The sequence below is a fragment of the Carcharodon carcharias genome, chromosome 2, assembly GCF_017639515.1.
Source record: "Carcharodon carcharias isolate sCarCar2 chromosome 2, sCarCar2.pri, whole genome shotgun sequence".
Lineage (NCBI taxonomy): Eukaryota > Metazoa > Chordata > Chondrichthyes > Lamniformes > Lamnidae > Carcharodon > Carcharodon carcharias.
This window is the reverse complement of record NC_054468.1, coordinates 224972375-225253774: the sequence shown is the minus strand read 5'-3', so window position 1 is coordinate 225253774 and position 281400 is coordinate 224972375. Positions and strand designations below refer to the sequence as shown.

Below are 281400 nucleotides of genomic sequence, written 5' to 3'. Positions count from 1 at the left end.
AGGGTTGTGAATCTGTGGAATTCACTACCTCAGAGTGCAGTGGATGCTGGGACGTTGAATAAATTTAAGGAGATAGACAGAATTTTAATTAATAATGGGTTAAACGGTTATGGGTAGAGGGTGGGAAATTGGAGTTGAGGCCAATATGAAATCAGCCATGATCGTAATGAATGGTGGGGTAGGCTCAAGGGGTTGAATTGCCTACTCCTGCTCCTAGTTCTTATGTTCTTATGTTCCCAATGGAAGTCCCTGGAATGCTCCTTTGCTTTCAAGAGAGCAGGAATATAAAACGATGTTTGGAGAAAGAGGTGGTTGGGGAGTGTTCCTACAGCTGTACAAAGTCCTGTTTTGACCATATTGAGGTACTGTTCTGGGCAGCAAACCTTAGAAAGGATATATTGACATTGGAAGGAGTACAGTGCAAATTCACCAGAATATTACCAGGGCTCCAAGGGTTAAAGACCATAAGTCCATAAGACATAGGAGCAGAAATTAGGCCAATCGGCCCATCAAGTCTGCTTCGCCATTCAATCATGGCTGATAAGTTTCTCAACCCCATTCCCCTGCCTTCTCCCCATAACCTTTGATCCCCTTACCAATCAAGAACCTATCTATCTCAGTCTTAAATACACTCAATGACCTGGCCTCCACAGCCTTCTGTGGCAATGAATTCCATAGATTCACCACTCTCTGGCTAAAGAAGTTTCTCTTCATCTCTGTTCTAAAAGGTCTTCCCTTTACTCTGAGGCTGTGCCCTCGGGTCCTAGTCTCTCCTACTAATGGAAACATCTTCCCCACGTCCACTCTGTCCAGGCCTTTCAGTATTCTGTAGGTTTCAATCAGATCCCCCCTCATCCTTCTAAACTCCATCGAGTATAGACCCAGAGTCCTCAAATGTTCCTCATATGTTAAGCCTTTCATTCCTGGGATTGTTCTCGTGAACCTCCTCTGGACCCTCTCCAGGGCCAGAACATCCTTCCTGAGATATGGGGCCCAAAATTGCTCACAATATTCTAAATGTGGTCTGACCAGAGCCTTATAAAGCCTTAGCAGCACATCCCTGCTTTTATATTCTAGTCCTCTCAAAATAAATGCCAACATTGCATTTGCCTTCCTAACTACCGACTCAACCTGCAAGTTAACCTTAAGAGAATCCTGGACTAGGACTCCCACGTCCCTTTGCACTCCAGATTTCTGATTTCTCTCCCCATTTAGAAAATAGTCCATGCCTCGATTCTTCCTACCAAAGTGCATGATCTCACACTTCCCCACATTGTATTCCATCTGCCACTTCTTTGCCCATTCTCCCAACCTGTCCAAAACCTTCTTGAGCCTCCTCAATACTACCTGTCCCTCCACCAATCTTTGTATCATCTGCAAACTTAGCCAGGATGCCCTCAGTTCCTTCATCTAGATCATTAATGTATAAAGTGAAAAGTTGTGGTCCAAACACTGACCCCTGCGGAACTCCACTAGTCACCGGCCGCCATACTGAGAAGGACCCCCTTATCCCCACTCTCTGCCTCCTGCCAGACAGCCAATCTTCTATCCATGCTAGTACCTTGCCTCTAACACCATGGCCTCTTATCTTCTCTTATCTTAAACTATGAGGAGGAATTACATAAATAGCATTGTACTCCCTAGAATATCAAAACTTGAGGGGTGATATGAAGAAGGGTTTTAGGATTGTGAAAGAAATTGATGGGTGACATAACTTTAAAATCAAAGCCAGGCATTCAGGAGATGAGTTAGGAAACACTTCTTCACACGAAATGTGGTAAAAGTATGGAACTCTTTCCCACAAAAAGCAGTATGTGTGAGATCAGTTAATCATTTTAAACCTGGGAAGGCTGGATTGTTTTGTTGGCTAAGGCTAGTAAGGGATATGGAGACCAAGGCAGGTAAGTGAAGTTCGTATACAGATTAGCCATAATCTGTTTGAATGGTGGAACAGGCTTGAGGGAGTGAGTCGCCTACTCCTAAGTTTTCAAAACACTCCAGGTGGGGTGAGGCACTGCAGGTTTTTAACAAGATAACAGGATAACTTTGCCCTCGATGAGTTGGAGTCCGTTCTTGTAGATCCACATTTTGTCAGACAACAGAACGGCTGTTGTGGAGTCCAGGGAAGTGGCAGAGAGGTACAGTGTAGGCATCGAGTGACTCTGCTATGGTGATTTAACTGAGCATGCAGACAAAGTAAATGAGAAGATCAAGGATGGAACCTTGTGATGCTGGTTACAATTATTCTCACAATTGTGAACGGTAACCATGCAAGGTAGAGACTCTGAACCTGGTACACGTTTTACCTCACTCATTCAGAAACAATCGATAGTTACTTGTAATTCCTTACATAGGTTTTAAACAGCTTGAATCTAATGTTTTAATTATAGGAGCTGAAAGATTGCGCTGGGCGAGCATTCGTTGACTCCGTGCCAGAATTCTGCCTACCTGAGGTAAAACAAATTACATTGTGTCTGAGTAGGTGACTTGGCATGAGAAAGAGCGATAATCTGGTGTTAGTTATGGATCATTAAATTCCATTCATATTGTTATGTCCAGTAGTAAAGTCAGTGGACTCGCATTCATACGGGGACCTCTAGCAATAAAATAATGGACTCCCATTCACACTGGCTCCTTTAGCAGTAACAATTCCTTTATGCTGCCATTCTTACTCACATGTCAGTCCTTGGGTTAGGTGGCTGAGGATCAATACCCGACTAGTCTCACATTGGGACAATGGTGAAAATGATTGCAGCTGCTCTGAAAAGCACGAGCTTCATCCTTACCAATCATGCCCCCAGAGTGAGCAAGAGCGAAAGGAACTGGATGGTGGAGCTCTGTTGGAGTCTGTGTTTAGACATATAATATTTTTACGCACAGGTATTGGGAGAGTGCATTCCCTTAAACCAGTGCTTCCCAAACTGTTTTCCACTGGCACTTTGAAATGGTCGTGACCCCCTCGGTGGGAGCTACGAGAGTGTGGTGGGGAGCAGGGAGAGGCCTGTCAGAGTGGGGTGGGGGAGTGCTGTTGACCTGTGAGAGCGGAGTGGGGGAGGGGGCGAGGGGTTGGGCAGAGTTTTTCGCCCTCACGTATTTTTAAAACCGTACCTTTTCAGTTTGTTTTCTGGAGCAGGGATCAGGCCTCAAGCATTGGCCACCAATAAAAAGCCACAAGGATTTAAAGGGGCCTCGCAGCTGTGAACATTCAGTTGGAGCTGCTGCAGAGCTCGCGACCCCAGAATCTCACTTTGTGAGCCTCAGTTTAGGAAGCCCTGCCTTAAACATTCCTTCCCTTTTAGGCAGTGTGCGCAAATAAATGGTATTGTGTCTTTTGCACTAGAGTTTATTTCACTGTGTAGTTGCATTCTACTAAAATGCTTCGTGACCTACCTCCATTGCAGACAGAGTTGCTCGACCTCTCCACTGTCGATGTCATCCTAATATCAAATTACCACTGTATGATGGCATTGCCGTACATCACAGAGCACACTGGCTTCACTGGGACAGTATATTCCACCGAGCCCACAATGCAGATTGGAAGGTAAGCACTTCAGTAGTGTTTTGAAAATGCTTTTATTCTTTCTCCCCTCCTTTTCTCATTCCTTGCTTTCTACCCTCCCCTTCTCTCCTGACGATGTTAACTCTGGTTACAGTACTATTCTATTGCCTATTGGTAACTCTCTCAAAGCGGCCATTCGAGTGTCACCTGCAGGGCCAATTTAGCATTCCTCTGAAAGCCAATGTGCAGGGAAGCATCACCATTACCAAGTTGGTACAATTTTAAAAGGGGTGCAAGACAAATCATATCTGGGCATGTCCTGCACATATCTTTGCAGGTGGCAGGTCCAAGCAGTTTTAAAAAAGCACGTGGGATCCTGGGCTTTATAAATAGAGGCATAGAATACAAAAGACAAGGAGATATGATGACCCTTTATAAAACGCCAGGGAAAAGATGCTGGGAAAACTATTAGACCTAAAGGCTGACAAGTCCCCAGGACCAAATGGCCTGCATCCTACGGTCTTAAAGGAAGTGGCTATAGAGATAGTAGATGCATTGGTTATAATCTTTCAAAATTCCTTAGATTCTGAAAGGGACCCAGTGGACTAGAAAATAGCTAACTTAACACCTTTATTCAAGAAAGCAGGGAGACAAAGCAGGAAACTACCAGTTAGCCTAACATCTGTCATAGGGAAATTGCTAGAATCCATCATTAAGGAGGTTACAGCAGGATATTTAGAAAATCATAATTTGATCAGGCAGAGTCCACATGGTTTTGTGAAAGGGAAATCGTGTTTAACTAATTTATTAGCATTTTTTGAGGAAGTAATAAGCAAGGCGGATAAAAGGGAACCTGTAGATGTGATACACTTGAATTTCCAGAAGGCATTTGATAAGCTGCCACAAAATAGGATTACATGGTGTAGGGGGTAACATTAGCATGGATAAAGGATTGGCTAGCTGACAGGAAGCAGAGTCAGGGTAAATGAATCTTTTTTTGGGTTGGCAAGCTGTAACAAGTGGGGTGCCACGGATCAGTACTAGGGCCTCAACTATTTACAATCTACATCAATGATTTAGGGACCGAATATATGGTAGCTAAATTTGCCGATTACACCAAGATAGGAAAGTAAGTTGTCAAGAGAAGGTAGAGAGTCTGCAAAGGGATATAGACTGGTTATGTGAGTGGGCAAAAAATTGGGGGCTAGAGTATAATGTGGGAAAATGTGAACTTGTCCACTTTGGCACGAGGAAGAGAAAAGCAGTACATATTTAAATGGGGAGAGAATGCAGAACTCAGTGGTACAGAGGGATGTGTGTGTTCTGGTATATGGATCACAAAAAGTTAGTATGTAGGTACAGCAAGTGATTAGGAAGGCAAATGGAAAGTTGGCATTTATTGCAACGGGAATGGAATATAAAAGCAGGGAAGTTTTACTGCACCTGTACAGGGCCTTGGTGCGACTACATCTGGTGGAGTACTGTGTACAGTTTTGGTCTCCTTGTTTAAAAAAATATATAATTGCATTAAAAGCAGGACAGAGAAGGTTCACTCGATTCATTCCTGGAGTGAGGGACTTTTCTTATGAAGAAAGGCTCAGCCTGTTCAACCTAGAGTTCAGAAGAATGAGAAGTCAACTTATTGAAACATGTATGATCCTGAGGGGATTTGATAGGGTGGATACAAGGAGGATGTTTCCACTTGCGGGAAAGACTAAAACCAGTTTAAGAAAAAGAGGTCTATGGTTTAAGACGGAGATTAGGAGAATTTTTTTCTCTCAAAGGATCATCAGTCTGTGGAATCTCTTGCACAGATAGCAGTGGAAGCTAGGTTATTGAATTTATTCAAGGCAGAGTTAGACAATTTTTTGATAGACGAGGGTGTTAAGGATTATAGGAAGATAAACGGCAAAGTGGATTTAACCACAACCAGGTCAGTCATGATTTTATTGAAGGGGGGAGCAGGCTCAAAGGGTTGAATGGCCTATGCCTGCTCCTGCTCCTAAGTCCTACGTTCATTAAGTGTTTAGAAAGAGAAACTGTTTCCAAAGGCTGAAGGGTCGACTATGATTGGCAAAAGAACCAGAGGTGACATGAGGGAAAACCTTTTTAATGCGATGGGTGATCATGATTAGAAATGCACTGCCTGATAAGATGGTGTATATTGATTAAGTAGCAGCCTTCAAAGAGAATTGGATAGGTACTTGAAGGAGAAAAATTACAGGGATGAGGAGAAGGAGTGGAAAAGTGGGACTAACCGGATTGCTCTTTGAAAGAGCCAGTGCTAACTTGATGGGCTAAATGGTTTCATTCAGTGTTGTATTATTTTATGATTCCAAGTTTCCCCCACCCCTGCTTCTCCCAAGACAATCACCATCCTTATTTTGACATTTATATCACCGTACATTCATCACCACTGGCGCAAAATCCTGGATCTCCCTACCCAACACCACTATGGGAGTACTTTCACGACAAGTCCAACCCCCACCTTCTCGAGGGCAACCTTGGATGAGGAAATAAAGTGTTCCTTGGCTGTGATTCATCCCAAGAATGAAGTTTAAAATGATATAATGGTCCAAATAAAATAAAACAAATCATCAGAAAACCTCAAGACTGGAAAAGATTGTTGATCTTATTCTGCCCTCCTGCGATGGTAATGGTCGTAAATAATGTATTTCACTTCAAGTCTTTGAATGGAACAAAATTACTTACCCTTGGTAAGCTGTTCCAAAAATAAGCACCCACTGTCTTAGTGAAGTAATGCTTTCTGATAACTAGCTTGAATCTAACCCTTTTCAGCTTGTACTACTTTCCACATATTTGGTTATCCCGTACCAAATCAAATATCCCTGACTGACCTTTGGAAATAAAACCATAGAGAATCGTTACGGCACAGAAGTTGACCATTCGGCCCATTGAGTCCATGCTGACTCTTCTGTGCAGCAATCCAGTTATATATTGAGAAATCAGAATGAAATACAAGAGTGCTGAGAAGGCACACAGGGTCAGGTTGGCATCTAAAGGAGGGAATCCTTGTTTATGAGTCACTAAAAGCTAGCATGCAACTGCAGCAAGCAATTAGGAAGCCAGATGGTATGTTTGCCTTCACCACAAGAGGATTTGAGTACAGGAGTAAAGAGGTTTGGTGAGATCATACCTGGAATATCGTATACAGTTTTTGTCTCATATCTAAGGAAGGATATCAAATAACATTAATGCCACACAAGTGCCAAGCAATGACCACCTCCAACAAGAGAGAATCTAACCATCTCACCTTGACGTTCAATGGTATTACCATCACTGATTCCCCACTATCAACATCCTGGGGGTTACCATTGATCAGAAATCAAACTGGACCAGCCATATAAATACTGTTGGCTACAAGAGCAGGTCAGAGGCTGGGAATTCTGCAGAGTAACTCACATCCTGACTCCCCAAAGCCTGTCCACCTTCCACAAGGCACAAGTCAGGAGTGTGATGGATACTCTCCTCTTGCCTGGATGAGTGCAGTCGCATCAACACTGAAGAAGCTCTACACCACCCAGGACAAAGCAGCCCGCTTGATTGGCACCCCACCCACCATTCATCACTGAACATTCACTCCCTCCACCACTGACACACAGTGGCAGCAGTATATACCATTTGCAAGATGTCCTGCAGCAACTCACCAAGATTCCTTCGACAGCACTTTCCAAACCCGCAACCTCTACGATCTAGAAGGACAAGTGCAGCAGATGCGTGGCAACACCACCACCTGCAAGTTCCCCTCCAAGTCACACACCATCTTGACTTGGAATTATATTGCCATTCCTTCACTGTCACTGGGTCAAAATCCTGGGACTCCCCTCCTAACAGTACTGTGGATGTACCTACACCACATGGACTGCAGTCGTTCAAGAGGTGGCTCGCCATCATCTTCTCAAGGGCATTTAAGAATGGGCATAAATGCTAGCCTAGCCAGTGACTCGCACATTTCATGAATAAATAAAATATACTTGTCATAGAGGGAGCAACTGAGATTCACCAGGCTAATCCCTGGGATGCTGGGATTGTTTTATGAGGAGAGATTGAATAAACTGTGCCTGTATTCTCTAGAGTTTCAAAGGATGAGAGGTGATCTCATTGAAACTTATTAAATTCTTACAGTGCGTGTCAGGGTAGATGTGGATCGGGTATTTCCCCTGGCTGGTGAGCCTAGAACCAGGCTCAGAATAAAGGACAGGCCATTTAAGACTGAGATGAGGAGGAATTTCTTCACCCCGAGGGTGGTGAATCTTTGGAATTCTCTACCTTAGAGGGCTGTGGAAGCTCAATTGCTGAGCATGTTCAAGATAGTGGCGGGGGGGGGGGGGGGGGGGGGGGGGGAGAAAAGAAGATGGCATAAACGTAGCTGATCACCCAAGATCTCTTTGAGTGGCGGAGCAGGCTGAACGGGCCGAATGGCCTTCTCTTGCTCCTATGCTCCGAAAGCCTTTGAAAGTGCTCAGAGGAGGGTTTGCAAAGTCATTCTTGGCCTCAAGTACCATAATTACTCAGATGCCTTACGCGATTGCAGCCTGGAGTCACTCTCAAGAACAGACCTGATCAGCTCTGCCATTCGTTTGTGAGATCACCACCGAACTCCTCCAAACTTCACCACTTGTTACCTGCAGACTCGATCTCGCAGCGGCTACCAGCTCCAGAAATCAAATCCACCAACTGAATTAAGATGTAAAATGACAAGATTTAAAAGTAGCCCAATGCCATTCTTCATCCCCAACAATGAATGAACTCTAACGACTGTTATACTTTAAACACCGAAAATGTAAAGACCGTAATCTAATGATCAGTCCTTATTCTACCCTGTTCTTTTTATTATTTTTTGTATTTTTATATTTTACTTGGAGTGATTGATTTTAAAACTGGCCCTTGGCCGCGATGAAAGTTGATTTTCAAATAGATAACCCTTCGATAATAATAATACTAAAGACAGTTTAGTAAACTTCCATTATATTTAAATCGTTAACATTTCAAATTTTATATTTTTCTTCTCTTGTTCTCAACAGGCTTCTCATGGAAGAGCTGGTGAACTTTATGGAGCGTGTGCCCAAGCCACAGTCTGCCACCTACTGGAAGAATCGAGAAATGCTCAGGTACAATGATGAGCGGAACTATTTCTGGCTAAGACTGTACAGTTTTCTCTTATTTTTCCCTTTTGTTTCTTGATGAGATTTTCATGTGTGTTTTCTGGATCCATATGCCTGGTAGTATGGATGTTAACTGCTTTACTGATGATGTTTATTAACTTATTTTCCTTTATTTAATTTTCTACATTTAAGTTATTGCAAGTGAATTCTATGTTCTTTGTCCACTTAGTATCTAGGAGTACAGGTTACAGAAAACACAACTCTGATATTACTGTGCGGAAATGCCTGTAGTAAGTTATATAGAGTAACCCAAATAGATTCTGAGTAGTTGCCTATTATAACACATGGAGATACAGATTAACTGGACCAGCCATGTAAACACTGTGGTTGCAACGTGTACTATCTACAACGAGGGTGTCCAAGCTTTATGCCATATTTTGATTTTTATTTTCTCACTCATTGGGCCAGCAAATTCTGGAAAGATAAGGCTTTAGAAATTTATCTTGCTATTAGTCAAAACGTGCATTTTTATAAATAAGCTTCAAATGAGAAAACTCGTTTATTAGCTTGCTTTCTTGTCACTATATTGAACACTGATTTAGTGAGTTATCTGAGATTGTTTTTGCTTGCAGAAGTAGTCACACTTGAAGTTGCAATGCGGAGTGCTCTGGATGGATGTCCGTCTGTCAGGAGTGATCATGATTTTGTTTTGACATTTTCTATTTATGATAAAAGCTTCTCGCAGCAATATTTGCTGCCAAACAGTGCAATGAATCGATATATTGGACAAGACTCTGAGGGAATGTATTGACTATAAAATGTCAGAAGGTCATGCTCTGTGAAAGCTTTCTTTATGTCACTGTCATTTTGGACTTCTGTTTGTTCCACTTGGAACACAGCATGAGCATCAGTGGCAGCAGTTCTAAGTGTAATTGCAAACAGTTTCAGTTCATCACAGTGTTCCTAGAAATCCAAAAATCTTTGTTTGAGCTCATCGCTCAGACTGCCAGTCAGTGCAGAATACTTTATTGGTTTAATGTCTCAGCAAGCCTTGTTGAAAGCATTGTGAAATGGACAACTTTCTTCATAATCAACTGTTCCTGAATTATTTCTTTCTTCTGAATGAACATTTGGACATGCTCATAAAGTTTGTTGACAAATTGATCCTTTCCTTGTAGTTTCACATTCAAGTCTGCGAGAAACTTGGTGATGTCAGCTAGGAATACCAAGTCATTCAGCCACTCATCGTCATCCGTGAAGCTTACATCCTTTTCCTTGTTTGTCGTGAAGGTTTTTTTTATTTCTTCAACCAGTGACCAGAATCTGGCTAGTGTGTCTGCCCTGATGAGCCAGCGAACATGACTGAAGTAAAGGACGACGTCATGGTCTGACCCTACCTCTGTAAGAAAGGCTTGGAACTGTCTGTGGTTGAACCCTTTGGACCTTATAAAATTAACCCTTTCCATCACATGTTTCATCTCCAGGGTCTTTGCACACAACTGCTCAGTGAAAGATGCAGTGATGTGTGATGACTTCATGAGGCACCGATTTGAATATTAATCCATTGTGCTTTGTCTGCCATCGCAGATCCCCATCAGTTGTCAGACCACAAAGTTTGTTCTCTGGAAGACCGAATTTCACCAAGACACGTCAAAAATGTCTTATCCCGTTGTTATGCCTTTCACTGAATATAGGTCAAACAGTTCCTCAACGACTTTGAACGTTTTCTTGACTCCTCATGCAAAGATTGCCAGTTGAGCTGTATCGCTCACATCTGTACTGTCATTGAACCCTAGACTGTAAGACTAACAGGCATCGAGGCTTTTGATCAGAGAAGTTTGAATGTTAAATGTGAAGTCGTCTACTCTTCTATCAACGGTCTGATGTGAAAGGCTGGTCTTCTCTGGCATTTATCAGGACATGCCGCAGATGTAAATATGCCTAAGCAGTCTTCCACAAATTCCCCGTCAGACAGCGGTTTCCCTCACTTGGGCTGTTGCTTCAGCTATCAGAAGCTGCCTAAGCTTTTGAAGGAAGGTTGTTGCCCGATAATGTTTTGTTTCAGCGAGTTTACTCAGTCAATTCTCACCTGACCTGTGAGGCTGTCAAATTTACCAGCGTGTTTTGGAGAATAATGTCGCTTGATGTTGTATTGCTTGAAAACAGCTAATCTTCTCTTGATATGTCAGACACAGTATGCCCCCGTTGTGCTCAATAACAAAAAAAATCAACAGTCCAAGAGCCTTTGAAGACCCAACATTCAGTATCAGTTTTCCTTTTCCTGCCAGTAATCGAAGGAGCTTCCACCTATGTTTTGATAAATACAATGGGCAGGCACTGTTCGAGATAAATACCAGGTACATATCGATACTTGAAATTAAGAATTTTGAAGTTGATGGAGTGAAAACCTCAGCAGTTTGGTTCAAAGAAGAAGTAGTCTGAAACTCACTTGGCCTATGTATTTCACCACCAGTTGGCACAAATTATAAAAGGTTGGCAGGCTGGATAGAAACTTTTGGCAGGCCGGATTCTGGCCCATGGACTGTATGTTGGCCAAACCTGATCTACAAGATGCACTGCAGCAACTCACCAAGGAGGCAACTCACCAAGGAGGCAACTCACCAAGGAGGCAACTCACCAAGGAGGCAACTCACCAAGGAGGCAACTCTCAAACCCACGACTTCTACCACCTAGAAGGACTAGGGCACCATGGAAACAACCCCACCTGCAAACTCCCCTCCCAAGTCACACACCATCCTGACTTGGAAACCTGTTGACCGCTCCTTCTTCATCAGTCGGTCAAAACCCTGGAACACCTTCCCTAACAGCGATGTGGGTGTACCTAGACCATGTGGACTGCAGTTCACCATCACCTTCTCCAGGGCAATTAAGAATGGGCATTAAAAGCTGGTCTTGCCAGCGATGCCCACATCCCATGAGTGAATTTTTAAAAAAAATTCGATACAATATCACACTGGTGAAGATCAATGGGAGGAAGGATTATCTCCAGTTTCTATGTGTTAGCAACAGCATAAATTAAGCTGGAAAAATATTGCAGGTTGCTGTTGCATGCAGAATTGAATAGTTACCCAGTAGCCACGACCTAGACTTTGAAAAGAATAGTGATTTGGCTGAAACCAAACAGTAGTTGCAAAAGCTGCATCCAGCTTGAGAAGGCCATTTGTATGTGAGGACATTCAAAACTAATTCCAATTCCAGCTCTATGTATTTTCTTTTTCTCCCTTTTTGGTAGTAATCTTTGATTTTTATTTCTCCCTCTTTCACCATCTGTATCTCCCTGTCTGCCTACACCATCCACCGCAGAGCGGTTGAGCCAGAAACATGTTCTTGATTTACTGTCATTGCTTATCTGAAACATTTGGGTGCCTGTAGACTCGCCCACAGTAATCTGCTCCTTTTGTGTGGAAATAGCTTGTCTTTGCACAGCACCTTTTTTTATTCTTTGCAATGTGGGCATCGCTGGCAAGGCTTGCGTATGTTGCCCAATCCGAATTAACCTGGAACCGAGTGGCTTACAAGGTTTCAGAAATGTTAAAGATGTTGAATGTGAAGACAAAGTCTTTCCATGTCTACAGGGTGGAGTAGGTAAAGATTTTAAAATTTTAAGAGACACGGGGGCTAGTCAATCCTTAATGTTGAGGAATAGTGATATTTGTTGTTCAGAGGGAGTATTGCAGGAGCAGTTGATAATAAGTGGGGTTCAGGCTAAGCCTATTCCATTGTGGAAGGTGAATTTAAAGAGTAAGTGAAAAACAGGTGAGATGATTATTGGAATAGTGGAAAAATTGCCCATTGCAGGGGTTCAATTTGTTTTGGGTAATGATAAAGCTGGGTCCCAGATGCGTGTGATGCCTATGGTAGTTGAGCAGCCTGTAGAAGTGTTTTCAACAGAAGTGTTGCAGAGAGAGAGAGAGAGCACCCTGGATTGTTTCCAGATTTTGTGATAGCAAGATCACGAGCTCATGGGTTAAAACAAGAAGAACAGGAAGTTCAAAGGCAAAGAGAAGGTGTGGAAGCCTAACCAGCTGGCACTGTTTTGATAAGATTGCTCAGGAAGAAAGACTGGAAGACAGTGTTGCTGAAGTGTTTAACTTAAGGCATTTGGTGGAGTTACAGTAAAAGGTTTTACAAATAAGACAGTTAAATCAAACAGCTTACTCAGAAACAGAGGCGAAATGTATTCCAGAATATTATTACCTTAAGGGTAATGTTTTAATGAGAAAAAGGAGGCCTTATCATGCTTCGGCAAATGAAAGCAGGGAGATGCATCAGATTGTAATACCATTTGGGTATAGAAATGAGGTTCTGAGAAGTGCTCATGAAATTCCAATGAGGGACATTCAGGAATTAGAAAGACACAGGCGAAAATACAAAAATATTTTTAATGGCCTAGATTGCATAGGGATGTAGTCAAATTCTGTAGAACATGTCACACATGTCAGGTGACAGGGGAACCACAAACAGTGATTAAGCTGGCAGTTTTAATTCCAATTCATGAATTTGAAGAACCTTTTACTAGGGTCATGATTGATTGTGTAGGACCCCTCCCTAAGACTAAAAGTGGAAATCAGTACTCGCTGACAATAATGGATGTGTCTACCAGGTTTCCCAAAGTAATACCTTTGAGAAATATTGCAACAAAGAAAATTGTGGAAGAGTTGACTAAATTTTTTACAAGATATTCTTTACCTAAAGGAATACAATCCGATCAGGGTTCAAATTTCATGTCATAGCTGTTTAAGAAGTGATGAATAGTTTGGGGATAAAACAATTTAAGTCAACAGCTTACCATCCTGAGTCACAAGGGGCTTTGGAAAGATGGCATCAAACTCTTAAGAATGATGATGAGGGCGTATAGTCAGGACTATCCACAGGATTGGGATAAGGGAATTCCATTCTTGTTGTTTGCTATTAGAGATGCTGCTAATGCATTGACTGGCTTTAGTCCTTTTGAATGAGTTTATAGTCATGAGGTGAGAGGACCACTGAAATTGATTCATGAGAAATTGATGGGTCAAAATTCAGAAACTACTCTCCTGGATTATGTATCAAATTTCAGAGAGAGATTGGACAGAGCATGTAAGTTGTCTAGGGAACATTTATAGATATCCCAGCAAGTGATGAAAGTGAAGGCAGACAGGAAAGCTACAGCTCGTAGTTTTGTTGCTGGGGAAAAAGTGCTAGTCCTGTTACCAGTACTGGGTGACTTGTTAAAGGCAAGGTTTAGTGGGCCTTACAGGATTGAAAAGAAATAGATAGAAGAAAGAAGCAGAGTGTGTGTCATGTCAATATGCTTAAAAAGTACTTTGACAGGGAAGAGGACCAAAAGGAGGTATTAGTAGTGGAAGATAATGAGAAAGAAGTAGAAATGCAGGATTCTGAAATTGATTTTCCTCTAATCAAATTGGATAATGAGGGGGTACTTGAAAACGTAAATGGAAATTTGAGATATCTTTCAGACAAGTGGCAAAGTGATTTGGAGAAACTATTGCAGTCACACAAAACTATTTGTGGGAATAAGTTGGGGAGGACAAATTTAGCTATACATGATGTATCCGTGGAAGCTTCATCTTCGATTAGGCAACATCCTTATAGATTAAATCTGGGCATGCTTCAAAATGATATCATTGAGTCTAGTTGCAGTAACTGGAGTTTGCCTATTGTGCTGGTACCAAAGCCGAAAGGAATGCAAAGACTGTGTGTGGACTATCGAAAGATGAATGCAGTGACGAAAGCAGATTCATATCCTATACCATAGTTGGAAGATTGTATTGAGAAAGTAGGACAATCAAAATTTATCACAAAGGTTGGCTTGTTAAAAGGATTTTGGCAAATACCGTTTTTGGACAGAGCAAAGGAGATATCCACTTTTGTGGCACCAGATGGACAATATCAGTTTAAAGTCATGTCATTTGGTATGAAAAATGCACTTGCAACATTTCAAAGATTGACAAACAAAGTAATTGTGGGTCTGAGCAATTGTGCTATTTATCTTGTCGACATGATAGTTTTCAGTCAGACGTGAGAGGAGCATTTACAACATCTAGAATAATTATTTACTCAATTACAAGAAGCTAATTTGGTGCTGAACTTGGCTAAAAGTGAACCTGCAAAAACACAAGTTACGTATCTAGGCCATACCATTGGACATGGTAAGGTGGCTCTGAGAGATGTGAAAGTCAAGGCTATCATGGATTTCCCAGTGCCTACAACAGAACAAGAAGTTTTGAGATTTCTGGGCATGAGTGGATTTTATTGGAAACTTGTACCAAATTTTAGCCGAGTGGTTGCTCCATTGACTGAACTATTAAAAATGAACAAGCAGTTTCAATGGACACAGGAGAGTCAGAAGGCATTTGACGGATTGAAAACTGTTAACTACAACATCAGTTTTGGCAGTGCCCAATGACGCCAAGCAATTTAGTTGGCCATTGGCGCAAGCGATATAGGCATTGGGACTGCACTGTTACAATAAGATGACACTGGAATTGAAAAACCGATAGGGTATTTTTCACGGAATTTGAATGTACAATAGAGAAGATATTCAATGACCGAAGAAGAGACTTTGGGTTTGGTGTTAGCGTTGCAGCATTTTGAGATTTACGTGGCAAACAATTCGTCAGAAACAATTGTTTATACAGACTTTGATCCTTTAAAGTTTCTGGACAAATCTCAAGACGGAAGGCAAGACTATTTAGATGGGGTTTACTACTGCAACCATTTAATCTACAGATTATACATGTGGGGGATGAGAAAATATGATTGCGGATGCATTGTCAAGAGTTTGAAGCTTAAAGGGAAAGTTGGACATTTAAAACTTGGATGCTGGACTGGAATGATTTCTTTTGATACCGAGGATTTGTATATATATTATGTTAATGTATGCATCTGGTAATGTAAGAGTGTAATAAGTATGGGAAGTAATGTAAGATGGGTTCAGAAAATGAAACCATCTTTTTAAATTCTGGTTCTTTTTTTAATAAGGGGGATGTCAAGAAGATATAATAATTTTCATAATGCTATTGGAATTTATTGTAAAGTAGGGTAATAGTGGTGTGTGTGTGACTTAATTGAATTAAAGGCAGCTGGTCTGAAGGCTTTGATGTATCAGAAGATAAGCTAGGTTTAAGATGTTTAGCAAGTAAATATGGATGAAGTTTTAGAATATGAGGTGTAATGGGAACATTTGCCTTTTTAAATAAACCAGACTAGCTTGAATTCAAAAGAGGGGGGGTGAAATGTTTCACCCAGCCAGGAGAAGTTAAGAAACAGTGTGTTTATTTTTCTCAAAGATTACTTGTAAAATTGGTACTATGATAGATTTTTATTATTAGAGAGGTAAAGTCCGAAGACATTGTAAAAAATGGGAATTTGCATTCAAAGGGGAAATCTTTGTGAAGGAAATGAGGCTGTGTGTAGGAAAGAAAGAATTCTAAGATCTAGCAAGTGTGAAAAGCCTCCAGCATCTAAACCTCCAGCTGCTGTCTAAAGAAACGGAGGTTAAGAAAGCTCACTTTGAATTCGACTGTTCAGGCTATTGTGTTACTTTGGGTCTTTTAAAATATGTGTTTTTACTGTTGCTTTAACTGAGGTATAACTGGGAGTCAGATTAATCAGGGGAGCTAGAAGTTATTTTGGGAGTAATTTTTAAATCCATGTATGTGCTTAAAATCATTTTAAAAAAATTAATAAAGGTTTAATTTAGTTTTTTAAGAAACCTATAAGACTTGGTGACCTACTTTTACTGAATTCAAAGCCCGCAGCTCAAAATAAGTACAAATTGTGAATAGTTGTTGCAGCTGCTTCAAGTGTCTCTGTGGGATTTGGGCAGCTGGGCATTTACCATCGGCCTGCCATAACCATTCAACACCCCACCTCCCTGCTCAGCTCAGCATTGTTGCTCCATATTAAAGCCTCCCCCTCTTTATCTAACCCCATCAAAATATCCTTTAAATCCTTTCTCCCTGTTTATCTTGCTTCCCCTGAATTTGAGTTAAACTATTCAACTCTTCCCTGTGATTACAAGCTTCGGATTTTAACCGCACCCTAGGAAAATAGCTTTCTCTAGAATTCCCCCTTGTTATTATTCCTCAAGGTGTTACCCTGCTTCTGTTTCCAGGCACTTACCCGCACCTCTGAAGGATGCTGTGGAGGTTTTGACATGGAAACGGTGTTACACAATGCCGGAAGTCAACTTGGCCCTAAGTAAGGTTCAGCTTGTAGGATACTCTCAGAAAATAGTAAGTATCTATTTCTCATTATTGTAATGACTAAACTTCCTGGGTGAGGGAAACAAAATGGTGAGAATGCAAAGTTGTCAAAAGTTGAAACCAAAGCTGGGGTAACATCCTGTCTAAAACCCTTCATCTCAGTATTTTGTTTTGATTTTTGATCGCCAGCATTTGTAGTTTGTCTTTTTTAGTTTCGTGTTTGTTCTCTTTTAGCTTTACTCCCTGAGTATCAGACTTTGCTGATCAAAACATCCTACCCAATTAGTAGCAAGATTTAGCAGGAAGATGGATTTATCCTCTCTTGCGATAGTTGACAAATAGAAACTTTTTTGTATGCAAAATGGTGACAGAATTGGGAGAGCCTCACTCCACAGAGCCACGTAGTTTCCAGAGCCGACGCTACATCATGACAGTTGACATTGCAAATGGCAAATGTTGAAAGAGAAGCATGACTCAATCATGACAACAGGTTACATTTATACAATTCCTTTAACTTAGTAAAACATCCCATAATAAGCAGATGTACACGCCTCTGGAAGTTCTTTTGATCATATATTGATCGATCTCCTACGATATTGCAGGTTGGAAGTCAAAACCAAGTATAATTGTCAATTGAAAAGGGAACTGTTGGACTCAAGTGCACCTATGTAATCCAGTCACCATTGTAAAGTCAGTTAAATGCTGTCCTTATTTCTACATATTTCCATCATAAATTAGGCTGCATTTGCTGTCAACGTTCCAGTGTCTTTTAGTGCAGGTGTTAGATTTACAGGAATTAATGGGAATTTTCCCATTTCTGCCTTATCACTGATAGAACAAAGTTTTCAAACCTGGAGTGGGCAAAGGGGCAGGGGGTGTGGGTGGTAGTGGGCAGGGGGTGGGGGGTTGGGGGGGGGGGGGGTGGGGGGGCAGTGAGGACCTTCAGCATTTAAAACTTTGCCATTGATACATTGAGATGTATTCAGTTAGATGATGAACATTCTGTCCCAATTACTCAGTACTAAATGTCCTGTGTGTAATCAAGACATTAACTGCTTTCCAACTGAGCACAGTGACATCTGCGCGCCCCAGTACGTATGTGCAGATGGCCATTTTGTATTGGCAGGAGACATAGTGCATAAATTCCCATGTCAACATTTATAATGCATGCTGCAAGTGTAAGCTTGTCACACTGCAGTTACATCATCCAACTAGTGATCATGCTTAAGCAGTTCCACTTTCAGGAAGGTGTAATTAGAGCGTGACCACTTTACAGTACAAGTGTGGATATAGGAGTTTATAATAGAAAAAGTTGACAGGAATTGCATGCATATGTAAAATTGCTATCTATGTGTGACGATATGTTTATTTCTGTATGAGACTGCCCAAATCATCTTTGTCTTGATTTTTTGAGTATGGCAAAAAAACTATTTCTATTGCTATTCAGAATAAGAATGAAGCAATAAGGGTTCATAGCTGGTCTCTGCATTTGGAGGGCTACAATTGACTTTGGCAACCCTACACTGTGGAAGGAGATGATCAGCCTGATTCTAGTTGCCAAATGAACATTGCTGGAAAGTGTGTGGGGGTGGATTTCAGATGAGGACACCTGTGACGATGGTAGAATAGCCTATCAGCATTCACTGTCTTGGTTCACAGAGTTACTAATCACTAATTTCAGGAAGTGGGGAGCAATGTGGGGAGGGAAACTGAGGAGTGGGATTAGATTGTGTTTTAAGGATTACTTTTTAAAATACCTTTATTTGAGTTCTGTTCTTTTCTATGGAATATCAGGAGCTCTTTGGTGCAGTACAGATCACTCCACTCAGCTCAGGCTACTGTCTGGGCAGTTCTAATTGGATCATTCAGTCGCACTACGAGAAAGTGGCCTATGTGTCTGGGTCCTCACTACTTACCACTCATCCACAGGTAACTATTTCCTCTTTCCTCATTCTCACCATTAGTAGCAATGCCCTGAAAAACACCAACATTTATGTAGCACTTTTAACACTGCAAAATGTCCCAAGGCGCTTAACAAAACATTTTTTGACACCAAGGAAATGAAGGCAATACTAGAATAGATGATCAAAAGCTTGGTCAAAGAAATAGGTTTTAAGAAGCACTTAAAAAAAAGGAAACAATAAGACAGATTAGCAAGCGGGAGAGGGGAAACTAGCCATTTATATTGTTATAAGTTTCGACTGTCAAACTCATGCAAGTTCTCAGTGTAGCCAGTTAAAGAAAGAAAATTTGATTTAAAAAATATATATGTTTCTCTTTTCAGCCCATGGAGCAAACCTCTCTGAAAAATAGCGACGTCCTCATCCTGACTGGGCTGACGCAGATCCCTACCGCTAATCCTGATGGCATGCTGGGAGAATTCTGCAGTAACCTAGGTAACACTGGGAAGGAAGTGCAGTAAGATGGGGACCTTCATCTTCCTCCATGCTGGGCTCAGGATACGTTATTTTGTGCCTATTCTGAGTGTGTTTTTTTTTAAGGCCTCAATGTTTGATGAGTACCTTGCCACCTTAAGATCAATATTTAAGTTCTAATATTTCTGCCTGCATAGCAGTCACCACACCTCAGCAACATAATTACATTGAATCTTACAGCACAGAAACAGGTCAGTCAGCTGATCTATTCTGGTGTTTGTGGTCCACATGAGTCTCTCTCACCCTGCCTTATCTAACTCCATCAATATATTCTTCTGTTCCTTTCTCCCTTATCTAGCTTCTCCTTAAAGGCACCTATGCTACTCACCTCAACCATTCCATGCATTTTCACTGCTCTCTGGGTAAAGAAGTTTCTCCTGAATTCCCTATTGGATTTATTAATGGCCATTTTTATTTATTGTTCAGGGGTTATTATTGATCCCCTAGTACTTGTCTCTCCTACAGTGGGAACATCATCTCTCCTCCTACCTTATCAAATCGCTTCATAACCTTAAAAAAATCCCAAGTGGCTTACGACTCAACTTTCCCTTCCTGACAGCAGAGACCCCACTTATAGAGAAGAGAATTCCTGATGTTGTATGTGAACGCCTCTTGAGTTATTTTGATATAATCGATTATGAATGCAATTATGAAAGTATTTTTGGCCGACATGTCACTGAAGAAGTGACTGAGGAATGATTTCAAGGGAGAAAAATGACTTGCAACACGGTAGCTTCAAGAACATCAGATAGTCTGACTGCTGGGGGAAAACAAGAATGGCATCCGAGTGCCTTTTCTACACAGTCTGTCCCAGTGAACCTGCCAGTGTCCAGTACAAAATTAAAAATCAACTGCAAGAAAACTCCCCAACAGACTGAAGTAAACAAAGTGATATTATAACGTTTACAAATTTGGACTGGATTGGTACACTGGGACCATCTCATCTCCAGTCCAAAGTGATGTCTCTTGATACGAGAGCAACAAATGGCAAATACTGGAAATCTGAAATAAAGACAGAAAATACTGGAAATACTCAGCAGCTTAGGCACTATCTGCGGAGAAAGAAACAAGAGTTAACGTTTCCAGGGGGTTCATGACTTTTCATCAGAACTGGGAGAATTTAGAAATGCGAGGAGAGCGGGGAAAAAGAACAAAAGGGAAGGTCAGTGATAGGGTGGAAGACAGGAGAGATTAAATGACAAAAGAGATAACATAAAGGCCCTGCATCGACCCGAAACGTTAACTCTGTTTCTCTCTCCACAGATGCTGCCAAACCTACTGAGTATTTCCAGCATTTTTTGTCTTGCTCTTTTTGATAGCTGTGTTGACACTACATGGGCTGAAGTTCCAAAGTCTCTGATGAGCAACGATCAGTGCAACATTCTTCACAAATTGGCCGTCAGAGCAGGCGAGTGTGTGAAGGAGACTGGTGTGAGATGCAAAAGTGTTGCACTGAATGTAGGATGTAGTGCAATTCCAAAACTGTTGCGAAGGCACCTTGTTGAGGCAAAAGAGGAGAATTCTTATTGCGCGCCTGGCTCTTATATCTAACTTGAGAGTTCTTGATATTGACTGAGTTTCCAAACCTGATGGACACAGGAAAGAAAAGCACTTGCACATATGAATAAAGGCCGCGCAAATAAAAAGTACATCCAAATAGCTTTGTCTATAACCCTCTAAATTCACTTCTCTAGCTTTCAAGATTGCTGGATACATATGGAGCTGAATTATCCAAGTTTGCTGTGTGATGGAAAATATCATTCCTATTGTAATACATTTATATGGATTTTTTTTTCTGCCCTTAGCTGTGACTGTCCGAAGTGGTGGAAATGTCCTTGTTCCGTGCTATCCCTCCGGAGTAATTTATGACTTGCTGGAATGTCTATATCAGTACATCGACTCAGCAGGGCTCTCCACTATCCCATTCTACTTCATCTCTCCTGTAGCCAACAGCTCACTGGAATTTTCCCAGATCTTTGCAGAGTGGTAAGTGTGTGACAATCATGCATTTAATGAACTGGGCACTCAAAAAAAAAGTGTCCATTTCATTCTTGATGTCACTGAGAGATAATTGTTGTGCAACTGTGTGGTTGGTTTTTAAGTTCAGGGTTATTTTTTTACTTACATTTGCTCCCTAGCCAACATCCTGTGCATGTTAGGCTAAAGGAGTAACATCTCGTCACTTTAATTTCCAGTTTTGTTTTTAAATGAATTCAAATTCAGAGATTGCCAAGGCAGAATTTGAACTCAATGTTTGCTGAATTATTGCCAGTCCAGTAAAACAACCACAAACACCACATGTTTGTGTGTATGAGGCTTAGTGCTTCAACCTGCCATTTACTTTAGGGACGTAAGAGCAGGAGTAGGCCATTCGGCCCCTCAAGCCTGCTCCACCATGCAGCTAGATCATGGCTGATCTACCTCAATTCCTGCACTATCCCTATACCCCTAGATATTTTTAATATGTAGCAATGTATCAACCTTTGTCTTGAACATACTCAATGACTGAGCTTCCAGAGCCTCTGGAGTAGAGAATTCCAAAGATTCACCAAACCCTGTGTGGAGAAATTCCTCCTCATCTCAGCCCTAAATGCCCTATCTCTTATTTTGAGACACCCTACCCTGGTTCTAGACCTCCTACTCCCTGCCCAACCAAGGGAAACATCCTTGCTACACCTATCCTGTCAAGCCCTGTAAGAATTTTGTATGCTTCAATGACATCATCTGTCATTCTTCTAAACTCTAGAGAATATAGGCCCAAACTCCTCAGTCTCTCCTTGTAGGACAATCCCGCCATCCCAGGGATCAGTCTGTTGAATCGTCGTTGCACTGCCTCCAGGGCAAGTATATCCTTCCTTAGGTAAGGAGACTAAAACTGTACATAATACTCCAGGTGCGGTCTCACCAAGGCTCAATACAGCTGCAACAAGACCTGCTTACTGTTTGGTGAAATTTTCTAGTTATGACAAACTCTGAACTCTTAATTGTTTTCCTTTTTTTCTCCCCCGCCCACTCCCACTTAAGGCTTTGTCACAATAAACAGTCAAAGGTCTACCTTCCAGAGCCACCATTCCCACACGCAGAGGTAAGGAAACAACCGGAAGAACTTTGAGGAGTCTTATCATTTAGTACTAATTTTTAATAAGTATAGAATTGCAGGGCACAGTGACTAGCTTTAGGATCTATATTTCTGTAGTATTGTATTTCTGCATGTGATCAACATGATGGAAAAGCAGTCCACTTCTTGGCTATATTTACCTGTGAAAACTGCCTTTGATGCCACTTTGAATGTATTTATTTAGATAAGAAAGAAGCAGCTTGTTAATCAATCTGGGCTGGGGTGAATGTTCAAATATGTGCTCCTGGGGCAAAGTAACTATTAAAATCACCTAGTGACCATAGGAACATAGGACTTCGGAGCAGGAATAGGCCATGCAGCCCTTCGAGCCTGCTCCGTCATTCAATAAGATCATGGCTGATCTGGTTGTGACTCACCTCCACTTTGCCATCTCTCCCCCACCCCCATAATCCTTGACTCCCTTGTCCATCAAAAATCTGTCTAACTCTGCCTTGAATAAATAAAGATTCAGAATGCAATGGTCCAAGGATCGCAACGTGTTGCAGTAAGTTGGGCTGTAATGATTTTTCCCCAGAAAATACAAGGATATAACTGCCCCTCGCATGCTTCCCACCCTGATAACCACTTGTTTGTGGGCAAGTGCCCATCAGTAGACATACCAAGCACTTTCCAATCAGAGGGGGAGCAATGGAGAATTTCTAGGCTGTTGTCTTGCGTGGAACTTGGGAGTAAATCAACTGCACATTCTCGAGGTCAGGATGGGGAGTGGAGGAGACTGTGTTTATTGTGCTGAAACCACCGAGCATCTTGCAATTGGTTGTTAGTCGTGTTCCTCACTTTCTCCTGTCCTATTTCATTTTTGTTTCCAGCTAATTTTGACCAATAAATTGAAGCACTATCCCAGTATCCATGGGGAATTCAGCAATGACTTCAAGCAGCCGTGCGTAGTATTCACAGGCCACCCATCCCTGCGATATGGCGACGTTGTCCACTTTCTGGAGCTGTGGGGTAAATCCAGCCTCAACACCATCATTTTCACAGGTAACTGAACCATTCTTAGTTGAAAAAGGAAGGAAAGATAAATGGTGCAATGTTGGGAGACAGGTTGCAAGTGGGTGCATCATCCATCTTTCCAATGAGATGTTAAACTAAGGCCTTGTCTGACCTCTCAGGTAGATGTAAATAATCTTGTGCAAAAATGTAGAACAGCTCCATTTTCCATCACTGGAAAATCATTTACCTTTCTGAGTGTGAGCCGATCTGCCTTTTAAATTTAAAGCCATCTTAATCTAATACATCTGCTTTTCTTTCTAGAACCAGATTTCTCCTACCTAGATGCTTTGGCACCATACCAGCCACTGGCTATGAAATGCGTTTACTGTCCAATTGACACTCGATTAAACTTCATTCAAGTTTCAAAGTTATTGAAGGAGGTTCAGGTATGAGAGGTGATGGGGAGGGGTAATCCTGTTGTGGATGTCTGTTTGGTCAGGAGTCAGCAGAAAACTTTAGATAATGAGGGTGGTATTCCCAGCTAAATGTGTTGACTTTGTATTGTTGCCATTAAATTTAGATTTCAGATTGATGTTTTACAAATCCATATGTGATGCGGCATTCAAAGCCAAAGATATTGGGCGCTGTTCACTTTTGTAACTTAAAGAGTTTGGAATGTTGCCTGATGAATTGTCAATTGCAGGATTTCTATCACTTTACAAGACACATGCAGGCAAAGAAAGCCATTCAGCCCTTCCTTGCTTATCCAATTGCTTTTTTTTATGTCTGCAGCAACCCCACGTGATGTTAGTCCATCACGTTAACACGCTCTTTGCAAAAGCGACAATAGCATATTGAGTGAAGTGCAGATGCAGTTCTGTGGTTTTGAAACCATTGAAGTTGAGGCAAGAACAGAAACAGAAATACCTGGAAAAACTCAGCAGGTTTGGCAGCATCGGCGGAGGAGAGCATCTTCTCCGCCGATGCTGCCAGACCTGCTGAGTTTTTCCAGGTATTTCTGTTTCTGTTTTTGTTTTGGATTTCCAGCATCTGCAGTTTTTTGCTTTTATCTCTATGAAGATGAGGCAAGAGTTGTTTGATTTTGATTTGCCTACCTAGGGAAGTTGCAACTCTGTGGTGTTTTCTCTTGTTGAAGTTTGTGGAAGTGTGAAGATCAACCAGCTCCAGGAGAGACAAGATGGCTTGTTTTCCTGCCCTCTCACACCTAGATTATCAGTGGACGTCAGGATGTGAGAATGATCTGTGGAATGTTTTTTACTTTTTCATCACCCCCCCCCACCATCCCCACTCTCCACTCTCCCCACCCAACCAACTCTCCCCCGTTTTGTTTTTCCAGCCACTGCATGTTGTGTGTCCAGAGCAATATACCCAACCTCCACCTGCCCAGTCTCACCGCACAGATCTGATGATTGACTGCCAGCCCCCACCAATGGCCTATCGGAGGGCTGAAGTACTGACCCTGCCCTTCAAACGGCGTTATGAGAAGATTGAGCTCATGCCTGATGTAAGTGCGTGGTGGTTTTTTTTAATCTATTGGTGGTGTGATGCATTTTTTAAAGTATATTTGTTTTATTCTTTCCTTTCCTTCCCCCTCGTACTCAATCTCCTTAACTTGCACCATTCCACGTGCAAGGATGAGCCTGAACTCCTTCAAGTGTATGTTGAAGACTGATTCCAGCCATGACTTGAGACATTCACTAGGACAGAATGGCTGAGATCAGAATACTTAATATGCGGCGTTGGAGACAGGAACTGTGTGGGGAGAGAAAAGCCAACATATTGCCAATTCAAACTGGTGACAGCCTGCTGTTTCAAAGAGCATGCTGGCAAATGCAATGATACTTTGTGTAGAATGGATTGTGTAGAATGGTTCCACCAATGCTGGGTTATCATACGTTGGAATGTGTTTTAACCGTTCTTTAACTTTCAAGTTTTGCGCGCATGTAAAAAGAAAGTGCAGCACCTTTTCTGTCAGAGGTGTCGTCCTTCGGTGGGCCATTAAACTGAGCCCCGTCTGCCCCATAAAAGATCCCGTAGCATTATTTTGAAGAAGGAGAGTTTTCCCAGCTGTCCTGACCAATATTTATCCCCCAACCAACACCACTAAAATAGATGACCTGGTAATTATCAGATTACTTTTTGTGGGAGTTTGTTATGCACAAATTGGCTGCCATGTTACCATTGCAACAGTGACTACGCTTCTTAAAACAAACCATGTTGTTGGTTGTAAAGCACTTGGAGACTTATGGTGTTTATGAAGGGTGCTATGTGAATCCATGATTTTTCTTTCTTTCTTCCTCTCTTTTAATTCCCCTTATATGTTACTGTTTTACAGCTCGCGGAATCCCTCGTGCCTTCTGAAATCAAACCTGGCATCTCTATGGCAACTGTGTCTGCAGTACTACAGACCAAAGACAATAAGCACGTACTGCAGGTCAGTCATATAGAGGGAAGTTGCAGTCGTCAAGTGAAGAATTGCATTTATTTTCTCAATTCCACCAGATTTAGTTAAATAAATGGTGCCAGCAGGGAAACATAAGAGAGCACTATAGGATAGCATGCCATCTCTTTTACCTCTCTTACTCTTCCTCTGCCCAGCACCCCTACCAAGCCAGAAACACCAAGCATGGGTAACTGCTTTTTACTGCTGCCCATGTGCACTTTCTGAAGCTGGTACATGGGTGGATGTAAAAGATCCTAAGACATTACTTCAAAGAAGAGCAGGGAGTTCACCAAATGTCATAATTGATATTTTCAACCAGTGTTATTAAAACAGATAATTTGTCTGCTCAGCTCATTACTGTTTGTAGGAGCTTGCTGTGCACAAATTGGCCTCTGTGCTTCCCTACATTACAACTCCAATTCCAAAGAAATTCATTGACTGTAGTTGCTTTGGGATGTCCTAAAGTTGTAAAAATGCAAAGTTCGTTCATTTGTTGTTTGTTTCTTTCCCTCCCTGTCTCACTTATTTCCATTAATTAGCATGCTTCATTGCTGAATTATCAATTGGAATAATACAGATGCACCTACTGTAATTATTGAAATAGCCAATACTGCCAGGGATTGTCATCTGAAGTCAATTTGATTTGGAAATGAAGCTGCTTATCTTTTGTGGCTGATTTCTTACTTTAGGAGATTGAGTAATTTGAATAGAATTCATCATTTTACACCGTCCGTTAAGGTAGTCTTATTAAATACATTGTAATATTCCTATCTACTCTCTTACAGTCACTCCCAAAGTCAATGCAGCAGCAAACTGGCAAGAAGAGGAAGCGGGTAACTGACGATTCTCCTGAGTTCAAACCTCCTAAGCCACTGCTGTGTGGTTCGATCACCATCGAACAATTTGTACAGAGCCTGGAGAAGGTAAATATCTACAGTGACCTCTGAAACAATACTGGCCTCCTGTACTTTCCCGATTCCGTTGCTCAATCATTGGTGTCCGTGCCTTCAGCTGCCAAGGTCCTAAACTCTGGTATTCCTCTTTATGCCTTTCCAGCTCCACTCTCCTCCTTTAAATCATTGCTTAAAACTTACCTCAAGCTTTTAATTACTTGTTCTAATATCTGCTCATGCGGCTCAGAGAAAAACCCAGCAGGTCTGGCAGCATCCGTGGAGAGAGAAACAGAGTTAGCATTTCAAGTCCAATATGACTCTTCTTTGGAAGTTGTTGTTGATGAACTTCTTAGAGGCATGGAATATACCAAAGTTGTAACTGTAAAGCTGAGGCTTGATGATAATAGTACCTTCACCATGCTCCTCCGTGATCCTAACTGTAGTGAGGCCATTCTCCTTTCTCCATGTTTAAGGTAAAACCCCTTCCCTCCCCCAGTTCCACACATATGCTGCACATTAATGAAGAAGGTAATTCTTCAGGTTAAAACTTCCTCCAAATGTCACCGTAATATGTCTAAGTACTTCACAAATATCTCCAACCTTTCAACGATCTGATTTGTGTCTGTGTATGGTGGAGACCCTCAAATATATAGGATTCACCAGGGTCAGGGGCGGTGTGAGGTGGTGGAAGAAGTGAAGATTGGCTGCCCCCTATAATTTTCCAGAGCCTGAGCAGACTGACTGGCTGAAGGAGCCCCATTGCTATCTCGGTCACCATGTTCCAATGTTTGGTCATGGGTGTTTTCCAGGTTCTGTAGTGAATACAGTTTTTTGGAAGTAATTCTTTTTCTCATCATTTCTTTTGTCCTGCCTGTGACCAATCTTAATAATTTGTGAGTACCAACGAGTAGTTTGATCCTGAGGGAGGAAGCTCAGTGACGATCAGGGAACTTGATCCCTATTTCCCCACTCCTGTGACACAAAACATTGATATTCCCAAAAGAATAAGCCATACGACCACTTGTGTTTTTCTTTTTTAAATAGCATTCTAGTTGAAGAGCAGCTGGATACACGCTTCTCAGCTCTCTGTTAATTGTTCCCTCATTTCCCTGCAGCATGGCATCACAGATGTGAAGGTTGAGGACACGCCAGAGGGACACATTGTCCACCTTCAGTCTGAAGACACGCTGGTTCAAATCGAAGAAGATTCCACACACATTATCTGCGACAACAATGAGCCACTTCGCACCAAACTCCGAGACTTAGTCCTCAAGTTCCTGCAAAAGCTGTGAGAGGTTCTGACCTGTTGTGAATGACTTTAGTTGGTTTCTGGATTTGGGTCTCGCTGACCAGAGCACAATATTAGTGGTCATTAGAGGGTACTGTGCACTGTTACTGGAACAGGAGTAGGTCATTCGACCCATCAGACGTGTTTCACCATTCATTTAGATCATGGGTGTTCTGTTTCTTAACTTTATCTTGTTTACGTAACCTGTGAGACCCTCGCCCACAAAAAATCTGTCGATCTCAGTTTTGAAATTTTCAATTTACTCTCCAATTTCAACAACTGTTTGAGAGCATTCCAGATTTTCACTTCTCTTAGTGAAAAGATGCTTTCTGACATCACCCCTGAACGACCTAGCTCTAATTTTAATGTAATGCAACCTTTGTTCTGGACTCCCCCACCACAGAGAGTTTCTCTGTGTGTGTGTGTGTGTGTGTGTGTGTGTGTGTGTGTGTGTGTGTGTGTGTGTGTGTGTGTCTCTCTCTCTCTTTCTACCCTACTGAAACAATTACTCTCTTTAACTACCAGTTCAAAGGCAGGCATAAACAGGTGATATAACAACAAGTGTGAAGTTTGAGAGGTTTAAAACTTTCACCTTAACCTCAAGGGTGATTATTATCTACTCTCCGATGTACATACAGAGTTTTAAGTTTTGCAGATGGAAGGGGGGAGTTAATCAGTTGATGACACCATGCCGATGTCAGCCGTGACTGAGTTGATAGTGCTCTTGCCTCTGAGTCAGAAAGTTGTGGGGTTAAGTCCCACTCCAAAGACTTCAGCACAAAAGTGTAGGTTGACACTCCAGTGCTGTACTGAGGGAGTGCTGAACTAAAAAAAGTGCCATCTTTTTGATGAGCCATTTTAGGTGGACATAAAAGATCCAAGGGCACTATTTAGAAGAGGAACCGGGGAGTTCTCCCTGCTGATGTGATCCATATTTATCCCTCAAAACCAGTAAAATAGATTATTTGGCCATTATTACATTACTCTTTGTGGGAGTTTGCTGTGTTCAAATAGGCTGCCAAGTGTCCAACAGTAACTATACTTCAAAAGTACTTAATTGGCTAAAAACTGCTTTGGGATGTCATTTGGTTGTGAAGGTCCTATATAAATGCACATTTTTCTATGACACTGAACTTCAAGTTCTTGATGTGTGATAAATACACCGATCATGATGCCTTCACTGCAGGCTTGATGAAAATGGCTGCCAGTTGATCTTTCAGGCAACGTTCTTTGCGATTTATATTTTATAAAACGATGACTAGAAATCATTTGGTGAAAGATCGTGTCTTTCTGCTCCCCACGGTGTTATCCACATAACATCCAATAGAAAACATGGGCATTCTAGCAGCATATACAGTGCAAAAACCTGGTGTAGCAATGGTATTTTCATAGCTGCTGCTCATGGTCTTAAAGTGCCTCACACAATGGATCGGTCATTGACTGTTAGTGTGCATTGCAGCTATTAGCCTAGTAGGCTTTGACACAAGTGTAATTAGCAGGCTTTCTTTGATCATTTCTACATTTTTTTAATAGTTTATTGTTTTTTGGGATTGTTATTTTGTTTCAAGTGTACAAATGGTTTTTTTTTAATGAGAATGTATATTTGTAACACCAGTATCAGAAAAGAAAATTAGGGAGGAAATGCTAGAATAAAATTCACTTTGAGAGATGATGACTAAGAAAGAACCTTTACAGTGGTTTATAACATGCTCAAGATAGAAAATGTTAATCCAGAGCACTGCTTTAAGTTAAACAGCAATTGCTAGAACTGGTAAAGCCAGAAACCATTTCTTCAAACAGAAAGTGACAATGCCTTGAATGGGTAGGATAGTGATAGTGAAAGTGAAAACTCTGGGACCATCCTTTACTCTGTACTAAACCTTTACAAATCACCAGTTAGGTCCGCTCTGAAGTATCTTGTTCAGTTCTGGGCACCACATTGTTTAGAGATGGTGTCAAAGCCTTGGAGAGAGTGCAGAGGAGGTTTACTAGGATGGTGTAAGGGATGGAGGGACTCTAATTTTGACAAGAGGCTTGAAAAGCTGGGATTATTGAGCATTTTATAAGTGTGCTTTATTTATCATTCATCACCGAAAATCCAAAGGTCAGTAAACCTGCTCCCTTGCTGACTCATGTACAGCGTGTAAAGATTCCACACAACTGCTGCTTCATATCAGTGCTGCTGGTGGAGTAAAACAAAAACATTTCTATGAGTTCTTTATTCAAAATCACAAACCCACATGGCATTCCTTCCAACCAATGCAGATTTGTGATTTTGGACTTGTAGTTATTCATAGCAACTTGCTGTTACCTGATAACATTATGAGCAGGTCGCTCATTCTGTGTTGCTTTGCAAATAACATCATTTGTTTGAATTTGGTTCACCCTTTCCATTATTGAAACAGAGCAAAATGGGAAATCACCTAGTAGGTTAGACAACACGTGGAGAGAGAGAAAGAGAATGAACATTTCAGGTAGATGACCTTTCATCACTGCGCTTGGTTAAAAAAGGAGCAATTGTGTATGAACATGCAAGGTATCCAGTGTATGTGAATGAAAAATGAGAAACAAAAATTTAGCGATTTAAATCTGAACAGTAGATTCAGGACTATTCTATCTCTTGGAAAAGCTACATTTTAATAAGGAATTCATCAACTGCTTTAAATAATTGTGATATCAGATTTGAGATTTATTTTTCATTTACTTCAGTCCCCTTCCCTCACTTTGACCTCTGCCTCCCCTCTGGGTACCATTATTATCAAATGTAGTTATCTGGTTGATAGCAGGAAAGCTAGAAGGGATGAGTAGTCTCCGTTATCTACGTTGAATAGTGTAAGTATTTTGAATTCTTATTATTCACCAATGTGACATTCTTAAGGGATGTTGTACCAAAATACAGTATGCATAGAAAGTTTACTGCAACTAAACTTGAATCAAGTTTTCAATGTTTGGATACGAAAAGGCATTCTTTAAAGTGGCTGGCAAGGCTATGCATTAATCACCCAAGCACAGACGTACTGCACATGGGAATGCCAATACACCACACCATGAAATAGTGCCAGTTACCATGCTTCCCCCTATTAAATGACTTAACATTTTCAATCTGTAGCACTGGAAAGAAACTTCACTTCGAACTGTGAAGGACACAAGTGTTGTAGTGAACAATTTATTGAAGTGGGGAAAAGGAAATCAATGTTTTTTCCACATGACAATGGGACCAAATAATTGGAAAAAACCTACTTTTAGAAGGCTCGAAGCTACATATATTCACATATAGGCCCTTTCCTTTGGAGACAGAAGGAGTATGTCCATGCATTGCACCTTTTTCAACTGAACAAAAGCATGGGACACAGCTATTCTCTGGTTCATTCCCCATGGCAATGTCTTGACCAATCAGAGTCGATCTATCTGGCTTGAATTTAGACAAAAACTTGTCAGTTAACTGTTCCCTAGTGTTTTCTCCATGGTAACACCTCTACCAATCAGTGTCAACCAATCAGCACCCTGTTATACAGTATAAATCGCTGTTCTCTTTACAACTGGTATTCTTGCAAATGTCCTGAGTGCAAGATGAAAAGCTTTGACAGCATGTCTCTTTTATCAACAATACTCAAGTTTTGAACTATGAAACCACTATTTGAAAACCCTTTTTATTTTACACAACAGACTCTAATGTTGATTCTTTACCCTCTAGGGAAAGTTTTCTAGATTTGAGATATTGATGTTTCAGCAGCAGAGATTTTATAACATAGGGAATATCCTCTCACCCCTGTCCTCACCAAAAGACCTTGTGCAATTTGGTCTCCATGGACTCTTCACCTAATTAAGTGCTCTCCTGAGGGAAGGTTTCACGGTGTCTGTTATCTGAAGTTAATCAATCAAGTAATAACTTAATTACCCTTCAATGTGTCTCCACTATCTACATGGTTGATGGCAGGAGTGTGATGGATTCCACAATATTCACCTGGTTAAGCCCAGTATTCATCCTTTATCATTTGATGACTTGGGTATGAACTCTTGCTTAGGAGAACTCAGTGAATATCTGAAGCAACCTTTGCTTCAGCTGTCTAAAAGTTGTTGAAAGAAGTGTTGAGATGGTTGACGAGTTGAAAAGGCTGTGAGATGTCCCCCATTACTATTGTGATGCTGATTTGATTCGGTGTGACGGGGACAGGAAAGGCCCATGTATTTGCCATGAGTAACCTTTATCTACCAGAACCTGTTTAACGTAATAAGATATTCTAAGGTGTTTTACAGGGACATAATAAAACAAGATATGATATTGAGCCATAAAAGGAAATATTAGGGCAGATGACCAAATACATATTTTTAAGGCATGTCTTATCTGAGGTAAGTAAGGTAGAGAGGTGGAGAGGTTTAGAGAGGAATTTCAGATTAGGGGCTGGGCAGCTGAGAGCACGGCCACCAATGGTGAAGCAGTTAAAATTGAGGATGTTCAAGACTCTAGAATTAGAGGAGCACAGATATCTCAAAGGTGTTGTAGGACGGGAGGAAATTACAGAGATAGGAAAGGGCGAGGCCATAGAGGGATTTGAAAACGAGGATGAGAATTTTAAAATCAAGTTGTTGCATGTCGAGGAGCCAGTGTAGGTCAGCAATCACAGGGGAAGCGGGTGAGTGGGATTTGGCGCGAGTTCAGACACAGACAGCAGAGTTTTGGATAGCCTCGAGTTTGTGAAGATGGACAGGAGTGAGATATAATAGTCAGAAAGGTATGAATGCATCATTAACAATAGGTAATGGGGAGAGGGTGGGAAATTGGAGTTGAGGCCGAAATGAGATCAGCCATGATCATATTGAATGGCAGGGCAGGCTCGAGGGGCTGAATTGCCTACTCGTGCTCCTAGTTCTTGTGTTCTTATTGTGATTTGGGCCAAATTGATATTGCATTTCTGTTTGGCCAAATCAAATTATGATACCATTATGGTTTTGAATATTGAAATGACAATTGATAGGCTTATATAGAAGTGGACTCAATGGTTGCATTCCTCCATTTAGTAGATGGCATCTAGCATCCATTAGATGGCAGCAAATCATTGTGGCAATAGGACAAGGCAGAGGCAGTAAGTCTGGTAAGCTTTCAGCCAGGTTTAACAATACTGGTAGTTTGGTTAGTTTTAGGGCTGGAAATGATAATATCAAAGACCGCTGCTCTCTGTTGACTGACATTCCTTGTAATAAGTGCAAAGAAAATAAATATAAATTTATAGGAGAAAGAAAATCGACTACATTAGAACTGACGCTTGGCTGAAATAGCCAAGTGGTTATGGTACTGGGTTTGTAACCCCAAGATCAAGAGTTCAAATCTATCAATGGCAAACTATGAAACAATGTAACTTCATCTGAAACAGATGGAAACGTGTTTGACTCGAAAGAGTTACATTAGAACTGACACCAACCAGTCAATTTTAACCTCAGCCATAATCTGCTCATTGATTCTCAGCTTAGACTCGGCCAAGAGAACTTGCTTCCAGACCTCATTTCAGCCTTGGTCCAAACATGGAACATAAGAACTGAATTCCAGAGGTGAGCTGAGGTGATGCTGTTGCCATCAAGGTGACATTTGACTGAGTGTAGCATTAAGGAGTCTGGGTAAAATTGAAATCAATGGGACTGAGGGGGAAAACTCTCCATTGGGTGGAGTCATGCCTAATTCAAAGGACCATGGTTGTGGTTATCCTTGGACATCGCTGCAGGAGCTCCTCAGGGCAGTAACCTAGGCCCAAACATCTTCAGCTGCTTCATCAATGCTAGATAGTCGTTAATGATTGCACAATCTTCAGTTCCATTCACAACTGCTCAGATAATGAAGCAGCCTGTGCCTGCCTGCAGCAAGATCTGGACAACACTCAAACTTGGGCTGGTAAGTGGAAAGTAACATTTGTGCCACACAAGTGGCATGCAATGACCGTCTCCAACAAGAGAGTCCAACAACTTTCCCTCTATCTTCAACAGCATTAGGGGGGGGCGTTGGCATAGTGGTATTGTCACTGGAATGGTAATCCAGAGACCCAGGGTAATGCTCCGGGGACCTGGGTTTGGGTCCATGATGACCATGAAACCATTGTCCGTTGCTGGAAAAACCAATCTGGTTCACTAATGCTCTTTAGAGAAGGAAATCTGCCATCCTTATCTGGTCTGGCTTACATGTGACTCTTAAATGTCCCCTGAAATGGCCTAGCCACTTGCAAGCCACTCAGTTCAAGGCCAATTAGGGATGGGCAATAATTTCTGGCTTAGCCAACGACGCCCACATCCTATGAATGAGTAAAAGAAAATTACCATTCCTGGGGATTACCATTGACCAGAAACTTAACTGGACCACACACTGTGGCTACAAGAGCAGTTCTGAGGCTCCGTATTCTGCAGTGAGTGCCTCAACTCCTGACTCCCCAAAGATGGTCCACCATCTACAATACTCAATTCAGGAATGTGATGGAATACTCTCTACTTGCCTGGATGAGTGTGCCTCCAAGAACATTCATGAAGCTCGACACCATCCAGGACAAAGCCCACTTGATTGGCATCCCATCCACCATCTTAGAACATGACTCCCTCCACCACCAATGCACTGTGGCAGCAGTGTGTACCATCTCCAATATGCACTGCAGCAACACACCAAGCAAGGGTCCTTCAACAGCACCTTCCAAACCCGTGACCTCTACCATCGAGAGGGACAAGGGCAGCAGATGGGAACACCACAACTTGCAAGCTCCCCTCCAAGTCAAACACTATCCTGACTTGCAGCTTGGAGGGGAACTTCTAGGTGGTGGTGTTCCCATCTATCTGCTGTCCTTGTCCTTCTAGATGTAAGTGGTCGTGGGTTTGGAAGGTGCTATCGAAGGAGCCTTGGTGAATTCCTGCAGTGCATCATGTAAATGGTACACACTGCTGCTACTGTGCATTGGTGGTGGAGGGAATGAATGTTTGTGGATATACCAATCGAGTGGGCTACTTTGACCTGGACGGTGTCAAGCTTCTTGAGTGTTGTGGGAGCTGCACTCATCCAGGCAAGTGGGGAGTATTCCATCACAATCCTGATTTGCGCCTTGAAGATGGAGGACAGGCTTTGGGGAGTCAGGAGATGAGTTACTCGTCACAAGATTCCTAGCCTCTGACCTGCTCTTGTAGCCACAGTATTTATATGGCTAGTCCAGTTCAGTTTCTGGTCAATGGTAGCCCCAGGATGTTGATAGTGGGGGATTCAGTGATGGTAACACCATTGAACATCAAGGGGCGATGGTTAGATTCTCTCTTGTTAGAGATGGTCATTGCCTGACACTTGTGTGGCGTGAATGTTACTTGCCATTTCTCAGCACAAGCCTGGATATTGTCCAGATCTTGCTGCATTTGGGCATGGACTGCTTCAGTATCTGAGGAGTCACGAATGCTGCTGAAAATTGTGCAATCATCTGCGAACATCCCCACTTCTGACCTTATGATGGAAGGAAGGTCATTGATGAGGCAGCTGAAGATGGTTGGGTGGAGGACACTACCCTGAGGAACTCCTGCAGTGATGTCCTGGAGCTGAGATGACTGATCTCCAACAACCACAACCATCTTCCTTTGTGCTAGGTATGACTCCAACCAGCGGAGAGTTTCCGCCTTGACTCCCATTGACTCCAGTTTTGCTAGGGCTCATTGATGCCAGACTCTGTCAAATGCAGCCTTGATGTCAAGGGCAGTCACTCTCACCTCACCCCAGGAGTTTAGCTCTTTTGTCCCTGTTTGAACCGAGGCTGTAATGAGGTCAGGAGCTGAGTGGAACTAGTGGAGCCTAAACTGGGCGTCAGTGAGCAGGTTATTGCTAAGCAAGTGCCGCTTGATAGCACTGTTGATGGACTCGGAACGTTAACTGTGTCTTTCTCTTCACAAATACTGTCAGACCTGCTGAGTTTTTCCAGCAATTTTTGTTTTTGTTGCCGCTTGATAGCACTGTTGATGACCCCTTCCATTACTTCACTGATGGTCGAGAGTGGACTGATGGAGCGGTAATTGGCTGGGTAAGATTTGTCCTGCTTTTTGTGTACAGGACATACCTGGGCAATTTTCCATATAGCCGGGTAGATGCCAGTGTTGTAACTATACTGGAACAGCTTGGCTAGGGGCACGGCAAGTTCTGGAGCACAAGTCTTCAGTACTATTGCCGGAATATTGTCAGGGCCCATAGCCTATGCAGCATCCAGTGCCTTCAGCCGTTTCTTGATTTCACCTGGAGTGAATTGAATTGGCTGAAGACTGGCATCTGTGATGCTGGGGACCTCCGGAGGAGGCCGAGATGGATCAGTCACTCGGCACTTCTGGCTGAAGATTATAGCAAATGCTCCAGCCTTTTCTTTTGCACTGATGTGCTGGGCTCCTCCATCATTGAAGATGGGGATATTTGTGGAGCCTCCTCCTCCAGTGAGTTGTTTAATTGTCTACCGCTATTCATGACGGGATGTGGCAGGACTGCAGTGCTTTGATCTGATCCGTTGGTTGTGGGATCACTCAGCTCTGTCGTCTTTTCACGTGTCATCTATAGTTCTTTTGCCAATCACCTTTAATCCGTGTCCTCTGGTTACCAACCCGCCTGCCACTGAAAACGGTTTCTCTTTATTTATCCTATTGAAACCATTAATGATTTTGAATACCTCTACTGAACCTCCGTTTCAAATGCTGTGCTCTAAGGAGAGTAACACCAGCTTCTACAAGCTCTGAATTGGATCAAGGGTTTTATCTGAGCTGTTCTCGTTCCATTCATTTTTGAAAGTACTGAGACGTTCCTTTTCATTTTTTGATGCTGTGTGGCTGGCGGAGTCACTTGAGGAGCTGGTACATTCTATCTAACAGCTTGAATAGTAGGCTGACCATTGGGAGATGGTTTTGTGCCTCCAAATGCAATGGCTTTTCATGGCTCAAGATCTCAGAGTCATCGGTTCTCCTTGTTGACTCACGTCAATACTAGAAGGCCTGGTGACTGCAGTGAGATGCAGTGGAGGGAACTCTGTGTCTTCCAATGAAAACAAAATCCCAAGCCTGGGTCTATAAAACATGTTCAAACAATCATCTTTCATGCTTCAAAACTCCTGTGCATGCAACTGAAAGGCTTCCACTAGACTTCCACCGACCACTAAACTGTGGTTGATAGGTGACAAAAAAGGGAATCAGTTTTTTCCCCCCTTCTAAGTCACCACAACAGCTGTAGGAAGAGATCTGACTTACATTCACCTGTCAACAATTACGTTAGAGTGTATACACCCAGTAGTTTCACTCACTGGAGCCCAAAAATCTAAGCTGACACACTAGTACTGAGGGAATGCTGCACTGTCAGAGGTGCTGTGTTTCAGATGAGACATTAAACTGAGGCCCCACCTACCCTTCCTCGGTGGATGTAAATGATCCGGCAACACTATTTCAAAGAAGAGCATATTTATCAACATCAACATCACTAAAACGATTACCTGGTCATTATCACATTTCTATTTGTGGGAGCTTGCTGTGCGCAAATTAAATGCCATGTTTCCTACAATGGTGATGACACTTCAAAAGTATTTCATTGGTAGTACTCAGTACTTCTGAGACAACTTGTGATTCTGAAGGGTGCTCTACAAGCCTGTTCTCTGTGAAATGCAGTCACTGTTGTAATGCCTGGGGAAATGGTACTTCTGCATAAGGTAGATTTGGGGTGTGTGTGCCCAAACTCGACCCAAGGCAAGGATTCTTTGTGCATTAGACAAAGCTAACAACATTGCCAACTGGGAGACATGTCAGCCATGGTTCAGTAGTTTAAAAGTACTTCATTGGCTGTGAAGGGTTTTGGTTCAGTTGTTGTATAAGATGTATAAGTATATATAAATATGTATAAGTATATATAAATGCAAATCTTTCTGGAGGGAGTGATGATCTGACCAGTCAGTCACTACATTGGAGGGAGGCAGAGCCCAACTCCAAGCCCCTGCCCCAAGCATGCCACCTCTCCCCACACTCCCAGCCCCTATCCCATACACCACCTGCCCAAAACTTTCCCAACCCCTCCCACACTTTCAGCACCTGCAATATTCTCTAAGCCCCTGCCCCACATTCTGCCCCATGGCCCTGCTCCAAGCAGGCCAGCCCCTATCCCCCAGACAGCGCCCCCCCAGAACCCATCCCCCCCAGACACCACCCCTTTTCCCCCAGACACCACCCCCTTTTCCCCCCAGACACCCCCCCTATCCCCCAGACACCCCCACATCCCCCAGATAGCCCCTATCCCCCAGAGACCCCCCATACACCCATCCCCCCCCCCGGACATCCATCCCCCCCGACATCCATCCCCCTCCCAGACACCCATCCAGCCCCCAGACATTGCCCCCCATCCAGCCCCCAGACATTGCCCCCCATCCCCCAGACACTGCCCCCATCCCCCAGACACCCATCCAGCCCCCAGACATTGCCCCCCATCCCCCAGACACTGCCCCCATCCCCCAGACACCCATCCCCCCCCAGACACCCATCCCCCCCCAGACACCCATCCCCCCCCAGACACCCATCCCCCCCCAGACACCCATCCCCCCCCAGACACCCATCCCCCCCAGACACCCATCCCCCCCCAGACACCCATCCCCCCCAGACACCCATCTCGCCCCCCCCCAGCTCCCCCCCCGACACCCATCTCCCCCCCAGACACTGCCCCCATCCCCCCCCCAGACACTGCCCCCATCCCCCCCCCAGACACTGCCCCCATCCCCCCCCAGACACTGCCCCCATCCCCCCCCAGACACTGCCCCCATCCCCCCCCAGACACTGCCCCCATCCCCCCCCAGACACTGCCCCCATCCCCCCCCAGACACTGCCCCATCCCCCCCCAGACACTGCCCCATCCCCCCCCAGACACTGCCCCATCCCCCCCCAGACACTGCCCCATCCCCCCCCAGACACTGCCCCCATCCCCCGCCCCAGACACTGCCCCCATCCCCCGCCCCAGACACTGCCCCCATCTCACCCCCCAGACACTGCCCCCATCTCACCCCCCAGACACTGCCCCCATCTCACCCCCCCAGACACTGCCCCCATCTCACCCCCCAGACACTGCCCCCATCTCCCCCCCCCCAGACACTGCCCCCATCTCCCCCCCAGACACTGCCCCCATCTCCCCCCCCAGACACTGCCCCCATCCCCCCCCAGACACTGCCCCCATCCCCCCCCAGACACTGCCCCCATCCCCCCCCAGACACTGCCCCCATCCCCCCCCAGACACTGCCCCCATCCCCCCCCAGACACTGCCCCCATCCCCCCCCAGACACTGCCCCCATCCCCCCCCAGACACTGCCCCCATCCCCCCCCAGACACTGCCCCCATCCCCCCCCAGACACTGCCCCCATCCCGCCCAGACACTGCCCCCATCCCCCCCAGACACTGCCCCCATCCCGCCCAGACACTGCCCCCATCCCGCCCAGACACTGCCCCAACCCCCCCAGACACTGCCCCAACCCCCCCAGACACTGCCCCCATCCCCCCCCAGACACTGCCCCCATCCCCCCCCAGACACTGCCCCCATCCCCCCCCAGACACTGCCCCCATCCCCCCCCAGACACTGCCCCCATCCCCCCCCAGACACTGCCCCCATCCATCCCCCAGACACTGCCCCCATCCATCCCCCAGACACTGCCCCCATCCATCCCCCAGACACTGCCCCCATCCATCCCCCAGACACTGCCCCCATCCCCCAGACACTGCCCCCATCCCCCAGACACTGCCCCCATCCCCCCCCCCAGACACCCATCCCCCCCCCAACAAACACCCATTCCCCCCCCAGACACCCATCCATTCCCCAGACATCGCTCCCATCCCAGACATCACCTATTGCCCCAGGCACCCTCCCAGTCCCTATTCCACCAGCCACCGCCCAGCCCCTATTTCCCCAGATGCTCCTCTCCCTCTCACACTCCCCCTCTCCCTCTCCTCCTCTCACACTCCCCTCAGACACACCCCCAGCCCCTCCCCCTCACACACTCCCCAGCCCCTCCCCCTCACACACTCCCCCTCACACACTCCCCCTCACACACTCCCCCAGCCCCTCCCCCTCACACACTCCCCAGCCCCTCCCCCTCACACACTCCCCCCCTCACACACTCCCCCCCTCACACACTCCCCCCCTCACACACTCCCCCAGCCCCTCCCCCTCACACACTCCTCCAGCCCCTCCCCCTCCCCAGCCCCTCCCCCTCCCTATTCCCTCCCCCTCCCCATTCCCAGCCCCCCCACACACACTCGCACCCTCACTCACTCCCCAGCCCCTCCCCCTCTCACACTCCCCAGCCCCTCCCCCTCTCACACTCCTCCAGCCCCTCCCCCTCCCCAGCCCCTCCCCCTCCCTATTCCCTCCCCCTCCCCATTCCCAGCCCCTGCCCCCCCACACACACTCGCACCCTCACTCACTCCCCAGCCCATCCCCCTCTCACACTCCCCAGCCCCTCCCCCTCACACACTCCTCCAGCCCCTCCCCCCCCATTCCCAGCCCCTGCCCCCACACACTCGCACCCTCACTCACTCCCTAGCCCCTCCCCCTCTCACACTCCCTAGCCCCTCCCCCTCTCACACTCCCTAGCCCCTCCCCCTCTCACACTCCCCAGCCCCTCCCCTTCACACTCCCCAGCCCCTCCCCTTCACACTCCCCAGCCCCTCCCCTTCACACTCCCCAACCCCTCCCCTTCACACTCCCCAGCCCCTCCCCCTCACACACTCCCCAGCCCCTCCCCCCTCACACACTCCCCAGCGCCTCCCCCTCACACACTCCCCAGCGCCTCCCCCCCCACACACTCCCCAGCCCCTCCCCCCAAAACACTCCCCAGCCCCTCCCCCCACACACTCCCCAGCCCCTCCCCCCCACACACTCCCCAGCCCCTCCCCCCTCACACACTCCCCAGCCCCTCCCCCCCCTCACACACTCCCCAGCCCCTCCCCCCCCTCACACACTCCCCAGCCCCTCCCCCCTCACACACTCCCCAGCCCCTCCCCCTCACACACTCCCCAGCCCCTCCCCCCCCACACACTCCCCAGCCCCTCCCCCCCCACACACTCCCCAGCCCCTCCCCCCTCACACTCCCCAGCCCCTCCCCCCTCACACACTCCCCAGCCCCTCCCCCCCTCACACACTCCCCAGCCCCTCCCCCCTCACACACTCCCCAGCCCCTCCCCCCTCACACACTCCCCAGCCCCTCCCCCTCACACACTCCCAAGCCCCTCCCCCTCACACACTCCCAAGCCCCTCCCCCCCACACACTCCCCAGCCCCTCCCCCCCTCACACACTCCCCAGCCCCTCCCCCCCACACACTCCCCAGCCCCTCCCCCCCTCACACACTCCCCAGCCCCTCCCCCCTCACACACTCCCCAGCCCCTCCCCCCACACACTCCCCAGCCCCTCCCCCCACACACTCCCCAGCCCCTCCCCCCCTCACACACTCCCCAGCCCCTCCCCCCTTCACACACTCCCCAGCCCCTCCCCCCCTCACACACTCCCCAGCCCCTCCCCCCCTCACACACTCCCCAGCCCCTCCCCCCCTCACACACTCCCCAGCCCCTCCCCCCCTCACACACTCCCCAGCCCCTCCCCCCTCACACACTCCCCAGCCCCTCCCCCTCACACACTCCCCAGCCCCTCCCCCCCTCACACACTCTCGAGCCTCTCCCCCTCACACACTCTCGAGCCTCTCCCCCTCACACACTCTCGCACCCTCACTTTCCCAGCCCCTCCCCGTCACGCACTCTGTCCCTACCCCGCTCCCAGCCCACACCATATTTTCCTAGCCCCGCCCCCAAAACCCTCCATCCCCGCCCCCTGCACTTGAAGCCCCACCCACGTTCCCAGGCCCGCCCGAACCCTCCTATAGCCGCCGCCCCGCCCACTCTCAGCTCCATGGTGGCGGCGGCGGACCAATAGGAAGGCGCGGAGGGCGGGAGGCACTGGTGACCGGGAGTGACCCCGCGGAGTCTGAGGGACACCGAGAGCGAGAGACAGGGAGAAGCTCAATCACCCCGGGGAGAGGCGGTTGGCGGGGGGGTGGGTAGGGAGAGCCGTGTCCATGGAGCCGGAGCGGCTGCCGGATCGGGCGGCAGCGGGGCCGGCGGCGGAGGGGGGCGAGGAGGAGGAGGAGGAAGAAGCCGCCGCCGCTGCTGCTGCTGCTGAGCTGCGGAGACTCGGCCCATGAGCGCGACTGGAGGCGGCGGCGGCGGCGGCGGCGGCGGGGCGGTTGCTATGGATCCCCTGGAGGCCTTGTTCAGCCCCGATGTGGGAGTTGGGGCCGGGGGCCGGCGCCTGGGCCCCGGGGCCGGCTCCTTCTGGACGGCGGTGTTCGACTACGAGGCGAGCGCCGAGGACGAGCTGAGCCTGCGGCAGGGCGGCGTGCTGGAGGTGCTGTCGACGGACGCCAAGGTGTCGGGCGACGAGGGCTGGTGGACGGGCAAGATCGGCGAGCGGGTCGGCATCTTCCCGGCCAACTACGTGACCCGCCAGCCGGCCCGGACCCGGCCCCAGGCGGCCGAGCTGCCGGGACAGGCCGGGCCGGGGGCCCAGGCCGCCACCGAGATCGAGTTCAGCCAGCTGACCCTGCAGGAGATCATCGGGGTCGGCGGCTTCGGCAAGGTCTACCGGGGCACCTGGAAGGGGCAGCCGGTGGCCGTCAAGGCGGCCCGCCGGGACCCCGACGAGGAGGTGGGCGCCACGGCCGAGAGCGCCCGCCGGGAGGCCCGCCTCTTCGCCATGCTCCGGCACCGCAACATCATCGCCCTCCGCGGCGTCTGCCTGCAGGAGCCCAACCTCTGCCTGGTCATGGAGTACGCCCAGGGCGGGCCCCTCAACCGGGCCCTGGCCGGACGCCGCATCCCGCCCCGCACCCTCGTCAACTGGGCCGTGCAGATCGCCCGCGGGATGTGCTACCTTCACGCCGAGGCCATCGTGCCGATCATCCACCGGGACCTGAAATCCAGCAACAGTGAGTAGCCGAAACGGGATTTGGGGGTGGGATCGGATCCCATCCCACAGGCAGACACACCCTTGTGGTAAACTGTGGGGAAGAGGGTGTGGGGGTCCTGGGTTGTGTACACAGTGTGGTGTGGGGGGGAGGGGGTGGTGATGTGTTGTGTACACAGTGTGGTGGGGGGGTGATGTGTTATGTACACAGTGTGGTGTGGGGGGGAGGGGGTGGTGATGTGTTGTGTACACCGTGTGGTGGGGGGTGATGTGTTATGTACACAGTGTGGTGTGGGGGGGAGGGGGTGGTGATGTGTTGTGTACGCAGTGTGGTTTGGGGGGAGGGGTGGTGATGTGTTGTGTACACAGTGTGGTTGGAAGGGGTGGTGGTGATGTGTACACAGTGTGGTTGGAGGGGGTGGTGATGTGTTGTGTACACGGTGTGGTTGGAGTGGGTGGTGATGTGTTGTGTACACGGTGTGGTTGGGGGGATAGTGGTGATGTGTTGTGTGCACAGTGTGGTTGGGGGGTGTGCTGATGTGTGCACAGTGTGGTTGGGAGGGGTGCTGATGTATTGTGTACACAGTGTGGTTTGGGGGGGTGGTGGTGATGTGTTGTGTACGCAGTGTGGTTGGGGGGTTGGTGGTGATGTGTTGTGTACACAGTGCGGTTGGGGGGGGTTGGTGGTGATGTGTTGTGTACACAGTGCGGTTGGGGGGGTTGGTGGTGATGTGTTGTGTACACAGTGCGGTTGGGGGGGGTTGGTGGTGATGTGTTGTGTACACAGTGCGGTTGGGGGGGGTTGGTGGTGATGTGTTGTGTACACAGTGCGGTTGGGGGGGGTTGGTGGTGATGTGTTGTGTACACAGTGCGGTTGGGGGGGGTTGGTGGTGATGTGTTGTGTACACAGTGCGGTTGGGGGGGGGTTGGTGGTGATGTGTTGTGTACACAGTGCGGTTGGGGGGGGGTGGTGGTGATGTGTTGTGTACACAGTGCAGTGCGGGAGTCGTGGGTGGTCCTGGGTTGTGTACACAGTGTTGGGTGTTGTCCTAGGCATGTACGCAGTGTAGGAGGTCCCGGGCCGTGTACGCAGTGTAGGGGGGTCCTGGGCTGTGTACGCAGTGTAGGGAGTGAAGGGGGCGTCCTTGGCCATGTACGCAGCAAGAGGGGTCCCTTGGCTGTGCCTGCGGCACATTGAACATAAGAACCAGGAGCAGGAGTAGGCAACTCAAGCCTGCCCCGTCATTCAATACGATCATGGCTGATCTCATTTCGGCCTCAACTCCAATTTCCTGCCCTCTCCCCATAACCTTTCAACCCGTTACTGATTAAAAATCTATCTATCTCTTCCTTAAATTTATTCAGTGTCCCAGCATCCACTGCACTCTGAGGTAGTGAATTCCACAGATTTACGACCCTTTGAGAAAAGTAACTTCTCCTTATCTCTGATTTAATTCTACCACCCCTTAGCCTAAAAGTATGGCCTCTCGTTCTAGAATGCCCCACAAGGGGAAACATCTACTCCACATCAAAAACAAAAACAGAATTACCTGGAAAAACTCAGCAGGTCTGGCAGCATCGGCGGAGAAGAAAAGAGTTGACGTTTTGAGTCCTCATGACCCTTCGACAGAACTTGAGTTCGAGTCCAAGAAAGAGTTGAAATATAAGCTGGTTTAAGGTGTGTGTGGGGGGGGCGGAGAGAGAGAGAGAGAGAGAAGTGGAGGGGGTTGGTGTGGTTGTAAGGACAAACAAGCAGTGATAGAAGCAGATCATCAAAAGATGTCACCAACAATAGAACAAAAGAACACATAGGTGTTAAAGTTGGTGATATTATCTAAACGAATGTGCTAATTAAGAATGGATGGTAGGGCACTCAAGGTATAGCTCTAGTGGGGGTGGGGAGAGCATAAAAGATGTAAAAAAAAATAAATAATTTTTTTTTTTCTTTTTTTAATGGAAATAGGTTGGGAAAGGAAAATCTATATAATTTATTGGAAAAAAAAGAGAAAAGGAAGGGGGAAACAGAAAGGGGGTGGGGATGGGGGAGGGAGCTCATGACCTAAAGTTGTTGAATTCAGTGATAAAAACAAAAAAACTGCGGATGCTGGAAATCCAAAACAAAAACAGAATTACCTGGAAAACTCAGCAGGTCTGGCAGCATCGGCGGAGAAGAAAAGAGTTGACGTTTCGAGTCCTCATGACCCGTCGAAGGGTCATGAGGACTCGAAACGTCAACTCTTTTCTTCTCCGCCGATGCTGCCAGACCTGCTGAGTTTTCCAGGTAATTCTGTTTTTGTTGTTGAATTCAGTATTCAGTCCGGATGGCTGTAAAGTGCCTAGTCGGAAGATGAGGTGTTGTTCCTCCAGTTTGCGTTGGGCTTCACTGGAACAATGCAGCAAGCCAAGGACAGACATGTGGGCAAGAGAGCAGGGTGGAGTGTTAAAATGGCAAGCGACAGGGAGGTTTGGGTCATTTTTGAGGACAGACCGCAGGTGTTCTGCAAAGCTGTCGCCCAGTTTACGTTTGGTCTCCAATGTAGAGGAGACCACATTGGGAGCAACGAATGCAGTAGACTAAGTTGGGGGAAATGCAAGTGAAATGCTGCTTCACTTGAAAGGAGTGTTTGGGTCCTTGGACGGTGAGGAGAGAGAAAGTGAAGGGGCAGGTACTGCATCTTTTGCGTGGGCATGGGGTGGTGCCATAGGAGGGGGTTGAGGAGTAGTGGATGATGGAGGAGTGGACCAAGGTGTCCCGGAGGGAACGATCCCTACGGAATGCCGATAGGGGGGGGTGAAGGGAAGATGTGTTTGGTGGTGGCATCATGCTGGAGTTGGCGGAAATGGCGGAGGATGATCCTTTGAATGCGGAGGCTGGTGGGTGATAAGTGAGGACAAGGGGGACCCTATCATGTTTCTGGGAGGGAGGAGAAGGCGTGAGGGCGGATGGGCGGGAGATGGGCCAGACACGGTTGAGGGCCCTGTCAACGACCGTGGGTGGAAAACCTCGGTTAAGGAAGAAGGAGGACATGTCAGAGGAACTGTTTTTGAAGGTAGCATCATCGGAACAGATGCGACGGAGGCGAAGGAACTGAGAGAATGGGATGGAGTCCTTACAGGAAGCGGGGTGTGAGGAGCTGTAGTCGAGGTAGCTGTGGGAGTCGGTGGGTTTGTAATGGATATTGGTGGACAGTCTATCACCGGAGATTGAGACAGAGAGGTCAAGGAAGGGAAGGGAAGTGTCAGAGATGGACCACGTGAAAATGATGGAGGGGTGGAGATTGGAAGCAAAATTAATAAATTTTTCCAAGTCCCGACGAGAGCATGAAGCGGCACCGAAGTAATCATCGATGTACCGGAGAAAGAGTTGTGGAAGGGGGCCGGAGTAGGACTGGAACAAGGAATGTTCCACATACCCCATAAAGAGACAGGCATAGCTGGGGCCCATGCGGGTACCCATAGCCACACCTTTTATTTGGAGGAAGTGAGAGGAGTTGAAGGAGAAATTGTTCAGCGTGAGAACAAGTTCAGCCAGACGGAGGAGAGTAGTGGTGGATGGGGATTGTTCGGGCCTCTGTTCGAGGAAGAAGCTAAGGGCCCTCAGACCATCCTACCCTCAGACCACATCTACTTTGTCTATCCCCTTTAGCATCATATATACTTCAATTAGATGATCCTCTCATCCTTCTAAACTCTAGCGAGTATAGGCCTAAACTGCTCAATCCCTCCTCATAAGACAAGCCCCACATCCCTGGAATCAATCTAGTGAACCTCCTCTGAACGACCTCCAATGCAACTACATCCTTCCTCAAGTAAGGGGACCAAAACTGTGCACAGTACTTCAGGCGCGGTCTCACCAATGCCTTGTACAGTTGCAACAACGCTTCCCTATTTTTATACCCTATTCCTTTAGCAATAAATGCCAAAATTCCATTTGCTTTCCTTATTACCTGCTGTACCTGCATACTAGCTTTCAGTGATTCATGCACGGGGACACCCAGTTCCCTTTGCATTTGAAGCATTCTGAAGTTTCTCTCTATTTAAATAATAAGTCGCCTTTTTATTCTTCCAACCAAAAGGGATAACCTCACACTTATACACATTAAACTCCACCTGCCAAATTTTGGCCCATTCACCTAACCTGTCCATATCCATTTGTAAATTTCTTTTTTCTTCATTGCAACTTACTTTCCCACCTATTTTGGTGTCATCTGCAAATTTAGCTATAGTACCTTCTATCTCTGAATCCAAGTCATTAATATAGGTGGTAAATAGTTGGGGCCCAAGGACCGAACCTTGTGGCACCCCACTAGTTACAGCTTGCCATCCAGAAAAAGACCAAAGTGTTTGGAGTACCAAAAGACCAAAGTGCATTGGAGTACGCCCATACTTGTGCTGTGTGGTGGAGTCACATTGCTGTGCATATAGAGATTCAGCTAGGTATTTTGGGCGTATGTCAGAGCTCAAGCAGAGATTGAAAACTATAAAAGATTTTAGGAGGCTGTCAGAGCTATATTGATGGGGAGATGGAGATGTGTATGATGAGTTCGAGCTATACACATTCTTGTGGGTCAGTTCACATTGCTAATAAGAGTTTCATAACAGCAGTAACTGGATTGGAGCTTGAGGCCGTGTTATAAATGAGTTGTTCATTGAAAAAATATTGTATGCGAGGCAATATATTTTAAACAGCTGTGACACCACTTTGTGTTTTAAATGGATGGGGGTTATATATATTATGATATGGCTGTAACTGGTTTGGTGTTATGTAATGTTTAATTGGGCTAGAGCTATTTTCATCTGTAATTAAGGTAGAATGCAATAATAATAAAAACAAAAGAACTGTGGATGCTGGAAATGCAAAACAAAAACAGAATTACCTGGAAAAACTCAGCAGGGCTGGCAGCACCGGCGGAGAAGAGAAGAGTTGACGTTTCGAGTCCTCATGACCCTTCGACAGAAATTTCTGTCGAAGGGTGATGAGGACTCGAAACGTCAACTCTTTTCTAGAATGCAATAATGTTATTATTCGTTATATGCTGGTCTTTATGCTCCACATGAGCCTCCTTCCACCCCTGTTCACTTAACTTATCAAAATGCCTTTCTATTCTTTTCTTCCTCATTGATAAGTATATGTTTCCCTTAATTCACTAATGTTAATCGCCTCATCTGGCAGAGTTCTATGTTCTCATCACTTCTCTGAGCAAAGAAGTTTCTCCTGGATTCCTTTTGGAAGTATTAGTTTTAAAGCTTGTACTTATGCCTCTAGTTTTGGACTCCTCCACAAGTGGAAACATCTATATGTCTAGCCAAATGATGCCCTTTCTGAATTTTGAACAACCTTTTTTTTTCATTAGTGTTTCATTTTCGTACTGTAGTAAAAATGGCCAGAATTGGCATTGTTATAAATGGACCAGGTTTGCATAAAATGTTTGGATTGGGTCAGATTTATTTATTTATTCTTCTATGGGGCGGGGGTGTCGTTTTTACTGCCCATCTTCACTGCCCTTGCATACCACCCTCTTGAATTGTTGCAATCTATGTGGTGTAGGTACACCAACGATGATGTAGGGAGGGAGTTCCAGGATTTTGACCCAGTGACGGTGAAGGAACGACGACATAGCTCCAAGTCAGAATGGTGTGTGCCTTGGAGTGGAACTTGCAGGTGGTGGTGTTCCCATGCATCTGCTGCCCTTATCCTTCTAGGTGGTAGAGGCTGCAGGTTTGAAAGGTGCAGTCAATGGAGCCTTGTTGAGCTGCTGCAGTGCATCTTATAGATGGTGCACAATGCTGCCACTGTGTGCCGGTGATGGAGGGAGTGGATGTTGAAGGTGTTGGATGGGGTGCCAATCAAGCAGGCTGTTTTGTCCTGGGTGGTGTTGGTGGAGCTACACTCATCCAGGCAAGTGGAGAGTATTTCATCACATTCCTGACTGATGTCTTGTAGATGGTGAGCAGGATTTGGGGAATCAGGATAGAGTTACTCGCTGCAGAATTCCCAGCTTCTGACCTGCCCTTGCAGCCACAATATTGATATGGCTAGTCCAGTTCAGTTTCTGGCCAATAGTAACCCCTAGGATGTTGATAGTGGGGGATTCAGCAATGGTAGGGCCATTGAATGTCTCAGAATCACAGAATTGTTCCTGTGCAGAAGGAGGCCATTTAGCCCATTGTATCTGTATCAGCTCTCCGAATGAGCAATTCACCTAGTGCCATTCTCCTGCCTTCTCTCCGTAACCCTGCACATTCTTTCTTCTCAGATAACAGTCTAATTCCCTTTTTGAATGCCTCGATTGAACCTGCCTCCACCATATTCTCAGGCTGTTCATTGCAGAACTTAACTTTTTTTTCCCCAGAGTGAATGGTTTTTTTCTCACTTCGCTTTTGCTTCTTTTGCCAGTTAAGAACATAAGAACTAGGAGCAGGAGTAGGCAATTCAGCCCCTTGAGCCTGCCCCGCCATTCAATACGATTATGGCTGATCTCATTTCGGCTTCAACTCCAATTTCCTGCCCTCTCCCCATAACCTTTCAATCCTTTACTAATTAAAAATCTGCCTATCTCCTCCTTAAATTTCTTCAACATCCCGACATCCACTGCACTCTGAGGCAGTGAATTCCACAGATTTATGACCCTTTGAGAAAAGTAATTTCTTCTCATCTCTGATTTAAATCTGCCACCCCTGAGCCTAATACCAAGGCCTCTCGTTCTAGAATGCCCCACAAGGGGAAACATCCGCTCCACGTCCACTTTGTCTGTCCCCTTTAGCATCTTATATACCTCAATTAGATCTCCTCTCATCCTTCTAAATTCTTGCAAGCATAGGCCTAAACTGCTCAATCTCTCCTCATAAGACAAGCCCTGGATCCCTGGAATCAATCTAGTGAACCTCCCCTGAACCACCTCCAATGCAACTACATCCTTCCTCAAGTAAGGGGACCAAAACTGTGCACAGTACTTCAGGCGTAGTCTCACCAATGCCTTGTACAGTTGCAACAACACTTTCCTATTTTTATACTCTATTCCTTTAGCCTTCCTTATTACTTGCTGTACCTGCATACTAGCTTTCAGCGATTCAATGAGGACACCCAGATCCCTCTGCATTGAAGCATTCTGAAATTTCTCTCTATTTAAATAAAAAGTCGCCTTTTTATTCTTCCGACCAAAATGGATAACCTCACACTTATCGACGTTAAACTCCATCTGCCAAACTTTGGCCCATTCACCTAACCTGTCCATATCCATTTGTAAATTTCTTATTTCTTCATTGCAACTTACTTTCCCACCTATTTTGGTGTCATCTGCAAATTTAGCCAAAGTACCTTTTATCCCTGAATCCAAGTCATTAATATAAATTGTAAATAGTTGGGGCCCAAGGACCAAACCCTGTGGCACCCCACTAGTTACAGCTTGCCATCCAGAAAAAGACCAAAGTGTTTGGAGTACCAAAAGACCAAAGCGCATTGGAGTGCACTCATACTTGTGCTGTGTGGTGGAGTCACATTGCTGTGCATATAGAGATTCAGCTAGGTATTTTGGGTGTATGTCAGAGCTCAGGCAGAAATTGAGAACTATAAAAGAGTTAGGGGGCTAATATAATTACCCCTAACTCCATGTGATCTTGTCTTGTGTATTAATCTTTTGTGCGGCACCTTTTCAAAGGCCTTCTGGAAGTCCAGATTTACTGCATCTACAGGATCCCCATTATCCACTTTGTTTGTCACTTCTTTACTTTACTCCCCTCGTTCGCGATCCTTTCCCGAGTGGCAATAGTTTCTCCCTATCGACTCTCTCCAACCCCCTCATGATTTCGAACATGTCTATCAAATCTCCTCTCAGCCCTCTCTTAAAGGAGAACAATCCCAACTTCTCCAATCTATCTACGTTTCTCAAATTCTTTATCCCTGGAACCATTCTCATGAATCTTCACTCTCTCCAATGCCTTCACATCCTTCCCAAATTGCAACACCCAGAACTGGACACGCTATCACCCGACATGTCCCTCCTTGTGATGGTGAATTGGATAGTGAATATTCATTGTTTTCTGTTTGGATGATCTTGACTGCTAATCAAACAATCATTTTCTTCCCATCACCATAAATGTTCATGACTAAAACAAGATTTAAGCAATTTTTCAAATGCTCCTATGATATTTCTCCTGGGCTTTGGCCACTGCAGTGTCCAGGAGATTAATCTTTAATCCTGGAGGGTTGATGACCTCTCCCACACCTGAGAACAAATAACAATTTTTAAAAAAAAGAAACTGTCCACCATGAACAGAATCACAGAATTTTAATGGCACAGCAGGAGGCCATTTGGCCCATCGTGTCTGCACCAGCTCTCCAACTGAGCATTATGACCTAGTGCCATTGCCTGCCTTTTCCCCTTACCCTTGCGTATTGTTTCTATTCAAATAATTATCTAATGCCCTTTTGAGTGCCTCAGTTGAACCTGCCTCCATCACACTTCTAGGCAGCGCATTCCAGACCTGAACCACTCGTGTGAAAATGTTTTTTTCTCATGTCACATTTGCTTCTTTTGCAAGCCACTTTAAATCTGTGCCCTCTCGTTCTGGATCCTTTTATGAGCAGGTACAGCTTTTCCCTATCTACTCTGCCCAACCCCCTCATGATTTTGAACATCTCTATCAAATCTCCTCTTGGCCTCCTTCTCTCCAAGGAGAACATATCCTTCTCATAACACAGCTCCGAGAACTGTACACAAAACTCCAGCTGAGATCTGACAAGCGTCTTATAAAATTCAGCATAACCTCCCTGCTCTTGTACTCTATATCCCTATTAATAAAGCCCAGGATACTATATGCTTTATTAACTGCTCTCTCGACCTGTCCTGCCATCTTCAAAGACCTATGCACATTTACACCCAGATCTTTCTGCTCCCGCACCCCCTTCAAAATTTCACCCCTTATTTTATACTGTCAGTCCATGTTCTTCCTACCAAAATGCATCACTTCACTTTTTCGCATTGAACTTCATCTGCCACCTATCTGCCCACTTGACCAACTTGTCTATGTTCCCTCAAAGTTTCACACCATCCTCCTCGCAGTTCACAATACTCCCAAGCTTCATATCATCCGCAAACTTTGAAATTGTCTCATGCACATCAAGATCTAGATCATTAATATATATCAGGAAAAGCAAGGGCCCCAAGACCGACCCCTGGGCAATTCCACCACAAACCTTCCTCCAGCCCGAAAAATATCTATTGACCCATTATTCTCTGCTTCCTATTTTTCAGCTAATTTTGTATCCATGTTGCTACTGTCCCTTTTATTCCATGAGCAATAACTTTTCTCACAAGCTCATAAATTGAAGGAGAACAAGAGAGAGAGGCTTCGCCAAAAATACTCGTGTGTCTTTGGACCCCTTTTAAATAACGGTTACACTTTGTTAAGGGCAAGGGTTGATATTTGGATTCTCTCTTGTTGGAGATGGTCATTGCCTGGCACTTGTATGGTGCAAATGTTACTTGCCGTTTATCAGCCCAAGCCTGAATGTTGTCCAGGTCTTGCAGCACATGGGCACGGACTGCCTCAATATCTGAAGAGTCACGAATGGTGCTGAACATGCCCACTTCTGACCTTATGAGGGAAGGCTATTGATGAAGTGGCTGAAGATGGTTGGACCTGGGACACTATCCTGAGGAACTCCTGCAGTGATGTCCTGAGACTGAGATGCTTGACCACCAACAACCACAACCACTTCATTTACAGCTGATAAGATTCCAACCAGTGGAGAGTTTCCCCCCTGATTTCCATTGACTCCAGTTTTGTTTGGGCTCCTGGGTGCCACACTAAAATGTGGCCTTGATGTCAAGTTCAGATCTTTCGTCCATGTGTGAACTAAGGCTGTAATGAGGCCAAGAGCTGGGTGGCCCTGGTGGAACCCAAACTGAGCATCAGTGAGCAGGGTGTTTGAGTGAATGCTGCTTGATAGCAATGTCAACGAACCCTTCCATCACTTTTCCGATGATCGAGAGTAGACTGATGGGGCAGTAATTGGCCAGATTGGATTTGTCCTGCTTTTTGTGCATAGGACATAACTGGGCAATTTTCCGCATAGCTGGGTAGCTTTGGAGCACAAGTCTTAGTATTATTGCCAGAATATTATCAGGGCCCATAGCCTTTGCAATATCTGGTGTCTTCAGCCATTTGTTAATATCATGTGGAGTGAATTGAATTGGCTGAAGACTGTCATTTGTGTGGCTGGGGAGTGCAGAAGGTGGCTGAGATGGATCACCCACTCGGCAGTCCTGGCTGACGATTGCTGCATTGAAATTCAGTTTGAGAAATATTTGAGTTATTTTTATCATAAAAACTTGGCGCAGCTTTACATATAATTAGTGGATCTCATGGGTGTTCTCACTTCTTGTTCTTTGTATCTTAGTCATTCAGTCAGCCTGATCTGTTTATTGACTGAGCATATTTGTTTTCTCAATGATATATGTTTGTGTATTCTCTGTTGTTTAATATCTGCTTGAATTGTCTGTGTATCTATGTCTGATGTGTGTGTGCTGATCTTGTTTCCATCAAATCTTTCTGCCTGTCTCATTTCTTTATTCTTGTCCCACATCAACTCCTGGGTGAAACAACCTTTCTTCCTATTAAAATTGGACAGACTGAAGTCACTGACTCAGTCCTAGCACAAACTCCTGTCTGTAGCCACCAAATCCATCCTTGTTCTGTGGACACAGTCTTGGGCTGAACTAGGCAGCTTGCAACTTTGTCTTATTTGATCCTGAGCTGAGCTTCTGATCCTATATCCTCTCCGAGATTGTCTACCTCACCTCTGTGCCACTGCTGGCCTGCGCCCCTGCCCCAGCCATCTGTTGCTGAAACCCTCATCCATACTCATTACCTCTGAACTCAAATATTTCATTGCTCTCCTGACTAGTCTCCCATCTTTGACCACCCGACAACTTGAACTCATCTAATACCGTGCTATCTATATTTTGCTCACACCAAACCCTATTTATCCATCACCCCTGTGTGTTCTGACCTAGATTGGCTCCTTGTACCCAAACCCTTCAATTTAAAAATTCTTATTCATGTATTGACATCCCTTGGTGGCCTCGCCCCTTTCCACCTGCAGTAAGCTATGATGCTGAGAGATTTGTGTTTCTCTAACTCTAGCCCTTGTCCACCCCTCCCATTTCCTGCACCCCACCATTGGGAGCCTTGCCTTCAGCTGACTAGACACTCAGTTCCTAAATCCCTTCCTAAATCTCGGCGCATCTCCACTTCTTCCCTTTTTAAGACATTCCTTAAAACTTGCATCTTTGACCTAGTTTTTGGTCACCTCTTCCAATGTTTACTCTTCTAATGTTTTCTTCTTCAGCTCAGGATTACACTCCCATGACTTGGAACATTTTACTACATTAAAGGGATTATATAAATGCAACTTATTGTTGGTCTGATTTAAAGGTGTTGAGGCCTTTCCCCGATTTTCCTGTGAATCAATGAGTTCTGTAATCCATCTGCCTTTGTCCAGAATTGTTTATTTACTGATTTGTTTCTGCTGTAACCTGTGCGTTGATTCTCCTTTTAGTTGTCAATGTCTGTGTATCTCTGCGCCTTGGTGCATTGCTTCCCACTGCTGTGATTTTGTTGCTGGGATCTCTGCCTTCCCATTGCATTATTTTATCATGTGTCTGGCACAATTTTTGCCGAATTCTGATTCCTGCCAAATATTTATAAATGGGGCAAGTTGGTAGCAACATTGACTTTTCGTGAGGAAGGCAGGCAGTGGGGAAATATTTATAAATATTTGGCGTGCATGGTCCTATCATGAAACACGAGTAAACAGTAAACCAGCTAGACCTGATGAACTTTTCCATCATTTTCTGTTTTTGTTTCAGATTTCCAGAATCCGCAGTATTTTGCTTTTAACCAGTGATTATATGTTTGTCATGGGGGGATATTCAGTTTGAAGGTGCTACTTGGTGACTGCGTCAGAGTAAAGAGTCAGTACACATGGGGGAAATCTTCCAAAGAAGAGTCATATATATTGCTTTTTGGAGCTATCTATGGAAATATTTGTTGTTTGCTGGGTTTGAAAGGTCTTTGGAATAGTCCTGTGGCACGGTCCAGTGAACTCGTTGAATGTTGCTGTTGATTGTGACCAGAAATGTACTAAGAAATTATTTCAGCCTTGACATAGTTCAAGGAATATTTATCATTAAGTCTGGTAGTCATAGTACATTGTGTCCCATTTAATTGCATTCTAAATTGTGTATATATAATTATGAATGGTTGGGAATGAGTAATAGGTTGTAATTTAACTGGTGGGGGTGGTTCACATGACTTCACAAAGCTGTGTGGTTTATAGATTTATTTTTAAAATTATCTGTTATAGCTTCCAGTAAAATCTCCAACTAACAGCAGTTCAAAGCAGTGCCAAACTGACGTCATTGCAGAATAATGTGTCGTGATTCACAAGGTGGTCTCAGGGTGCTGTTTTTCCACAGTTTGAAAGTAGGTTTGGTTATTGAGACTGGTGTTAGCGTAGAATCCAAATCTTAGTTAGCAATCTTCATGTTTATATGGCAGAACTTTTCGTGTGCCCGGATGAAGCAGCTTAAATGTTCAACTCTGCTCAGTGCCAGAGTACCTAGATCTTGTTCTGCACCCACCTCTCATATTTAAGCTATTGGAGGTTTCACTGAAAAGCTTGCGTGGTTTATAATAGTCACCTGAAGGCTGACATGAGATACTGTACTGGTGGGCTTTGGTGGCCTCCCATGGTTCATTTGGTGGCTTACGTTTATTGACCAGGCCTACAAATAGAGAATCTTCACTATGAAGAGGTATCAGAGTCCTACTGTAATGGAAACATGAGCCACTGCTTTCATAGGAATAGGGAAGGTTAAGAGTAGAGTAGGGATGTAATTCCTTTATTTTAGTTTATACTTTATACTTCGTCTTTAAAATACACATAACAACGGGGGCAAACATAGGAAGCTATTTATTTTAGTTATCTCTTGTTTCTTCTCTCTTAATTTTCCTCCTGTTTGGATTTGGGATGCAAGGTTTGTTGCCTGTTGAAGAGGGGGCAATGGTGACCAGAGCGTAGGAGCAATTTTGTGTGTACTTCACAACTATATTGAAAGCATGGCATATGTGACTATACAGTGTCTTGGAATTTCCCCTTTCTTCTCCCTTCTTATCCCCCCCTCCACGCACTAACTTATTTCTAATCTTGCTAACAATTGTCAAATCTTATGTTTGGTATGTGATTCTGCAGTTGCCCCACTCAAGTGTAAGCCTGGGTGATGAGTGTCAGCATGAAGAATATCAGAGCCAAATCTGATTCCTTTCTTAGCAAATCCCATCTTTTCATTGGAACACTGACCTTTATCCATTTCCCCTCCCCCAACTCTTCTGATTCCTGAACAGTATACTGCATGAGATCAGCAATCTTAGTACAGGTGGGCAATGATTTATTTGTAGCTTGGGTGCTTTTGAAATAATCCTGTATTATTGAGGGAGGTATGTGGCATTTGAAAGGTTCAGTTCTAGGTAGTGCAAATTTGCACAATAGTTTTCCATATGCTAGGGTGCAGTTCTATGTTTTGCTACATCACCTAATGCATGCAAACACAAGCTCTGTTAATTATGTTTGAGGCTGCTATTTTGTTTTCGGATTGCTGCCGTACTGTGTGTGCTCAGGAGGTTTGTATTCAGCCTTTGACTGACTAAACCCAAATCACTAATGAATTCATATTATTTTGCAACTTTAGGACTTGTACAAACTGCTGTTGAAGTGATGGTGGTCATTTTCATTCACCGAAGGGACAGAATTATTGGGAACAGAAAAAAGTTATTAGACCCAGCAGTAAGATCCTTTTTCCAGAGATCAGCTCCAGCTACCCATCTTCTCACCATAAGGGTTATTGTGCTAAATACTGTAAACCCTCTATCTCCAGTAATACATCTAATTGTTTCTTTGCATCTAGGTTAGCTTATTCCAGAGCTCTGCTGCCCTTTCTTTGAGCATTGTGCCTTCTTGCTTTTCACTTCCTTATTTTATCTCCCATCCCTAGTACAGTAACTGAGCCTTTCACCATAGTGCACAGTTATCTTGGATCAATTTTGGTCACACGTTAGCAGACATCTGGCCGAGACACATGACCAAATGAGTTATTTAATATTGGGAAATTGACGTATTGAACAAATTTGCTGTTGAAAAATGTCAGTAACTATGACTATGAAATCCATTTATATTGCTTCTTATGCATTCCAGACCCTAGTACCTCTCCAAGTTGTTAAAAATTCACATTGTGAATTATAGACCAAATACTGAAGCCTAATCAGACCATTTTGTGGTCACTTAAAAAAACAAGTGCATACATTTAATCTTCTGTGTGACACCCATTGATTCAGTACAAATACATTCCATTGACATGCAGTATTTTACATAGAATTTACTGCACGGAAACAGGTCATTTGGCTGAACCGGTCTATGCTGGTGTTTATGCTCCTACCCTACTTCATCCAACCTTATCTGCGTAACCTCCTATTCCTTACTCCAGCATTTATTTATCTAGATTCCCTTTAAATGCATCTATGCCATTCCCCTCAACTGCTCCATGTGCCTAAAAATTCAACATTTTAGTCACACAGTGTAAGGAGGTTTCTCCTGAATTCCGTATTAGATTTATTAGCGACTATTTTATATTTATGTCTGCTAATTTTGATATCTACCACAAGTGAAAACAACATCTTTACCTTTTACTTTATTGAATCCCATCATAATTTAAAAATGAGCATATTGAAGAAAAACTGCACTTGGCTTTAGTTCCTTAATTACTCACCAGCAGTTGTTGCCAATGTTGTTCTTAAGCCGTTTTTCTACTTCTAATTTAGCGCTGTGCTTGGTCAGTCGGCTTATGTCGTATGGGTCTTGTGTAGCCAGCGGCAACACCAAAGTAAAGTCGCTGGGCTGAGTAAGGCTGGCAGCTGGCAAGACCCAATAAAGGTCTTCCCAGCTGCCAGCAAGTTTACTTTGGTGCAGTATGAGATCCATGCATCAGGAGCTAGCAGCACTAACCTGGCACTCAACCCAGTGTGAAGGTGATTTCAATTCATTGCCTCAGATCGCTGCAACCACTGCCCGTTAGTGAGAAACGTTCAACTCTGATACTTCACCTAGTGTTAAACAACTTCAAACACTTTGCTTGGCACGCCCCAGACTTGGAAGGACAGAATTTGCAATAACACTATTTGATGTTTAAACAAATTAGGAAACTAGATTTCACACTTTGAAGGCTGTGGATGCTCCATCATTGAGTAAGGCTGGAATAGACAGATTTTCAGTCTCTTGGGGAATCCAAGGATATGGGGAGTGGGCAGGAAAATGGAGTTGAGGCAAAAGATCAGCCAGGATCATATTAAATATCTTATGGTCTACTGCTTCTCTTCTTTCCGTTCTTATGTTTTCACAGAATATTTATCAAGCAGGAAGTAGGCTGATGTTGTATTTTGCAGGGCAGCTAGAAAGCTGACAATGCTCTCTCAAAAAGGCAGAGCCTCACCTGAGCTAAGTATAGATAGCCAACTTTTAAAAATTGTTTCTCTATTTATAAATTATTTCCCACGTTTGGTCAGCCTGACCTAATCGTCATTGCTGCCGAGCAAGCAGGTGGGGCAGCATTCTCCACGTTGTTGCCAATGTTCCCATTGTTAGCTGTCTGGTGTGACTTTCTCCAATTTCCTCCCTGCCCACCCCCCTAAAAAAAACATAATTTATTTAATGTTCATTCCCATTGTTCATTTGAATGCCTTTGATTTGGGGCTTTGTATTTTTCATCTCATGTAACAGTATTCTTCTTGTTACAATATTCTTCTTGATGCTGTGTCAAATTTAGCACAAATTAATTAGAATCATAGAATGTTTACAGCACAAGAGGAGGCTATTTGGCCTGTCAGGCCTGTGCTGGCCCTCAAGGAGCAATTCACCTAGTGCCCCTGCCTTTTCCCCATAGCTGTGCAATTTTTTTTCTTTTTTAGATTATTACCAATTCCTTTTTGAAAGCCTCAGTAAACCCTACCTCCACCACACTCTTAGGCAGTGTGTTCCATGTTCCTAACCATTTGCTGCATGAAAATGTTTTTCCTCATGCCAAACACCTTAAATTGGTGTCCTCTGGTTCTAGATCCTTCCGCCAATGGGAACAGTTTCTCCTTTTCTGCCCTGTCCAGATCCCTCATGATTTTGAGTAATTCTATTAAAACTCCTTTCAACCTTTTCTTCTCCTTGGAGGACAATCCCAAGTTCTCCAATTTGTCTATGTAACTGAATTTCTTCAGTCCTGGAACCATTCTCGTGAACCTTTTCAGCACCCTCTCTAATGCCTTCACATCCTTCCTAAAGTGTGGTGCTCAGAACTGGACACTCCCTCAGTGTTTTATACAGGTTTAATTTAACTTTCTTGTTTTTGTACTCTATGCCCCTATTTATAAAGCCCAGGATTCCATATACCTTATTAATCGTACTCTCAACCAGGACAATTGCACTGCAATTGGAACAATTTGAAACTTAGTTTAAATTGCAAACTTGGGATGGTTTTGACTGTCTTACAGCAATAATTACTTGGAAAAAGTTGGATAATTAAAACAACTTCTAACTATTGGATAACTATAGTACTGACTCAGCTAGTGCCATAAAAATAGAGGCGTGTCTTCCTAAACTTCGACTAAACTACCCTCAACACAAGGCCTGAGGAACCCACTGCACCTTTTTCACCTAGCCTGAGTTGGAAGGTCGGGTGAGAAAGGTGCAGCTGCATTTCAGGGTTACTCCATGCTAAGTTACGACCCATTGTCTCTCTGCGTTATTCCTACCAAAATGAATCAGTTCACATTTCTCTGCATTAAGTTTCACATGCCACTTGTCCGCCCATTCCATCAACTTGCCCAATTCCATTTGAAGTTCTAAACTATCCTCCTCACACTTCACAATACTTCCAAGTTTCGTATCATCTGCAAATTTGGAAACTGTGCCCTGTACACAATGTCTAAATTGTTAATATATATCAGGAAGAGCAAGGGCCCTAACACTGACCTCTGGGGAACTCCAATATAGCCCTTTCTCCAGTCCAAAAATCGATCGTTCACCAATACTCTGTTTCCTATCATTCAGCCAATTTCGTATCCATGTTGCTACTGTCACTTTTATTCCATGAGTTGTAACTTTGCCACAATTCTGTAGTGTGCACTTTACCACATGCTTTTTGGAAGTCCATGTATTCCATAACAACAACATTACCTCTGCAACCCTCTCTGTTACCACTTCAAAAAACTCAAGCAAGTTAGCTGAATATGATTTTCCCCAACAAATCATGCTGGTTTTCCTTAATTAACCCATGTTTGCCCAAGGACTATTAATTTTGTCCTTAATTATAATTTCTAAAAACTTCCCCACCACTGAGATTAAACTGATTGACTGTAGTTGCTGGGCTTATCTTTACACCCTTTTTTGAACAAGGGTGTAGCATTTGTAATTCTCCAGTCCTCCAGCAAACATCCTTGAGTGAAAGGAAGATTGGAAAATTATGGCCAATGCCGATACAATTTCCAGTCTTGCTTCCCTCTGCACCCTTGGGTGCATTTCATTTGATCAGCTTTAAGCACAGACAGCTATCCAATACCACCTCCTCATTTTTAAACCCTTCAAGTGTCTGAAGTACCTCCTTTTCACTATGACCTTGGCAGCAGCAGCATCTTTGGTAAAGACAGATGCAAAAGTATTCATACCTTAGACTATACTTGAATGATCCCTTCTTTAAAGGCAGCCCATTGTTCAGTTAATTTTGTCTGCTTCCTAAATTCTGACTACAGGACCACACACCTGTTTCTACCTAGGTGTCATTGATACCAGTGGACTGCAGATGCTGGCTGTGCACCCTCCCCTGTTAATGGGCTGTGCAGTGACATCCTTGACCCTGGCACCAGGGAGACAACACACCAGCCTGGAGTCATGCCTATGATTGCAGAAACACCTGCCTGTTCCCCCTATCGATTCCACTATCACTAATTGTAGAGAAAATAGATCATTTTGAAAGAAAAGTAGAGTTCAAGTGTAGAAAGGTCTGTTTTAAATCGTAAAAGTCCTTATCTGCTTTCTGCGTGCATGGCCTATGTCGCTGAACTGTGGGAGTGGAGCTATGAATACAAAAATACACTCAGCTCGGGCAGCAAGACGTTTTGTTGTCAAGCACATGTTTCCTTTGTTCTGAGCAGGAGAATACTTACCAGGTGTTATATTTGGCAAGACTGGATTCCAAGTTGGCCGCATCAGCCTTGGCATCCACACTACTCTACCTTCTGAATGCTACACTCGCAAGCATTCAAGATTGCTTAGTGCAACTGTCTAAATTTGAGCTATTTTCATTTGCAGGCAGGCATTCTATAAGAGAAAGTACTTGCACATTATGCATTCAGATGTCTTCCCTCTTTGATTTCTGTCTGCCTACCAAGCATGTCATTCCCCAGTTGATGTGGGTTGCCACATAACCTTTCTGACTTTTCCCTACATTACAACAGTGACTGCACTTCAAAACAACGATGCTGCCTGTAAAGCGCTTTGGGATGTCCTGAGATAGTGAAAGGTTCTGTATAAATGCAAGTCTTTCTTTATCAGTGCTGCTTCAAAACACCTCACTCCGATATCAAAGCGGAATACTGTGAATGCTGGAGATCTGAAACAAAAAAAAAAGTGCCAGAAATGCTCAGTGTGTCAGGCAGCATCTATGGAGAGAGGAACAGAGTTAACATTTCAAGTCAATGACCCTTCATCAGAATTGCTCCTGAAAATATTTTTCTGGCTCTCAAGTACTTTTTGATGAAAGATTATCAACCTGAAACATTAACTCTGTTTCTCTCTCCCCAGATGCTGCCAGACTTGCTGAGTATTTCCAGTATTACTGGGAAATTTGAGATTATGTTTTCATTTCCTCTACCCATGTGAACTCTTGTCCTAGCCTGTAATGCACTGTGCATTTTGCAGCCCAAGAGTTATTTGGTTTCCAGCCCTCCTCTTGAAGGTGTTGATGCTACTGGTTCTAACGGTACCAGCACTCCTGCCATAATTTGTGCAACGGCTAGTCTTTACATTAATGGTGAGCATTGGTATGTTCACTTGCCTTCAAAGTTGTCGCAACCATCATGGACAGGAACCTTGGCTATGCTTTTATTCCCCTCCCTAACTAGCTGTCTCTCTTGTGCCTTGAAATAAAGTTTAATTTGATTAATAGCTGAGTGAATAAATGCATTGCTGATGGAGGTTAGACTAGGTTTGCACAGACTAGGGTTGGTCTATGTTGATGTCAAGTTAGCCAATTGCAGCAGTTAGATATGGAGCAATTCACCAAAATGCTCCAAGCCAGATGAGAGGAATCAAATCAGCCAAGATTCTCCTTCCTGATTACTATTCAGTTCCTTCCAAATTCCCCAGCCAGCAAGTGCATGTTTGCTGAGGATGAGGCTTGACAGTGTTGGCCTCCATGAATAAATCTGTTGCTTTGGCTTGTGAAGAATGACAAATGGAGTGGGACATCAGAGGGCTGTTGGTGCCCATGACCTAGACCCCAGCAAGAGGAAAAACAAAATGAGCCAAATATGCTGCAGTAATTAAAAAATGAGATTTAGTCTTTCCTGCTAAATGCAAATTGGATTGACTGCTGTTTGGTATCCACAGTGCAATTTTGTTTACAATTATAGTCACTGCCAAAGGATTTGATTAAAGACAGTGCATTATACTGTAAACGTAACAGCAATCACAAGACTAGTATATATTTATGCCATGTTTTCTTATACAGTAAGGTGTCGCTGAGGACCAAGTGATTGCATGGTATGGCTAGTTGTGTAACTTAGCACGTTCACAGTTATTTGGAGAGTTGTGGTTAGACGAAAGTCTTGGGCAAATTGGACTAAATCCAGATACGCAGATGTCACTAGTCAAAGGAAGAAGTTACTCAAACTGGAATTCACTGCTTTGAGGCATTGAAACCAATGCTAAATGCGTCCTTTCAGTATTAATCACTTGTTGCACTATTGTATGAACAAATGGATCCTTAACAATGTTTGCCTCTGGTAATTTATTAAAGCCTCTTTGAAATAATTGGATGCAACATAAAAATATCAAGCAAATTATAAGAAACTTTCCTCCAACTAGCTTAGGTAAAACAAGAGAACTCGTGTGTAATAATGGTTGAAACCAAGTAATCTGTAAGCATCCGCAGTTTTTTGTTTTTAATCTGTAAGCTGCTGCCATTTGATGCACAATGCATTTTTCTTTGTGAATGGATCTACTAACATCTGTGCGACTGTGCAAACACTCCACCAAATTTCAGCATGTTGGCTAAATACCAAGTTAGTTTATTTGCAGAACAAATACCTGCATAGCTGGGTGCAACTGGAGAGAATGGCAGCTTTCGTAGTATTTTATGGTGATTTTGTTAGCAGTAGGTGTATGCCCCTCCACTTCTCTCTCTCTCTCTCTCTCTCTCTCCGCCCCCCCCCCCACATACCTTAAACCAGCTTGTATTTCAACTCTTTCTTGGACTCGAACTCAAGTTCTGTCGAAGGGTCATGAGGACTCGAAACGTCAACTCTTTTCTTCTCAGCCGATGCTGCCAGACCTGCTGAGTTTTTCCAGGTAATTCTGTTTTTGTTTTGGATTTCCAGCATCCACAGTTTTTTTGTTTTTATCTCTATGCTTCTCTGATGCCTTGCTATTAATACAAAGGATGTGAACTCTACCTCCCTAGTTGGAATGAGTAGAGTATCGGGCTTCAGTGGGAAAATTAAAAGCACAATTCAGAAATGAGTCTGTGGATGAGCACTGCATTATTGACCATGTAAAACCATTCACTAAGGTGAGCTTCAGTGACCCTGCCTCATAAAATAAGAATATTTCAGCACAGGTGGCAGCCATTTGGCCCATTGTGCCTGTTCTCTGAAAGGGTTATCCGCTTAGTCCCATTTTCCAAACTATTCTGCTTCATCTATTTTGAAGCAGGGCATTCCATATTCCAACATTTCCCTACATATAAAGAGAAACTCTCCTATTCTGTCCCTTGAAGTGATGTGAGTGTTTTGAGTTGATGTGAGGGACAGATTTCCAGGTGATGACTTAGGGGGAGTGTTCAGATAGCAGAAACAGTGTATGAAGCTTTGCTGCTGGATTTGTGTTCAGACTTCATAGATTGGCACAGAATGGTGAAGTGCAGCTGCAGCAGCTCTCGTGTTCCTGATGTCAGTGCAAGCACTGATTTACACATTGACTGCTTTTTGTGGTGCTGCCCCCAGATGTAATCTTGCTGCTGCTCCTCATCAGAACATCCTACTCGTGGGGTGTGATGATCAACGTAACAAGAGATAACTTGCACAATGCCATGGGTTCATTCTGTTTATGGGAGTAATTGACTAATCATGGATAGCATTTTCTCATGAGTCAGCATTGACAGTACCCTGTAAAAAAAAAAGTTTGAATAAACGCAGTGTTTCTTCTTTTATCCCCCCTTATCCTCTCACGCTGAAGCTAGTGATGCATGCTGAGGTATGATCTGATGGGCAGTAGAGACCATATGGTGCCTTAAATTTAAAACTCGATCCTTGTGTTCAAATCCCTCCATGGTCTTGCACCCACCTCCCCTTAGTTCTCCAGCCCTTCTTTCTTCTGAGAACGCTGCTCCTCCGATGCTGGCTTCTTGTTCATCCCTGATTTCTATCACCCTTTCCATTGGACGCCATGCTTTCAGTTGTCTGGACCCTAAAGCCTTGAATTCCTTCCCTAAACCTTTCCACCACTCAGTATGCCCTTGTAAGAAACTGCTTAAAATCTTCATCATTAACTGCCCCAGTATGTGCTTTGATGACAAACATTGTCTGATATCACTCCAGTTCAGCATCTTGGGATAGTTTGCTACATTTAAGGTGCAAAATAAATGTATAACTGCAGTCCATGTGTACCTACACTACATGGACTGCAGCGGTTCAAGAAGGCAACTCATTACCACCTTCTCAAGGGCAGTTTGACCACTCCTTGGGTGTTTAATTGGATAGTGAGTGCTAACAGACTAATCAAACATGTGGTCAAATGTTCTGCAGATTTTTATCAAGCTTCACAGATGAATAATGAGCATGTGATAATATGTTGGTAGAACTCCACCCCACTGACTCCTTGTCAGGATAGTGGAAGAAATAATTTGTGTTTTAGAGGCACCAAAGCTTTCCCTCAAATTCTGTACAAATGAGATTGTAGAAAGTCTCATTAACATTTCCTATGTCATTAATACAGGAATAATTGTGTTCACAAAAATCTTTTATTGCAGCTTCCCTGTCATGTCATTTATGCCTCTGTTACCTCTAGACTTGGTTATTCTAATAGATTTCTGGCTGGACTCCCACATCTGACCCTCTGTAAATTTGATGTCATCCATAACCCTGTTGCCAGTGTCCTAACTTTCACCAAGTCTTATTCATCCATCACCTCTGTGCTCTATCCTTGACCTACATTGACTGTTGGTTAAGTACTGTCTCTATTTTTAAATTCTTTCCCTTGTTTTCAAATCCTTCCATGGGCTCACCCCTGCCTATTTCTGTAATCTCTTCCAGCTCCACAATCCTTCTCTAATTCTGGCTTCTTGATTTTTGATCATGGCACCATTGGCAGCCGTGCCTTCAGCTGCCGGGCCTTAAATTCTGCAATTACCTCCCAAAACCCATTCACCCCTCTGTCTTGCTTTCCCCCTTTAAGATACTCCTTAAGACTACTGCTTTGACCAAGCTTTTGGTCATTTGCCTTATTATCTCCTTATGTGGCTTATTATCGTATCTTGTTTTATACTGCCTCTATGAAACACCTTGGGAAGCTTTATTACATGAAAGGTGCTACATAAGCACAAATCATAGTTCCATAATCAAAAATCTTGGCTTGTGGTATTTTGTCTGGATTCAAGCTCCACTGCTGACATTGGCACATTATCTAGGCTGGAATTTTGGTGTAATAACAAGGGAGTGCTGCACTGTCTTTTGAATGAGGCATTAAAGGGATTCCCCATGTGCCTGCTTGGGTGAATACAGATGATTCTATTGAAGAGCTGGGAATGTTCCCACTGTTCTGGCCATAGTTCCTAGGAGAAAGAGTGGCCTAGTCAGATGGTGTTTTAAATTACATTGCTGAATTCTGGGAACCACAATGGGCCAAGAATTAGAAGCCCAGGAACTTTCAACAATGGTATAAAGAACTCGAATGATTAAGGTATCCAGGTACATTTAAAGTCTTTTTCAACATGCCCCTAATTTAGTGAATATTGTTTTGACTTAATAGAAGCCTATTATATAAGGGATATTAAATTCAAGTATTAGACAGATCTTGAGCCTTTCTACCGTGGTGCTGTGTCGAAGAATTATCTGGAAGTTGATCCTTCACATTCTGAGGGTCTTTGGAAGCTTAATACTGTGGCTTACCTTATTACGTCATCTAGCCAAAGTATGTTAATAGTTAACTGAAAACAAACTAATCCCCTTGGGAACACTGTGCACTGTTGAGTAAACTGGTTAACCTCTTCTTTCTAAAGTAATCAAAGATGCAGCCTCACACTACAATACTCACTTTTTCATGATATTACAATGCAATCACCAGAACTACACACAAGATTTGGTGGATGCTATTAACTTGTATCTGGACACCTTGGACAGTGTGAAATTATGTTCTTTGGAATAGTGTTTCTTTTCTGGTACTATCACCATTAAAATGTGAGAGAAATGAGGACATGTAACCATCAAAACCCAATTAATTGTTGATGCAGCTACTGTCTTACATCTCAGGTTTTAAGCATGATCGTAGTTTTTCTTATCTGGTGCTGTTCCAGACAACTGTTCAGTCAATGGCCCTGAGCAGTCTGGACATCTTAGCTGAAGCAGTACAAATGTTCTTTGTTCTCTCCAGCTTGTTATCTAAACTCCCAGTATTACAGCCTTATACTTTTAGGCTTATCAGAATTAAGCAGGGTGGTTTAAAACACCCAATTTATTTGGTCATGTTTTTCCTATCGTCAAAATGATTATTTGGTCATTCATTTGCTGTTTGTGGGATCTTTCTATGCACCTTGGCTTCATTGTTTGTCCATTTAACATTGACCACACTTCAGAAAGTAATCTATTGATGGTAAAATACTTGAAATCTCCTGAGGATGTGATGAGGTGTAATATAACTAATTATTTTTCCTTTTCTCAGTTGACATGAATATATTATAAAGTACCAGCTAACAGTGTTTACAGTTGAATGTTGTAACAAAATCAGTACTTGTATAGCAATACTGCTGTATTTTTGTTCGCAACATGCACAGCAGAACAGCTAAAAGAGAAAAAAGATTGTTATGTCTTTGGTGGATCCACCTTGGCTATTTGTTGTTCTTTGTGACCATTCCTGGTAAGGATCCCACCCAAAATGCTCCTATTGCCTGTAATCCTATTCATAGAATCACAGAATGGTTACAGCCCAGTAGGAGGCCATTCAGCCCATCATGTCTGCAGTGGCTCCCCGTAGGACTAATTTGCAATGATGACACTCCTGTGCCTCCACCCTGTAGCCCTGCACATTCTTCCTTCTATTGCTCCGCTTTCAGATGCTGGCTGACCACTTTCCCAACACATGGATTTACACAGCACTCCTCCCTCAGAAATAAATGTTTGAGTGCTTAACAACATTTTGCATTTATACAGCACCTTTAATGTAGCAAAGCATCCCAAAGCTCTTCACAGGACCGGAATCAAAGATCTGTACAGTTAATGAAGCCGATATTAGTACAGATGGCCAAGAAAATGTCAAGGCAGGGAGGAGGAGAAAGATTTTAAGGTGGGAAAGAGAGAGCCAGAAAACTCAGAAAAAGAGACTCTGAGGGCAGTGGTGGAGGCAAACCTTTGGTGAGGTCTAGAAGACGAAGCAGTTGATGATTGAACTATTGGCTTCCAATGGTTCAGTGGAAGGAATAGGGAACATGGAGGAAACATAACTCGGAGGAAGCGTAACTTAAAAGGGCTGTGTAGGTATGGAAGTTATGGAGGAATTTGAAGGCAAGATATTAAAGGTTTTTTTTCTGGGCTCAGGCAGCCAGCGGAGTCTGGTAAGGCCAAGCGTGGCAGGTGATTTTTGCAATTTCCTTTTTAACTATTCATTACATCAAACTGAATATCCCAGGGCACTTATCACCGTTATATGTAGTACTTGTTTTAGTCTAAATGTATAGATTTGTATATACGGTTCCCTTATCATGCCCAATAAACAGCATTTCATAACAACTGAGAATTTAGAACTGTCCTGTATCTGGCAGCGTATGTTATTCAAATGCTTTTGTGTAACAAGGTAAGTTTCCAAAGCCTAAATGTTAAGACAAGCCCCCTGAAATTCAGCTTATTAATACTGATAGAATTTGCATTGTTGAAGTTTTCAATTTTTTTTAATTCATTCATGGGATGTGGGCTTCGCTGGTTAGGCCAGCATTTATTGCCCATCCCTAATTGCCCTTGAGAAGGTGGTGGTGAGCTGCCTTCTTGAATTGCTGCAGTCCGTATGGCATAGGTACACCCACAATGCTGATAGGAAGGGAGTTCCAGGATTTTGGCCCAGTGACAGTGAAGGAATGGCGATATATTTCCAAGTCAGGATGGTGAGTGACTTGGAGGGGAGCTCCCAGGTGGTGGTGTTCCTATCTACCTTCTAGTTGGTATTGCGTCGGTGGTGGAGAGAGTGAACGTTTGTGGATATGGTGCCAATCAAGCGGAGCTGCTTTGTCTGGACAGTGTCAAGCTTCTTGTTTTGTGGGAGCTGTGTTTATCCAAGCAAGTGGAGATATTCCATCACACTCCTGACTTGTGCCTTGCAGATGGCAGAAAGGCTTTGGGGAGTCAGGAGGTGGGTTGCTTGCTGCAGGATTCCTAGCCTCTGACCTGCTGTTGTAGCCAAGTATTTATATGGCTAGTCCAGTTCAGTTTCTACACTTAATGCTATAATGAATGTTGGTGAACTTGTACTTTATTTTAATTAAGTACACCTTTGGATACCTTTCATCATTTTCAAATTGAATGAAGTTTCAGGTATTCTTCCAGGCCCAGTTGCTCACTTCTAACTGATGGGGAGCATTGAATCATTTAAAAAAACATGTATTTAGGTGTATATTTGAGAAATTCAGTGATAAATTAAGACTTTTCCTTTCTTCCTCCAGTTTTCTCTTCTGTTGAAGTTGTTTACTCAAGTCATGGCATAATGCAGTTCAAATCTTCCAAACAGCCACTGAATCTAAACATCAAGCGCCAATAGTTGATCAGTTCATGACCGAAAAGAATAACTGTCCTGTCTTCCCAATCATTTGCTTTGGCACCTTTTCAGTAGAGGTGACTTTCTAGCATTCTGCAACAGGAACCCAAGTTTATTTTTCCTCCCTACATTGGCTGTAGCTAGTGCAACTAATTGTAGTGGCCTAATTGCTGCCTCAGTTGAGCTCAGCAACTCTGTTTAGACCAGTGAAGGAGCCTGTGACCTACGTGCTTCCTCTACCCTATGAATGGAAAAAGTGCTTTTCATTGAAACAGATTCTGAGCTTGGATTGTTCTCATTGGTTGACATCAAGTGGCTTGTTTTGTGTAACTTTGCTGTAGAAAGTTTCTTTTGTAATTGGTATTTGAAGACGTGTAGAGAGGAAGAGATGTGTCTCAGGGAAACTAATTTTCAATAAGGTGTGGCATGCCGTTACTGATCAAAGGGTGACTGTTCCCTTAGAAACTCGAATAGTATATGACATGATGAGACACTTGATCGAAGCTTTGAAAATTTATTTTCCATGTTTGGGGGCTTATTGGTTGTCGTATTGTGTTTGAAGCATGGGGAAATTTTAGAGGATTGAAAAGTGACCAATTTAACTGTTGGGAAATAAATTGAGACTTAACTGAAACTGGTGGATGAGTAAGTTCAACCTTGAAACAGTAATGGCAAATCTAATGGATGAAAGAGCGGAAAACCAGTAAGCAGTAGATACAGGAAATAAGGGACATTTTTAAAAAATATTCTTTCATACTTTATATGCGTCACTGACCAGGCCAGCATTTATTACCCATCCTTAGTTGCCTTAGTTCAGAGGGCATTTAAGAGTCAGCCACATTGCTGTGGGTCCGGAGTCACATGTAGGCCAGTCCAGGTAAGGACAGCAGATTTTTTCCCCAAGGGACACTAGCAATCCAGATGGGTAACATGTTTAACAAACACTACAGTTTTTAAAAAATATATTGCTGACCTGGATAATGGACTTGATATTATATACATGGGTTTTCAGAAAGCTTTTGAAAAGTTTTTGCACTCATTCCTAGCTAAGGTAAAGCTAGCAAATAGAATAGTAGGTAAAGGTTAAGGTTCATTAGAATGCATTAATGATCAAGGCGATCAAAAGCAAATGTCGCAGGTTCGTATATAACACAGAAATAGAAGAGAAGATAAATGTGGTGGTGTGTTAGTTCACTCAGGGAGTCAAAGTTGCAGTGGCAGCAAGCACTTATACATACATGTTGTAGTCTGGATCTATGGATAGTGATGCTAGGGGCTCCAATATTCTTTCCATCACATAGCTGACCAGGGATCTCTCCTGCTCTTACTTCCTGCCATTGGCATCTGTTGGAAAGACTTACAGATATTCAACCTGTTTGGCCACATCATGAATGCATTTTCTTTGGCCATCAAACCCTGGGCTGGGACTGGAACCCAGAGCATCTGACTCGGAGGCAGGAACGCTACCTACTGTACCACAAGACCTCAGAGACAAGTAATGAGCAATAATAAGACTTGATGCGCCAGCCTCTTGTGCTGTATTATTTTATGGGACTATTAGGCTTTCTGGATTAACATTTCACCAAATTTTCTAAATAACTGGGCATAGTCAGTTTTGACCAAATGCGCTCTTTCTCAAACTGAAAAAAATTAAGGTGAGTCCAAATTAGGGAATCTCCTATGTTTAATGCATAATGAACACATAACTGCCTTCACTAAAAGGAGTCGCTGTATCCTCAGCAGCAGCACCTGCTATCAAGATGTGATGAAGGTTACTGAAGATGCACTCTTTACGCTGCCTGCTGTACAGATGATGATGATCTGGTCTTCATGTCAACTGAGAAAAACTGCTGCTTGCACCACACCCACCAAAAATGTTGAGGCTTATTTATAGTGGATAAATATTCAAAGCTATAGTAAGGAAGTCCAGGCAAGCACTGGGGTGCTTGTATAGAAAGAGATTGTATAGTTGCGATATAAATTACTGAACAGATTTCATTTGTGTGTAGTTTTGCTCACATTATTTGAAAGGAAATGAATGCCTTTCAGTGGAATACAGGAGCAAAATAAAAATAATAGAACAAGAAATTCTGAATAAGAAAGGAAGTCAAGCATTATTTTCTGAATAGAATAAGTTACGTGGGAGAAGGTGGAATGAATTTGCATCACCTTTCATGAATTCAGGGTGCCTCAAAACACCTGACAGCCAAAGAATTACAGTATATCGGTTCATGAAACAATTCCAACATGTTTATGTAGGGAGGAAGGATTGAGATGAACGATAGGAAGGTGTGCATGTGTATTGGCATAGATTTACTGGATCAAGTGGCTTTTTATAAAATCAGATCTGAAGCCCTCCTCTCCTTCGGGTAAAAATTGTAGGTTGTGGATGGACAGATACCTGCCTGTTCAATGGTAGTGTTTGAGTGGATAAGGTAACTAGTTGATCTTCTTTGTATAAAATGCAAATTAATTTTGAGTTTTGCTGAGTTATAAGTTCTCTATTTGTGCTATAGGGCAGAATTCTTGCCTTGATGGGCGGGCGGGCCCCACTGGCTCGGCAGCGGGCGGGTAGCCGAAACGGGGCCCGCTGCCATTTTGAGTGGGCAGGCCAATTAAGGCCCGCCCAGCAGCCTGCCCGATAGCGCTTCCTGTGCGGGGGGTGGAGGGAATCCCCATCTGTCAAAGTGCACTCTTTTGCGCGTGCACACTGCTCCCTGAGGCAAAGTCCTGTCTCAGGGAGATTTGTGAGAGGTAAGTAAACTCGATAAATATTAAATTTATTAACATGTCCCCCTCGTGACAATGTCACACGAGATGGGACAAATTAATAATAAACACAAAATTTAAATTAAAAAAAAGGACATGAAACTTCATCCCGCCAGTGGATGAAGTTTCGTTAATAATCTGCAGCCCGCTGGGGCTCCTGGCCTGCCTGCCAGCCTTAAGGTTGGCCGGGCAGGGTGTTTAATAAGGTTAATTAGCCTGTCAATGGCCTTAATTGGCCATTGACAGGTCGGCGGGGGGACAGCTAATTTTGCTGTCCTCCCGCCTTTGTGAATATATAAAGGGACCGGGATGACGTCAGTGGAAACCCCCAACGTCATCCTGCATTTTACCCTCGGCGAGTTGGCCCTGCCCCCAAATCGCCAAGGGGAAAATCCTGGCCGTAGTCGTCTTTTTGGCTGCTTCTGGTGATACTTAAACCAACAGAAGGTATGTTTTCCACTATTCACTAATTTTGAAGATTGAGAAGGTGTCTGCTTTATATTTGCATCTACTCTTCTTAAATTGGCAATATGCAGAAAAAGATCTTGAGACAGTTATTCCCGGCCCAGGTTAGATGTACCTCCTGGGCTTAGTGTTAATTTTGGCTCTGTGGATAGCACTCTCGCCTCAGTCAGAAAGTTCAAGTCCCACTCCAGAGACTTGAGTGGAAAAATCTAGGCTGACACTCCAACACAGCAGTGCAGTCCCTAGGTGGATGTACCGTCTTTTGGATGAAATGATAAACTGAGGCCACCATCTCTGGTAAAGGACCCCACGTTGCCATTTCAAAAAACATTCTGTTTTTGTTTAAAATAATATTTTGATGGGTGTGTAGTTTTTTTTTGCACTTTATCTACCTGGACTGTAGAAAGCAGCCAGTAGTTTGTCTGATTACTATAAAAGTAAACTGCCTCAATTAGTTATTCTTCCTATGTGTACTGATACCAAGACTCTCAATAAATCTAGTGATAACAATGGTGCTTTAAAAACTAATTATGCGAACAATAATCTGATCTAAAGAAAATTCTTCAATGTACTACCTTCATCCAACTACAGTATGCATTAATGCAAATCACATTAAAATAGCTGGAGTTCTTCCCCCTGTCTTGGTCAATTTTATCCCTCGATCAACATCACTAAAAACAGGTTATCTGGACCATATGACATTGCTCTTTGTGTAAGTGTGTTGTGTTTAAATTGACTGTAACGTTTCCTATATTACAAAAGTGGTTCAAAAGTAATCCCTTGGCTGTAAAGCCCTTTTGGGGTTCCCTGAGCCAATGGAAGTCACTATATAAATGCAAGTCTTTCTGGTATCTAAGGTAGTGCTGGAAGGGAAAGAGATCAATGATAGAGAAATAGAAGAAGGGACTTTGAGGTAGTGATAAAACACCCTGGGGTTATTGTATTTTAAGTAGGTGAAGTGAAATGGGCGGATGCACTAGGAGCTGCTGGTGAGCTCCAGCTATTTTAATGTGATTTGCATTAATGCATACTGTAGTTGGATGAAGGTAGTACATTGAAGAATTTTCTTTAGATCAGATTATTGTTCGCATAATTAGTTTTTAAAGCACCATTGTTATCACTAGGTTTATTGAGAGTCTTGGTATCAGTACACATAGGAAGAATAACTAATTGAGGCAGTTTACTTTTATAGTAATCAGACAAACTACTGGCTGCTTTCTACAGTCCAGGTAGATAAAGTGCAAAAAAAACTACACACCCATCAAAATATTATTTTAAACAAAAACAGAATTACCTGGAAAAACTCAGCAGGTCTGGCAGCATCGGCAGAGGAGAAAAAAGTTGACGTTTCGAGTCCTCACGACCCTTCAACAGAACTGAGTGAAATTAGGAGATGGGTGAAATATAAGCTGGTTTAAGGTGGGGGGGGGGGAGAGAAGTTGGGCGAGAGAAGTGGGGCGTGCTTGTAGGGACAAGCCAGCAGTGATAGGAGCAGATAATCAAAAGATGTCACAGACAAAAGAACAAAGAGGTGTTGAAGGTGGTGATATTATCTAATATCACCACCTTCAACACCTCTTTGTTCTTTTGTCTGTGACATCTTTTGATTATCTGCTCCTATCACTGCTTGCTTGTCCCTACAAGCACAGACCCCCCCCCACTTCTCTTTCTCTCCCGGCCCCCCCACCCGTCCCCCCCACCCACCACCTTAAACCAGCTTATATTTCACCCCTCTCCTAATTTCACTCAGTTCTGTTGAAGAGTCATGAGGTCTTGAAATGTCAACTTTTTTCTTCTCCGCCGATGCTGCCACACCTGCTGAGTTTTTCCAGGTAATTCTGTTTTTGTTTTGGATTTCCAGCATCCGCAGTTTTTTGTTTTTAAAAATATTATTTTAGTTTGTTCGTCAGGTGTGGATGTTATTGCAAGGGTATCATTATTAGCATTCCCTTGTTCTCCTGAGGGCTTTAAGAACCACCTTTTGTAGTGTGGAACTGCAGTCACATTTAGGGCAGAGGGTGTGGCAGCTTCCCTGTTGAGTCTTTGTGGCAACCTAAGCATCTTTCCGGCTAATTGTTTTCTGCCAATTTTGCCTCTGTGGGATTTGAACTCTAGACCTCTGGATCACTACACTACCATGTACCTGGTGAAGAGTGTGGAGACATGAAATATTTTCTGTCAGTAAATGACAGGAAAGAGCTTGCTTATATAATCGCCTTTCACCTCTTGGTCACAGGTATTGAAGTACTTGTGAAATGTATTACTGCAATAACAGTGAGAACATGAGCACACATAAACATTTCCCTCAAGTTATCTGATCCATCAAATAAATGTGAACATGTGATCTTGCTTCTGTGTGGAGAGGGCCAAACAGAGAACAATTATGTGATAGCAATGCTGTAATATTTTAGTAATGGAGTGGGTCTTTAAATTGGAATGTGATCTTTTACAGAAGCTAACAATTAGATAATCTTGCAACCTAAAGCATTATCCTTGTGTCAACAAGGTTCTTTCATTATGCATTGTTCATAACCAAGTTTGATATGTACATTTAGTTGCAGCACTCGTTGCACTTCAGATTTGGCCTTGAAATTAGGTCAGGCTAATGAGATTTTGTTTACTTGTATTTGCAAAATGGTCTTGATACAGTTCTCATGGTCTGTTACTTACTGACTCTTTTGGATGATGTTAGTGATATCACTTAGACATGGAGGGTGGTTGTTATTGGCAGTGGATGTGTTTTCTTTGGTAGTTAGGTTTGCTGTTCCATAACTTACATTAAGGCACCTTGAGATAGACTAGCCGATGTTTTATTCCACAAAATACTGGGTGCAATTGCTGAGAGAGGGTTCTGATCCTCAGTACTGATCATTAAATTAATGTGTTCAAATTTATTCTATATTCCAAATGAAGTGGGAATAGTTTGCTTTCCATGTAATTGAGCTAAACTTGACATCCCCACCTCCCATTGTAAAAGTCGGGGTGAGCCCACCTGCACTAGGCCGACTTGCCCTACAGCCATTTAATGGCCATCAATGGGCTTGAGACGGGACTTCGTCCCCTTCCGCGAGGAAGTCCTACCTAAGAGCTGCTGTTCAATAAAACAAGCTCTCTTATCCCAGCAGCACCACTAGGACAGTGGCCACTGCTGGGACTACAGTGAAATTCCTCCTGAAAGGGAGGAGGAGCTAGGAGCTCAAAACAAAGGGAGTCTGGGGTCCAGCTGGGAAGAATGCAGCCATCAATTGGCCACTTAAGGGCCTCAGTTAGAAGCGGGTCATCTGAGACCTCCCTTGTTGCTGCCACAGTGCCCAAATTTACACTCCCTGCCCTTCATTTCTGCAGTCTTGTCCTTGGGGAGGTGAGGGTTTGGCTGGGGTGATGGGGGATGTTGGTAGGGCGGAATGTAAAATTCAGCCCAGTTGGTTCTGTTGTTCACACCAAATGTTCATTTTAGATTCTGGTACTTTGAAATTTGAAGGAAATCGAATATTTTCGTTGAGTGTCAGTCTAAATAAGCCATCATCCCTGGTCTTGAAAAATATTTTCACATTTAAGTTTGTTTTCTGGATTGTTGGTATTGTTGTCCGCAAATTTTGGTTCATTCCACTTCAGTCACTTGGTAGTACCCAAGTTGAGAAATGCTTTCTGGTGATAAGTGCCCACATCATGCAGCATTTGAAAATGTTCTAGCTGTTAAGCCTGTTCACAGTGAAATAGCAATGGAACTTGCAGTGAACATTAAATTTGTTGGAAAATCTAGCAGTATAGAGTGACTTTTTTTTTCCCCAATGTTCTACTCTTTTGACTCAGACTACATTTTTTCTAGAAACTTCATCAAAGAATTTAGTATGAGTAGGAATTGTCCAAATGCAAAGTATTGGTTAAGTTGTGTTGTGCGATCTTCCAAGTCCATGTCTAACCTCTCCCTGTAGTCCATTTACTTGGAGGTACTTCAGTATTATGAGGGCCCGGAGTAAAAGTCTTGACGGGATCTGAGGTGTCAGTATTGAAGTAACTTTTTGTTGAGAGAAATTGGCTTTTGCCGAGCCATTTGACTGCTACGCTGCTATCAATTCTCCTGCAGTCAATGTGTCATGGACCTAATATGTTGGTGCTTGCCAGCACTCAATGGCAGGTGGACTTTATTAATATTTCTCTCCTTGTTCCCCAAGTCTACAATTGACCTTGATTGACAATGTTATCAGTTAGCATTGAGACAAGTAATCTCATAGATTCTTCGATGTCTTCACAGAAGGAGGCTATTCAGCCCATCGTGTCCATGCTGGTCAACAAAGATCTGACTACACTCATCCCATTTTCCAGTGCTTGGTCCGTAGCCCTGGAGGCTATGGCAATGCAAGTGAATATCTAAATACTTCTTAAATGTTATGAGAGTTTCTGACTCAGCCACCCTTTCAAGCAGCGAATTCCAGACTCCCACAACCCTCTGGGTGAAAAATTCTCCCCACAATTCCACTCTTAGCCGCCTACCTCTTACACTAAATCTATGCCCCCTGGTTATTGACCCCTGTACAATGGAAAAAATGCCTTCCTATCCACCCTATCTGTGCCCTTCATAATCTTATGCACCTCTATCAGGTCCCCTCTGAACCTTTGCTACTCCAAGGAAAACAACCCCAGCCTATCCAATCTTTCCTCATAGCTCAGACCCTCCAGCCCAGGCAGCATCCTGGTAAATCTCTGCACCCATACCAGTGCAATCACATCCTTCCTATAATGTGGTGACCGGAACTGCACGCAGTACTCCAGTTGTGGCCTAACCAGCGTTTTATACAGTTCCAGCATAATCTCCCTGCTCTTGCCTTTATCAGCTGAGGCATAGAATACAAGTATCCCATATGCCTTCTTAACCACCTTATATACCTTATCCACCTTAATCTATTGAGGTACACTTCATATAATCCCTTGGAATCTACTGAATGAAGGCTTTGATTCCATCCCCACAGTCCTGCTGATCCTTGCTATCACTCACTGTAAGAAAGAGTGCAGTGCTTTTGGCGGAACTGACACCATTCTAATTAATTGCATCAGACACCACCTGGCAAGGTGTCAATCTGTCGATCCATGGTTAATGCAAGCAGCAATTATAAATCGCCCTACACTGCTTTCCTCTTCAGCTATTGGTGTTCTCAAAGTTGAGGCTTATTCCCATTTGTGCCATTTCATGTGCCTTTGTGATGCCTCAGATTCTACAACCAAGCATTACTTTTGAGCTGTAAAGCTTCCTACTGCTCTCTTTCAGTACTATTTTCTGACAATTTGCAAGAATGTGTAGGTTGAATGAACCTTGTGTATGACCCCTTGCAGCTTTATAAGTCTAAGTCCAAGTTGGACAGCCAAGTCACAGCACTGTGTGTTATTAGGTAGATTGCCTTGAATCCTGAGGCAAATTTTCATAAGCCACATTCTTTCACAATGTGACGAACAAATAATTTGATCCAGGTGACCACAGTCACATGCTGGGCTGATTTTGAAATTCCATTTGTGGAGGAGGCATGATGTTCCGGCTGGTATGGATCCTGTTGAGTGTAGATCACTGTTTTCAAGGGAGAAAAAGGATGAAGAAGAATGTGAGGTGATTTACTTTGTGTAGTCTTCATCCCTCTTAGAACATATTTTGACTTCTGTGACACTGATCTAAATGTTATCCTTTCAAAAGAACATATTTCTAGACTGAAGCTCAATGTTTAGTAATAAGGAGGTCCATGCAACAGGCATGGCTCCTGTATAATGTGAAAATTCTGAAAAGCAATGTGTCCAAGTGATGTCTTCTCTCTCTACCCCCATCTGCTTGACAGGTAGTTGATATGTATGTGGATGTTCCATGTTCAGTGATGGGCAATCAGTTTGATTCAGGTGAAAAATAGCATTGAATGGATGTCAGCTTAATGGTAGTGGTGGGGTAAGGGTGTGGGGGCAGGATGTGAAGAGGGGAAGGAAAGAAATTTATGATCTAATTATTTTTTATTCTTCCATGGGATCTGAGCATCGCTGGTAAGGCAACCATTTGCTCCTAATTACCCCTGAAAAGGTGATAGTGAGCCACCTTCTTGAACTGCTGCAGTCCATCTGCTGTGCTGTTAACAAGGTAGTTTGTTTTTTGGCCCAGGTTTTCACTTTTCAGCTCTCTTCCCTGCTCCACCCCCAACCAACTTCTAGATAGCGATACAAGTGGTTGTTGCAATCCATTTGTGTAATACTTTAACAAACTTAGTTGCTACTTTGTCCTGCCTTGTATTCCTTTAGGTACCGCTGAGCTCAACAATGGTGTAACTCTTTACATTATCCTGTCCTCACAATGCAGCATAGTGACCTGCTTCAGATCAAGGAATGTGAAGTGCTTTGCTCGACAACAGCAATAGCACAGATCATTGATCATGTAGATAGAATGTTAATTCTTAGTCTGGCAGTAAAGTAAATCAAGCTCCAGAATGCCACGTTGTTTGCTTACAATGTTAACGTATGCAATTTACAAGTAACTGCTAGATACCTATTTGGAATTCACTTTTTCACAGGCTGGAATTCTAACTATTTAGAGCTTGAGGTTTAAAGAAAGGACATACCTGTATAAAATGCGAAAATGGGCTGTGACATTAAAACTTCTGGTTTAAATATGCTAATAGATGGGGTCTATATTATGACCCCATTTGAAGATCTGTATTATGAACCTTCTTGAGAGGTAATGTGACATATATATTGTGTCCTATGCCTGTATTCAGTGTTTTGTCTGTAATTTGCGTTGAAGCAAAGCTCACAAACACTGGTCATATTGCTGTGGAATCGTAGAATGATACAGCGCAGAAAGAGGCCACTCAGCCCATCGTACTTGTGCTAACTCCTTGAAAGAGCTATCCAATTACTCTGTTTCGTAAGTCTTTCTTTCCCAGTAACTGATATTCTGCTGTCGGTCTGAAGTGAGTGAATGTCCTGCTTTCTTTCCTTCCCATTGTCTTTTAAAGATAAGATCAGTTGAAGTGTGTTTCCAGGTAAGAACTGGGTTCAAATGATTAACCTACGGGAAGAGCATAGACATTAACGTGAATTCTCCTTTGATATGTTGTTCTCTGCTAGCACATTCCCGTCAGTTTTTTGTTATTTGAAGACTGCCTAGACTCTCTTTGGTAAATCCTAGAACAGACTTTTTGCTTACTGTTTAATGAATTAACCACAAAGAAAGTTCTTTAATGAATTGGGAAAACCTGTCTTGGCAAGAATACTGGGTGGTAAGCACTGGAGACCAGACTATTGAGCAGAACACGTACTGTTAAAGTACAGCTTTCACATTGTACTAAATTATTGCTCTTTATGGGAGTGGGCTGGGTCAGGCTAACTTATCAGAACTTGCATGTAAACAACATATTGGAGTAGTTCCAGACCTGATATGTGAAGTCTGCAGAGGAGTACAGCCTCAGAAATCTGTGAATAATCAGATAATCAGATTGGAAAAGTCCAAAGTTCAATCATCCATGTGTGGTGTGGTAGCTAATTTCAGTTGGGGGCAACAGTAGGAGTATTATTTCAGGCCTCAGTGCTCTTTAAGAAGTGGTAGGAGTGCTGCAGTTGGGTTTAGGGAGGAAATAATCAGCTCATGGTCTTGCTATCCAGTGACCCCTGCTTAAAGTGCACAGCTGAGGGCAGGGCCGAGGTTTAAATTAGTCACTGACCATGATTGAATAGCAGGCTGACTGTCTTAACTCACAGGAAGAATGATCACTTGGGTGAAGGCTGCAAAACCTTGTTGAATTGGACCTTAGGAGTTTTGGGAAAGGGGAAATTGAGGATTTGGGGGCAAAAAGTTAATTGCGGTCCAAATTCTAATTTCTAGTGAATTTGCTTAAACCTTCCAAAATGTTCAATCCAAAGATGCTAATTTTATATGAAATTCTTTTTGGAACTTTGAAAATTATAACATTCAGTTATGTGGCTTTTGTGTTGCACTTTAGATCTCTTTAAAATCTTGGGCTCCCACTTTGTAAAGTTCATTCATTATCACTATGTACCAAGTACTACAATGCATTATAGTCAAGGAACATGATCAAAGTCAAACAGCCCCGCTCACTTGCATTTTCACATATACATAACTTTGCTTAGCTGTGCAGCTTGGGCTAAGATTCATAATGCTCCATGTAGAAACCCTATTTCAGCTGGAACTTCGGCAAGTCTACAAAGTAAATGAGGCACCTCTGGCAGTGGTTGCTACAACGTCAAGGGGTTATTTTCCTTGTTAGAAGGCATAAGTCCTTTAGTTTGGACTGGATATAGACCAGTGGGAGGGGTGGTGATGAAGTGACCATGTTAAGCCCATTGCACAACGTAATGACTTTTTACTTGGATAGTTTATGAGAAAGAATAGTGTGGAGTTTGAATGGCATGCATATTTAAGTCATAATGAATGCTGCATTTGCACATGGTTCTTCATTTACTGGATTGCAGATGTTGGCATATAGTCACATGATATTCTAGATTTGGGGCTATTTTTCCTGTAGAGTGTTCTCCATTTCCCACTCTTCACTAATGGATTGACTGCATCTGATCTGATGTTAGACCAGATTTGTAGTAAGGAGTTAGACACGCTGGACTATCTTGAAGTTTTTAAAAAATGGGAAAAGCCAGACACCATTCCTGAATAGAAGGGTAGAAGGTTGAGCTAATTTCTACATGAGCCTCAGTGTAAGTAGATTTGAGCAGGGCTAGTAAAACGTTGTCTGAACATGTATGGGGTGTTCTTTATTAAATTTACGGACCATACATTGTCTTAGAATGCGTATCATTCAAACAGGTGGGACTAGGCTGGGCCAGGCTATCTTACCTGGCTAACCTCATAAATACTGTGGCTCCAAACGCAGGTCAGCGGCCTAGGTATTCAGCAGTGAGTGACTCACTATCTGACTTCCTTAAATCCTTTCCATCATCTACAAAGCACAAGCCAGGAGTGTGATGGAATGCACTCCACTTGCCTAGATGAGTGTGGCTCCAACAGTGCTCAGTTCCATCTAGGATAAAGGGCCCTGCTTGATCAACATTCCATCCAGCACCTTAAGTATTCGTCACTGGCACAATGTGGCAACAGTGTGTACTATCAACTTAGAGACAGAAAATAGAAGCAGGAGTAGGTCATTCGGCCCTTCGAGCCTACTCCGCCATTCAACATGATCATGACAAATCCTCTATCTCAACACCATACTCCCACTCTCTCCCCATACCCCTTGATGCCTTTAGAGTCTAGAAATCTATTTCCTCCTTAAATATATTCAGTTACTTGGCCTCTACAGCCATCTGGGTGAAGAAGTTTCTCAGTCCTAAATGGCCTACCCCATATCCTGAGATTGTGGCCCCTTGTTCTAGACCCCTCCCAAGCCAGAGGAAACATTATCCCTGCATCTAGTCTGTCCAGCCCTGTCAGAATTTTATACGTTTCAATGAGATCCCCTCTCATTCATTCTTCTAAACTCCAGTGAATACAGGCCTAATCAGCCCAATCTCTCCTCCTATGACAATCCTGCCATTCCAAAAATGCATGACAGCAACTCTCCAAGGCTGCTTCGACAGCATCTCCCAAACCCATGACCGCTACCACTTAGAAGAACAAGGGCAGCAAGCATGTGGGAACACCACCATCTTGCAAGTTCCCCTCCAAGTTGCACAGTATGCTCACTTGGAACTATGTCAACATTTCTTCATTGTCGCTGGGTCAAAATCCTGGAACTCCTTCCTAACAGCATTGTGGGATCAACTTCACCACACGGACTGCAGCGGTTCAAGAAGGCAGCTCGCCACCACCTTCTCAAGGACAATTAGGGATGAATGATAAATGCTGACTTTGCCAGTAACGCCCATATTCCAAGAATGAATAAATAAAGAGATCTCTGATTCAGTTACAAGGAATTCTGATTTAAATGTTCAGTTGTGTTTATGCCTGGGCAGTCTAGGAGAGGCGATTCAATGCAGCAATACCTTAATTAGGCCTGGGAAAAGATTGTGCTTTCAGTTGTATACAATGTCAGATTATGCATGATCTTTTGTTAATTTTCATGCTTGGAAAAGTCAATTTGTAATAGATTCTGTGAATATGTGAATTTTGCTGGATTTTTGAGATTTTTGCATTGCTTCTGGATAGATGATGAATAGGCTTTCTCTTGCTGTTTGTAGTAATCTTGAAAATCTGTTTATAAATAATCTATTTTACGGCAGATAGAAAATTTTCTCCTGCCCCACACCAGCCCCGTCAAATATTGCAAACAAAGCTATTGAAGTTCTTCAGCTGCCATTACATGTGATCATGCCGATTAGAAATTTAGGTGTTTAAATCATAACAGCCATGCCATGCCAGAATGGGGCTCCTAAGATCATAAGAAATAGGATTAGGCCTTTTGGCCTGACAAGCCTGCTCCACCATTCAATAAGATCATGGCTAATCTGATTGTGGCCTTAAATCCACTTTCCTGCCTGTCCCCATAACCCCTGACACTCTCTTGTCAATCAAAACCCTAACTTGGCCTTGAATATACTCAATGACCAAGTCTCCACTACTGTCTGGGGAAGAAAATGCCAAAGACTAATGACCCTCTAAGAGAAGAAATTCCTCCTCATCTCCATCTTAAATAGGACACCCTTTATTTTTAAACTGTGCCCCCTAGTTCCAGATTCTCACATGAGAGGAAGCATCCTTTCAGTATCTACCCTTTCAAGCCCCCTCAATCTTGTATGTTTCAATAAGATCACCTCTCATTCTTCTAAATTCCAGTGAGTATAGGACCAACCTGTTCAACCTTTCCTCCTAAGACAACGCCTTCATCCCAGGAATCGGCCTAATGAACCATCTTTCTGAACTGCTTCCAATGCAAGTATATCCCTCTTTAAGCAAGGAGACCAGAACTGTACAGAGTACTCCAGGTGTGGTCTCGTCAATGCCTTGTACAGCTGTAGCAAGACTTACCCATGTTTATACTCTATTCACCTTGCAGAAAAGGCCAACATTCCATTTCCCTTTCTAATTACTTGTTGTACCTGCATGTTAACTTTTGTGATTCATGTACAAGGACACCCAGATCCCTCTGGCATTCTGCAGTCTCTCTCCATTTAAGTCAGAGTTTGCTTTTCTATTTTCCCAGCCAAAGTAGACAGCCTCATAGTTTTGCACATTATACTCCATCTGCTAATTTTTTGCCCAGTCTCACCTAACCTATCTATATACCTTTGCAGACTCTTCTGAGTATATTCCTCACAACTTGCTTTCCTCTCTAGGCGGGATTTTCTGGCAGAAGTCAACGGCTCTCCAAATTTTCTCATCCTGCCCATGACAATACCTGCTGGTGTCAGGGCTAGAAAATCCTGCCCTCTGACTTTGTATAATCAAATTTGCAACAATTCGGTTGGTCCCTTCATTCGTGTCATTGATATAGATCATAAACAATTGAGGTCCAGTACTGATCCCTGTGGTACTCCACTGGTTATAGTTTACCAACCTGAAAATGATCCATTTATCCCAACTCTGTTTCCTGTGAGTTAATCAATCTGCTATCTGTGCTAATATATCACCCTCAAAACTATAAGCTCTTAACTTGTGCAGTAACCTTTTATATAGCACCTTATCAAAAGCATTTTGGAAATCTAAATACACTGCATCTTCTAGTTCCCCTTTTATTCATCCTGCTTGTTACACCCTCAAAGAGCTCTAATAAATTTATCAAATGTGATTTCCCCTTTCATAAAACCATGTTGACTCTGCCTAATTGAATTATGACCTTCTAAATGTCCTGCTACTACTTACTTAACAATAGATTCCAGCATTCTCCCAATGACAGACATTAGACTAACTGGCTTTTAGTTTCCTTTCTTGATAGTGGTGTTACCTTTGTGGTTTTTCAATCCGCTGAGACCTTTCCAGAATCTGGAGAATTTTGGAAGATTACAACCAATGTATCCATTATCTCTTCGGCCACTTCCTTTAAGACTTAAGGATGCAGGCCATCAGGTCCAGGAGACTTGTCAGCCTTTAGACCCAATAGTTTTCCCAGTACTTTATTTCACTAGTGATTGTTATTGTTTTAAGTTCCTCCTTTTTGTGCCTGCTTTTTTTTTACTGTTCTTGGGTCTTTTGTGTCTTCTATGAAGACAGATATAATATAAATTATTAATTTTGCAGTCTCACCTCTAAGGGACCAATGCTGACTTTTTTTCTTGCTACTCTTTTCATTTTTATATGTTTGTACAAGTGTTTACTGCCTGTTTTTACATTTCTTGCTAGGTTTCTTTCATACTCCAATCTGTCCCCTTTCAGTCAGCCTTTGCTGATTTCTAAAGTTTTCCCAATCTTTGCAGCTTTGTACATCTTTTCTTTCAATTTGACACCATTCCTAACTTCCTTAGTTAGCCACAGATGATGCATCCTTCTCATGGAGTCTTTCATTCTCAAAGGAATATATCTTCATTGAACGTTATGTCTGAACTCTTTCAACATTTCCAAACATCCCTTCTTCACGTATGAGTTTAGGCGAAGAGTGTTAGCAGGCTATTTGTGTGGTCATCACAGCAGAGCTCAATTCTATCCTTCCCCAATGTTTTAGACATACACACAGATCACGATTGATGATCATAACTGGGAACACTGGTTGATTTTTGTCAATTCTCATCCTCACCCCCTGCCCTGGCACAGTGTACATAAAGTAATTCAGAATAAGGATTGACCAGAGAACAAGAATGGCCTGCCTTAAAGTGGTCTGCATTATTTTAGGTGGAATTTAGAGAACTTATTTCCCAGCACAAAAAAAATTAACCGCTCAACTGTCTGCCTGGGGTCTAAATATAATTTTCTTTCTCTCCTTTACTACCCCCCCCCCCCCCCCACCCCCCGCCACCCCAAACATGTACTTCCCCTTACAGGCTAGTGGTATTGGTAATTCTTGCATATTAATGAAAGTAAATAATAAATGATCTCCACTGGCATCCCAGCCTTGTATGAACTTATTCCACAGCAACCTTTCAGATGTAATGTGTGTCATTATGCTTGAATAACTTTTATTGAATTGGCACCATTGTGCATGTCCAGCGCCTCAGAAATCCTGGCAGGACACAGTGCTACAGCTGCCCAATTCAGCCGGCCAATCTGAAAACAATGTCTTGTTATGGTAGCACCAAACATTCCAGTCTGCTTCTGTGACTGATGATATTTGTTGTTTCACTTTTTTTAAAAAAAACAGCTCTTTTACCTGTCGTAGTTCTTTTCTCCTTTTTTTCAGAAGGAGGGGTTGAATTATGAAATAGCATATTCAGATTATTGCTGAAGAATCTAGGCTGATTCCAGTTGTAGGAATTGTGGGTTACCTGTAAATATTTTCTGTTTTTATGCAGATCTCTTTCCCTTTTTAAACCTCTCTCTCTACCATATTTTGTTTCGTATTGTTCAAAATGAAATATGAAATTACTCTTCTGCGAGGGAACTTGCTAGACAGCTTAATTGGTGGTTGAGCTGTAAGCCGTTCTGGCTCATTGAAATCACACAAATTGTACTGCACAGACCTGTTGCATTTAACACATTCCATTTCTTAAATGTTTTTGACCAGGCACTGCAGATCTATTGAGGAAATATTCAGTAAGCAGAATCCTGCCATGGTGTGTCCTGAACAAAACCCCAGCTGTAATATGTTTAATTAAAAGGGAAGTCATCTGAGCAGGCAGCTGGGGCCTCAATTTAATGTTTCATTTAAAAGACAGCACTTCTGACAATGCAGCACTCTTTCAGCTCTGCACTGCATTAAGAGCCTGGATTTGTGATTCTTGTGATTAACTTCAATGACTCTTCCTGGTAGCTCAAGCTTTTGATATAAGCTGGCTCCTACCCTAAACATGCCCTTCTCGGCTCTGACCAAGGGCATTGGACACTGGTGTTTCACCTTAGATTTGTGTTTGAATCATGTCCAAGCTAATGAAATGACAGTCTCCTCTTCTCTGGCTGTCTATAGGTCTGGAATGTGCTAGTCTAATTCCTAGTGGGCATGCTTCTGCAAAACCCTACCTAATTTGGCATTAATCTGCAATCTCAAGTAGAATCACCTGTTCTGAAGTTGGTGCCCCGTTTCCTAAATGTCACAGTTTCCTTGTAAATCAGTGTTGCTCAGTAACTTTTATCAAGGGCCACAATCCCAACCAATGTTGTGCATCAGAATCACTCTTGGGCATTCTATTACCCAAATCTGAACCCACAACTCCAACAACCAACTTTTAATTTTAGCCATTCCACTTTGACTGACTGATGTTTGAATGCCAAACAATTTCCTGACAGGAAGAGATAATTGAAAGCTATAGTTCTGGTTTGGTGTTCCTGCAACTGCTGTGTGGAGGTGGGGATACCCTTGCCTTTTGCTGCATTGCACAGTTTGCCAGAGTTTATTGAGGCCCATGGCTGAAGGGGGAGGTGGGCTCCTGGGCAATCATATGAATATGAGTAACACACGTAATTCCAGGTTCCTTGGTTCTCTACTGTTTCTAATTCATTTTCCAACCCTGCTTGTTTCTGAATAAATAGGCTCTTTAAAGCAAAAATTTGGAGGCTGACCAGCTATCAGGTTGTTTGCCTTTCGTGATTCTAACTTTAGGTAACTCATGTTCTATGTGTTGAAATAAATGGTATTAGTTATAGATTAACAAAACAGTTGTAAATCAACTTTTATCAGAATTAGGAATCTAGCTCATTCCATGGTTTCCCATGGCTATCAGAAGGTTGTACCATTTGAGTTATTGCCAGTTTTTGTTTTCCTTGGAGTTGGTTTCCATTTTGGCCGTCTTTAAAAATAAATTGAAGAGCAAATGATTGTGGACTAGCGAATCCTTATCAAGTAACTGGATATTGCAAACAATAAGGCCTGAATAACTTCTAGTACTATGGTTTGATTCTGTAATTGTCACATCACATGTTCCATCTTCAGTTGTTCACAAAGGAAATGGTTTGGCCTTAGCTTTCAGGTGGCTGTTTCACTTGGACTCTTGAAATCCTATGGCAGAGTTTTCTGTACAGTGCTGTTGCACTTCAGTGCACTCAGCCAGCTACAGCCTGCTATTAATTCTAAGGGGGAGATGGTGGTGTAATGGTAATGTGGCTGGACTAGTAATCCAGAGACCCAGCTAATGCTCTGGGGACATGGATTCAAATCCTACCATGGCAGCTGGTGGAATTTGATTTCATTTAATAAATCTGGGATATAAAGCTGGTTTCAGTCATGGTGACCATGAAACTATCATTGATTGTCGTTAAAACCCATCTGGTTCACAAATGTCCTTGAGGAAATTTCCTGGTCTGGCCTACATGTGATGCCAGATCCCAGAATTTTGGGATCTGAAATGGCCTAGCAAGCTCCTCAGTTCAAGGGCAATTTAGGATTTGCAACAAATGCTGGCCTTGCCAGCGATATCCACATCCCATGAAAGAAAAAAGAAAAAAAATCAACATAATTTAATTTGAATTGTTCAATAATTTTGATTTTTCTTAGCACTAAATCCACTGTTATTACATTGCAAATATCTTAACCAGAGATTTTGGTGTGTTGCACATCCATTGGAGGGCAGTTGGTCACTTCTTAATATTTTGAAACAAATTTGAAAGACCAAAGCCTAAACTGCAGAATAACAGCAAAATACAAAAGATCAAAAGGAAAGACTGGGCAAATCAGATCGCAGTGATTACATGCCACAAAGCTTGTGCTTTCTACCCTGTAGGTTGTATGGAGGAAGGAATTACTGAAGGGGCATTGTTACATTATAAAGATGTAGCTGATGGCACACACGCAGTCAGCTGCCCAAGCATGTACTAAAAAGGCATCAGCAAAGATGTACTGTTTCATCGGCATAGAGAACTACTGCATTTGCTCGCTCTGCTTCTGTTTAGCATCTGTAAGGAAACAGAAGCAGATGTGAATGTTAGGGAAGGGAGGGAAATCATTTGCTGCTTCCCCAATTCAGAAAGTGTAATATAAGTTAGCAATGACAGTTTTGAATTCCAGTGAAAGAATAAGCTAGAACACAACGATGTACAATGGGGCTTGATTTCAGCACATTGATGATTTGGGAGAAATTTTCAGCTCATTAGAACTGTAACATACTTGAAACTGAAGTCATGTCAGCATTATTGGAACTGTATGTGAAAAGGGTTTTAAAAGATCAATTTGATCCACTGGGACCTTTTTTTGTCTTTAAGCATACCTAAAATAAATCAACAGTGTGATAACTATACTTTAATTAGACTGAACCTGTTGCCTTCAGACATGTTTTGCAATTGTCCCTGAAATACTTACATTCTGAGTATTCATCACTACAAGTTTAGTCAGGCAGCTATCAGACTTGTAATGCGCTTGTTACTGTCAACAATGTCTTAACTTGCCAGTCAGAGTTGCTGAGTCTGGGATTCCGCATTCTTTTTCAGTGGTGTTGCCTCACTCCTAAATGCTTAGAAAAGCAAAATAATTGTGCTAAATTGACTCAGCCAGGCAATGGTCTTTACTGACCGGAAGACTCTTGGTCCAATACCTAGTCTAGGTGTGCAGAATTGACTGGTCTTGATCAGGGTGGCAGTTGGTGGCTTTGTTTGTCCTCAATACCCTGAGGGGAGAAAAAAATTAGCCAAGGTGTTCCTGTTCCCTCTCACTATTCAGTGATCATGTTTACTACTGATGCCTCCCAACGACCGCCACATGTGGGATAAGCCTTTTTCAGCTCTCACACGAAGAATCCAGTAAGCAGGCAAGCTGCCAGCATCCGTTGAAGTCTAACCCTGTAGGAGTCAGTACATGCATGAGAGGAAAGGGAGAAAATTAGGAGCATAGAACAGAATTAAATAAAGTTCCCCTTTGCCTCTGGGACTGTGAACAATAGGATTTATTTGTTCTTGAATTGTGGAAAATGCTGTCAGGTTGTATTTATTGTAAAGCTGATGTTTTTTTAACTGGTTTCCCAAGTTACTTCAAAAGGTGCTAAGGAGTCAGGCCAGGATACACGCTTGTTTCAAGTACCGGTAGTGGCATTCTTGTTTTAGTTGGTTTATATAAACTTCATTCTGAAATTAAATATTTTGTGGAGTGAATCAACATTTACTTCTAAGGTTTTTCATTGCAATGCTAGTTCAGTGGTCAATAGCTGCCATGCATTATTAAAGAAGACTTGCATTCATACAGTGCCTGTCACCATCTCAGGATATCTTTAAGTGCTTTGTTGATAAAGTACTTTTGAAGTGTAGTTGTTATTGTAATATAGGTAAGGTTGGAGTGTCAGCCTACACTTTGGTGCTTCAGTCTCTGGAGTGAAACTTGAATCCAGACCCTTCTTTCTTAGAGGTGAGAATGCTACTCACTGAGCCATAGCTGATTCATTCTAAATTCACGTTATGCATTGGGAACTTTCCCCCACTCCCATGACTACCTGTTTTTTGTCAGACAGATGCCACATGAGACATTATTCCGCTGAGTTCTTCTACAGTGCCAAATTGAATATAGTTCTGTCGAAGGGTCATGAGGACTCGAAACGTCAACTCTTTTCTTCTCCGCCGATGCTGCCAGACCTGCTGAGTTTTTCCAGGTAATTCTGTTTTTGTTTTGGATTTCCAGCATCCGCAGTTTTTTTGTTTTTATATGAATATAGCATGCTTAGTTTCCGATTCATTTCTCTCCCTTTCACGACCAAGCTAATTATACCCTGCCTGCTCCAGATGCAGCCTGGCTGACTAAGCACAAGGATCAAGTCTAGTAGCTTCCTAATTTTGTACTGTTCTGCTAGTTACTAGATACACCTGCCATTGGAGGAAACTATTTTTAATTAATCTTCAATTCTGCAGCTTGAAGATCTTTGATCTTTTAACACTACACTCTTGTTCTGTGTGAATAAGCTGGAGATTATTATATACTCTCACAATGATGTATTGATTCATTTTTGGTGTATCAGTCTTTATTTGAAGAAATTCACCCCATCTCTTGGGTATGTTCCAAAGTACATCAATTTTTTTTTTCAGTGAATAAGGTTTTTTTTTACTACTACTTCCATTTTTCCCCATTCAGGGCAATGCCGTAAGTTTTTTTTTCACAAACAGGAATGTAACGTACACTGGCTTTTGTGTTATTACATTTGTAAATACCTCTAGCGCCACACTTACAAAAAAAGGCATATGTTGGCATCACCCTGTTGGCATTGTTCTTATTTTTTTATTCATTCATGGGATGTGGGCTTCGCTGGCTAGGCCAGTATTTATTGCCCATCCTAGTTGCCCTTGAGAAGGTGGTGGTGAGCTGCCTTCTTGAACCATATTATTCTTGTTCGTATTATTGTTTCCTGTGCTCCATAGAGGCCCTTGGAAGGAGGTAGTCAGACAATCATGTACAGTGGTTGTCCCATCTTTCCTGAACATGTGCTTAAGATATTCTTGTGCTTGAAGTAGGTGGTTTTGTGTCAAATCTTCATCTAGAGCCATAGAAAAGCCTCTTGTGTCATGCATATGTTACAGGAGTGTGTAGATTTGTGAGGGGTGCCAAACATCAGCAGCAATTAGCTGAGGCTTTATAAATAAGCAGTCAAATCCAGAAGAAGAAGATGATCACGTATGATCCAGGATTAAGGCCTATTTTTGCATCAATAATGTGCTGTCATTAGTTACTGATAATACAAAGGGGAGGAACTTTGAACATAAGACCATAAGATGTAGGCCATTTGGCCCATCGAATTTGCTCCACCATTCAATGAGGTTATGACTGATCTGATAATCCTCAATTTACTATCCTGCTTTTTCCCCATAACCCTTGATTCCCTTACTGATTAAAAATCTGAATCCACAAAATCCACATCCTGGACCTGCCCTTTGTAAGCCCCGAGAGCTGCTGTCAGAGATGCAGCAAAACATGGGCCGCCCTTTATTTGGCTTTAACACGCAGTTCCCTTCCCTTTCAGTCTTGCCCATCTTCTGCTTGATATCCTCCCATTATCCGTAAAGCACCCTCTGACATTCTTCCACGTGAGGAATGATGCACAAGTACAAGCCACGAGTTTCAGTCAAGCGTCACTCTCCCATCGCGATAACATAAAACACCATTTAAATTCCAATATACCATTAACATTCGTATAGAAGTCCTGATCTAAGTGTACAGTTACTTGGCAGATCAGTTGTGTGTCTGTCACGGTTCAGCAGAATTCCACTTGACTGGAAAGTAAACAAAATGCTTGAGTGGAATGTGGGTTGCTAGGCATTCGGGCCACGAGAATGCTTCAGTCACCGGTCCACAAGCCTGGGCTTTTATTCTGTGGAGTGCATGTTGGTTGGCTGGCTGCCTGCTGAAACACTGCCTCACTGGCAGCAAGCGGAAGAGCAAAATGCTCTCAGAAACCTGGAACGGTGGCTCAAATGAAACCTGGCTTATTGCCAGGCTAATCCTTGGTGTCTTATTTTTGGTTTCGCCTAGGTCTGTCCACAGATAAGAAATTTCAGGAATCTCTCAGTTCACCTTTGAAGTGAAAACACTCCTGTTGATTCTGGTGCAACAGCTAATGGGACTGCTGCTGTCAACAGACTTTCTATGCCAGCAGCTCGTTGGCCATTTGCTGCAAATCATCTTGCACATCATATATTTCTTGGAAGCTGGCTGGGAGCAACTTCTAATTATATACAACCAGTAAACTATAGGGTTTTATGATCAACCATTTAACTTGTTCCTGGTTTTGATGGACTTTTATTTTTCTCCCCAGACAACTTTCTTCACTGCTTTGAAAATGATGCTGATTCCTAACTGAGTAGTCACTTTCTCTTTGAGCCTAGACAATGAATGATGGCAGACTGACTTCAGGGGAATGGGGGAGGTGGAGGGTGAGGTGACAGGTGGGATAAGTCAGATCTTGCTCTGCTGTGGTAGGTGTCTAATTGGTTTCTTGGGGTGGGTGGGGGTGTGTTAGCAGTTGGTCTTCTCCCAATTGCAAGATTACTGTCAGCACATTTGGATTTGAAACAAAGAGTGGGTGTCTTCAGGAGAAAACTGGTGTAAAAGAATTTTTTCTTAAAAATGCGGTGCAGTTTAGCAATGCCAACTTGGTTTGTTTCTTGTGTAACTCTTTTGAGTACAAACCCGTTTCCATCTGTTTCAGATGAAGTTACACTGTTTCATAGTTTGCCATTGTGGGATTTGAACTCTTGATCTTGGGGTTACAAACCAGTACCATAACCACTTGGCTATTTAGGCCAAGCCTAATAAAGTAACTCTTTTGAGTACAAACACGTTTCCATCTGTTTTTTCAGATGAAGTTACATTGTTTCATAGTTTGCTATTGTGAGATTTGAATTCTTGATACTCTCACCTCCAAAGGCTGTGGAAGTTACATTGTTTCATAGTTTGCCCTTGTGAGATTTGAACTCTTGATACTCTTTTGAGTAAACCTGTTTCCATCTGTTTCAGATGAAGTTACATTGTTTCATAGTTTGCCATTGTGAGATTTGAACTCTTGTTCTTGGGGTTACAAACCCAGTACCATAACCACTTGGCTATTTAGGCCTTGTTTCTTGTGTACTTGCAGTGATGTACAAATTAGGAGTTACAGATGAATTTCAGGTGCCCAAGTGAAGGCAGTAGATGATTATCTGCCCCTTTATATGGTGATTTGTGGGACTGAGGAGAAGAACTATTTTCAGTAAAATGGACTCACTTTCTGCCTTTCTTGCTCCTCTTTTCCTTTGTGCAACACCACCCACCCCTCCCAACACCCATATATACTTGAATGAGTGTTGTTCACAAGTGATGCTTAGAACTGAGTATAGGAATTTTCTCAGTTACACTTCAGAAGTCCCCCTGCTGCAGATTTCAAAGAAGTATCATGAGAAGTGTATAATGTTTTAATGTGATGCCCAAATGAATTATGAGAGTGCAATTTAGCCCAACCAAAATTGGGTTGTGTCTAGAGAGACCATTTTCATCTATGTTTAAAAAAAAGTACAGGTATTTACAGGCCTATCCTTGTCATTGATAATGGTGGGAGCAATTTGAGGTGATGAAATAGATTATCACATAAATTATCCCAGTAACATCAAGGTATATTGGCATAGACATGATCTTTTCCCTCATAGCCCAATAATTGTGCTTGCTTCACCATCACATATGTCAAAATTACTATCCATGTCAGTTTAGCTCAGTGATGGCACTGGCCTCAGAAGTTACAAGTTCATGGGTTTAAGTCCTATTGCGGGATTTGAGCATGTAACCTAGACTGAGACATAATGCAGTACTGAGGGAGTGCTGCATTGCCAAAAGTTGAATCTTTAGGATAAGATGCTAAATTGAGACTTCACCTGCCTGTACTATTGGATGTAAAAGATTTCATGTCATTATTCAAAGAAGAGTAGAGTTCCTTGAGTCTTGGCCAACATTATTCTGTCAAACAAAACCACCAGAAGCTCATGGCTTAGCCATTCACCTCATGCACTGTTTATAGGACTTGGGTGCAAATTGGCTGCTAAGTTTGCCTACAAACCAATAATGACTGCAGTTCAGAATTAATTGGTATACATATTATTGGCACTTCAAATAGACTTACTTTACATGCCATGTCTCACATTGTCAACATCTAACATGAAAAGGTGACTTTTTCCCACTGGCATTGGAGGTTATTGGGATCAACATCGTCTGTCATGAACTAGATACTTTGCAAGATTGTGTAGTAACTTGGGGCAGCACAATTTAAAATAAGCTGTTGTTTTCTAGGAGTCCCTGCTACAAATGTGCTTACTGTTTGCCTGCAACGAGTAGTGATACATAATGAACTGTTAAAATGCAATGTCTGAAACTTTATTTTCCCCTAAAGAAATTTTCTGGAGCATGCCCAACTGCTTCATGCATATACTTATTATTGTACATGCTCATTATTGCACTTGCTCGTTTGAGGTTACAAAGTATTTACAGCAGAAAATGGGCCATTCTGTCCATCCCGGAGATGAGGTGGACTTTCCAGGGTGCGATTGCATCGATGACTTTGACATTATCTGTCAATAATAAGAAGTGGGATTGGAGAAGTGATGCATTCTATTGAATTATTCAATCTCAGCATGATTTGTAGTCACTTGGTAGCATAGAACTTAAATATTGCTTGAAAAAAAGAAACATGCTTAAGTTTTTTGTCTTGAAGTCATCAAGACGCTTGAAGAATACCAATATAAGGGGGAAACAACAATTTATACTGTATGTGAAGAGAGTGCAGATTGGTTGGCAAGTGGTGTTGCCATGGAGAATGCACCAATGATGATAACTGAGAATTAACTGCCAAGCATACAGTGTCCTGATGAGTGCAAGACAAAAAGCTTTAGACATGTCTCTTTTTTCTCAGCAATACTCAAGTATGATTTATCTTGATTACCATCAGAATGATAGCACCATGGAATGATATAGCACAGGGTAGGTCATTTGGTCCATTGACCAAATTAGTCCCAGTTCCCTGCTCTTTCCCCCATAGCTCTGTAATTTTATCCCCCTTCAAGTGTTCATCAATTTTTTTTTGAAAGTTACTATTGAATCTGCTTCCATCACTCTGTCAGGCAATGTATTCCAAATCACAACAACTTGATCTGTTAAATGATTCCTCCAGTCATCTCTGGTTTTTTCCCCTTAAATTTGTGTCCTCTGAAACCAGCCCTTCTACTGGAAACAGTTTTTCCTTATTCGCTCTATCCAGACTCTTCAAGATTTCGAATAGCTCTAATAAATCTTCTCTTAACCTTCTCTGCTCTTAAGGAGAACAACCCCGGCTACTTTAGTCTACACACGTTACAGAAGCCTCTCATCCTTGGTGGCATTCTAGTGAATCCCTTGTTAATCAAGAATCTAATTCAGCCGTAAACATATTTAATGAACCTGCCTCCACCACTCACTTGGGAAGAGAGTTCCCCAGACTCGTGACCCTCTGAGAGAAAAAAAAATTCTCTTCATCTCTATCTTAAATGGCAGACTCCTTTATTTTTAAGCTGTGTCCTCTAGTTCTAGTCTCTCCCACAAGGGGAAACATTCTTTCAGCATCCACCTTGTCAAGTCCTCTCAGGAACTTATATGTTTCAGTAAGGTCATCTCTCATTCTCCTAAACTCCATTGGATACAGGCCCAACCTTTCCAACTTTTCTTCATAGAATTAGCCCCTCATTCCAGGAATCATTCGAGTGAACCTTCTCTGAACTGCTAATGCAATTTTTGTATTTTCTTAGATAAGGAGCCAAAACTGTACACAGTACTCTAGATGTGGCCTCACCAATACCTTATACGACTGTAGCAACGCATTGATACTTTTATATTCCATTCGCCTTGCAATAAGTGACAACATTCTATTTTCCTTCCTAATCACTTGCTTTTTCTGAAAACTAACTTTTTGTGCTTTATGTACCAGGATACCCAGATCCTTCTGTACTTCAGAGTTCTGCATCTTGCCCCATTTAAGTAATATGCTGCTTTCTTATTCTTCCTGCTAAAGTGGACTATTTCACGTTTTCCCAAGTTAAACTTTCTTTGCCTATTTTTTGCCCATTCACATAACCTATCAAATGCCCTTGTAGACTTCTTATGTCCTCTTCATAACTTACTTTCTTGCCTAACATTGTGTCATCAGCAAATTTAACAACCATACGTTCGGTCCTGTCATCCAAATCATGAATATAGATTGTAAATTGTTGAGGCCCCAGTACTGATCCCTGTAGCACTCCACTTGGTACACCTTGCCAACCAGAAAATGACCCATTTATACCTACTGTTAGCTAAACAATGCTCTATCCATGCTAATATGTTACCCCCTACACCATGAGCTCTTATTTTGTGTATTAACCTTTGACGTGGCACCTTGTCAAATGCCTTCTGGAAATCTAAGTACAGCACATCCACAGGTTCCCCTTTATCCATGTTGCTTGTTACTTCCTCAAAGAACTCTAATATATTAGTCAAACACAATTTCCCTTTCACAAAACCACGCTAACTGTCTGATTGCAATGAGATTTTCTAAGTACCCTGCTATAAGCGCCTTAATAGTGGGTTCCAGTATTTTCCCAATGACAATTGTTAAGCTAACTGGCCTGTAGTTTTGTGCTTTCTGCCTCCCTTCGACCTTGAATAAAGAAGTTACGTTTGCTATTTTCCAATCTATGGGACCTTTCCAGAATCTAGGGAATTTTGGAAAATTAAAACCAATACATTACTATCTCAACAGCCATTTCTTTTAAGACCCTAGGAAGAGGGTCATCAGAACCTGGGGGCTTGTCAGCTTTTAGTTCCAATAATTTTCTCAGTACTTTTTCCCTGGTGATTGTAATTGTTTTAAGCTCCTACCTCCCTTTCACCTCTTGATGCACACTTATTTCTGGGATGTTAGCTGTATCCTCTACAGTGAAGATAGATGCAAAATATCTGTTCAATTCATCAGCCATTTCCTTATTTTCCATTATTAATTCCCCAGACTCACTCTGTAGAGGACCAACGTTCACTTACTCTCTTCCTTTTAAATGTCTGTAGAAACTTTTACTATCTTTCTATATTTCTAGCTAGCTTTCTCTCCAACTCTAATTCCTCCCTCCATAGTATTAAATGAATTTTGATACTGAATGTATCAAATCAGGTGTCAAAACCAAAGTGTGTCATTCCCGCCAACCCCCCCTTCCCCCCCACCCCCCACCCCCCCCCCCCCCCCCCCACACACACACACACACACACACACACACACACCATGTCTTCAGCACTTGCATTCATCTTGTCATTTCAAAATTGTCAGTGGACCTTTTAGTTCTTCAGTAATGGTGATGGGGCATTAGGGTTGAACAGTAATTACAGCCTTGCCAGTGCCATGCACATCCTAAGAACCCATTTTAAAGAAAAATCTAGGTAATGCCTAGCTCATATTCCACTGCATTTTCAGTCTAATTTTATAGATTTTGGATAATCTGTCAGTCTTTTGGAAGATGTATCATCTTTTTGAAGTTGATCATCAGCCTGTTCTAGTTTTCCAGGTTGGTGTGTGGAAGCATTGGATATAAAATGCTTTGGGGACTGTGAGAATGGCTCAAGGTTATTATATAGCTTTTATTTTTGCTGAGTGAGATTACTGATATTAATGGTGTCTCCGGAAAGCAAAATTTGCAAGTATCAGAATCGAGTGAAAACAGTGATGATGACCCTGTAGGAGGAAGCAAAGCTTGTAAACCTGGAATGTCTGGTAACATGACTGGATTAGTTAAGCCCAGGAGTGACTACACTTCAGAAATAATTCCATTGGTTGAGATCACTTTGGGATGCCCTGGGGTTGTGAGAGGCACCCTTTCTCCCTTGTTTTCTTCATAATTTCCATTCTTAACTTGGTAATGGAAATTTTGGAACATGGTGATGAATTTCTGATTTGGTTAAGCAAAAAAAAAGCCTAGCTTTATTTTTAGTTTGGTCAATTATTCTGCCTCTCCCTTTGCAACTCCTGATGGCAATAACTCTCCTGGATTCCATGGGCACTGGGTATCCTCTAATAGCTTTTATTCTATAGCCAGCAAGCCATTTCATTGCGGAATGCAGAATTGAGCCTAAGCCTACTTGTTGCCTAGCAAGAATTTGCAGTAAGATTCCCTGACTAATTGTCCTTTCCCTAACCAGAGTCCAGTTTTAGCTTCCTACCTTTGTCAAGGCTGACATCGGCTGACACAGCACATATTGGAAATCTAACCTTCTGGCCTGTAACTGCAGCAGCAACAGATGTTTAAACCTGACCTCTTTGTCCATCCCAGGCACATGGGCTATTGCAGCTGCACCTCAATCTTCTGCATCCAAGAATCAGGATGCTACCAGCAATTCTTCATACACTTGAGCGTGGCCATTGTCTGAAGTGCTGTTTTTATATGGAGCAACTCTTAACACCGTTAACCATTACAGAGTGAGCCAAAGTTTATTCAAGCTGATTATCAAGTTACACAGACTCTGGCATTGCCTCTTTGCACTGCAATATAAGTCCTCTTGGCTTTTCTGTTTATTCCACTGGGTTAATTTCATGGAGGATTTGTCCTTGTTACAGTTCTTCCGAATTGTATTGTATTCTGTTCTGTGTTTATTTTCTTCTGTTCATTCAACAAAGCAAATACCACCAATGGATTACGAATACACAAGTATTTCCACTGAGTCAGTTGGTGTCTTGAGGGCATTGATTTTTGATTATGAAAGGAGAGATTAGAGTGGTAGAGGTCTATAGCACAGAAAAAGGCCCTTCGGCCTATTGAGACTGCGCTGGTGAAACAAGTACCTAACTATTCTAATCCCATTTTCCAGCACTAGGCCCATAGCCTTGTATGCTATGGCATCGCAAGTGCACATCCGAATACTTCTTGAATGTTCTGAGGCTTTCTGCCTCTACCACCCTTTCAGGCAGCAAGCTCCAGATTCCCACCACCATCTGGGTGAAAAAATTCTTCCTCACATCCCTCCTAAACCTCCTGCTCCTTACCTTAAATCTAGGCCCCCTGGTTATTGATCCCTCCACCAAGGGGAAAAGTTCCTCCCTGTCTACCCTATCTATGCCCTTCATAATTTTATATACCTCAATCATGTCCCCGCTCAATCTCCTCTGCTCCAAGGAAAATAACCCCAGTCTATCCATTCTCTCCTCATAACTAAAACTCTCCAGCCCAGGCAACATCCTGGTAAACCTCCACTGCACTCTCTAGTGCAACCACATCCTTTCTATAATGCGGATTCCAGAACTGCACGCAATACTCTAGCTTTGGCCTAACCAGCGTTTTATACAGTTTCAGCATAACCTCCCTGCTCTTATATTCTATGCTTCAGCTAATAAAGGCAAGTATCCCATATATCACCTTAACCACCTTATATTCCTGTCCTGCTACCTTAATGGACTGGTGGATGCACACCAAGGTCCCTCTGATCTTTGGTACTTCCCAGGGTCCTACCATTCATTGTGTATTCCCGTGCCTTGTTTGCCCTGCCCAAGTGCATCACCTCACACTTATCCAGATTAAATTCCAGTTGCAACTGATCAGCCCATCTATATCCTCCTGTAATCTAAGGCTATCCTCCTTGCTATTTACCACCCCACCAATTTTCGTGCCATTTGCGAACTTACTGATCAACTCTCTTACATTCAAGTCTAAATCGTTTATATATACCACAAACAGCAACGGACCCAACACCAATCCCTGTGGAACCCCACTGGACCTGGGCATCCAGTCACCAAAAACATCCCTCAACCATCACCCTCTGCTTCCTGCCACTCAGCCAATTCTGGATCCAATTTGCCAAATTGCCTTGGATCCCATGGGCTCTTATCTTCATTATCAGTCTCCCATGCGGGACCTTATCAAAAGCCTTGCTGAAGTCCAATTAGACTACGTCAAATGCATTGCCCTCATCTACACACCTGGCCACCTCTTTGAAAAATTCAATCAAATTGGACAGCCATGACCTCCCCTTAACAAAATCACACTGACTGTCCGTGATTAATCCCTGCCTTTCCAAGCGAAGATTAATTCTATCCTTCAGAATTGTTTCCAATAGTTTCTCCACCACTGAGGTTAGACTGACTGGCCTGTAGTTCCCTGGTTTATCTGTTCCTCCCTCCTTGAATAACGGTACCACATTGGCTGTCCTCCAGTCCTCTGGCACCTCTCCTGTGGCCAGAGACATATTGAAAAATTATTGCCAGTGCCCCTGCTATCTCCTCCCTTGCCTCACTCAACAGCCTGGGATACATTTCATCCAGGCCTGGAGATTTATCTACTTTTAAGCCTGCCACACCACTTAGAACCTCCTCCCTTTCTATGCTAATTTCTTTAATTATATCACAGACCTTCTGCCTGATTTCCATACCCATGTCATCCCTCTCACTTGTGAACACCGACACACAGTATTCATTTAGAACCCTACTTACGTCTTCCGGCTCCACACACAAATTACCACTATGGTCCTTAATGGCCCTACTCTTTCCCTTGTTATCCTCTTACTCTTAATGCTTGGATTTTCCTTTATTTTACCTGCCAATGATTTTTCATGCCCCCTTTTTGTTCCCCTAATTTCCTTTTTAAGTTTTCCCCTACACATTCTATACTCCATTAAGGCTTCCACTGTTTCGAGCCCTCGGTATCTGCCATAAACCTCCCTTTTTCTCTTTATCTAATCCTGTATATCCCTTGACATCCAGGGTTCCCTGGATTTGTTGGTCCCATCCTTTGATTTTACTGGAATATGTTGGCCCTGTACTCCCTCTATTTCCTTCTTCAATGATTCCCACTGCTCTGATGCAGATTTATTTACCTAAAAGTAGCTGCTCCCAGTCCACTCTGGCCAAATTATATCTGATCTTGTTAAAATCGGCCTTCTCCCAATTTAGAACTCTGATTTCTGGCCCATCCTTGTCCTTTTCCATGACAACCTGGAATCTAATAGATTTAGGATCACTACCTGCAAAATGCTCTGCCACTGATACCTCTACCACTTGCCCAGCTTCATTCCCTAAAATTAAGTCCAGGACCGCCCCCTTTCTTGTAGGACCTTCTACGTACTGGCTTAAAAAGCTCTCCTGGATGCATTTTAAGAATTCCGCTCCCTCTAAACCTATCAGACTGTTACTAATGCAGTTAATGTTGGGGAAGTTGAAATCCCCCACTATTACAACCCTATTATTTTTACATTTCTCTGAAATTTGCCTTCATATCTACTCTTCTATTTCTTTGAAAGTTTGGGGGCCTATAGTTCATTCCCAGCAATGAGATTGCTCCTTTTTTGTTTTTAAGTTCCACCCATATTGCTTCATTTGAGGAACCTTCTAAGATGTCATCCCTCCTTACTGCTGTAATTGATTGCTTGATCAATATTGCGATACCCCCTTCTCTTTTACCTCCTTCCCTGTCTCGCCTGAAGACCAAATATCCTGGAATATTGAGCTGCTAATCCTGCCCCTCTCTCAACCATGTCTCTGTGACAGCAATGGCATCACTCTTCCATGTGTTAATTTGTGCCCTCAACTCATCTGCCTTATTCGTCAGACTCCCTTGCATTAAAATAAATACCATCCAACCTTACCAAACTCCCTTGTGCCTTAACTGGCCTATAATTTCTATGCCTTCCAGACTCACTTGCTCTCTCTTCTCATTTGGCTGTGCATCTCCCCCTGCTGAATCTCCTCTCAGGACCCCATCCCCCTGCCAAGTTAGTTTAAACCCTCCCCAACAGCACTAGCAAACTTCCCTGAAAGGATATTAGTCCCATTCCGGTTCAGGTGCAACCCGTACAGATCCCACTGCCCCCAGAAACTGTCCCAGTGTCCCAGAAATCTAAAGCCCTCCCTCCTGCACCATCTCTCCAGCCACGCATTCATCTGCACTTGCCTCCTATTTCTATACTCACTAGCACGTGGCACTGGAAGTAATCCAGAGATTACTACCCTTGAGGTCATGTTTTAAAGTCTGTTTCCTAGCTCCCTAAATTCTGCTTGCAGGACCTCATCTCTCTTTCTACTTATGCCTTTGGTACCATTATGTACCACGATCTCTGTCTGTTTGCCCTCCCCCTTTAGAATGCCCTGCAGCTGTTCAGTGACATCCTTGACCCTGGCACCAGGGAGACAACATACCATCCTGGAGTCACCTCTACAACCGCAGAAACGCATGTCTGTTCCCCTTACTATTGAGTCTCCTACCACTAGTGCTCTTCCCCTCTTTTTCCTACCCTCCGCCCCCCCCCCCCCCCCCCCCCCCCCCCCCCCCCACCGTGTAGCTGAGCCACTCAGTGCTATGAGCGTGACCGCACTCCTCAAAGGAACTGTCACTCTCACCGTTTTCCAACACAGAAAAATGGTTCTTGAGCGTGATGCACCCTGGGAATTTTCTGACTAGCTGCCTGACACCTTTCTTCTGACTGATGGTCACCCATTCCCCCTCTGTCTGCATTTCCATAAGCTGTAGGGTGACCATGAAACTCTCAGCCTCGCGGTTGCACCTCAGTGCCTCCTGCCTCTGCTCAAGCTCCGAAACTCAGAGTTCAAGTAGCTGCAACTGGTGGCACTTCCTGCACACGTGGTCAATCAGAGTGCAAGGAGCATCTAGGACTTCCCACATGTTGCAGGTGGTACATAACACGGGACTGAGCTGCCTTGCCATGCCTCTTGTTGAAAAAAAAGCCCTTTGAGTTAAATACAGTAAAAAAAACCCATTAAATTATTTATATACTTTAAATAAAAACAAGAACCCTTACCTTTCCTTAGCTTAATCTATTTTAAACTGGAGAAAAACACCCACAACTCACCATTCAGCTCTTGCCTTTGTGCTGACATCACTTTTGGAAGCTTCCCTGCACTCGCGCTGGTTCTGATCTCTCTGCAGCTCTCTCGTGCTGCCTTGTGATGTTACCCTTGCCAATTTCAACAAGAACTGACTGCAGGACACTCTTCCCAGGGGAAAATTTTTTTTATCCCAGAGTGCTGTTAGGACATGGAATCCTCCACCAGGAACAGTGGCGGAAGCAGAATCCACGATGGATTTATAAAAAGGAAGTGGTTGAGTGTTTGGTTAAAAAAAGAGGAAGGGCTATGGAGAATGGAGTTAAATGGGTAACACCTTCAGAGAGCTAGCAACATGATGAGCTGGATGCCTTCCTTCTGTGCTGATCAATTCAACATTTAGCTAAAAAGGTTTTTGCTGGGCTTTATCCCCAATAGGGAACAACTTTTAACTGTATGAGATGAAAGGGTTCATGGAATGTGCAGCTGACTAAATATTTGACCGCTCGTTCACTCTGGACTAATTTTTTTTATGCCCAGGGAATCTAATGTAGCACTGATGTAAAGGAACTGATGGAATTTATTGTCCATTCTCAAGAGATATGACAAATTACTAATTGTTAGCAGCTTTTAGTAGCTTGGCTCAGGGTTTAATCTGAAATATTTGCAAACTGATTTTTAGTGAGGTGCTAGGGAAGGAGCAGAAATTAACAGAATATCCTGCTACTTTTAAAAAAAAAAGTCTTCCTCAATTTAAAAATTCCATCAGATCAAATTCCTTCTGAGGCTTCGAATGCTCCCGGGTCAGTTACGATGTGCAGTCCGTGCAATCGGAACTTTCTTTCCATTAATCTGGACTGAATTTAAACTGAGAGGGTGGAAAGGTCAGTATCTAAACAAACTGGACCACCCAGACTTCCCTGTCTTGATGACTCCTTAATCTAAATGCAGAGTCAGTTTGTGTTTGTATAGAAACTGAGCTAAGAACCTTATGGCATGAGGCACTAGTGTCATTGATCTGGGAGGTAGTTTGCACATCTGGAATGAGTGGGAGATGTATGCTTATGTTTTTTTCCCCTCTTTTGCAGGCTATAATCTCATAGTATTAGTGAGAAACCATTTAATTATTTAAGGATATTAAATAATTAGGAATAGTTTCACTGCAGCCACCTGTAATCCAAGTAAATGTAGCTGTATTGTGGGCCAAGTTACATTTTTGTTGGAAAGATATTCTCAGCATCTGAGGAAAAAAAAATACAGCAGAGTACAGAATGCAGACCATGAAAAACTGAGAACCTGAGGCAGAAATCTGGAAATATAGTAAGGCCTTCTGCATTTGTAATGTTGTTCTGACCAAGAATCCTCCTGAAATGGTATAACCCAAGTTCTCTGTTTTTTTTCAAATGTATATTTATAACAGTTTCTCGTTCTGCTTCTGAGCACAGATGTTCTTGCCAGTGCCTAATCCCTTTTTGTTCTTTGTCCTTGGGAAGGAACACTTTTATTGCATATGTTTTCAGTTGAACTGAAACCAAAAAGTGTGGCTACACTGCCCCCAGTCAGCAAAAGGCAGTATTGCAGATGCTTGTACAATTCTGCATTTTAACCACACTAATGTCAGAAATTTCGTTGATAATGATAAACACAGCTGTCAGTTTGTGCAAGGTAATATACAGTGAACAACAAATGGAAATGAAAACAAAAACAAAAATACCTGGAAAAACTCAGCAGGTCTGGCAGCATCGGTGGAGAAGAGCACAGATGATGTTTCAAGTCCACATGACTCTTCAACAGAAATAAATAAAATAGAGAAGGGGTGAAATATAAACTGGTTTAGGGCGGGGAGGGGTGTTGGGACAAGAAGAGCTAGGTAGAGGGCCAGTGGAGATATAAACTGGTTTAGGGCGGGGAGGAGTGGAGATAACCACTCAATATTCAGTCCGGAAGGCTGTAAAGTGCCCATTCGGAAGATGAGGTGCTGTTCCTCCAGTTTGCATTAGCTTCACTGGAACAATGCTCTCATGCCCACATGTCCGTCCTTGGCCTGCTGCATTGTTCCACAACTTTAGGTCATGAACTCTCTCCTCCATCCCCACCCCCTTTCCAATTTTTCCCCCCTCCTTTTTGTTTTTTCCAATAATTTATATAGATTTTTCTTTTCCCACCTATTTCCATTAATTTTAAATGTATTTCCATCCATTGTTTTATCTCTACCTTTTAGCCCTTTTTAATTCTTCCACCACCCACCCCCCCCAGTAGGATTATCTATACCTTGCATGTCCTGCTTTCTACCCTTAATTAGCACATTCCTTTAGATAATATCACCACCTTCAACACCTCTTTGTCCTTTTGTCTGTGACATCTTTTGGTTATCTCCACCTATCACTGGCCCTCTACCTAGCTCTTCTTGTCCCAACACTCCTCCCCGCCCTAAACCAGTTTATATTTCACCCCTTCTCTATTTTTAATTAGTTCTATTGAAGAGTCATGCGGACTCGAAACGTCAACTGTGTTCCTCTCCACCGATGCTGCCAGACCTGCTGAGTTTTTCCAGGTATTTTTGTTTTTGTTTTGGATTTCCAGCATCCTCAGTTCTTTGCTTTTATCTCAAATGAAATGAAAGATTAGCTAAACTGTTTTGATATTGATTATATAGAATAAAGGCCTCAAGTGCAAAGTACAATATAGATAAAGAAAACCTTGCATTTATAAAGCACCTTTCAAGTCCCTGGGGTATCCCAAACTATCCATGTCCAATGAATTGTTTTTGTTGTGCAAACTCATTGTAGTAGGCAGACTAGCAGCGAATTTGTATACATACAACTCCAATAAACGGTATTGAGATACATGACCAGATAATTGATCTATTTTTCTGCTGTTGCATAAGGGAGGAATGTTGGTCAGTGCACTGGGGAAAAACTCCTTTTTGAAAAATGCCATGGAGCCTTTAACCACAAGCAAACAAGATCTTGGTTTAATAATCCATCTGAAAGATGGCATCTGTGACAATGCAGCACTCCTTAAGTAGTGTACTTAAGTGTTGGTGTGAGTTAATCTGCTGACGTCTTGAACTCGAGAGCATAATCTTCTAACACTGAACCATGTTGACTTGAAAAGTGATCTTCCATTCATTTGAAGCCAGTTTGCTTTCCTTTACTCTCACTCTTGTTGAAACTGAAAGTGGAAGCAATTGAACCAGGATATGCATATGAAATCGAGCAAAGGAGTTTTATAGAGAGGTGCCAAGGTGAAGAAAATATTGAGCTGAGTCCCCAGGAACTGTTGCTGAAGCCCCAGTCAATTTGGAAAAGAGGGAGGGAAGAGATGATTATTAAAAGAAGAAAGTGTTTTTTTCTTGCTCACCTTCTGTTAATTAATTTTTTGGGAACTTTGACTCTAGTCATTCAAGAATGACTCAACTCCTTGAAAGCAGAAGAGAGGAAGAAAAGCAGCAGCCCATCGGTTACCTTGTCTAATCCGCATTCCTCATATATGAGCTTAGAAATCAAATTGTATGACAGCATGACCTGAGTGATGCACTGGGCTAGCCCAGTGTCTTGGGCCTTGCACCACTACTTTTTCCTCAAGGTAATCGGTTTTCTTTAAAATAGAGAAATTCCTGTATCCTGACTTGTGCCTCCAATGTCCGACAGGCCAGTTGGAGAAGTCTGATTTTGCCAAAAAAGAAACCTTTTTGCATAGAAGACTGGGTCCCTGTTTCCAAAATCAGCCTAATGAACCTTACAGAAGATTGAGTTTAGGAGCTGGATTAGCATCATTCTCCCAAAACCCAGAGCAAAATGAAGTATTTCCTTTTTTTTATCCCTAAGAAAAGTGGTGACACATGATTTTAGGAAATGCTCCAGAAACTTAGCATTGATCAGCTATCATTCTCTTGCGATCAACTGTCATTAGTTTCTAACTGTTAACTAAATATTTTGAGATTCAACAACCTGCTGGGTTGGAATTCGAAACTCACCTTAATGGTGTTGACTCCCAAGATAAGAGTTACAATACAGACATTGTTTGCAGTTTAAATGTCGATAAATGAGAGCTAAGCAGAGTTGATATGGGAAGATTGATTAAAAATGGGAGATTAAATTGGTTCTGATGTTGACATTGTACTGTTATCGGGGTGTGCTGAATGGTGCACTTTACCCTTGAACATATTTTTAAGCTGCCAATTCTGTTAATGTCTTTTGGCACCTCTGTACAAATTATTAATCCTCCTGTAAAACCATGGGGAATTTTATTTCAGTTGTTGTGATTGTGGCGAATCTGGTGAATTAAAAGGTACTTGGCTGTTGCTATCTTGTTCCAGTAGTTCAAGTTCAAGTGTTTAGCAAGCCCAAGTGCTGATAGAAATTCACTTTTAAGAGTGTTTTCCTTTACATCAAATTTTCAAATATTTATACGCAATTTTTAAATGAAATTTGTATATCTTTACACTGCTTGTGGGTTCAGGTAGATTTCTTTGGGGTAGTTATCCCTGCACTAGAGGCTGTAATGTCTTTAAGAATTCACACTGACTGTTCTGTCTTGGTCCCCTCTGTTCAACTCGAGGTTAAACTTAATTTCTATATGAACATCTTTTACAGCACAGACCAGATTTACAACTGGTTCTTGCTTACTGTAAAATATTACCTGATGTTCAAATGAGTATCCTGTTGTTAAACACATTGGTATTGTAACTCTGGTGAGTGCTGTGATGGGATTCTACATTGAGAATTAAACCATTTTCCTTAGGCTACATAAGCTTCTGAGATCTGCATTCAATGCAGTTATTTTCTTTGGCTGTCTCAGGATTCACCAAAGTTGTGAAATTCTTTTTTGGCACCTGTGTACAATTGGCCACTCTGGCCTAGGTCAGGGAGGGCAAGCATCAGAAAGGATTCCTGATCCAGGTTGCTTTCCATTGAGACCAGCTGGAAGTTATTGATAAAAAGCAAAATACTGCGGATGCTGGAAATCTGAAGGTATTGATGTGTGCCAACAGATGAGGGCAAGATTAGGTTCAGCTTTGATGTCGCCCATGATCACAGTGTTGACCTTCATTGTCCAGACCCAGATAAGCATTTGGGCGAGGTACCCAGAAGGTTGCACCTGACCCAGGTGTCTATCACCTTGGGGAAAACCATAGAACCTAGCCCTTCTCCTTTTCTGCTGTTCATCCTCAAAGAAAACATGGGCCATATTTAAAGGATTTGTCACCATCCTGAAAATCCATTAAGTTAATTACACTTAACAGCCTGGCCAGTTGTTTATGGACCTGGAAGTTGTGATAGGGATTATGGCTTTTGCAGGGATACTCATGTACTTAAAAACTGTTCCGGTTTACTGGTAATATTGACCATAAAATGTATTCTATGCTTAGTTTAAGACTACCCAAATCAGTGTGCTATCTTGAATAGTGTGCAGGCAGGCTTTGGAATTCAACTTCTGAGCAGGAAGCAGTGAGGTTAAATATTTACAAGGTGATGCTTACAATCTTCTTCATATTTTTGCCTTCCCAGTTTTGTTACTTGAGAAGATTGAAAATGATGATATAGCTAACAAGACACTGAAAATCACGGACTTTGGCTTGGCCAGGGAGTGGCACAAAACGACCAAGATGAGTGCTGCAGGAACCTATGCTTGGATGGCACCTGAGGTTATCAAATCATCTATGTTTTCCAAAGGCAGTGATGTCTGGAGGTAGATATGCCCTTGTACTGACTAACACTAAACTTTGAATTTTTAAAAACTTCATTCATGGGATGTGAGTGACACTGGCAAGGCCAGCATTTTATTGCCCATCCCTGGGTGGCAGAGGTCATAGGTTTGGAAGATGCTGCCATTGCAAAGTACTTTAATTCTGTGTTCACAAGAATAGCTTAATTTTAAGCCAGCACGCAGCTTTGATAGATCATAAGATCATAAAAAATAAAATTAATAAAAAATCAGAAGAAATAGCAACAGCAGTTTGGCCCATTTGGCCCATCAAGCCTGCACTGTCATTCAGTAAGACCATGGCTGATTTGATTGTGGCCTCAACTCCAATTTCCTGCCTTCTCCCATATCTTTGGCTCCCTTGTCGATCAAAGATCTGTCAAACTCAGCCTCGAATATATTCAAGCACGGCTGCTTCTTTTTTCCATTCATCCATTTTTTTCTTTCTCTCTTTCCTCTCTTGCTCTTTCTTTTCCTTTCTTGATCTTTCATTTTCGCTTTTTCTTTCCAGCTCTTGCACTTGCTCTGGCTTGCATACATGCCCTCTTGCTATTCAAAATCTATTCAAAGAATGGTTCCATGACATGGGTATGCCCAAAATAACTGATGTACTTCATATATTGTAAGTGCAATTGACTCCTGTGGAGTGTCGAATGGGTAGTACAATATGCTCAATATAGGTTTGATGAGTAGTGGGGAATGATTTGCCAGGCTATTGCTGGTCTTATCCTCTTGACATTTCCAGGTGGATTCACTCGGTAGCCATCATTTGACAAGTGATTTGGCACAATGTAATAGCCTGTGACAGATCCTGGAGTCTCTAAACCTATTTGCTACCTGTGGTGTGATTTGGTGCTGACTTGCAGTAAAAGCCTAGAAGGCAGAGAAAGTTTTGATTTCTGACAATGTGAGCAATAGGAATTAATTCCTCAGAATCAGTGATGGAAATAAATTTCTTCCCTACCTAGGAGAACCAAGTCAAATTGTTGTATAGAAACTGAAGCTGCAGATGAGATCAATTTAACTGGATAATTGAATTATATCCATTTGAGAGTAATTTATCCCATCAAAGGGATTAACTGTAGCCTACTGGTGGCACAGTAAGATGTGTAGATGGGAGCATGATGCTACAAGGGGACATAAACTAATCAAGTGGGAAAACTGTGGCAACTAGATTCAACGTGAAGAGGTGTGAGGCCTTCCACTTTGGATATGAGACACAAATTGGACTATTTTTCTTAATGGTGAGAGACCAGGAGCTGTGGTAGAACAGGGAGTTTTAGATGCCCAGTTGCATACACTGAAAGCTGGTGCACAGGTACCAAAGATCATCAAAAAGGTTAATGGAACATTGCCTTAAGCTCGTGCTGCTACATTTGGAAAGAACCTTGGTCAGAGCCCATCTGGAATACTGTGTTCAATTTTGCATTCCGCATGGACAAGATATATTGGCCTTGAAAGGGGTTCGGCACCGATTTGCCAGAGTGTTGAAAGGGTTGAATTATAAGGATGGGTTACGTAAATGTTCTTTATGTTCTGAAGTTTAAAAGGTTGAGGGGTGATCTAATTAGGGAATATAAAATTTTAAAAGTATTTGCCAAGGTAGATGAAGAAAGACATTCTTTGGGGAAATCCTGAGCAAGGGGACTTGTGTTTTAAAATTAGAGCTTGGCTGTTCTGGAAGCACTTTTCACACAAAAGGCTGTGGAAATCCAAAATGTTCTTCTCCCAAAAGGCCTTTTTATCATGACGAAGATTGGTAGATTTTTTTTTGTTAGGTAAGGGTGTTGAGAAATACAGAGCAAAGGTGGGTAAATAAAGTTGAGGTACAAGCTAGCCATGATCTAGTGGAATGCCAGAACAGGCTTATGGGGCTGAATGGCCTCCTCCTGCTCCCATGTTCCTACTGTCAATGTTTAATAAGTTTGGTGTCACCTCTTTTGGTTGCAGCTATGGCGTATTGCTGTGGGAATTACTGACTGGAGAAGTCCCTTATCGTGGGATTGATGGCCTTGCAGTAGCTTATGGAGTAGCTGTCAACAAATTAACCCTTCCTATTCCCTCTACATGTCCTGAACCATTCACCAAACTAATGGAAGGTAAGTAAGTGAGCCTTTTGAAGGGATACACTTCGTTTTTGGCTAATGTTTCATTCTGTGAATTATTTGAGGTCAGTAACTTTGCATGAGGGAAAGCCTGCTGTATAGTTTTTCTCCATACTGGATATTTTACCTGTTGAATTCACGTTCACATTATGTGAAATATTTGTAGCCGAAAAACTTGAAGCAGTATTGCATTCACGTACAAAGTTGATTGATCCAGTGTTGGCTTGGTGCAGAAGGTGAGAAGGAACAGAGCTCAATAGATTCAGCTTCCCCAAAGGGCTGGGCTAGTTGTGGTCTCCCTGGTATTGTATAACTCAGCATTGGTCCTAAATAAGCCAATCTACTCTGCTACCAGCTTAAGTCAACTTATTAAATGTCAGAAATTAGATTTTAAAGTAACAAGTCAGTAATGTCATTTTCATGCTCCAACTTCCTTAACAGTAGGAACCTTTTTGTATGCGAGGTGGCAGTAGTTTACCCCATTTCTTCTTGACAGGACTTGATAGGGTAGATACTGAGAGGATGTTTCCACTTTTGGGAGAGATGAGAATTAGGAGACACCATTTAAGAATAAGAGGCCTACCATTTAAGATGGAAATGAAGAGGATTTTTTTTCTCTGAGGGTCATTAGTATTTGGAATTCTCTTCCCTCAAAAACAGTGGAGGCTGGGTCACTGAATTCACTCAAAGCAGAGTTAGACAGATTTTTGATAGACAAGGGAGTCAAGAGTTATGGGGGCTGACAGCAAAGTGGAGTTGGGACAGAGCAGATCAGCCATGATCTTATTGAATGGCAGAGCAGACTCAAAGGCCTTGAATGGCCTATTCCTGCTCCTAAGTCCTATGTTCCTATGACATTTCTTTGTTGTTAACTTGTAAAGGGAAAAAATATTAATTGCATGGTAATGTTCTTTCCATTATGTAAGATCCATTATGTATGGGTCTTTCCATTTCAAATTCTCTCTGCTTTTATTCCATGTTTAATCAGCTTTATTGCACTTGGGCAGTAGCCATAGCTCTATGGCTGGTCCAAGAAATTCAAGACACAAGCGCAGCTGAAAGATGATAGGTTGAAACTGCAGCTTAACCTTGGCGGGTGTAGAAGTAATTTTGCCAAGAATTGGATCAGTACTTCATATAATGGGCGAATGGATATAGTAAAGTATGGTAACTTGTGTATAATGGGAGTGAGAGGTAAACATCATAGATCTCGGGGCAGTTACTTTATTGGCATTGCTAATTCCTAGAAGGATGTCACTTTTTTTGTCTTGTGCTCATGTATTAATACAAACTGATTTTCCTTGTTTTCTCTTTGTCTTGGTGATGCCTGCAACTGTGGGCCTTGGCACTTCAACTTAGTCTCTTAAATTTGTTTAAAAATTCATTGTTTAACTTGGTTACCCTGCTCAGTTAATCACTTTGCATCCAAATTAAAAGATGTGCAGGCATTTGTAATTCTGGTTCTGAAGTACTGTTGCACGACATATGGATCAAAATACGTGGGCTTTTTCAGCAACTCCTGTTCATTTTTCTTTAAATTCTGCCATCTTCCTTGCTTGATCAAGGCTTGATGGGGGTAATGCAGCTCCAGATTGGCACAGACTGTACACATTGACTTCTTGCTGGCATACAGTTTTACAGGTGGCAAAGCATCAGTTCTTTGTTCAAGGGGCCATTATTCTTGGCTATTAAAGTATGGAAGTGGTGGAATCCCAGACAAGCACATTTTGTTCTCTTCTGATATAGCACATTGACACTCGTGGAAGGTGTGGCTAAATAGGGAATGGAGATTTGATATTTTTGTCCCTGTACACACTAACCCACGATTACAGTGTTCAACTGTATTGCCCACCTGTGATCAGCTACTTAACATAGACCAGGGAGTGAATTTTGTCCTTCTCCGAGAAGGATCTGCATTACGGCAATATGGAAAAAAAATCCAGATTTCAGCTAGTTTTCAGTGCGTAAAAGCCATAGTTGTCAATCTTTTAATGTGCAAAAGATTGCAATAGAATTTCCATTTGAAGAGAACATTTTCTGCCTTTAGATTTGTTTATGAACATTTTTTTTTCTTTGCTCATTCTATGAAACTCAACAACTCAAAATTCTCTTGGACAACTGCTAAGTTAAAAAATTAGCACCAAGTTATGCTGGACAAAAGGAACCATGTTTGAGACATGGGTCTATGCTGCAGCAGTTCTTCATATTTAGACAGCAGCTAGAAAGCTACAGTAGACCTCAGCACTGGTCTTCTAGTGGAAGGAGCTGGCCCTGACTGTTGTAGGCTGGCCCATTCCAAAATCCAGGACTAAGTGCTGAATGACACATTAGTTTGGTGCAACTGCCACAAAGACTCAATGAGGAAAGGCCGTGCCATTGTACACCAAGGAGCTGCACCAGGGTAAAACCCCTTGGGTTGTATGTATCAGGCAATGTTTAATGTAATGTTCATTGATGGAATCTGCACCATAAGTGGAATGAGGCACCTGAGAGTGCCACATTCTACATTTAATTGATCCGCATTGTCCAAGAACTGCAATAGTTGGATTGTACTATAATGCACTTTAACAAGTTTTATGAATAAAGTATATTTTTGGACTAAAGAGAAAAGGAAAAGTTTGTTTTCCAGTGACTCATTGGGAGATAATCGGCCGTTTTGTGTTGCCTTCCAGGTTTAATAGCCTGATAGTGAGCAATGCCTAGCCTCAGAAATGAAGTGACCGCATAGGAAATGTTCTGGAGGGTTGCCATCGGCTGTGAGCCTAACTCTCGGAACAGTTGATGCTTTCAGTGGAAAAGGGGAGAAAATTAGAAGGAAGAAAACAGTAAATTAAAGTTTTTGTTTTAATAATCCTGTTGAAACTTTCAGAATGCTGGGACCAGGATCCTCACGTCCGTCCAAATTTCGCTAACATTTTGGAACAACTCACTGCTATCGAAGCAACAGTCATAACTGATTTACCCCAAGAATCCTTTCACTCAATGCAAGATGATTGGAAAATGGAAATACAGCAAATGTTTAATGAGCTGAGGACAAAGGAAAAAGTAAATCTTTTCTTTTACTGCTTTGAATGTACTTAGCACAGTTTTAAAATTGTGTTACCTTAGATGTTTTTAGCTTAAGTCATAAGGCAGAGCTGGAAGTTTTGATTGACTTTCCAGAGTAGCTGCTGAGAGGCAGTGACTGTAATGTCAGAGGTGCTCTTCAGATGAGAGTCTGAGGCACTTTCTGCCTGTTCCATTGAGGTCGATTTTATGGACATTAGGAGATGCATTAAGGAAGAGACTTTCCTGGTATTCTGTCCAATGTTTGTTCCAGGAGCTTAATTTTCCTTTGCTGTTTATGGTTGCGATGTGATGGAACAATTTGTCTAGATTCAGTAATTACTCTCTGATCATTTAAAGCAGGAACAAATCTATATTTTTAAAATTATTCCTTGTTCAGAGGGCATTTAAGAGTCAACCACATTGCTCTGTAGGCCATCAGTGAACAGATAGAATTTTACAACAATTGACAGTGGTTTCATGGTCATCATTAGACTTTTAATTCCAGATTTTTATTGAATTCAAATTCCACCATCTGCCTTGGTGGGATTCGAACCCAGGTCCCCAGAGCATTACCATGGGTCTCTGGGTTACTAGTCCAGTGACACTACCACTACACCATCACCTCCCTGGTTACATTTGGTTATAGTGAATCTGTTTAGTGTATAATCTGAAAACTGTTGCTAGGACATAACCTGTAATGTTAAAAGGGTGCCCTCTATAACATAACACTTTGAGGGCCTATATCCTACAAACACTGATGCTTAGGATCCTGTTCATCTTATTTTGAAGGTGATGGCTGACAACTCCCAATTTAAAAAGAAACACAGTATTTACAAAATTCCTGTTATCCCTTGTTTGTGGCCTGTCTTTGAAACCCAGGTTGTAATTTGGGGAAGGGGATCAAGAGAGGATTTAGCATGAAGTCCCGCCATGTCACAAAGACAAATGTGGCAGGATTCTGCAGCTCAAAATGTCCCACAGTCCCTTCACTGCAGAATAGTTCCTGGTGTAAAAAGATGTAAGATGGTATAATTTGACTTAGTGCCATATAAATATGACACTGTTTTTGCTGTCCATACTGTATCATTGTCACTCAAGTCATTGCTGATGTCTGAAATGACTGTCATCCACATGATATACTGTATGAAATTTATTCTAGATTCTCTTGGATAACTCTCCAAGTATGGACTTAATTTTAATGAGGTCAACACTTGGCGATTGACTGATTCTAAGTTCATAACGACAGAGATGTTGGAAAAATCTAAAGTCACTGTGATTTGATTAAAGTGTCATTGTAAAGGAGTAAAGTCTTCACTCAGTTCTCCTGAACATGTGTAACACTTGCTGCTAGGTTTAGGATATAGATCGCTTGATACTATTAAAGCCACCAATGGCAGATCTGTAACCATTTGCTTCACTCTCATCTTAGTTATTTTATATTTCAAAATTATATTGTCTGGAGGGAGCATTTCAAGCTGTATAATGCTAGGTTAGGTGACCACAGACCTTGTCATTAATGGGACAGATTTGGAGAAATGAATTGGGAGTATTGTAGAAGAAATATGTTGGTACAAATAAAATTGTAAATAAGTCCAGTGAGACAACTGTTATAGATGTTGCAAACACTTGGGCTATGGTCACATCTAAGAGTTTTGGGTTCTGTCCTCCCCGTGTCCTGGCAATGCCTCAAATTTAAAATTCACATCCTCATATCAATCTCTTTATGGTTTAACCTCTATATCTGAAACTTCTAGTGCTTTTAGCACCCCATGTTGGCGACAGTGCCGTCAGCCACCTAAGCCCCCCACACTCTGTAATGCCCTTCCAAATACCTCCCGCTTCTCTATCTTCTTTTTTAAGACCCTCCGTAAAAACCACCTGTAACCAAACTTATAATCGCTCTTCCTAATATCTCCTTTGGCTGGGTATCTCTTTTATGATGTGAAGCAACATGGGATGTTGATTTAAGTTAGAGGTTATCTAATTTGAATGGATTTATGAAATAGAAACAGAGCTGAAAATAATGACACTTGAGCTGTTTTACCTTGTGCAAATTAAAAATGCAAAAATTAAAAATTGAGAGTAAAATGAGAATTTTAACCATCATTCTTACTGACCATGCATTTTGTTGTGATCTGGTTGCAACCAATCCCAGACCTGGCAGTTGTCCCTTTAGCTTTGTCCTCTTGTGCTTTCTAGGAGTTGCGATCACGAGAGGAGGAGCTGACGAGAGCAGAGCTGCAGCAGAAGTCCCACGAGGAGCTGCTGAAAAGACGGGAGCAGCAGCTGGCAGAACGGGAGATTGATGTGCTGGAGCGTGAGCTGAACATTCTTATCTTCCAGCTGAATCAAGAGAAACCAAAAGTGAAGAAAAGAAAAGGCAAGTTCAGGAAAAACCGACTAAAGCTAAAAGATGGAAATCGAATCAGTTTACCTTCAGGTATGGAGTTAGAAACTAAGATATCTGGGTGTGCACACAGGGAATGCGCAAGCTATGCTAGATTGAAATTTCAGACTGATGCAAGTATATATTAAGAAACATACTAAAATAAAAAAGCCATGTAGCGATTTGAGATCTGATTTCTGGTCTGTGCAGAGTTGATTCGCTCTCTGGGTGGAATGAATCAGTGTTCAATCTTGATTGCTATCCAGAGATCCCTGCAGGAAAGTTTGATTGCTCGGATGCTGTGTGAAGTTCTGTGATACCTCAGCAATCAAATAGCCTGCTATCACACTCTCATCTTCTGTGGGAATAATGTCCAGACTTCAGTGGAGCATTACTTGCACCTTTCCAATCTTTTCAGCCTTTCCTATGTTTTTGATCTTCTAACCATCTGTTCTGGCAGCAATGTTCGTTTTCCTCATCTTAAGTCTCTTAAGTAAGGATCTTGCATAGGATATACAGCACATTGGCCTTTCGGCCCAACCAGTCCATGCTGATGTTTAAGCTCCACTTGAGCCTCCTCCCGTCTTTCCTCATCCAATTCTACCTTGTAGCACTCTATTCCCTTCTCTGTTATGTGCTTGTCTAATCCCCTTATACTGTTTGCCTCAACCACTCCTTGTGGTAGCGAATTCCACATTCTCACCACTCTTTGGGTAAAGAAATTTCTTCTGAACTCCCTATTGGATTTCTTGGTGGTCTCATTGATGGTCTCTAATTATGATCTTCCCCACAAGACGAAACATTCACTTTTTATCCATTCTATCAAAACCTTACATCATTTTAAAGACCTCTATTAGGGTCACTCCTCAGCTACTCCTCAGCTGCTGTTTTTCAAGGGAAAAGAGACCCAGCCTCTTACTCATTTGTTAATATACATAGCCACTTATTTCTGGTGTTGTCCTTGTAACTTTCTCTGCACCCTCTTCAGTGCCCCTCTATCCTTTTATAATATGGCAGCTAGAACGGCACACAGTACTCTAAGTGTGGTTTAACCAATGTTTGATACAGGTTTAGCATAACCTCCCTACTTTTCACTTCTATTCCTTTAGAAATTAAGCTTAATAGCGTCATTAACCACATCCACTGCATTTCCTTAGCTATCTGTTAATTCTCTGAAGGATTTTAGAAAATTGGTCAAGCATCACCTATGTTGATTGATCCTGTTATCAATTGTTGCTCCAAGTCCTTAGTCATTTTATCTTTGTAATATTGTGAATTGGACTTATAACAATGATGGACCATGTTTAATGTGCGTTGTGACGTTTCACTTATTTTAAATTTATAGATTTTCAGCACAAGATCACCGTTCAAGCCTCTCCGACTCTCGACAAGCGGAAAAGCTTGAATGGCAGCAGCTATAGTCCACCAAGCAGCCCCACCATCATCCCACGACTAAGAGCTATACAGCGTAAGTGCAGTGCTATTTCCATTATTCAATCCTGTACTTTGCAATGGCTTTGTAGTGCTTGCCAAATGGAAGAGCAGTGATTGAAATATGATTCTTTATTTGTTTATTTATCCTCCATGTGGAATTTTCCTACATTTATGGCGCAGGTTTCTTTTCGTTCATTGTCTGTGGGTGTCACTGGCAAGGCCAGTATTTATTGCCCATTCCTAATTTCCCTTGAGAAGGTGGAAATCCGTATGGCCTAGGTATATGCACAGTATCCAAATGACCTAAGGGAATGTTTGCCTTTAGTATATTTTGTGCAGGCACTCTTCCTCAGTTTCTTATGCAGCATTAAAATCTTGCTTTTTATTTCTTTTAGTAGTCTTGACTTCTTAAAAGACCTAGGAAAAAAAGCCCCACCCATTCCCCTAAAATATTTTAGTTAACTAATTTACAGTTTTAGTGATGGACTCTGTTTTTTTTTAGTGTCAGTATAATTCTATTGAATATTTTTGCCCGCTTCTTTGACCACAAGTCGTACTTTGACTGAATAGTTTCTGATTAGTCTCTGGTTAGTAACTCCTGTTGGCATCCTTTTGAGGCAACTTCTGGCTTTGGTATCTACATCACATTTGAACTTTTCTCACAACTAAGACTTTTCATAGGTGTTTATGCCATCATCTTGTTTTCAACTGTCTATGACCTTCGAAAATGATTCATATTGGAGGAATATTTGAAAGTAATACCAAATATGATTGCAATATAATATTTTTGTGGTGTCCTAGCAAGTCTTTGACAAATTTCTAAGTGTTTCTGAGTGGTAAACATGCAGAGAAATAAACACAGTCATTTTTGTTCTTCTGGGTCGAGATGTTGACCCTTTAAATTTTGATTGTCTCCACAAATTGTGGAGGAAAGCTGAAGATCTTTATAGGCCTCTAGTCATGCACTGTATGCTTGCTGAGTCATTATTTCTTGATAACAGTTATTGTGAACAAGATCCCCAGAAATGTGGTAGTTCCTACAAAATACCAGATTGCAGCTTGATTACCATCTCGCATGTAACTAATCATCTTGTCCGGTGTCCGGCCCATCTCCCATCCGCCCTCACACCTTCCTCTCCCTCCCAGAACCATGATAGGGTTCCCCTTGGCCTCACTTATCACCCCAGCAGCCTCCACATTCAAAGGATCATCCTCTGCCATTTCCGCCAACTCTAGCATGATGCCGCTACCAAACACATCTTCTTTTCACCCCCCCCCCCCCCCACCCGGCAGCTTTCCGCAGGGATCGTTCCCTCTGGGACACCTGGTCCATTCCTCCATCACCCCCTACACCTCAATCCCCTCCCACGGCACCTTCCCATGCAACCACAGAAGGTGCAACACCTGCCCCTTTACTTCCCCCCTCCTCACCGTCCAAGGGCCCAATCACTCTTTTCAAGTGAAGCAACCCTTCACTTGCACTTCCCTCAATTTAGTCTACTGCATTCGCTGCTCCCAATGCAGATTCCTGTACATTGGAGAGACCAAACGCCGACTGGGTGACTGCTTTGCGGAACACCTTCAGTCTGTCTGCAAGCATGACCCAGACCTCCCTGTCGCTTGCCATTTCAACACACCACCCTGCTCTCATGCCCACATGTCCATCCTTGGCCTGCTGCAGTGTTCCAGTGAAGCTCAACGCAAACTGGAGGAACAGCACCTCATCTTCACTTTACAGTCTTCTGGACTTAATATTGAGTTCAACAATTTCCGATCATGAGCTCTCTCCTCCATCCCCACCCCCTTTCCGATCCCTCTTTTTTCAATAATTTATAATTTTAAAAAAAAACTATTTTGTTCTTTTCCCACCTGTTTTTAAATTTATTTTGATCTATTGTTTCATCTCCACCTTTTAGCCCATTTCGACCCATTCCCCCCACCCCACCCCCACTAGGGCCATCTGCCACTAGCTTGCTTCCCTTAATGCCCCCATTAGCACATCTTTTAGATAATATTACCACCATCAACACCCCTTTGTCCTTTTGTCTATGACATCTTTGGCAGTCTCTTCTTGGCCTCCAACTATCACTGGCCCCCTATCGAGCTCTCCTGTCCCACCTCCTTCTACCAGCTTATATTCCATCTCATTTCTATATGTCTTAGTTCTGATGAAGGGTCATACGGACTCGAAACGTCAATTGTATCCCTCTCCGCAGATGCTGTCAGATCTGTTGAGTTTTTCCAGGTATTTTTGTTTTTGTTTTAGATTTCCAGCATCCGCAGTATTTTGCTTTTATCTTGTCCCAATTGCCCTGCTTCCTATCACTATCTTGGTCCCATTGGCAAAAATAAGTCAACACACAAGGACTACATGTCCTGCACCTGCAGCAAACAAATTGTATCCCGATACATTGAACCTTAAGCATTCTAGGAATGGGCATCTTTGATCATTCCATCATTTATAGCTACAATAAAAATCCACGAACCATTTACAAGTTTAAAAAAAACCTTAATTGTAGGAGATTAACTCGACGTACATATGTATACATGAATAGGATATCTTACAATATGCTAGTCATTGGAAGGGTATCCCACTGACCACGCCCCAATATAATTCTTCCCAATGCAATGAGGCCTGAAATTCAGCTCTGCCTCTTCCAGGGAGTAAATTTCGAGTTCGAGGCTAGATAGCGTATAGTAGGAAAAATGCAAGGAACATTCAATATTCTCTGTAATTCATTTGGCCAAGGAGATGGTGTTTTGATTTGAATCTTGCACATCCTCATCCAGCATTAGACACTCATTGATCAGACTTAGTTCTGGTATTGGACCAACACCAGGAACAGAAGGAATTGACACACATGAACTGAGATGTCAGAAGTCTTCAGAGCTGATGGTCAACTGGGTAAAGCCAGCATCTGATGTAGAGACTTCTGTTTACATCTGTGTTGGTTAAGATGATCTCAGCCTGATGGAAGGCCAAATTGTCCTCTGCACCCAACTAGGGCGGCAGGGAAATCACCCAGGGCTATAATGGCACTTGCCCCTTCTGGAAAATCTATGCGGCAGGATGAGAATTGGGCTAGACTTCCTAAACCAAAAGCTGCCACTGGAATGCATCATACAGGCACAATAAGAGGAATTAGCAGAGAACTGCTGATGCCTGTGGGATTGTATGTCAGAACCTGAGCCTTTAGAGAAAGGGACAAAATTGGCACAGATTAGCCAGTCACAAGTCTTTAACAAATGCAGCGTTTCTAAGCGATGGTAGAGACATTTGTTGATCCTTTCAATCTTGACTGTCTCTACAAATTGTGAAGGAAAGCTGAAACATTTATAGGCCTCTAGTCATGCACTCTATATTTGTTGAGTCATTATTTCCTGATAAGTTATTAGGCACAAAATCCCCCAAAATGTTGTAGTACTAACAAAATACCAGATGCTAACTCATATTTTCATGGGATTGCTGGCAAGGCCAGCATTTGTTGCCCATCCCTAATTTCTCTTGACTAGGCCATTTCAGAGGGCAGTTAAGAGTCAACCACATTGCTGTGGATCTGGAGTCACATGCAGACCAGACCAGGTGGCAGGTTTTTTTTATTCTTTCATGGGATATGGGTGTCACTAGCTAGGCCAACATTTTTAGCCCATCCTTAATTGCTCTTAACCACTGTAGTCCGCGTGGTGTAGGTTTGACTCAGCCACTGTGAATGAATAGTGATATGGTCCTAAGTCAGAAAGTTGTGTGGCTTGGAGGGGAACTTGCAGTTGGTGGTGTTCCTATACATCTGCTGCCCCTCTAGGTGGTAGAGGTTGCGGGTTTGGAAGGTGCTGTCAGAGGAGTCTTAGTGAGTTGCTGCAGTGCATCTTGAGGATGGTACACACTGCTGCCACTGTGCATCAGTGGTGGAGGGAGTGAATGTTGAAGGTGCTGGATGGGGTGCCAGTCAAGTGGGCAGGATGATGTCAAGCTTTTGGAGTGTTGTTGGAGCTGCATTCATCCAGGCAAGTGGAGAATATTCGTGAACCATATGGATCTTTATAGCTTTACCTTCCTGGTTTATTATTTGAATTTAAATTCACCAGTTGCTGTGGTGGGATTTGACCCCCATATCCCCAGAGCTTTAGCCTGGGCCTCTGGATTGCTAATCCAATGACATCACCACTATGCTGCCATCTCCCTCAGTGCTGTGTACAAGTGATTATTGTAAATTGCTTTCTGCACACAAATAACAGAGCTTCAAAACAATTGTACTTAAACTAAAATGGACAGCTTTTACCCCTCCACCACTCTCCCCCCATTTTGTTTATCTTCCTCAGTGAGCTCCAGAACAGATGCTGCCAACTCCAGTGGCCACCGCAACAGCATATATGTATACCAACAGGATGTGGATATCGCAAGTGAATATACAAGCAAATCCCTCAGTAGGGCTAAGGCAAAAGGCAAGGCTTTTGTGTTAAATCATCAGGAAGCAATACATCTTTGAACTCCATAATGCACTGTTCAGTGGTGTCCCTCCTGAAGCAATCAAACCAATTCCTCCAGTTATGTAACGTTCCAATGTATTTGTGCATTCACTTTAGAAAATGTGGGGATAATTTTGACTGCTCGCTAGTGTAAAATGGGTGACAGTGAATTGGCAGCCCATTTTTATATCTCTCTCCATTTCTATTTTCATTGGCACAAAATCAAAATTACATGCCCCCCCACCCTCACCCCACCCTACTCTTTCAAAGTGCGGTCTGAAGATGTCAGCTTGAATTGACCTAATTGACTTTCAGAGTGCAGGTTAGATCCCTGTTTAAACAAGTGGTTTAACTCAGCGCTGTCAAGATGTTAGCATTGTTTTCCCTTCCTCCCTCATGTCCAGTCCTTGGATATCAGACTGTCTGCCTTGTAGTAACTGACTATCTGATGTTAAGTTGGTATCAATGGTCATTGAACCTACTATGCACACCAACCCTGAATTCAATCATGGGTAGGAACTGTCTACGCAGAGAGGAAAATTCGAACTTAACAAAATGTCATCAATGTTGATGACTAAAGTTTGAATTGAAATTCCTCTCTCAGTTTGCTCTGTGATACTTTCACGCCGTCTGATTATTTTAATAGAATTAGATTATAGGCAGTCTCTTTTTCCAGCCCCTTTGAGGAGTGATGAAAGTTTGGAATGATCTACCAAGCAAGTTAATAGAGATGAAAAACATTGGGGTTAATCAAAGTCCAATTAGATACCACGCTGAAAGTTAATACAAGACGAATGGGTTGAATGACCTGACCTTTCTTCATCCTCGACTTCACTTCTTTTGAAGTGAATGATTTTATATTTTGACAGCCTGACTCTAGGTAGTCACCACTAAACAGTGTATTTAAGATTAAATCTGCCTATTGGCAGACATCTGTCAATTGACAAACTGATCCATCTTTTCGTCTCGGTCAGCAGATTCTGCTCCTGTCACCATTTGGTTTGCTGCTAAATTTGGCTGTTCCTGCTCTGCTCTTGGGTCTATTTTGCAAACATCAAAGCAATATGCTTTAACTTCTAGGATCCTTTCTGCTGGGATTTTGGCCTTATTGATCTGTTGCTTTCTGTATCACCTGGCTATGTCCGAGCCCCGCTTTTCTTTTTGGCTGATAATCCATTTGACAATTCCTGCGACTCTTTGGGGGTAAATCCAGGTTCTTTAAACTCTTGGATTGCTTCTAACACATTTAATGTTCTTACTCTGTTTCGTACAGTTACCCTTGATGAGAGCAATAGAACCTGGGGTAAAAGCACCATCTACCGACAGGAAGATTATGATGAAGAGGTGCAGAAAGCTTGCAAAAAAAAAGGGCGTACTTGGGGACCTAGTTCTATGCAAACCAAGGAGCGAGCCAGTTGTGAGGAAAGGTGAGTGCTGATTCTTTTTCCCAGTCACTTGTATTGTGGTTGGGTTCAATTCTGGGGTGGGTGGATGTGCTGCTAAACTGAGTGTGTTGACAGGATTTGTTTTTCTTGGATGTGGATGTTGCTGGCAAGGCCAGCATTTGTTACCCATCCCGAATTGCCTTTGAACTGAGTGGCTTTCTAGGCCATTTCAGAGGGCGTTTAAGAGTCAATCACATTGCTGTGGGTCTGGAGTCACATGTAGGCCAGACTGCGTAAGGATGGCAGATTTTCTTTCCTAAAGGACATTAGTGAACCAGAGTGTTGTAAAAAAAAAACTATCAATGATACATTGTCATGGTCACAATTACTGAGACTAGCTTTATTTACTAATTGACTGTGGAGGGCATCACATTTGTGCCTGAATCTACACTTGCCTGATGTTCACGGACTTGTCAGGAGGGATCTTCTGTGCATTCCCCCCCACCCCCAAAAAAAAATCACCCACCCAACCTCTTGTCAACTCCTCCTCAGCTGATGAAAGAGTGAGTAATTGAGCTGATGAGACCAGGAAAGCTCTAAGTTGGATCTCCAGTTTACTGAATTAGCTGGTGATCATTAGAGTAATGGTGATAACAGGACCACTTAACAGGGAAAGAGCTGGAATCTAGGATTAATTGGATAGTTCTACAAAAGAACTGGCATCAGCATAATGGGCCAAATGGCCACCTTCTGAGCTGTATCATTCTATGATTCTATTATTATATTTGGCCTCAGCCACCCTGGGTTTAAAAGAAAGAAGTTAGGCAAGCTTCCCATTCCAAATCAGGCTGGCATTCTGCATTTGGCATGAGGCGAGGATTAGATGGGGCTCAGCTGTAGTGCCCCCAAGATAAAAGCAAAATATTGCGAAAGCTGGAAATCTGAAGCAAAAACAAAAAATGCTAGAAAAACTCAGCAGGTCTGACAGCATCTGTGGAGAGAAAGACAGAGTTAACGTTTTGAGTCTGTATGCCTCCTCTTCAGAGCTAAAGGAAAGTAGAAATGTGGTGAAATTTATACTGTTTGGGGGGGGGGGTGGTGGGAAACAGGTGAAGCTGGCTGGAAGGCCAGCAATAGGTGGAGACAAAAGAGAGATTGCGAAAGATGTCATAAACAAAAGGTCAAAGGGGTGTTGATGGTGTTGGTACTGGCTAAAGGAGGTGCTAATGGTGACATTAAGAGTGGAAAGCAGGATGTGATAATGGCAGGACCAGGGTAAGCATTCAGTGACAGATGGCCCTAATGGGGGTGGGGTGGGGGGACAAAAGATCGAAAAGGCTAAAAGCTGGGGATAAAACAGTGAATAAAAATGGAAATAAACTAAAAAGTAATAATGAAAGCAAGTGGGGAAAAACAAATAAATAAATCCAATAAAAAGAATAAGAAAAAGTGGGGGGGGAATCAAAAAGGGGTAGGGATGGAGGAGAGAGCCCCCCCTTAAACATTTTTTATTTCAACACATTTCTACTTCCCTTTAGCGACAGGAAGGTCTGGATCATGCTTGCGGACAGGCCGAAGGTGTTCCAGTCTGCGTTTTATGTCTCCAATGTAGAGGAAACCGCATTGGGAGCAGTGAATGCAGCAGACCAAATTGAAGGAGGTGCAAGTGAAGTACTGCTTCACCTGAAAGGAGTGTTTTGGCCCTTGGATGGTGAGGAGGGGGGAAGTAAAGGGGCAGGTATTGCACCTTATGCAATTGCATGGGAAGGTACCGTGGGAGGGGTTGAGTTATTGGGGGTGATGGAGGAGTCCACTCCCGACATCCATCTGCTGAGTGTCACGTCTGGCTCATGAGAATGACCATTTGAGGTAGGTACCATAGGGTTTCTGTGGAGCACCTTCAGATGATAAGGGTGGACAAGGAAAAGTCTGGCATGTAAGAGGATTGTTTTAAACTTGTAATGGTATTCAAGATGGGTTATCTTGGCTCTGTTGTGTTATGGAACTGTATTAACCAAATGCGGGAGTGAAGCAATGTTCATGGCCTTTAAACCTGCATGTAATTCACTCTGAAATGAACCAATACCACTGAATTGTTGAAGAACACACAATTTTCCTTTATGATGGGATGTTTTCTCACAGGAGGCAATGTTAAATGATAGAATGGTTACAGCACAGGAGCAAAGAAGCCTTGCTGCAGTTGTACATAGCCTTGATGAGACTGCACCTAGAGTTTTGTGGTCTCCCTACTCAAGGAAGGATATATTTGCCATAGAGGTAGTGCAATGAAGGTTCACCAGACTGATCCCTAGGATGGTGGGATTGTCCTATGAGGAAACTGGCTTATATTTAAAAGTTTAAAAGAATGAACCATACAAAATTCGTACAGGGTTTAACAGGGTAGATGTAGGAAGGATGTTTCCCCTGTTGGGTTTCTAGAATGAGGGGATGCAGTCTCTGAATAAGGGGCAGGCCATCTAGCACTGATAGGAGGAATTTCTTCACTTGGAGGGTGGTGAATCTTTGGAATTCTGTACCCCAAGGGGCTGTGGAGGCTCAATCATTGAGTATGTTCAATACAGAGATTAATAGATTTCTAGATAATAGAGACATCAAGGGAAATGGGGATAGTGCAGGAAAATGGTGTTGAGGTAGAAGATCAGCCATGATCTAATTGAATGGCAGAGCAGGCTCAAGAGACTGAATGGAAACCATCCTAGAGTTCCCACATGGAACAAGATGTGCACTGCAGAGGTCAGAGGTGTCCTGCCATTCCTCTTTCTACTCGATAATAAAGTTTGCTACTTAGAAATGACTCATCAGCTACTCTCTTCTGTTGACATCAATTAAATATAGGGAAATTAACTGAAATGTTTTACTTAACCCTTTTTTTTTAAAAGAATGACACTTTTAATTTCCCAGCTCCCTGGACTAACTCCCTAACTTTGGAGATAGGGAAACAAAGCTACAAAACTCACCAGCTAATCAACCGTGTTGTATAATTTCTGTCACGTCACAGTTGATTTTTTTTTCCCCTTTTTTTTCAAACTCGTGTGGGCTGGTCCACTCCTGATCAAATTATCTCTGCCGTTAAATGATAGGCCCCAAGCCTGGACCTCAATTTATCCTCTCTCTGCTACTCCCATTTTCTTTCAAGTTTGCTCCTGCTTCAACACTCTCTGCAGGTAAGTGATAGGCCCCGATCCTGGGCTTCAGTTTATCCTTTCCCCACTGCTCCTGCGTGTGAATAGCTGTGAGAACAGGTCTGGGCCTGTATGTCCTTCTCTTTCATGGTGTATACAAGAGCATTAGTGGGGAGAAAAGTAGAACACAATGAGAAGCAAGATGATACAAAATGATTTTTGTTTTAAATTTTAGGACAAGGCCTTTGTCAGATGGAAACAATCCGTGGTCTACAAGTTTATTGAAGACTCCAACTTTACCTCTAACCTCAGTTTTTGCAAATGTTCCAGACCAGGGTATGAATTTTTACCTATAACTCTTTATTAAATGTTTTACATTCCACGCGCAGTTTAACCAGCTACTCAGAGGCAGTAAAGGAAATTTATGTGACAACGAAAAAATTTGCATTTATATAGCACTTTTCACCAGCAGATGTCTCAAAGTGCTTTACAGCCAACTTTTGAAGTGTAGTCACTGTTGTAATGTAGGAAACCTGGCAGCCAAATTGACAAGAAGCAGCTCCCATAGGTAGCCATGTGATAATGTCCAAATAATCTGTTTTTGTGCTGTTGATTGAGGGATAAATATTAGACACCAGGGATAACTCCCCTGTTCTTCAAAATAGTACCATGGGATCTTTTACACCCACCCCCCTCCCCCAAGCAGGGAGATGGGGCCCTGTTTTAACATCTTATCCAAAAGGCAACACCTCTGACAGTGCAGCACTCCCTTAGTACTGAACTGGTGTGTCAGTGTCTGACATACGTGGATGATACTTTGCGAATGAAAACCAATGTAGGAGGCTGGCAAAACCATAGTCTGTGATATTTCACTTGGAGGTGATACAGTTGGTGTTGGTGCTACTGAATTCAGGAGGGAAATCTCTCGGACTTCCTGCTGCTGTTTGTGATTATCTGGTTATCTGAATGTTGAAACCCTTTGGTGTGTCTCCCATTGTATCTGAGCCAGGTTGTTTGACCATGTGGCAGAGGCAAATCGAAACTAAGCTCAATCTTTTCCTTGGCTGACATCTGGATGTTCGCATTCGGAGCAGGCAGTCTGACCACCTTAGCCCAGGGATGTTGAAACCAATTGAAGTGCGCCTACAGTAGACTTGGCTAACTCAGCACAGACTTGGCAGTCTATTTCATGGGGTTTAGATGCAGTTAGGGGAAGCAAATAGAGGGTTCTTTCTTAATGTTCACACACTATCGTGGATGTTTTAAGTTGAGGAAATGAATGTTTATTTTTCGTGCTATTTTGTATTCCCTGGGAGGGTGCATAGATTTAGACCCATTATTGACCTCACATTTGGGCAGCTTTCTCAAGAGATATTCCAGATGATCACCCTGGTCATTATTCTGGAAGTCTTGTGCCCTGAGAACTGGGACCTACTCATTGATCCCTCTTGCCTATTAACTTCAGTGTGGCTATGTAAGAGATGCTGACTGTGGCAGTGAACTGTCCAATTATCTTATTCACAGGGAGCACTTCTGAACAGACACGAGCAGCTGAAGACTATGAAAATCGACCAAAGCAGTCCAAATTACCTAATCAGGTGTATATTGATCTACCTCTTCGTAAAGATCATCAGGGAGAGGGAGATGGCGGTAATGAAAGCCAAGAGGAGGTGACTCCCATCAGTTCAGCCAACAGCACGCCACAAGTCACTCCCACAAACAGCCTGAAGCGATTGACACAGAGGAAGAAAACTGATATGGTACTGTATGGGTGTGCTGTGCTGCTTGCATCTGTGGCCTTGGGGTTTGATGTCAGAGAAGTGAATAAATCGCAGGTTTCGGAGGAAATTGAGGTCAAAGAGGAGAAGAAGAAAAAGGAGGGCCTCTTTCAGAGAACCGGCAGGTTCCGCAGGAGCACAAGTCCTCCAAACAGGACAGTGTCCAGGAAGGAGGAAACAAACATTCCCTCACTGAACTCACACGCTGTTAATCTCTTGTCAATGTCTTCCATATCCAAATGTAATTCCACGAGGTCCTTGCTCCGGTCGGACAGCGAGGATACATCTGTTTGTAACACACCCCTCAGTTCAGACGCTGTCATACACAGACCAGAATTCTTGACTGACAATCCTTTGAATGGTTCTGTAAACGGGGTACACAAGGACCTGGATGAGTCGCCTTTGTCGGATGCAGGCATGCCCGTTTTTGTGCATCTGAAAGAATCCAGTGCGGTGCCAGCAGAGGGAGCTGCTAATCACAATGTAACCCACCATGGCCAGCTGCCATCAGATGGAAGCCCAGCCAGTAAGTTTTTTTATTTGTCAAAGGCCACAATCCCAACCAAATATCTTGCTCAGGAGCCACTCTCCTGGAAGGCTGCACCGTGAGTGAGGGGATGTCGATTTACACTTGGAATTCCCCACTCCCCACCTGATTTCGATCACACCAGTCATACCAACGTGTCTCACTGGAGAGGCACCAAAACCTCCCCATAGGACTGATATCCTTTTTAGAAACATTGTACTTCAGTAGAGCTCTGTTACATGAATGGAACCTGAGATTAAAGCTGTAAAGACACACACCCTTGCATTCATTTGCTGGAGAGCACAAAAAAGGGAAGCAAATAACATTGAGTCAACAGCCACTATTGCTATTTTTTAATATTCATTCATAAGATGTGGGTGTCGCTGGCTAGCCCAGCATTTATTGCCCATCCCTAAGTGCCCTTGTTCAGAGGGCATTTAAGAGTCAGCCACATTGCTGTGGGTCTGGAATCAGCAGTGGTTTCATGGTCATCATCAGACCTTTTTTATTTAATTCAAATTTCACCATTTGCTGTGGTGGGATTCGAACCCAGGTCCCCACAGCACTATCCTGGGAGTCTGGAATACTTGTCCAGTGACAATACCACTATGCCACCACCTCACCCCAAGGGAGGCAATGAATGTACGCCAGAGAAATATGGAACAGCGTGTCAGTTACAAAGGGGAACTGGGCACAAATATCCATGCATCATATTGAGTACCACTGCATTACATGGAAGGAGTTGAGATGCGCTTTGCTCTTAAAAATATTATCTTGATTATTGGGCTCTGAATTTTAAGATCTGTTGTCCTATTAATTGGACAATATTGTCATTTCTGGGGTATTATTCACCAGGTTATATGCCAGCCTGGTGTAGGGACAACAATCAAATCCAAAATTTATTTGGATGGATGCAGAATCATTTTTTCAGATGATTGTGAAACCATTATTTTTTTCTATATTTCTCATAGCTAATGGAGTTTCTGATTCCAGTCCACGTAGAGAGTCATCAGAGTTCCCACGTCTTCCAGATCCCAAAACCATATATCCAGCGTCTGCAAGACGAAGAGCTGCAAAAAGGGATGCTACACCCGAGAGACCAAAATCTGGGGACATGGTGCCTCGGCCTCGACCTTCTTTGTCCCGAATCAGAACAGACCCCTGGCGACTTGTGTCTCAGTCGATCAGCCAAAACGAGCCCTCGGAAGGTTCAGGAGATGCCACAGTGCCTAGTTTGGACATACTTCTCACAACTGAACGCCAACCCAGTTTGCCCTTTGCTGCCTGCTCTCTACTCGACATGGACATGGAAGGCCAAAGCCAGGATGGCACAGTGCCCCTCTGCAGAAGTGAATCCAAGCCTAGCAAACCAAGCGGCTTTGAACTGGCGAGAGAGTTTTTGTCTTAGCACTCACTGCCTTGGAGACGGGACCATATGAACATTCCATTTTTTAAAATTTGGAGCGAAAATATATGAATGCAATGGACCTTTTTTGGAAAAAGAAATGTGAACAGAATGTAATTTTTTTTTCAAGGCGTTGTGTGACACCTTTTCTACTGTAGGCCCGTGGGGTCATATCTGATCAGGACAGATGAAGAATATCATCTCACAACTTCGCCCTCTTTATTAACACCCAATCCTCACATCCTGGATCCAAGCTGGATTTGATCTTGGTCACTGGCACAGAAGAACTGTCTATCCTGCACCTAGCTCTGGCTCTCAGATTTGGGAAAGGAAGTGCATTTTGTTGCTGGCAAACTCAAGATCAATCGACTGCATGTGGAACTGGAGGATCAGTTTTGCATGTAGCCCTTGGTATTTTGCACTTTGAATGTATTAAACATGACAAAATTTTATCTGAGGTCATTACAGGTGTGCCCATTCCATATTTAAATTGCAAGTCTGATTGGGCTTTTTGGGTCACTTGCCTAAACAAAAAAAAACTTAATTAGTCTTTTATGCATTAAACCTTCTACTGTGATCTAAGAATTTTAACACTCTCTTATTGACTGGTATGAATTATGTTTTCTTCTAGCTCACAATTTTGATTTTTATTTCTCCCTGACAGAGAGCGATGGTATCCCTTTTAGTGTTGTTCCACATAGTTACCTTCTCAAATGCCAATTTTTGTGGTAGTCACTATGCAAACTCAATTTAAATGCTGCAGTTTATCACATATTTGATTGACAAAATTTCCACGCTCCATGAATGCTGAAGGCTGATGAAACAGCCATTTTGCACAGATTGCGAATGACTTTTTTAAAAATAAAAAATGAATTGGTGATGCTTTCCCCCTCCCCTCTGCCCACCAGCCACATCACCCAAAGGCTCATGATTCTGTCACTGTGCCACAGAGCCTAACAATATCCCAGGCTTCTTACCCGGTGTGTACTGAGTCAACTGATCCCAGTCAGAGTGACAATTAAGAGTGCTACAATTGACTGTAGCACCCTTAGCTTTGCACTGGTCACTATATAGCGGACCTTTGCTATTAAGTGCAACTGTTGTAAGGATGGAACTGGACCAGAATGTCATGTCCTTGCATTGAAATAATCTGCCAATGCTAACTGTTGACTCACGCATGAATTATGACACTTTGGGTGAGGTAATTCAGGAGGTGTCAGTTGCACATAGAACTGTACCCCATTGAGGGAGTTGACATCATCAAGAAAGGATGAGCGAAGATGGGTGAATAAAAGCTGTAACTTGCACTATGTAAACCAACAAAAGGGATACTGTGTAAAATGTAGTTGCAATAATACATACTTTTGTGTTACCTGGAACAAAATCTGCAGTTTACAAAAGGAACTAAAATACTGAGATATTGCTACTTAGATCTGAAGTCTTAATCTGGAATAATTTCTGAGAACTATAACTATTTCTGAATAAGTTTAGGAGGGTTATCTTTTAATTGACAGTGACCCTGGGATTAATGGCTCACTGTTTTTGGAAGTTAAATTTCAGAAAATTGTAGCTATGATTATGTCCATTAATTATAAGGTCATAAAAAAACTCCACATCCAAGGAATTTTTAAATTTCAAATTTTATCTTTGTAAAAGCCACTGAAAGACTGGAATTAGTTAATATTCAGCTTTTTTAAATAGTGCTTCCTCACTTTGTGGGGGGGAGGTGGGGTGGGAGGCTGTGAAAGCTTTTGTGATAAGTTTGTGGAGTGTGATCACTTCACCTTTGGTTTACATTTATCTGCCTTCTTATTACCTTAATCTATTCTGTTCAAGCTGCATTGATCCACTAAGCAGACATAACTTGGAAAGCAATGCACAATAGCATATGTAAAATATTCTGCTGCTAGTTCTCAACAAATGTGACAAGCCTCCTTGAAAAATTAGTTTGTGTAAAATGTAATCTTCATGCCGAAGATGTAATTTTTACAGGTCTGTTTGAACACTGATTTCTTTCATGCTGTCTAGCGCCAGCTATCGGATTTAGATTGACTGTATTTAACTTGTCCTGATTTGTAATCCATTGGTCTCCAGATGCATCTCAGTACTCAGTTTGCCTTATTGTCACTTTATCCTAACTAGATGCTTCAGGGTACAATCAACTGTCACTTCCAAGTCCTTTTTATAGCAGTAATCCCTCACAAAGTTGTATGGTTTACATAGTGATGTTAAATGGTTGTTGAAAGAAAATTGCTCCATTAACACATCTTGAAGATATTTCTACTTTTTTCCAGTAGATGGTTAACTTTGGATATTGCACAACCAGGAGCTGAGCTATAAGTATAAATTATTGTATTCCACTGTACCAAACAAAAGCCAATCCTTAGTTTTCAGTAACAACTGTAGCTGAGCTCTGGCTTTTGCTGCGTTTTTTTTTAGTCTGAAATGTGTAAAATTATAAAAATTTGTGGGACTTTTTTTCCATGTACTATGGGACTTACACTGAATTTGGTAAGCTAATAGACATTTTTCTTCATAGCAGTACAACCAGTAGATCCATACAAATTTGCTGATCCACCTTCATTTTCTTTAGCCTCCTTTTACAGCTCTACAGTAGATGTGCTAAGTAGGTTCAGTCGGCCACTTGCTTTAGGCTGTACTTGGTGCCAGAGTTCCAGACTGTATGTGTAGTTCTAAGCACCATCGAAAGAAACCCTTTTCTCCCAGATTGCCCTGAAGAATGATTTTTTTTTTCAGCTGACCTGCATTGGATCATTTCATTTATACAACAGTAAAAAGCATCTATGTTTAGGCTGTTGTGGAGGTATGGGGCTAGTCCTTTGAACATTTCTAAAATGAAATCATGTTACAGCAGTGGGGTTTGAGCTCCTCCTGTTTGAAATGAGTCATAAAGGGTATAGTTGCTCACAAGTTAAATGATAAAGGAATCCAATACGAGGACTGTGTACCTCTGTGGATTGTACCTGTTCTTGTAAGAATCTTTTGTTTTAAATTATATCTTTTTGTACGTGTACCAGTGACCAGTAATAATCAGGGAAAAGCAAGAGGATCCAGTGTGATTGAGTTTTCTAAGGGTGAATTTTTTTCAATCACACGATTGTCTTTTTTGTTTAAAGTTGTCCAGTAATTACAAAATTTTAATTTAGAAAATGGAACATTGACGTGTAATCCAACTGATTCATCTTGCCAGTGTTATTGTGCATTTTAAAACTAGCTAAGCTTTTTAAATAACTGGTTGTCGATGGAGCATTGTCATCTCTTACCTCTGTTCAAATACAATCTTAGTTTATTTTTAAAAGCATTAATTACTGTACATTGAGAGACTGATTCCGACTCTTGTTACTCGAATCATTTATTTGTTCTATGATTTTTCAGTAAAATAAGGAAGCTATTTGTACCACTATGTAAATCATCTGTCAAAGGTCTTTTCACTTGAAGATGCTGCTTTATATATTTGTTTAGTTGTATTTTTACTGCAGTTTGAGACTTTGAATAATATTTATGTAAAATCTTAGGTATTAAATAAGAACTTGTTTTATATTTTGCCAAGCGGGCTTGGTCCATGCTGAATCCCAACAAAGGCTAGCGGGAGTCCTTTTTGAGAAGCTCAGCATCAGAGTACGTGTATAGCCCATTTTGTTTCCCTCTTCTAAACATATTGTTCTGATATGAAAGCTCTTTTTACAGAAAAATACCATTGTTGATTTCACAGTTAATCATGTATAGATGGAGCAAAAATGGCAGAAAATAATTCTGTTGGACAGTTTAGCCTAAACAAGTCTTGATCACTGGTTAGTGCCACTGTTTACTTTGGTGAAGTGAAATCTCTTCATTTACTTGTAATGTAGCCTATCACTGATAGGAACATGGGAATTAGGAGTGGGCCATTCTGTCCCTCAAGCCTTTTCCACCATTTAATTAGAAAGTGGCTGATCTGTACCTCAACTCATCACCTTGAAATCAACTCATCACCTGGAAAATCCATACAAAATTCTCAAATTGGTCCATCTCAGTCTTGATTTGGTCCCCCAGTCTTTGGAGGAGACTGTTCCATATTTAAACTACCCCTTTGGATAAAAAGATGCTTTCTGGTGCTCCTATATCATATAGCTCTAATTTAAAGATTGAGGGGTGAACAGAGAGGTTAAAATCGTTTAATGTTAATTGTTTGAATCTGGCTTTGTGTAAATGACACAATAAACAGATTGGTGCCGTCCATTATAAATTTCCTTCCTGGATAAGGAAAAAATTTTACTAGTATTTTTGCTTCAGCAAACTGGTTTCAATCATTGAACACAGTTGCCTTTTTAAAAAACATATATCCATGGTGGAATCTTCCAGCAGTGTATGTGTACTCTGCTGCTGTCTATACACACGCTATCGGGCCTGGCTATCATACCCTCTGTATTTAATTAATCTGAAACCTATTTTGTAAGCTCTCACATGCATGAACTAGAGGGCAGCTAGTACCCATGGAGCTTATATGCCTGGAAGAATCAGTCCATACGTAAGAGGAAAGGAAGAAACAACTTTTTTTGCCATTACATTTCTTTCTCACTTTAAAACTAAATCTAATCAAGACATTAGTCCAATCTATCAAACGTTTTGCATTATCCAGCCATCCCCAATTAAAATCTATTGTCATAAAGCGTGTTCTTCAGCCAAGGCCCTGTTCAGTATTTAAGTATGGTTAGTATTTGATGTCCATGGAGTATTATGTTGGTGAGAAGTACAGGAAGATTTTGGTGTGTCCACTGGCCAAACACAGAAAAGATCTCCCAAAGTGTCTTGCTGCCAGGGGCAGTGAAAATGCTTCTAATCGTCCTTAGTTGTTCTTCGTTTGCAGGCACAGGATAGAGAAGATCTAACTCCGGCATAATCTATTGTGGAAATTAGACTCCCCCTCCCCCCCCAATTCCCATCCCATTTGAGACAATACCATGGTGGAATTTTCCATCTTAGAAGTTATCTTACTCTACACTAGAACTTTAATATAAAAGCAGTTGATATAAGAACTTGGCTAACTGTTTTAATGTAAGATAAGTCTTAAGTCGGCTTGTTTTATAAAGTGAATTATGTTTGAATGTATCTGTTTTCATCAGGATAAAAATTGAAGATTTGTTACTATTAAGATCAGTCAAAATCAAAGTACATTTTTTTCAACTAAGTTATTACATACATGGAAAGCAATACGCTTATGTATTTGGATTTTTTTTTAAATCTATCAAATGTTTACATTGGTGTCTAAGTTGGAAACAAGGCAGTCTGATGATGCTCCATGCAATACTACAGTTAAATACACCTCAGCTTATACCTTAAGTAACTGTAGCTTTCCTATTTTGAATTGAATATATTGGTGTGAAATATTTTCAGCCAACTTGAATTAGAACCGATTTAATAATGGGTTTTTCGGTCCCCGTTTTTATCAGCTTCCTTTTGGGTCAGGCCCTTCCCAGCCCACACAGGTAAAAGATTTTCCTGAGCTTCAGACAGGCAGTCTTGATTGATTGATTGTACATAACTAGAAGCTGGATGAGTGATGGCATATCGGGAATGAGTTACAGACTCAGTTGGTTCCCCTTCTAACCAGACACCATTTGCCATTTGGGTAGCATTAGGAACAATTCTGCATCCTCCCACTGCAATGGGGAAAGTCTTATCCTCAATAAATATGAAGTTGGAGGGAAGAAATGTCATCTGACTGATACCATACCAAACAGAATCCATGTAATGACCTATCTTGCTCATCACTGCAGCCTTTTAAGAATAAAATCATTTGACAGTTGTTACTTCAAAAGAACCTCCTACCTGCCTTGGTGGTTGGAGGGGAGTTAGCCATTTCTATTAGCATCTAAACTTCAATTTCCCTCTCCCCAGCACTCCCCTTAATTCAAGGAAAATAAATTAATTCTTAAAATACTAAAAGTAATACAGTATTAACCAAGTTTTTTATTCAAATTACAAAAATAATTTTGCAAACTGCTCTGGGTGTTACCCCTCCCTGATGCTGGGCTGGTGTTGTGAAAGATTGATGTATAACTACATTGTTTCTGTGCCTTAAAATGCTATTTTGAATTAAATGCAGTGGGTTGAAACCAAAAGGCCACTTTGATTGAAAAGGATACTGTATTGGGTGAAGCTTTGCTTACTGCATGTTACCACTCTAGGTAATAGACCAAATGGTAGAATGTACTATTGTATTGAAGGACTCTATTCTGCTGCCATACTGCTGTGTGCATACTCTGATTTAGACTGAGTTAATCTGCACATTCCAACAAAAAATATTTAAACTATAAAGTATTTGGGTTAAACAGCCTATTACATTTGTATTGCAAATCATAACTTTCACTTGTTGGGTTTCTGCAATACAGTACATAGCTGCGCACACCTCCGTGGTCAAAGTGCCCATGTGCACTTTGCCTTAAAGGAAAGGTGGTTGAACAATGACAGAATTATTCCTTTTTCACAGATTGTGTAAACTGAATAGTTGGCACAGATGGGATGGATGTAATTGGACAGTATGCTCTGCTTGTCAGTTTTACTTGTATCACGGGTGCTGTTTGGAATAGAGTGTTAACACTGTTACAGTACAAATCTACAATGGGATGTGTATACTACTGAATATTTTTCTTTAGCTATAAATTTTTTGTATTTTAAGTTGTAGTTGGCACCCGTGCTACTGTTAAGGAAAATCACTGCATCACTTTCTGCAAAAGGATATTTGTATGAGTTAATTGTGCTGTACAGTGAATTTTGGCACTTTTTGGCCAATACAAGAAGCACATCAGTTTTAATAAAAACACCATTTTTTCAGTAATGTGTTGAGTGTTCTGTTTTAATTGCTCGTGTACTTGCTGTCATTTTAAAGGGGAAGATCATGGGGCAGAAGAATTTTAGGGTTGCTCAGTAAAAAATGCCTGAATGGTCTCAAGGCCTGTAAACTTGTGTATGATAAATGAGGTACAGTTGTTGCTTTAAGAAATAGCCTCTGAAAATCTGGGGGAGGAAGAGACAATGTTTCTCTTTACAGTCTAAGTGACATTTTTGCTATTGGTTAACCCTTTGTGGAAATTAGACTACTCCCATTTTTACACTCCCCAGCTGAAAGCTTATTATTCATAAGTTTGAAGGTTGTGGATTCAAATCCTACTCCAGAGAATTGAGCTGATTTTGGCTGGCATGTGTTACAGCAAGTGAAGTACTGTCTTTTAGGTGAGATATTAAACTGAAGGTCTTATGACATGAAGACCACTGGAGTTTTCCCAATATCAGGAAAAGTATTTTATCCATCCTAAACACCTTGCAATAGCAATGTGAATGATGAAGTGTGGCCACTGGAGTATAGGAAAGGAAATTCAAGATACTTATTTGGCTACATAAATGCACAGGCCATTGTCATAACATTTGATTGATAAAACATGACTTAATTGGCTAATAGCAGTTTTGTATAAACCAGAGCTTACACTATGAGGTGGAATATCAAGTGTGGGGAGGTTGACAAATTCTTGTTCAATAATCGATCAGTTACAATAGAGTTAAAAGTCAAACAAGTTTGTCTAAAATATACCCATAGGAAATTTAGCAACTCACTACCCTATTCTGTTTCCCGATGAAAGTTTTGAGGAATCTTGGTTCAAGGAAGTTTGATTTTCTGATTGAAGTCTCAGCGTTTCCTATCAGTGCAAATTTATTTTATTCAATGAAAACACCTGTGCAACCTGTTTAAAACTAGTATTAAAAAGGAATATATTTAACATTACTATTGAATGACAATTATTTAAACTCAATACCTGTTTACACCATTTCAGTCCTAAATATTGTGCTAAGATAAAAGCAAAATACTGCAGATGCTGGAAATCAAACAAAGCAAAAACTCAGGTCTGACAACATCTGTGGAAAGGAAGGCAGAGTTAGTGTGAAAGATGTCATAGACAAAAGGACAAAGGGGTGTTGATATTAGCTAAAGGATGTGCTAATGGTGACATTAAGGGTGGAAAGTGACAGTTAGCCCTAGTGGGGGTGGAGTAGGGGGAAGGGATTGAAATAAGCTAAAAGGTGGAAATAAAATAATGGATGGAAATAAATGGGAAAAGAAAAATTAAAAAATATTAGAAAATTGTGGGGGGGGGGGGGGGGGGGGGGGGGGGGCGGAAGAGAGAGAAATGGAGGAGCGAGGTCATGGTTTTAAGTTGTTGAACTCAACGTTAAGTCCGGAAGGCTGCAAAGTGCCTAGTTGGAAGATGAGGTGCTGTTCCTCCAGTTTGTGTTGAGCTTCACTGGAACATTGCAGCAGGCCAAGGACGGACATGTGGGCATGAGAGCAGCATCGTGTTGAAATGGCAAGCGACAGGGAGGTCTGGGTCACACTTGCAGACAGACCGAAGGTGTTTTGCAAAGCGGTCACCCAGTCTGCGTTTGGTCGCTCCAATGTAGAGGAGAATGCATTAGGAGCAGCAAATGCAGTAGACTAAATTGAGGGAAGTGCAAGTGAAGTGTTGCTTCACTTGAAAGGAGTGTTTGGGCCCTTGGACAGCAAGGGGGTGTGGGGTGGGAAGGAGTAAAGGGGCAGGTGTTGCACCTTCTGTGGTTGCATGGGAAGGTGTCGTGGGAGGGGGTGATGGAGGAGTGGACCAGGGTGTCCCAGAGGGAATGATCCCTGTGGAATGCTGACAGGGGGGCAAAGGGAAGATGTGTTGTGGTGGTGGAGGCGGCATCATGCTGGAGTTGGCAGAAATGGTGAAGGATGATCCTTTGACTGTGGAGGCTGGTGGGGTGATAAGTGAGGACAAGGGGGACCCTATCATGGTTCTGGGAGGGCGAGGAAGGTGTGAGGGTGGATATGTGGGAGATGGGCCGGACACAGTTGAGGGCCCTGTCAGCAACCGTGGGTGGAAAACCTCACTTAAGGGAGAAGGAAGACATGTCAGAGGAACTGTTTTGGAAAGTGGCATCATCAGAACAGATGTGACGGAGGCGAAGGAACTGAGAATGGGATGGAGTCCTTACAGGAAGCAGAGTGAGGAGCTGTAGTCGAGGTAGCGGTGGGAGTTGGTAGGCTTGTAATGGATATTGGTGGACAGTATTACCAGAAATTGAGACAGAGGTCAGGAAAGAGAAGTGTCAGTGATGAAGATGTGAAAATGGGAGGGTGAAAATTGGAAGCAAAATTAATAAGTTTTTCCAGGTCCAGATGAGAGCATGAAGCAGCACTGAAACAGTCACTGACATAACGGAGAAAGAGTTGTGGGAGGGGGCTGGAACAAGGAATGTTTCACATACTCTATAAAGAGACAGGCATAACTGGGGCCCATGTGGATACTCATAGCCACGCTTTTTGTTTGGAGGAAGTGAGATGAATTTGAGAAATTGTTCAGTGAGAACAAGCTCAGACAGAGGAGTGTAGTGGTGGATGGGGATTGTTCAGGCCTCTGTTCAAGGAAGAAGTGGAGAACCGTCAGACCATCCCGGGGGAGGGGGGGGGGGGGGGGGGATGGTGGTGTAGAGGGATTGGATGTCCATGGTGAAGGGGTGGCAGTTGGGGCCAGGGAACTGGAAATTGTTGATGTGACATTAGGGCATCAAAGGAATCGCAGATGTAGGTGGGAAGAAATGACAAGGGGAGAGAGAATGGAGTCAATATAGGAAGAAATGAGTTCTGTCGGGGAGGGACAGGCTGATACGATCTGTCTGCTGGGACAGTCCTGTTTGGGGTTGGGAGACTGAGGTTGGAAGCTGTGGAGGGAAGATCTCCAGAGGAGATGAGGTCAATGATAGTCCTGGAAACAATGGCTTGATGTTCTGTGGTGGGGTCATGATCCAGGGGGAGGTAGGAGAAAGTGCCTGCAAGCTGGCACTCAACCTCTGAGGCACAGGTCAGTATGCCAGACAACAGCACCACTCTTGACAGCAGGTTTGATGACAAAGTTCAGGGTTGGACCTGAGAGAACAGAGTGTGGCAAGTTCAGATAGAGACAGGTTAGAGAGGGAGAGAGGAGCATATTGTGCTAATGGCTTAGTCTGTCTTGCCACAGAAGTCAAAGACTAAATTAAAAAAGGTACCATTTGTAAGCCATTATAAAATGATCAGAAATTGTTGGCCTTTGAGCCAAGTCAATTGGGCTGCATACAAATCTAAAAACACATTAAATATACTTGGCTCCAGCATATGTAGTTCAGGAAAACCCCCAAATTCTCCTGCTGCTGGTTGTTAGTTTTTACAAGTCACCAAGGCAGTTCTCCTGTAGCTATCCAGGTAGCTGATCCTCGAGCATGGACACGTAGACAGTAATGATAGTGGGCAAGACACCATGAGACAGTCAGAAGTTTTCTTTTTTATTTTACATATTCTCATCAGCCCAAATTTTTCTGCATTAGTGAATGTTTCATCATATCCGTTCCCATAGAATGGGAGGTTGCCTAATAGCACAACTAAATCCTTCACTCAGATTGGAAACTTTTCTGAATCATCATGGTGCAAGTCAAAGTTGGATTCCAACTAGATCACAACACTAGTGCGGTTAATATCTTTCTGTACAAATTTTGCTGTGTTTTGTTCTATTGCAAAAAAAAAATCACCATTTCTTCACTCTTGCTGAGTCAAAATTCTGGAACTCCCAAGACTATAGGTTTATCTACACAAGCACTGCAGTGGTTTAAGAATGGCTCAACCACCACATTCAAGAGCCATTAGGAATGAGCCACAAATGCTGCCTTGACAGCAACATTCAGCTCATGATACAATTTTGTTCCTTTCGAATTGCAAACTGAAGTAATCCTTTTATTACTGAAGGCATCCCAGTTCTCTTTTTGGGATTGCAACACTTGAAATACTATACAGTCATTTCATCTCTATTCACCAAACCCATTTTAATCATGAAATTACACAATTCCCCCCAAACACACTAGTAATGTTTGACATATCTGCCATAAATCAACTTCATGTCAGTACAGCAGGTGCACAAGTTTGAGGCAATCTTGTCCTAACTGGTCTATAGCAGCACTGGATTGAAATTCTGCAATAAATAGACAACTACAAAGAGTAGTAGATAAATTGCCTTCATGATCAAAAGTTGCCTCAAAAGATATCTATGACTTGATAAATGTTTTGCTCAAAATTATGTATATTTTCCTTGTGAAAGATTTAAAAACCACCATTACAATAGGATTGTCCTTCCAAATGGGTTAAGAACCATGTTTGAGGTATATTGAAGCAATTATTTTTTGGGGGGGGCAGGGGAGGGGCGCAACTTAAAAAGCAGCGAAATAAGAGTGCATGGATCAACTGTCAATTGTTAATCATTTAGTGTATGGTACCAGTACTATAAATAAACCCCAATAATCAACATGTTATCAGTCATAACTAGAACTCCCAAATCAGAACGGAGCAGAAAGGCTCCAGACTACTGCATTTTGCACTGAGAAGTGGACCAATCAGGACTTAAAGACAGAGCAACTGCTCTGTAGAATGCTCCAAGGCTACATTTCCATTTGACCTGCTCTCCATTCCTCAATGGGCACTTTGCTTGTGTTAAAGCAAGCTAGATTTGGCAGACCACCAAAATTGGGCATTGCTGGAACAGAATGCATGCAGTCAAGTGGTACACAGTAGTCAGTCGTGCAAGTCTGGCCAGAGGAAGTTCATTGCATCCACCCAACAGCCCATTCTTACATAAATAAATACATTCTTACACTCTGCTGGCTTCAAGATTAGGTCTGTTTTCTGCTAGCAAAGTTCAGACTTAAAGGGGTTTCTGACCATACACAAGTACTATTTTCTTCCCAAAACATACTCTGTGTAAACTTGTAACTCAAATCTGCTGTTAGTGCAAGTGCAAATTTAAGTGTCCACCACAAATTGAGAAAAAAGTTTTTGCTTTAAAAGCCAGATAGAAATAATTCCTGAAGTGATGCACAGTATATAGACAGATAGTCTACCAATCTAACAGGAAGTGTCTTTCTTCACATTCCCGCCTCTGAATTCAGAGTTCCAACCATCTTGTACCAAACATCTCCTGGGATGCATAGCAGATGTACAGGAAGCCATCAGAATCCTTGAATTCTTGGTCCAATTCTGCAATGGTGGTACACATATTTGAGAGACTTCTGTTCTTCACCACAAGGTAAAAAGCTTGATTAGGTGTTAGAAACAACCGGTTCCTAAGCAAAGGACAAATCCGTTAACAAACTTCATATGTAGACCCTAATAGTATAGAGTGGCCTACCTGGGTTGTTAATTCAGCCCAACAGGTCTATGCTCTAAGGCTCCTCCCACTCCTTTATCTTCTAACTTTACCAATGTATCCTTCTATTCCTTTCTGATATCTGTTATTCACCTCATGGTTACAAGTTTCACATTGAGCACTCAAGCATTGTCTCTGGGAATTCCCTATTGGCCATAAGCATGATGATTATTAAAGTCCACTTGTTTGCCTCCCTTACTAATGGGAGCATCTACTTTTAATCAAAACCCATTCATAATCTTAAGGCCTCCCATCAGGTTTACTTGCTCAAACTTTTCTAGAACAGTCCTAGTTTGTTCAATCATTCCTGATACTCTTTTGAGTAAACCTGTTTCCATCTGTTTCAGATGAAATTACATTGTTTCATAGTTTGCCATTGTGAGATTTGAACTCTTGATACTCTTTTTGAGTAAACCTGTTTCCATCTGTTTCAGATGAAGTTACATTGTTTCATAGTTACCATGGCAGGATTCAAACCTGGGTCTCCAGATTACTAGTCCAGCAACAATACCACTATGCCATTGCCTCCCCCAATCATTCCTGATGGAGTAGAACATTTCATTGGGGTATTATCCTTGTAATTTTCTTTTATACAGCTGTTAATACCAATCCTCTTAAATTAGAGAGAGCTCACCAAACGAATGCAATAGCCACGCTTGCCCCTACACGTTAACAATGTCAGTCCAGGAAGAGTTATCAGAAAAGTGCAAATCGAATGATAATATCCTGTAGGCTTGGTTAAGATATTATACGCAAAACAGACAAATGGTAATTTTGCAGATGCATCAATCCCCACTTCAAAAATTAGTACACAAAGCAAACTGGTTAATTCTTAATTTAAAAAGAACGTGTCACCTGCTTTGAGTCAAAAGGTGAATTTAATTTAAAGTGTTTAGAACCCAATAGACCTGATTCAGCGCGTTACTCGTGACCCAACGATACCTGATGACGGTAATGAAATGGCTCACAGTCACATCTTGAGGAACCAGGAATTTGGTTTTATCCAGCGTTTTCAAATGCCTCTCGCCGGGATACCGTTCCACAATAACCTGCAAGAAAGCAGCAAGTCTCTTTTACCACTAGAGAGGGGGAGAGATCGAGTTAACTAACCATCATCAAGTGGTGGGGTTGAGACCAGGCAACTCTTACCGGTATTTTCTGTGGGTATTTGGACCGAATTAACGTGGATTCCTCTTTCCTGGCGGCTAAAGAGAGAGGAATTGGAAAACAATAGTTCAAGCTCCCAGACTCAAACAAATAAAAAAAAAAGAAAGTTTTAAACAAGATCCGTGCTGGTAGATTTTTTTTTACCAAACGTTTTTCTGTGTTTGAAACGTTGAATTCCAGGAGACCCATGAGCCACCTCCATAATCCACACTCCAGCTTTTCCGACCGACTCCCAGGCCGGCGCTTGCTTCTTTCCAAATTGATTTTCCTGGGTCGGCGGTGGACTCTGGACCGAATTATCCCGTTTACCTGGAATAGAACCACTAGGCAGCTACCACATAACTAGTTTGTGACCCTGCCAAATCCCAGTGGCCCGAGGGAGAGATATATATATATATATATAAATATATAGTGGTTCGTATTCACTGCACTCGACCTCTATCCACTTATAACGATCGGGATTGTTTTAAAAAAAAAACCGTGAAAGAATGAATCACGATAACAATACAGACCTTTGCCTCTTTTTAATTGACAATTAGGTTGGCTGCATCAAAAGTAATTTAGCGAACGTACTTAAAAAAGGCACGAACTCAAACTTATGGATGAAACAAAGGAAAAGTTAACTCATGACAATATTATTCCCATGTCTACAATGTATCCCAATCACTTTAGCACCCAGAAATTTGCATTTAATTGGCCAGACCATAGTACAAGTTGCCACATAACTCAGACTCCCCGAGAGAAGCGTAACACATTGCTTTTAATTTATTTTTGGAAACTTCTTCAGCCAGAGAGTGGTGAATCTGTGGAATTCATTGCCACAGAAGGCTGTGGAGGCCAGGTCATTGAGTGTATTTAAGACCGAGATAGATAGGTTCCTGATTGGTAAGGGGATCAAAGGTTACGGGGAGAAGGCGGGAGGAATGGGGTTGAGAAATTTATCAGCCATGATTGAATTTTTAATTGGGGCTTCCCTGAAGGCTTGTTGGATAAAGGCACTGCTTGATGCAAGTTTATTATAAACACCATTCCTGTTTTGTGTTGGAGTAAAGCCAAGTGCCCTTTAGTTGGAAGGATGCGAGGGTCCTTGAGAGGGTGTGGAGGAGATTTACCAGAATGGTTCCATGGATGAGGGGCTGTTAAATCCAAGGTTAGGTTGGAGAAGCTGGGGTTGTTCTCCTTGGAGTAAAGGAGATTGAGGGGAGAGGTGTACAAGATTCTAACAGGTTTAGATAACGCAAACAAAGAAAAGCTGTTCTCATTAGCTGATGGTTTAAGTTTTTAGTCAAGAGTTATAGGGGGAATTGTGAGGAAGATTTTTTTTAACACACCGACTGGTCCTGACCTGGAACTTACTGCTTACGAGATTGGTAGAAGTGAAGATGATTGATGATTTCAAAAGAAAATTGGATGGGCATTTGAGGGACATAAACTTGCAGGGGCTGTGGAGGATCGAGTAAGGGAATGGGACTGCCTGGATTGCTCTACAGTGAGATGGCATGGACTCGATAGGCTGAATGGCCTCCAGCAATGACCCTCAAGTTTGACACTAAATTAAGACCATAAGACATAGGAGCAGAAATTAGGCCATTCGGCCCATCGAGTCTGCTCCGCCATTCAATCATGGCTGATAAGTTTCTCAACCCCATTCTCCCCGTAACCTGTGATCCCCTTACCAATCAAGAACCTTTCTATCTCGGTCTTAAATACACTCAATGACCTGGCCTCCACAGCCTTCTGTGGCAATAAATTCCACAGATTCACCACTCTCTGGCTAAAGAAGGTTCCAAAAAGAAATTAAAAGCAATGTGTTACACTTCTCTCAGGGAGTCTGAGTTATGTGGCAACTTGCACTTTTAAATGCATGTTGTAGTTTGGACCTATGGATAATGATGATAGAGGCTTCAACTTTCTTTCCATCACATGGCTGACCAGGGATCCCTCCCACTCTTATCACCTGCCATTGGCGTGTGTTGGAAGGATTTACAGGTTAACTAACACTCAACCTGTTCGGCTGTGCTGTGAATGCACCTTGCTTGGCCATCAAGTCCTGGAGTGGGTCTTAAACCCAGAGCTTCTGGCTCAGAGACAGGGATGATACCCACTGTGCCCCAAGACCTCCTATAGTGTAACAAGTAGGACACCAGTAATATGGTACATAAGCAGATAATTCTAATTAAACAATATATTTGATAAGCAACAGAAAAAAAGCCACCTATTAAATTATAATATTGCCAATAGTGCCTCATACATTCCATACGGCCGGCAAAGATGTCAGACATACTGGTGGACACTGTGTACTCTCTCCAGGGCCACCCATTGACATTGCTCCCAGAGGGAGTTAGACAGCCAGAAGGAACCCTGCCCCACTGCCCTCCTCACCATGGGCCCTGCCCATCCTGGTCCCATAAATTGCAGACTTAGCAAGACCCTGAAGTGGGTTCACAAGATGTTGCTCCGACTTACCCACACCCTTTCTGCACCAGGTGACCAATAATAAGGAATTGTTATGATATGGCAGGTGGTAATTGCCGGGCTGACCAAATCTCAAAGGGAAACTTGGCCAAGCTACCATAACAATTTGCAATTTGTATTTATTATGAGGAAGTATGTGTACTGAAGTCAGAAGTAAAATTTCCACTACCATTTTTGGAGATTTTAAATATTAAATTAAAACATTTATTAACAAAAGAAAAGAAAACTTAAACATACAAGAATACAGTTCAATTTAGACTTACAACATTTCCCAAAAGATTTCTACTTAGCTAGACTCACAAATAAATATCCTTTTCCAGGCAACAGTCCCTATCGATTCTTAATCTATAAAAATCCAGTAATATTACTGCAAGGCACCAACTGTTGCTAAAGGGGAGGTATTTCACAAGCTTCTCTCGCCCTCTCACATGACATTGGAAATCCAAGGCTTGTACAAAACCTTGCTTTCTGGATCAAGCAAAACACCTCTGGGGCGGCTAGACATTGCTCACTTCACTGGTCTGTTCTAGTGCTTCACACTTTTCAAGATCACATGACCACACTTCATACAGCTTTCAATCTTTCCTTTTAAGTTTTTTTCTCTTTCACCTTTAAATCCATTGTTCTTAACTTTCTTTGGAAGTTACCTTTCCCAGAATATAAAAATCTGTCACGTTGTCTTCATGGCCACTACTTTTGGGAAAAATAAACTTAATAACTTTGCTTTATTTATTTATGATCTTTGCCAGTTGTAAAACTTCCCTTTTCCCTTTAAATTCAACAGCTAAAAATTCAATTCTCATGTATCTCCTAATGCAAATTTCTGTTCATGCTGTATCTACTTGCATCCCATCTTAGCTTGTTCATCTCTACTTCAAAATGCCTGCTTTTACGCCTAACCCTTTGATGTTTTAAACCTTGCAGCCTGTCTTCAATTTAATTAAATTAGTCACACACACACAAACATACACAGAGTCCCCACAAGCCTGCTTCACAGTATCCCACAGTAATATTGGAAAAAATGATATTTTTCTTTACAGAATGTGGCGCTAAAGTTCATCGGGAAGTGGAGGAGAAGCCCCTTCAAATAACCAAAGAGCCGCTGCACCATGAAGAGCTGAGGTAGTTCTCCCTGGTGTCCTGGCCAATAGCGATCACTCAACCAACATCGTTAGAAAAATCAATTATCTGGTCATTTTCTCATTGCTGATTGAGGGAACTTGCTGTGCACAATTTCACTGTCCTGTTTTCTACATTACAATTCCAAAATACCTCATTGATTGAAAAACACTTTGAGACATCTGGATGTTTTGAAAGGCGCTACATAAATTTTTCTGTATTGGTTTTGTTAATTGCATAAGTACCAGTTGGGCTGAATAGAGCTATTTATGTGCTCTGTATTCTGTGTTCCTGGAGTGGAGAGAGCAAGAGATTGGAGTTGTACACTGACATATAAAATCTATAATACTAAGAGCAGACATCACCCAATTTTGGTCCTCACTTCCTGAGCTGTCATCCATTGCCAAGGCAGGTTTTTTGGAACTTCGTACCTCCACTGTTCCTTTTCTTTATTCCATCATGAGATGTGTGCGTGGCTGGCTAGGCTAGCTTTTATCGCCCACTCCTAACTGACCTTGAGAAGGTGGCAGTGAGCTGCCTTCTTGAACCATTGCAGTCCATCTGGTGTAGGTACACCCATAATGCTGTTAGGAAGGGAAACTTGGAAACTTATTCTCAGACACAGTTACATAACTGCATGAGAACTTAAGCAATAAGCACAGAAGTTTGCCAATTAGTAAGATCAGGGCTGACCTCAGGAATGAGCCATTATGAGAGTTTCCACAGTCATCCTTAACTACCTGTACAATTGTCCAGTGGAGCATAACTCTACGAGAAGCACCTTTTCATCTGATCGGCTGAAAGTTTGATCAAAGTATTTTATAAGGCTGCATCTCTGAAACACCTTGCATTTATATAGCATCTTTAACATGGTGAAACATCCCCAAGGCACTTCGCAGGACTGTTACCAACAAAATTTGACTCCGAGTCACATAGCGAGATTAGGGACAGGTGGCCAAAAGCTTGGTCAAAGAGATAGGTTCTAAGGAGAATCTTAATTCCAGAGATTAGGATCCAGGCAGCTGCTGGAGTGATTAAAATTGTGGCTATGCAAGAGGCCAGAGTACTCAACTATATAAATGTTGAGTTAACTGCTTTGACCCTTTTTTAACTCATTCTTGGGACGTGGGCATCGCAGGCTGGGCCAGCATTTATTGCCCATCCCTAATTTCCCTTGAGACCTAAGCGGCTTGCTAGGCCATTTCAGAGTCAACCACATTGCTGTGGGTCTGGAGTCACATGTAGGCCAGACCAGGTAAGGATTGCAGATCTTCTTCTCTACAATGGTCATCATTAGACTTTTAAGCCTAGATTTTCTATTGAATTCAAATTTTCCATGGTGCAATTTGAAACCAGGTCCCCAGAGCATTACCCTGGGTATCTGGAATACTAGCCCAGTGACAAAACCACTATGCCTCTACCTCCTATGGGATAATGATACAATTGAATGATATAATTGGCCTCAATAATCTTGGGTTAGAAGGGAAATTGACCACATTCCCCTGTCCTGCTCACTGCACAGCAATAAACTGGTGGGGAATGGAGACTGGCTGAGCAGTATTGTCTCTGGGCTAGTATCAAAAGTCCCAGGTTCATGCTCTGGAAACATGAATTCAAATCCCACCATGATAGCTGGTGAACAGGTGGCTGAGCTGAACTGTATAGGATGCTGGATTTTGGCTCCAGCCTCTATTGAGGCTTGAGTTTGAATCCCACCCCTGCCAGAGTTTCAGGCAATTTACCTCTGGGGGAGAAGGTGGTTCAGTGGTAATGTCACTGGACTAGTACTCTAGAGACCCAGGCTAATTCTCTGGGGACAAGTGTTCAAATCTCACCACAGCGGTTGATGGAATTTATACAGCCAGCAATGGTGGTGAGCATGGTCACTTCCTAAGCAGTTGACCTGGTTTCAATTCCCAGCTGTTGCAATCTTTAACCTCTAAGCCAGTCAATCGGATGATCCAAGTGCCCAACTGACGCTGTCGCCAGACATTTGGGTGTCAGCCGTGACTTGGTTAATAGCACCTCCAACACTAAGTCAGACGGTTACAGGTTCAAGCCCCCAGACGCAGGCACAAAAGCTAGGCAGATACTTCCAGTGTGCTAACGAGAGAACGTTGGAGGTGCCATCATTACAAGTGTCTCAGATTCTCATGTTTATCTTCTGTTCTGTACCATAACTCAGAGCCGTCAGTCTTATCTACATAGGACTTCAGCACAATGATGACATGGCTGTTCAGCAAATTCCAAGTTGTAAACGCTAGCCTTTTTTTCCAATTAAAGACCATTAACTTAAATAAAAACAAACTGGTGGAAATATACTGAGGTGAGCTTTCTGACTGGTACCCTATGGAGGAACTGGCAACCAGTTAAGCACTTGGGACATTTTACTATGAGAAAGAAGCTATATAAATGTGAGTTGTTTTTTTGGGGGGATGAGGGAGGGGAGAAATTAGATGAGAAGAAAGCAGAATAAGTTTAAAAAATTATGTGGTGCTTTGAGACTTAAAAGAAAGCATTTAAAAGATCCACCAGGTGGCAGTGTAACATTATTTTGCTTTAGGATCAGGACTTTATACTCAGCGTGGAGGGGTAATGTACTGAAACTCTGTTCCCCAGTATGGAGCAGAGTGCCCTGTAAATGCTATATGGCCAAATTAGAGACTTACATTTTCTGCCTAGCAAAGTACTTTTCTAGAGGGGATTTTGGCAAAATGACAAGAAGCGATAGACATTTTCATCTTATTTAAATTCTCTCTCTCTGTCTTCAGGTACCAGGTCCCAAGAGGGCATTAGCAGCCATCGACCTCCATGTTCATCTTGCTCTGTAGGTGTGGGTCATCTTCACTGGTGGTACATTCATCCAGTTTGCGGCACTCTTTAGGAAGACTTCATAAATCACAATTTCTTATAATGTGCCCCAGGAATTCCAACTGTCTCCTCCTGATCTCAGTCAGCAGAGTTCTTGTGGTCTCCGGTTTTACCAGCAACTCTTCATTGGTACTGTGACTTGTGTAAAATATTTTCATTATTTGCCTCAAAAACCACAACATTTAAGTTAAGGCAGCTAATTTAGGGAATGCAATGGTCCTCATTTCTCCTCTCCTCAAAAACGGAGTCCGCACCGGTTAATAAGGAACTTGGCAAACGAAGATGAGAAGATTTTCCTTTAACAGTGAGTTGTTGTGATCTGGAACACACTGCCTGGAAGCAGATTCAATAGTAAATGTCAGAAAGGAACCGGATAAATCCTCAAAGTGAAGGAAAGTGCTGGGAAGTGGGACTAACTGGTAGTTTCATCGAAGACCAGCATTGGCATGGTAGGCTGAATGGCCTCCTTCTGTGCTGGAAGATCCTAAAGAGTAGCATCTGGTCCTGCTGTGTTGTGTGACATTCCCATGAATTAGAACTGAACATGTCACCAATAAGATAGAGAACCAATTTCGAAACAGGGGCCTGGTCAGGTCAGTGACTCTATGTAGTGGGGTGTTGTCTGGGTAAGTTAGTCTCCTGTCACAAACAGACAGCAATCAGCCCTAAACCATAGACTGAGCCGAGCCTGGGCCAAGGGAATCCCAGTTGTGTGCAGAGGCATCGTGGAGTTTAACCTGTTATAAACATGGTGCTTGCCAGCTTCCTGGTGCCTTTCCTCTATCCCTCCACCTCTCTGCCTCTCTCTCCCCCTTTAAGACACCGTTTAAATCTTTCACCAGAGTAGATAGGGAGGTGGGGGGGGGGGGGAAACTGTTCCCACTGGTGGAAGGATTGAGAACGAGAGGGCCCAGATTTTAAGGTAATTGCCAAAAGAAGCAATGGGTGATGTGAGGAGGAACTTTATCATGCAGCGAGTGGTTAAGGTCTGGGATGCACTGCCTGAGAGTGTGGTGGAGTCAGGATCGAGGCATTCAGAAGGGAATTGGATTGTTATCTGAAAAGTAAGAATGTGCAGGGCTACAGGGAGAATGCCGGGGGGATCGTCCCAAGTAGATTGCTCATTCAGAGAGCCAGCACAGCCACAATGGGCAGAATGGCCTCCTCCTGAACTGTAAAAATTCTGTGAAACCTTTGGTCACCTGTCCTAATATCTCCTTATGTGCCTTGGTGTCAAACCTTTTATCTGATGATGCTTCTGTGTCACGCCTAGGGGATGTTTTACTATTTTAAAGAGGCTACATTAATGCAAGTTGCTGCTGTTGTTGTAGTCCCCTATCTGCACTGATCTCAGGCAGGGGAGCAGTAAGGACAGTTCAGGCAGCCTCTGTATCCTTGGGCCAAGGAAGACAAGTCACCCAGGGATATAATGCATGAGCCCTGTCCGGACACCGACCTGTGTGTGGGCATTGGGTGAGGCTTGCGTGAGCGAATAGCCATTTTGGGGTAAGCAGAAGTGGAGATAGGATTGGCCTGCGATAGGAAAAGGTTGGGAAATCAGGAAAGGTGTTTCACCCCACATCTGTATCCGATCTTGCTGGTCAGGTGAGGACAGGGCTGGACCCAACGCTGGTCAGGTCTGGCAGCCTGTGTGTGGAGGGAGAACCAGGATTAGTGTCAATACTCCACACAAAGCCAATGGCCACGGATTTACACAGGGGAACAACTGAAGAGCGAGTGTCATTGGGAAGAAAGACAAATCCTGGAAAAAGAAATAAAAACCAGATGTCTGAGACGTGAACAGATTGGATTGTGAGCAGATATCGGCAGCAACCCCTCCCTGTTTACATCTAGGAAACCATCAGAAAAACAGAAATACACAGAACCAAAGGGTCATCTTAATGGGTGACCGACCCCTTTGTCTCCATTTCTTTCCCGATGATATTGACTGTAAGAGAGAACTTTGGGCTTATATCTCCTTCTCCTTCTTAGGCAGTTCCTTAGGACCAAGGATGACTTTCTTCCACTCTAGGGTTGTGGGTCCTGAGCTGACTAACAAGTCCAATGCTGGATCCCACAAGCAGGTAATGTTTGATGAGGTGGGTGGGTGGGTGGGATGCTCGGATTTTGCTCCGCTCCTTTCACTGTTTGCGCTTGGCCTCCACTGGGGTCTGTCGGAGACGTTCACAATGGTTGACACCTTTGCGGATGCTTCTTCTCCAGTTTGGGTGGCCTCAAGCAAGAGATTCCCACATATTGGAGGGGATGTTGCCTTTTGTCAGGGAGGCTTTGAGGACGTCACTGAAACGTTCCCTCTGCCCTCCTGGTAACCACTTGCCGTGTCAAAGCTCGGAGTAGAGAGATCGTTTTGGGAGTCTTGTGTCAGGCATGCAGGCAATGTGGTGCCGTCCACTTGCATTTAAATAGCACCTTACACGACCAAGTGTATTAAAGCTGAAGTACTATTTAAAGTGTGATCAATGTTCCCTCTAAGCTCCTGCGGAGAGAGAAACAGAGTTAACAGTTCGACTCTAAGCTGACTCTTCATCGGAACTCCAGAAGCTCTGAAGAAGAGTCATACGGACTCGAAACGTTAACTCTGTTTCTCTCTCCACCGACGCTGCCGGACCTGCTGAGATTTTGTAGCACTTTTTGTTTTTATTTCCGATCTCCAGTACCCGCAGTGTTTTTGTTTTTATTCTCTCTAAACTGCATCTCTCCACACACAGCGATCCGGAATGTACCAGACAGGCCAGAAACAGGCCACGCACAACCAACCAGCCCTCGAAGATGCGATGCCTGTGACCCCACAGGAACCTTCGAGACCGAGCACAAGGAAAAAAAGGGCACACACGACAAATTAGAGGAAATATTGTCACTGTTGTAACGTACAAAACAGGCAGAGCAAACTCCCACAAACAGCAGTGTGGTAATGACCAGATTATTAATTGAGGTTGTTTGAGGGATAAATTTGGCCAGGACGCTGGGGAGAACCCCCCACTGTTGTCCTTTGAAAGAGTTTTGTGGGATCCTTCATCTCCACCTGATGGGGCAGATGGGACCTGGTTTCAAGGTCTCACCTGAAAGATGGCGCCTCCAACAGTGCAGCATTCCTTCATTCGTCAGGAGCTGGTAGCTTTCCTGGATCTAGAGGTGCTAGGATAAATCAGGATTGTGCTGGAATACTTCCCACCTGCCTGGATGAGTGCAGCTCCAACAACACTCAAGAAGCTCGACACCATTCAGGACAAAGCAACCTGATTAATTGGCAGCCCATCCACCAGCATCAACAACCACTTCCTCCACCACCAACACACAATAGCAGCAGTGTGTACAATCCACAAGATGCACTGCAGGAACTCACAACTTTCACAGCACCTTCCAAACCCACAAGCTCTACCATCTAGAAGGACAAGGACAGTAGACGCATGGGGAAACCACCACATGGAAGTTCCCCTCCGAGCCACTCACCATCCTGACTTGGAAATATATCACCGTTCTTTCACTGTCGCTGGGTCAAAATCCTGGAACTCCCTCCCTAACAGCACTGTGGGTGTACCTACACCACATGGTCTGCAGCGGTTCAAGAAAGCAGCTCATCACCACCTTCTCAAGGGTAATGAGGCATGGGCAATAAATACTGGCCTAACGAGCGACTCCTACATCCCATAAGCAAATTTTAAAAGTGTACTCTCAACTTCTCCCTGACTGAGACCAGCTAATCTAACAGTAAGTGACCTCCCAGCCTGTATCATGGAATCATACACACCACCACCTTCTGACTCAAAGGTGAGAGTGTTTCCACTGAGACCACGACTAACTCCCACTGTGCTATCCCACTCCTGCATGTGGTCTTGGAAGATAGGAGCTAACAATAATGAACAAGCAGGCATGCTATTTTGCAAACATAAAATTTGAACTCAGAACAATTAGAATTATATTTGTAAGTCATTTTTCCAAAGCTTTAAAAGGATTTTCTGGCCCTGTAGTGACAGGACCTCCAGGAGCCAGCCAAAAGCCCATTGGCTTTCAAGGGGACTGGAAAATTCTGACCAAAGAGTCTCTTACTCCTCCAATCCTCTTCAATTCCTTCCCTTGTTCACCTGAAGATGACAATCCATTGAGGAAAGCTTTTGATTCCTTTAACTGTTGATAAATGACAACTTGCATTTATATAGTGCCTTTAATGTAGTAAAATGTCGCAAGATACTTCGTAACTGTAATAAATGCCTGTGTGTGAATATATCATACAAAGAGGTTTTGATTATAATGCCAAGCAAGAGGGCTGATCCCTGCAGCAGATGCCTGGAACGTCCCTGGTCAGTTCTGGTCTCTGCTGAATTAGTGAGAAGCAGGAACGTTAGCACATTTCTGTCAGGTACCTCCTGCTGGCAAGTGGTATGCCTCTCATGGATGAATTGCATGCCAACACTGTACCGTCTGGTCTCAACAGGAGAACAGTTATCTAGGGCGAGGTACCTGAAGATGACGAGAGGCAGTTGAAACGAACACCAGTGAGGAGCCCAATGCCTTCTGGAGGAGGGAACCTCCAACTCTTATTCACTAGGTCTTGTTGTTACTGTCGATAGAATGAGTGTGTAAAGAAAGACTTTGATCATCATTGGTGATCAGAAACATACCTATGTCCTACATCACTGTACAAAATCTACGAAAATGTTGGAGGATCCCTCATAGCTTGGGTATCATCAAAATAAATTAGTCACGGCTCAGTTGGAAGTACTCATCCCTAAGTGTTGGAAAGTTGTGAGTTCAAGCCCCACATCAGAAATTCAAGCATGTGACAGCAGTGTGCACCATCTACAAGATGCACTGCAGCAATTAGTCAATCCTCCATTGATAGCGCCTTCCAAACCCATGTCCATCTAGAAGGACAAGGGCAGCAGATACATGGGAACACTACCACCTGGAAGTTCCCCTCCAAGTCACTCACCATCCTGGTTTGGAAATATATCGCCGTTCCTTCAATGTCACTGGGTGAAAGTCCTGGAACTCCCTTCCTAACAGCACTGTGGTTGTACCTACACCACATGGACTGTAGTGGTTCAAGAAGGCAGCTCACCACCACTTTCTCAAGGACAACTAGGGATGGGCAACTAAAGCTGGTCTTGCCAGTGATACTCACACCCCATGAAAGAACAAAGAAATGTAATCCAGATGACAGTGCAGTGCAGTACCGAGGGAGTGCTGCACTGGTGGCAGTGTCATTTTTCCTGTGAGACATTAAGCTGCCCTCCCAGGTGGAAGTATAAGATCCCAGGGCACTAACTTTGAAAAAGTGCAGTGGAGTTCCCCCCAGAATCCTGACCAATATTTATCTCCCAACCAACAGATGATCTGGTAATTTTCACTTGTGGGATCTTGCTGTGTGCAATTTGGCTACCACGTATCCCTACATTGCCAAAGTGACTGCTCTTCAAAAAAAGTACATAATTGGCTGCAAAGCACTGAGGTTGTGAAAGGCGCTATATAAATGCAAGTTTTTTTCTATAGAAAAGAACTGTTTCCAAGCTGTTACTAATTCTGATTCCAGCAATGTTCCTGGCAAAACAATGCTAATTCTCGCAAAGCTCTATGTTAAAAAAAACTCCTACAGGGAGTGTTAACTCTGGGGGGGTGGGGTTGGGGTGCAGGGGGGGAAGAGGTGAGAGGTTTGAAAGCAGGGATATAAGATTGGAAGCTAATGGGACTGTGACTCTGCAGTAAGAGATGCTGGAATAGCTGGTGGCTGTATTCCCTCATTAGAATTCTGATGAAAGGTCACAGACCTGAAACCTTAGCTCGAGTTTCTCTCTCCATAGGCGCTGCCAGACCTGCTGAGCATTTCCAGCATTTTCTGTTTCCATTTCAGATTTTCAGCATCTGCGGTGTTTTGCGTTCCCTTTAATTTCCTCGGGAATTGTTGGGCATTCAGCAAGTCTCCTGAGATCGTAAGTTATAGGAGCAGGAGTAGGCCATTCGGCCCTTTGAGCCTGCTGCGCCGTTCAATAAGCTCATGGCTGATCTGATTGTGGCCTCAGCTCCATATTCCTGCCTCCCACCCCCACCCCATAACCATTGACTCCCTTATGGATCAAAAATCTGTCTAACTCAGCCTTGGACATACTCAGCAGGTCTGGCAGCATCAGTGGAGAAGAAAAGAGTTGACGTTTTGAGTCGTCATGACCCTTTTATCTCAGCCTTGGACGTGTTCATTGACCCAGCCTCCACTGCTCTCTGGGGAAGAGAATTCCAAAGACTAACTGCCCTCTGAGAGAAGAAATTCCTCCTCATCTCTGTCTTCAGTGGGGTGACCCCTTACTCTGAAACTGAGCCCCTAAATCTAGAGATCAAAGCAAAAAAAAACTGCGGATGCTGGAAATCCAAAACAAAAACAGAAAGAGAAACACCTGGGAAAAGACCTGCTGAGTTTTTCCAGGTATTTCTGTTTCTGTCCCTTAAATTTAGGTTCCCCCACAAGAGAAAACAGCCTTTCAGCATCCACCCCGTCAAGTGTCTTAAGCACATCTGCCTCATGTCACATGTATTCAAATGGGGGCATCTTAAGCGGCAGGAAGGTTTCCGAAGTGTATGGGCAGGTCCCAGGAACTGATGACGATTAGGGTGTAAAACTAGTCTCACCAATTAAAGGCTGCCTTATGATTTTGGGAATAGTGGGGAGGGCAGGGATGATAGAGACTGCATTGAGCAGGTGGGCTGGCGTTTAGTTTGTCAGCAAGTAGTTTGTGGAGTTGAAGGTGATAAATAGTTGTTCTTCTTCCCTCAAGTGAATCAGCTTTTCTCTCTCTGGAAACTGACCCCCCCACCCCGCCACCACCCCCCTGATTATTGCACCTTCCAATAGTTTAAGGCCGGGAGGGGGAAGGTGGAAAAATAATATCTGCTAAGCCCAGGGACAGTGCGCGATGTTAAACAGGAGGCACCGACCCGTGCCTGCGTCTTCGGCCGCCTTCGACCGCTGCCGGGCGGGTGAGAGGCTGCAGGCAGCCCTGGCGGGGTTGCAGGAGCTGGAGCTACTGAAGGAGAAGCAGAGGGAGCTGGTAAGACGGGCCCTGGAGACGGAGCCCCCCAGCGCGAAGCTCGGCGGGGACGAGGGGAGCCGGCAGAGCTGCGCTGGGGAGCGGAGTTTGGAATCTACCCTGAGCGCCCTGAAGGAGCAACTGGTAAGAGGAACTTTCCAATCATCTCACACCCCCCCCACCCTTCAACCCACAGCGAGAAACAACTTCCAACCTGGCGGCTGTCATTTTATGGCTACACATTATGATTTTTTAAAACCGCAAATAATAACATTGCTTTGATTTCATTTGAAACTTTCCCCCTTTGATCTTATATTTTTTTTTAAAAAAGTTACTCCAAACCGGGAGGAAATCAATAACTTCATTACCAGTTATTTGGTCTAAAAGTGATGGAGTGAAACAATGAAACCATCCATTGTTCGCCTTAAATATTTGCGTTTTTCGTTGTAAAACCCAGGACTTGCTGTGTATACACAGTGTCTATATATATATTTCTAACGGTTATATATTCTACGCATTTAAAAATAAGATTTTTTTCCCCTAAGGGCTTCGTGTAAGGGTTCCAACAATATATATTCACATGCAAGGACAATTTATGTATTTAATATATACGCTTATGTATAAGGGTTCTCTATTGTTTAAGAATTCTCCAAATATATTAGTATTTTATATATAGTTATTATGTAAAGTACTAATTTGTAGAATTCTTAAACAAGAGAACCTTTAAATACATAAGCATACATAACTGCTGAACATATAATAGACATGTGTAAGTGTATTTAAGTTTTATATGTTCAGCAGTTATATATGCTTATATATTTCAATGTTTCATATAGGGGTCAAACTTATATTTAAAATTATAGGAATATATTTAGGGATTAAATAGAAGGGTCCGCGTGCATATAAGTAAGGGTTTTATATAAATTTAATTAATTTTTGATGAATATTTCTCCTCAAAGCGTGACTGAAGTCAACGGTCAGAAATGTTCCAAACTCCGGCCACTCCGTAAACTTTATGCCCTGTTTATCTCTATTTTGAAAGTTCACATGTGAACATAACTAAGGCATTCATAGTTTTACTTTTTTTAATTAATTTTTTAATTAAAAAAAGTCCTAGATTAAATGGTGAAAGATCCACAATGGATCATAGCATCCCTTGGTTGAATAGCTGCTGTCTGGGGTGGGGTGTGGGGGAGGTGTTTTTTTCGCGGCTAATTCGATGTCCATGATCGCCTCATCGAGCCTCAATCCACACTGAACGGGATACACATCGGGTTGCATTTACACAGATCGTCTGTCCACACTTAAAACATCAACAGCTCATCAACTGAGTGTAAAAACTGGGCAGGCCCTCTTCCCAAGCCCACACCCCGCTCGCTCTCTCTCTCTCTCTCTCTGGGCTGCAGCTTTTCCGGTGGCGAGCTGCTGACTATTCTCATTCAATGCAGATGTGCATTCCTCTCCAAGCCCCCCATCCCCCATTCCACCCCCCACCGCCAGCCCCCCTTCCCGGGGGGATATCCCAACCCATTCCACCAACAGGATTCCAGCTGCCCACAGTCAAAAGGCAAACTCTAAAAGTTTCTGCATATTTCAGGTTATCTTCCATTGAAAAGACAGACTTGCATTTGTATAGCGCCTTTCAATGGCCAATTTGTACAGCCAGTATAGTGTGATTTGAGGTGTGACTGCTGTTGTAAAGCAGAAAATGTGGCAGCCAATCTGTGCACTGCAAACTCCCATAAACAATAATGTGACAATGATCAAATAATCCAAACTAGTGATATTAGTTGGGGCATAAATATTAACCCAGATACTGAGGATAACGCCCCCAAGCTCTTGTTCGAAATAGTGCCATGTCCGCCTGAGAGAGCAGACAGGCCTCGGTTTGACGTCTCATCCAAAAGGCAGCACCTCCGACAGCGCGGCGCACAGTCAACATGGGGTAACATGACCAAGTGAACCGGGGAGAGGAGAAGCATCTGGGGGAATGAAGGCTTGTTTCACTTTGGACAAAAAAAAAGATAAGATAAAGATGCTTAGGAAATCAAACAAAGGGAGAAATCCTCCTTGAGAAGAATGGGGCATTGAAAAGGAGGGAGTGACCATGTAAATAGCAGCCGTACCTGTTAATTAAAGGCAGACAGGGAACAATTGACTTTGACAAACCTCCTGTTTGGGCGAATCTATCTGATTAAAAAGCTATAGGTTGATAATTGTGTGTTTCCAGGTTGTGAGATCACCTATTCATTCATAGATTGGCGTGACCTGCTTCTTAAATGTATCATTTCCTCTTTGTTTCTGTTTTGCAGCACTTGCTGGCAATATTTTTCCCCTTTTACCTTTTCTGCTGTTTTACAGTGGGCACTAAGATGGGCCACTCAGCCTCTGGTGCCTTCCCTGAATGAGTCAGGATAGTCAAACAGCGTTAGTTGTGGCTTGGTTGGTAGCGCCACAAGGTTCTGGGTTCAACTCCCCCTCCAGTGCCTGAGCACAAACATCAAGGCCGACACTCCAGTGCGGCGCTGAGGGAGTGCCGCAGTGTTGGAGGTGCAACCTTTTGGATGAGACATTAAATCGAGGCTCCTTCAGGCGGATACGAGAGATCCAATGGTGCTATATCAAAGAAGCGCAGGGGAGATCCCCCCTGGTGTCCTGGTCAATGTTTATCCCTCGCTCAACATCACAAAAGCGGATTATCTGGTCATTATCACACCATGTGTTTGTGGGAGCTTGCTGTGCACTATATTGGCTGCCAACCATATTACAACGCTTGAAAAGCTGTAAAATACTTTGAAATGTCCTGGGGTCATGAAGGGTGCTATATAATGTTGACATTCAGGGGTGTCTGCTGAGCAATCCTAACCTCACCTTTCTTTCTCACACTTAGACTTTCCGCTAGAGATCGCTCAGAAAAGAAAACAAAATATTGCATTTATATGGTGCCTATAAAATTGGCAAGACATCCTGAATCGCTTTACACGTTGGCTGCACATTGGCCAGGGTACTAAGGACAACTCCCCTGTCCTTCTTTGAATTAGTGCCATGGGATCTTTTGCATCCATGGAGAGCTGCTGTTGGCATCAAACAACTGGAAGGAAAATCACCTTTCACAGGGATGGTTTGAGTTATGACACAAACTTTCATAAATTGGATTGGCATTTTGACCTTTGTCATTATGCGCCAATTTTTCTCCTTCAATTTTACCTTCTGAGTATGTGAGTTAGGAGCAAGAGTAGGCCAATCAGCCCCTCGAGCTTGCCCGCACCATTCTATAAGATCATGGCTGATCTGATTTGTAACCTTAATTCTGCATTCCCGCCTATCCCCCAATAACCTTTCACCCCCTGATGACAATATGGGCCATTCCATGAGTGCCCATTCCAATTGGCCATTAGTACAATATCTGTGCACCAAGTCTGGAGTGACAGAGCTGCTTGACTGTGGAAGGCATCACAGCTGAGCCTGCTCTTGTTCTCACCTGATGCATGGGGACTGGCTAGCAAAGGGGTCACCAAGTAGCAGTCAGGAGCGATAGCCCCTCGTGGCTCCTCCCTAGCCTTGGGGACAGAGATTGCATCCCGCCCCCTAATTTGACACAGGGGCTGAGGTAAGCTGCCTTCAAAATGACTAGGACTGAGGCTGGAGTTTTTGGACTCATGTGGGCACAGCTACAATCCAACTGAGCAAGCAGGGGGAGCCATGTGCCAGAGTGAAATATATGATATACATATTATATGAGTTGTTATGATTTGGAATACAGTGCCAGAAAGGGTGCAGATTCAATAGTAATTTTTAAAAGGAATTACACATATACTTGCTAAAAGCAAATTTAAAGGGCTGCAGGGAAAGAGATGGAAAGTGGGACTAATTGGATAGCTCTTCCAAAGACCCAGTAGAGGAACACTGGGCTGAATGGTCTCCTGTGCAAAATGATGCTTTATTCCTTGCAATACCTGGAGCGTGACAAGGTCGAATGTCACACAGAAGAATTACAGTTTTTTTTTGCTTTCATCTTCCTCGTCAGTTTTTAACTGCTGTACATGGTTGCTTCTCTCTCTCGCTCGTGCTCTCTCTCTCTCTCTCTCTCTTTACAGGCACATTTTGAAAGCTATAATTATAGGAAACCGAATACATGCATCGCATATTCACGATTAATGTCTTTGTTTTTCTTGAAATGGCTGAAATGAGATCTTTACAATGCCCTGAATTATCAATGACCGCTGTATATCTTCAGGACGGCTTTTTGTGACCCACTGCCATTAATCAAGAAAGACTAGACTTCAGGATGCTCTGGCTGCACATTAGCCAGTTCTTGATGTGGATTCGGGTCATTGTGAAGCTGTAAACAGACACACCAAATATAAATCACTTCAGACTCTGTCATTCTTGGAAGTAACTTTATCTATTTTCCTTCTCATTTAAGCAAAGATATATATTGTATATATATATTTTATTTTTTTTTACTGATAAACTCTTATATACTTGGCTGGTGTTTCCCAGTATGGGGACTCAAATGTGTGGATCAGGAAGGATCTGTGTTCAGACACCACTCTGTGCTGCAATGTGCGTTTTTTTATTCTTCCATGGGATGTGGGTGTCACTGGCCATCCCTAATTGCCCTTGACTTGAGTGGCTTGCTAGGCCATTTCAAAGGGCAATTAAGAGTCAACCGCATTGTTGTGGGTCTGGAGTCACAGGTAAGCTTTTCAGATTTCCTTCCCTAAAGGACATAAGTGAACCAGATGGGTTTTTGCAACATTTCATGATAGTTTCCTGGTTACCATTGCTGAGACCAGCTTTGTATTCCTGTTTTATATTTAAACTCCACCAGCTGTCATGGTGAGATTTGAACCCATGTCCCCAGAGCATTAGCCTTGGCCTGCCTCTATAACATCTCTCATCAAAATTACATTGGCAGAGTACTAATTACATTAGCCCATTAGCCTGGGCCTCTGGATTATGAGTTTAGTGACTTCACCACTACGTCACTGTCTCCCTTAATGTGTAAGGTGTTAATCTTATGTGCAAGGTATCAGCTGTGGCTCAATTGGTAACACTCTGACTCCTGATCAGAGGATTGAGGGTTTGAGGCTTGCTTCATCTTCAGCACAAATTTCTTCAGCTGAGATGTTAAACTTGTCTAGTTAGGTGTTCAAAAGGTCTAGTGGCCCTATTTGAAGAAGATCAGCGGTTCTCCCATGTGTCCTGACCAGCATTTATCTTTCAATCACACCACTTAAGAATAGGTGAGCAGGTTGTTATCAAGTAGCTGTAAATAACTGTAAGTTGTGTAGCTGTCAGAGTTTGCTGTCCACAAATTAGCTGTTATTTCCTACATTACAATAGTGACTACACTACACTTCATAGGCTGTAAAGAACTTTGGAGGTTGTGTGAAAGTGCTATGTAAATGCAAATCTCTTTCTTCCTTTATGTAAAGACATGGCAGGGAGTCTATGGTGAAGTAGGGATCATGAATTTTATGAACAGCGCACTCTCTCTACCATTTACCTTTCTTGCTGCCTTGGATGTCCAGAGTCCCACTGTTTTCACAGGTAGAATGGAGGGATTGGCTCTGCCAATGTAGTTTTGATGGGAGATGTTATAGAGGCAGAATCACTGGAGTTGTTACAGGGACGGATACCATGGTTAGGTGGGCTGAATTGCCTGCCTCGTTGCTTTTTTTTCATAAAATAAACAAATTTTATGAATAAAGTATAAGTACATAAAAGTTCGAATCTGACATTTGATAAAACGCAAGTTCAATTTCTTTCAGTACAGCGTGTGGCACTCTGCGGTGCCTCACTACACTTAACTGTAGATCGCATTAGTAGCCTCAGTTTATTTTTCACAAACGAGTGTTTTACTTACTGGTAGCTTATAACTGGGTGCAAGAGACCAAGCAGGTTATAGGGGCTGTGTCATGAAGAGTGTAATGCAGACCCTTGCCTGGTGAACAACAAAGTTGGCTCCCACTCACGCCGGTGGTTTGCTTTTATACTCCATGTCTAAGTCAACCTCTTGTTTTTGGAGGGATTTTTCAAGGCTTCAGGAGCCGACTTATGCACCAACACCCACGGTAATGATTGCAGGTCATGTTTACGGGATACTTTTCATCTCGAGCATCTGGTGCTTACAGCCCAAGGGGTTTTACATGGGTCACAGCCCCTCTGTATACCACCGTGGGTGGGCCTTAGATGGTGGCTTTACCCCATTTTGGGGTGGGCGGCTACCCCAAACTTTAGTGCGTCCCTTGGTGGACTTTGGAATGTGCTAGTCTGCGACATTCGGTTGTGGACAGCTCTTTACGTTGGAAGACCAGTTAGTTTTGGGTGGACCAAAAGAGCGTCTTTCTCTGTGCATCCTTGAGAACTACCCTTAGAGCACAGAGACCCGTGTTATGGGGCTGCTCGGGATGAACTTTGCCCTCCTCATTGCTATTATTTTTGGGGGAAGAAAAGTACATAAAATTTGTAAAGGTACCTTATGTAACAGTTCAGATTTGAAATTACATTAAGTGCAATCCTCATCAGTTTATTTCAATACAATGTGTGGCACTCTGGTGTATACTTGTCATTATGCGTTTCATTACCGGTTATATATACAATGTACACCTTCGAGGCTGAGGGCCTCCTCCTGAGCTTAACCCATTTATATTAAACCAGGACCCTGCTGGCTTCCCATAATCGTAAAACAGCTGAAATCGGCTCTTATAACTTTCCCAGCTGAACGTTAAAAAGTCAATTGTTTCTTTTTAAAAACTGTCTTTCTGGTTTTGTTTTTTTTTGAGTAAAATTCTCTTGTTTGGTTTCCAGTCACATTTAAGAAAACAAGATGCAGGGCTGAAAATTCATCTGCAACATTTGGACCGACAAATTAGCGAGCTCAAGCTCGATGTTAACAAGGCTTCCACCGAGCAACTGGAGAGCGACAGCAGGCCGAGCTCAGGTAACGTCTGCTGGGTGGCAGCTTCGTGGCTGCAGAATCCCAATGTCCCCTGCACTTGGCAGGATTTTCGAGCCTTAGTCCTGTTTAGATGGCGAGGCAGACCACATAAGTGTGCATGTTTGCAGGAACGTAGGAACAGGAGGAGGAGGCCATTCAGCCCCATCGAACTCGTTTGGCCATTCAAATAGATGGCGGCTGATTTGTACCTTAAACTTCATCTGCCTGCCTTGGTTCCGTGAACCTGACAGGAGCCATTTACTTACTAGTTACCTTTGAGTGTGTGGTGCAAAATTATGAGAAGGTTTGATAGGGTAGATGTAGAGGTGATGTCTCCATTTATGGAGGGGTCTAAAACTAGGGGCCACAAATATAGGACAGTCACTAATAAATCTAATAAAGAATTCAGGAAAACACTTTCACCCAGGTCCTAATTTCTGGAATTCCCTCCCTCCACTTTCCTCCTTTAAGACTCCTTAAAATCAACCTCTTTGGGCAAGATTTCGGTCATCTGACCTAATACCCCCAATGTGGCTCAGTGTCACATTTTGTTTTATAACTTTCTCCTCCTGTGAAGTGCCTTGGGATGTTTTATTACATTAAAGGCGCTATATAAATGTAAGCTGTTGCAGAAAGTGGTGAGAAAGTGGAACTCGCTAACACATGGCATAACAGATGTGCCCTTCAGGGGGGACACAGTGGTGTAGTGATAATGTCACTGGACTAGTAATCCAGAGGCTAATGCTCTGGGGACATGGGTTCAAATCCCACCATGGCAGCTGGTAGAATTTCAATTCAGCTAACTAATCTGGAATTTAAAACTCGTCTCAGTAATGGTGACCATGACAACTATCAGCGATTGTTGTAAAAAAAACCATCTGGTTCACTAATGCCCCTTTTAGGGGGGGGGGGAAATCTACTGTCCTTGCCTGGTTCAGTCTCCAGATCCACTACAACGTAGTTGGCTCTTAACTGCCTTTTACAATGGCGTAGCAAGCCACTCAGTTCAAGGGCAATTAGGGATGGGCAACACATGCTGGCCTTGCCAGCGACAGCCACATCCCATGAAAGGATAAATTTAAAACAAAGGCGCATTTAAGGGGAGCTAGATACGTAGATGAGAGGGAGAAAAAGAAATGAGTGGCTATGGTGGTAGGGTGAGAGGAGCTTTGTATATAAATAGACACCAGCATAGACCAGTTGGGCTGAATGGCCTGTTCATGTGCTGGTAACTTAATGTAACCTCCTCGTTGTATTTCTTGAGTTGAACTGGATTTGAAAATAATGGAAGATTAACCAGTTCTTTTACCAGGTTCTAAACTCTGCGCTTTATCCCTGTCAGATCCTGCTTCAGCCACATGCTGAAACGAACAGAAAATGCTGGGAAATCTCAGCAGGTCTAACAGCGTCTGTGGAGGGAAAAACAGAGATAACGTTTCGAGTCCGCATACCTCCTCTTCTCAGCGACCGTGCTGTTGGTTATTTGTCCTCCTCCTACACTTCAGGCACCTTACCGTGTGAATAAGAGGGTTTGGTCTGTGACTAAGCTCCCCCTGTTGAATAAGTAACACAACAGCGTCGGTGTGCGTCCAACGACTACACATCGCAAACTAATCGCACAGGTGCTTAATGCATTTGTATCGGGTCCCTTATCCCGCTGTGCTTATACAATCACATCTCCCAGTCTATTCTATAGGGGCAGAATTTTATGGCGTGACCCCCAACCCGATCGGGCGTAAAATCGGGCGAGATGATATTGGGTGAGTGTCCCGATGTCATCGCACACTCGGGCGATATTTCCCTCAGTGGGCGCGCGCAAAAGTTGGAGGTGTGCCCGCCGACAATTACGAGGGCAAATAAGCCCAATAATGGCGCAATTGTCTCCCGATTTTTTGTGGCTGGTCCAACCTCACGGTTGGCGGAGGGGCAAATCGTCCAGGCGGCCTTTACCTTTCTCATCAAACCTCATCTACGGGCTGGATGAAATCTCTGTTATGAAGTAGAATACAAAATAAATATCTGTGGATAGCACTTTTGAGTTATATTTTCAGGTGCATGATTATTGTGATGCCTGGACATTTTATCGCAGCTTTTTAAACCTTTATTTAATCATTTGAAGGTCTGCAGCTCCCCTAAGGCAGTGGTCTGCCCTCAGGGAGCTCTCTCACAGCGCTCGCCCGCGGCTGCGGTGACATCATCGCCCGCGGTGACATCGCCCGCAGCTGCGGTGACATCATCGCCTACGGTGACATCATCGCCCGCGGCTGCGGTGACATCATTGCCCACCTCTCACCCCGGCAGCGCTGAGGTTTTCAGCGCTCGTTTCACACTGGGGGGTTGGCTGTTTAATTGGCCAACCATCATCGGGGGGGCCGATCGCAGTCGGCGGTCCTTTTCCCGATCAGTCCCAGGCCCGCTGATTCACGCGAGCCCGCCAAGGGTAAAATTCAGGCCGAGGTTCCGGTTTGAAACATTCAGCCCGGGTGCGTGCCTGTCTGCTGCCTGTGGGCTCCAGTCTCAGCTCCGCCACATCATTAACAATGTCGGTGCTGTAAACGCAGCCCAAGGGCTGCTTCTATTTTAAGATTTCCCCTGATGCTTAACACCGTTAAGGCCCTTCCACTTCAGCCACGGAGCCTCAGGCACGTGGATAATCCTAATGCTCTGGCCCTCCAGGCAGGCAGATTCTGACAGGCTCGCTGAAGCAGCAGAATGGCCAACCCTTACTCATTTTTGTTATCAATCCTGACACACAACATCAGCAAGAACATGAGTACAAGATCTTCAGGAGTAGTCAGAACCTTATACTGAATCGACTGTTGAACAAGCCAGTTTAAGCCTACATTCAATCTTGTGAGACAGCACCTTCCAAACTCATGACTGCTACCACCTAGAAGGACAAGGGCTGCAGTTCGATGGGAACACCACCACATGGAAGTTTCCCTCCAAGCCATTCACCATCTTGACTTGGAAATATATCGCTGTTCCTTCACTGTCGCTGGGTCAAAATCCTGGAGCTCCCTCCCTAACAGCACTGTGGGTGTACCTACACCACATGGACGGCAGCGGTTCACGAAGGCAGCTCACCACCACCTTCTCATGGGGGAATTAGGGATGGGCAACAAATGCTGGCCTAGCCAGCAATGCCCACATCCTGTGAAAGAACTTGAAAACAAAATTGCCTTTCCAATTCCCATTTTCAAATTATTTATGGAATTGATTTCCATCACCAATTAGGCTAGAACGTTCCAGGTCCCAACATCTCCAGAGTGAAAAATGTCACCGTGTCTCTCCTCTCGATCTTTTTCGATTTTGAACCTATGTTCTCTGGTAATTGGCCCAGTCACCAGAGAGAATAGATTTTGTCTGTCAAAGCCTTTCTTAACCTAGAAAACCTCTTAAAACTCTTAGCCTCCGCTGTTCCAAAGAGAGTGGCCCTAACTCTCCAATGTCCCTTCATAGCAAGTCTCTCAGCCCTGGTATCATCCTGTTGACCCTCCTCTGCTGCCTTTCTAAACCCTTTACATCTTTTCTGAAGTGTGGTACCCACATTTGTTCACAATACTGCAGCTGGGGCCTAACCAGTCATTTATGAAGCTCTGGGCATGCGGGATTGCCAACTGTGATAAAATGTATATAAAAACAAAAACTGCGGATGCTGGAAATCCAAAACAAAAACAGAATTACCTGGAAAAACTCAGCAGGTCTGGCAGCATCGGCGGAGAAGAAAAGAGTTGACGTTTCGAGTTCTCATGACCCTTCAGCAGAACTGAGTGAATATTAGGAGAGGGGTGAAATATAAGCTGGTTTAAGGTAGGGGGGATGGTGGTGTGGTTGTAGGGACAAGCAAGCAGTGATAGGAGCAGATAATCAAAAGATGTCACAAAGGAACAAAAGAACAAAGAGGTGTTGAAGGTGGTGATATTATCTAAACGAATGTGCTAATTAAGAATGGATGGTAGGGCACTCAAGGTACAGCTCTAGTGGGGGTGGGGTGGAAAGACTAGCAGGGCATAAAAGATTTAAAAATAATAGAAATAGGTGGGAAAAGAAAAATCTATATAAGTTATTGGAAAAAACAAAAGGAAAGGGGAAGAAACGGAAGGGGGGTGGGGATGGAGGAGGGAGTTCAAGATCTAAAGTTGTTGAATCAATATTCAGTCCAGAAGGCTGTAAAGTGCCTAGTCGTAAGATGAGGAGCTGTTCCTCCAGTTTGTGTTGGGCTTCACTGGAACAATGCAGCAAGCCAAGGACAGACATGTGGGCAAGAGAGCAGGGTGGAGTGTTAAAATGGCAAGCGACAGGGAGGTTTGGGTCATTCTTGCGGACAGACCGCAGGTGTTCTGCAAAGCGGTCGCCCAGTTTACATTTGGTCTCTCCAATGTAGAGGAGACCACATTGGGAGCAACGAATACAGTAGACTAAGTTGGGGGAAATGCAAGTGAAATGCTGCTTCACTTGAAAGGAGTGTTTGGGTCCTTGGACGGTGAGGAGAGAGGAAGTGAAGGGGCAGGTGTTGCATCTTTTGCGTGGGCATGGGGTGGTGCCATAGGTGGGGTTGAGGAGTAGGGGGTGATGGAGGAGTGGACCAGGGTGTCCCGGAGGGAACGATCCCTACAGAATGCCGACAGGGGGGGTGAAGGGAAGATGTGTTTGGTGGTGGCATCATGCTGGAGTTGGCGGAAATGGAGGAGGATGATCCTTTGAATGCGGAGGCTGGTGGGGTGATAAGTGAGGACAAGGGGGACCCTACCATGTTTCTGGGAGGGAGGAGAAGGCGTGAGGGCAGATGCGCGGGAGATGGGCCGGACACGGTTGAGGGCCCTGTCAACGACCATGGGTGGCAAACCTTGGTTAAGGAAGAAGGAGGACATGTCAGAGGAACTGTTTTTGAAGGTAGCATCATCAGAACAGATGCGACGGAGGCGAAAGAACTGAGAGAATGGGATGGAGTCCTTACAGGAAGCGGGGTGTGAGGAGCTGTAGTCGAGGTAGCTGTGGGAGTCATTAGGCTTGTAATGGATATTGGTGGACAGTCTATCGCCAGAGATTGAGACAGAGAGGTCAAGGAAGGGAAGGAAAGTGTCAGAGATGGACCATGTGAAAATGATGGAGGGGTGGAGATTGGAAGCAAAATTAATAAATTTTTCCAAGTCCCGACGAGAGCATGAAGCAGCACCGAAGCAGTCATCGATGTACCGGAGAAAGAGTTGTGGAAGGGGGCCGGAGTAGGACTGGAACAAGGAATGTTCCACATACCCCATAAAGAGACAGGCATAGCTGGGGCTCATGTGGGCCTTGATGAAATGTATCCCTGGAGATTTCATCACATGACTTGTCCCCACACTCCAGCTGTTAGTCGGCCAACACATCCATCCTTGTGACAGGCTGCCTTCCTACACCAATTGGAAGCAAAAAGACTCATTACCCAATCGGATGATGCTTGTCCATCTGCCGAACCCTTTTTTCTGCCCCCCACCCCCTCAATGTTTTTATATCTGGTAAAGAGAAATGTTCAAAGAAAATGACAAAAAAAAGTTAATGCCTGGATGATTTTTCTCCAGGGTTGCAGACAGCTGTGACCTGGAGATAGATCTTTGATCCCTGGAGACTCCAGGCCAATCTAGGGTCGGCAACTGTACTACCATGATTGCTATTACAACGTTCAGGATTTATTGATTGATTTGTCTTTCAAGGTCTGCAGATTTTAAGCTTCTCCAATCTCTGCTCAGTTCCTTTATCCTTGGGGTCAGTCTGGCTCTTGTCTGCAGTCTTCCTAAAACCAGTTTGCATGAGCTGAGCATAGTCTCCCTTGGCTTTCTCTTGATGCACTGTAAACCCTCAGCATATTTTGTCTGTTTGGGTTCTATGGTTTAGGCCGCTTCCCAGAAAAATCCTATTAACGTCATGTTGACTGGAAGATGGTCTTCGCCTATCTTGGCTCCCTTTCCAATTCGCTCAGTGATGATTTAAATTGTCCAATCATGGTGCAAATGCTGATGAGAGTAAGATGCGGTAAGGTAGGAATGGTCTCGTGTGGATCATGACCGCTGGCATGGAGCATTTGGACTGAATGGCCTGTTCCTGTCTTGCAAATTCCATGCGACACCTTTACTTTTCTCCAGTGTTTAAAATTTTCTCTCAGTAACAAAACCAAATCTCTTGGATCATCCTATGTGTCAACTGCATTTGGTACATTTCTAATTTTAATTTTTTTCCATATTTAAGGTAAGCTATACTTGCAATGGAGGCGGCGCAGTGAAGGTTCACTAAATTGTTCCCTGGGATGGGGGGTTGACCTATGATGAGAGGCCGAGTAAATTGGGCCGATATTCTCTGGAGTTTGTAAGAATGAGAGGCGATCTCATTGAAATATACAAGATTCTGAAGGGGCTTGATTGGGTTGCTGCTGAGAAGTTTCCACCAGTTGGGGAATCTAAAACACGGGGGCACAGCTTCAGGATAAGGGATTGATCATTTAGGACTGAGATAAGGAGAACGGGTTGTGAATCTTTGGAATTCTCTACCCTAAAGCGTTGTGGATGCTCCATCACTAAATACATTTAAGGCTGAGATAGATAGATTTTTGATCTTTGGTCTTTCAGTGAATCAAGGGATACAGGGAACGGGCGGGAATATGGAGCTGAAGCCCAAAGTCAGTTGAAGTGGTATTGTCACTGGACTAGTAACCCAGAGATCCAGGGTAATGCTCAAGGGACCCAGGTTCGAATCCCACCATGGCAGATGGTGGAATTTGAATTCAATAAAAGAGTCTGGAATTAAAAGTCTAATGATGACCATGAAGCCATTGTCGATTGTTGTAAAAACCCATCTAGTTCAGTAATGTCCTTTAGGGAAGGAAACCTTACCTGGTCTGGCCTACATGTGATTCCAGACCCACAGCAATGTGGTTGACTCTTAAATGCCCTCTGAAATGACCTAGCAAGCTACACAGTTTCTCAAGGGCAATTAGGGATGGGCAATAAGTGCTGGCCTTGCCAGTGACACCCACATCCCATGAATGAATCAAATGGTGGAACAGGCTCGATGGACTGTCTTACTCCTGTTCCTATTTCTTGTGTTTCTTCTGATTAACAGGTCATTGACCTGAACCAGTAACACACACTCTCTATTCTCTTGTTTTCCCCCTCCCCCACAGACGCTGCTTGACCTGCTGAGTGCCTGCAGCATCTTCCATGTCGTATTCCAGGTTTTCACTAATCTGCAGCTCTTTGCTTTTTGAGCCCCTGTGTGATGCTTGTTGCCTAAATGTGATTTGGTTTGTGATCTGCAGGGTTTTATGAGCTCAGTGACGGGGGCTCCTGCTCCCTCTCCAACTCCTGCACTTCCATGTACAGTGAGTGTAATTCGTCCTCTCAGGGCAGCCTGCTGCACTGCAGCCAGCCGGCTGACACCAAGGGCAGCAGATCAGAAGACCGTCCCCGGTCAGCCGATGAGATCACCGTGCAGTCTGCAGCTTTCAAGCAGCAAGGGCCCGGCAAGCGGCCGGGGAGAGGCATCAAGACCACCACCGAGCCAGTGCCCGCCTTTAACATCAACAGACTCGGAATCCCCAGATCCAGACCAGTTTCTACAGGTAGTCTGGATGTTCTCTCTCATTTTAGGCAAGGTGGGGGCAGGTAGGCCAACTCTCAAGGCGGGGAGTGGGGGAGACTGTGGTGGACCAAGAGGAGACTGGCTGGGCGGGGTGGGGGGGTTGGTGGGAGAGCGAGACTGGCTCTTGAGGTGGTGGGGTGACCAACTGTTGGAGGTGGGGACGGTGTGGAGACACCAATTGTTGAGGCCATGGGGAGACCTACTGAGGTGCACACAACTGGGAACCAACAGTAGGGGAGTGGGGGGGGACTGACTATCAAGGGGGTGAAGGGGGTAGGGAAGACCAACTGTGGTGGAGGAGGGGAGACGGTGGGGATGTTGGTGTTGTGAGAGAGGGAGGGAGACTGACTGTTGAGGGGTTGCAGAAGAGATGCCAACTGTGTGGATGGGGGTGGGTATGTAGGAGTCAGACTGTCAAGGGGGTGGGGGTTGAGACTGACTGTTGAGTTAGGGAGGTAGACTGACTGTAGTGGGGTTGGGAGACCAACTCTATGGGGTGAGACTGACTGTCAAGGGTGTGCAGAAGACTAACTCTGAAGGGGTGGGTGGGGGAGACTGACTGTTGGGGTGTGGGGGTGTGGGTGGGGGGGACGTTATACCTGCTGACTGTCGAAGGGATAGAGGCCAGTGACAGGACAGAGAAACAGAACAATGGACAATGACTCTCATTATTGTAACGTGAATTGTTCTCACTTGCCATACAGGTGACTTGGAGAGATTCGCACCATCACAGAGAGAGCCTCCAGGCGTGTCCAACAGGAAACCTCTCCCATCTGCCTTCCCTGGTGGGAGTGAGCAACAGCCCCCTGTGTTGAATCAAAGGTTTCGATGTGACCTGGTCTCCAAGAACAGCAGTGACGTGTACAGTTACCCCAGCCCCCTCCACGCTGTGGCTCTGCAGAGCCCTTTGTTCTGTCTGACTGAGCGGGCCATCAGTATGGACAACAGCCCCAGCCCGGGCAGCAGTGGCTTACCGTCTAAACCAGTGAGTGGGCCATTCCCGGTTGAAACCAGACTGGGCTGCATCAATAAACGAGCTCCACATCAGCCCATCAGGGTCAACAAGGCCGGTACAGACCGAGGACCTGAAATGAGTCTGAAAGCTGCGATGCAAGAGAAGGACCTTTCGCTCTCCGCTGAGGCCCTCATGGCGAGGGGCCAATTTGAGAGGGACTTACGACAGGGTGACAGCTGCAGGAATGTAGGACGTCCAGCAGAAACCACTGCCAGCGCTAGATTGAGGCGACAGGAGGCTAATGACTGCTCCACAATCCCACCCGCGGCTAATATGTTGGGGAGAGAATCTAACGCCACCAACAGCAGTCCGTTCAGGTTGGGGGTGAAGGATTTGCCCGTGGCCAATGTTTCGGGTGCCCGCTCAGGCCTCTCAGATTCCAAAGGCCTCGCCTGCGCCAGTTGCCAGTTACCCAGCGCTGACTCGCCTCAGAGGACCGGCCAGAGGTCGGGGGTCACAGCGGGGAGAGGCAGGGAGGCCTTGCCCAAGAGCGGGTTTGTGCATGCTCAGTATGTGCCCGCAGAGTCCCGGCTCCGGGTGCAGATCCTACCAGCCGGTGGCAAGACCAAAGTGGCCAAAATCAAGAGGAGGAATGGTGAGGCCATGCGGACTGGCAAGAGACCAATCGCCCGAGGTGCTGGGGCTTTCAGATCCACCGCTGAGGGGGATCGCGCCTGCAGGAGTGCAGCCATGGCAACCACCAGCGCGGGCCTCGAAGCTCCGGGCCGCTCATGCTCAGAGTCCAGTCTTCACCCCACGTGTTTCGGCCCGGAGTTCCAGAGCCAGGCCCTCTGTGGGCTCTCAGTACCCATGGCTGGTGAGGAAGGGACCAAGGCCAATCGGTGTCGGTGGCAATCGTCTGTCGAGATATTCCCCAGGGCGCCCACCAGCCATCTCTGCTTCAGTGCCCAGCGGCAGAAGGCAGGGCGGCACTGGGCAGCGCAAGCGGCAAGCTCCGGCCGGGCGCGGTCCCTCCGGCGACCGGGTGCCCGGAGCGAGTCAGACCAATCGGAGTACTCGGCTGAATGTGCCTCGCTCTTCCACTCCACCGTGGCAGAGAGCAGCGGGGACGAGCACAGCGACCACACGGCCAACCGATTCGGCGACAGCGAGTCAAGCGGGAGCGAGGACCAAGCAGACAGGCAGGCCCTCCTCTGGCCTCAGGGCTCGGGCAGACAGAGCCTCCGCTCCGAGGCCAGGATTTGCCGCATCAAGGCCTCGAAAGCTCTGAAAAAAAAGATCCGGAGATTCCAACCTGAGACCTTAAAGGTTATGACCATGGTTTAGGGGCGTGAACTCTAGGCCTATCCCATGGAGACTGCACACTGGGCACCGTTGTTTCGAGAAACAAAAGAAATTACCTTCTAAAAAGAGAGCATCATCCAGTTGTGAACTGCAAATGACTCTTATGTTAGGGCAGAGCTCCTGCTACAAGTTACTGCAAGTTACTTGACTTTTTACTGTGTATAATAATTAATGTTCTTGATCTGACTGTTGTAAGGGTATTGTGTGACTGCAAGAATAAAAATGTTCCTTTTGTGATATCGGAGTTGATCCAGTTGCTTTTGAGATTCTGTGTTCATACTGAGATGGGCAGGCAGGTCAGCAGATGCAAGTGTAAGTGATATCATCCCCCAAGTCACAATGCCCAAATATCAGGGATGCAAGGAGACTGTGAGGGTGGTCAGGAATAGGAAGATACGTCAGATTCAACGTCTTAACCCAAAGGGTAATATTGTCGTGGAATTAACTATCAAGAAGAACTAGAAAGCAAACACCATTGTGGGGGCAGGGGGTGGGGGATGGGTTCCAGACCTCAACCAGCAGATGTACTGGGAGCTTGCTGTGTTTCCTGCATTAAAGCAGTAGCCCACACTTTGAAAGTTCATTGGCTGTAAAGAGCTGTGGGGTGATCTGAGATTATTAAATGCATGCCTCTGCAGGTTTAATGGAAAATTGGGTGCCTTTTTTTCATGGGATGTGGACATTGCTGGCCTTGCCCTTAAATTGAGTGGCTTGCTAGGCTATTTAAGAGTCAACCACATTGCTGTGGGTCTGGAGTCACATGTAGGCCAGATCAGGTAAGGACAGCAGATTTCCTTCCCTAAGGGACATTAGTGAACCAGATGGGGTTTTTAACAATTCATAATAGTTGTCATGTTCATCATTACTGAGTCTAGCTTTATATTCCTGATTTTTTTAATTGAAGAATTTAAATTCCACCAACTGTTATTGGGGGATTTGAACCCATGTCCCAGGTCATAGCTTGGGCATCTGAATTGCTAGTCTAGTGACTTTACCACTATACCACCATCTCCAAAGCCCAAAGAAGGGCCCAGAAGACTGGGTCAAAATCCTGGAATTCCCACCCTAACAGCGCTGTGGTTGTACTTACACCATGTGGACTACAGCAGTTCAAGAAGATGGCTCACCACCACCTCGAGGGCAATTAGGGATGGGTAATAAATACTGGCCTAGCCAGTGATGTTCTTGTCCCATGGATGAATTGAAAAAAAACTCACAGCTTCAGGAGGTGAGGAGGGGGAGACTGCATAGAAAGGGGAACATCTAGGGAAAGAAATATTTGGCAAAATAACTTAATATAATCAGTTTCATGCACTTTGGTGGGAAGAATCAAAGGGCAGGCTATTATTTAAATGGATAGAGACTCCAAAAAATGCAGCACAGAGGGATCTGGGTGCTCTTGGGCACGAAACACAAAAGGTTAGCATGCAGGCGCAGCAGGTAGTTAAGAAGGCAAGTGGAATTTTGGCCTGTATTGCTTGGGGGTTGGAGTTTAAAAATAGGGAAGTCTTGTTACAATTGTACAGGGTGTTGGTGAGGCTGCACCTGGAGTGCTGTGTACAGTTGATCTATGACAAATGGGGTAATCTTGCTCGCAGCCAAAGGTCTATTTCTGGTTCCCCAAAATAATACTGCCCTGACAATAATTTAGTGAATTCTTACCCATGTCTAACAGACGAGAAATGGCCAAAATTAGCATGCACAATCAAACTTCCCTGTTTTGTCAATTAAATAAAGGGTGAAGGTGCGAGTTAATTTTTTTAAAGGTTAAAACAAGACGTGATGCCAAGGCATTTTAGACCAGAGCCCTCACGTTTGAAACCTTGGAGTTAGCTGATTCAAGTTGGGTTGGAGCGTTAAAATTGATTAGGACTCCAGGGTTAAGGGGAAGGTGGGGTGGGGAGAGTGCTATCTTGGCCTTGATTTCTCTAGGATTTGTTCACTCCTTCAATTCCAGCCTCTTGAGCATTCCTGATTTTAACCGCTGGCAAGCGTGCTATCAACTACCTGGACCCTAAGCCCTAGAATTCCCTCCCCAAACCTCTCTGCCTCTCCATCCTCCTTTAAGAAACTCCTGGAACTCAACTTTGACTACCTGCATTAATCTCCCCTTATGTGGCTCATTGTCAAATTTTGTTTATAATTGCTCCTGTGAAGCATCTTTGCTACATTAAATGTGCTATGTAAATACTGGCTTGTTGCTGTGTTCAGAATATGTATTTGTTTGGGCAGTAGGTAGGGATGGGAATAACCTGCTGCCATGGCCTCTTTGGTTATGCAGCTTAGTGTCATGTAGAATGGCATCAGGGTTGATTTGAAAAGCAGGTCAGAGGCTGGGAATGCTGTGGGGAGTAACTCACTTCCTGACATTGCAAATCTTGTCCACCATCTATAAGGCACAGTCAGGAATGTGATGGAATTCTCTCCACTTGGTTGGATGAGTGCAGCTCAAACAACACCTTAGGAAGCTTTGATTCCATCCAGGATAAAGCAGCCTGTTTACTCTGCACCCCATCCCACCATCTTAAACGTTCACTCACTCCACCACCAGCACACAGTGGCTGCCGCTGCGGTGTGCGCTATCAGCAAGATGCACTACAGCAACTCACCAAGGCTCTTTCAACAGCACCTTCCAAACCCACGACCTCTACTACCTAGAAGGACAAAGGCAGCAGATGCAAGGAACAGTACCACCTGCAAGTTCCCCTCCAAGTTATGCACCATCCTGACTTGAAACTATATCGCTATTCTTTCACTGGGTCAAAACCCTGGAACTCCCTCCCTAACAGCACTGTGGTTGTACCTACATCATGTGGACTGCAGCGGTTCAAGAAGGTGGCTCACCACCACCTTCTTAAGGGCAATTAGGGATGGGTAATAAATACTGGCCTAGCCAGTGATGTTCTTGTCCCATGGATGAATTGAAAAAAATCCCACAGCTTCAGGAGATGAGGAGGGGGAGACTGCATAGAAAGGGGAACATTTAGGGAAAAAAATATTTTGTAAAATAATTTAAAATAAAATAATCAGGTCATGCACTTTGGTAGGAAGAATCAAAGGGCAGGCTATCATTTAAATGGAGAGAGACTCCAAAAAAGTGCAGCACAGAGGGATCTGTGTGTTCTTGTGCATGAAACACAAAAAGTTAGCATGCAGGTGCAGCAAGTAATTAAGGCAGCAAATGGAATTTTGGCCTGTATTGCTAGGGGGCTGGAGTTTAAAAAGAGGGAAATCTTGTTACAACTGTACAGGGTGTTGGTGAGGCTGCACCTGGAGTACTGCGTACAGTTTTGGTCCACGTATTTAAGAAAGGAAATACTGGCATTGGAGGCAGTTCAAAAGATATTCACTTGGCTGATTCCTGGGATGAAGGGGTTGACTTATCAAGAACAGCTAAACAGGTTAGGCCTTTATTCATTAGAGTTTAGAAAAATGAGGGGTGGTCTTATTGAAACGTACAAGATTCTGAGGGGGCTTGACAGAGTAGATGTTGAGAAGATGTTTCCACTATTTGGGGATTCTCGAACTAGGGGACATAGTTACAGAATAAGGGGACACTCATTTAAAACTGAGATGCGAAAGAATTTCTTCTCTCAGAGGGTAGTGAATGTTTGGAATTCTCTAACCCAGAGAGTTGTGGAGGCTAGATCATTGTAAGTATTTCAAGAGCAGGTAGATAGATTTTTGAAATATCGGGGAGTTAAGGGCTATGAGGAGCTGGCATGAAAGAGGAGTTAAGCCTGGGCCAGATCAGCCATGACCCTATTGAATGGCAGGACAGGCTTGAGGGGCTGAATGGGCTGCTCCTATTTCTTACACTCTTACTGTAGCCTGAGAGTGACTTGCCTTAATAGCGAATGGACATCTTGGTTTGAGATTCCTGTTTTAGTGGAGATGGTGACACATTGGCAATAAACAAGTTGACTCCCACATTAAACGAGTACATGGGAGTGCCAGATGAACAGACATATGAAATAGGAGCAGGGATCGGTCCATTGAGCCTGTTCCATCATTTAATAAGATCATGGCTGATCTGATTGTGGCTTTAATTCCACTTTCCTACCATAACCGTTGTGAATCAAAAATCTGTCTTAATTCAGCCTTGAATTTCTTTATATTCAATGACCCAGCCTCCACTGCTCTCTGGGGAAGATAATTCCAAAGGCCAACAACCCTCTGAGAGAAGACATTCATCCTCATCTCTCTTAAATGGGAGACTCCTTGTCTTTAAACTGTGCTCCTGGTTTTAGATTCCCCCACGCAAGAGGAAACATCCTCTCAGCATCTACCCGATCAAGCCCCTTCCGAATCCTATCTGTTTTAATAAGGTCACCTCTCAATTCTTCTAAAACTACAATCAGTATGGGTCCAAACCGCTCAACCTTTCCTCAAAAGGCAAACCCTCTCATGCCAGGAATCAGTCTAGTGAGCCTTCTGCAAACTGTTTCCAGTGCAAGTATGCCCCTCTTAAGAATGAGTGGTTTTACTTTCTTAGTTACTATCAGCGGATGTTCCTAAGGTTCCTGGCACTGATTACTGCTGCTGCCACTTCAAGGCATTGTGTCCATCCTATCAACAACCCACTGTTTCAAAGTGCCTGCTATAACTGGACACAGTGCCATTAACACCAGGGTTTAGAAAGTTCCTTTCACGTGCAGGAAGTGATTAAACGGCCTCAAGAAAGAACTGAGCATAAAAAACCTGTGTTTGCAGTACATTTAATACAATAGACACGCACTGTTTCCTGTGCTATTTTATTCAAGCACATTCAAGTCAAGTATATTTTTCAATTCAATCTACGGATCATTAACACTTTATAACCATTGCTGCTCCCGTACTCAACTGGCAGTATTATCAGTGAAACTATTTATCTTCAAGTGTCAAGACTTGCATCTACGTGGTAATATAACTTTGGCAATATCTAGATGTCCCCAAAGCACTTTAAGCCGATGAGGCTACTTCTGAAGTGCAGTCACTGCTTTAATGTAGGGAATGCGACAGCCAACCCAAGCACAGCAAGATCCCACAAACAGCAATATGATAAGTAACCAGGGCCTGAATTTTACGTCCTACAGGTGATTGCGGGTGTAAAATCGTGCGAGCTGACAACAGATGAGCATCCCGATGTCATTGCGCACTTGCTCGATATTTTGCGCTTGGCAGCGTGTGCAAAAGTCGGAAGAGCGCCCGCCGACAATTAAGCGGGCAGTTAAACTCATTTTCGGCCCACTTAGTGAATGATTTTCCGTGGCCCGTCCAACCCTACGGTTGGCAGACAGGTCATTCAGCCATGGGGGCTGTACATTTTTGATGAAACCTTATCCAAGGGCGGGATGAAATCTCCGTTAGGATATAAACTAAAAAGAAATATCTGGGGACTTTTCTTCACGAGGTCCGTTTTCGGGTGCTTGACTGTGCTGCATGGACATTTTTGCAGCATTTTTGTTGTTCCGTTTGTTCTGTGGAGGTCTGCAGCTCCCCTGACGCGGCCATCTGCCTTCAGCGAGCTCAGTGGAAGCGCTCGCCAGTATCCATGGCGATGTCAGCGCCCGTCCACTTCCTGTCCCCACCGGCAGCGCTGAACCTTGCTCAGGGCCCGTTTCACGCTGTCTGGCCGTTAATTGGCCAGCCAGCATGAAATCGTGGTCAGGGGCCGATCGCAGTCTGGGGACCATTTCCTGTCCACTCCTGGGCCTGCCGATTGCACGCGCCCAATGAGTGCAAAATTCCGGCCCAGTTTGCCCTTCTTTTTATAAGTGAATTTGATGGAGTGGTAAATGTTGGCCAGCGCGCCAGGGATAATTCACCTGCTTCAAAATAGTCTCACGGGGACCTTTTACATCCATCTGAGAGGGCAGTTGAGGCCTCGGTTTAACTCCGTATCCAAAAGACATATGGCACCTCCGCCAATGCAGCACTCCCTCAGTACTGCACTGGAGGGTCAGCCTAGAGATTTTATGCTCAAGCCTCGGGAGTGGGACTTGAACTGACAACCTTCTGACTCAGTGCTGACCATCGAGGCACAAGATCCCATCAAAAATAGCCACAAGACGTCTTCGAAGTGCCTGAAGTGGAGGGGGGTCGGGGAGTCGGGGGTGGGGTCGGGGGGAGTGGAAATCAAGGATTAAAGACTCACATATTTAAAAATAAAAATGTTTCATTAAATACTTATACATTTAAAAATGAAAACTGTTAGAAGTAACCAAGAGAGGCCATGAGGAACAAAGTGGTCTCTCCCAGCCCCTGCTCCTTTCCACAGGGAAGAATGAATCCTGGCCCCCTGTAAGGCCTCCCTTTGTTGTTTGTCTAACCACATTCTCAGCACCAGGCAGCAGGAACTGAAATAACAGCCGATCTCTAAAACCAGCTTTGACAAATTAATCGTCCTGGGGCAAAAAAAATAAAGAAATCAAACTCGTCACAGGCTTGTGACTCGCGCACCAGACCCTCCCCATCAAACAGAAGTGAGCCCCTTCCCACCACCACCACAACCACCAACCCCCCCGCCCCCCCCACAGCTGCTCACAGCTTACAAGAAGAGGTTCATTTCTCAGCCTCAGGGATCTGGAGCTACTGGGTGTCATGGCGTTCTGGTGCAGCGCTTTCTGGGAATTTCCATTCCTCCGCTTTCTCTCCAGATGCAGTGGCCTTCACAAAGAAGTGGTGGGGGTTGGGGTGGGGAGGGGGAGTATTAACCGTGGGGCACACACAGTTTCCACCCACCGCCTTCACAATAACTGGCACCACAATGCGAATAGGAACCCACCTGAGGAGATGTGGATAGAAAAATAGGAGCCCTGGCCTTTCAGTAGGATTTTGCCAAATGCCCACTCTTTGCTTCGCCTCCAATTAGCAGGTCACTCATGGCACCGACCAAACCAAGGTGCGTTGGCATGCGGTTACCCATTGAAGCCGAACATTCTCCTGGTTATTGTATGTACCATCCAATCAGTGTGATGTCATTTCAAAAACGAAAGAAAGGCTTGCATTTATATAGCCCTTTTCATGATCACCAGACAACCCAAAGTACTTTACAACCAATGAAATACTTTTGCAGTGTAGTCACTGTTGTAATATAGGAAACACAGCAGCCAGCGTGTACACAGCAAGCTCCCACAAACAGCAATGTAATAATGACCAGATAATCTATTTTTTTGTGATGTTGATTGAGGGATAAATATTGACCAGGACACAGGGGATAGCTCCCCTGCTCTTCTTCGAAATAGTGCCATGGGAGCTTTTACACCCATCCACATGGGCTGATGGGACCTCCTTTTAATGTCTCTTCCAAAAGAGACATCACCATCAAGGCAGCACTCCCTCAGTATGGCACTGGAGTGTCAGCCATGATTTTTGTGTGCAAGTCATGAATTGGAACTTTAACCCGGAACCTTGTAACTCAAAAGCAAGAGTGCTACCAATTGAGCCTCGGCTGTGCCCGCTGGCGTCAGGCGTGTTCGGTGGCACGAGCGGACAATATGGTGCGATCGGTTTCACGGTGACATGAAAGCAGTTTGTGATCGCCCGCTCAGCTCACCGATGGTGGCCCATGTTTCCCACCATTGGACGTCGGGAACCTCAGCATATCTCATTAGCATCGGCATATCATTATGAGGTCATTCCCCCGTGACCCCCCCGTCCCACTGGACTGTCCATCCACGTCAGAGTGAAAACATGTTTCACAACAGCACATAAGCACCATGCACCTGACGAGCTGCACTTCACTCGGGACTTTGAGGTTTGTTTGCCTACCTTGCTTCAGTCAGCACTCACAGTCATCAGCGCCAGGCTTCACAGGCAGCACCACATCACTTTTAGGGGGGTTCACGGGCAGGTCTGTACCTACAAGACCAGCCATAAGATGAGGGGTGGCTTTTCAATGGCTGCAGGGCTAGGGCTTGCTTGGGGAAGGGGGAGAAGTGGCCTCAGGCAAGGGAAGAGGCTGCAGGATGAGGGCTGTACTGGGGAAGGAGGGTATCCCAGGGTGTGTATGGGGGCACATGTTGATCTGTGCAAGTGGCCTCAAGATGGTGAGGTCTGAGGAGGCAGTCTCCAGAGGAGATGAGGCCAGATGGAGATGTGAGGGTGTGTGTGAGAGAGTGAGTGGTGATGTCCCTTGAGCTGTCAGTGAGTGAGATGCCAGTGAATGTGCGATGGGCTTGAGTGTGTGAGTTTAGAGTGATGAGGTGGTTGTCATACCCTGGCTGCACAAATGAGATCATTCATCCTCTATCTGCATTGGATGGCCAACCTCTTCCGTGCAACATTGACACTGACCACCACTGCCATCGCTTACCAAGCCAGAGTGGTAATGTAGCTGCCCCTCCTGCGGGGGTAGAGGACATCACAGTGGCCTCCATGGCATCTAAAAGGCACTCAAGGGCTGCAGCTTTCTTGTCTCTTGGGGTCCACGTCTTGTTTGCTGCAGTCCTGGGCTGGAAGCACTGAGCACGGCTGTACTTTAAATATAGCGCCTGGTGTGATGAAGCAGCGAGGTGATGGAGTTGCAGGCGAATGAGAGCCCGCCTGCCATGGAAATGGCATGTTTCCCGGGAATGCATAAGTAATGTGATGGGTTTAGGATGATGCGGGGTGAAAACCCACCATTGCGGCCAGCTGGTAAAATGTAGTTTTAACTGCCCGCTACCGCACTTAGCGCAAATCTAGGACGGTTCCGCCTATTGTGCTTGTGCTAGCTCTTTGAAAGAGCTATTCATTAGTCTCACTCCTTTGCTTTTTCCACACAGCCCTGAAAAAAATCCTTTTCAAGTATTTATACAATTCTCTTTTGAATGTCACTTTGAACCTGCTTCCACCACCCTTTCATAGAGTGCGTTTTAGATCACAGCTAGTCAATATATCCAAAAATCTTTCCTTATCTCACAGTTGGTTCCTTTGCCAATTATCTTAAGTTAGTGTTCTCTGGTCACTGACCATCCTGCCAGTGGAAACAGTGAGTCCGCATTATCATGAAGCTCATTGGAAACTATTGCTGAAAAAAAGAGACAAGCTGTCAAAGCTTTTCGTCTTGCACTCATCAGGACAGATGAAAGAATGCCAAATTTCAAGGAGAAGAACAACTTATCCTGTAATGGAAAAGGGTGGTGATTGGTTGGTAACTCAACTCTGATTGGCTGAAGCGTTGCCATGGAGAATGCACCATGGAACTATTGTCCCCTATGTTTTTGTTTAATTCAAAAAAAGCGCAATATCTGGCCATGTTCCTTTTGCCTGCAGAGGACATGTCCCCTGGGTATGAATATACGTATGCGTTGGAAGTTGTGTCCTCTCTGCCCACCAGAGTATTACCCTGAATTTTGTGTGTTGGGTTATTAGGATAGTTCGTTTGGATCCCTGGACACAGGATCATCCCCTGGCAAGCCCTTGCACTGGGAATCAGAGACAGAAAACCAGGGGCAAGACCTGCAGCTGAGGATGGGGGGAGCATTGGCCATAGGACCGCCTTTATTTTCATTACTGCTGCACCGTATGACGTTAAACTGAGGCCCCACCTACCTGCTCAGATGAATGTAAATGATCCCACGGAACTATTTCCAAATTATCTCTGGTGTCCCCGCCAATATTTATCCCCCAAATTAACATCACAAAAACAGATTAGCTGGTCATTATAATTTTGTACTTCGTGGGAGCTTGCTGTGCGCAAAATGGCTGTTGTGTTTCCTACATTACAACAGTGATTACAATTCAAAAAGTACTTCATCAGTTGTAAAATGTGTTGAGACATCTGGTGGTTGTGAAAAGCACTATATAAATGCAAGTTTTTAATTTTATTTTCCTGAGTGTTAATGCTGCTGCTGGAGAACACCATGGGCTTAAGTGTCTCTGGTCAACTGTGAAGTCCAAATTTGCCTGTTTAGTCCTCATTTTCTTGCTGCAGGGTAGTAGGTCTGAAGGGGGAGGGGGTTCTCTAAGATGAGGGTCAGAGACAATTCTCTGGGCCGCATGACATGGCCTTGTTCCTAGAGAATGAGGTGAGGAATGGGTGAGAAGAGCCAGCATGTTCCCTGGCTCTGGATAATTAGGAAAACTGCGAAAATTGCGACTTAACAACCCTTCTCCTTGCAGCACAAAAACAGAATTACCTGGAAAATCTCAGCAGGTCTGGCAGCATCGGCGGAGAAGATAAGAGTTGACGTTTCGAGTCCTCATGACCCTCCAGACTCGAAACGTCAACTCTTTTCTTCTCCGCCGATGCTGCTAGACCTGCTGAGTTTTTCCAGGTAATTCTGTTTTTGTTTTGGATTTCCAGCAACCGCAGTTTTTTGTTTTTTGTCTTCTTCTCCTTGCAGCACCTGGGAAAGGAGTTGTTCTTGAATCCTCGATGGCCTCACCCCTCCCTATCTCTGTACCATCCACAAACCTTCACCATCTCTGCGCTCCTCCAGTTCTGGCCTCTTGGATCCCTGATTTCCATCAGTCCACCATTGGCAGCCTTGCCTTCAGCTGCCTAAGTTCTGGATACTCTCTTTAAATGACTCATCCTCTCTACCTCCCCTTTTGAGAGACTCCTTCAAAGCTCTTTGACCAAGCTTTTGGTTGCCTGTCCTACTATCTCCTTCTGTGGCTCAGTGTCAGGTCTTGACTGACAATGCTCCTGAGGACCGCCCTGAGGCATGTGTGTTCTGTTAAAGGCAGTATATAAATGCAAGTTGTTGTTGAGGAATATCAGAGCCAGAATATCTCGCCTATAAATCGGTAAGACAGTAACTTAAAGATGGGGAAAGGAAAGAAAACAATACGTGCCTTACAGAGTCGCTCCTGATGGCTTAAAGGTTTAAGTCGAAGCTTGATAGAACAGTATAGCACAGGAGCGGGCCATTCAGCCCATCAAGTCTGCGCTGGTTCTTTCGAAGAGCAGTTTTTTTTCTCCTTCTTCTCAATTCCCTTCCGCGTATCACACAGCGCTGTGTCACATGATGTGCTAAAAAAGGTTTTCCTCCTGTCGCCTCTGCTTTTCTTGCCAATCAACTTAAACCTGTTCCCCCTGGTTATTGAGCTGTCAGCCATTGGAAGCAGGGGTGGAAGGGCGATAGAGACACTGTAACAAGAGGAGGGGAGAGCACTTGAAGACTGCAAAAAGTTTGAGAGACAAAAGAAACGCCATCTCTAAATTTAAACCTTTTCCTGGTAGGCTGCAGCTTTCTAAAAGAGTAACTCTAGACTGTACATATGAATAGGACTGTCAGGACCCTTGGGCTTTGCTGAGAATTCTTCTTGCATGACAATAATTTGACCTGGAGAGCAAGTGCCATCCCAGGTCATTTTGCAGTGGGATGCATAGGGTTCAGACACTTTAACCCCTGGTTCCCTTTAGGAAGAAAAGACCCCCTGTGGGGAGGTCCACCACCTGTGTCATGAGAGCTTAAGGTCCAATTGCCTTATTTGGATGTACTTCTACACAGCTGGCTCCTGTATTCGTGAGCTATAAGGAAGAACATTCAGCTGCGTATCGCATTCCATGACCCCAGGATACACCAAAGCACTTTGCCGCCGGTGAAGAAATTTTCAAGTGCAGTTACTGTTGTGGGAAACATGGTAGCCAATTTGTGCACAGCAAGCTCCCACACAGAGCAATGCGATAATGACCGGATTATGTGTTCTTTTTAGTGATGTTAATTCAGGGATTAAAATTGACCAGGACATCAGGGACACCTTCCCTCGCTTCTTCAAAAGAGTACTATGGCATCTTTTATGTCCGCCCAAGAGGACAGACAGGGCTTTAGCTTAATGACCTGCTGAGTTTTTACAGGTATTTTTGTGTTTTTTTTGGATTTCCAGCATCCTTAATTTAATGTCTCATTTGGAAAATGGCTCCCCTGGCCGTGTAGTACTGGTGTAAGGAGGCAAAGTATTTTACACAATGTTTTTCAGCTCTTTGCTTGTAACGCTTTTACCGAATTTCAGTTTTTGGATTAACTGCTTTCTCAAATTGCAAAGCGTGCTTGTCACAGACGTGAACTGGGACTTGGTGATTTCATGTGCAGGGTTTGACAAAGGGTGCTGGTAGAAGTCGACAGACTGAAGAGGCTGCTAATCATGATGGGGAAATGGACACTGTTGAAAAGGTGAAGAGTGAACTGGCTCTGCAAAAGGTCATTGGGTGACCTTTGACTGCACTACCTCTTGGCACAAGGACTGTAGAAGCAATAAACTGATTATCGAACAGGCCCTGTGGCTGGAGAAGGGGAAGGCGTTAATTGATTCAAGCAGCCGAAGTCAAGGAGAACAATCAAAGGAGTTTGACCTGTGGTTCGAAACATGGGGCAGAATTTTATGCCCTGCGGACAGGTGCGCACCTGACCTGATCAGGCGTAAAATCATTTGAGAAGATGTGGGGTGAGCGTCCTGAAGTCATCGCGTGCTTGCGCGATATTCAACTCAGCGGGCGCACGCAGTAGTTGGAAGCGCACCCGCCGACAATCAAAAGGGCGATTAAGCCCATTAACGGCGCAATTATCTCCGATTTTTCGTGGCCCGTCCAACCTTACGGTTGGCGGAGGGGCAAATCGGCCAGGCGGCCTTTACCTTTTTCATCAAACCTCATCCAAGGGCCGAATGAAATTTCTATTATGAAATAAAATAAAAATAAATACTGATGGACAGCATTTTTACGAGGTAAATTTTCAGGTGCTTGATTGTAATGCATGGACCTTTTTTTTTTACAGCTTTATAAACCTTTATTTGATCATTTGTAGGTCTGTAGTTCCCTGAGGCAGCTGTCTACCCTCAGGGAGCTCTCTTGCAGCGTTCACCCATGCCCGCAGTGAGGTTAATGCGCACCACCCCCCCTTCTTCATGCCCCCACCCCGACAGCGCTGAGATTTTCAGTGCGCGTTGCACACCGGCTGCCTGTTAATTGGCCAGCCAGCATGAAATTGGCAGCCAATCGCGGCCGGGGACCCATTTCCCAAACAGTCCCGGGCCTGCTGATCACCCGCCTTCCATGGGTAAAAATCAGGCCATGATTTTGTCCTCTATTGTGTCAAGATACAATGTGCGGAGGAAGCACAGCAGAGACACAAGACAGCGGTAACTATGTCATCAGTGTTAACTATGTCGCTAAATAATGACATCTTGAAGAAGACACGTGTTAGCCGATGAGTCTACAGCCAAACTCTATAAAAGTGTGCACTTGAAGACAACAGACACTGCAGTCAGGAAGAGAATGGCCTGGTCAGTCACTGAAGTGAAGGGAACTCGTAAGGTGGACCGACCACCCGGGGATGAGCTCTTGCATACGGGGTTCCTTAACTACCAGTATAGTGAGTATATCTGTAGCTTGGCTATAGGGTAAATAAGCCAGTCTGTGAGAACAAATACTTGTTATGTGCCATTGAGTTTGGCAATATGCTCATCAGCTATAATGTGTCTTCTTCAAGATGTCATTATTTAGCGACATAGTTAACACTGATGACATAGTTACCACTGTCTTGTGTCTCTGCTGGGGTTCCTCCACACCTTTATCTTGACACAATAGTGGACAAAATCATGGCCTGAATTTTACCCATGGAAGGCGGGTGATCAGCAGGCCCAGGACTGGTCGGGAAATGGGTCCCCGGCAGCGAATGGTCGCCGACCTCAATTTCATGCTGGCTGGCCAAGAGTAAGGCAAGATCCAGCAGTATTTGGGAAGTTACCTGGGGTGAAGGGGTGACGGAGCTGCACTGGAGTGAGTGTCACCCTAAATATTTTCTCGTCAAGTCTCTAGGGTGGGGTTCGAACCCACAACGGTCAATGTCAGAAGTGCGAGAGATACCCACTGAACCACAGCTGGCATCCTAAGCGGGCATATTTATCTTGAAGGAGTGCAGCTGATGCCATTGGCAGCTCGGGACACAACAACATAGGTTTTCACCAATCTCTCTCCAGCAGGTTGATGTTTCAGGCTGCAGTAAAGCAAACTCATTGGAACAAGCCAGTCCTTCATGCTTGCACTCTCCAGCAAGCTGAAACCCAACAAGTTGGCAGGGACAAGCAGCAAGTACTGAGTATAACATGGGGGGAAAGAGGGGAGAATTCAAAAGTACCTTCAGCTGAGTTTCGGGTTAAAGTCCCATTCCAGAGAGGGAGACAATTGGTTGACACGCCAGTGCAGGACTGAGGGAGTGCTGCACAGTCGGAGGTGCCATCTTTCAGATGGGATATTAAACCAGGTGGGCATAAAAGATCCTGTGACACTATTTTGAAGAAGAGCAGGGCAATTATCCCGGTGCCCTGGCTAATATTTATCCCTCAACCAACATCACTAAAGCAGATTATCTGGCCATTGTCACACTGCTGTTTGTGGGAGCTTGCTGTGCACAAATTGGTAGCTGTATTTACAACAATGACTAATTTAAAAAGTACCTGTTGGTTGTAAAGTGCTTTGGAATATCCCAAAGTCATGAAAAGTGCTATATAAGCCTTTCTTTTGTCCTTTAACTTCCCAAATCTCGTTATCTGAAAAGCATAATGTTACTGCCAGTCAGGCCAGGGTACGCACAATTAATTATATTTTGAATAAAACATAGAAGTTATAATAAAATAACATAAATCACATCCAGACAAATGAAATAAACACAATAATCCAAGCCGTGTGATTGGTGTAATGCTTTCTGAAAGAGGAGCTTGAAAAACAATCTCGCATCAGATCGCAGTTTCCCTGGCTTCTCATTGTGAGTCAGGTCCCCTGACCAGACAAGTTATATATTAATACTTTGTTTGCCCTGAGAATTAGAGGTCAGGTCGGTCCGAAGAGGTGCCAGCTGGGCAGCCCTAGTAGTGGAGATGATGGGATTGTTGCTCTTTCAATCAACCCTGCCCTTTCCTTTCAACCTGAAGCTTGTTAGAGAGCTCTTGGTGACGGCTGTTAATAGCTGGGCCTGCTCTTTCAGTCACCCATCTCAACCTCCTGCTCAGTTTGCACTGCTCCTTCCTGTCAGGTGCTCTGTTGGGATGCCTTGCCATGTAAAAATTGCACTTGTGAATTAATAGAATCATAGAACGGTTACAGCACAGTGGGAGACAGGCCATTCAGCCCCTGCCAGAATACTCACCTAGTCACACTCCTGTAGCCCATCACTCTTGTTTTCTTCAGATTAATATCCAATTCTTTTTGGAAATTCCTGATTGAATCTGCCTCCACCACACTCTCAGGCAGTGAATTCCACATCCGAACCATTTCCTGCGCAAAATAGATTTTTCTCATGTTGCTTTTGGTTCTGATTTCCCGGAGTGGGCTTGATGGGCCAAATGGCCATCTTCTGTGCCATGATGAGTCCATGGGCAGAATTTTATGTTCCCCTGCTGTTGATTTTGTAGACGAGGGAGTGGGAGTAAAAATTCTCCGGATGGCCTTCCCACCAAGCTCCAGCTCGCCCACCTTTACCCCAGATGAGGCCCTTAAATGGTCAATTAATGACCACTTGAGGGCTGTTTCCCATCCGGGCCTTAATTTTCAGGCTGGTGGGAAGTATTTAGGGGCAGGAGGGAAGCCCAGAAAGTGAATCTACTCAGGCCTCTGGCAGGAACTGGGTGGGAAGAGACACAGCCTCCTTTCAACATCGGGCACAACCCCCATGCCCCTACATGCCCCCTGGCCCTTGTGGATGCTCCATCCTCTCCACCAACACACAACTCCTACACTGCCCAACCCCCTGAGGGCCTCACTTCCCCTCCCCCTCTGAGACCCCCACATTTAAGTTGGACCTGAACACCTCTGGCTTAGGCTCTGGGGACTGCTTGCAGCCCAAACCCTGTCCACTAAAGCTCCTGGTGCTGCTGGGACTAGATAGCTCTCCAAGGTGGAACTTCCTCTCTACTGAGGGGTGGAAGTCCTATCTCCAGCCAATTAATGCTTGTTGGAGCAGTAAATGGCTGCAGGGCAGCCAGTATTGGTGGTGATGTGCTTCAAATGGAAGGAAGACCTGCTACTCTAAAAATCCTGGCCTCTGACTCCATGTTCTGCTCAGGTTCTGGGTACAATGCTCTGTGCCTTCCCTGAATCATGTCCCATTCGAAGGTTGGGCCTTTGTTGAAATACTGGGGGCACCGTAACTGTACAATAATGCAGCAGACTGGAGATTGGCTTCAGGCTCACGGGACCCAGAAAACAAAGCGGTAGTAAGTCATTGAAATCTGTGCTGAGTAAATACCCACATAAATATAGCTGTAAATCAGCTAATTGAGATCCCTTTGATCTGTGTCACAAGGGGACAGGATCATATCAAAGACTAAACATTAGAATTGAGTGTCAACATGACCCTGCATTTGAGCTGAGGAAATGCTTTCAGTTGGGTGACACTAAGTAAGGAGTTGGGGGAAGTGACTGGAAGGGGACGTTGTTAGTCCTTTATGTTATTGCGATAGTCTCCACTCACCTCACTTTGGATCATCGCTCTACCTTTGGGAGATGGTCATTTGTTTAACATCCTGCAGCCCACAAGAACACTTCCTCAAAACCACTTCACCACCCTCCAGCTCTCCCTCTTCTATAAGCCCTTTATTTTGGCCATGACTGTCTATCTCCCACACCCCATCCTACCCAATAAATGTCCCTCCTAACACTGCAGGCTTTTTGCCTCATTAATCGCTCAGGCATGACTCGGTTAGTAACCCTCTTTCCTCTGAATCAAAAGGCTCCAGGTTCAAATCCAGCTCCAGAACAATCAAGGCTGACACACCAGTGCCCTACTGGGGGAGTGCTGCACTGCCAGAGGTGCCGACTTTTGGATGAGATGTTAAAACTGAGGACCCCACTGCTTGCTTGGGTGTGTGTAAAAGATCCCATGGCACCATTCCAAAGAAGAACAGGGGCGTTATCCCTGGCGTTCTGGCCAATATTTATCTTTCAATCAATACCACAGGGGCATGAGGTGGAATTCTCCCATCCGGGGCTAATTTCCTGTGGCGGGGGGAGGGGCAGGGGCAGGGACGGGGATGTGGATGGAGAGTGTTTCTCGCTGCAGGGGCCGCCAGGAAGCCGCGCCCTATCGCGTGACCCCGGCCTCATTAATTATGCATTCGGGGGTCTCCCGACGTTTTGCGGTGGTGGGTCTGGCTGGGTGGCTCGTGTCCCACCATCATATCCGGGCGCTATTTTTAAAAGATGTCCGGACATCACTGACCCACTGTTGAAGAAAGAAGATGGACCTCCAGGAACACCCTGAAGCTGGAAGATGGACCCCCTTCAAGACACTGTAGCCGGAAGACCCACCTGATAGATGCCCCCACTCTCCCCACCCACTGCTGCATGTTCCAGGGTCCATGGTCGCTAGAGGCCTCCATCCCGAATTTTGGAGGCAGCCACAGGCCTTCTCCTGGTAAGTGCCGACTTGTGCCACACCGCGTTGGTCCAGATGTGTCCTGGACTGGGGTGATTTTCTGCTTGGTGGCACAGATGATCGGTTGGATGAGGAGGCATTTCCGGTTGGGCCTTCATCTGCATCCCATTAGCAGGATGCCAATTGGTTTTACACTGGCCTCTGGCAGGAATTGTGACCCGCCATGGCGGGCAGTAGTGGAAGACCCCGTCGGCATGGACCTCCTGGAACATCCACCACCCCGCCTGCCATTAAACCCGCCGCAGGGGGCATGGTAGAATTCCACTCACGGTACCTGGCCAGCATCACATTGCTGCTTGTGGGAGCTTGCTGTGCGCAAATTGGCTGCCACGTTTCCTACATTACAACAGTGACTACACTTCAAGAAGGCCTTGATTGGCTTTGAGACGTCTGGTAGTTGTGAAAGTGTGAGGTGAATGCAAGTCTCACTTTTCCTTTATTTCTGCTTCATGGGGGCTGTTCATGAAATACAAGTCAAGGAAAGAAAGAACTTACATTTATGTGGCACCTTTCTCGACCTTTGGACATCCCAAAGTGCTTTACAGCCAAACAAGTACTTTCTTTGATGTGTTGCAATGGAGAAAACAGAGCAGCGTCTTGCCATGCACCAGGGGAGAGGGGCAAGGCAAGGATGTAGTGGTGATATCACTGGAGGCCCAGTTCAGATCCCACCATGATGGCTGGTGGAATTTAAATTCAGTTAGTAAAATCTAGAATTGGAAGCTAGTCGCAGTAATCATCGATTATCGTAAAAACGCATCTGGTTCACTAATGTCCTTTAGGGAAGGAAATCTGCTGTCCTTACCTGGTCTGGCCTACATGTGACTCCAGACCCACAGTGATGTGGTTGACTCTTAAAGGCCCTCTGAAATGGCTGCGCAAGCCACTCAGTTGTATCAAGCCATTGCAAAGTCCAAAAGTAATGAAATCGCACCTAGGAACGGGAAACGACGGCAGCGACCCCAGCCTGCAAAGTCCTCCTTACTAACGTCTGGAGGGCTTGTGCCAAAATTGGGAGAGCTGTCTCACAGACTAGTCAAGCAACAGCCTGACACAGTCATATGCACCAAATTGTTTCAGGAAATGTCCCATCATCACGATCACCATCCCTGGGTATGTCCTGTCTCACCAGCCGGACAGACCCAGCACAGTGGTATACAGTCGGGAGGGAGTTGCCTTGGACGTCCTCAACATTGACTCTGGACCCCATGCAGTTACCTGGTCAAACATGGGCAAGGAAATCTCCTGCTGGTTACCACCTACTGCACCTCCCCACTCAGCTGATGAATCAGCACTCCTTCATGTTGAACACTACTTGGAGGAAGCACTGAGAATGGCAAGAATACAGAATGTACCCCGGGTGGGGGACTTCAATGTCCGTCACCAAGATTGGCTCAGTGGCACAACCACTGATTGAGCTGACGAGTCCTAAGTGACAAAGCTGTCAGACTGGGTCTGCAGCATGTGGTGAGGGAACCAACAAGAAGGAAAAACATACTTGATCTTGGCCTCACCAATCTACCTGTTATAGATGCATTTTTCCATGACAGAATTGGTAGAATTGACCACCACACAGTCCTTGTGCAGATGAAGTACCATCTTCACATTGAGGATTCTCTCCATCGTGTCGTGTGGCACTACCAGCGTGCTAAATGGGATAGATTTTGAACAGATCTGGCAACTCAAGACTGGGCATTCATGAGATGCTGTGGGCCATCAGCAGCAGCAGAATTGTACTCGTACATAATCTGTAACCTCATGGCCCGGCACATGCCCCACTTTACCATTACCATCAAGCTAGGGGATCAACCCTGGTTCAATGAAGAGTGCAGGAGGGCATGACAGGAGCAGCACCAGGCATACCTAAAAATGAGGTGTCAACCGGGTGAAGCTACAACCCAGGACTACTGGTGTGCCAAATATTGGAAGCAGTATATGATAGACAGAGCTAAGTGATCCCACAACCAATGGATCAGATCCAAGCTCTGCAGTCTTGCTCATCCAGTCGTGAATTGTGGGAGACAATTAAACACCTAACCGGAGGAGGAGACTCCACAAATATCCCCATCCTCAATGATGATGGAGTCCAGCACATCAGTGTGAAAGACAAGGCTGAAGCATTTGTAACCATTTTCAGCCAGAGCTGAGTGGATGATTCACCCTGGTCTCCTCTGGAGGTCCCCAGCATCATAGATGCCAGTCTTCAGCCAATTCAAATCACTCCATGCGATACCAAGAAATAACTGATGGCACTGGATAGTGCAAAGGCTATGGGCCCTGACAATATTCCGACAATAGTACTGAAGACTTCTGCTCCAGAACTTGCTGCACCCCTAACCAAGCTGTTCCAGTACAGCTGGCATGTATTTAGCAATGTTGAAAATTGCCCAGGTATGTCCTGTCCACAAAAAGCAGGACAAATCCAACCCAGCCAATTACTGGCCCATCAGCCTACGCTAGATCATCAGTAAAATGATGGAAGATGTCGTGACAGTGCTCTCAAATGGCACTCACTCAGCAATAACCTGCTCACTGACGCTCAGTTTGAACTGACCTCATTATACCCTTGGCTCAAACATGGACAATAGAGCTGAACTCAAGAGGTGAGTTGAGAGTGACTGCTCTTGACATTAAGCGAGCGTCTGACCACTTGTGGCATCAAGGAGCCCTAGAAAAACTGAAATCAATGGTAATAAGGGGGAAAACTCTCTACTGGTTGGGTCATACCTGGCACAAAGGAAGATGATTATGATTATTGGAGGTCAATCACCTCAGTCCTGTGACATCGCTGCAGGAGTTCCTCAGGGTAGTGTCCTAGGCCCAACCATCGTCAGCTGCTTCATCAATGACCTTCTCTCCATCATAAGGTCAGAAGTGGAGATGTTTGCTGATGATTGCACAATGTCCAGCACCATTCATGACTCCTCAGATACTGAAGCAGTCCATGTCCAACTGCAGCAAGACCTGGACAATATCCAGGCTTGGGCTGACAAGTGCCAAGTAACATTTGCACCACACAAGTGGCAGGCAGTGACCATCTCCAACAAGGGAGAATCTAACCATCGCCCTTTGACATTCAATGGCATTATCATCACTAAATCCCCCACTTTCAATATCCTGGGGGTTACCATTGGTCAGAAACCGAATTGGACTAGCCATATAAATACTGTGGCCACAAGAGCAGGTCAGACGCTAGGAATCCTGTGGTGAATAACTCACCTCCTGATTTCCCAAAGTCTGTCCATCATCTACAAGACATAAGTCAGGAGTGTGATGGAATACTCTCCACTTGCCTGGATGAGTGCAGCTCCCATAACACTCAAGAAGCTCGACACCATCCAGGACAAAGCAGCCTGCTTGATTGGCAACCCATCCATCACCATAAACATTCATTCCTTCCTTCCATTCACCACCGACGCACAGTGGCAGCAGTGTGTACCATTTACAAGATGAGTGGCAACAACTCACCAAGGATCCTTGGACAGCACCTTCCAAACCGCAACTTCCACCATCTAGAAGGATAAGGCCAGCAGGTGCATGAGAACACCACCACCTGTAAGTTCGCCTCCAATCCTGCACCATCCTGACTTGGAACTATATCACCATTCATTCACTGTGGCTGGGTCAAAATCCTGGAACTCGCTTCCTAACAGCACTGTGGGTGTACCCACACCACATGGACTAGAGTAGTTCAAGAAGGCAGCTCACCACCACCTTCTCAAGGGCAATTAGGGATGGGCAATAAATTCTAGCCTAGCCAGCGATGCCTACATTCCGTGAATGAATCTAAGAAAAAGATCCTGTGAACAGCAATGAGATAAATGACTGGATAATCTGTTTTAGCTATGATGGTTGAGGGATAAGTGCTTCTCAGGGTGCTGGGATAGATATAGGCCGGGAATTTCTGGCTGTGTTGTGGTGGACCTGCTGCAGGAGATTTGGTGGCCCAGCCAAAACTCCATTGACTTTCGGCAGGACCGGATGATCTTGGCGGCAGTCAGGGCTGGAGTATCCTGCCCATAAGCTGGGAGTTTTACCTCAGTACCATAAATTGCAACCAGGTTACTTGGAGAAATGCTTCTGATGTAAAGCAACTCTGCCACCTCTTGGGCGGGGAAGAATACCTTCCTGCAGCTGGGTCGAAAGGCAAGGGTGGTGAACCTTTGGAATTCTCTACCCCAGGGGGCTGTGGAGGCTGTCATTGAGTATGTTCAAAGCAGAGGTCAATAGGTTTCTTGATACCAATGACATCAAGGGATATGGGTTAGTGCGGGAGGTAGAAGATCAGACATGATCTAGTTGAATGGCGGAGCAAGCTCAAGGGACCGAATGGCCTACTCCTGCTCATATGAGATCCCTGCCACTAGCAATATCCTCCAAAGCTGCATCTGAAAAGCAAGGATAGAGGGTGATGGGGTGGCAGGGGGGATGGGTGGCGGAGAGGGTGGTGGGCTGGCATCCAATCTCCCCTCTCCCTGCCATTGAAGTGATGCTCAGTATGGAGCTGATAGCTGCCACAGTGCACCCCTCCTTTCAGAGGTGCTGGCTATCTTTAAGTGACGCCAGTGAAGCACAACTTCCCCCATCCTCCCCTGTAAGGTGAGCTGCCAATGGAGTGTTTTGAGGAGCACTGGAATCTTGCTTACTCCACAGGAAAAGAACCTGGTTATAAATTCTCCAGGTTCCCCGAGGCGGCGATGGGAAGGTGATGGCCATTTCGCCCCCACTCTCGGACAATAACAAATGTTTTGTCATGCTGCACTACCTCAGTGCTCAACACCGGTTTAAAATTTGACATTTGTAATGGTGCTGCTTACAGTAATTCTGAAAGATATCTGGGTGGGTTTCACTTCTTTACAAGTTCCTTCCCTTTTTGCTTTCCACAGAAGGAATCATAGAATCATCGAATGGGGACATTAGGCCCATTGAGCCTGGGCTGAGAAACTCAGCAAATCCCACTCCCCTGCCCTCCCCCTGTAGCCCTGCAAATGTTTTTCTCTTCAGATGCTTGTCCAATTCCCTTTTGAAAACCCTGATTGAATCTTCCCCCATGACACTCTCAGGCAGTGCAGTCTGATTCCTAACCACTCACTGGGCAAAGTCATTCTTCCTCATGTCATCTCTGGTTCTTTCACCAATTACTTTACACCAGTGTCCTCTGGTTCTCAATCCTTCCACCGATGGGATCAGTTCCCTAACTACTTTGTCCAGATCCCCCATGATTTTGAACACTTCTATCAAATCTCCTCTCAACTTTCTCTTCTCCATGGAGAACAACCCCGGCTTCTCCAATCTACCCGTGTAACTGAAGTCTTTCACCAAAGCACTGAGTCCAGCTGGGGTACATCTGGAATGAGGAAGGACTGCCAACAGGCGTCATATTCGTGGAGTGGCAGCATGTGTGGGAGGCAAATAAAGGGTCTGCCTTAGGGCTCACCTCGAACTCAGGAGACTGTGGGTTCGTGCCACACTCCACAGAAGTCAATGCATTATTCAGGCTGGTACTGAAGGGGCACTGTACTGTCAGCGGTGCTGTCTCTTAGATGATATGTTTAACTGAAGTCCTGTCTGCCCTTTCATGCAGCATGAAAGATTTGCAAAGGAGAGTTTGGGAGTTCTCTCAGTCTCTTGGCCAAGCCGAATTTCTCGATGAACACCATTAAAAAAACTTTATATGGGCGTTGGGCTGATTGTGGCTGGTGGGATCTTGCTGTGCAAAATGGTCGCCATGTTTCCCTACATTGCAAAGGTTACTTGAAAAGCACTTAATTGGCTTTAAGGCACTTTGGGACCTCCTGAGGATGTGAAAATGTAGCAATTTCCGGTATAGGTATTTGATAAGGCTCCTGGGCAGAGCTGATGAGTGGGGACTAACTTTTAAAAAAAATCATTCTCAGGATGTGGGCATCATTGATAAGGCAAGGACTTAGTGCCCACTCATAGATGCCCACAGAGAGTTTGACACAACTGAATAGGCACTTCAGAGAGAAGTTAAGAGGCATCCATGGTGGTGTGGGACTGGAGTCACATATAGGCCAGGCTAGGTAAGGACAACAGGTTTAATTCCTGAAAAATCATTAATGAACCAGTTGGCTTTTCTTTAAATGACAACCCTACAGCTTCATGGTCACGTTTGCTGATAACCGACCTTTTAATTCCAGGTTTATTTTTAAAAATTGTATTTATGTTAGCAAGGCTCTGATTGTAATAAGACCATAAGACATAGGAGCAGAAATTAGGCCATTCGGCTCATCGAGTCTGTCCCACCATTCAATCATGGCTGATAAGTTTCTCAACCTCATTCTCCCGCCTTCTCCCCGTAACCTTTGGTCCCCTTACCAATCAAGAACCTATCTATCTTGGTCTTAAATACACTCAATGACCTGGCCTCCACAGCCTTCTGTGGCAATGAATTCCATAGATTCACCACTCTCTGGCTAAAGAAGTTTCTCCTCATCTCTGTTCTAAAAGATCTTCCCTTTACTCTGAGGCTGTGCCCTCGGGCCTTAGTCTCTCCTACTAATGGAAAGATCTTCCCCACGTCCACTCTATCCAGGCCTTTCAGTATTCTGTAAATTTCAATCAGATGCCCCCTCATCCTTTTAAACTTCATCAAGTATAGACACAGAGCCCTCAAACGTTCCTCATATGTTAAGCCTTTCATTCCTGGGATCATTCTTGTGAACCTCCTCTGGACCATCTCCAGGGCCAGCACATCCTTCCTGAGATATGGGGCCCACAATTGCTCACAATATTCTAAATGTGGTCTGACCAGAGCCTTATAAAGCCTCAGCAGCACATCCCTGCTTTTATATTCTAGTCCTCTCGAAATAAATGCCAACATTGCATTTGCCTTCCTAACTACCTACTCAACCTGCAAGTTAACCTTAAGAGAATCCTGGACTCAGACTCCCTAGTCCCTTTGCACTCCAGATTTCTGAATTCTCTCCCCATTTAGAAAATAGTCTATGCCTCTATTCTTCCTACCAAAGTGCACACTTCCCCAAGCTGTATTCCATCTGCTACTTCTCTGCCTATTCTCCCAACCTGTCCAAATCCTTCTGCAGCCTCCTCAATACTACCTGTCCCTTCACCTATCTTTGTATCATCTGCAAACTTAGCCAGGATGGCCTCAGTTCCTTCATCTAGATCATTAATGTATAAAGTTAAAAGTTGTGGTCCCAATGCTGACCCCTGCGGAACTCCACTAGTCACTGGCCGCCATCCTGAGAAGGAACCCCTTATCCCCATTCTCTGCCTCCTGCCAGACAGCCAATCTTCTATCCATGCTAGCACCTTGCCTTTAACACCATGGGCTCTTATCTTACTGAGCAGCCTCCTGTGCGGCACCTTGTCAAAGGCCTTCTGGAAGTCCAAGTAGATAACATCCATTGGCTCTCCTTTGTCTAACCTACTCATTACCTCCTCAAAGAATTCTAACAGATTTGTCAGGCATGACCTCCCCTTGATGAAACCATGCTGACTTTGCCTGATTTTATCACGCACTTCCAAGTATTCTGAAATCTCATCCTTAATAATGGACTCTAAAATCTTACCAATGACCGAGGTCAGGCTAATTGGCCTGTAGTTTCCCGTCTTTTGCCTCACTCCCTTCTTAAACGGGAGCTTACATTAGTGATTTTCCAGTCCTCTGGGACCCTCCCTGACTCCAGTGATTCCTGAAAGATCACCACTAACGCCTCCCACTATCTCTTCAGCTATCTCCTTCAGAACTCTGGGGTGTAATCCATCTGGTCCAGGTGATTTATCCACCTTCAGACCTTTCAGTTTTCCTAGCACCTTCTCCTTGGTAATGGCCACCATACTCACCTCTGCCTCCCGACTCTCTTGAACTTTGGGGATGTTACTCGTGTCTTCCACCGTGAAGACTGATGCAAAGTACCTATTCAGTTCCTCCGCCATTTCTTTGTTCCTCACTACTACTTCTCCAGCATCATTTTCCAGCAGCCCAATGTCCACTTTTGCTTCTCTCTTACCCTTTATATATCTAAAAAAACTTTTGCAATCTTCTTTTATATTACTGGCTAGTTTACCCTCATATTAAATCTTCTCCCTCCTTATTTCTTTTTTAGTTGTCCTCTGTTGGTCTTTGTAGGCTTCCCAGTCCCCTGGTTTCCCACTGCTCTTCGCCGCATTGTATGCTTTCTCTTTAGCTTTTATGCTGTCCCTGACTTCTCTTGTCAGCCATGGTTGCCTCGTCCTCCCTTTAGTATGCTTCTTCTTCCTAGGGATGAATTTTTGCTGTGTCTTCCAAATTACTCCCAGAAATTCCTGCCATTGCTTTTCCACTGTCTTTCCTGCTAGGCTCATCTCCCAGTCAATCCTGGCCAGCTCCTCCCTCATGCCTCTGTAGTTGCCTTTATTCAACTATAATACCGTTACATCTGATTCCAGCTTTTTCCTCTCAAGTTGCAGGGTAAATTCTATCATATTATGGTCACTTCCTCCTAAGGGTTCCTTCACCTTAAACTCCCTTATCAAATCTGCCTCATTACACATCACTAAATCTAGAATTGCCTGTTCCCTAGTGGGCTCCACCTCAAGCTGCTCCAAAAAGCCATCTCATAGACATTCCACAAATTCTTCTTCTTGGGATCCACTACCAACCTGATTTTCCCAGCCTATCTGAATATTGAAATCCCCCATGATCACTGTAACCTTGCCTTTCTTACATGCATTTTCTATCTCCTGGTGTATTTTGTGTCCCACATCCTGACTACTGTTCGGAGGCCTGTACATAACTCCCATTATGTTTTTTTACCTTTGCAGTTGCTCAACTCCACCCACACAGATTCTACATTATCTGACCCTACGTCATTTCTTGCTATCGATTTAATTTCATTTCTTACTAACAAAGCAACCCCACCTCCTCTGCCAACCTGCCTATCTTTTCGATAGGATGTATATTTAGCTCCCAGTCCTGATCCCCTTGCAGCCATGTCTCCGTGATGCCCTCCACATCATACCTGCCAATTTCAATCTGCGCCACAAGCTCATTTACCTTATTTCGTATGCTGCGTGCATTCAGATACAACACCTTCAGTCCTGTATTTCCCGTCCCCTTTCTCATTGTTGTTCCTTTACCTGATGTGCTTGAAGTTAGATTCCTAGCCCTTTCCAAACACGCTGTCCTATTTTGTGTTCTGGGGACTTTAATAACCTCTCCTGGGCTCTCCTTTCTTTTCAGTTTTTTCATAATTTTCCATGAAGTTGAATCCACCCCACCACATGCTAACCTGCTGCTTTGTTTCCCATTAGTCATACTTCTTGGAGTTTTACCCCTCCCTCCCTTGTCCTGAGTTTGTTGTTCTGTAACATGAAAATGAAAAGCAACACATTTGTTATTTGTAAAAGTTGGTTCTTCAGACAAGCTTTGACGTGCCAAATTCAGGTCACATTTCTCTAAATTAGCAAACAATGATTGGAGGGGGTAACAATCTGGAAATGATCTTGAATAAAATGTCCCCTCCACCAAGGAAGAGCACATTAGCTGGTGGGTTTAGGATGGGAATTTCCAGAGCTTCGGTCCTGAACAGATGAAGGCATGGCCGCCAATAGTGGAGTGAAGAAGATTGAGGAGCACAGAGACCTTGCAGGGGTTGGAGGAGGTTACAGAGATGGGATTAGCAGGAGCATGGAGGGACTTGAAAATGAGGGAAAAAGAGAAATAATTACATTTATATAGTGTCTTTCATGACCATTGGACATCACAAAGACTTGATAGCCAATGAAGCAGTTTTTTTGAAGTGCAGTTACTATTGCAATGTAGGAAACATGGTAGCCAATTTGTGCACAGCAAGCTCCCACACGCAACAATGTGATAATGACCAGATAATCTGCTTTTGTGATGTTGATCGAGGGATAAATATTGGCCAGGACACCAGGGAGATCGCCCCTGCTCTTCTTCAAAATAGCACTATGGGATCTTTTGTTTCCACCTTAGAGAGCAGACAGGGCCTCTGTTTATCGCCTCAAAAGACAGCACCTCAGACAGTGCAGCACTTCATCTTTGTGCTCAGGTCCTGGTTGGGGGCTTGAACCTGGGATCTTATAACTCAGAGACAAAATTGCTATCAAATGAGCCAGGGGGTTGAGAATTTTAAACCGGAGGGTTGCTGGATTGGGAGTTAATGCAGGCCAATGAACATAGGGACTGATAGCAGAGGGTATTAAAGACATAGCGATTCTTTCATCCAGTTGGAAATCTCATTACGTTGGTGAGGTTTTTATGGTTTGTTAAAAGATATTACGAAGAGTTTGCTGACTCAGAGAATTCACCCGACACCTGGAATTTCACTGCTGCTGTCATTTGCGAATTGTATAAGTGGCCCCCAGTGAGTTGTCTGTCTTTTGTTCTAACTTCTCCAGATGTGGTTGCTAAACAACCAACGCACAGGCCCCACTTCAGATCCTTGGTGAGTATTATTTTTCCATGGGATGCACATTTTACAAAAACATATAAAAAATGGAAGAATAAACAAAGGCATCAAAATTACAGAAAAATACAGACCTGTCAGCGCCCGAAAGGAGTTTGAAATCTCTGAGTTTAAAATGTTGGAACCTAGGCTGCTGCATTGGTATGCTTCTGGGGGTGGGGTGGGGGGTGGGGGGGGGGTGTTGAGGTGCACCTATGTTTGCCCATTGCACCATTTTAAGTGGAAGGTGTCTGAGAGATTTTACTGACTGACTCATTAATCACTTCAGAGCCAGGGACTTGAATTGTATACAGAGGTTTATATATGCTTACATTTATATAGCATTCCCATGACCTCTGCACTTTATGGCCAATGAGATACTCCCTCAGTACACTAGTTTCAGCTGTAGATTATGAGTCCAAAGCTCTGGAGTGGGGTTTGAACCCAAAACCTTCTGACTCACAATACTACTCATTGAGCTACATAGACCAGCACATGATTCCTCCCCTAAAGGGTATTTGACCCATTGGTTAAGCAAGCAGCTCTCTCATGCCACTTCAAAATCACTTCATTGGCTGTATAGTGCTTTGGGATGTCCCGAGGTTGCTTTCGAGACGCAAGCCTGTCCAGATCCCAGGTACTCTGAAGAGGATCAGCCAGTTCTCCCAATGTCCTGACCAACTTCATTTTTATTTTTTCACGGGATGTGGGCATAGCTGGCTGGGCCAGTATTTATTGCCCATCTCTAATTACCCTCCAGAAGGTGGTTGTGAGCTGTCTTCTTGAACTGCTGCAGTCCATATGGACTGAGATGAGGAGGAATTTCTTCTCTCAGAGGGTAGTGAATCTGTGGAATCCTTTACCGCAGAGGGATGTAGAGGCTGTGTAATTAAGTATATTCAAGACTGAGATAGGCAGATTTTTAATTAGTAAGGGAATCAGTTATGGGGAAAAGGCAGGAAAGTGGAGTTGAGGATTATCAGATCAGCCATGATCTCATTGAATGGCCAAGCAGACTTGATGGGCTGAATGGCCTACTTCTGCTGCTACATCTTGTGGTCTTATGGTACAGACTGCTGCCTCACTGTGTGCTGGTTGTGGAGGGAGTGAACGTTTAAGGTGGTGGATGGGATGCCAGTCAAGTGGACTGCTTTGTCCTGGATGTTGTCAAGGTTCTTGAGTGTTGTGGGAGCTGCACTCATCCAGGCAAGTGGAGAGTATTCCATCACACTCCTGACTTGTGACTTGTAGGCGGTGGATAGGCTTTAGGGAGTCAGGAGGTGAGTTACTTGCCACAGAGTTTCCAGCCTCTGACCTGCTCTTGCAGTCACAGTATTTATATGGCTGGTCCAGTTCAGTTCCTGGTCAATGGTAACCCCCAGGATGTTGATAGTGGGGGATTCAGCAATGGTAATGCCATTGAATGTCAAGGGGTGATGGTTAGATTCTCTTTTGCTGGAGATGGTGATTGCCTGACACTTGTGTGGCACGAGTGTAATTGCCACTTAAGAACCCAAGGATTAACGCACCATTTGGTTTGTTGTGTGGTCTTGATGTGCGCTATACAGCCGTCACATTAACCTGCAATTCAATCATGTATGACTCAAGGCACTTGGAGACATTTGCTGAGACTTCTCAACCCCTTCAAATCCTCCTGTTTCTCCTCTCAGATGTTTGTGGATCTTGCTGTGTATTTTCAGCATTTCCTGGGTTTAATTTCAGGTGCCCTGCAACTACAATACCTTTCTCATTTCCCTTGGACACAAACTAATAATGTTTAAGCCAAAGCAAGGGGAGAGGTTGATAAGTGGGTGGTGTTGGGTGCAGACGACAGGTTGCTTGGGGAATGTGTAAATCAGATGCTGCCCAACATGTATTGTAACAAATCGTGTTGATGTGCTTCCTTTGATTTTCATAAGAACATTAAGACGTAAGAAATAGGAGCTGGGGTAGGCCAATCGGCCCCTCAACATTGCTCTGCCATTCACTAAGATCATGGCTGATCATTGACCTCAACTCCTCTTTCCCTCACAAACCCCATAATCCCTAAATTCCCTATAACTGAAAATCCATCGACCTCTGTCCTGACTATACTCACTGACTGAGCATCCACAGCTCTCTGGGGTAGAGAATTCCGAAGATCCACAACCCTTTGAGCGAAGAACTTTTTCCTCTTCTTGGCCTGAAATGGTCGGCCCTTATTCTAAGACTGTGACCCCATGATCTAGGTTCCCCAGTCAGGGGGAAACATTCTCTCAGTGCCTAACCTGCAAAGCTCCTGAAGAATCTCATCTGATTCAATGAGATCACCTCTCATTCTTATCAACTCGACGGAATATGGGCCTAGTGTACTCAATTTCTCTTTTTGGTGACAGGTAAATGATTAGCCCTGTTCTCAATCCCTTGTGAAGAAAGTAACACTTTTGAAACCTGGTAAAAGTAGCCACTTTACTTCCATGAATAACAATAGCGACTGGCTCCTCTACACTGCTGAATGGCACAACATTCTTCCTGAAATGACCCGAAAGAATGTTAATCTTTCTGTAATACAGACGGTCAGCATCGACAGATTCAGGAGCTTAAACGAGGTTAAAATAAAAAGCCTGCAAATACACAGGTGCCCCCCCCACCCACCCCCCCACACCCCACCCCCACCCCGTTCAGCATCTGAAAGGACGGGTTAGGCGAGGTCTGTGTTAATAAGAGAGGTTTGTCACCTCTGAGGTTCCCTCCCCCTCCCACCCCACGGCCCCCTCTTCCCCCACCTCCGTGAGGCCTTCTCGAGTGACAAGCTGCTACAAGCCTGACTACCTGAGATGCATATGAGTGAGCGCGGCCTCTTGTCTGAGTTAATCATAAAGTGTTTGGTTGTTGATTAACTGGTGTTGAACAAAGAGGATACAAGAGCTCAGGTGGCTGGCTGTTCCAACGCCAGGCCAGGCTGTGACCAGCTCATCAGGGGTCAAGCTACAGAAAGAGAACTTCAATCAGCGTTTTATGTGAAAAAAAAACTCGAGTGCATGGCACAAAAAGCGTCCCATGACATTAAGTATCCAGTCCTCCCCAAGGCAAAACTCTGTCGTAGGGTCACAAAGGGTCAAAGAAAATAGATACTGGGGTTTGCTATAGTTTAAATTATTGGGAGATCAAAGCAGCATTCAAAGTGTGCCATATGTTGCACACACTAACCCCACTCTCAATGTCTGAGCCATTATTTTCCTCTCGGAAATATCCTGAAACTCTTCATCCGCAACTCATCTGAACCACAGGCCAAGGTTACTCCCACAAAGCCAGGCCTGTTAAACAGGCCCGGGGAAGATCGTGGGCACGTGAGATGCGCTGAAGTGGAAGACTGCAGACACTGCAACTGTTGTGTCAGCATACCTGACGGCCATTTTTCACACAGCAAGATCCCAAAGCCAGCAAAGAGATGATGACATATGGCTCAGTTGGTGGCGCTCTTGCCTCACTATCAGAAGCAAATTATGGGGCCTAGTCACACTCCAGAGGCCTGAGCATGAAATCAAGGCTGACAATACAGTGCAGTATTGAGGGAGTGCTGCACGGTTGGAGGTGTTGCCTCCCAGACGTTAAATCAAGGCACTGTCTGACCTCACAGGTGAACACAAAAGATCTCATGGTGCTATTCCGAAGCAGAGGAGTTCTCCTCCGGTGTCCTGGCCAACAATTATTCCTTATCTAATATGAAAAGCAGCAGATTATCTGTTCATTATTACATTGCTGTGTATGGGATCTGACTGTGGGCAAATTAACTGCTATCATTTCCCTACATTACAATAGTGACTATACTTCAAAAAATATTTCATTGGCTGTAAGGCATTGTGGGGTGTCCTGAAGTTTGTGATAAGTGAGATACAAATGCAAGTCTGTCTATCTTTAAACAGAATAATCTGTGTTTATTTGGTTGAGGGTTGAATGTTGGCCAGGACACTTTCTTATTCCTCTCTGAATAGTGCATGCAGTGAGATTTTTAATGCTTCTTTGAAAGGCAGAACTCCCTCTGGAGTAACACCCTGGATTTGGGGAGCGGTTGGTCCCAAAACCTTTTAACAGAGAAGACACCAATTGAATCAAACTGACAATCTGGGAGGTAGATTTAATGCCATAGGTTTTATGAGCAGACAATGAGTGATGTTGGTTTAAAGTAGCATTGGACTTTTCATCGGTTGTGCCACTGCTCTGGGGTGGAGGCAATCTGTTTAGGCATGTTTGGCGGTCTGTTTAAGTGTGTGTGTGAGTGGGTGTGTGTGCATGTTTGTGCATCAGTGGGTATAGGTGGGAGTGTGTGCATGTGTGTGTGTGTGTGTGTGTGTGTGTGTATCTGTGTCTGTGTGTCAATGTGTGTGTCAGTGCGCATGTGTGTGTACATGTGTCTGTATGTGTGTGTGTGTATTGTATATGTGTGTGTGAGTGCATGCGTGTGTGTGCGTGTGTGACTGCGTATGTGTGAGTGCATGTGTGTGTGTGACTGCGTATGTGTGAGTGCGTGTGTGTGTGTGTGTGTGTGTGTGTGACTGCGTATGTGTGAGTGCGTGTGTGTGTGTGTGTGTGTGACTGCGTATGTGTGAGTCCGTGTGTGTGAGTGCGAGTGCATGACTGTGTGTGCATGAGTGTGTATCTGTGCCTGAGTGCACTTGTGTTTGTGTGCTTGCATGTGTGCCTGGGTATGTGCATTTGCTGCCATTTGGTGTTCATGTGCGTAATTGCTTGTGTATGTGTGTGCATATATGTGTATGTATCTGTACTTGTGCACGCTGTGTGCTTGCAGAAGTATGTGCGTGTACTCCTGTGTGCAATTGGTGTGTGCCTGTGTACCTGTATGTACATGTGCATGCATGTATGTGTGTGAGTGTGTGTGTGCATGCATTCCACATGTGAAAGAGGGCTATATAAACTATAAAAGGATCTCATCTCAGTTTGAGAACTGGTGTTAGTTTTACAAAAGAAGGGCAAGACTTCAAAGAGGCAGCACACCAATGCTTACATCTATTCTCACATTTAAAGTGACAGATGCATGAGATAAGCCCCACTCTAATTTCCAGCTATGAAACCTAACCAGTGTCTTTGACCCATTTCTAAGACATCTCCATCAGTCACCACAACTTAAGCAGCCGGTCATTTGATCTTAATGCTTGACGAGTGTTCCACACTGACATTGCCTGACTCCGCAGAGCAAGAGATCAGGAGCCTGAGAGAGGGGAACAGCAGATCAAATGCCCTCTGTGTCCCCCTCGCACAGATGTAAAAGATCCCACGCCACTATTCAGAAGAAGAGCAGAAGTGCTTTTCCCCGATGTCCTTGCCAATAATTATCCCTTGACCACCATCACTAAAAACAGATTTACCAGGTTGATACCACATTGCTGTTTGTGGGAGCTTGCTGTGCGCACATTTTTTGGCTGCATTTCCTCCATTCAAGCAGTGACTGCACTTCAAGAAAGGACTTCATTGACTGTAAAATCCTGAGGTCATGAAAGGTGCCATAAAAATGCAAGTTCTTCCTTTCAAGACCAAACACTCAGCTGTTCCCCAGAGAAAGGCAGAGAATGCTGGAAATTGGAAAGAAAAAGGTGAAAGGCTGGAAACAGATGACAGTCCTGTCAGCGGCCGGAGGAGAAATTTAGACAAACATTCCACTGGGCTACGATGGGGGGGAGTATTTAGAAAAAAATTGCCAGTTAATTACTCTTGTCCACTCAAGATCAGTACGATCTTGAGTGGACAAGAATAATTAACTGGCAATTTTTTGTATGATGCACTGGCTTCTCAGTTTTATTAAAACTTTACCCAGAAGGCAGATTCGTAGCCCTATATTTATACAGTGGATTAGTTTAAGGGAGCTGCCATTGACACTGTAAACACAGGGACCTGGTGTATGGGCATTGGAATCCTATGAACTGAGCTGAAACAAATGGTCCAGAGGACAGTGATTCACTACAGAGGTGCTATCACCCTGAGTCTAAGGACACAGCATCACTGATCCATGAAATTTTAGGATGTACAAACCTGCCACAAGGCTAAGACCCTCTGACCTTGTAACGGAGTGACAGGGGTGTCCACCCTTTTCGAGTGAGGGGCCACATTGCAATATTTTCTTACTCAGGGGGCTGACGAGCAAATTTCAGGAAGATCTTATGCATTCGCTTGCGCTCTTCTCTATAGAAATTCTATAATGGAGACCAGGAGGCCCTGTGCCACAGTGGATAGAGTCCCTGCCTCTGATTGCAGAAGCTCTGGGTTTAAGTCCTTCTCCAGGACTTGATGGTGTGCTCATAATGTGGCCAAACAGGTTGATTATCAACCTGCAAATCCTTCTAATACGACAATGGCAGGCGGTAAGAGCAGGAGAGGTTCCTGATCAACCATGTGATGGAAAGATAATTGGAGCCTCTACTGTGACTATCTATAGCTCCAGAATACAACATGTATGTAAAAATTCTATGTTGCCACAGCATCTCTGCTCCCTGAGTGAACTGTAACGCACCACTGGAGACCAGAGATGTTAAAAATGACAGTAATGTCAAACCTTCTTCCAGAACAAGCATGGCTTTGTTGACCCTGGAGTTGAAACCTGGAGGTTATCCATATGTATGAGTTGTCCTTTGTACATAGGGTCATATCAAGGGCTTCAGTCTCATGGGAGATGGGGGAAGGGAGAGAATCGTTTGCTCCAGTTGAACTCCCATCAACCCCAACCCCAACTGAGCACAGTGCAAGAGCCCATTTCTTTGAATTACTTAATTTTCTGTCCCAAAAGGTCTTTGCATTTACTGTGTATTCCTTCCCACACCCTGTGCGCTCACTCTTTTCCTGGGCTCCAGTGCTCAAAAAGCTCTTGGATTTTATTATTATTATTTATTATTATTAAATTATCAGACTGCTTATCTGACAGCTGATTCAGAAAAGCAGAAATTTCCTCCAATTAAATATTGGGAAGACTCAAGCCTTTTTTTTCAGTCCCCAATCCAAATTCTGTTCTCAGAACTACCAACTCCAGCCCTCTACCTGGCAACAGTTTAAAATTAGGCCAGTCTGTTTGCAACCTTGATGGCATATTTGACCCTGAGATGAGCTTCCAGCCTCATATTCATGCCAAGGACGAGGCTGCCTACTTCCACCTCCATAACATTGCTCGACTTTCCCCTATCTCAGCTCATCCGCTGCTGAAATCCTCACTCACGCCTTCATTGGCTCAAGGCTCAACTATTCCTAGCTGCTCTCCCACATTCTACCTTCTGTAAACTTGAGGTTATCCAAAAGTCTGCTCCCTGTGTCTTAACTCACACCAAGACATGTTCCCCTATCACCCCTGTGCTCGCTGACCTACACTGGGTCCCGGTCAAGCAATGCCTTGATTTTAAAATTCTCATTCTTGTTTTCAAGTCCCTCCATGGCCTCACCTCTTCCTATCTCTGTAATCTCCTCCAGCCCTGCAACCCTCTGAGATATCTGCACTCCTCTAATCTGGCCTTAGTTGTGCATTCCCAGTTATAGCTGCTTCACCATTGCTGGCCAAGTTTTCAGTTGCCTAGGCCCTAAACTCTGGAATACCTTCCATATACCTCTCCTACTCCCGATCTCACTTTCCTCCTTCACAATCTTTAAAACTTAGATCTTTGACCAAGCGTTTGATCACCTGACCTAATATCTCCTTATGTGGCTCAGTGTCATACTCTGTTTTATAATGCTCCTGTGAAGTGCCTTGTGACATTTCATTACATTAAAGGTGCTATATAAATAAAAGTCGTTGTTGGTATTGCATGGAGTGGGAGAAAGAGAAGGAGGGATGTGGACTGTTACCCAAAGGATCAATTATCCCTAAATGGTAAATCATTCAAAAGTTGGAAACTGTATGTGACAACAGCTCCAAGCTCCGCACTCTCAGTTCATTCCAGGAATACACTTCAGGAAACCATCCACCCATTCCTCACCCCCCCAAGTCTTTCACTTTCCATCCGATCTTTTCTACGTGTGGAAATTTACACTTGAATACTTTAAGGCAGCAAACAATTCACTGAGAGATTGGTCGGAGATACATGAGGGTGCAGAGAAGGCCCTGGATGGAGTACTTGGCTGACATGAGCACAATATTGGAAGTTGGAGGCCTGATGATTTGAAAGGAGGTTGATGCTGGTCTGGCTTTCACTCTCCCGACCTCCAGGCTTCTCCAGAAACCCGTTAGTTCCTGCTCCAAGATCATAGCAACTCCCAATACCTGGCAAACGCCCCCTGCCCCATCCCATCCTCTACAACTCCTTCCCAGGCCTGTTGAACATTGATTCTCACAGCCACTTAGTTCCTATTCCTACTTTGATCCTGAAATCTTCCTTTGTAATTCCCATAGATTTCCCTCCCAACGATCCCAGATCCCAGTGCCTGCTCCACTATTCCTAGATCGCCCCATCCAGCATTCCTGGGATGGGAAGCCACTCCCCTGGATCTCGGGATCTTTCCTCAAAAGGCTCTTTGACCATGAGAATCTTCACTCCAGCACTGGGAAAACCTTTGGGTTCTCCTTCCTGCAGCTCCCAGGACCCTGGGCTGCCTCATAACTGATGTCAGCTTTTTTTTATTTGTTATTGGGACGTGGTTGTCTCTGGCTAGGCCAGTATTTATTGCCCATCCCTAATTGTCCTTGGTACACCGCAGTGTGTTAGGGAGGGAGTTCCTGGATTTTGACTCAGCGACAGTGAAGGAGCGGTGATATAGTTCCAAATCAGGGCGGTGTGTGACTTGGAGGGGAACTTGCAGGCAGTGGAGTTCCCATGTAAGTGCTGCTCTCGTCCTCCTAGATGGTAGAGGTCACGGATCAACACGAATGTTGTCCAGGCCTTGTTCAGAACGTGCTGCCGAAGGAGGCTTGTTGAATTGCTGCAGAGCATCTTGTATAAGATCATGAGAAATAGGAGCAGGAGTAGGCCATTCAGCCCATCGAGCCCTCAATCGATAGGGTCATGGCTGATCTGACTGTGGCCTCAACTCCACTTTCCTGCCTGTCTCCCACAACCCTTGTCTCCCACAACCAATCAAAAATCTGTCTGACTCAGCCTTGAATATATTCAATGGCCCAGCCTCCACTGCTCTCTGGAGAAGAGAATTCCAAAGACTAACAATCCTCTAAGAGAAGAAATTCCTCCTCGCCTCCATCTAAAATGGGAGACTGCTTATTTATAAACTGTGCCTGTTTATGGTACACACTTCTGCCACAGTGTGTCGATGGTGGAGGGAGTGAATGTTTAAGGTGATGGATGGGGTGCAAATCAACCAGGCTGCACCATCCTGGATGGTGTCGAGCTTCTTGAGTATTGTTGGAGCTGCACTCACCAAGGCAAGTGGGGAATATCCCATTACACCCCTGACTTGCATCTTGTAGGATGGTGGGCAGGCTTTGGGGAGTCTGGAGGTGAGTTACTCGTCACAGAATTCCCAGCCTCTTGTAGCTGCAGTATTTATGTGGCTGGTCCAGTTGAGTTTCTGGTCACTGGTATCCCCATGGATATTGATAGTGGGGGAATCAGCCATGGTAATGCTGTTCAACATCAAAGGGAGATGGTTAGACTCTCCTTCGTTGGGCGGTGTCATTACTCGACAATTGCGTGGCATGAATGGTACGTGCCACCTATCATCCTGAATGTTGCCCATGACTTGCTGCATGTGGGCAGGAACAGCTTCACTATTATTTAGATAATTATTAAACTATTAGATATTTCTTAACATATGATTGCTGTTTTCATACTGTCTCCAAGTTACTGTGAACAACAACATTGAAAAAGAGGGAATATTATTTCCTGATGTTTTTTCTATCCTGGAGGAGGAACCAAGGATGTATATAGTTCTGAAGCAAGCATCTAATTGACCTTAGGAAACATCTATGGGGCATTGCCCTCTAACTAACCTCTGGATGCCCCTATTTGTATCCATTTGACTTCAGGGATTGGGAGTTAGCCATGGCTTAGTTTGTCACACTCCGCTGAGACAGGAGGTTGAATTCAAGACCCAATCCTAAAACTTGAGAACAAAATTCCAGGCTAGACACTCTCAGTGCAGTACTGAGGGAGTGCTGCGCTGTTGGGGGTGCCGTCTTTTGGACGAGACATTAAAACTAAGCCCTTTCTACCATCTCAGGCCGGCATGAAAGATCCCACAGCACCACTTCGAAGGAATGCAAGAGAGCTTTCCTGACCCAACACTTATCCCTGAACCAACATTACTTAAAAAGAAAGGTTGGCCAGGATTCTACATTTGCAGCGTTGGGTTGCAAATCTGACATCAACCCATCAGTTTCCCAGAATATGGTCGATGCGCTGGGGCTGAAATCGGCAGCCGGCCTCCCATTTAATAAAAACATCATTAATGGGCAACTGTTGACAAGCCAAGTGACCCGAGTATTACCTTGCCCCCACCATAATGCTGCTAACTTGGGCAGGAGGGCGAGAGTGGGGAGTTCGCATTTTCACCATCTCAGGTGAAAAAAGAACTAGGAATGGCGGGTACATCCTTTGGGGAAGTGCCCTGTGCGCAACAGGGGCATCACCCCCAAGATGACACCCCTGCCTCCCCCACCTATTTTGTGCCTCCACACCTGGCCTCCAAAACCCACAAGACCTTGCCACTAGCCACGCCCCCCCCCCCCCCCCCCCCCCCCCCCCCCCCCCCCCCCCCCACCCAACCCCCCACCCCCCACCCCTCCCCCCTCCCTGGGGTGCCCGATCCTGCCTTGCCAAAAAATCCCAGATGCACCCTGAAGCTCTGGGATCCAACGCTCCCTCTTCCTTGTGGGCCCCTTGCAGTCCCGGCATCGTCCATGACTGAGTTCTGGGGCAGGGTCTTCAGACTGGTGTGTGGGCGCCCGCCCGACACGCACGAGCATGAAATAGCGTTCGGTTTCGTCGGGCGGGCGCTCCGACGGCAGCGCGTACTGGTGCGACATTCCGGTTGGCGGGCACGCGCTGGGGAGTCAGCAGCGTGCCCGCCGACAATTAAGAGGGCGGCTCGGCCTGTTAATAAATGAATTAAGGGGAGCTTTTCCCTGCCCGTCCAACCTTACGGGTGGGCGAAGGGGCCAGGCGGACTTTGGATTTTTTGAGGATTTCCGACGTTAATTAAAAATAAAATAAAAAGCTTTAAGCCTTGTTTTTGTTGACACGTCCGTGCTCACGTGACAGAGTTACACGAGGGGACATGTTCACCTTAATTTTAAAATCGTTATTTTCGATGTTAGAAATCTTTGGCTCCCCGAGGCAGCTCCGTGCCTTCAGGGAGCTCTCACTGGGCGCACCTACCCCTCCCCCCGCACCCCCCCCACCCCACGCATGCGCTGACTTCCACGCTCGCTCTCCCCTCTTCCCCCCCCCCCACCCCCCCACCACCACCACCACCCAGGCAATGTTGAGCGTTTCAGTGCACGATTCACGTTAATTGGCCAGCAAGTGTGAAATCGCGGTCAGGGCCCGATTGTGGGCTGTGGTCACGGCTGCCCTTGGGCCTGTCCACTGTGCCCGCTCGGCGAGGTGAAAATCCAGCCCCCCTGGCGTTGCTGTGACTGCTGGAGCTGCTGGCCAATCAGACGGGCCAGCAGCTCTCAAGGGCGGGACTTCCTCCCGCTAGGGAGCAGAGGTCCCACTCTCCGCTTGCTTAGGCCACCCCCAATTCGACCCTCACCCCCGTTAAATCCAACCCGTTACGTGATCATTACTTTATTGCTGTTTATGGGAACTTGCTGAGCTCAAAGTGGCTGCTGCATTTATGTTACAGCAGTGATTGCGCTTAAGAAGCACTTCATCGGCAGGGACCTCGTGAGGGTCAGGAAAGGCACCATATAAGTGCAAAGTCTTTCTTTCCCCTGCACCTTCTTCAAGTGGTATCTCACTTGAGCTGGGGGGGGGGTGTGGTGGGGTTTGATTTAATGCCACACTGAAAGAAAGGCATCACATATGATAACAGCTCTCCTTCAATACTGTAAAGTGTGAACCTACGTTGTATATAAACATGAAAAGTTGTTGTTGTTGCTGAAGTTATTGTTGTTGTTAACCAACATGAAGTGCTCCTGGCGCAGGGCTCTGACTGGCAACCTCCTGCCTCCTCCAAGAGCCAGAAACAAGTCGAGACCAGCTGATCGATGTCCTACTGCTGATTGAACCGAAGCAGCATTCATTTTCGAGTTTCGCTCGGGCCAGTTAATTAGTGACCAGGCCTCATATTTTCAGCTAACAGTCGCACAGAGGGAGGCTCGCTCTGCAATTACTGCCCATCAAGAAGCTCAGGGACTGACTGCTGACAGGTCAGTTGGTCACGCAGGGCAAGGATGTCAATAATTGGATTGTTTGTCGAATTGATTTTCATGCTACCTGAAGGTGTGAAAACATAATTTCTTCAACAGCTACCAACCTCACACCAACCTTCCCCACACACACCCCCTCCCCTCTCCCTCATGCTCTTTGTGTTTGGAAGTAGCAAGGGATAATTCATAGAATGAAACCAGCCCCTTGGTCAGCACAGTCCCATCGTCTGGGATGTCTGCAGAGTTTAGAAACCGGTCATGTTTATATGACTGGTAATTCTGCACGTTGTTGTGGTTTGAAGTCACAGAACTCAATATATGCAGATGTCATCAACAATAACAAAAACTTACTTTTACATGTCAGCTGTGGCCCAGTTGGTAGCACTGTTGCCTCTGAATCAAAAGGTTTTGGGGTTCAGCTCAAACACAAAAATCAGGGCTGCCCCCCCGCCCCCAACCCCAAGTACAGTGCTGAGAGGTTGCTGCGCTGTCAGTGGTGCTGTCTTTCAGATGAGACACTACACCGAGGCCCCATCTGCCTGCTTGAGTGGAAGTAAAAGATCCCATGGCACTGCTTCAAAGAAGAACGGGGGAGTAATCCATGGCCAATACTTAGCCCTCAGTCAACATCACAAAAACAGATTATCTGGTCATTATCAAATTGCTGTTTATGGGAGCTTGCTGTGCACAGAAGGGGAGATGGTGGTAATGTCACCGGGCTTGTAATCCAGGGGCCCAGGCTAATTCTCTGGAGACAAGAGTTCAAATCCCACCACCGCAGCTGGTGGAATTTAAATTCAAGTAATAATCTGGAATTGAAAAGCTAGTCACAGCGATGGTAACCTTGAAACCATTGTCGATAAAAACAAAAAAACTGCGGATGCTGGAAATCCAAAACAAAAACAGAATTACCTGGAAAAACTCAGCAGGTCTGGCAGCATCGGCGGAGAAGAAAAGAGTTGACGTTTCGAGTCCTCATGACCCTTCGACAGAACTTGAGTTCGAGTCCAGGAAAGAGCTGAAATATAAGCTGGTTTAAGGTGTGTGTGTGGGGGGCGGAGAGATAGAGAGACAGAGAGGTGGAGGGGGTTGGTGTGGTTGTAGCGACAAACAAGCAGTGATAGAAGCAGATCATCAAAAGATGTCAACAACAATAGTACAATAGAACACATAGGTGTTAAAGTTAAAGTTGGTGATATTATCTAAACGAATGTGCTAATTAAGAATGGATGGTAGGGCACTCAAGGTATAGCTCTAGTGGGTTTTTTTTTATTTTATATAATGGAAATAGGTGGGAAAAGGAAAATCTTTATAATTTATTGGGAAAAAAAAAAGAAGGGGGAAACAGAAAGGGGGTGGGGATGGGGGAGGGGACTCACGACCTAAAGTTGTTGAATTCAATATTCAGTCCGGAAGGCTGTAAAGTCCCTAGTCGGAAGATGAGGTGTTGTTCCTCCAGTTTGCGTTGGGCTTCACTGGAACAATGCAGCAAGCCAAGGACAGACATGTGGGCAAGAGAGCAGGGTGGAGTGTTAAAATGGCAAGCGACAGGGAGGTTTGGGTCATTCTTGCGGACAGACCGCAGGTGTTCTGCAAAGCGGTCGCCCAGTTTACGTTTGGTCTCTCCAATGTAGAGGAGACCACATTGGGAGCAACGAATGCAGTAGACTAAGTTGGGGGAAATGCAAGTGAAATGCTGCTTCACTTGAAAGGACTCACTTCTTTGGGCAGGAGTCCTCTCCCAGTTCAACGGATCCTTTTACCCATCTTCAATATTCTCCCTCCACCTGGACCCCTCCCTCTGGATTCTTACCTTCTCTCGATCTTTTCATTGAGAACTGTCGGCGCGACATTAGTCGTCTCAATTTCTCTGCTCCTCTCACCCATTCTAACCTGTCTCTCTCTGAACTTACTGCACTCCATTCTCTCAGGTCCAACCCTGACATTGTCATCAAACCCGCTGACAAGGGTGGTGCTGTTGTTGTCTGGCGCACTGACCTCTACCACGCGGAGGCTGAGCGTCAACTCGCAGACACTTCCTCCTACCTCTCCCTGGACCATGACCCCACCACTGAACATCAAGCCATTGTTTCCAGGACTGTCACTGACCTCATCTCCTCTGGGGATCTCCCTCCCACAGCTTCCAACCTGATAGTTGCCCAACCTCGGACGGCCCGCTTCTATCTCCTACCCAAAATCCACAAACAGAACTGCCCCGGTAGACCGATCGTCTCAGCTTGCTCCTGCCCCACAGAACTCATTTCTCGTTATCTTGACTCCCTTCTCTCTCCCCTTGTCCAGTCCCTTCCCACCTACATCCGTGATTCCTCTGACACCTTACGTCACATCAACAATTTCCAGTTCCCTGGCCCCTACCGCTTCCTCTTCACCATGGACGTCCAATCCCTCTACACCTCCATCCCCCACCAGGATGGTCTGAGGGCCCTTAGCTTCTTCCTCGAACAGAGGCCTGAACAATCCCCATCCACCACTACTCTCCTCCGTCTGGCTGAACTTGTTCTCACGCTGAACAATTTCTCCTTCAACTCCTCTCACTTCCTCCAAATAAAAGGTGTGGCTATGGGTACCCGCATGGGCCCCAGCTATGCCTGTCTCTTTATGGGGTATGTGGAACATTCCTTGTTGCAGTCCTACTCCGGCCCCCTTCCACAACTCTTTCTCCGGTACATCGATGATTATTTCGGTGCTGCTTCATGCTCTCGTCAGGACTTGGAAAAATTTATTAATTTTGCTTCCAATCTCCACCCCTCCATCATTTTCACGTGGTCCATCTCTGACACTTCCCTTCCCTTCCTTGACCTCTCTGTCTCAATCTCTGGTGATAGACTGTCCACCAATATCCATTACAAACCCACCGACACCCACAGCTATCTCGACTACAGCTCCTCACACCCCACTTCCTGTAAGGACTCCATCCCATTCTCTCAGTTCCTTCGCCTCCGTCGCATCTGTTCCGATGATGCTACATTCAAAAACAGTTCCTCTGACATGTCCTCCTTCTTCCTTAACCGAGGTTTTCCACCCACGGTCGTTGACAGGGCCCTCAACCGTGTCCGGCCCATCTCCCGCGCATCCGCCCTCACTCCTTCTCCTCCCTCCCAGAAACATGATAGGGTCCCCCTTGTCCTCACTTATCACCCCACCAGCCTCCGCATTCAAAGGATCATCCTCCGCCATTTCCGCCAACTCCAGCATGATGCCACTACCAAACACATCTTCCCTTCACCCCCCTTATCGGCATTCCGTAGGGATCGCTCCCTCCGGGACACCCTGGTCCACTCCTCCATCACCCCCTACTCCTCAACCCCCTCCTATGGCACAACCCCTTGCCCACGCAAAAGATGCAACACCTGCCCCTTCACTTCCTCTCTCCTCACCGTCCAAGGACCCAAACACTCCTTTCAAGTGAAGCAGCATTTCACTTGCATTTCCCCCAACTTAGTCTACTGCATTCGTTGCTCCCAATGTGGTCTCCTCTACATTGGAGAGACCAAACGTAAACTGGGCGACCGCTTTGCAGAACACCTGCGGTCTGTCCGCAAGAATGACCCAAACCTCCCTGTCGCTTGCCATTTTAACACTCCACCCTGCTCTCTTGCCCACATGTCTGTCCTTGGCTTGCTGCATTGTTCCAGTGAAGCCCAACGCAAACTGGAGGAACAACACCTCATCTTCCGACTAGGGACTTTACAGCCTTCCGGACTGAATATTGAATTCAACAACTTTAGGTCGTGAGTCCCCTCCCCCATCCCCACCCCCTTTCTGTTTCCCCCTTCTTTTTTTTTTCCCAATAAATTATAAAGATTTTCCTTTTCCCACCTATTTCCATTATATAAAATAAAAAAAAACCCACTAGAGCTATACCTTGAGTGCCCTACCATCCATTCTTAATTAGCACATTCGTTTAGATAATATCACCAACTTTAACTTTAACACCTATGTGTTCTATTGTACTATTGTTGTTGACATCTTTTGATGATCTGCTTCTATCACTGCTTGTTTGTCGCTACAACCACACCAACCCCCTCCACCTCTCTGTCTCTCTATCTCTCCGCCCCCCACACACACACCTTAAACCAGCTTATATTTCAGCTCTTTCCTGGACTCGAACTCAAGTTCTGTCGAAGGGTCATGAGGACTCGAAACGTCAACTCTTTTCTTCTCCGCCGATGCTGCCAGACCTGCTGAGTTTTTCCAGGTAATTCTGTTTTTGTTTTGAAACCATTGTCGATTGTTGTAAAAACCCATCTGGTTCACTCATGTCCTTTAGGGAAGGAAATCTGCTGTCCTTACCTGGGTCTGACCTACATGTGACTCCAGACCCACAGCCATGTGGTTGACTCTTAGCTGCCCTCTGAAATGGAGCGACAAGCCGTTTGGTTCAAGGGGCAATTAGCGATGGGCAACAAATGCGATGTCCATGTCCTGTGAAAGAATAAATAAAACACACAGAGGCTGCTGTGTTTCCTCTATTACAACAGTGACTACACTTCAAAAAGCACTTAATTGGCTGTAAAGTGCTTTGAGAGGTTTGGATGTGAAAATTTCTATATAAATGCACGTTTTTTTTTCACATAGCGCTTTAAAATTAGTAAGACCTAAGGAGCATTATCAAGTACAATTTGACTCTGAGCCATGTCGTGAGGTATTAGGATAGGTGATCAAAAGTTTGGACAAGGTGGTAAGTTTTAACAAGTGTCTTAAAGGAGGAGAGAGAGGCGGAGAGGTTTAGGGAGGGAATTCCAGAGCTTCAGGCCCAGGTAACTGAAGGAACGGCCGGCAATTGTGAGGCAATTAAAAAAATAGTGGATGTCCCAAGGGGCCAAAACTGGAGGAGGGTCATAGGGCTGGGCAAGGGTATAGAGGTGGGGAGGGGCAAGGTCATTGTGGAATTTGAAAATGAGAACGAGCATTTTAAAATCAAGGTGTGGCAGGACCGGGAGCCGCTGCAGGTCAGTGAGGACAGGGATGAAAAGGAAACCTGACTACAGGCAGCAGGGTATTTGAAGTTATTTTACTACATTAACCCCTGACTCCAATTTCTCCCACGTGCTTCTGCCAGTGATCAACCAACAGGCCCAGATTTGTGACACAAAAACAGAATTACCTGGAAAAACTCAGCAGGTCTGGCAGCATCGGCGGAGAAGAAAAGAGTTGACGTTTCGAGTCCTCATGACCCTTCGACAGAACTTCAAGTTCTGTCGAAGGGTCGTGAGGACTCGAAACGTCAACTCTTTTCTTCTCCGCCGATGCTGCCAGACCTGCTGAGTTTTTCCAGGTAATTCTGTTTTTGTTTTGGATTTCCAGCATCCGCAGTTTTTTTGTTTTTATCACCAGATTTGTGACACCCTGGTTAGTAAACAAACAGAGCCTTCACTACCTGATTGGATGATTCTCAGCTGTCAGTCAAACTGCCTTTCCACTTCACATTGTCTTCATGTGATTCACTACCAAAGATTTTTAAAATGTAGTCACTGTTGTGGTTTTTTTTAATTCTTCCATGGGATGTGAGTGTCGTTGGCTACACCAGCATTTTTATTGCCCATCCCTAGTTGCCCTTGAGAAGGTGGTGGTGAGCTACCTTCTTAAACCGCTGCAGTCCATGTGGTGTAGGTACACCCACAGTGCTGTCAGGAAGGGAGTTCCAGGATTTTGACTGAGCAACAGTGAAGGAATGGTGATATATTTCCAAGTCAAGATGGTGAGTGGCTTAGAGGGGAACTTGCAGGTGGTGGTGTTCCCGTGTATCTGCTGCCCTTGTCCTTCTAGGTGATAGAGGTTCTGGGTTTGGAAGGTGCTGTCAAAGGAGCCTTGGTGAGTTGCTGCAGTGCATCTTGTAGATGGTAAACAATGCTGCCGCTGTGTGTCAGTGGTGCAAGGAATGGATGATGAAAATGGTGGATTGGGTGCCAATCAAGCGAGGCTACTTTGTCCTGGACGGTGTCGATCTTTTTGAGTGTTGTTGGAGCTGCACTCATCCAGGCAAGTGGGGAGTCTTCCATCACACTCCTGACCTGCAACTTGTAGATGACAGACAGGCTTTGGGCGGTCAGGAGGTGGGTTACTCTCCGCAGAATTCCCAGCTTCTGACCTGTTCTTGTAGTCACAGTATTTATATGGCTGGTCTGGTTCAGTTTCTGGTCAATGGTAACCCCAGGATGTTGATAGTGCATGCAATTTGAACACAGCAAGCTCTCACAAACAGCACTGACCAGAGAATCTATTTTATTGCTGTTGGTTGAGGGATAAATATTGGCCTGGGCTATTTCTGATTCACCTGGGATAGCTATGTACATTGTACTGTATTAAGCCACAAGGGTACTATTGCACATAACACTGTAGTACCACTTGCTAAATTGCATTCTAACAAGTTATGCCATGCTCCCGCGCATGCTGAGGGAGTGCTGCACTGTAAGAGGTGCCGACTTTCAGATAGGATGTTAAACTGTGGCCCCCTCTGGCCCTCAGGCAGATGTAAAAGATCCCATGGCACTATTTTGAAGAAGAGCAGGGGAGTTATCACTGGTGTCCTGGCCAATGCTTATCCCTGAATCAACATCACAGAAACAGACAATCTGGCTATTATCACATGGCTGTTTTGTGGGAGCTTGCTGTTGTTGGCTTATAGGCTTCTGTGTTCTCTACAGCACAACAGTGACTACACTTCACTAAAAGGTATTTCATTGGCCGTGAAGTACTTTGTGGGGCCCTGAGGTTATGAAAGGTGCTAGATAAATGCAAGTCTTTCTTTTTTCAGTGCACCACACTTTATTGCACTACACTCTTATTCATGTTGCACCAGGTGAAATTGAAAAGTCTCAAAGGGCATCAAAGAATGAATTACATTTGAAATGCAGTCACTTTATTATTGGATTAGTGCTTGGGAGCAGTGCTTCTAGCTGTTAGGTCATTTAGGGAACTAATCACCTTTACTCGCTGGCGCTGGCGATGCATTTTTAACCTTTGGGTAATAAGCTTTTTATCCTTTGGTCAATAAATGCAGGCCTAGTCAGAGACGCCCACATCCCATGAACGAATATATTAAAACATTTTTTGAAGCTTGAATCTCTAGAAGTCAGTGTGGTTCACGCCAGTGTGGAAAATTGAATTAACGTTTTGTCAGTTCTCTTTCGATCACACAAATCCTGCAAGGCATCTTTTGGCTCCATGAGTACTGACTACAAGGAGTTTGCTTGAGTTTAGCCTCTACCTCATTGCCCACTCCCCTCGCTTCACTGTGCTTTCAGCTGCGCGCTCCCTAAACTCTGGAATTCCCTCCCTAAATCTCTCCGCCTCTCTGTCTCTCTCTCCTGCTTTAAGGCACTCCTTAAAACCTGCCTCTTTGACCCAAGCTTTTGGTCACCAGCCCTGATATTTACTTATACAGCTCGGTGTCGAATGTTGTTTGGTAACATGTGAGTGCCTTGGGATGCTTTCCTATGTTAAAGGTGCTATATAAAGACGAGTTGTTGGGGCGATGAGTTGTGTTCTAATCTGTATGTTCACAAATAAGTCAGGAGCTTGTTGAAACAGGTGGTCTTATAGAATTCAGTGGGCACAGTCTCTGCTAGCTGGGTGGATCAGGGGCCTAAGCACCTGGTGGTAAAGTAACAGAGCCCCTGCTCGCTCCCTCCTCCACACTCGGTCACACCAAAGCGAGTGAATGGCTTCAGGAGAGGAAGAGAGAAAATCCAAAATAACAAAGTGAGGTAAACCATAAAGGGATTGAAACAGTATAAAGGACGATTATGATAACACCAGAATACCATCAAAGCCTCAGCACTATACAAATGCTAAACACTGAAAGCACGGCACACTATTGTGTGTTTCCGGGGAGACGTGTGGTAGCACAGCAGACACAATGTCATAGGAAGTGTTAGAAATTGCAGTAATACTCACTACAGGGTAGCCATTCTTACAAGAGCCTGACCTTCAAAGGGACAGCCTGCGTAAACTGTCAATGCTTAACCCCCTTAGATTCCATTGACATGTGGCTCTTGGACTTTGTTGCTATGGTGACAGTACTTTAGGACCATTAGAGATTGAAAAATAAAAAAAACTTTTACCTCCTGGTATGGATATTCTAGAGGAAGAACGGGCTGGGACTCTTATCTCTAGAAACGCAAGGGCCAAGGGGCGACCTGATAGAAGTCTTTAAAATTATGAAGCAGTCCAAATATGGTAGATGCAGAAAAGATTTTTCCAGTCCCGGCATAGTCCAGAATAAGCTAAGATGCTTCAATAGACCCTAATATATAGTCACTAATAGATCCAGTAGAGAATTCAGGAGAAACTTCCTTACTCAAAGGCTGGGATTTTCTGTGCCCGCTGGCATCAGGCACGTTCAGTGGTGCGAGTGGACAATATGGCGAGAAGGCAAAAAATCCTCTTCACAAAGGCGTGAAACCAGCTTGTGATCGTCCGCTCTGCCTGCTGATGGTGGGCCACATTTCCTGCCATCGGATGTCGGGAACCTCATTGTAATACATCAGCATATTAGGCCAGCCCGCTGGACTCATTCCCCCACCCCCCACACCCCACCACTCGCTGGATTGTCCACCAATGTCGGCGGGAAGAAGTGCCAACATGTTTCACAACAGCACGTTCGCAACGTGCACCTCTTGAGCTGCACCTCACTCGGGACTTCGAGGGTTGTTTGCCTACCTTGCTTCGGTCAGCACTCACAGTCATCAGCTCCAGGCTTCACAAACAGCACCACATCACTCTTAGGGGGGCTCACGGTAGATCTCTATCTACCAGATCAGCCATATGTGGGTAGCTTTTCAATGGCTGCAGGGCTAGGGCTTGCTTGGGGAAGGGAGAGAAGTGGCCTCAGGCAAGGGAAGAGGCTGCAGGGCGAGGGCTGTACTGGAGAAGGGGGGTATCCCAGGGTGTGTGTGGGAGCACGTGTTGATCTGTGCAAGTGGCCTCAAGATGGTGAGGGCTGAGGAGGCAGTCTCTAGAGGAGATGAGGCCAGACGGAGATGTGAGGGTGTGTGTGAGAGAGTGAGTGGTGATGTCCCTTGAGCTGGCAGTGAGTGAGATGCCAGTGAATGTGTGATTGTCTTGTGAGTGTGAGTTTAGAGTGATGAGATGGTTGCCATACCCTGGCTGCACGGATGAGTTCATCCATCCTCTATCTTCATTGGATGGCCAACCTCTTCTATGCAGCATTGGCAGTGACCACCGGCTGCCACTGGACTGATGATGCCACCGCCCGCCCTGCGGCCAGAACAGGAGTAGAGGACATCAGGGCGAGCCTCCATGGCATCCAAATGGCATTCCAGTGATGCGTCATTAAACCTGGGGGGGGGGCGGGCGCAGTCTTTTTGCCTCTCGTGGACATTTTCCTTGCAGTAGTGGTGGGCCGGAAGCGCTGAGGCGTGTGCACGCGACTGGGCTTTCAATATGGCGCCTGGCGTGATGAAGCGGCCAGGTGATGGCGTGGCGGGCGAATGAGAGCCTGTCCTCCCGCCGTGGAAACGGCCTGTTTCCCGGGAACGTGTAAATAACGTGGCAGGTTTGGAACGTATATGGCCTGAAAACCCGCTGTCGCGGGATGGCATGACATGACAGCGGCCGTGGGGGGGGGGGGGGGGGTAAAACGTCATTTTACCCAATCGCTACCTCACTTAGTGCAAACCTGGGACGATTGCGCCCAGAGGGTGGGTAAAATGTGGAAGATTGCAGCTGTTGATACAGAGAGAAGCATAGACAGCTTAATAGAATGGTCAGGGTGAATTTTACGCTTTTGGGTGTGGTGCGGCAGGCTGATGCGGAAGGACAGACACTGCCGTCTCTGCCCTGTATACATGCTGAATAAAGCGTCTAGTGGCCAATATGCAGCTGTCGGGTGGGATGCCAGACAATTATAACTGCTTATAACTCCTGACCACACTTCTTCACTTTGTGCCCTTCCAAGTTAGTATCAGGGTCAGTTTCTCATGCTTGTTTTTTTAAATGCCACACCATAGGAAGCTCTTGTGAATTGAGTTAATGTAATAAATAGCATAGTGCTGAATTTTTTGTTGCGGCTCCATTCGCATTGTAATATGAATAACACCGGAGGTGCTGGGAGGGTTCTGAGAATCGGCACTGTAGGCTGTTACGCCATGAAGCGGGGGTGAAATGCCACAGGCACGGCCAGAATTGTAAGTCCCCCCCCCGCCGGCTCTCAGAATCAGTCTTTATTAGTCATTTTGAAGGCACCCAAATTGTTTTTTTGAAAATGTCATTAAAGATCATTCTAAGCACTGCCACCTTCCCCAGCAGAACCTGCTGGTGCCTTCAACCGTGGTCCCATTGGCAGGCCTTCACTGCCTCCCTTGTGCCACCTTGTCTTAGCTGGCATAAAAGATTCCCAAACTTTTCTTAGATCCGACGCCTGAAAAATCCAGTGATCAATGTGAAATTGCAGACGACTGGGTTGTTAATAGCTTGTTAATTAGTTTTCAAAATAGGCGGGCAGGCTGCTGATTTCAGCTTCTGTGTTATCACAGATCGGCGTGACGATGTTGGGTCAGTGACTCGACGCCACATTGGGTGTGGGGGTGGGGTGGGGTAACGGGAGGGGATGGTGGGGGGCAGCACACTCAATTTCCGAATGTAAAATTCACTCCATAGAATAGCATATCGCAGCCGAGGCCACTCAACCCATTAAGTCCGTGCTGTCTCTTTCAAAGATCAAATCAGTTAGTCCCGCTCTTTGCCCATATCTCTACAATATTTTTCTCCTTCAAATATTTATCCAATTCTCTTTTGAAGGCTAATACTAAATCTTTTTCCACCACCCTATCAGGCAGTGCATTCCAATCTGAACCACTTGCTTGTGTGTAAAAGCTTTTCCTCATGTCAGAGTTATTTCTTTTTCCAATCACCTTAAATCTGTGCCCCATCGATAATGACCTTACAGCTGTTGAAAACAGTTTCTCTTTATTTATTCCATCTAAACCCTTTTATGATTTTAAACACCTCTATTAAATCCCCACTCTTAGCCTTCGTTGCTCCAGAGAGAACAACCCTAGCTCCTCCAGTCTATCCATGTTACTGTAATCCCTCCATCCATAGAATCACTGTGTACTCTCTTCAAAGCCTTCACAGTCTCCCTAAAATGTGGAGCCAAACCAATGTTTTTAAGGGGAAGCTAGATAAGTTTATGAGGGAAAAAGGAACAGAAGGATATGAATAGGATTCGATATAATTGGGTTGGAGGAGGCTTGGGTGGACCAGAAACAGTATAGACTATAATAAGTATGGTTCTGAAGAAGAGTCATATTGGATTCAAAACGTTAGCTCTGTTTCTCTCTTCACAGATGCTGCCAGACCTGCTGAGTATTAACAGCATTTTCTGTTTTTACTTCAGATTTCCAGCATCTGCCGCATTTTACTTTTATTAAAACAGCATAGACTAGATGGGCCAAATGGCCTGTTTTTGCACTGTATATTCTAGTCATTCGATGTACCCTGTTCTCACCCGATGCCCATTCAAACATTTTCTGGCAGGAGTCATAGGCGACAGTCAGCAGTAGAAACCCTGCCGGCTTTCTTCCCTAAGGCTACGTTATTGAGTCCGAGCCGAGTGTCTCTTGCCCTGTCCTGGATGAGAGCAGATAACATGATATGGACCGGCAATCCATTGGGGTGGAATGGACTGTTTCAGGGTTGTACATTCAATGTATTTCTATGTAAAGATAAATCTTTAAACCAAATGGGGATACCCCCAATTCCTAGGCACTGTCAGAACATTCATTTGATCGCTTTACCTGTAGTGGCCTTGAGAGAATGGGCTTCTAACCCTTTTAAGATTTCCCATTGACTGTTAGTTTCTGAAGTGTTGCTATTAACCACAACATAATATTAAGCAAGGCAGCTAACAGAGTGATTACATTGGGCAGGGTGAATCGACTCACTCCTTATCTTTATCATCATAGAGTCAATGTCATGGAGTCATTATGGCATAGAAGGAGGCCATTCAGCCACTCGAGTCCATGCTGGCTCTCTGTACAATGTCCAGTCAGTCCCATATTCCCCCATTCTATCTCTGTAGACCTGCAAGTTTATTTCCCCCTTGTGTCCATCTAATTTCCTTTGAACTCACTGATCGTCTCCACTTCCAATCCACCTTCACAGGAAGTGAGCTCCAGGTTATTACCATTCACTGAGTAAAACTGTTCTCCCTCACATACTCCCGTGCCTCTTGCCCAAGACCTTAAGTCTGTGTCTCCTAGTCCTCGTAACATCAGCTAGGGGAACAGCTTTTCTTTGTCTACCTGATCTTAACCTGTCAAAATTTTGTACATCTCTATCAAACCTCTCCTCAACCTGTTTTGCTTCAAGGAGAACAACCCCAGTTTCTCCATCGTAATCTTGTAGCTAAATTCTCTCATCCCTCCTAAGTTCCGATACAATCCAGTGCATTTCCTTTCTTATCAGTTGTGTGCTTTGTTTCCATTTTCGCCTTAAAGTCACTGACTCATGCTGGGTGCTAATTTCATGAACACTGGCAGTCTTGCTCATCTTCATGCAAGCAGTTAGTGCCCATATGCAGCAAGACCTGGACACAGGCTGCTAAGTGGCAAGTGGTATTTGAGCCACAGGAGTTCCAGGCAATGCCCATCTCCAACAAGAGAGAATCTAACTATCTCCCCTTGAAATTCAATGGCATTACCATCGCTGAATCCCCCGCTATCAATATCCCTGGGGTTACCATTGATGACAAACTGAACTGGACCAGCCATTTAAATATTGTGGCTACAAGAGCTGGTCAGAAACTGGGAATTCTGCAGAGAATAACTCACCTCCTGACTCCCCTAAGTCTGTCCACCATCTACAAGGTACAAGACAGTGTGATGGAATACTCTCCACTTGCCTGGATGGGTGCAGCTCCAACAACACTCAAAAAGCTCAACGCCATTCAGGAAAAAGCAGCCCGCTTGATTGGCATCTCATCAATCAACTTAAGCACTCATCCCTCCACAAGCGACGCACAGTTGCAGCAGTGTGTACCATCTAGGAGATGCACTGCAGCAACCTGTCAAGCCCCCTTCAACAGCACCTCCCAAACCCATGACCTCTACCACCTAGAAGGACACGAGCAGCAGATGCACGGGTAGGCAATGGTGTAGTGGTATTGTCGCTGGACTGGTATTCCAGAGATCCAGGGTAATGCTCTGGGGACCTGGGTTTGAATCCCACTACGGCAGATAGTAGAATTTGAATTCAATAAAAATCTGGAATTAAAAGTCTAATGATGAAACCATTGTTGATTGTGGTTAAAAACCCATCTGGTTCACTAATGCCCTTTAGGGAAGGAAATCTGCCATCCTTACCTGGTCTGGCCTACATGTGACTCCAGGCACACAGCAATGTGGTTGACTTTTAAATGCTCTTTGAAATGGCCTAGCAAGCCACTTAGTTGTATCAAACCACTACAAAGTCTTAAGAAAGGAATGAAACTAGAGGGACCACTTGACATTGACCTAGGCAAACTCAGCCCTGTCAACCCTGCAAAGTCCTCCTTACTAACATCTGGGGGCTAGTGCCAAAATTGGAAGACACCCCCATCACCATCCCTGAGCATGCCCTGTCCCACCGGCAGGACAGACCCAGCAGAGATGGTGGCACAGTGGTATGCAGTTGGGAGGGAGTTGCCCCAGGAGTACTCAACGTCGACTCCAGACCCCATGAAGTCTCATGGCATCAGGTCAAACATGGGCAAGGAAACCTCCTGCTGATTACCACGTACCACCCTCCCTTAGCTGATGAATGTTGAACATCACTTGCAGGAAGCACTGAGGATGGCAAGGGTGCAGAATGCACTCTGGGTGGGGGACTTCAATGTCCATCACCGAGAGTGGCTTGGCAGCACCACTACTGACTGAGTTGGCCGCGTCCTAAAGGACATGGCTGCTAGACTGGGTCTGTAGGATGTGGTGAGGGAAAAACATACATGACCTTATCCTCAGCAAGCTGCCTGCTGCAGATGTACCTGTCCATGGCAGTATTGGTAGGAGTGACCACTGCACAATTGTTGTGGAGATGAAGTCCCGTCTTCACATTGAGGATACCCTCCATCGTGTTGTGTGGCACTGCCACCGTGCTAAATGGGATAGATTTCAAACAGATCTAGCAACTCAAAACTGGGCATTTATGAGGCGCTGTGGGCCATCAGCAGCAGCATTGTACTTGTACACAATCTGTAACCTCATGGTCAGGCATATCCCACACTCTACCATTACTATCAAGCCAGGGGATCGACCCTGGTTCGATGAAGAGTGCTGGAGAGCATGCCAGGAGCAGCAACAGGCAAACCTAAAAATGAGGTGTCAACCTCAGGACTGCTTGCGTGCCAAACAGCATAAGTAGCATGTGATAGACAGAGCTAGGCGATCCCACAACCAATGGATCAGATCTAAACTCTGCAATCCTGCCACATTCTGTCGTAAACAGTGGTGGACAATTAAACAACTCACTGGAGGAGGAGGCTCCACAAATATCCCCATTCTCAATGGTGGAGGAGCCCAGCACATCAGTGCAAAAGATAAGGCTGAAGCATTTGTTACAATCTTCAGCCAGAAGTGCCGAATGGATGATCCATCTTGGCCTCCTCCGGAGGTCCCCAGCATCACAGATGCCAGCCTTCAGCCAATTCAATTCACTCCTGGCGATATCAAGAAATGGCTGAAGGCACTGGATGCTGCAAAGGCTATGGGTTCCGGCAATAGTACTGAAGACTTGTGCTCCAGAACTTGCTGCGCCCCTAACCAAGCTGTTCCAGTACAGCTACAACACTGGCATCTACCCAGTTATGTGGAAAATTTGCCCAGCTATGTGCTGTCTACAAAAAGCAGGACAAATCCAACCTGGCCAATTACTGCCCCATCAGACTACTCTCGATCATCAGCAAAGTAATGGAAGGGGTCATCAACAGTGCTATCAAGCTGCACTTGCTTAGCAATAAGCTGCTCACTGACCAGTTTGGGTTTTGCCAGGGCCACTCAGCCCCTGACCTCATTACAGTCTTGGTTCAAACATGGACAAAAGAGCTGAACTCCTGAGGTGAGGTGCGAGTGACTGCCCTTGACATCAAGGCAGCATTTGACCGAGTGTGGCATCAAGGAGCCCTAGCAAAACTGGAGTCAATGGGAATCAGGGGGAAAAGTCTCCGCTGGTTGGAGGCATACCAAGCACAAAGGAAGAAGGTTGTGGTTATTGGAGGTCAGTCATCCCAACTCCAGGACATCACTGCAGGAGTTCCTCAGGGTAGTGTCCTTGGTCCAACCATCTTCAGCTGCTTCATCAATGACCTTCCTTCCATCATAAGGTCAGAAATGGGGATGTTCGCTGATGATTGCACAATGTTCAGCACCATTTGCAACTCCTCAGATCCTAAAGCAGTCCATATCCAAATGCATCAAGACCTGGGCAATATCCAGGCTTGGACTGACAAGTGACAAGTCACATTTGTGCCACATAAGTGCCAGGCAATGGCCATCTCCAACAAGAGAGAATCTAACAATCGAGCCTTGACATCTAATGGCATTACCATCGCTGAATCCTCCACTTTCAACATCCTGGGGGTGACCTTTGATCAGAAACTGAACTCGACTAGCCATATAAATACTGTGGCTACAAGAGCAGGCCAGAGGCTAGGGATCCTGCATTGAGTAACTAACCTCCTGAATCCCTAAATCCTGTCCATCATCTGCAAGGCACAGGTTAGAAGTGTGATGAACTACTCCCCAGTTGCTGGGATGAGTGTGGCTCCAACAACACTCAAGAAGCTTGACGCCATCCAGGACAAAGCAGCCCAAATGATTGGCACCCCATCCACAAACATTCACTCCCTCCACCACTGACACGCAGTAGCAGCAGTGTGCACCATCTACAAGATGCACTGCAGGAATTCACCAAGGTGCCTTAGACAGCACCTCCCAAGCCCACGACCACTACCATTTAGAAGGACAAGGGCAGAATATAGATGGGAACCCCACCTCCTGGATGTTCCCCTCCAAGTCATTCACCATCCTGACTTAGAAATATATCGTCGTTCCTTCACTGTCGCTGCGTCAGAATCCGGGAACTCCCTCCCTAACAGCACTGTGGGTGTACCTACACCACATGGACTGCAGCGGTTCAAGAAGGCAGCTCACCACCACTTTCTCAAGGGTAATTAGGGATGGGCAATAAATGCTGGCCCAGCTGGTGACGTCCACATCTCGTGAAAGAATGAAAAAAAAATGACACAATCAGGGCAGGTGATTTTTCATAACACAACATCTGGTGAATTGCTATACTTGCTGAATTGCTAGCAGGTAACACTCCTGCCTTGGAGTCAGAAGATTGTAGTTTCAAGTCCCCCTCCACAGGCTTGAGCATATTCATCTAAGATAACACTCCTGCGCAGCACTGATCAAGAGCTGTACTGTTGGAGGTGGTGCCTTTCAGGTAAGACATCGAATTGCAGCCCCATCTGCCCTCTCAGGTGGATGTGAAAGATCCCATGGACACTTTAAGAGCAGGAGAGTTCAGCCCAGTGCCCTCGTCAATATTTATCCCTCAACCCTGATCCCTGAAAAAACAGATTAGCCGGTCATGATCACATTATGTTTGTGGGATCTTGCTATGCTTAAATTGATTGTGGTGTTTCCTAGATTACAACAGTGACTACACTTCAAAAGTCCTTCATTGGCTGTAAAGGGCTTTGGGATTTGAAAAGAAAGAAAGCAAGAGTGTAATGTAACTGAGTGGAGAGAGAGCAAGAAAAGCATAGAGGTGGAGAGAGAGAGAGAGGGAGGGAGAGAGAGAGGACAAGTACTATATAGTGATGGAGACAGAGGGGAATAAAAGTATAACTGGATGTTTATGTCCCAGTTTGCAACACAGTGATCTGTCTCCCAATTTAATGTAGTGTTTAGGGAATTTGCCCATGGATTAATCATGGAATTAAATCACATGGGTGCTTTAGGATGAGCAATTTGATGTGTATTCTTTCTCCAGGAATCCAGCAGAAGTCCAGGGGCCACTGTTTACAGTGTATGGGAACAGACATAGAGTCAGGGTTGTGTTGACACTTGGGGTGAGATTTTAACTCATTTCAAACTCACCCACTTGCATGGAGTTAAAATCAGGCCCTTGGTGAGGAACCAATGCATGACTGGTCATCAAGCAACTGCGATTGCCTTGGAATGGATAAAAACAAAAACAAAAAACTGCGGATGCTGGAAATCCAAAACAAAAACAGAATTACCTGGAAAAACTCAGCAGGTCTGGCAGCATCGGCGGAGAAGCAAAGAGTTGACGTTTCGAGTCCTCATGACCCTTCCACAGAACTGCCTTGGAATGGAGCTTGGCGATGCCTTTGGGAGACGAGGGAAGTGGGGGGGGGAAGATTAATGGAGGAAATCAGACAGAGGGCAAAAGGAGGAGGAAATTAATTGGAAACCATAGCAACTTGAGTAACTGATACCTTCATTTCACAAGGCAGAGAAGTGTGAAAAACAGGTTGCTGTTTCAAAATTCGCAAGTGTGATGTTAAGGGGAGGAGACAGTGAAATCAGACTTTACAGGTGCAGGGTGCATGGGCCTTCGGGGTATATGATAGGAATTCATAGAAACATAAAAGGGGAAGGAAATATGAGAGGATTAAATGTTGAAGATATTACTGGTACGGGATTGAAGTAGCTTTAGGCTCAACCTTTGTGCACACATTATAGTGTCTTGCACGTTACAAACTTTATTTCCATGTAAGACAATCATTTCCATAAAGCGAATGAAATAAAAATGTGAGCGATATAAAACGGTGATTTACTATTGCCTGTTTCACATCAGGAAACATACCTGGTGAAGACCTGATCTGGGAGTGGGCTGGGAAGATTTGAAAAAAATGACGACTAGCCTTTGCATAGCATCATTCACAACCTCAGTCCAAAAGTGTTTTACTGTATGTTTTTGAAGCGTAGTCACCATTTTACTGCCAATTTGTGCACAGCAAGCTCCCACAAACAGCACCGTGATGATGACCAGATAATCTGTTTTAGCGCTGAGTGTTGAGGGATAGCTGAGGACACCATGAAGAAACTTCTTCGAAACAGTGAAATATTTTATGGTTATTTGAGAGGAAAGACAGGACCTCAGTTTAACATCTTAGCCAAGCAACAACGCCTTTAACAGGTGCAGCAGTCCCTCAGCACTGCCCCAGATTTTTGGGGCTCAGGAGTGGGACTTGACTGAGACCCACTGAGCCATGGCTCAAAGGAACTTAGCTTGAAAATGACGATGAGAGCCCTGAATTGGATGTATCGGTGGAATGCAAAGCCATTGGCCAGGATTTCCTAGCTCCGCCCGCTGGCGGGATCTTCCACTCCCACTGAAGTCAATGGATTTTTGGCTAGCTCACCGCGTCCATGTGGCAGGGCCAAAAATCCTGGCCATTGGAGTTTGGCAAGAGACAGGGGCTGTGGGTGCTGTGCCATACTTTGTCAACCCTGGATTGACAGGAGTGGTAGAGGAAACCAAAGAGCAGAGAAGTTATTGAGAGTGATGTCGTCATGCATTAAAATTTTGCTGGCTCAAGTTGGAGAGAAAAGAGCTCAAGCGAGCAATGTTCTGGAGCAGTACTGGAGCACTCTTGGCATTTAAGGCCTAAAGTGCACTAAGTGTGCCATAATGAAGCCAACAGTTGTTAAGAAGGCCAGAAATCAGCACAGACGTTGCGTGCTAGACTCTATGGGTTGTATTTAAATGAGGCGTTCACTTGAGCAATGCTCCAGTCACACAAGCTCATTTGGAATGGAAGGGTTAGCAACTGTTTAATTTAAAAATAAATTCAGTCACCTTTACCCTTTGCCCCCTGTAACCTCTGATCTTCCCCCCCACCATCTGACCCCTACAACTCAATGCTATTTATCACCAAAGTATAATTTTGCCCCTTGGTCTCCTGTTTGATGCCTGATGCTGCTCCTTTCCTCACTCTCTCTAGGAAAGTACCTGAATGCTACAGAGAGAGAGAGAGAGAGAGAGAGAGACAAAGCTGGCTACTGGCGCTCATTAAGCCATTCCTGGCACATCTTGAGAGATGACCAATAAAGGAGGCAAGAGAACCGAAACTCTTTAATCCAGCCGGGTCATCCCGTTACTATGCTCATAGTAACCGCACACCATCACCCAGGACGCGTGGAAAAAAATGGCTCATGGCCTTGGAATCCTTCCAGAACCTGATGGATTGCTCTCCATTTCAGTATATATACTCCGGGGAGAGATGGAAGGGAGGAAAGGTGACACCTAAATGGCCGTGGCCTGAATTCACAACCCTGCCCGCCCTCCCTCCCAACCTCCTTCTCCAACTAATTTAAAAAACATTTTGAACAGAGTTCTTCTTTTGAAACAGTATTTCATAATGCCCTGTCTTTGCCAGCCAGCTGTGGCTGGGATGCTCAAGCTGAGCCGATGCCAAGATAGTTATCTGGTGCTGTGCCTGACCAGCTCAATGCACTTGGTATTAACTCCTCGCTCTTTTCAGGACTGTGCATGCGTATGTGGCTGTCACTGCTTCATCTCTCCTGAAGTTGTTAACTCCTAGTGTGTACAACAACTTTTTACTAACATTGTAAAACTTCCCCATAGGCACTTCACAGAAACGTAATCAACAACAATTTGACACTAAACCAAAAGTGGAGACATTAGGAGGAGTGACCAAAAATCTTGGTCAAAAAAGGTGCATTTTTAAGGAGAATCCTAAAAGAGGAGGAGGGAGGAAGGTAGAGAGGCGGGGAGGTTTAGGGATTGAATTCTGGAGTTTAGGGCCTAGAAGGCTTAAGAGAAGATTTTCTGCACAAAATGCCACAGGGTTTTTAAGTCGACTTTCAGTGCAGTACTGAGGAAGTGCTACACTGTTGAAAGTGCCATTTTTCAGAAGAGATGCTGAAGTGAGGCTCTGCCTGCCCTCTCAGGTCGGCCTAAAAGATTTAGTGAGAAAAACCTCTACCAATGCTAAGTTTGGCGTGAAACAAAAATGGAAATTATTACCGGAGTAATTTTAAAATGACCTTTAAAAAATTATTTTGTTTAATTTAGAGATATATTCAAAACTCTGCTGCCCATATCATAACTCACGACAAGTCTAATTCATCCAACACCCCTGTGGTTCCTGGGCTGGCAATTTAAAATTATTTTTCTTCTTCTCTGCCTCTTCAACTTCCATAGTTTAGGATCTAGACAGCTGAAGGAAGGGCCTTTCAGGAGTGACCCTGGAAATCAGGAATGCGCAAAGAGGACCGATATGGAGAAATGCAGAGATCTCGGAGAGTTGTTGGGCTGGAGGAAGTTAAAGGGATAGGGAGGGCTGAGACCTTGCATTGCAGAATGACAATGGTCGTAATAAAGTAGAACAGGCTTCAGAGAGAGTTAAGAACAGGTGATGCTTATTGAAGCCTATATTTAAGAGCTGGGATTTTTCCGACTAGGATGTTGGCTTGTGGACAGGGGGGAATCCAGAAGCAAGGGGTGGAAACTGGATCTGTATTAAATTATGATTGGACAATAAAAATGGTTGTGATTCTCAGAATGTCTTCTGCAGTCTAATGCAGCATATGGCAGAGCACCTGTTGAACATAGAATCTCGCTTGCAGTGATTGATGTTACAGTTCTCTAATACTTTTAAAGGGAATGGTATAAAACTCAGTTTGACCAATGCGGTAGTGTCTGTTATTCCTATAAGAGGAAACAAGTAACAAAAACATTATAGCAGCAGCCATAAAACTGAAAGTATCGTTGGGGTACCATTTGGGCTACAAAATATCAACAAAAGAGCTAAACCAATTGGCTAAAACAATCTGTGCAATAGTATTGAAACATAGATGTCATAAAGTCGGTATGGTACAGAAGGAAGCTATTCAGCCCATCTGGCTCTCTGCAGAGCAATCCAGTCAGTCCCATTCCCTGCTCTATCCCTGTAGCCCTGCAAGTTTATTCTCCCCTCAAGAGCCCATATAGATTAGATTGATTGGCATTCCCAAATACAACAATCTGACTGATGACAGAAAGTGAGGCCTGTGGAACTGTACTGCCAGCGAGGGGTTGTGCCTTTTGGGTGGTAATGGGGGGTGGGAACTAGGAATAGCCACAAGTGGGGCTTTTGGAACCTAGTCATTCACGTTTAAAAGGGGATTAAACATTCAGTGGAAAAAAGTGTTAGCAAGTGAAAAATGTGCAGGGATACAGGAGTAGATGGGGAATGGGACTGGCTGGTTGCTCTGCAGAGGGATGGCAAGGATGCAATGGGCTGAATGGTCTCCTTCTGTACCATGATGACTCTATGACATCTCTATTTCAATAAAATGAGATTACAGTGGCCGCTGATTAATGCTGATACCAACCCAGGTGTGATAGGTGGAAGCGGCTACAGAAATTGATGGAAAAGGGAGAAACAGCAAGGTCATGGTTCAAAGCTCAGAATGCAGACTCTAACTGCGAGGAATCAGGCAGGGACGCACTGAGTCCCTGAGGATGTAAAGAAATCCTTTCATGACATTCCTTGGTGTGGTCATCTTCACCATCTCCCCAAGTACAGGCATGCGCTTGTGAACAAACTCTCAACGTTTGACAATTGCTTTGCCAACACCACCTCCCCCTGCTGATCACAATGTAACCTTGGTGACCTGGAGGCTGTGTTTGTTCTGTTCTACAGTAAAGGGGTAGTTTTTCAGCAGAGTCTGATATATTACAATGTTCTCATTCTCCATCAGGAACAAAGGCTCTGTAATCTAATATTTAGAGATGATCCCAAGGGGAGTGCGAACTCAACTGTGGACATATCAAGGGCAGTACAATGGTGCCCCCAACCTTACAAGCAGAGGGTCAATATTTATTTCATCTCTGACACCATCCTTGCATTACGAACATTGTTTGCAAAGCAGTCTTTGTGCTGCCCCTTACTCAGTAAATATAAAGAGGATACCACTGGGCTGTCCCTGTAAGACTCTGGGTTGCTGCAGATGAATGACAAGATAATAGGGGAAGATAAGGAAATAGGTGGACAGTACATTCCTAATAAATGCTGGCCATCCTTTCCAACTCTCGTGTGGCTCCTGGCTCACCCACCCCTGTGTCCATTCAGGGAATCTAATGGGGAACAAAATGGCTGGCAGTCATCACAGTTTCCCCCAAAGCTGGTTGAGCTGTTGTTTGTTATGGACTTGGGTGTGTGGAGCTTATGCCCATTGTAACTGAAGAATTGGTAGGAAATTCGTCCAGTCTAACATTCAATTTTGGGAAAGTGCGTCTTATTAAATTTGTGGTGTATGGGGGTGCCAATCAAGCAGGTTGCTTTGGCCTGGGTAGTGTCAAACTTCTTGAGTGTTGTTGGAGCTGCACTCATCTAGGCAAATGGAGAGTATTCCATCACACTCCTGACTTATACCTTGTAGGTGATGGACAGTCACTGGGGAGTCAGGAGGTGAGTTGCTTGCTGCCAAATTTCCGGCTTCTGTCCTGCTCTTGTAGTCACAGTACTTATATGGTTAGTCCAGTTCAGGTTCTGCTCAATGGTAGCCCGCAGGATGTTGATAGTGGGGGATTCAGTTTTGGTAATAGTGTTGAACGTCAAGGAGAGATGGTTAAATTCTCTCTCATTGGAGATGGTCATTGCCTGACACTTGTGTGGCATGAATGTTACTTGCCACTTGTCAGCCCAAGCCTGGATATTGTCCAGGTCTTGCTGCATTTCATCATGGACTGCTTCAGTATCTGAGGAGTCACAAATGGTTCTGAACATTGTGCAATCATCAGCGAACATCCCCATTCCTGACCTTATGATGGAGGGAAGGTTGTGGATAAAGCAGCTGAAGGTGGTTGGGCCTAGGACACTACCTTGTGGAACTCCTGCAGACGATGTCATGATCCTTGCCCTGTCCTCTAATCATTCTGAGGATGGCCACATGGGCTGGAAGGTCATGCGGTCAAGGCCCAGTCCAGAGATTTGAGCACAATATCTAGGACACACCACCAGTGCAGTACTGAGGGAGTGCTGTGTTGTCAGAGGTGCCTTTCAGAGGAGTCATTAAACTGAGGCCCTGTCAGCCCTCTCAGATGGACATGACACTATTTCGAAGAGGAGCAGGGAAATTCTCCCCGATGTCCTGGCCAATAGTTATCCCTCAATGAACATCACAAAAACAGATTATCTAGTCTTTATCACAACACTGTGTGTGGGAGTTTGCTGAGTGTAAATTGGCTGCTGCATTTCTGACATAGCAACAGTGACCACAATACAAAAGTACTTCTTTAGCTGTGAAGCCCTTTGGGCTATTCTGTGGTTATGAAAAGCACTATATAAATGCAAGCCTTAATTTCTTTCTCAAGGGTTAGGACTTATTTCATCGAGAATCCTAACAACCAGTAAGAGACAGGTTTCCTATGGTTTCCTATCAGTGGAAGACATGGTTCCCTGAAGTTAAAGCAGTCAGTGAACCTACTTTGCCACTCTGGTCCCCATAGTCCCATTTACACAGATTACAACAAAAAAGTTGCACTTAGCTGTCTTTTGAGCAGTGGCCCTTGAGGTTGCCTCCCACACCTTAGCAAAGTGTATTACTGCATGAGCAACACATGCTCAACACAAAGGTTTGAAAAAAAAAAGACTTGCTTTTATATAGCACCTTTCAGTCTCAATCTCAGTCCCAAAGTGCTTTACAGCCAATGAAGTCCTTTTGAAGGGTAGTCAGCGTAGCTTCTCTGCTCCAGTGACCCCAGCATCCTCATACCCTGGATAATGTTCAAGAGTAGAGACATTGGCCAATACCCTCCTTGCTGCTGGTGTCACTAGTGTTAAGAACAGTTGCCTCAATCCAGACCTTCCACTTCTTTTCGCCCATCCTCCAGAAGTGTGCTAACAAGGACTGCTTAAAAGCAAAGAGCAGCACTTGAAGGTAGAGGAATCCATTTGAGGGCAAGCCTCCCTGCACCAAAGCCTTTAGATAACTTTGCCATGTTACACATGACTGAAAGGCTACACTGAGTCAGAGGCCCTGGTTCAAGTCCCACTCCAAAGACTTGAGTGCAAAAATCCAGGTACATGACTGAGGGAGTGCTACACTGTCTGAGGTGCCATCTTTCGAATGTGATGTTTATCTGAGGCCTTCTCAGGTGGATCAAGGTCACATTATTTCCAGTATCCTGGGATGTTTTACTGTGTTATAGATGCTATATAAGTGCAAGCTGTTTTTCTTTTGTTCATGAGGTGGAGGGGGGTGGGGGTTGGGGGGTGATAAAGAAACATTTCTGCAATCAATATAGATGCTCTCCGGAGAGACAAGGCTGGGGCTCCCCATGGAACACCGTCACCAGCCACCACTGAGTGTTGTAGCATCATTAGTTACACTCACTGGGAGCTGCCATGTTATTTATAAACCAGTTTACGCAGATAGCTGCTGAGTTTACCAGTATTGCCCATTAAATCAGCACTTTAGGGACAGCTTTAAAAACAAAAGTAACAGGCCTCTGTGGGTGTTTATATATGGGGGATTAGTGTTGAGGAACATGTACAGGAATAAGCATGTTTTCCATCTTAATGGAAAAGTTTCCTTGAACCTTCATCATTAATAGAAGTAGAATATGTTGAAGCGTAAGATTATTTACCCAGCAGCTGAGATAGAATCCATCAGTTTTTCCAATTTTCTCCCCTCTGTCCCTGAATGCACTGATCTTTTTATTGAGAAGTCCTGGAGAGGTTAGATAATACCTGGGGCCTTGCTCAAGAAGCCATTTTGGTTACACCATCCTAGACATTGGGGATGCCTTTTTAAATAGTGATGATTGTTCTGGAGTGGACAATATCAAATTAACCACCCATTATGCACCTCGACCAGTGCTGGTCACCATCCTTTTGGAGGAGAATGGTTCCAGGGATGAGGGATTTTAGTTACAAGGTTAAAATCAGATCAGCCACGATCTTATTGAATGGCGTAGCAGGCTCGAATGGACAAGTGGCCTACTCTTGCTCCTAATTCGTATGTAGGTTAGGTTGGAGAAGCTGGGACTATTCTCCTTGGAGCAAAGGAGGCTGAGGAGGGATTTGATAGGGGTACGCAAGATTATGACAGGATTGGATAATGTAAACAAAGAAAAGCTGCTCCCAATTAGCTGAAGGTACAAGGGCCAGGGGACACAGATTTAAGTTTTTGGGCAAGAGATGCAGGGGGGATGTGTGGAAGAGCTTTTTTACACAGTGAGTGATGACCTGCAAGTTTCTGTCTATGAGGGTGGTGGAATCAATAATTTCTAAAGGAAATTGGATGGGCAATTGAGGCAAATAACCTTTCAGGGCTATGGGGATAGAGTAGGGGCAATGGGACTGATTGGATTGCTCTACAGAGAGTTGGCATGGGCTGGATGGGTGGAGTGGACGCCTTCTGTGCGTCATGACTCTGACTTCTATGATTCATTGCATTTTCCCTCCTATTGACTTTAATGGGAAGTATCAATTTAGATGGCAGTGGATGCACTCACAGAAGTTAGAAGGTTGTTAGTTCAAGACTCAAATAAACGATTAAATGATTCCATGCCACTATTTTGAAGAGAAGCAGTTATATTTTCCCCGCTGGCCTGGTCAATATTTACCCCTCTACCAACAGCACAACAAAAAAAGATTATCACTGCTGCTTGTGGGATCTTGTTGTGCACAAAATGGCTGCCACATTTTCTACATTACAACAGTGATTATATCGCTATACTTCATTGGCTGCAAGGCATTTTGGATGTCTTGAGGTCATGAAAGGACTTTTTGGTTCAGGAGGTGACCAGAACCTGTAGCATGGACCCGAATGGCCTCCTTCTGTGTCTCAATGACTCTATAACAAGCAAAGGGTCAGTGGTGTCAGGACTGGTATGGAGCAAAAAATGAGATAGAGTCACGAAAGGCATATAAATAAATGCATGCCTTTCTTTAATTGCAATATCTCCTGTTTCACAGCGTCCCCTGAAGTTAAAATGAGCGACTCATTGCCAGAAGACTGTGGGGCATGAACACAGTCCAGCTTCGTCTAAAACCCACACATTGCAGTTTACAGCAGAGGACCTGGCTAATAATTAGGTCTGAGTCCCTGCCCCATTTTATCCCTTATGAATGCAAGGGCCAAGTGCATTGCACAATTCTTGTCTTAATTGTCTGAGGTCAGATTTGAATTTAGACCAGAATGATTAATGTGATAATCTTTTAAATGAAAATCAAATCATGATTAATGTGATGGTGGAATGATATAAGGGTTTCAATTATGAGGACAGGTTGCATAGACCTGGCTTGTATTCTCTTGAGTGTAGAGGATTAAGGGATGATCTAATTGAGGTGTTTATGCTGATTAAAGAATTTGATAGGGTAGATAGAGAGAAACTATTTCCTCTGGTTGTGGGAACCCAGAACAAGGAGGCATAAAATTAGAGCTAGTCTGTTTAAAGAGTGAGGTCAGGAAGCACTTCTTCAAACAAAGGGTAGCAGATATCTGGAACTCTCTCCCCAAAAGGTGCTGGGGGTTCAAGTGAAATCTTTATAAAGTTGAAGTTGAGGAATTTTGGTTAGGTAAAGGTTGTCGAACCAAGGCTAGTAAATGGAGTAAAAATATGCACCGTGATCTAATTGAATGGTGGAATCGCACGTTCAAGGGGCTGAATGGTCTCCTCCTGTTCTTATGTAGCCATGTTCCTACCTGGTCTTTGTGCTTAGTTACTTGGGTCGTGATTTCCCAGTGCCGTTGTGGTGGGACCCGCCGTGGGAGATTCAGCGGCCCAGCCAAAATCCCACTGACTTTCAGCAGGATGGGACAATCCCAGCAGCGGGCAGGAGCAGAGAATCCCGCCCTTGGTAACTGTTGGTGCCTGAGTGTCTTGAGAGATTTCAGCTTTTTTAATTCCAATTTTCAGCGGCCTCTGAAATGTTGCTTTTGTCGTGTTGACGGAGGAGCCATTTTGAAACTTTGTCTCGGTTCTTTGTGTTAATTGGTGGGGGCGGGGGATTGTGGGAGTGGGGGAAGGGCTGCTGGGGGGTGGGGTGGGGGGGTGGATAGTGGGGGCAGATGGTACATATAATAAAGTGCGAAAGGCCTGCAGCCTGTCCGAGCCTGTAACACAGCTGTGGCTTCACAGCGATGATCTCTCCCAATTCGGGAGCTCCCCACAGTCTCCCTGGGTGTTCTTGACACATTTTAATGATATGATTTTCCTCAGGTCACTGCCTGCAGAGTACAAGGGTGGAGGGGATGAGATGAGCAGACCACAGGCTGAATTGAGATACACAGGAATTTGAAAAGGTGTCATAAGACATTTTCTCTGCTTTCCTTTTTGAGCCAATTAACATTTTTATTTAACATCTGCCGGGGCGATTTCAATGACACATTACACAGGGGAGAGACTCACATTTAGACAGTGCAACCCATGGCCTCAGCCAAATGAAGCACTTTTGAACTGTGTGGCCACTCTGGTGGTGCAGTGGGTAGTCTAGACCAGAAGCTCTGGGTTCATACCTGATGGCTATCTTGTCCTTCTTATCTGTGGACTCTAGGTGTGGCATTTAGTTATTGGACAAACGATAGTCTATATTCTAGCACTTGTTTATTAGTACTACATCTATACGGGTTACAGAATAGGCATGTCGCTCCTGATCTCTCTCTCTCTCTCTCTCGAGAGTCTAACGCTGACTGAAGTCAGTGGTACATCACCATTTATGTCACATGTTAGCATATCCATTCTGTTAACCCTTTATACTACAATGGCCACGGAGGGCGTGTTCACAACATGGTCAAACAGGTTGCTTATCAGCCTGTAAATCCTTCCAATACACCAGATGGCAGGCAGTAAGAGGGGGAGAGTTTCCTTGTAAGCCATACTGCAGAAGGCAACGGCAAACATCTGCAGTACTTTCCAAGCATAATCAACCTCCAAGCATAATCAACCAATCCAACAGAAGTCTATGCCCACCAAAGCCCTCTTAGGGCATGGTATCTGAAGGAGGAGGAGGCCCCTGGTGTAGGGAAACATTAAATTAAAACCACGGGGTTAATCTGATTTGGTAGCTAAGCTACTTTACCCTTACTGCAGCCTCAGAAGTATTTAGGCTCTTGTTCTACTTTATAAACGATGGACTTGCTGTATCTGCTGGTAGCACAGATTAAGTTGGACATGTCTTCCCTCACAGTCCCACAATTTCACACCGAGCCTCCCTCCTGCCTTTGCTCCATATCTCCTGCAGTACTGAGGGAATGCTGTACTATTGGAGGTACTGTTTAATTGGGGTGAATGCCACGATCCATGATATTACTAAAGGAAAGTGCAAGAAGGTAGGCTATCTCAGCTGGAACAGGGTTCACACCCTGCACTTCCACCCTTATTCTGAGCAACTATCTAGCTAACTGGCGCCCACAGTTAAGGATTTAGCCGGGAGAAAGGAAGGAGTGGTTAGCTAAACTGAGAGATGTTAGGCTGGGGAGTGGTATGGAGGTAGAATAACCCAGGGATCAATACTGGGACTGACACTGTTTCACATCTACCTGAATGACCCAGAATCAGAAAGACAAGTTGGTCAGATGTGAAAATAATACTAAATTGTACCGAGCTAGTGAAGTCTGTTGAGGCAGCTCAGGAATTTCAGAAGGACCTGAACAAGATTTGCAAGCGATAGTCAAACTACAGCAGCAGAAATTTGATACAGATACGTGCAAGACAAAATGGGGGAATATAATGAACGGTGTCGAATGAACTGAAGGGAGGATGAAAAAGATCTGAGAGTGATAGCAGACCGACCATAGCCATTCATTGTAGAGTAATAATTAGCAGTATAATCAGATTGCTCAGCTTCATTGCTTCGGAAGGTGGAGTTTATTTTTAAATGAAGGTTCCATCGTTTTGTGTAGTCTGTGCCAGGGAAGCTAACAAATGGCCTTTCACCTCACATGCCTCTATTTTTCTCGTCCGAATCTCTGCTGCCTGCATCCCCAATTGCACCAAGTCCCCTTCACTCCATTTCTGGCCTCTTGAACGGCCCTGATATTCATCATTGTTAAAATGGGACTTCTGGAAGACTTGGGGATGCCCAGAACGATGTTCATCTCTCAATTTGCATCACCATAAACAGATTACCTGGTCATTATTACATTGCTATTTGTAGGGAGCTTGCTGTGCGCAAACTGGCTGCGGCTTTACCCCGCATTACAACAGCGACTGCACTTCAAAGGTACTTTCGTTGGCTGTAAAGTGCTTTGGGATGCCCTGAGGTCATGAAAGGTGCTATATGAATGCAAGTCCTATTTTTAAAGGAGGTGATCAGAGGCTACAAGCAAATCACTGGAGCATTTTCACTTTCTGATGAGACCCACAGGCCAGGAAGATGGCCCCATTTCTCAAGATCCACCACTTTGCTGAAGCTGTTATACTGGACACCCCCCCGAACATTGGGGATGGACTAGGAGAGCGAGGAACCTTCATTCCCCCGTACCTTTCCTGTAGAAATTGAGAAGCAGTGAGTCCGTTATGGTGCCTTAGGTAGAATGATCGCAACAAGTACCTCAGAGAATGTCAAATGCAACAGGAATGGTTTTACTAAACTGCTGGAAACTCATGTGATGCCAATTGAGGATAGAATGGTTCTAGAGCCCCTACTTTCCTTCTGTGGTAGGAGGTGCACAAGATGCATATCCCAGTAATCATCATAGAATTCGTCATGTGACTTTTCAGCTGGCGAGTCAGCTGATTCCTTTTTTTTAAACTCTATGTGTGATCCGGCAAGCAGCAAGACACTTCCAGCTCCTGAAAATACAATCATAGAATCATTACAGCGCAGGAGACCATTCAGCCCATTGAGTCCATGCCAGCTCATTCCATCGCATTCCCCAACACTATCCCTGCAAGTTTATTTCCCTCAAGTGTCCATCAAGTGCCAATGATTTCCTTTAGAAATCATTGATCATCTCTGCTTCATCACTCTTGTGGGCAGCGAGTTCCAGATCATTACCACTTGCTGCATCAAAAAGTTCTTCATCGTATCCCCCCTACATCTCTTACCTTTAACCTCTGTCATCTAGTCCTTGTACAATCAACTAATGGGAACAGCTTTTCTTCGTCTACCTTATCTAAACCTGTTATAACTTTGTACCTCTCTAAAGAAATCTCCCCTCAATCTCCTTTGCTCCAAGGAGAACAACCCCAGTTTCTCCAACCTAACCTTGTGACTAAAATCCCCTCATCCCTGGAACCGTTCTGGTAAATCTCCTCTGCACCCTCTCAAGGACCCTCACATCCTTCCTAAAGTGGGGTGACCAGAACTGGACACAAAGTTGTGGCCTAACCAGAGCTTTATGCAGGTTCAGCATAACTTCCCTGCTTTGATACTCAATGCCTCTATTTATGAAACCCAGGGTCCCATCTATTTGCTTTGGTACTTACTCTCTCAAATATGTTCCAATCTCAAATGCTGTAAGTTGTCTTGTTATTTCATACAGATTAATAATACATTGATATCCTTTATAGCACTACACAGCTGTACCTACTATTTAAAGATGTATCAACACACCTTCTTGATTCCACCCCCAACCTCCCACAACTGCCTGCACACGGTTGAATATCTTGTCAATGTTCATTGTCAAGACTCACACACTGAGCTAGGTAGCAGAGAGCCAGAGTGTGCCTGATGCCAATGGTACTGTAGGTAGTTAGGAGATTGGATTTCATTGGATGGAAGATGGGCTGAATGGCCTTCCTGCTCTGTAATTATTTTATGAGGGATAATTACCTTCAGGAGGGACAGGGGTGGGGGTGGAGGCGGAGTGTGCGAGGGGGTCAAGGAAACTTGAGCAAGAGATTAGAACTAAATTCTTTTACAATTTATGCTCAGATGCTTGTGGAGTTATTTAAATCTTACTGGGGTGCAGCAGTGTTGATTCCTGTTCCCTCATAACGACAAGACAAAAAGCAAAGCAGTGAAGATGCTGGAAATCTGGAGTATGAATTGAAAATGGTGGAAATGTTCAGCAGGTCCAGCGGCATCTGTGGAGAGAGGGTCAGAGTTAGCGGGAGGTATTTTAACTGTGGTGAGCCCTCCCTGACAGCAGAAGTGAGCGGTTCATGTCGGGGGTCCGCTCCTACACCATTCTAATTCAAATTTAAAGTTCCGGTGGTGGGCACGGGACACACTTGTGTTCACGTGGTGGTGGGGGGGGGGCCTATTCATTGGTGAAACCCACCGTCAGCTGACAATGCATCAGGTCCGGGCAGACCATAGAAGAGTCTCCTGGTCAAACAGGGAGGTGGTCTACATCATGGTCAGAACTTTCCTGCCAGTTCCATTGCCTCAGAAATCTTGTTATTCTTCAGTTGGACAGATCCCTCACATCCCCCCCCCCCCAACCCCCCTTCCCCCACTCCGGAAAGCCTCTCAACTCCCCTCTCTCTATCTTATCCATTCACCAACCTCCATCATTTCGATATGTCTGAGGCTGGAAAGAAACCGGCCCCATCCTTTTTCCACCCTTGGATCCCTCGTCCACACTTCCATGACCCTGACCCCACTCCAGACTCACCCATACCAGTCCCAAGCCTCCATGCGCGTTGCCATTCTGCTGCTCCCCCCTCCTTCATGCTACAGGGTTCAACAAGGAAATTATCGATCATCTCCGCTTATCACCTCCGTAGCCAGCGAGTTCCAGGCCATTAACACTCGCTGATTAAAAAAGTTCTTCCTCGCATCCCCCATCAGACATAACTGCATAAAGCCAACCAGTGCGCGCCACCTTTAAACAAACGTAAACCGGGTGCCACGCGGTTCCCATGAGCCACTGACTTAGTCTTAGAGGTAGGGTATAATAAAAAAAGTTTTAATATGAGTATTCATGGCATGCAAATATATTACCTTTGGGATAAAAGCAAAACACTGCAAATGCTGGAAACCTGAAATCAAAACAGAAAATGCTGGAAAAACCCAGCAGGTCTGGCAGCGTCTGTGGAGAGAGAAGCAGAGTTAATGTTTGGAGTCCGTATGACTCTGAGCTCTGAAGAAGAGTCATACGGACTTGAAACGTTGACTCTGTTTCTCTCTCCACAGATGCTGCCAGAGCTGATGAGCTTTTCCAGCATTTTTTGTTTTTATTACGAGTAGTTACCCACCACGAGGTGGCGTGAGGCCCAACCCACCACTAATACGGCGCTGACTTAATCTCTGCATCTCGACCCAACGTTGAGAATCCATGATGTTGGCTCCCACCTACCACATTTCCTGCTTTTACAGACCCCAAAAAATCCTCTCCCATGTTTCAGGTAGTAACACGTCCAAGACGCTTCACAGGGGGGGTAATGAGTCAAAATTCGGCACCGAGACACGTAAGGAGATATTAGTTCTGAAGTTCCAAAGAAGAGTCTTATTGGACTTGAAACGTTGACTCTGTTTCTCTCTCCACAGATGCTGCCAGACCTGCAGAGTATTTCCAGCATTTTCTGTTTTTACTTATTTAAGGATAAGTTAGGACAAGCGGACCAAAGCTTGGTCAAAGAGGTGGGCTTTGAGGAGTGCTTTAGAGGAAAGGGCAGTGGAGAGATTTAGGGAGGGAATTGCAGAGTTTAGGGCCTAGGTGGCTGAATGCACTGCCATCAATGGGGATGCGATGGAAACCGATGATACACAAGAGGCCACAATGAAACAATTGCAGATAGGAAGCAGAATGGATCTTTCTGTGGGTTTGTGTTTTTGTAGAAAGCCGAAGTGAACAAAGGCTTTTGGTTAATCTCCCCTCTCTGATGTGCTTTGTCAATACACTAGGAAATGTGTGGATTCAATGGGATAAGGAAAATCTCAGAACCTTGCATTCAAATGCAAACATTCTCCTTATGTGGAGCTAATGCTTCAATTTGAGAATCTGAATGAAAATCTTTCAGCAACCTTCTGAGATCACCATGAATCAGCACTCGATTTCCACTTGGGAATATCTTTATCTCTGATTGGATCAATTTTATCTGGTTAAAAACCCCTCATGTGTAACCAATTGTAAAGATAAAAACTAATTAGGCTTTTAAGATATATTACCATTTAAACGCCCCCCCAAACCCCACTTTCCCAACAACAACAACAACCTGTGTTTATACAGCGCCTTTCACGTGATGAAACACCCCAATTGCTTCACGGGAGCACTACGAAGCAAAATATGACACCGAGACTCATAAGGAGATATTAGGACAGATGGCCAAAAGCTTGGTCAGAACGATAGGCTTTGGAGCATCTTAAAGGAGGAGAGGGGTGGAGATGTTTAGGGAGGGAGTTCCAGAGCTCAGGGACTAGGCAGCTGAAGGCATGGCTGCCAATAGGAGGCCAGAATTAGGTGAGTGCAAATACCTTAGAACACTGACTCTGACTGGAGATGGCCCATAACTGACAGCAACACCACAGCTTTAGTGAAAGATCAGCAGAAACCTGGTTTTCCTGCTTCTGTTTCAGTTGTGTCAGCATCACAGACTAACATCTGTACTCATCACTGTGTCATCACAGACTAACATCTGTACTCATTACTGTGTCATCACAGACTAACATCTGTACTCTGCCAACATCTTTTTCTTACAATGAATGTGATAATGACCAGATAATCCATATTTATCATGTTGGTTGAATGATAAATATTGGCCAGGATGCCAGGGATAACTCCCCTGCTCTCCTTCAAAATGGTGCCACGGGATCTTTTACATCCACCCAAGCAGGCAGATGGGCTCTCAGTTTAACGTCTCATCCAAGAGGTGGCACCTTTGACAGTGTGGATCTTCCTCAATAGGGCACTGGAGTCAGCCTTGGTGTTTTTGTGCTAAAGGCCTGGAGTGGGATTTGAAATCAGGACCTTGTGGTTTAGAAGGTGAGAGTGCTAGCAACGGAGCCACAGCTGATTCCCCACTACCACTGCCCCCTCACCCTCACCTCATGCCCTTGTTTGTGAATATTTTGTGTGATGGCAAGCTATTCAACTGTGGTGGGCATTGTAGCTAAGCTGGGGCTCTTTTCTTCAGGAAGGGGAAGGCTGAAGGATGGCCTGATGGAGGTCTTTAAAATTACGAAGAGGTTTGGTAGGATTGATGCATCGAGAAGATGTTTCCAATTGCAGGGGAGACTATAGTGCAGGATCATAAATATAAGATAGTCACCAAGAAATTCAATGGAGATATCAGGAGAAACTTTCATGTAGAGAATGGTTAGGATATGGAGCTCACTACCACAAAGGAATCTTGAGGGAGAAAGGAATAAGAGGTTATACTTGATAGGGTTAGACAAAAAGGGGTGGGAGGAAGCTCATGTGGAGCATTAAAGCTGGCATGGTCCACTTGGGCAGAATGGCCTGTTTTGTGCTGTTGGCTTTATATGGCCTTTGAAAAATTTCAGGTGTCGGGGCCATTTCTAGGTCAGAGATGAACCAGCAAGGATGGGGGTGGGGGGAGCTTCTGGGAGGCAACCAACTAGAGGCCCCCTTTGTGTTAGCTGCTTAACTAAGGATGGCGGGCACATTCTTGAGACAGGCAGGCCTGAGCCCAGTCAGAGGGCCTGCGGTTCTGACCACTGGGAGAGTGGTCATTGCTGAGGCTGGTGGAGGAACACAGGGGAGCCTCAAAATGGAGGCACCCTTGGAAGCCTGTGGACAATTTCAACATAAAGGAAGGCCCGCATCTCTTAGAGCCATCAGTTTGGAGGAGAAACCCCTTCACAGGAATGGCCAAGGCTGTGGCCTTTGGATTCATACAATTCAATAGTGGGGGCAGTGGGATGTAGGGTTGCCAACTGTGTTTAAATGTTTTCCTGGAGGTTTCATCACATGGCTTTCTCCAGCCATTAGTCAGCCAACACATCCCTCCTTGTGACGCACTGCCTTCCTACGCCAATTGGAAAGCAAAAGACTCTTTGCCCAATTGGATGGTGTTTGACTGTCAGACAAAAAGCCTTTCTTTTTCTCCATTTTCAATAGTTTTATATTTTAAGAAGAGAAATGTTCAAAGAAAATGACAAAATAAAACCTAAATTTTAATGCCCGGATGATGTTTCTCAGGGTTGCACACAGCAGCATCCCGGAGACTGATCTTCAATTCCCAGCGACTCCAGGCCAATCCTGGAGGGTTGGCAACCCTGGACTGAGATGAGTGATCCTCCGGCATGCTGCCAGCAACTCAGTGGGGAACCGGTCTAAAGCCAGGAAAATCCCAGCAACATCTGAAACTTGCCCTAAGAGGGTCCTTACATGAGCCTAATTAGCCACCCGCCGCTGTGCCTGCCTCAGGCAAGATTGCCCATTGCACGGCTTTCAAAATTTGCTCCAGGTATCATCTCCCTTGAGTGGGAAGATTCTAGTCAATGTATTTCTACATACACAGAGGTGTTCCTGCAGCTGTACAGAGCCTTGGTGAGACCACACCTGGAGTATTGAGTAGTTTTGGTCTCCTTACCTAAGGAAGGATATACTTGCCATAGAGGGAGTACAAAAAAAGTTCAGAAAACCATTTCCTGGGATGTTGGGATTGTCTTATGAGGAGACATTGAGGAGCCTGGATCTGTATTCTCTGAAGTTCAGAAGAATGAGAGGTGACCTCATTGAACATACATAATTCTTACAAGGCTCAACAGGGTAGATATTGAAAGGATGTTTCCCCAGGCTGGGGGATCTAGAATCAGGGGACACAGTCTCAGGATAAGAGAAAGGCCATTTATGACTGAGATGAGGAGGAATGTCTTCACTCAGAGGGTAGTGAATATTTTGATTTCTCTACCCCAGAGGGTTGCAGAGGCTCAGGCATGTTCAAGACAGAGATTGATAGATTCCTAGTTGTTAAAGACATCAAGGGATATGGGGATAGTATGGGAAAATGGTGTTGAGGTAGAAAATCAGCCAAGATCTAGATGAATGGTGGAGCTGGCTCAAGGGACTGAATGCCCTAGTCCTGCTCCTATTTCCTATGTTCCTACACAATTCTCATCCAATGTTCACCCATATGGACATCTTCTGACAGGGGTCACTGGACAGCAGGTCGGAAGTAGAAATCCTGATGTTATTGTCTTCGCTCCTCGGGCTGTGTTGTTGACTCTGACTGTACAGTCCCTGCTCCTATCTTGGCTGAGATCAGATATTGTGACACAGACCCCGAATCACAGCTGGGCTTACTGAGGAGCTAAGGTGGCACCCATTACTGGCCAAGAAAATTAGCCTGATACAAGCTACAAGCAAGTCAGCTACAAGCGATATGTTCTGGAAATGATCAGCGAGTCAGGCAGAATCTGTGATGAAAGGAAAATAGTATAGCCTTGCATCAGGAATGATTACATGTGAAAAGTCAGTAGTTCCTCTCTCCCATAGGTGCTTCTTGAACTGCTGAGATGTTTGAGTCTTTCTGTTTTTGATTCAGATTTCCAGCGTCTGCAATATTTCATGGTGATTGAGTTTCTCCTCAAGTTGTCCTACCTGTACTCTAGCTGGTGCCTCATCCTCTTAACACTTCTGTCTGTCAACACAGAGGTTTCTGCATGCTCTGTTCTCCGTCTGACTCGCTTTCTTCTCTATGTTAATGGCCTTACCCTGTGTTCAAAACTCATTCTTTTGCCGAGGATCTTCCAAGCCCTGCACTCCCATCACCAGCTATCTGTTCGCTGACCTACATTGGCTCCCGGTCAGGCAACAAATCCTCATTCTTGGGCAGACATTTCAGCCCCCACGGAGATCGGGAGGTGAACCAGGCCCGAAAATGCCAGTGTTGGTTGGAGTGCAGTTGTTCCGACCCTGCTCCCGGCACCGGCCATTATAGGGGAGGCAGGTTCTGGGCTCAGCAGGGCTGTCCACCCTCACTAGGCAGGCAGCCAATTAGCCAATTAAGAGTAATAAAAACAGGAAGTGCTCATGAGTGTTGATCACGTCTGGTATCACAAGCTGCTGGACCGTTGGGATATGGTGCAATAGGACCTGTGTGCATCCTATAATGCCATTGGATTTAAGAGCACCCAACTGGAAGCAGGTTTTTTCAGAGTCTGAGGAACATAAGCTAAACTGGATGCACTTTCCTAGGAACTAGCAAGGAGTTGGTATACCTTCTGTCTTGCATCTGGTAATCAGGATGTCGATATGTGACTGTTTCCATGGCACATCCTATTGCCATGTTGCGGTAAAGATCTGTGTTCAATAAATAAACTGCTAACATATTCATTTTTAAAAAAAACTCAGCTGGTCTGGCAGCATCCGTGGAGAGAGAAACAGAGTTAACGTTTCCAGTCCAATCTGCAGTTTACCTTCCTGGAGGTGGGAAAATTGGGGTCAGGAAACGGAGGGTGGGGGGGGGGCGGGGTGGGTTGCAAACTGTCATTGTTTGGGATTTTCATGGAGGCCACCCCTTAATTGGCATGGAGACCGGGTCCCCATCCAGGTGGTGGGGGCTCTCGAAGCTAGAGGGCCAATCAGAGGCTGCAGGAGAGGGTAAGTAACTGAGAGGTTGCTTCAACATGGAGGTGCCCCCTCCCTAACTATTTTAAAGCTTTAAATTAAAAAAAAAAGTTCACCAGCGAGGCCACCACTGTGGGTGGAGTGGGGTGGGGGAGGAATCCCTCTACAGAGCAGCCTTTGGTTGCCCCAGCAACCAGGCATGCTGGGAGGGCCTGTCGGTCTCCTGCCTGGAGTGCTGGCTTCCCTGGTCTGCTGCTGGGTCCGGTGCTGGAAAACCCCAGCCAGCCTCCTCTAACTATTGCTACCAAGGCTCTTAAAGAACCTAATCAGCTGCCCGCCTCATGGGTATGGAGAGCCTTGCTGGTCCAGAACCCACCTTGGCAAAAAATGGCTGGCGGTGAGAAAGTGGTTGGGAAACCGGCACGCCGGCTGGCACTAATATTTTCAGGACCCGTCTCCTTCCATTCCCACCCCAGTTGGGCCCAAAAATTCAGCCCATTGTGTTAACTGGCTGTTTACCTTTGGGGTAGGAGTGATTTTTTTTATATTAGCCAAATGCATTCTGTTCTCAGCCAAGCCTTACCTTGTCCTTGTCTTTACCAAGCCTGATCCTGTCCTTATCCATGGCAGACTTTCCAATGGTGCCGCAGAGAGGGGCTGTAACCCTGGGCTGATATTCCTCTCGCGAGAGCTCTGATGAAAGGTCAAAGGTCAGAGCTCTCCCACGGATGCTGCCTGATTTGCTGAGTGTTTCCAGCATTTTCTGTTTTTGTTCCCTCTCTCTGGTGGTGAGTGGTAGGACATTTACATCTACCCAAGCTAGAAGCAGCCAAGGCACACAAGCGTAACAAATGCTGGCCCTTGTTTGGGGGGGTGTCTGTCTTGGCTCAGCTGGACCCCAGATAAACCTACCAGGCCGCAGTTTGAGCAATGTAAACCCCACGGAGTCAGTGCTGGGAACATGGGGCGGAATTTTACATTTACGTGCCCAACACGCCGGAATGTAATATGACGTTGGGCCTACTTCCCGACGCCATGGCGCTGTCTCGCGATATTTTGTTTGGCGGGCACAATAATCCAATAATTGGAAGGCCTATTAAGGCCATTAATGAACTAACTAACTTCAAATTTACGCTGCCCGTCCTAACTAACGGTAACGGGATGAGGTTTCCTAAAGCTAATACAAATTAAATAAAAACTTTCTTTTGACATTAAAAACATGTCCCACCTCATGTGACACAGTCACATGTTTCATTCAATTTTTAATGCCTTTAATAATTTTTTTAAAAACCGTTTCAATCTCCCTGAGGCAGCTCCGCACGCGACTGCCTGTCAGGCCCGCTCTCCCTCCTCGCCCCGCCTGTACAGGCAGCGCTCAGCGCTCAGCGCTACCGCTCGCGACCCACGCAGGGCAGGCCTTAATTGGCCGGACCGTGTGAAATCGCAGCGCGGAGCCGATCGCCGGCGGTAGTCGCCTCCCCGAACGGCCCCGCCCGCTCCCGCCGAGCCTGCCCGACGAATGTTAAATCCTAGCCATGGATTTCCCAGGGCCTGAGCCTCTGGAGCATCAAAAGCCTCATGAACCTCAAGAGAGTTTCAGAATACTCCGAACCGGCTCACGGTACTAAGTGCTGTTCAGCTTCCCTAATGTTCCGCTAGTATAAGCAGCTTTTAACTCAGACAGATATAGGATTATGGGGCTTGCTGGCTGAAAGGGTACCCAAGATCCAGCTAGTTCACCCTCCACCATCATGGTAGTCACCCGAGACAACAATGGATCTGTTGACAAATCACAGTGATCAATCTCTATCCATTTGATTACAACAAGCCCAGAAAAAATATTGTAGGGTAAGTTCGGTGGGCCTGAAGAAGCCTCCATAGTCATACAAAGGTTAACTGTAAGTCTTTATTAACTTTTACAACTATTTACCAATATACAGTAAAGGGTATAAGCTAGGAGCTCTCTCCATGCTTTCTGGTGCACACAACTCTGTCTAACACTTAACTGACCCTGGGTGCAGGTCATGTGCTCTCTTCCATCACTATATGGGCGGTACTCAATAAAAGCTCATGTTATAGGGGGTAATATGTTGACATGGATAGAAGATTGGCTAGCTAACAGGAAGCAGAGAATTAGCATAAATTGGAGATTTTTCTGGTTGACAGGATGGGACCAGCGGGATCACAGGGATCAGTGCTGGGGCCTCAATTTTACAATTTATATAAATGACTTGGATGAAGGGGCTGAAGGAATGGTTGCTAAATTTGCTGATGACACAAGGATAGGTAGGAAAGTAAATTGTGACGAGGACCTAAGGAGGCTACAAAGGGACATGGATAGGTTAAGTGAGTGAGCAAAGGTCTGGCAAATGGAGTATAATGTGGGCAAATGTGTAATTGTTCATTTTGGCAGGAAGAATAAAAAAGAAGCTTATTAATAAAATGGTGAAAGATTGAAGAGCCCTGAGATTCAGAGGGATCTGGGTGTCCTAGTGCATGAATCACAAAAGGCTAGTACGCAGGTACAAAAAATAATTAGGAAAGCGAATAGAATGTTATTGTTTATTGTGAGGGCAATTGATTACAAATGGAGGGAGGTTATGCTTCAGTGGTACACGGCACTGGTGAGACCACATGTGGAGTATTGTGCACAGTACTGGTCTCCTTATTCAAGGTAAGATGTAAATGCGTTATAAGCAGTTCAGAGAAGGTTTACTGGAAGGGCTGTCTCATGAGGAAAGGTTGGACAGGTTAGGCTGTATCCACTGGAATTTAGAAGAGTAAGAGGTGACTTGATTGAAACCTTCAAGATCCTGAGGGTGGGTGGATGTGGAGAGGCTGTTCCCTTTTGTGGGAGAATCTAGAACTAGGGGTCACTGCTTAAATATAAGGTGTCACTCATTTAAGACACAGATGAGGAGAAATTTTTTCTGTCAAAGTTTTGTGAGCCTTTGGAACTCTCTTCCTCAAAAGGCGGTGGAAGCAGAGTCTTTGAATATTTTTAAGACAGAGCCAGATAGGTTCTTGATTAACAAGGGGATGAAAGGTTATCGGAGGTAGGCAGGAATGTGGGGTTGAGATTACAATCGGATCAGCCATAATCTTATTGAATGGCAGAGCAGGCTCAAGGGGCAGAATGGCCTACTCCTAATTCATATGTTCGTATGTATCTTCGTACTGTACTCAGTCCCACATCAACCCTATATGCGTCAGACCCTAATACTACACAAGAGACGAGGCAAAACCCAATATCGGAGAGCTTTGGGTATTGTAGCTTCAAAATCATCTGTTCCTCCGAAACTCACTACACTTAAAACGTGTCATCTCTCAAAATAAGGATGAAAGAAATAAGAACTGTATTAGACCACTTGGCCCTTCAGGCCTCTTCTGCCATTCAACAAGATCATGGCTGATCTTCTATCTCACTACCACCTTCCTCCACGATCCCCATACCCCTAAGTGCCCAAAAATCTATCGACCTCTGCCTTGAATATACTCAACGACTGAGCCACCATAGCCCTCTGGGGTAGAGAAATTTCTCCTCGTCTCAGTCCTAAATGGCCGACCCCTTATCCTGACACTGTGACCCCATATTCTAAACATCCCAGCCATGGGAAACATCCTCTCAGCATCTACCCTATCAAGCCCCTTAAGAATTTTATATGTTTCAATGAGATCACCTCTCAATCTTCTAAACTCCAGGGAGTATAGGCCTGGCCTATTCAAAACCCTCCACATAGCACAATCCGCTCATCCCAGGAGCCAGTCAGTGAATCTTTGTTGCACTCCCATGAAGGCAAGTACGTCTTTCCTTAGGTAAGGAGACCAAATCTGTACATAGTACTGCAGGCTGGGATAAATATTGTAAGACGTTTCTATTCTTATTCTTCAATCCTTTTGTAACAAAACCTAGCAAACCATTTGTCTTCCTAATTGCTTACAATTCCCGCATGTTAGGAAGTCTCTGAGCCAGAAGCTCCGGGTCCAAGCCCCACTCCAGGACCTGAGGGCCAAGGAAGGTGTATTCATAATGCGAACAAACAGACTGATTATCAACCTGCAAATCCTTCCAACACACATCAATGGCAGATAGTAAGAGTGGGAGAGATTCCTGGTCAGCCATGTGACGGAAAGCATGTTGGAAGCTCTGCCAACACTATCTGTCGCTCCAGGCAACAACATACACGTAAAAAGTGCATGTTGTCATAGCAACTCAGATTCCTTTAGTGAACTGTAACATACCACCACCTGCATGCTAACATCTGTGAATCATGTACAAGGGCACTTGGCTTCCTCTGAGTGCAAAACATTCACGTACCATATCCCAAAAGGTTATTTTATGAAAGAAATCTGTCTAATTTGTATTTGATTGAATGAATATTATCTGCTTCCACCATCTCCCTAGGGAACTTGCTCCATAGATTGACCATTGCTCGATGATATATTGAATTTACTTCTCTTTGAGCGGTTCTACTCTCCAGGACGAGATTCTATTACTGTTCAGCGCTGTGTTCGACGATTCCGACCAACCGAGCATTTGGGTTGCTGTGATCGGTGGTCATTCTTAGTGGAGTGATTTCTCTGGCTAATTCCTCTAACGAACAACACTCTTCTATGCTAAATAGCTATGTGGCTTCCCCCATATGGATCACTTCCAACTTTAATAGAGAGAGAAATGGCATATAGCCATGTGGGATTGAGCAATAAGAGATCTGCGATGCCTCTAGATCAGGGGTGGGGAACATATGGCCTGTGGGCTGGATCCAGCCCCTTGTTCAATTTCATCTGGCTTGCAGCAAGATTTCTAAAAATATAGACATATGACAGTAGCACCTTCACAATAACATTTATCGTCATTGTTACGAATTTGCTTTGGATATAAGCACCAGCTAAATTACTGTAATAACACTTAACAGTATAATATTCAAATTCAGCCATCACATTAAAACAGAGGGTGAGCTAAACGTTTCTGTATTCTCTCTAATAAAACCAAATTAAGTTGATTTTTATGTGTGTGTGGCCCCCAACTGATTTTGCCTATGTATGAATGGCCCGTGATAAGAGAAAGATTCCCCACCCTTGCTTTAGATGTTCAGGGCTACATGCGTGCTACATTGAGTGGGTCAGTGTGTGTCGACCCTATGCCATCAGATGTGAGTAACCTGTTGAAGCCAAGTCGTAATAGGGATTGGGAAGTCCATCAATTGAATTCCGCTCACCAGAACTGAGCTGAAGACTGGTCAGCTGTGCTGCCTCCTCGGCTGAATAGTCTTTCAGGGCTCACTGTTTCGGGTTGACAGATGGGAAACAGCTGACAGGATTCTCCCTCAGGCAGTGTATTTCAGATCCTAACCACTCACTACATGAATGGAGATGGTGGTGCAGTGGTAATGTTATTGAACTAGTTAATGGAGAGGCCCAGTCTAATGCCCTGGGGATATGGGTACAAATGGCAGCCGGAATTTTCATTCAATTAATAAATCTTGGAATATAAAACAAGTCTCAGTGACGGTGACCGTGTTACTATCATTGATTGTTGTAAAAACCCATCTGGTTCACTAATGTCCTTTAGGGAAGGAGACCTACCCTCCTTGCATGTGACTCCAGACACACAACAATGTGGTTGATTGAAATAGCTGAGCGAGCCACTCAGTTCAAAGGGCAATTAGGGATGGGCAACAAATGCTGGCCTTGCTGGTGACGAAAGAACCAATTTAATAAAGGTTTTCCTGATGTTGTGTTTGGTTTTTTTTTTGCCATTCACTCGGTGTCCTCTGGTTCTTGAGTGTAAGTTTGGTGGATGGAGAACAATGCAAACTGTAGCATTGAGTAGGAATCAGATTGGGATTAGATGTCATGGCTCCAGTGGCCAAATAGCTTGTTCACACTCTTGTCAACATTCACTTCCTGGCCTGCGCTACATTAGATTAACTTTGCTGCTAGTAGGGCTTCAGCATTCCTCAATCAAAAGTGTGTAAAAAAATGAGCCATATTTCTCATCAATCCTGTACCGTGTATTTGGTAGGGGACACACTCACATTAGCCTATCCAACTGAATAACTTGCTGACAGTCACTCTGGGCGGGATTTTAGGTTTAAAGTCAGGGCAATGTCCTTGGGATCAAATGGAGTGGCGTGTAGAAACAATCACCTGGCAGTGATTTTCCCCAAATTGGTCAATTAGTGGCCAGAGGATGGGCTTGTGCCATCCAGTTAAGGAATGTAGGCAGATTCTCAAAGTTGAAAGGCCAACAGGAGGTTCTCCAGCTCAGAATAAGCCTGCAGTTCAGGTAAGAGTGGGAGACAGGGGGGTCTCAATGGAGACATCCTCTCTCTCACTTTTTAAACTTTCAAATAAAGAATGGACTCAGCAGCTGGAGCCACTATTGTTGGTCCGAATCCCTCCAAGGGGTGGCCTATGGCTATATTTGCGGTCAGGCAGGTAGGGACGGCATCTAAGTCTTCCTGGTGCACTGCAACAAACCCCTGCCCCCCTCCCCCCAACCAGTTCTGTCACTGGGAGGCTGCCTCCAGGCAGCTGGTCTAACTCCGGTCCAGAGGCTTGGAGGCCAACTGGAAAATCCCACATGGTCTTTGACAATGGGCCTTAATAATTAATCCCCATTAGCTGGCTACTTGCTGCGTGCAGGAAAATGGCCCCGGGGTGGCATGATATCAGCAAGCCCGCACGCCGAATTTTCACGCTCACCCCATCAGGGAGTCAAAATCCTTTCCTATGGGTGAAGCAACTCAGTTATGTGGAGAAACTAGAGAAGCTGGGATTGTTCTCCTTACAGCAGAGATGGTAAAGGGGAGACTTATTGGAGATGTTCAAAATCATGAAGCATTTTGATAGAGTGGATACAGCTGGTGGGAAGGCCGGTAACCGGAGGAGACAGGCTTGAGGTAATTGGCAGAAGAACTAGGGGCGAGACATGGAGAATATACTTTTTTATGCGGTGAGTTACTGTGACCTGGAATCTGTCTGAAAGGATGATGGAAACAGATAGTAACTTTCAAAGGAGAATTGAATAAATACTCGAAAGGGAAAAATTTGCCTGGGAGGGGGGATAATTGGATAGCTCTTTCAAAGAATTGGCACAGGCATGATGGGCTCAATGGCCTCCATCTGTGCTACATAATTCTATAAAGAATGGTTGCTCATGGCTTCTGGAGGCTTCTCAGTGCCTATAGAACAGATGTACAGCGAGAGTCAGCACCTTTAAGAGAACAGTGATAAACATTGGAGGTGGGTGGTGGGGTAGGGGAAGAACAATCCCAGGCCCAACTCCAGTAAAATCAAAACAAACAAATTCTTGCTGTGTAAATGGGGCTAAAGTACCTTCTGTTGGAGCTGTTTCCTAACCTCACAGATCCACAGGCAAACACTTCTACTGAGGAAAAGGGTGTTGGTCTCCTCACAGAAGCCCTGAGATTAAAGTTTTATTGAGGGTCTTAAAGGAACTGCAGTTTGGACAGCTGAAGCCTTCCCCACTTGTTTAAGCAGCTGTCTACATTCTGTATGGACAGAGCTCGGAGGGTGGGCTGCCCATCAAGCGGGGGCCAAAACAAGTTAATTAATTCAGCCTTCCCAACCCACCACACCACACCTAGGTGACAGAATCTACATGAAGATTTTGACCAAACCCTGCTTGAGGAATGAAAGCGCCGGCTGTGTGAACTGGCCAGCAGCAAGGACAAGGGAAAAGCAGCTCGAACTGCTGGATGCCTGATGCACTACAGTAAACTGAATTATTTCCACCTTTATAGAGGTCGACGGTTGTGTTTTTTCAGAGTTTTCATTTTGTAGAGAGTATATTGTTGTTCATAGAGAGTGAGAGAGACAGATAGGAGAGAAACTATTTCATTTGGTGGGCAAAAACAGAACCGGGTGTGAGGTGGGGAGGTGGGTGGGGGGGGTGTGCTTTGCCTTAAAGTTAGAGCCAGAGGCTGTTTCGAGGGGCCGTCAGGAAACACTTCTTCACTGAAAGGAACATGATAGAAAATCTAGAACTCTCTCATGCAAGAGGCTGTTGGGGGAGCCAAATGAAATTGTCAGAACTGAGATTGAGAGGTTTTTGTAGAGTAAGGGTATCCAGGGCCACAGGATCAAGACAGATGGGAATGGAGTAAAGGTACAGAACAGTCATGATCTAATTGAATGGTGGCAGAATGGACTCAAAGGGCCGAATGGCCTCCTCCTGTGTTCCTCTGGGGGCCGGGGTGTTGCTGCATCTCACACCATTATTGTTAACAGTGAGTTCCAATAACAACATTATCAGCACCGCCAAAAAAACACATTGGCCTTACATGAGGGCAGTGCAATGGTTATGGAAGATAAGAGGCACCATTTTATCAATGAATACTAGGGAACCACCTACTGAAAAGGTAAGCCGAAAGGGCAGAAGGTCTTTAGTCAGCCATGAGTCAGCTAACACCATCTCAAACAGCAGCAATTGAGCTCTGCAGCAAAGAGGGGGAAATATTGTCAGCGTTCCCTTTCTGATTGCTGTGCAGTGACCCACAGTGGATGTGAGTTATTTTTATTTGTTGACAGGATGTGGGCATCATCAGGTAGACCAGCATTTATTGCCCATCCCTAATTGCCCTTGAGAAGGTGGTGGTGAGCTGCCTTCTTGAACCACCTGCAGTCCCTACGGAGTAGGCACACCGACAGCGTTGTTAGGGAGGAAGTCGCAGGATTTTGATCCAGCGACAGTGAAGGAATGGCGATATATTTCCAAGTCAGGATGGTGTGTGGCTTAGAAGGGAGTTTGCAGGTGGTGGTGTTTCCATGCATCTGCTGCCTTTGTCCTAGGTGGTGGAGGTCACAGGTTTGGAAGGTGCTGTCGAAGGAGCCTTGATGAGTTGCTGCAGTGCATCTTGTAGATGGTACACACTGCTGCCACAGTGCGTTGGTGGTGGAGGGACTGATATCTTGTGGGAGGAGTGCCATTCAAGTGGTCTTTTTCCTGGATGGTGTCAAGTTTCTTGAGTGTTGTTGGAGCCCCACTCATCCAGGCAAGTGGAGAGTATTCCATTTATGACTTGAGCCTTGTAGATGGTAGGCAGGCTATGGGGAGTCAGGAGGTGAGTTACTTGCTGCAGAATTCCTAGCTCTGACCTGCTCTTGTAGTCACAGTATTTATATGGCTGGTCTGGTTCAGCCTCTGGCCAATGGTAACCCCCAAGATGTTAAATGGGGATATTCAGAGCAGCATGGGCCTCAACTGTGCTGGGCCTCCATAGTCACTCGCTCGAATAACAACCACCTGGGTGATATATCAGAAAAAGAAAGAACTTCACAACCCCAGGAATGCTTTATATTTAATTAAGCACTTTTGAAGTGTAGATACTGCTGCAATGTAGGAAGTGTGGTAACCAATTTGTGCACAGCAAGCTCCCACAAACAGCAATGTGATAATGACCAGATAACCTGATGTTTGTGATGTTGGTTGTGGGATAAATATTTGCCAGGACACCAAGGAGATCTCCTACGCTTTTCAAAGCAGTTCCATGGGATCTTTTATGCCGACTTGAGAAAACAGATTGGACCTTGGTTTATCATCTCCTCTGAAAAATGGCACCTTTGACAATGTCGCATTCCGTCAGTACTGCATTGAAATGTCAGCCTGGTTTACGTGTTCAAATCTCTGAAACTCCTTTTCCCTTCTTTGAAAGTGTGTCGTGGGACCTTTTATGTTCACCTGAGCTGGGTCTTGGTTTAATATCTCATCCAAAAGATGGCCCCTCTGGAGGTGAAGCCCATACAATTGTACGCCAACTAAGGGAGAGGAAGGAAAGATGGGAGGAGAGGAATGAGAGATGGGAGGAGGAGAAGGGGGTGTAAAAAAATTTGATTAAAAAGAAAGGGTCAAAAAAGTAATAGTAAGATGAGTGATAAAACAAAATACCACAAATGAACGGAAAAGTAGTGAAAGGTATGCACAACAAAGCAACGCTTCTTTTTCCACCAAGTTCAATCAACTGGCCTTGAGGGGAAAGAGCAAGAATGTGTGGAAAAGTCCCAGAGCTTCGTCCACTTGGGACCAGATGTTTTTCTCGTTACTTCTCTAACATCTAATAGCCCTACAGCCCTCTGAGATATCTGTGTTCCTTCAGTTCTGGCCTCCTGCACAACCCTGATTTTAATCCCTCCATCCAAGCCTTGCAATTCCCTCCATAAATCTTGCAGCCTCTCCGCCTCTGTCTCCTTTTCTAAGACACTCCTTAAAATGTAACCGAGCCTTCGGCTTGGTGTCAAATTTTGTTTGATAATGCTCTGGTAAAATGCCTTGGTACTATATAAATGCAAGTTGTAGTAACTGCAGACATTATTACCGTCATCTTGGATCAGTTAAATTCTAACCAGAAGATTGTCTGACCTGAGCATTTAATCGAGGCGATGGTGAAGTACTCACAGAGTGCTGCATTGTTCACATGTCACTCAATCGGTGAGACTTTATACTAATAGGATGCTAGGAGACCTTGTGGCTTAGTCAGTAGTGCTCCTGCCTCTGAGTCAGTTGCTCCGGGTTTGAGAGCCACTCCAGGACTTGTTCGCTATGGAAGAACCCAGTCATTGGTACAGGCTAGGCAGCATGTATTGGTGTTGGTCCCAGCTTGGACAAATGGGGAGAGTTAGTGCAGGAAGGGTATCTGGCTGGAAAACCACCTGTCAAATCCAAAAAAGTGATGGTTGATAATGAAGGGTCATCAAGCAGCATTGTGGTGACCTTGTGTAGCATTAAAAAAATCTGAAAGAGGAAGGAAGTTTAAGACTCACCTGCCATTCCAGGTGGAGTTCATAATCTCACAGTATTCTTTGAAGAACTGGCCAAAATTCCTCCCTCGACCAACAGATTAACTGATTGCTGATTGAGTTGTTTGTGGGATCTTGCTATGTGCAAAGTAGTTGCTGCGTTTGCCTGCAAAATACCAGTGAGTATACTTGATGTGTCCTGGAGAGGCTACATATGGGATTGTAATGGCCAATCCTTTTAGAAGAACAGGAATTAAAAGAGAGCAATTTGTAGAATTAGGCACAGACCAGCAGTAAAGTTTTGCTGTGAATTGTTAAATGTCCAGTTTCCAATCTCCTGCACTGTTTTTCATCCAGTCCAGATGCCGGTTGCCCGAGTTGTTTTGAGATTGCCTAGTCATCAGCTCTTCATTCCCCTCCTCACTTCACCAAATATCATTGACTCTTGAGTTCCGATGAAGAGTCATCTTCGATTCAAAATCTTACCTCTTCTCTTCACGGATGCTGACCTGCTGAGTTTTTCCAGCACTTACTGTTTTTATGTCTGGACAATAATTGTTCACCGAATTTGGGATCACAACTTAAACTGATTCTGTCCTTACCTACTTCACAAACAAATAACTAGGTACAAACACAGACACACACAAATACCTACATACATACAAACACACGCAAATATCTACACTCACACATGCATGCAAATATCTACACACAAACAAATGTGAATATCTACACGCACACACATAAACACACAAACAACTACACACATATGGACACAAATACACAAATAACTACACACACAAATATCTATACACACAAACGCACACACACAAATATCTACAAACACACACACTCATGCACATGCACATACAAATATCTACACACGCACACAAACATCTTCGTTCACACACAGACACCATGTCAAGACAGTGGATCACAGCCCAGATTACTTATGGGCATATTGAAATTTTTTGAGGAAGACACGTGTTTTTAAAAAGAGGCATACAAGCAAGCTCGCTGAGACTGTACAGTAACCACTTTCTGCAAAATTCTCATGTGGATTATACTTGACCGACTAGTCCAAAGAGGCCCTGGGGTGTTAGGCCTAAAAAGGTGTCAAGGCCTACTTCAGACAGAGGCACTTGAAAGGGAGTGATGCAATACAAAAGACTGAACTTTAATCTCCTGTGGTTGTGGAGACAATGGAGACTGATTACCATCTCAGGAGAAACTATCTCCTGTTGAGTTATCTCTCAGAATGTGAAAGTAGTGTGAGTTGAAAGGAAGCAGATTCTGGACGAAAGACATGTTCTTTTTTCCCTTCCAGGAATACACAATAAAAGGGGTTAGAAAGCCAGCTGCAAACCTGAACTGTGTGCTCTAGTACTCTAGTTCTGTGTGTGACTATGTGCTACAAAGATCACAGCAGAAGAACAGCATCTAGGCATCCTTGTGACTTGCAGGTAAAAATCTCTACCTCTCCTCTCTTTCTGTGGTTGGAGGCAAGTCAGCAAAGCCACAGTCAAAAAGGAAATGGGACAACTCCCTCCTTCAGCTAACCTGCAAAATCAAGTGTCTCCAAACCAACTGCTCAACTGCCAAAGCCAACTTTACCGGAATCACCCAACTTAACGGCCACAACAATTCACTATTTACTCCTCACTAAGACTGATTTGTATATTTTTTTTAACTTTTATTTTGGACTCAACTTCTCGTTTCTAATCTGTGTGTATGTGTGTTGCGTTTTTATTATTTTTTTAGTAACTAATAAACTTACTCTTTCTTTTATTGGCTCTTCCTAAAACATAAATACATTTAGAATGCGAAAAGGTATCCACAAGGGAAGGGATCCTTTTTAAATTAACCTTGTTGCGACCAACAAAGAGAGTTGAATAAAGAAGGGAAGCCAGTTCACCCCCCCACCCTTACCTGGGCGCATAACAATTTGGGGTATCTCATCTGGAATCATAACAAAATTGGGGGACCTCGTCCGGGGACTGGTTATAACAACAAATACAGAAATATCAACAATCACATATTCACAATACCTACCCTCACTCAAACACCTGCACGCACACGCTTACACACATGAACGTCCACACACACACACAAATTACTCACATACACATATACACAAATGCCCACACTTACACACATATATGTACACTCACATAGAAATGTCCACACACACACACAAATCACTCACACATACACATGTACACAAATACCTACACTCACACACACAAATATGTAGACTCACACACACACACAAATATACAAACATTTACTCACACACGTACAAATATCTACTCACACACAAACATACACAAACACATATCTACACACACACACAAATATGTACACTGACACACATCTACTCACACACATGCACTCAAACACATACACACATATAATTATATACACTCACACAAATATCTACTCTCACACACAAATATCTACATACACACACGCACACACAAACAAACATCTACACACACACAAAAATCTACACACACACACAATGTCTACACACACACAAATATCTACTCTCACCCTCATGCACAAACACAAATATCTGCACTCACGCCATACACATACAAATAGCTACACACCCACACACACACACACATGTGCACACACAAACAAATATCTACCCTCACACAAACATTTACACACATTCCACATGCATGCACACACAAATATCTACACACACCACAGTTTGCAGTAGTTATATCAGTCGCGAGTGTAAAGCCTGGTGGATATTCTCCATGTCTCACTTGTGGGGAATTGTTTTCATGGGTAATATATTACATTTTGTAGCTGTCACTCACTGCCCAATGGAAACGGGAGAATGAGGAAGTCTTTTAACTGCAGGGGATGTTTCAGCCTGTTACATGAGACTAATTGCCGTCCCCACCTGTCCCTATAGCTGAGATCAACTTGCTCAGAAAACACCAGGAACTGAATCTGAGGCCATCTGCTCTGTGACCATTTATCAACTGACGCAGTAAAGCAACAAGAATGATTACTTTTGTTAAATTATTGAATTTAACTATGTGGATTTGAGAATATAATGTAGGCTGATTCCTGCTTCCATCACTGTTCCCCCACCCTCCCTCTCTCATTGTGCCTCTCCCTCCGTCACTCCTTCACTCTGCCCCCTCCCTTCCTCCCCCTCTCCCTCTGTGCCCTGTTCCCTGCTCTGTCGAGGATGCAGTAAGTGTTCTGGCAGATGCAGGCAACGAAGGGGGTCACGATGCTATCACTCCATCTTGTGTGAATTCGCCCAGTGGATAAATTCCAGGGTTCAAACCTCGCTCCGTGCAAAGTCAGCTGATATCAGCTGGAGCAGTGCGATGGAATCTCCCGGGAGAATCCGCTAAGATTCCTGCTCCCAGTCACCATCCGGTGACCATTGCCGATTTGCTGATTGTGTCAGGTCAATAAGGTGCCTCCATGAGTTTGACATGCCTGTCAGCACGCGAGCCTCTAGGCTCATGGTTGAAGATGCATACCGGCATGTGGGTATCACCTATGGAACTTAAATTAAACTATAGAAAAATGATAATGCAAAACCTGAAGGCAGATGGCATTGAATAAGAGGTATGATAGGATTACAGGATTGTGCAAGAAATAAATTGTGCTAATTATCATTCATGGATGCTTAGGAATGTGCTACTGACAGTAACATGGCTAAGGATCAGGTGACACACAAACTATGATACCACAGTGGAATATCACCTTAACCCCAAGTGGTCACACAAGGGGAATTAAAAACAGGAAAAATATAGCAGACAACAATAACAATTATGGCCTCTTGTGATTCCCTGATTTTCAACACTCAGCATTGACGCTGTAACTATTGTTGCCCAGGCTCTGGAGTTCCCTCCCCAAGCCTCTATATCTCTTTCCTCCTTTAAGATGCTTCTTAAAACCTACCTTTTTGTCCTCGCTGTTGGTCACCTCTCCAGTTTTGCACCTATATATGGTCCTGTGTCAAATTTTGTCTTGGGATATTTTACTGCAGGAAAGGTGCTATATAAATGTCAGTTATTGTTGGTTATGTAATTTAAGTGGGCTGCCCATTGTGATACTACTATACCAGACATCAGAAAGGTCTCAGCTTTAATCTCTGTGGTGAATTAGCTTGAGCTTGGGTTAGGGGTAAATCTTCCAAGGTTTCTTGCCGCTGACCGTAGACTACTGAAGCTTGCTGGATTTAGTGTGTTACGAAGTGAGGTCCGAATTGTCCTTGACTATGACGTCACCCCACCTTACTTAGCATCACTGCCTATATTTACGCATAAACAAGGAACTCATGGAACTGTACTGCAGCAAAGAGTCAGCACTGTCAGGAGAGGATTTCCAAAGAAATAAAGAAAGACTTGCATTTATATAGCGCCTTTCATTACCACCAGCCATCTCAAAGTGCCTTACAGCCAATGAAGTACTTTTGAAGTGTAGTCACTGTTGCAATGTCGGAATTAAATAAAAATAATGTAGTAATAAAGATAAAAATATCTCCCCTTCTCCCCTCCCCCACTTCCCGAGACAGTAGCATAGTGGTATTATCACTGACTTGCATTCCAGAGACCTAAAATGCTCTGGAAACCATTGCTGATTGTCGTAAAAACCCATCTGGTTCACTAACGTCCTTTAGGGAAGGAAACCTGCTGTCCTTCCCTGGCCTGGCCCAATGTGACTCCGGAAACACATCAAGGTGGTTGACCCTTAAATGCCCCTCTGAGCAAGGACAACTCGAGATGGGCAATCGATGCTGGCCTAGCCAGCGACGCCCACATCCCACGAAAGAATATTAAAATATAACACTTGTTGAATGAGTTACTGAACCGGTGATAAACCAAGCATTATTGGAAGAAGAGTACGGGACTCCTCTCAGTGTCATTCCTCCTTCAACCAACACTATCAGAAACAGACTATCTGCCCATTTATCTCATTGCCACTTGTGGGATCTTGCTCTGTATCATTTGGTTGTCACATTCGCCTGAATCCCAGTAGCTACATGAAAGACCTTATGTAAACACAACCCCTTTTTGTTTTAACTATGGGAGAGTGGGGGTGGCAATTTTGTGAGGTTGTCCTATTGTTGGGGAGTCTCAAATGATGGGTGAGTGCAAGCTCCCTGCCTACAAATTAAAAGACGGAACGCTACAAGCGATGGGATGCATGGCAGAGGGCGATCCTCCCTGGCGGTAACACAAGCTCAGAAAAGCAGAGCCTCCATTTGGGTGTCAGCTGCTGGTCAGTGGGCAGCACTCCCAGCTGTAAAACCTGAAGATTCTGGGTTCAAGTCCTACCCCAGGCACTTGGACCTGATAATCTGAGCTGACGCTCCACTGCAGCACTGAGGGAGTGCTGCACTGCTGGAGGTGCTGCCTTTCAGAGGCGATGTTAAGCTGAGATCCCACCTCCTCTCGGAGGTAGATGTGCCAATATCTCACAGGATTATTCAAAGAAAAGCGTTGGAGTTCTGAGATATTCCGGCCAATATTTATCCCCATTCCCCATTGTTAAAGCAAATAACCCAGGTCATATATCACATTGCTGTTTATGGGATCTTGCTGTGCTTTTTCTACATTACTGCACTTCAAAAGTATTTCATTGGCTGTGAAGCACATCCTGAGGTTGTAATAGGAGCTAAATAAATGTAAGTACATTCCTTCTTCAACACTACCTATTTTAACATATCGATCCGTGCTGGATGAAACAGCGAACATCATCCCCTTGAAGGAGGACCTTCCCCTGTACACCAAAGCTGCCTTATTGAGTGGAAAATCTCTTATTTTAGTTTTGTGCTCAGGTTTTCTTTTTCCACCGAGATCTCTGCCTTCTCTTTCTTAAAATATACTTTCTGTTTTGGGAAGCTGGGGGGAGGGGTTAATGCCTGCAGTAAACTTCCAGCTGGTTAGCCTTTCCACTCTTCCTGAGGAGGAGGAGACACAGAGAATCCAGGTTTAACCCTTACCTGCTCAGAGAAGCCGCTGCTCCCCAGCTCATTTCCAGGTCCGTCACAATCAGTTGGACTAGAGAACAGCTCAGGCTCCTGCTGCTGACTGCTGACCTAGGCTTTGGGTTGCCAACCCTCCTGGATTGGCCTGGAGATCTCCAAGATTTGAAGATTAATCTCCCCATGCTACTGCGAGCATCTGAGGTTGAATAATCATTGAGGCATCAAATAAAACTTGCTTTCAACAATTCTATCTGTTAATGATAAATATATTGACGATGGGCAGGTTGTTTGACAGAAAGTCATGAATCATCCAATCTGGGAGGGTCTGTTCGCTGTCCAATTACTGTGGAAAGGTGGGGGCCCATGAGGATGGTTTTGCTTTCTGATTGGTTGCTGTAACTCTGGTGGGCACCATTTGCTTATCTGTCTGGGGCCCATGTGTCAGCCAGGACTCTGTTAGCAACATTCTCCCTTCCATATGTCAAAAGGCTGAAGGTTCAAGTCCCACTCCAGAGACATAAGCGCATAATCTAGGTTGGCACTACTGAGGGAGTGCTGAACTGTCAGACGTGCTGTTTTTTTTGGGTGAAACATTAAACCAAGAGCACCATCTGCCTTCCCAAGTGGACAGAAAAGGTCCCGTGGAACTTTCCAAGCCCCTGTCACAGTTGAAAGAAGAGCCAGGGGAATTCTCCACGGCATTCTAGCCAATATTTACCTCTCAACCAACACAAGTAAAACAGCTGACCCGGTAATTATCACATTGCTGTTTGTGGGATCTTGCTGTGCGCAAACATTTTATTTATTCATTCGCAGGCCAGGCTAGGGCAGCATTTATTTCCCATCCTTAATTTCCTTGAGAAGGTGGTGGTGAACTACTAACTGAGCAGCTTGCTCAGCCACATGGAGGTCAGACCAGGTAAGGATGGCAGATTCCCTTCCCTTAAGGATATTAGTGAACCAGATGTGTTTATACAAAAAAAAAATCATTTTTCATATCCTTACCCACAATGAATTTCGGGCTCGGCACAATGCTGAACTCTTCTTCCGCTGCCTTCATCTCCGTGCTCAATTCTTTGAGCAGGAGTCCTCCCCCTGTTCAACGGATCCTTTCACCCACCTCCAATATTCTCCCTCCACCTGGACCCCTCCCTCTAGATTCTTACCTGCTCTTGATCTTTTCATTGAGAACTGTCGATGTGACATCAGTCGTCTCAATTTCTCTGCTCCTCTCACCCACTCTAACCTGTCTCTTTCTGAACTTGCTGCACTCCATTCTTAGGTCCAACTCTGACTTTGTTATCAAACCTGATGACAAGGGTGCAGCTGCTGTTGTCTGGCACACTGACCTCTACCTCGCAGAGGCTGAGTGCCAACTCTCAGGCACTTCCTCCTACCTCCTCCTGGACCATGACTCCACCACTGAACATCGAGCCATTGTTTCCAGGACTGTCACTGACCTCATCTCCTCTGGAGATCTTCCCACCACAGCTTCCAACCTCAGAGTCTCCCAAACTCAGGCCGCCCGCTTCTATCTCCTTCCCAAAATTCTCAAACAGGACTGTCCTGGAAGACCGGTTGTGTCAGCCTTTTCCTGTCCCACGGAACTCATTTCTTCATATCTTGATTCCACTCTCTGTCCCCTTGTTCAGTCTCTTCCCACCTCCACCTGCAATTCCTCTGATGCCCTACGCCATATCAACAATTTCCAGTTCCCAGGCCCTAACCTCCTCCTCTTCACCATGGACGTCCAATCCCTCTACACCTCCATCCTCCACCAGGATGGTCTGAGGGCTCTCTGCTTCTTCCTTGAACAGAGGCCCGAACAATCCCCATCCACCACTACCCTCCTCCGTCTGGCTGAACAATTTCTCCTTAAACTCGTCTCACTTCCTCCAAATAAAAGGTGTGGCTATGGGTACCTGCATGGGCCCCTGTTATGCCTGTCTCTTTATGGGGTATGTGGAACATTCCTTGTTTCAGTCCTACCCAGGTCCCCTCCCGCAACTCTTTCTCCGGTACATCGATGACTGTTTCGGTGCCGCTTCATGCTCTTATCTGGATCGGGAAAAATTTATCAATTTTGCTTTCAATTTCCACCCCTCCATCATTTTCACATGGTCCATCACTGACACTTCCCTTCCCTTCCTTGACCTCTCTGTCTCAATTTCTGGTGATGGACTGTCCACTAATATCCATTACAAGCCCACTGACTCCCACAGCTTTCTCGACTACAGCTTCTCACACCCCGCTTCCTGTAAGGACTCCATCCCATTCTCTCAGTTCCTTCGCCTCCATCGCATCTGTTCCGATGATGCCACTTTCCAAAACAGTGCTTCTGATTTGTCTTCCTCCTTCTTTAACCGAGGTTTCCCACCTAATGTGGTTGACAGGGCCCTCAACCGTGTCCAACCCATCTCCCGCGCCTCAGCCCTCGTACCTTCCCCTTCCTCCCAGAACCATGATAGGGTTCCCCTTGTCCTCACTTTTCATCCCACCAGCCTCCGCATTCAAAGGATCATCCTCCGTCATTTCCACCAACTTCAGCACGATGCCACCACCAAAAACATATTCCCCTCATCCCCCTGTCAGCATTCCATAGGAACCGTTCCCTCTGGGACACATCGTCCACTCCTCAATCACCCCCAACACCTCATCCCTTTCCCAAGGCACCTTCCCATGCAATCACAGATGGTGCAATACCTGCCCCTTTACCTCCTCTCTCCTCACCGTCCAAGGGCCCAAACACTCCTTTTAGGTGAAGCAGCATTTAACTTGCACCTCCTTCAATTTAGTCTACTGCATTTGTTGCTCCCAATGCGGTCTCCTCTACATTGGAGAGACCAAATTTGGACTGGGTTACTGCTTTGTGGAACATCTTTGGTCTCTCCGAAAGAATGACCCAGGCCTTCCTATTGCTTACCATTTCAACACTCCACCCTGCTCTCTTGCCCACATGTCTGACCTTGGCCTGCTGCAATGTTCCAGTGAAGCTCAACTCAAACTGGAGGAACAGCACCTCATCTTCCCACTAGGCACTTTACAGCCTTCCAGACTGAATATTGAGTTCAGCAACTTCAGGCCATGAACTCTCTCCTCCATCTTCACCTCTTTCCTAATCCCTTTTTCTAAATTCATTTTTATTTTTTAACCACTTATTTTTATTGATTTTATTTTTATTCACTTATTCATTGTTTTATCCCCTTTTTAAATCCCCCATTCTATCCCATTTTTTCCCCACCACTGCCCTCACTCCCAAAAGGGCCATCTGTAACTTGTTCCATGTTGTTCTTTCAGTGCTGATCCTTGTTCTATTATCACATTCTGCTTTCTTAGCTTTATGCCACTGTCAGCACCTTTGTTAGGCCTTACCACCACCATTAACACTCTCTTTGTCTTTTTGCTCGTGGCATCTTTGTCAATCTCTCCTTTGCTCCCTCTTGTCGCTGGCCTTCTATCCAGCTTCATCTGCTTCATCTCCCTTAAACAGTATAAATTTTGTCACATTTCTGCTTCTGAAGAAGTGTCATAGGGACTTGAAACGTTAACTCTGTTTCTCTCTGCACTGATGCTGTTGGACCTGCTGAGTTTTTCCAGCACTTTCTGTTTTTGTTTCGGTATTTTGTTTTTATCCCCAGAGTATTACCCTGGCTCTCTGGATCGCTCGTCTAGTGACAAAGCCACGACAGGCCAACCCCTCCCCAGCTTGACTGCAGCAATGACTACACTTTGAAAAAAGTACTTTATTGGCTGTAAAATGTTTTGGGACATACTGAGGTTGTGAAAGGTCTAAATCTTTATTTTTCTTTCTTGCTGCTAACCTTCCATTGAAGTTCCAGGAAATTTACCTCAACAGTATTCAGGCTAGAGGATTCATACCCCTTCAGAGTTGACAGTATGCTGCAAGAGAGGGTCAGGGCAACTCAGGCCTCTGCAATGATATTTGTTTTTGGAAAAATGTACTTTATTCATAAAATATCTGAAAGAACATTGCAAAACACTTCTAAATGGCCATCACAAAAAGTGCAATCAGATTCAACTTTTACACATGGATCACGAGGTGCTTCAATACAATCAATGAATATTACAGTCATTTCAGTATGGTCATTACAGACAGTCAGACAGTACAATGGGATTGGAGTTATTGACCTACACCATGTTGCACTCTGCGGTGCTTTAATGCAATTATGATACATTTAGTATTCACTACATACATTCACTGTGAGTCGTATAACCCGAGGGGTCTATACAATTTCCAGCCCCTAGGTGCCCTATGGCAGAAAGGTCTTAGACAGCAGCCTTTCCCCATCATACCCCTGCAATGATAGTCCTCCTCTTTGCTGCCAGGTTAACTTGCCAGTACAGTCAGGCCACAAGGCGAGGATACCTACACCTCAAGCCGGCAACAAAAGCAGTCACTTTCTGGGACCAGGGGAGGGTTAAGTAATGGAACATGTGAAGCAGCCACATCCCAGGAGGAACAGAAGCTAAGAGTGCTGTGAGACGGCGAATTAAAGCCACAGGAAATCTGACCTCTCCTGAGGAACAAAAGGCAACTGAAGAGGGTGAGACAGGCTGACAAATAGGGAGCCACGTGATGACCAGCTTCAAAGTGTTTCCAGGCTCATAAAAGACAGTCAAACGTGAAGGTCAAAGTCTGGAAGTTTAAGGCCCTTATTTTAACTTTTGTAGTGAGGTTGTGTGTTGCCTTGTAAGATTGGCTGCTCAGTATCCACTGGCACCTGCACTAAATGACTGAATGCAGCCAGGAGATGGGGATCAACTGAACCAATTTAGCCCAGGGGTCCCCAGCCAATGTCGTATCCCCCATTATTGTTCTTTCAAATGTCTTCAATGAGGTCAGGTTATTGCCATTTTAAAGACTAAATTCAATCTATTCTCAGGATGTGGGGTCTGGCGATTTTACCGGATGCCCCGAGAGAGAGACTAAGGGTGGAATTTAGCATTTTTGAAACTAGGTGGTGGGTGGGTCTCGCGACACATTTCCTGCTGGTCGGAATGGAGGCAAATCAGGCCCGATTTTGCGCTGGGGAGTTAATCTATTATGCATAGGCGAGTATCTCTCCGACTCACATGGCAGGTCAGGAACTGATTCGTCTGCCCCGCCGTTACCTGATGGGGTCAAAGGTCTGAGTGCCATACTTAAACACCACCCGAACGCTACACATTTACTCTCTCCAGCCCAGCTGTGTAGAGGAAACCTCTCGAGAAGGCGGCACCCAAGAGGAAGGCTGCGCCAAGATTTAGTCATTTCTCCCTCGAGTCCCTCATCCGTGGAGTCCGCCAGCACCGGGATGTCCTCCACCCCAAGGATGGCTCCAGGAATCCCACGAGCCTCACCTCACTGGCCTGGGAGTTCAGCTCGTTGGGCACCCACCCTAGAAACGCCACCCAGTGCAGGAAGAGGATGAATAATCTCTTCGGCTCCGCCAGGGTTAGGCAACTTTCAGCTCACTTCAGTCTCACACTCGCGTAACGGCATCATGCACTCAAAGGGTTCCGCTGCACAAGGATCTCACACAATATTAATGGGGGACACATCAGCACTGATTGTCTCATGGACACTTTAACATCACCGGCACCTCACCAAACATGCTGCCCATGCTCCATCCTCAGCTCTTACTGGGGAGGAGTCAGCACACACAGGAGGGATGCAGACTTCCCAACCTCTGCTCCAACCGTTCTCATCACATTCCATCCATTTGTCTTCACACGGGCCAAGCTTGCCCACAATAGGAGGGAGAGATCCCAGGCGGGAGGAGGGAAGGTGGACATAGCTGAGCTCTCCAGATTTGAGGAGGATGCCGTTGAGTTGGCAGAGGAGGACAGAGATTGCTCCCGCTGGGAAGGCAAGATTTGCATCTCCCAGCAACCCTGTATGGATGAGGCCTCCATGAGTTAATCACACCCTGACATTCACAGTGAGTGACCCGCATTGTAGCTTTCAGACTGTTCATGAGCTGAATCTATCCTCTGTCTCTTACAGACGCCAGTAGGTCCAGACAGACCAGCAGAGCCAACATCAGCCCCAGACCCCAGGCCGCCCCAGAGGAGGATGCTAAGGGGCTATCTGAAGAACACCTGTCACAGTGTTCACCTGTACCCTCCACTAGCGCAGAGACACACAATCCAGTGAATCATAATTCTAGATTAGGCTCGGCGTCACTTTCTGGAGAACACCTCAGAGACACATTTCAACAGCAGTCGGAGTCAGTGACAGTCCGGGTTTCTGGCACTGGAGACCAGCCAACAACTCAGTCCAAGCCAGATGATGAACCTCTGGAGGTGCCTGTTGCAAACATGCTGGAGATGCAAAGACATGCGGTGCAGGAAGGATGTTCCCGATGGTGGGGGAGTCCAGAACCAGGGGTCACAGTCTGAGGATATGGGGTAGACCATTTAGGACTGAGATGAGGAGAAATTTCTTCACCCAGAGAGTGGTGAGCCTGTAGAATTCATTACCACAGAAAGTAGTTGAGGCCAAACCATTGTATGTTTTCAAGAAGGAGTTAGAGAGAGCTCTTGGAGTGAAAGGGATCAAAGGATATGGGAAGAAAGCGGGAGCAGGCTGTTGAGTTGGATGATCAGCCATGATCATAATAAATGGCAGAGCAGGCTTGAAGGGCAGAATGGCTTACTCCTGCTCCTAGTTTCTATGTTTCTATGTAACACCAGGTAGAGATGCGAGAGTTACTCAGCAGACTAGAGTGAAGAATGGAGGAGTCCAACCATATTCTTTCTGATGCCATGGTTCTGACATGTCAGCGTGAGGTCACCATGGGAAGGTTGGCATCCACCTTGGAGACCTTGGTCCAGTAGATCCTGCTGGATTTGTGCGTGGACCTGCACCCTATCACTATAAGCGTTGGTGGGATCCATCAACCGCTAGTTGAGAGGGGCGCACAGCACCTCGACGGCCCTCCAGATGCCCCCCTCCTCAAGGAGTCAGGAAGGTGCCCTTGGGCATCCATAGGGAGGATGGACACCCCAGTAGCCTCCACACAGGATACTCCACGGGGGTTCAGTCGCCCTGAATAAGCACTGCCTGTGACCCCATCAACTCTAGCTGGTCAGGCCGAAGAAGGTGCATCTGCCCCTGAGCAGGAGACACAGATCAGGCTGGGGGCCTCCAGACCTCAGGCCTCCAGAGGATGCAACTTTGTGCCCTCTTATTTCAAGGGTGAGCCATGCTCCCACTCAGTGATTGAATCCATTTGTGAGCCTCACATACATGTGATGTCGACCTGACTCATGACAGTCACTTGACCCTTGTGTTATGTCAGGGAGATGTGTCAAACACTTTATTGGAAGTATTTGCAAAATGCATTAGTAACCTCTACTCTGTACAAGACAACATGGAGTTAGGCGCCCTCAATGGGCTTGGAGGGCTAGCTGTATTTGTTTCTCATAATGAGGTGGCTGTCTTGATTGGTAGTGCCAAAGCAAAAGACCTGCAGCCACGATGAGCTCTCCAACCATGCACGCATCTCAGTGTCTGCTAAAAGTTTCTCATTAAGGTGGCGACGACTGCATCAAGCTTTTTAACGCAGCATTTGTGCTGTTGTGCTGACTATCACTTCCCAGAACACACGGATACAGGGTGTGCCGTTGACCTTTCCAAAGATTAGGGTTGAAGGTGCAAGTCCGAATGCTGAACTCGCTCTCAATGTTACTGGTTGGAAAGACCTTTCAGTGTACCAGCATGGTACTAAGAGACAGCAGGAATGTGGCCGTCTCCCATTGCCTGCACCTCATTCCTCTTGGAATCTTGTGGCTATTAGTGTGCCACAGGCACATCTCCCACATCATGCTCCTTCAATAGTATCTTCATGTGGAAGATGACCCTCATCTCCCTCTTGAGTTTCCTGCCATTCCTGGCTCTTCATTTTCCGAGGGGCTCTCAGCCTCCTCCATGTCTCCCTCTGGCAAGGAATCCCTATTTGAAGCACCAGGTTGTGAAGGGTGCAGCAGACCAAGATGATGCGGGACACTCTCTGTGGAGAGTACTGCAGAGCTCCACTTGAGCGGTCCAAACATCGGAAGCACATCTTCAGGATGCCAATGGTCTGCTCTATGATGGTTCATGTGGAGTTATGTACCCCGTTGTATCCCTCCTCCGAGGCACTTTGAGGACGAGGTGTCATGAGCCATCGTTTGAGTGGGTACCCCTTATCCCCAAGCAGCCATCCCTGTAATTGCTGAGGCCCTTCGAATATGTGAGGCACCTGGGAATTACTCAGGATGTATGAGTCATGGGAGCTCCCAGGGTACCTGGCATAAATGAGCATGACGTGCTTCTGATGATCACACACCAGTTGAGAGAGTGGAACCCTTTCCTTTTAATGAACAGGGGCTGTTGCCATGGAGCTCACAATGCCACACACGTGCAATCGATTGCATCCTGTCCTCTAGGGAACCCTGAGATAGCTGCAAACCCCAGAAATCTAGCAGCCTGGCTAGCTTCATCAAGTGGGAACTTCACATAATGCTGAGCCTTACTGTAGACGGCATCTGTCACCTCTTTGATACATTTTATGTGTTTAAGGACTGTGAGATGCCCCCATAGGTCTCCTGTGGATCCCTGGAACGATCCACAGGCAAAAAAATTGATCCATTGGCTGGGGATGTCCTCTCAGTCCATGGGGCATTAGATCTTCCAGCAGAATGTGGCAGATATGATCCACCACAGCTCTGGTCAAGCAGAGACGTGCATGCCATTGTCTTTCGCTCATCTGCAGATAGGAAAGCCTTCTTCGGTAGACCCTTGGTCATGTGAGTCACCTCCATGAGATGGTCTAACCTCCTCATCCTCTGGTTCTTGCTGGGGCTCCCCTGGACCATGGACCTCAGGCTGGGTCTCCTCTCGAAGCCCTTCTTCTCCTCCTCAGTTGGATCAGTACCATCAAGAAGGCAGCATTGAGCCCAGGCTCCATTATTCAATCATCCTTCTCCCTGTGGACTGATAGATGCAACAGAACAATGAACACTGGGCAAATATAGTAGACCTCTGACTCGCAAACAGAAAGCCACAGTCATGCCCCAGAGCTGGTGTCTGTGCTACAAGCTTGTCACTGATACATCCTTGTAGCTGAGGCGCAAACTCACGGATCTAGGTGACCAAGATGCCAACCCTGATTCTTGACATCTCAACCCACAGATGCATTTGTGATCAAAGGCAAAAAGGCCCTCCTGCAATCTCTGATCTGGTATATACTGATTAAGGTTAACTTGCACACCAGCAATGACTGGATGCCCATTTGGCCTGTTATCCCTTGCCAATTGGAGAAACCACTTTAGAGGCTTTCAGTGATGTCCTGGCAAATATGCAGCAGTTGTGCTTCCTTAATGGTTGTCTGCATTTTCCATTATCACATTCCTCTCTGTTAATGCTCAAATGGAACAATTATATTGGGAAGCAAGTGACTTCTGCAGCCACTAGTTAATGCACACCAAAAGGCAGTGGCTCCGCTGGCACCTTCTCAAGGAAGTCTTCCACTTTACTCTCAGCTATGACTCTATCTCAGTGTTGTGACTCTAAGAAGTTTGAGGGTGCCTGTGAAAAGGCCCCTTAGCCCAGTCATGGGCTCCTCCCACACTGCCTCAGACCCCTCCCATGCAGATTTGTTTCCAGTTTCGATTTCAAGCTGTGCCATTACTTTGTTGATCCAAGATGGTGGTGCTTCATGTCTCTTTTGGGACCAGCTTTGACCCGCCCCCCCTGTCGGTGTTTGGGCCCCTCCAATTTTCCTGGAGCTTCACGATGTGCAGGTGGACCTCCCTCTGGTTATTCTCCAGCCTCCCCCAGTAACACTGGATCCCACTGTCATTGTGTTGGACATTCTAACCCTCCCTGCTGAACCCATCACTGTTGACGTCCCCATGCCCCATGTGGACTTCACCTCTCCCGATCTCGAGGCTGCGTGCATGGTCACATACAGGAGGAGTGCTCCCCCTCCCCCCACCCCTAGAGAGCTTCAAGTACCCCCCTTTATTACGTTTTCCCAATTTACAGGTTGCAAATGCCTCCCCTAAACATGACCATCCCATCTGCAGCCCAGTACCGAGCCAGACGAGCCCATCGCCACCAACTGTGATCATGCCCTGCACACCTAGCTGTGCCTTATCCCAATTGAGCACACAGACCTTGCCCCTCCCTGGAGCCGGACTGCTGTGTGCATGCCGTGCATAGCTATGGTAATCTGATGTGTAAAATACCTTTAAGACGAATGCTGTAATGGAAAATCACATGATCTTGGTACCCAATAGTAGAGTAGCATGGACTATCTCTGTAGTCAGTAGTCTTGAGTTAGAGATTGAAGTGTAAAGACAGGGTTTCCAGTTGTAAACACACAAGTGTAGCTGCTGAGTTCCTTTTGTAAATAAACAGAATGTGTTTCTTCTCTTCTTCTGATCTCCTCTGTCTATGGTATCAACTTGGCCACCTCGAAACAAGCGTGCAGCCTCGATCCTTAGATCCAAACAAAACCAGGGTACAGGATCCAACAAACTGGTGACAAGAGTAAAAAGCAAAGAAAAAGGCACAAAAGTACGAGAAAAAGCAAGCAAGAATGAAGGAAATCAAGAGAACTGAAATCGGGCCGCACCTCGCTCGGTCAGTGTAAGTAAGGAAGAATTCCTGTCCTGATCACTGAAGCAATCCCCTCAGAGCATGCCACAACTTGGAAGAGTTGAACCTTTCAATCCTGCCTCAGCCTCATTATGTTGAACCCCTCACATTCTTCTTCCAGGTGAATGACATTGCGGGGGAGGAGGAGAAGCACTAGATCCTCTTATCCACATGTGGAAGTAAAGCATATGGATTCATTCAAAATTTGTTGGCACCCAGTGCCCCAGATTTGAAAAGTTTTGATGACTTAGTGAACCTCGTAAAGAATCACTGCCAGTCAAAGCCCTCGCTGACGATGCAACGATTCAAATTTAACTCAAGGGATAGCGCCGTGGGGGAGACAGTTGCTTGCTATGTGGCAAGTCTGAAACAATTAACAGAATACTGCGAGTTTGGTTCATCTATCAATGATATGCTTAGAGATCATTTGGTGTGCGTCATAAATGAAGATGCCATTCAGAAGAGATTAATGTCTGAAACAAATGTGGATTTTCAGAAGGCATTGGAAATTGTTCTGGCAATGGAAAGCTCAGTGAGGGACTCGAAAGCCACACAAGGAGCACAAATTGGTGCCACCCTCCACCTTGAGCAGGGAGCCTCAGCCAAAAAGGACGCGAAAGTACAAGGCTTTACTCTGAAGCGGGAAGCAGCCACCGCTCACAGACAAATAAAAAGACATAACTTAGCAGCGAAAACATGGCAGAATGGTAGCAGAGGAGGAAGCAGACAACCTGGTAGTGAATCTCAGTTTGAAAAAAATCAAATGTTTTTCCTGGTGTTGAAATGCACACCTCATGAGGCATTGTAAAGATAGAATCGGGCAGACTTTCAAATAAAAGCAAAAACCCAATGAGATCTACAGCATCGAAAAGCCTGAAGTAATAGAATCAGATATTTATTTGTTGTATAAGTTGAAGGTAGGAAGAGCAGAACCCATCTATAGAACCATGAGAATGCATGAAAGGCCAGTCAGAATTGAGGTGGGTACAGGAGTGTCCACTACGGTGATAAGTGAAAGTACTTATAAATACCTGAATCACGGGGAACGTATTCTAAGTTTGGAAGAAACAGGTGCCGAATCGAAAACTTACACAGGAGAAGACATGCAAGTCAAGGGCATAAGTAAAGTCACAGTACACTACAGAGGTCAAACAGTGAAATTACCCTTGGCAGGTGAGGGACCTCATCTCCTTGGACAAAACTGGCTGAAAGAAATTAAATTGGAATGGGCTGAAATCTTCCAACTGGGAACTAATGGGCTATCAGAGCTACTACAAAAATATGCCTCAGTCTTCAAGGACAAACTTGGAAATATTGAAGGGCTACAAGCAAAAATTCATGTGGATCCAGAGGCAACACCCAGCTTCATGAAGTAGGAATTTGGGAAAAGGTAGATGTCAAACTGGACAGATTAGGAAAATGGGGAGTAATACAACCAGTACAGTTTTCAGAATGGGCAGCACCAATTGTACCTATTCTCAAACCTGACCAAAGTGTTTGAATTTGTGGAGACTACAGATTAATAGTCAATAAAGTGGCTAAGTGGCTATATTGGACAGACACCCCATACCAAAAATTGAAGACTTGTACACTGAACTGGCAGGTGGAACTGCCTACACAAAGCTTGATATGAGTCATCAACAATTGGAATTAGAGAATTAGAAGGATTGGAAGTTTGTCACCAATAATATACACAAAGGGTCGTATCAATATATCCGTTTACCTTTTGGCGTATCTTCAGCTTGCGCCATATTCCAAAGAACCACAGAAAATTTACTGCACGGGCTGCCCCATGTTGTAGTTTATTTAGATGACGTTCTGGTGACAGGACTCACTCAAAAGGAACATTTGGTAAACTTGGAAGAAGTTTTAAAACATTTTTCGCAGATTGGAGTGTGTTTGAAAGAAAGAAAAGTGCACATTCCAAGCAAAAAAGGTAACCTACCTGGGTCACAAGGTAGATTCACAAGGTCTACACCCAGCTGAGGAAAAAGTGAAAGCCATTAAGGAGGCCCCAGCACCAAAGAATTCATCCAAACTCAAACCATTCTTGGGGATGATCCATTACTATGGATGTTTCTTGCCTAATTTGTTGACAGAACTGGCACCCCTGTATTCTTTGCTCAAGAAAAACCAACAATGGTCTTGGCAAACACCACAGGAAGAAGTTTTCACAAAAGTGAAACAGCTGTTGCAATCATCTACCCTACTAGTACATTTTGACCCGAAGAAAGAATTGGTATTGACATGTGACGCATCTCCCTATAGAGTGGGAGCAGTGCTCACCCATCAAATGGATGATGGATCAGATCGGCCTATAGCTTATGTATCGAGAACACTCAATACAACGGAAAGGTGGTACTCACAGATAGAAAAAGGAGGCCTGTCAATCATCTTTGGTGTTAAGAAATTTCACCAGTATGTACACGTTTGTAATTTTACTATCATATCGGAGCACAAGCCATTGCTGGGATTGTCCAGCGAAGATAAGGCTATACCTCCTATAGCC

General features: G+C 44.5%; 4 protein-coding genes across 6 annotated transcripts in view; 3 read left to right on the top strand and 1 right to left on the bottom strand.

The window, feature by feature from the left end:
* The window catches only part of ints9 (integrator complex subunit 9), a 46167-nt gene extending 17725 nt beyond the window's left edge, over nt 1-28442 (top strand). Inside the window, exons 4-17 of the mRNA XM_041181668.1 lie at nt 2391-2453; nt 3402-3541; nt 8545-8631; nt 16766-16886; nt 18651-18785; nt 19141-19252; nt 21097-21277; nt 22316-22376; nt 23240-23411; nt 23685-23809; nt 24721-24888; nt 25720-25818; nt 26613-26750; nt 27836-28442. Of these exons, the coding sequence (XP_041037602.1) occupies nt 2391-2453; nt 3402-3541; nt 8545-8631; nt 16766-16886; nt 18651-18785; nt 19141-19252; nt 21097-21277; nt 22316-22376; nt 23240-23411; nt 23685-23809; nt 24721-24888; nt 25720-25818; nt 26613-26750; nt 27836-28012 (1779 nt within the window). The 3' untranslated portion in view covers nt 28013-28442. The remainder of the gene's footprint in view (nt 1-2390; nt 2454-3401; nt 3542-8544; nt 8632-16765; nt 16887-18650; nt 18786-19140; nt 19253-21096; nt 21278-22315; nt 22377-23239; nt 23412-23684; nt 23810-24720; nt 24889-25719; nt 25819-26612; nt 26751-27835) is intronic.
* A 13765-nt stretch (nt 28443-42207) lies between these two features.
* On the top strand, nt 42208-137019 carry LOC121292635 (mitogen-activated protein kinase kinase kinase 21-like). Of its 3 annotated transcripts, none has more exons than XM_041214887.1 (11): nt 42208-42984; nt 108309-108489; nt 110455-110603; nt 113479-113654; nt 115857-116097; nt 117389-117511; nt 121798-121920; nt 123218-123371; nt 126708-126808; nt 127997-128232; nt 129748-137019. In XM_041214887.1, exons 1-11 carry the CDS (start codon nt 42249-42251, stop codon nt 130213-130215), a joined length of 2688 nt encoding a protein of 895 aa, XP_041070821.1. In that variant the 5' UTR covers nt 42208-42248; the 3' UTR covers nt 130216-137019. The 3 variants fall into 3 exon arrangements, with proteins under 3 accessions (XP_041070821.1, XP_041070804.1, XP_041070813.1); XM_041214870.1 differs by having other exon boundaries at nt 127997-128776; XM_041214879.1 differs by lacking the exon at nt 121798-121920 and having other exon boundaries at nt 127997-128776.
* A 5161-nt stretch (nt 137020-142180) lies between these two features.
* LOC121288833 (microtubule-associated proteins 1A/1B light chain 3C-like) lies at nt 142181-154243 on the bottom strand. The gene is made up of 4 exons (XM_041207607.1): nt 154142-154243; nt 143591-143689; nt 143384-143490; nt 142181-142358 (listed from the first exon to the last, which is right to left on the bottom strand). The coding sequence occupies exons 1-4, from the start codon at nt 154241-154243 to the stop codon at nt 142181-142183; spliced, it is 486 nt and encodes a 161-aa protein (XP_041063541.1).
* A 2647-nt stretch (nt 154244-156890) lies between these two features.
* dact2 (dishevelled-binding antagonist of beta-catenin 2) lies at nt 156891-174203 on the top strand. Its single transcript, XM_041181828.1, has 4 exons — nt 156891-157254; nt 163927-164059; nt 171351-171653; nt 172378-174203. The coding sequence occupies exons 1-4, from the start codon at nt 156997-156999 to the stop codon at nt 173973-173975; spliced, it is 2292 nt and encodes a 763-aa protein (XP_041037762.1). The 5' UTR covers nt 156891-156996; the 3' UTR covers nt 173976-174203.
* The last annotated feature ends 107197 nt before the right edge of the window (nt 174204-281400 follow it).

Excerpts from the sequence above, each read along its gene's own strand:
- dact2 (XM_041181828.1), top strand. The coding sequence starts at position 156,997 with ATGTTAAACAGGAGGCACCGACCCGTGCCTGCGTCTTCGGCCGCCTTC. Across the intron at positions 157,255-163,926 it reads GCGCCCTGAAGGAGCAACTG|TCACATTTAAGAAAACAAGA; the intron begins GTAAGAGGAACT and ends TTTGGTTTCCAG. Across the intron at positions 164,060-171,350 it reads CGACAGCAGGCCGAGCTCAG|GGTTTTATGAGCTCAGTGAC; the intron begins GTAACGTCTGCT and ends TGTGATCTGCAG.
- LOC121288833 (XM_041207607.1), bottom strand. The coding sequence starts at position 154,243 with ATGCAAGTTGTCATTTATCAACAGTTAAAGGAATCAAAAGCTTTCCTC. Across the intron at positions 143,491-143,590 it reads AATACCCACAGAAAATACCG|GTTATTGTGGAACGGTATCC; the intron begins GTAAGAGTTGCC and ends GCTTTCTTGCAG. Across the intron at positions 142,359-143,383 it reads CATTTCATTACCGTCATCAG|GAACCGGTTGTTTCTAACAC; the intron begins GTATCGTTGGGT and ends TCCTTTGCTTAG.
- LOC121292635 (XM_041214870.1), top strand. The coding sequence starts at position 42,249 with ATGGATCCCCTGGAGGCCTTGTTCAGCCCCGATGTGGGAGTTGGGGCC. Across the intron at positions 110,604-113,478 it reads ATTCACCAAACTAATGGAAG|AATGCTGGGACCAGGATCCT; the intron begins GTAAGTAAGTGA and ends TGAAACTTTCAG. Across the intron at positions 117,512-121,797 it reads ACGACTAAGAGCTATACAGC|TGAGCTCCAGAACAGATGCT; the intron begins GTAAGTGCAGTG and ends TATCTTCCTCAG.